This window comes from Rana temporaria, chromosome 1 (genome assembly GCF_905171775.1).
Source record: "Rana temporaria chromosome 1, aRanTem1.1, whole genome shotgun sequence".
NCBI classification, from domain to species: Eukaryota; Metazoa; Chordata; class Amphibia; order Anura; family Ranidae; genus Rana; species Rana temporaria.
The window spans coordinates 169,056,547-169,344,904 of record NC_053489.1 but is presented as its reverse complement, the minus strand read 5'-3'; the positions used below and the strand labels follow the sequence as shown (position 1 = coordinate 169,344,904).

Below are 288,358 nucleotides of genomic sequence, written 5' to 3'. Positions count from 1 at the left end.
GGGTGGGAGTGACACAGCCCCAAATCCACAATGGCTCAAAAGTGATATGGTCCAGAAATATTTAGACAGAATAAAGGTGGATAAAGCACCTGGACCTGATGGCATCCACCCACGGATCCTAGGTGAGTTGAGCTCTGTCATTTCAAAGCCACTGTATCTAATATTTAGGGACTCATTAAAGACAGGAATAGTACCACTGGATTGGCGCAGGGCCAATGTGGTGCCCATATTTAAAAAGGGAACAAAGTCTTTACCAAGTAACTATAGACCTGTTAGTTTAACTTCTATAGTTGGGAAGATACTGGAACGTTTAATAAAAGACCACATGGATGAGTTCTTGCTGGAAAAAAACTATTTAAGCAGCAGTCAACATGGATTCATGAAAGACAGAAGTTGTCAGACAAACCTGATTTCCTTTTATGAAGAGGTAAGTAAAACCCTGGACAGAGGCGTGGCTGTGGACGTGATATATTTGGATTTTGCAAAAGCGTTCGATACAGTTCCGCACACACAGCTCATGTGTAAGGTAAGGTCTACAGGATTGGATATATCAGTTTGTAAATGGATAGAAAACTGGCTGAAAGCCAGAATTCAGAGAGTCGTGGTTAATGATTCTTACTCTGAATGGTCCAATGTTATCAGTGGTGTACCCCAAGGTTCAGTGCTGGGACCCTTACTTTTCAATATATTTATAAATGATATTGGGTCTGAGATCAAAAGTAACATTTCTGTCTTTGCAGATGACACCAAGCTATGCAGTGGAATAACGTCCTTACAGGATGTCTCCAATTTACAAGCCGACCTCAATGCTCTGTCTGATTGGGCGACTAAGTGGCAGATGAGGTTTAATGTAGATAAATGTAAAGTTATGCACTTGGGGGCTAAGAATATGCATGCATCATACATACTAGGGGGAGTACAACTGGGGGGGTCTGTAGTGGAGAAAGATCTGGGGGTTTTAGTTGATCATAAGCTCAATAATGGCATGCAATGCCAAGCTGCGGTTTCCAAAGCGAGCAAAGTCCTTTCTTGTATTAAGAGAGGTATGGACTCCAGAGACAGAGATATAATTTTGCCCCTGTACAAATCATTAGTAAGACCTCATCTGGAATATGCAGTTCAGTTTTGGGCACCAGTTCTCAAAAAGGATATAGGAGAACTGGAGAAAGTGCAGAGAAGAGCAACCAAACTGATAAGAGGCATGGAGGAGCTCAGCTATGAGGAAAGATTAGAAGAACTAAATCTATTCACTCTTGAGAAGAGGAGAATTAGGGGGGATATGATCAACATGTACAAATATATAAGAGGTCCATACAGTGAACTTGGTGTTGAGTTATTCACTTTACGGTCATCACTGAGGACAAGGGGGCACTCTTTACGTCTAGAGGAAAAGAGATTTCACCTCCAAATACGGAAAGGTTTTTTCACAGTAAGAGCTGTGAAAATGTGGAACAGACTCCCTCCAGAGGTGGTTCTGGCCAGATCAGTAGATTGCTTTAAGAAAGGTCTGGATTCTTTCCTAAATGTACAGAATATAACTGAGTACTAAGATTTGTAGGTAAAGTTGATCCAGGGTAAATCCGATTGCCTCTCGGGGGATCAGGAAGGAATTTTTTCCCCTGCTGTAGCAAATTGGATCATGCTCCGCTGGGGTTTTTTGCCTTCCTCTGGATCAACTGTGGGTATGAAGTTGGGTGTATAGGATTTTACTGTGTTTTTTTATTTTGTTTTTTGTGGTTGAACTGGATGGACTTGTGTCTTTTTTCAACCTGACTAACACTATGTAACTAAGTACCAGAAAGATTTGCGGGAGACCGATCTAAATTCCGGGCCTTCCGTAGTGCCTGCCAGCTTTATTTTGCCTTGCAACCACGGACTTTTTCTTTAGAGGCCACCAAAGTGGGATTTGTGGTCTCTCTACTACAAGGTGAACCTCAGACCTGGGCCCATCGGCTGCTCGAAGAAAACGGTGACCAGACGCAGACCCTGTTCGCCTTCTTTGAGGCCATGGCTCAGTTATACGATGACCCACAACGGGCCGCCACTGCTGAGTCTGCCCTGCTAGCGCTCCAGCAAGGTCGCAGAGCGGCCGAGGACTACGTCACAGACTTTAGACGCTGGAGCGCAGATACTTTTTGGAACGATGCGGCTCTCCGGCACCAGTTCCGCCTGGGCCTTTCCGAAAGCTTAAAAGATGAGCTCGCTCGAGTTGGGGTACCTGAGACCCTTGAAGATTTAATCACCAAGGCCATTCAACTTGACCGCAGACTCCGTGAACGCCGGGCCGAGCGTTCCTCTCAGCCAAGTCGCCCTGCCTGGATGACCGCAAGAGTGCCAATGCCTGCTTCTCGCTACCAGCCTCCCACCTGCCTTAATCCTCCCAGCACCACTATGGACACTTCCGAGCCCATGCAACTCGGTCTTATGCGACCAACACTACCACCCGAGGAACAAGCACGCCGCCGCCAACTGAACCTTTGCCTGTACTGCGGCGAGCCTGGCCACTACGTGCGCAACTGCCCTGTTAAGATGCGTAAGTGCTTTCCTTCAGTTCCTGTTAACTTTTCCGCTCTGTCTGCCAACGCAACCCACCTTGCTCTCCCTTTCTCATTACAGTGCCTGGGAAGGACGGTTCCAGTCAACGCTATCATTGATTCCGGCGCATGTAGCTGCTTCATTGACTCTGCCTTCGTCAGCTTGCATAATATTCCCCTACAAGAAAAGGCTCATGGACTTTCTGTTTTTCTGGCCGATGGCTCCCGCATTAGTTCAGGACAGGTGACCCAGGAGACTCTTCCCCTGCCTGTTTTAATCGCTCCTCGACACAAGGAACTGCTGATCCTGGACGTCATCTCCTCTCCGCTGTTTCCGGTTATCCTAGGCCTACCCTGGCTCCAGGCCCATAACCCTCTGATTAACTGGGTATCCGGAGAAGTGTCATTTCCATCCCCCTACTGTCAGCAACACTGCTTGCCTGGACCCTCTTGCTCACCCACCACCCTGCTATGCATGGACTCTGATCCCAACCTGCTCCAGTCTGTTCCTGAACCCTATCACGAGTTCCTGGACGTTTTCAGTAAACGGGGGGCTAACTCCCTTCCACCTCATCGCCCCTATGACTGTCCTATCGAGCTCCTTCCAGGGGCCGAAATTCCCTTTGGGCGCATTTTCCCGTTATCAGAAAAGGAGCAAGAGGCCCTAAAAGTATACGTCGATGAAAATTTGGACAAAGGATTTATTCGGCCCTCTACCTCTCCAGCGGGCGCTGGAATATTCTTCGTTACCAAGAAGGACCATTCCCTTCGTCCTTGTGTGGACTATCGCGAGTTAAATAACATCACGGTGAAGAACCGGTACCCGCTTCCTTTGATACCCGAGCTCTTCCAGAAGCTAAGATCTGCCATCATCTTCACCAAGTTGGACCTGAGAGGGGCCTACAACCTAGTCCGCATTCGGGAGGGGGACGAGTGGAAAACAGCTTTTCGTACCCGATTCGGTCACTACGAATACCTGGTCATGCCCTTCGGTCTGTGCAACGCACCCGCCACCTTCCAACATTTTATCAACGATGTGTTCAGAGACTTCCTTGATATATTTGTAATTGTCTATCTCGATGACATCTTAGTCTTTTCCAGATCACTAGACAGACATCGGGAACACGTCCGTAAGGTACTCTGCCGTCTCCGCTTACACGGACTGTATGCCAAGGCGGAAAAATGTGAATTTGAGCAGCAAACCATCCAGTTCCTGGGCCTGGTGATCTCCCCTACAGGAATTAAAATGGATCCCCAAAAGGTGTCTGCTATTCTCGATTGGCCTGTACCCCTGGATAAGAAAGGAGTGCAACGCTTCGTGGGGTTTGCGAACTTCTATAGGAGATTTATCCGGGGGTTTTCTGCAATAATCTCCCCTATCACACAGTTGACCAAACAGAACCTGCGTTTCCGCTGGAACCCCGAAGCCCAAAGGGCTTTTGACAAGCTTAAAGGACTTTTTACCTCAGCCCCTATCCTCAGCCACCCTGATCCAGCACTACCTTATCTCCTTGAAGCAGACGCATCTGAAATTGCAGTGGGAGCTGTTCTCTCCCAACGCCAGGGGAATAAAGACTTAATGCATCCTGTCGGGTTCTTTTCCCGGAAGCTCTCCCCCGCGGAGAGAAATTATGATGTAGGTGACCGTGAATTACTTGCCATCAAGACCGCCTTGGAGGAATGGAGGTACTTATTAGAAGGTGCAGCGCCCAGAAGCGATTCAGTTCGCATGCGCCGCGCTTTATAAGTTTTTCATTCATTCATTCATTCAGTGTTAATCTATACAGATCACAAAAACCTCGAATACTTGAGATCTGCTAAGAGACTGAAACCTCGGCAGGCCCGCTGGGCACTGTTTTTCTCACGCTTCTGTTTCCACATAACTTACCGGCCGGGGTCAAAGAATGTCAAACCGGATGCACTATCACGGATGCATGATAACCCCAAAGATGTATCTGTTCCCGACACCATCCTACCTGCAGGTAACTTTTTACTTCTTCGAACTGATCTGCTCTCTCAAATTAGGGAAGCATCCACGGACACTTCCAAACCTCCTGGTATCACTCTAACATCCAGAGACGGGCTGTTCTGGAAAGGAAGTCAAATTTTCGTTCCGGGAAGTAATCGAGTGGAGGTCTTGAAGCTCCTTCACGACCACCCGTTGGCAGGGCACTTCGGGATTCGCAAGACCCTTGAATTGGTACGCCGTACCTTCTGGTGGCCCGGCTTGGAGGAGTTCTGTAAATCGTACGTCAATACGTGTCCCATCTGCAATCAGAACAAGACTACAAGGGACCGAGCTTGGGGATTACTAAAACCCTTACCTGTACCTGATAGACCCTGGAAGATGATTGCCATGGATTTTATAGTGGAGCTTCCATGTTCTGAAGGGTGTACGGCAATTTTTGTGGTCATAGACCGTCTGTCTAAAATGGCTCATTTTCTCCCACTAAAGGGCACCCCAACGGCTGCAGAAACGGCTCGTGTCTTCATCAAGGAGATTATCCGACTACATGGAGTCCCTACAAACATCGTGTCTGATAGGGGGGTTCAGTTCACGTCACGTTTTTGGAGAGCCCTATGTGAGACTTTGAAGATCGAACTTGCCTTTTCCTCAGCCTACCATCCCCAAACCAACGGGCAAACAGAGAGAACCAATCAGACGCTGGAACAGTATATTAGGTGCTTCACGTCCTTCTCTCAGGACGACTGGGTCTCTTTGTTGCCCTTAGCGGAGTTTGCCTATAATAACGCCAACCATTCAGCCACTGGGCAGTCCCCCTTCTTTGCCAATTATGGCTTTAACCTAACATTCTTACCTGACTTTTTTCCAGAATCTCCAGTTCCGGCAGTGCAGAGCACAGTGGAGTTCCTCAACCACAACAATCGGGTGTTGCAGGAAGCAGTGACCAAAGCCCAAGCCGACAGCAAGAAATTCTTTGACAGGAAGAGGAGGGGTGAGCTGAATCTCCAACCAGGTGACCAAGTATGGCTATCTACAGCTAACCTCAGGTTGGCCTGTCCTTCCAAGAAGTTGGGACCGAAATTCATGGGACCTTTTTCAATACAAAGAAGAATCAATGAGGTATCGTATGAACTATCTTTACCCGATTCACTTAAAGTTCATCCGGTGTTTCACGTTTCACTGTTGAAACCTGCAGTTCCTGATCCCTTTCCTGACAGAGGGGCCAGTCCTCCGGAACCTATTGTGGTTGATGGGTGCGAGGAATACGTGGTGGAGGCCATCCTTGACTGCAGGAAACGGCAAGGGTAGACGCAGTTTCTAGTTAAATGGCAGGGGTATGGTCCAGAAGACAACTCTTGGGAACCTGAAAGCAACATTCATGCACAAAGACTGGTTCGTGCTTTTTTTTCTGCTCACCCTGAGAAGAGGGCCCGACTTGGCATCCGGAGGCTGCCCCTTGGGGGGGGGCAATGTCAGGGACCTGCCAATAGGCTCCGGCGTGCACGCATGCGCATACTTACTGATGGTCAGAACCAGCACCAATCGCCTATTCATGTGCGCAGGCGCGTCCCACATGCACACGGATATGAGCCAAATGCGCGCATCTGTGCGCCAAATGTGCGCGCTCGTATGCGCGCGCATGCGCCTAATACACGCGCACGTGCACGATGGCGGTAACGCACGCGTACGCGTTAATGCGCGATTGGCGCCACTCAGCCTTTAAAAAGCAAGCAGCTGCAGTGACACTTTGCTGTCTGATCTGCAGCATTGTATCTGTGAAACTTGTGACCTGTTGTAACCTGTTACCTCAAACCGACCCGGCTCCGTCTGACCATCCGACCCTCTCCACTCCGACCCCTGGCTTGCTCTGACTCCGCTCTGCTCTCCTGCCCATCGTTACCAGACCCTGTGCCTGAATCTGACTACGCTTGCCTAACCCACCTGATTATCTGCTAACCCGGTTTTGCTTTACCAGCTCCTGCTATCCGGTGCCTGTGCCAGCTCCAGAGACGCTGTCTCCTACAACCACCGTCCCGAAGGACCACCACTGGTGCCGAGCTGCTATCATCACCAGGCACTCCTACCTCGCCGTGCTCCCGAGCTTGCTGTCCCAACTCCAGCAGCTCCAGAGCCGGGGCTGTAAGAGAGGCCTCCTCCTGCACACTAGGCTCTGGCTACAAGGTACGTTCCAGTACATAACAGGAGCATAAGGGAGCGCTGCTTTTCTGGGGAGAGGGAGATTGGGTAAGTAAAAGTGCTTTTACTCTCCCATTAATATAAACAAGTACAATTTTCTGAGTTTCCAGAATTGGATTTTAAGAATAATCCCCCCTAAAGCAAAATACAAGAAAATGTTATAAAGTATGTCAATACTCAGTCAAACAACTTGAAAGTGATCTCAGACATATTTCAGTCTGAATCAAGGTTATACTTTATTTACTCATAACACACACAAAGTTTATAGCTGAATTACAACTTTCTTTTCACTAGAACTGAATGCAATGATCAATTCCAGCATAGATCATACTGCTGGACCATGTTGCTCTGCTGTCTGCAGATCCCTTGATATTCTGGGATTAGTTGTGGCTTTGTATCATGTGACACTGTATGCTCGGTTCCTTCCACAGCCACTTCCTTCAGCAGTTAAAGTCTGTAACACTCCCCCCTTTGTAGTCTTTCAGACTCTGCAAAGGATGTAACTTCCTTCACAGCTCTGATGGGGTGCGGGGTTGAATACATCCCAATTAGCATCCAATCCCACCCAGTCACACCTACAGGAAGAGTCCAAAACTCCCAATTCCCACCTTACAGATCACAGCATTATGCAAGAAGGAAAGAATTCAGTCCTCCCCAGTTCAGCAGTGTGAACAGGGAGAGTCCCACACCCCTCAGATCCCAACTCCCAGAGCCCTGCTTTTTGTGAAGTGATGTGTTTGCATATGAAGGAAACACCTTCATAATTACCTCCCACAGACCTTCCCCTGTAGTCTTGCAGTAAGCCATTATTCTTTGGCATGCTGCAACTATTGACACAAGAGAAGGTATGACACATTTACACTTTTTTCACCCACATGAAATGCCCACAGTAAAGCTGGCCATACATGGGTCGAATTCCAAACGAATTTTCTTACCATTAGTGGGCTGAAGCAACAACCAATTTTTGTGCGGCCATCGAATATGTGTGATTAGGCATGTTGTAAATTTCTTGAAAAACTAATGATTTTCTAATTAATGATGGGTGAATCGTGTGAGAAATATAATTGAAAAAATAAATATGCATGAGCGCAGGAAAAATAAATTCAAAGAAAAGAAAATTATTTTCTGTAGCAACATGAGGTGAAATTCAAGGAGTATGTAGAATAGGGCACTCTGGATAACAAGGAGACTTTTACAAACAGTACATGACTGGCTCTTGAAATGTGATTAATGCACCACAGCAGCACTTCAGAAGTGAAAAACAGTCCATTGGAATGCCTCCTGGGAGTAAGGACAGCTGCAGTTCTAGCCAACTAGCAGTGGTAAACACTGTGTATCTGATTAAAAATGGAGAGCCGTGACGTCAGCATGGGTGGGGCATGTTTTAGAGCCAGTCGCTCCTGGTATGAAGAAGGCATGCTCTGAAACATGTCCCGCCCAGTCTGACGTCACTTTCGGTTGCCTGGATTCCATGCTGGTCCAGACAGCACGGCTCTCCATCTTGGATCAGAGACCATGTTTACCACTGCTGGTCGGCTGGAACTTCCACCTGCAGCTGTCTTTACTCCCAGGAGGCAACCCGCTGGACGTTATGGATTCATTGATATGCCTGTTTTTTACTTACATTTTGTAAGGTTTTTAACCCTTCCTTGTCATTAAAGTGTTGTATTCCTGCACTTAGAAGTGCCTTCTTCGCTGCTTTATGAGGTGAAATTGAATACTTGGTTGTTCGAATTTGAAAATCAATGGTGGCAACATCGGTTCATAAAACACACAAAATTTCTGTTTTTAAAAAGAAAATTCATTCAGATTTCAACGCATATATTGCCTGCATAACCCTAGGACCCACCCACATCAACACCCAGAACGGGTGCAAGTGACTGCCATAGCCCGCTCTGAAAATAGAGGCTCAAAGGATCATGGGACATGTAGTATTAGGACTGGAAAAGGAAGGAAACAGGAAGTCAGAGAACTTTCAAATTCAGCCAGGAGGAAGAGTGACATTACACACAGAAACCTGCTACATACTGCTAAAGGAGTTTAACACAGACTGACACTGGGTATGTGATTCATTTACATGCACAATGCATCTGTTGTTGTGGAGAGGAAAAGCTGGAGAACTTTAAACAAGATATCTTATATGAGTTGGTCTGGTAACCAACAAAATGACATACCAAAAGTGACAGGTTATAGTGATGCTCTCTAAACTGATATGTATATATTGCGTTGGACTGGATGTTCTGTTGTCTTTACTCGACCTTACCAATTATGTATTAATATACTAATATTTTTATTACAGACCCCACCATTCAATGAGATCATAGGCCAATGTAATTTGCCATGTGAAAACATTTCATGCCATCGCTTATACATAATGCTCCTTTGAAGGTATGATCACAAATCCCAGATGAAATAGAAGACTGATTGTTAGTGTTGTACACAGGGTAATATGTTTTGAAGGTGTCTGGCACGCTATGTATGACATGAGCACACAAGTAAAGGCACTTAAGGAATAAGTCATCTGGGATTTGTTTGTACTAGGGGATGGTTTTGTTTATTTTCTTCCAATCCATTGGGACCTAGGCAAGAAGAGGGATATTTTTGCAAGAATAGATTACCCATGTTAGGTATGTTTATATTTGGGAACAGCCTTAAAGTTATGCTAGAATTCTAATTCCAACAGTGAAGCTAGACAACATCAAGTAAATTCACAGGGCCAGATCCACAGACGAAGTACGCCGGCGTATCTACTAATACGCCGGTGTACTTAAATTTCCTGCGTCGTATCTTTGTTTTGAATCCTCAAAACAAGATACGACGGCTTCTGGGTTAGATCTGACAGGTGTACGTCTTCGTACGCCTTCGGATCTAAGATGCAATACTTCGGCGTCTGCTGGGTGGCGTTTTCCATGTCGGGTATGCAAATTAGTGATTTACGACGATCCACGAACATACGCGCGTCCGTCGCATTTTCGAACGTCATCTGTAGTCGGCTTTTTCCGGCGTATAGTTAAAGCTGGTATTTTTCGTCGTTTCCGCGTCGAAATTTGAATTTATTTATTTTTTTTGCGTAAGTCTAAGTTAAAAAAATGACATTGTTGCGACGTCATTTAGCGCAATGCACGGCGGGAAATTTAGGAACGACGCATGCGCATTTCATTCGGCGCGGGGAAGTGCTTCATTTAAATGAAACCCGCCCCCAACCCGCCCAATTTGAAATACACCGCCAGAAATACACTACGCCGCCGTAACTTACGGCGCGAACTCGCTGAGGATTTGAAAATGCGCCAGGTAAGGTGCGGCGTAGTGTATCTCTGATACGCTGCGCCGTTCTACATGTATGCAGATCTGGCCCACAGTGTCCTTTAGCACATTAACACAATGTAATAGAGACTAATAGAGAATAGGATGAAGAGGTGTTCACTGCAATCAGGGCCGGGACAAGGGGTGGGCAGGAGGGTTGGCTGCCCCCGGCGCAATGGTTTATTGCAGGGATGGGGTGGGAACCCTAAGGGAAAGGGGGGCGCAGTTTGGCATCTTTGCCCTGGGCACTGGATGACCTTGTCCCGGACCTGACTACAATTGACAAAGCATACTAGCAAAACTCATGCTTCCATTGCACCTGATTGGGTATTGACAACGAATACGGGTTCACCTTATGTACTGCTGAACAGCATCTATATTTTTTGTAAACTAACCCCATGTGAGTATTCAGCAAAGGAGAACTAGAGGTTTTGATGCCTTTAAATCAAATTTCCAACATTATGCTAGAAACTGCATAGAATTTGGAGCTCTCATTTCTCTGTGTCTGAAAACTGCAGATATTATTCAACATGGCCACACCCTTAGTGCATCTAGCAGGACACTAAGCTTAAAATGAACCCTGATAGACTAGAAGATAATGTTATATATTTGTAAATTCCCTTTTACGTTGTCCAGCTATTACCAACAATATTTGCAGCAAATACATTTCAGTAATGGGTATAGTGGGTGCTGGATATTATTTTTGTTGTGTTTCCTTTCTGGAAATTATATAGATGTGTGTACAGGAGCAAATCCAGACATTTCTTTCATTATGAACAATTACTTCTTCCATTTCTTAAGTATTGCTAGCCTACGATCTTCATTATTGAAAGGCTCTGCAATCATTCTGCATTTTGTGAACAAACCTTGTGAATTGATGCTGCTGTGCCTGTGTATTTGTTTTTTATTCCACACATTAATCTAATTACAGTTTCTCAGCTTACAGCAACTGCTGTTCTGTGTATATCAGATGTGGATCACCTGTGGAATGCCTCACACTTTGGTGAAGATATTTGTACAAATTATACCCATAACTCTGCATACACTGCTTGATTATCATGGGGACCTGTCCACATTATTGTTACTGGACAAGGGGCATCTGAAAGGGGTTGTATAGGTTTGTTTTTTTAAATAACAAACATGTTATACTTACCTCCACTGTGCAGTTCGTTTTGCACAGAGTGGCCCTGATCCTCCTATTCTGGGGTCCCACGGCAGCTATCTCGGCTCCTCCCCGCAATAGCTAACCCCCCTCTGGGATCTCCCAAGGGGGTTAACTTGCGGGCGCGCTCCCGTGTGATGCCGCCGACTGTATCACTCGTCCCCACCCCGGCACGCTGCGTCATTTAATTGATTGTCAGCAGCGGGAGCCAATGGCTGTGCTGCTATCAATCATCCAATGAAGAGCCGCCTCAAGCTGGGGGAGAGCATTGCGGGATCATGCCCACGGAGATTTGGATCTCAGGTAAGTAAAACGGGGGGCTGGGGGGCCGGAGAGTGCAAGGATCATAGAATGCATGAAGGTGAAAAAACAGGAATCCACACAACCCCTTTTAAGTACATGCCTGGCATGTTCACACCCCCACTTGAGGAATACATATTTATTTTCTTCATTTATATAGCGCTAACATATTCAAGGAAAACCACACATAAAATTAAAAGAGAACAGACTTCACGCAGACTGTCTATGTCGTGGAAACTGAAACCCAGGAGCCCAGTTATGAAAGACCGCACAACTGAACACTAGGCCACCATACTGCCTACATAGCATCTAGTACAGAGGACACCAAACTTTCTAAACAAAAGGCCAGTTTACTGTCCTTCAGACTTTATAGCGGCCGGATTGTGGCCAGTGAGAGTAAAAAGTGTCCTGGTATCAGTAACCGTAAACAGTGTCCCATCTTTGGAATTAGAGGGAGGAAAATTGCCCCATGTTTGTGTCAGTGGGAGGAATAGTGTTCCAAGAGCCTGAATAAACCACTGTAGATATAGTTCAATGGATGTGACAATTCAGGACAATACATTTGATATCAGTTTCTATCAGACTGAATTCTAGATTGCTTTTTTTTTTTTCAAAATGTTTTATTTATAAACAGAGGAGCCGGTCCGAGCCGGACCACAACATATACAGACATTCCAATAGAGTCAGCAAAATCAATATATGAACAAAGGAAGACAGTAAAAACATGACGTTAAGGTGTCGCACTTGGCTCTTATCACTAAAGGGTCTCTGTAGGGTGCATGCCCTCCAAGGATGGCAATAGAAACCCCAACCTGAGAGCCACTACGACTCCCCTTCACTCTACTCGGGGTAGTCTCGACAGGTCATTTCTGTCTATTTCAGGTAGTGGGCGTAGCCACATGAATGTGGATGTGGAACAAGAATCAAGGTCCGGGAGGCCCAGCCCACTCTCCTATTTTCCGTGTTTTCCTCGAGGGAGTAGAGTAGAAAATTAGTAGGGGTAAACATTCTAGATTGCTTTAAAGCATAGATATTAAAGGCAATTTAAGAAAAAGTTATACTTGCTATCTCTGTGCAGTGGTTTTGCAGAGCAGCTCCAATCCTCCTCTTCTGGGGTCCCTGCTGGTGCTCCTGGCCCCTCCCTCCAGCTGAGTGCTATAGGGGCACTCAAGCAGCCTCACTCCTTAGCCGCTGCTCTGCATGTCCATTTACACACAGAGCAGTGGCCTGACTCCGCCCTCTCTTCCTCAATGAGCTCACTGGCTGTAATTGACAATGAGTAGGGAGTATATAAAGGAAAGCCAGCAGCTGAATATATTTATTAATCTAGGTGTGGTGCAAAATAATACAGTGCTTACGCATTTTGGCATGTAGCAATAGCCATAAAATCCCCAGGGATTTCATTGCTATGACTAAGGCTACATGCTGAAATGTGTAAGACCTATATTATTCTGTACCACATCTGGATCAATAAATCTATTTTCTTTATCTACATGTTTGCTTGAGTGCTAGGAGGACACTACAAGCCAGTGCACCAACCGCTCACAGCTCGGGGAATTACTACAGCTGTTTTCTATTATATCAGTGGTTCTCAACTCCTGTCCTCAGATGTCCTTTGATGATGCCATGGAGGAGGGGTGAAACACATTGATGTACTTCAGGTTCACACTGAACCATTGGCGCAATTTCCGCCTCTGTGGAACGCACGCCAACCAGTGGTGTACTCAGATGATTTCTAACTGATGCCTGTTTTTGCCAGCTACCCTGTAAGTGGCATCCAGGTCGCGCTTTGCTCTCTATTTTAGCAGTATTTCACTATGAGTTTCCTCTGTTTCTCCATGTATGGAGTGTGGCGAATCCTCTCTAATATAAAGAAATCCCTCTGGAACAGTCTTTGAGCAACCATCCCTACACACCAGATCACAGCCTATTTTGACCCCAGGCTGCAAAGCTGAGGGTCCAATATTTTTGGTGAGTGGGGAGTGTAGCACCTCACACCTTGGAAGTTTGGAGCACTATTGCACCTTATTTAATGTATTATATGAGAACCCAGCACTTTGTGTGTATTTTATGTTTGTAAATTTATATGGTATTAGCCAATATGTCATTGAACTGTTTAGATTAATATATTTTCTGCCAGCGTTGTTTATATATATATTTTTTTCACTGTTTAAATTTGTAGCACCTTTGCACAGCTGCTGCAGTTTTTTTTATCTATCACCATTTGATCGCGCAAGTTATTGTATAGTTCAGGACCTGTTAAGGTTTGCAAGATAACTGAAATACATCACATGTGATTTTCTGCTCAGTGATTGCAGTATGCTAGTCTGCATCTCCCCAAGGTAATATTGTATATATTTGAGTATAAGCCGACCCGAGTATAAGCCGAGGTACCTAATTTTACCCCCAAAAAATGGGAAAACGTATTGACTCGAGTATAAGCTTAGGGTGACAATGCAGCAGCCACTGTAAGTGGAAAAGAGGGTCAACAATGCCCATTTGCATGCCTCACTGTGCCCAACCTCACTTTGCCCATTGCCACCTCACTGTGCCCAAGCTCACTGTGCCCATTGCTACCTCACTGTGCCCATTGCCACCTCACTGTGCCCAACCTCACTGTGCCCATTGCCACCTCACTGTGCCCATTGCTACCTCACTGTGCCCATTGCCACATCACTGTGCCCATTGCCACTGTGCCCATTGCAGCCTCCCTGTGCCCAAATCAGTGTACCTAAAATTTTTACATGCGGCGGGCGTCCATTCATTGTTTAAAAGTCGCGGCCTCCTCCTGGTCCCGTTCCGTGATAGGCGTTCCCCAGCAGCCTATCACAGACGTCTTCTCATCCTCGGACTCGGTTTCCCAGCAGACACTGTGTTCAGTGTTCTGCCTATCACGGATATTCTCTTGTCCGAGGATGAAAAGACATCTGTGATTGGCGGAACACTAAACACATTGTCTGCTGGGAAACGCCTATCATGGAAGGGACCAGGGGGAACCCTCGACTTTTAAACAATGGACGCTCGCTGCCCTTCAGATACACTGACTCGAGTATAAGCCAAGGGGGGTATTTTCAGCTTAAAAGAAAGGGCTGAAAAACTCGGCTTATACTCGAGTATTTACGGTACATAAAGTCTGGCATGTTAGTGGGTTCTGAGGACAGGAGTTGAGAACCACTGTACTATATTCAGAGTCCCTACAGAGCTGCTGCTCTTGTGCACATCTCTGGATTGGTGCTTCTGTAAGTATTAGGGGGGGGGGGCTTCTACACACATAAAATGCATGAAGGTAAAAAAAAAACTTAATCCTTTACAACCACTTTAAAGCTAACTCAATGTTACAGAAATCGTTTGCACTATAGTGCTATAAAAAATGTTCTAATACTAGAAGTAACCCAAAAGGTTAAAGAAGCCAAATATTAAAAATAAATTGCGCATGATATCTACTGTATATCACATTCAGATGGTATGAAATTTCCTTTAGAATTAGACATTTCCTGGTAAGGACAGATGTTCTGTTTTTGTTGCTAGAGAACTAGATAATCTTTTTGCCAGTGTAGACATTTATCTTTGTGGTGATCAAGTGATTCAGGGTGGTTGGAGGAGAGATTTCACAACTGAAGTATCATGAATGTATCTAGCTAGAAAAAGGATTACATCACAGGCAACTGCAAAGACAGACAACTACTCAGTGGTATCTCAAGAGGCATTGCAGTTTGTTCTATATTCAGAAAATATGTAGCATGGGGAGAAACTTGTGAATGTTCGGAGCTTGGCACCAGGATTAGCAATCCATGTACCAGCTGTGTGAATAGTTTACCATTACACAGTGTGTGCTTATCTTTGTGTTAGTGATGATCGAATCATAGAAATTAATGATTACCAGAATATTTGAATGTAGATCTGTCTTATCCGAAAAGAATCATGTAATTCAGGCAACCACGATTCATGAATTGTATGATTCCTTACTTTTTGCACAAATCTATAGTACATGTTCAGTTCACCGATTTATTTGATTTGCAGAGTTATTTGTTCATTACCAGCAGAAAGTCTATAGAACATCACAAGATATGAGGAGCCACTGCTATAGAGCAGGTGCTATGCTGAGATAATATATTACGAGGCAAGGATCCCACTTTGCCGGAGTGTATGCTGCATGTGATCTGCCTCGTGATTTCCTTTAGCTTCTTTTTGTCTGTAATCAAGGACGTCGCTTTATTTATATTAATATAACAAAATGCTAATTTCGTGTTCGGACTATTTATTTAAACACCGAGGTGGCTGTCAACAAAGCAGCATGCCATCTCATTATCATTTTGAATTCTTAGGTCATCGCAAATTTTGTAGTCATATCTAGTTGCTGCCAGACATTACATCATGGGGTTCTGACCAGCATTACTTGGCTTGAAAAGACCACATAGTAACAGAGTCACATCAATGAGCTTATTTCGAGACACAGCACCATAGTGTGCAGTAATCCTTAGCAACCAATCAGAAATTAACTCTTATCACCCTATTTTTCCAAAATTGCATTTTGCTTGGTTTGCATATAGTTCTTCTGTTTGAGTTATGGTATTAAATAGATCGACATGTGGTTTTTGCTAACTGTTGAGCCGTTTTAGTTAATGCAATGAAGTCCTTTGTGTGTAAACTATTAAGACATATTGGGGATTAGTTAACAGACAGTTAAAGGACAGTTATTTAAAGTAACATGTTTAACTAGCTTCTATGCCTTTTAAAGCAGTCAGGACAATAGATTATTTCTTATTGATTGTTGTTGATTATTGCTACAATTTAGTTACTCTCCCCCACCCTAAAGTGGTTGTAAACCCTTACACATTACTTTTACTTACAGGTAAGCCTATAATAAGACTTACCTGTAGGTACCGTGAATATCTCCTAAACTTGCACCGTTTAGGAGATATCCCCTGTATCAGCATGTTCCGACGTCATCGGCACATGTGCACTGAAGAAACGGCTCGCTCGTGCCGTTTCTTCAGCTGCTGTGCTGTTACTGGCTGCTCCAGTGCGCATGCGCGGGAGTGACATCATCGCGGCTCCGGCCAATAACAGCGCAGGAGCCCACGATACCCGGAAATAACTCCGGGAGACATGTCGTCAGTCACATCGATGTGACGGGGCCACTGGGGTGGGCTTCAATCTAAGGTAAGTATTTCATAATGAGCTAATATGCTATGCATACAAGCTCATTATGCCTTTGTCTTGCAGGTTTTTCGTTTTTTTCCGGGGGTTTACAACCACTTTAAAAAAAACTGTTGTCAGATAAATGCAGAAACTGCAATTGATGACCTCTTTCTAACATCCTAGTCTTGATTTAGATTTTTTGTTTATGAAAGCTTTCAAAAACTTTAACCTCCTTAGCGGTGAACCCGAGCGTGACTCAGGGTGTTTTTTCTATGCTACTATCGGTAACCCCGAGTCAGAGCCTGCAGCGGCGCGGCTTACCTTCTCGCAGTGTCCACAGGCAGGGAGTTACTTACCTTGTCCCTGGATCCAGCGATGCATCTCCGCTGTGTGAGTGAGCGGGTCCTCGCTCGATTCACAGTGCCTGTGTGCCGCCGATCTCCGTTCCCTGCGACGTTACGATGCACGGGGGCGGAGAACGGCGCCAAATTAAAAAAAGTAAACAAACACATTACATACAGTATACTGTAATCTTACAGATTACAGTACTGTATGTAAAAAATACACACACCCTTTGTCCCTAGTGTTCTTCATGTACTTTTATAAAAATAAAAACTGTTCTTTCTGCCTGCAAACTGTAGATTGTCCATAGCAACCAAAAGTGTCCCTTTATGTCATAAATTATAATCACTTGCAGAATTGAGCGATATCGATTTGTGGGGAAATTCGTCATAAAAAAATAAAAGTAATGACAGCGACAATTCTGCAACTGAGCAAATTTCAGTGATTTTGAGTTGATTACATTATTGAATAATTTTTATTATAATTATATTATTATTTGTTATAATTATTTATAATTATTTATTATATTATAATTTATAATTTTTTTAAAAAAAAAAATCATACCCGGGATGCCTACTAGACTCTTGTTTGGACATATTTAAGTGAATTATTCCTAAGAATTGCAGGCCTACAATATAAAACGCCAAATTTCCATGCAAAATAATTGTACCGCTTTTGGTACAAAATTCCAGACATAATCATACCGCCAGGGAGGTTAATAAAATCTTCTGGTTTCAATCAATGATCTGAAACAAGTATGCAGATCAAACAAGAAATAAACCCGTATCTGCATTCTTTTACAGAGCCTGAAATAATGAAGTAAGAGTCGGCATGACAGTCAGGCAACTAGGATTGTCATTAGGTCGTGTTTTTCTTTTGAAAGGTCTTACCTATAATGAAGGAATATATAAACTACAATTGCTGATCTCTACTTCAGAAACAATTCTTTGCCTGGCTTACATACTGATGCAATAACTTTGATAAATAGTAATGTCCCAGAATAAGAAAGCATATCAAAAGCAGCCAACAGCTACTAGGAGTTGGTCAGTAACGACCCAATTTCTCATATTCCATGTTTTCCTTGAAAATAATGTTTTATTAAAATATTCAATATCGTATACCACACTTTTTCTTCTGATGATTATTCTGTGCAATAAGGATTTGTAATTCACTCTACAGTATTACTGTTACAGATCCGGTTGTATATTTAGAAATGTAACTCTTCAATAAGCATATTGTTAATCTATTTCATGACATACCCAGGTCTGATCAGGTGGAGCAGGTTCAGTGTGATATCATGCATATAAATGCATATCAACTTTTCTGCTAAGTTGTTGCTGATTGCACTGCCAGTCTGATCTGTCAGCAGTGGATATGTATTTCTAGCTCCTAGTCTGACAGCTCACTGTACACACAGCTGATGTGTTATGAACAAAACTAGCACCTGTCTCTCTGACCTAGCGCTACCCTGGTGATCTAGCATAAGAAAAATCAGGATACCTTAAGTGACACTACTGAGCCTAAAAAAATGAATTTATGATCAACTATCCACTTTATTTTTCAGTACTCTGGTCTATTTGGTATTTAGAGATGCAGTGGGGATTATTTACGAAAGGCAAATCTCCACTTTGCACTACAAGTGCAAAGTGCACTTGAAATTGCACTGTAAGTCCACTTGGAAGTGCAGTCGCTGTAGATTCGAGGGGGACATGCAAGGAAAATAAAAAACAGCATTTTAGCTTGCACATGATTGGATGATAAAATCAGCAGAGCTTTCCCTCATTTCAGATCTACCCCTCAGATTTACAGCGACTTCACTTCCAAGTGCACTTTCAGCGCAATTTCAAGTGCACTTTACACTTGTAGTTTTCACTTATTTACGAAAGGCAAATCCACTTTGCACTATAACACCCAATGTGTATCATCATTACTAATGAACTTCATTTTAGTTTTACTAAGTTGCTTGGGTCATCCTGTTTTTACTAAATAAAAGAGTCCAAAGTTATGCCTATACTGTTCGTGGGATAGTCTGACAAGAGTTATATCATCAAGTCTTGAGTTTTTGTCTTTTCTTTTAAAAATGTTTGGCTTATTCACTAAAGCACTCCACAAAGCAAAGAAGATGTTCAAGTGCAATATTACAAGACTTCATTTGACACTTAATTGGTTTAAAGCAGTCAATACAAGGAAATATGTTTGGGTGAGCATTTGTTAATATACTTTAAACAATCCCATTTCCCAGATAAGCCTGTATGTGTTCACATCTAGACCATATATAAGGGGACTGCATCCCTGGATAAAAGTGTCACATGTGTTGATTTATTAAAACTGGAAAGTGCAAAATCTGGTGCAGTTGTGTATAGAAACCAATCATCTTCCATTTTTTTTTTTTTTTTGTAAAAACTTAATTGAACAAGCTGAACTTAGAAGCTGATTATTTTCCGTGTAGAGGTGCACCAGATTTTGAACTGTCCCATTTTAGTAAATCAACTCCACCGTGTTTAACTGCTTTATTGGGGTGTTTTTTTCTCTATTTAAAGGGGTTGTTTTCTTTCTTTTTTTTCTCTCTCTGTTGGTTAAACTGGATGGACTTTTTCAGCCAGATTCGCTATGTAACGACCTCTGAGGGCCAAAGTTCCCCAGTGGTGTACAGTATAAGCCAATACCCTACTTTGTTTCTGCTGCTCTTAATAAATCTACTTTCTACTATATGGTATATTTTTATGTATTTTACCAGATACCACTTGCCTCATCGCTATGTACATAACCTCTAAGGAAATGCGTTTGAATTATGATATTACAAATTATAAGAACATAGAAAAATACATAATTGCAGAGTTTTATTGTAAGATTTGTTTCTGCAAAAATTTAATTTATGGAATATATAATATTGTAGGAACATGAGGTGTTCTTGTGCTGTGTGTGTAGAGTAATATATAGTGTTAATATACATTATTATTAATAATAAATACATATTCATGCTAAGCAGGGATAAAAATTAGTATATGAAAAACAGTAAATGTTGAAATTTACTCGTTCATTATCACTAAAATTGTATGACATAATATTACCCTATGAAGGATTATACGGCATGTTATTGATACTGTTGTATCTGTAGCTTAAAAGTTTCTAAAAGCTACCAAAACACTTCTGTGAGCTGAATACAGGTATACCCCACTTTTAAGTACACATTGGAGTTTATTTACTAAGGCTGGAAAGTGCAAAATCAGGCTCACTTCTGCATAGAAGCCAATGAGCTTCTAACCCCAGCTTGTTCAATTAAGCTTTGGTAATAAAACCTGGAAGCTCATTGGTTTCTATGCAGAAGTGAGCCTGATTTTGCCCTTTCCAGCTAGTAAATAAACCCCATTGTGTACTTAAAAGTGGGGTATGCCTGTACCTAACTGCTGCTTGTACAACTTTTTTACAAATGGGCTGATTTACTAAAGGAGTGAGAATCTTCCACAGTAAATAAACTTCAGTTATGTAAAGATAAAATAAGCAAACAGGACTTTGCTTTTCACATCATAAGATAAATTACGTGAATATTCATACAATTGAGTGAAGATTCTCAACACCTTTAGAAAAAGAAACCTCCAATTTTTTAAGTAAATGTACAATGCCCCAGCACAGATATAAACCCAATCCCTGTTTTTCTTAAATAGTGTATATGGACAACTGTTAGAACCCATAACTATACAGATACTTGGAGTTAACACCGCTCTTTAAACAAAGGGATTAAAGCAATTACAACTTGATAAAAATAATATAGCCTTAGAGACAAACACATCTATAAACTGCCCTGTTAATTCAGCCCACAAGGACTTTACGCTCCGCCATGTGATAACAGTGAAACTGCAGATAAACCATGGCTGTCCCTTTGAGGATTCAATCTATGGTTATTCCTAGAAGGGACTAACCTCCTAGGATCCTGTGTGCCCAGAATATGTTGTGTGTGGTCTATGGAGAAATATTTGTTTATAGGTTGTAACCAAGCAAGGAAAGAGGGGACACTGTGTAAAGCAATGTTATCCAGTCATAGCTATGTAACAAAGTAAATAATCACAGACTGATGACACCGGTATATGAACAATATATTAATACAATGGCCTGTAGCAACCAGTCAGCAATAACCTTCCATTGTTCTGACTGCTGCAATCAATGGAATTGAAAATCTCATCATCTGCTGTAGGTTACTTTATCTTGCATCATTGCTCTTTTTGCTGACCCTTTAAATGTATTATAAATATATATTACTGTCACAGGGTACTATATTATGTTCTAATATAATGTTAAACTTTGGGCTCGTCCCTTTAATTGACTCTTATAGCAAATGTCACCTAATATATTGGCCTGTGAGTTTATCACAGTACAGCTGCCTAGATACCAAGTTATTACTGTCAAACAGTCTTTGAATCTTTTACACTTGGGTTAAATAATAGGTGTCACAACCTTACTAAAGAGGGTTATACACTGGGAGGAGATATGTGAATGTGGGAGCTGAGCTTTAATAACAGTGCGCGGCTGTGTGAGATCATAGGCTGCTGTTTAAGTCACTGTTGTTATGTGGAAGTGTAAAATGCTTTGCACGTGTTTGTTTGTGTTAGAAGAAACACACGGGGTGGATTTGTTATATTGAAGCTAGGGACAGATAAGCTGCAAAAAAAAAAAGGCAAAATGAGTGTAAATTTCATATTTTCAGTGCTGGTTAGATAATGAAATACTCAATTGGACTTTAAGGGCAAATATCAGTTTTTAGAAGTGAGACCCCCAGGTTGCAAGACAGCCTATTATAATAGTTGTGCCACCCTGAAGCTGAAGGAAAAAAAAATAGTAAAGCTCCATAATATACCTAAAAATAAGGTTATGTTATATTTAATGCAATTGTAAAAAAAAAAAAAAAGTTTTGCAAATAAAAGGGAAAAAAAAAAAATCGAACAAAATTTTACAATCCCATATACACAATCCTATACCCACAGTTGTGAGAGAGAAGAATAGAGGAAACACTGCAATGAAACCCTCAGGCTTAGTTCACACGGCAAAGGGTAATATGCAAGTGCTGTATCCATTAGCAATCAATAAGAATCATTTTTTTATTTATTTTTTTATGTCTTTTTAATTCTCTAAATTGATGAAAAGTGAAATGTGATTTATTCCTGTGGCTTACTACACTGTTATTTTCATCACCACTGTTTGTACTGCTTTTGTGTTTATAAGCCCTATTATGTAATATCTTAGTTTGCATAATCTACCATTACGATCACACTGCAAGACGGTACAAAAACAAAACCAGTAAACATACAACTGGGTTGAGTGCAATCACGTGCTTCATGAGACGATACAATTAAAAATCTTATCTACCATAGCAACAGGTCTCACAGGTTCTAGATTACGTTCAGTTAATGTGAACCCAAGGGGAAACCTACCTTATGGGCTTTATATTACAAGCAATACACCAAGTTTTAAACAGGTTACCTAATATGAGCCAGACAGAATGATGCCTGTTGTTATGAAAACAATGACATGGGTCAGGACAATGATATGTTGCAATCTATGGCATCCAATCATAACTCATATATCTGCATACTATTTCTATTTGCACTTTGTTACATTGTGCAGAATGTTGTGAAGAACACGCTTTTACTACTTATACAATGAAAACAAATTGGGGCAGATCCACAAAGCGAGTACGGCGTACTTTCAAATTTCCCACGTCGTATCTTTGTTTTGAATCCTCAAAACAAGATACGACGGCATCTGGGTTAGATCCGACAGGCGTACGTCTTCGTACGCCTTCGTTCCCGCGTATAATTTTTTTTTTTTTTTACGTTTGCGTAAGTCGTCCGTGAATCGGGCTGGACGTAATTTACGTCCACGTCAAAACAATGACGTCCTTGCGACGTCATTTAGCGCAATCCACGGCGGGATGGCGCTTGCGCAGTTCATTCGGCACGGGGAAGCGCTTCGTTTAAATGAAACACGCCCCCCTACTCGCCAATTTGAATTTTGAATTTGAATTAGGCGCCGTTACGCTGCGAGAGATACACTACGCCGCCGTAACTTACGGCGCAAATTCTTTCAGGATTCAAACCAAAAAAAGTAAGTTACGGCGGCGTAGGTGTATCTCAGATACGCTGCGCCGGGGCAGATCTTTGTGGATCTGCCCTATTATGTTTAACTGACAATATCCTTGGTTCACAAAGTTATCACACCAGGATAAGTACTGATTTTCAAAAAGTGACAGTTTCAACAGAAACCAATGAGATTACAGAATTAGTCAATAAAGCTACTCATCTAGGTGGTAAAGCTTTGTAAATTGAGCCTCGTGGGTAAAGGGTGATAATAACCCATAGCAACCTAGAGTACAACTTTACAGTAACTGCGCTGATTACTATTGACTGGCTGGTTGCTACGGCTTATTACGCGTCATCACAGCTCTTTGCACTGCTTTGTTGAAGAAACCTGAAAGTGTTTATTTCTGTATCCTCCAAATGCCAACACTGTGAGCAATGGTTTGCCCCAATGGAAGAATAAACTTTTCAGCATGTTTTACAGCTAATGTATTTTTTTATATTAAGTAAAAGCAATGCCGTACAGCTACATATCTAACAGAATTATAATAATGATATACAATAGTCAAAGAGGTCATATTCCAATGTAGCTGAATATAATTGACTGGTTGCTAAAGGTTTTTGCACTTTTCACATTATTTGTTGCTCTTTGCACTGCGTTGTTGACCTTAGATTGTAAGCTCTTGAGGGCAAGGCCTGCTGTGAACATACAATATGTGTAAAATTGTCTGCACTATATAAATACCTATAATAATAATAATAATAATAAATAAAAAAGGAACATGAAAGTGTTTATCCTGTCAATGTCAATAATGTAAACATTGTTTTGCCCCAACCTTCTGGCGCAATGAAAACTTTTTGTTTAATGCTATGACTTATTCTTTCATAGGGATTGGCATTGATGGGTTATGATCTTTATAGATTTGATATTAACCAATTCATTTTAGTTTATATATTTTTTTCAAACTATTCATTTTACAGGGCTTATGTCATCTATAGGTATGGCAGTTATACCAGCCCACACTGGTTCCTCCCAGGAGATTTTGTGGATTATATTTTATTATTGGGGTTTTATCTAAGGGGTTAAGGTATAAGGGTGCAGTAATTTGAATAACGCTTTTTTTTTATGTTACTTTAGTCTTATTTTCTTTGGGATACATGGACAATTTTTTATTTTTTTTTCCTTTGTTTCTTTTGTGGAGTGGCTTTGACATTTCTTGGAAGATACTTGAAGCTTCGTATATTATTACCATATTGAACTAATTTAGTACTTAGCCTTAAAGTGACACTAAACAATATATTTAGTCTCCAAAATAATTCATACACATCCACACCCTTGTGGCCCTGTAGTCTGTTTTTTCATAAAATCCTTACTGTGTTGTTCTGATTCCTACTAAACTCATAAACCTCTCCTTTCCTGTCACTTCTCTTTTGTTAGGAATAAGCAGTTACCTGTGGCCATGTGGCCTGCTCTATACAGGTATACCCCATTTTAAAGTACATATGGGGGTTATTTACTAAAGCTGGAGAGTGCAAAATCAGGCTCACTTCTGCATGGAACACAATGAGCTTCCAGGTTTTATTACCAAAGCTTAATTGAACAAGCTGGGGTTAGAAGTTCATTGGTTTCTATGTAGAAGTGAGCCTGATTTTGCACTTTCCAGCTTTAGTAAATAAACCCCATTGTGTACTTAAAAGTGGGGTATGCCTGTAAAAACTACAAATTCCATATTACACAGTCCCTAGTTTATCTCGGGAGTGAAAAAGAGAGGGGCAGCAGGACCATGAAGGATGAATGCAGGCACCATCCAACAGGAAGTCAGATAATAACAACAACAACAACAACAACAAAAGAAATTAGGAGGCTGAGAGCTATGGACTTTTTGAGCTAAAAATACATATTTGATTTTTTTTTGTTTACTGTCACTTTAAATCAAGATAAGCCATAAAGCTACGTATTTAACATTGTAATATACAATAGTAAAGTGGTCATATTTCCTTATTTAATATATATATATATATATATATATATATATATATATATATATATATATATATATATATATATATATATACACACAATTTTAAGCAAAATAAAATGGCAAAAACAACAACAAAACACCATGCTATTGTACAAAGAAATTCAATGTACATACAAAAAAAAAATCTTTCAAACAAGATATTTTTTATTTTTTTTTTTAAACATACTGTCTCACATTTCTTGTGTTATTATTAATCAAGAAAAAGTCACGGAAGGGACACAGTATAGGTAGGAATAACATTGCGGAAGTGGTCAGATTTGTAAATAGCCAAGAAACAGTATATAGAATGCTGGTGACAACAGTAGTGATGTCACAATAACAATAGGGTAGGAGATGAATAATGACCTGCAATGACCCAGTGGACTATGTACATGTGTTGCTTCCATTATTAATGATCAAGTAGCAGCAAATAAAGTAGATGATAATAAAAAACAAAACAATAATATACACACGCACTAAAAATAATAAACACATAATAATAATAATAATAATAATAATAAACACATACTAATAATAATAATAATAAACACATACTAATAATAAAACACTAATAACAATAAACACGCACTAATAACAATAAACAGATAATAATAATAAACACATACTAATAACAATTAACAGGTTATAATAAACACATACTAACAATAATAATAAACAGATAATAATAAACACATACTAACAATAATAGTAAACACATACCAACAATAATAATAAAGCCATCATAATAAGTATGAGAGCAGCAGAAGGGGCAGTACCTTTTTGCTGGTGCTGAAATGGACAGCTCCATGATCACCCAGGTCCTACAGGTTCCTCTTGCCCTGTATGAGTAGTGCCAGTGCCGCCAGGTGGGTGGCAGTGTAGAGCAGGTAGAAGCAGGTACACAGCCTGCTCCTGCTCCCCTTCGTCCTCCTCTTCCGCACGGTCAGCTCATGGAGCTCATCACCCACCATCCTGAGCCTGGTGGCCGTGAGCTGGACCCGGGAACACAGCTCTCCTGGGCGCTCAGAGCTGCACACACACACCTCCGGCAGGCTGGCGTGGAAAGGCAGCGGGCACATGGTCTTCTCCAGCTGAGATCAAAGCTCCAGACATCAGGGGGAAGCAACGTGTGCTGAGCTGTTATTGTGCTAACAGCTCCATTATTAATTCACGTGTCACATGGTGGGAGTTTAGGGGAGGTGAGATAAAGGAGAAGGGAGGGGAATCGGTAGAGTTTACATCATCTTCCCCCAATGGAACGTTCATATGAGAGGGAGCTGGGAGGTGAGTGTGGATGGCTGAGGCTGCTCTGTGTATACCAGCCTGAGGATCACATGTGTGCCATGACAGGAGAAAACTGCCTGGCAACACACTGCCACACAGCCATGACTAGTACACAGCAGCACCTGATCAAAGGGGCTCTCTGGGTATTTCTATCCTCACATCTGCACTAATCTGCCCAGCGATTGCTGCAAGACAACCAGCTACTGATCACCAACTGCTCCTCTCCATAGATCTGCCAATCTATCTACACAATATCACATTCATTAAAGTCATTGTTTACTATGTGACAATGGTCAGAGAAGTGCAGGTTGTTAAAAATAACAAACATTCATACTCACCTAGGTGGACGTGGCATTGATCCCATGCTGCATCTGTCCCCCACATTTCCTCCACCAGGAACTCAGCGTTCAAAGACCACTGATCACTCAGTTCTCAGTGACTGTCAGCCACCAGCTCTCTGCTCTGTCCCCCGCTGTCTTTGCATCGGGAACTCAGCGTTCGCAGACCACTGATCACTCAGTTCTCAATGACTGTGAGCCACCGTCTCTCTGCTCTATCCCCCGTCATCCCTACATCGGGAACTCTGCATTTGAAGACCACTGATCACTCAGTTCTTTGTAATTGTCAGCCGCCGGCTCTCTGCCCTGTCCCCCGCCGTGCCTACATCAGGAACTCAGCCATTCAAAGACCACTAATCACTCAGTTCGTGGCGACTGTTAGCCACCGGCTCTCTGCTCTGTCCCCGCATTCCCTACTCCGGGAACTCTGCGTTCAAACACCACTGATCACTCGGTTCTCAGTAACTGTCAGCCACCGGCTCTCTGCTCTGTCCCCCACATTCCCTACATCAGGAACTCAGCCATTCAAAGACCACTGATCACTCAGTTCTTGGCTCTGCTCTGCTCTGTCCCCGCATTCCCTACTCCGGGAACTCTGCGTTCAAAGACCACTGATCACTCGGTTCTCAGTGACTGTCAGCCACCGGCTCTCTGCTCTGTCCCTTTGCCATCCCTACAATGGTCAGAGAAGTGTGGGGTATTAAAAATAACAAACATTCATACTCACCTAGGTGGACGTGGCATTGATCCCATGCTGCATCTGTCCCCCACATTCCCTACACCGGGAACTCTGCGTTCAAAGACCACTGATCACTCAGTTCTCAGTGACTGTCAGCCACCAGCTCTCTGCTCTGTCCCCCGCTGTCCTTGCATCGGGAACTCAGCGTTCGTGGACCACTGATCACTCCGTTCTCAGTGACTGTGAGACACCGTCTCTCTGCTCTATCCCCCGTCATCCCTACATCGGGAACTCTGCATTTGAAGACCACTGATCACTCAGTTCTTTGTAATTGTCAGCCGCCGGCTCTCTGCCCTGTCCCCCGCCGTGCCTACATCAGGAACTCAGCCATTCAAAGACCACTAATCACTCAGTTCGTGGCGACTGTTAGCCACCGGCTCTCTGCTCTGTCCCCGCATTCCCTACTCCGGGAACTCTGCGTTCAAACACCACTGATCACTCGGTTCTCAGTAACTGTCAGCCACCGGCTCTCTGCTCTGTCCCCCACATTCCCTACATCAGGAACTCAGCCATTCAAAGACCACTGATCACTCAGTTCTTGGCTCTGCTCTGCTCTGTCCCCGCATTCCCTACTCCGGGAACTCTGCGTTCAAAGACCACTGATCACTCGGTTCTCAGTGACTGTCAGCCACCGGCTCTCTGCTCTGTCCCTTTGCCATCCCTACAATGGTCAGAGAAGTGTGGGGTATTAAAAATAACAAACATTCATACTCACCTAGGTGGACGTGGCATTGATCCCATGCTGCATCTGTCCCCCACATTCCCTACACCGGGAACTCTGCGTTCAAAGACCACTGATCACTCAGTTCTCAGTGACTGTCAGCCACCAGCTCTCTGCTCTGTCCCCCGCTGTCCTTGCATCGGGAACTCAGCGTTCGTGGACCACTGATCACTCCGTTCTCAGTGACTGTGAGACACCGTCTCTCTGCTCTATCCCCCGTCATCCCTACATCGGGAACTCTGCATTTGAAGACCACTGATCACTCAGTTCTTTGTAATTGTCAGCCGCCGGCTCTCTGCCCTGTCCCCCGCCGTGCCTACATCAGGAACTCAGCCATTCAAAGACCACTAATCACTCAGTTCGTGGCGACTGTTAGCCACCGGCTCTCTGCTCTGTCCCCGCATTCCCTACTCCGGGAACTCTGCGTTCAAACACCACTGATCACTCGGTTCTCAGTAACTGTCAGCCACCGGCTCTCTGCTCTGTCCCCCACATTCCCTACATCAGGAACTCAGCCATTCAAAGACCACTGATCACTCAGTTCTTGGCTCTGCTCTGCTCTGTCCCCGCATTCCCTACTCCGGGAACTCTGCGTTCAAAGACCACTGATCACTCGGTTCTCAGTGACTGTCAGCCACCGGCTCTCTGCTCTGTCCCTTTGCCATCCCTACAATGGTCAGAGAAGTGTGGGGTATTAAAAATAACAAACATTCATACTCACCTAGGTGGACGTGGCATTGATCCCATGCTGCATCTGTCCCCCACATTCCCTACACCGGGAACTCTGCGTTCAAAGACCACTGATCACTCAGTTCTCAGTGACTGTCAGCCACCAGCTCTCTGCTCTGTCCCCCGCTGTCCTTGCATCGGGAACTCAGCGTTCGTGGACCACTGATCACTCCGTTCTCAGTGACTGTGAGACACCGTCTCTCTGCTCTATCCCCTGTCATCCCTACATCGGGAAATCTGCATTTGACGACCACTGATCACTCAGTTTTTTGTAATTGTCAGCTGCCGGCTCTCTGACCTGTCCCCCGCCGTGCCTACATCAGGAACTCAGCCATTCAAAGACCACTGATCACTCGGTTCTCAGTGACTGTCAGCCACCGGCTCTCTTCTCTGTCCCCCACATTCCCTACACCAGGAACTCAGCATTCATAGACCACTGATCACTCAGTTCTCAGTGACTGTCAGCCACCGGCTCTCTGCTCTGTCCCCGCCATCCCTACATCGGGAACTCAGCATTCAAAGACCACTGATCACTCAGTTATCCGCGACTGTCAGCCACCGGCTCTCTGCTCTGTCCCTTTGCCATCCCTACAATGGTCAGAGAAGTGTGGGGTATTAAAAATAACAAACATTCATACTCACCTAGGTGGACGTTGCATTGATCCCATGCTGCATCTGTCCCCCGCATTCCCTACCCCGGGAACTCAGTATTCATAGACCACTGATCACTCTATGCCTTGCATTCCCTACACTGGGAACTCTGCGTTCAAAGACCACTAATTACTTAGTTCTCGCCAACTGTAAGCCACTGTCTCTCTGTTCTGTCCTCCGCTGTCCCTACACCAGGAACTCAGCATTCATAGACCACTGATCACTCAGTTCTCAGTGACTGCCAGCCACCGGCTCTCTGCTCTGTCCCTCGCCATCCCTACATCAGGAACTCAGCATTCATAGACCACTGATCACTCAGTTCTCAGTGACTGCCAGCCACCGGCTCTTTGGTCTGTCCCCCGCCATCCCTACAATGGTCAGAGAAGTGTGGGGTATTAAAAATAACAAACATTCATATTCACCTAGGTGGACGTTGCATTGATCCCATGCTGCATCTGTCCCCCCACATTCCCTACACCGGGAACTCAGAATTCATAGACCACTGATCACTCAGTTCTCGGCGACTGTTGGTCACCTACTTTCTGCTGTGCTCTGAGTGCAAGGCTGTGCAGGGGCCAGAGCAGATGGCTCAGACTCTTGGTGGCACGCTGAGAGGCTGAGCCAGCTGCCAGTCCAGGCATCTGGGTGGATCCCAACATTAAAGTCAGGATCTCCCCTGAACAAATTTCCACTGCCCCCTTTGCAGCAAGGAGCACCTATAAGGGCGATGCATGTCAAACAAAACCAAATAAAATTTCCCAGCCTGTCTAAACTAGGTACCCGCTCTTCCCCCCCCCCCCCCTGAAAGGTGCCAAATTTGGCAGCGGGGTGGCTAATAAGCAAAGCTTACACTTTTGGGTGGAGCTCCGCTTTAAATGCACAGGGGCGCACTGGACACCCAGCATATAGCGCTATGGCAGCAGAGGTGTCCAGTGTTTTCCCTCACAAGTAGTCCAACAGTACAAACAAAAAGCCACTGCCCCCACCAAAAGTGGCCTTAGCGGCAAGGAGCACATGGAAGGGCAATGCATGTAAAACAAAACCAAAGAAAATTCCCAGCTCAACTTATCAGCTAGCCTTCAACCAATCAAATTAACCTGTTTAACAGTTTGCGGTAAAAACACGAGTTTAGACAGGTTGGTAAGTTGAGCTTGGAATTTTCTTTGGTTTTGTTTGGGGAGGATCTCTCCAGAGTCTGGACCAATTGAGCAATGTCAGCTGAATCTGGGTCACAGGAGTGCATAACAAAGTGCACACCTGTGATTCCCAGGAGAAGTAGGGTCAAAAGACCTTTGGCTCTACTTCTCTGTTAACCACTTGACCTCCGGAAGGTTTTACCCCCTCCATGACCAGGGCATTTTTTTTTTTTTTTTAGCACTGCGCTACTTAACTGGCAATTGCTCAGTCATGCAACACTGTTTGCAAATGAAATTTATATATATTTTTTCTAACAAATAGAGCTTTCTTTTGTTGGTATTTAATCACCACTGGGCTTTTAATTTTTTGCTATTTAAACGGAAAAAGACCAAGGGCCAGATCCTCAAAAGGGATACGCCGGCGTAAGCCGTCGTATCCCTGGTTCTAACTTTGGAACTGATCCACAGAATCAGTTTTCCAAAGTTAGGCAGAAGATCCGACATCTGTAAGACACTTACACTGCCGGATCTTCGGATGCAGTACCGCATCCGCCGCTGGGGGCATTTCGAGTCGAAATGCCGCTTCTGGTATGCAAATTAGCACTTAGGGTGATCCACAAAGCTTTTCAGCTTCGTTTTTTCGCCGTAAGTTTTAGTTTGCAAGTGTAAAATTAGGGCTGGTTTTACAAAGTGTAAAGTTAGTAACACCATGTAAAAGCACATTCAAGCGACGGCATTTGGTATGCATTCCTGAGGGAGAACTCCACGGCAATTTGTAAAATCTAAACCGGCATGGGTTCCCCCCCCAGGAGCATACCAGGCCCTTAGGTCTGGTATGGGTTGTAAGGAGACCCCCCCTACGTCGATTTTTCGGCGTCCCCCCTACAATCCATACCAGACCCGTATCCAAAGCACGCTACCCGGCCGGCCAGGAATGGGAGTGGGGGCGAGCGAGCGCCCCCCCCCTCCTGAGCCGTACCAGGCCGCATGCCCTCAACATGGGGGGGTTGGGTGCTCTGGGGCAGGGGGGCGCACTGCGGGCCCCCCCACCCCAGAGCACCCTGTCCCCATGTTGATGAGGACAGGACCTCTTCCCGACAACCCTGGCCGTTGGTTGTCGGGGTCTGCGGGCGGGGGGCTTATCGGAATATGGGAGTCCCCTCAAATAAGGGGGCCCCCAGATACCGGCCCCCCACCCTAAGTGAATGGATATGGGGTACATCGTACCCCTACCCATTCACCTGGAGGCAAAGTGATAGTTATTAAACACACAACACAAGGGTTTTTAAAATCATTTATTAGTCTGCTCCGGAGGCCCCCCCTGTCTTCTTTAGCTCTAATACCAGGGGGGGCTTCTTCTTCCACTCTCCGGGGGTCTTCTCCGCTCTCCGGGGGGGGGGCTTCTCCTTACGCTCTCCGGGGGGGTCTTCTCCGCTCTCCGGGGGGGTCTTCTCCGCTCTCCGGTGGTCTTCTTCTATCTTCGCCGCTCTCCGCTGTTGACTCGGCGCACCCCGGTTCTTCTCCAGCTGTGCGGTGCCTTCTCCTTCAGCGCTGGCTGCCTGCTATCTTCGTGTGTTAGCTCAATTACTAGCAGGCAGCCACCCACGTGCACCTACCGGAGCATGATGGGACGGTGAGGCCTATATAAATGGGATGCAAGGCGCGCTTCCATCATTGCAGTGAGAAGAGGCGTCGGGTCAACATCGGAAGAAGGGAGAAGAAGAGAAGAGAAGAAGATGACGTCACAGAAGACCGCGCTGGCTGCCTGCTAGTAATTGAGCTAACACACGAAGATAGCAGGCAGCCAGCGCTGAAGGAGAAGGCACCGGACAGCTGGAGAAGAACCGGGGTGCGCCGAGTCAACAGCGGAGAGCGGCGAAGATAGAAGAAGACCCCCGGAGAGCGGAGAAGACCCCCCCGGAGAGCGGAGAAGACCCCCCCAGAGAGCGGAAGGAGAAACCCCCCCCCCGGAGAGCGGAGAAGACCCCCGGAGAGCGGAAGAAGAAGCCCCCCCTGGTATTAGAGCTAAAGAAGACAGGGGGGGCCTCCGGAGCAGACTAATAAATGATTTTAAAAACCCTTGTGTTGTGTGTTTAATAACTATCACTTTGCCTCCAGGTGAATGGGTAGGGGTACGATGTACCCCATATCCATTCACTTAGGGTGGGGGGCCGGTATCTGGGGGCCCCCTTATTTGAGGGGACTCCCAGATTCCGATAAGCCCCCCGCCCGCAGACCCCGACAACCAACGGCCAGGGTTGTCGGGAAGAGGTCCTGTCCTCATCAACATGGGGACAGGGTGCTCTGGGGTGGGGGGGGCCCGCAGTGCGCCCCCCTGCCCCAGAGCACCCAACCCCCCCATGTTGAGGGCATGCGGCCTGGTACGGCTCAGGAGGGGGGGGCGCTCGCTCGTCCCCACTCCCATTCCTGGCCGGCCGGGTAGCGTGCTTTGGATACGGGTCTGGTATGGATTGTAGGGGGACCCCCTACGTCGATTTTTCGGCGTAGGGGGGTCTCCTTACAACCCATACCAGACCTAAGGGCCTGGTATGCTCCTGGGGGTGGAACCCATGCAGGTTTTTAATTTGAAAATTGGCATGGAGTTCTCCCTCTCAGGAATGCATGCCGAGCGACGCTGTCAAATTTTTTAAAAACAAATTTTTTCCCGACGCGATCCACAAAACTCGGCGTAACGTAACTTCGCGCATGCGCAGTACGGCCGGCGCGGGAGCGCGCCTCATTTAAATGGGACTCGCCCCATTTGAATAGGAACGCCTTGCGCCGGCCGGATTTAAGTTACACAGCCTGAAATTTCTAGGTAAGTGCTTTGTGGATCGGGCACTTAGGTAGAAATTTTAAGGCAGTGTAACTTAAATGGGATTTTTTAAGTTGCGCCAGGTTTTTGTGGATCTGGCCCCAACAGTTTAAAAAAAAAAAAAGTTTTTCTTAGATTCTGTTATAAAATGTTGCAAACAAATAATCTTTCTAGTCTGCTACATTTCTTTGGTAAAAAATAAATAAATAACCCAAGCCAGTGTGTGGCTTATTTAGTCTGAGTGAAAGTTATAGAGTCTACAAACTATGGTATATATATTTGAAAATTTATGAATCCTGGTGTACTGATGGTCAATCTCATTTTGTAAAGTCCTAAAATGCCATGACGGTACAAATACCCCCCAAATTACCCATTTTTGTAAAGTAGACAGTCCAAGACATTTAGTAGGAAAGAGCCGCACACCCCCCGGTCCGCACCAGAACCTGTGAATGGACCTAATGTTAGCGCAAACTTTAAAACCCCATTAAAGTCTATGGGACTCGAACGTTCGAAATCAAAAGTGCTCATTTTAAAGGCTAATATGCAAGTTATTGTCCTAAAAAGGGTCTGGGGACCCGGGTCCTGCCCCAGGGGACATGTATCAATGCAAAAAAAAAGTTTTAAAAATGGACGTTTTTTTGGGAGCAGAGGGCCAGATCCACAGCCAGGCGGCGCAGCGGAACGTAACCTATTTAGGTTACACCGCCGCAAATTTTCGGGCAAAGTGCCCGATCCACAAAGCACTTACCTTGAAATTTGCAGCGGTGTATCCTAAATCCCTCCGGCGCAAGGCGGGGCCAATTCAAATGGGGCGAGTCCCATTTAAATTAGGCGCGCTCCCGCGCCGGACGTACTGCGCATGCTCCCGACGCTTTTTTCCCGATGTGCTTTGCGTTACGTTGCGCTGAGTTTTGTGAATCGCGACGTGTAAAAAAGAGATGCGGCGGGAAAAAAAAAAGAATAATTTGACAGCGACGCGGGAAAGAAGGGCATACTTTTACATGGTGTACTAAGTTTACACTTTGTAAAAGCAGCCCTAATTTTGCGACGGCAAACTTACACTTACGGCGACTTAACGAAGGGGAAAAGCTTTGTGGATTTCCGTAAGTGCTAATTTGCATACCCGACGCTGGATTACGACGAGAAATGCCCCCAGCGGCGGCCGCGGTACTGCATCCTAAGATCCGACAGTGTAAAACTATTACACCTGTCGGATCTTCTGCCTATCTATGCGTAACTGATTCTGTGGATCAGTCGCATAGATAGAAACAGGTATGCGACGGCGTATCAGCAGATACGCCGTCGTATCCCTTTTGTGGATCTGGCCCAGTGATTTTAATGATGCTTAAAGTGAAAAAAAAAGTGAAATATACCTTTAAATATCATACCTGCTGGGTGTCTATAGTATGCCTGTGAAGTGGCACGTGTTTCCCGTGTTTAGAACTGTCCCTGCACAAAATGACAATTCTATAGGAAAAAAAGTCATTTAAAACTGCTTGCAGCTTTAATGTAATGTCTGGTCCTGTGCAAAGGACACTAAAACAAAATACTGCAGCTCCCTGCCTGTATTTGTATGAGAACACCAGCAATTGTATTCAGGTAAGCTTTAGGTGCACACTGTGCAAAGGACACTAAAACTGAATACTGGAGATCCCTGCCTGTATTTGTATGAGAACACCAGCAATTGTATTCAGGTAAGCTTTAGGTGCACACTGTGCAAAGGACACTAAAACTGAATACTGGAGATCCCTGCCTGTATTTGTATGAGAACACCAGCAATTGTATTCAGGTAAACTTTGGGTGCACACTGTGCAAAGGACACAGTACACTAAGTGAAAATACTGCAGCTAGCACAATCACCTGCCTACCTGTCAGTATATTAGGAAGAGAATACAGGAACAGATCTAGCTAAACGGAATACAGTATATATATATATATATATATATATATATATATATATATACATGCACACACCACCTGGGATGCATATATATCCTCTACACACTGTAACTGAAGCTAACTGACTCGCCTGCCTGCTCCATCTAACTCAAAATAAATGACACTGTCTCTGTCTGTCTTTAGCCACCGCCGCAACACACTACACAAGGCCGCCACGCAGGCAGCCTTATATAGTGTGGGGCGTGCAATAAACCCCCTGTCACGTACCAGGTGTGACCAGAACTGTGTGGCTAGCAACAGAGAAACACCAAACACGTATAAGTGAAAATATAATGATTTATTTGGGTAAGTGAATAATATAAATACAACTACCTCCAATATGACACAGTGCAACAAACCAACCAACAGACAGAGACCCACAAATAACAACAGACCAGTGGTGGCCCGTCCATAGGGACACAGTGGCATGAATTAAAGGGCTCAGCACAGTGACAACAATGGGCACAGTGGCAACAATTAAAGGGCACAGCACAGTGACAACAATGGGCACAGTGGCAACAATTAAAGGGCACAGCACAGCGACAACAATGGGCACAGTGGCAACAATTAAAGGGCACAGCACAGTGACATGCACAGTGGCAACAATGGGCACAGTGGTGACAATTGGCACAGTGGCTGCGTTTGATGGCATGGCACAGTGGTGACAATTGATGGCACGGCACAGTGGTGACAATTGATGGCACAGTGGCTGCGTTTGATGGCATGGCACAGTGGTGACAATTGATGGCACAGCGGCTGCGTTTGATAGCATGGCACAGTGGTGACAATTGATGGCACAGAAAAACAAACAAGGCGCCTCTAAGTGCAGAAATATAAAACTTTTAATATCCCCTAAAGGGGTTAAAAACACTTACAAGATGGTGTTTGTTTTTCTATTCCCATTAGAGATTGCTTGTCTCCCTGAGTGCTGCCTAAAGTGTGTGAAGATCTGATAGCCTCTCCAACACAGACTTTATCTGTCAGGATTCAAATTTTGGAGCGCCCTGGATATACACATTTTTCTGAACAATTGATAGCACAGCGGCTGCGTTTGATGGCATGGCACAGTGGTGACAATTGATGGCACAGCGGCTGCGTTTGATGGCATGGCACAGTAGTGACAATTGATGGCACAGCGGCTGCGTTTGATGGCATGGCACAGTGGTGACAATTGATGGCACAGCGGCTGCGTTTGATGGCATGGCACAGTAGTGACAATTGATGGCACAGCGGCTGCGTTTGATGGCATGGCACAGTGGTGACAATTGATGGCACAGCAGCTGTGTTTGATGGCATGGCACAGTGGTGACAATTGATGGCACAGCAGCTGTGTTTGATGGCATGGCACAGTGGTGACAATTGATGGCACAGCAGCTGCGTTTGATGGCATGGCACAGTGGTGACAATTGATGGCACAGCGGCTGCGTTTGATGGCATGGCACAGTGGTGACAATTGATTGCACAGTGGCTGCATTTGATAGGCACAGTGAGGCTGCAATTTTTTTTTTCTTTTCATTTGCGCCCCCCCCCCCCAAAAAAAAAAAATTAAACACCAGCTGCCACTGCAACAGACAGATATGTATAATAAATGGGAAATGCCAGGATCATAAACAATAGCCAGGCCAGGGTCATACACAGCAGATCAGCAGATGGACAAAGGGATATTCCAGAAACATAAACATTAGCCAGGCCAAGGTCATACACAGGGAGAACAGCAGATGGGGTAAGGAACACAGGACAGGGAGAGGATGGATGGGTCAGGACAGAGAGACAGGATCAGGAACTCAGGTAGCAGATTTCAGGAACAGGTTCAGATAATCAGGCAGCAGGTACAGATCAGGGCACAAGGATGATACCAGGACAAGGTATGTTTACACTTGCCGGGTAGTTATAGGAATGCCTGTAATTGGCCTCAAGTCACACCTGAGCACAAAAGGTGCTGTCTGCTCCACACTGCCAGGATCCATCCGCTGGTGGACGCCAGTACTGCGGCCCAAGGATGACATAACACCAGCAGGGAAAAGTTCCCCTGACAGTTCAAAACTGCCAGGAGACACCTGCTGGTGGACCTCAGTACTGAATGCCAAATGATAGATATTTCCAGTGGATGGAACCTTTCCTGACACCCCCTGAGATAATTGGCCACCCTGGCTTTGGCCAATTATGGCTCTCCGTTTTTTCCACGCTGTGATTGGCCAAAGCATGCGGGTCATAGTGCATGCTTGGCCAATCATCAGCCAGCAATGCACTGCGATGCCGCAGTGAATTATGGACCGTGACACGCCACTCGAATTTGGCACGAACGGCCCATAATGTTCGAAGTTCAGCGAACGGTCGAACAGCCGATGTTGGTTCAACTCTAACTCGAAGCTCATCCCTAGCATTTAGTAAGAGGCATGGAGAGTTTTCTGATGTTGTAATTTTTTTGCCACCATTTTTTGGGGAAAAAGAAGAAATTAAACAAAATTCATTTTTTTTTTTTTGCACATTTTTATACATATCGTTCCCGGTGCAGTACAGCATCTTTATATGACTGGTGTGGCAGTGATCAGGGATACTGACTGGTGACAGTATGTATAAAACATTTTTTATAACTTTTTAATTTTTTTACTATTTATTTTACATACTCTCTTAAGAATAGTTCAATGTCACCCCAGTGACACTGTACTACTCTTGATGGGTGATCAGGGATTTATTTAATTTTTTTACACTGTGATTGCATGTTACATTTATTATTACTGAAGCAGCAATCATCTGAACTGACATGAACAACTTTTATTCATGACTTATTGTTTACTATTGCGATGCTGTGATTGGCCCACAGCTACCACATAGTATGGGGTGCTGTGATTGGCCTAAGTACCATGTGATCACTGGTAACCCATCACAGATCACACGCAGTATCAAACGATGATGTCATGAATGGATTCCATTCATGACTTTTGTTTACTAGATAACATGTGGTCCCACAGTGCTCACATGGTTTTTGGACTGCTTATAGCGGCCCAGATACCTAGCACCACAATCTGCTGGACAAAGTGGTTGCAGATTGCCCTGTTGCCGCTTGAGCACCGTGACGTACATTGTGGTGCCCAGGGAAGCCACCAGCCAGCAGTAAAACTGGCAGGTCAGCAAGTGGTTAAAATGGAAGCTTATTAATCAAGAATTCTGCTGGTACTCTTCATGCTATTATTATTATACTGTAGATATTTATACAACAATGAGAATTTTTGCAGCACTTTACATACAGTATGTCACAAAAGTGAGTACACCCCTCACATTTTTGTAAATATTTTATTATATCTTTTCACATGACAACACTGGAGAAATGACACTTTGCTACAATGTAAAGTAGTGAGTGTACAGCTTGTATGAGGCCCCGTACACACGGGAGGATTTATCCGCGGATACGGTCCAGCGGACCGTTTCCACGGATAAATCCTCTCGAGGATTTGTGCGGATTTTGATGCGATGGAGTGTACTCACCATCGAATCGAAATCCGCGCCGAAATCCTCTGGCGATGACGTGTCGCGCCGTCGCCGCGATGATGACGCGGCGACGTGCGCGACGCAGTCATATAAGGAATTCCACGCATGCGTCGAATCATTATGACGCATGCGGGGGATCCCTTTGGACGGATTGATCCGGTGAGTCTGTACAGACCAGCGGATCAATCCGTTGGGATGGATTCCAGCAGATAGATTTGAAGACATGTCTTCAAATATTTATCTGCTGGAAATCCATCGCATGGGAGAAAAATCCGCGGAAACAGATCCGCTGGATTGTACACACCATAGAATCTATCCGCTGAAACCCATTCGCTGGGATTTTTCAGCGGATGGATTCTATCGTGTGTATGGGGCCTAACAGTGTAAATTTGCTGTCCCCTCAAAATAATGCAACACACAGCCATTAATGTCTAAACCTCTGGCAACTTTACAGCGTCTGGTTACAATGTCTCAGGTGTAAATGGGAAGCAGGTATGTTAAATTTGGTGTTATCGCTCTCTCTCAACATGTACTGTGACATACTGAACCAGAGCATGATCCCATCCCTTCGGAGACTGGGACACAGGGCAGTATTACAACATGATAACGACCCCAAACACACCTCCAAGACGACCACTGCCTTGCTAAAGAAGCTGAGGTTAAAGATGACGGACTAGCCAAGCATGTCTCCAGACCTAAACCCTATTGAGCATCTGTGGGGCATCCTCAAATGGAATGTAGCTCCATGATGTCATCATGAAGGAGTGGAAGAGGACTCTAGTGGCAACCTGTGAAGCTCTGGAGAACTCCATGCCCAAGAGGGTTAAGGCTGTGCTGGAAAATAATGGTGGCCCAATTTAGACATTTTCACTTAGGGGTGTACTCACTTTTGAGTTGAGTTACTTTGAGGGGACAGCAAATGTTACACTGTTTTACAAGCTGTACACTTTACATTGTAGCAAAGTGTAATTTCTTCAGTGTTGTCACATGAAAAGATGTAATACAATATTTACAAAAATGTGAGGGTGTACTCACTTTTGTGAGATACTGTATATCCGCCCCATGCAGGTCCTGGGGCGGCTTCCCTACAGCTTCTGCTTGGCGGTTCCCAGGTGGTTTCCCAGCTGCTTCTCCTCGACGGCTTCCCGGATGGCTTCAGCAGCTTCCCCACTGCTTCTTCTACCGGCCAATCCAGTTTCATACAGATATTGTTGATGGGATTCCATCTGATGACCCTAGTGCTGTAAGCACAGAAGGAACAAGCTAACTCCACGCAGGTAATGTTATGGTTGGGATTTGAACCGATGACCCTAGTCATACAAGCATAGGGAAAATATGCAAGCTCCACACAAGTAATGTCATGGTTGGAATAACCCTAGTGTTAAGGCCCCATACACACGATAGAATCCATCCGCGGATAAATCCGCGCAAATGGGTTTCAGCGGATATATTCTATGGTGTGTACACTCCAGCGGATCTGTTTCCGCGGATATTTATCCGTCGAATGGCTTTTCAGCAGATCGAATATTTGTTGAGATGTTAAACAAATCTATCCGCTGCGAATCTATCCGACGGATAGATCCGTTGGTTAGTACACATTATCCGCGGATAAGAACCACGCGCATGCTCAGACAAAATAAGGGGATGGGAGCACTCGTTCAGGTAAAACTCTCGTTTGTTTGTGATATGGCACATTCGTCATTTTAACTATATAGTGTGTCGTTTATTTCCTCTTGTTTTTTCAGCGTTCTCTTGCTAGAATAAACCCGTTCTCTTGCTGATGCCATCTATCCAGATGTTTGAACTTTATTTTTTGCATCCACATGTGAATGTCTTTGTTTTTCTTTTCCAATTTATGTCCCCATTCTTTTTCCTTGCCCATTTTTTACCCTTTTTTTTTGTTTAGTAAATTATTTTCCCCATTCTTTTTCCTTGGCCATTTTTTTACACTTTTTTTTTGTTTTCCAATTTATGTCCCCATTCTTTTTCCTTGGCCATTTTTTTACCCTTTTTTTTAGGTTTAGCTAATTATGTCCCCATTCTTTTTCCTTGGCCATTTTTTTACCCTTTTTTTTTGGTTTAGTAAATTATTTTCCCCATTCTTTTTCCTTGGCCATTTTTTTACCCTTTTTTTTAGGTTTAGCTAATTATGTCCCCATTCTTTTTCCTTGGCCATTTTTTTACCCTTTTTTTTTGGTTTAGCTAATTATGTCCCCATTCTTTTTCCTTGGCCATTTTTTTACCCTTTTTTTTTTGGTTTAGCTAATTATGTCCCCATTCTTTTTCCCTTTTTTTTTGGTTTAGCTAATTATGTCCCCATTCTTTTTCCTTGGCCATTTTTTTACCCTTTTTTTTTTGGTTTAGTAAATTATTTTCCCCATTCTTTTTCCTTGGCCATTTTTTTACCCTTTTTTTTTGGTTTAGCTAATTATGTCCCCATTCTTTTTCCTTGGCCATTTTTTTACCCTTTTTTTTTGGTTTAGCTAATTATGTCCCCATTCTTTTTCCTTGGCCATTTTTTTACCCTTTTTTTTTGGTTTAGCTAATTATGTCCCCATTCTTTTTCCTTGGCCATTTTTTTACCCTTTTTTTTTGGTTTAGTAAATTATTTTCCCCATTCTTTTTCCTTGGCCATTTTTTTACCCTTTTTTTTGGTTTAGCTAATTATGTCCCCATTCTTTTTCCTTGGCCATTTTTTTACCCTTTTTTTTTGGTTTAGTAAATTATTTTCCCCATTCTTTTTCCTTGGCCATTTTTTTACCCTTTTTTTTTGGTTTAGCTAATTATGTCCCCATTCTTTTTCCTTGGCCATTTTTTTACCCTTTTTTTTTTGTTTTCCAATTTATGTCCCCATTCTTTTTCCTTGGCCATTTTTTTACCCTTTTTTTTTGGTTTCGTTTTGGTAAAGTTATGTCACCATTTTATGTAGGCGTGTGTTTTTCCTCTTTTGTTTTCCCAAGTTGGTACGCCAAATTCCCCCCCCCCCCCCCCCCAAGGAGTTGGTGTCCTTTCTAAATGACACATATTATTTGCTAAAATGTTTCATGCCTAATCACCACAGTATTAAAACACAATAGACAAGGTCTTTCAGTAAATCAAATAACCATTTATTTGGTACATAAACAAAATTAAATTACCAAGAAGGGCAGCACTTGCTGAGATAGCAACATACATGCAGACTTGTGTTCCAGACTGCACAGGCAACATAGTCAAGGACAAAATGAAGAACCTTGAGGACCGCATACCGAGAACTAAAAAAGAACAACAAAAACAAAAACCAGGAGCAGCAGCAAGTGAGCCAATGGAGCCCAGGCTGTGGTACTCCAAAAAACATGAAGTTTTTGGGGGATCAAATGGAAGGCCGGCAATCATCTTCTCCTGTTCCTTGGAACACTCCTTGCAGCAGATCTTCCACGGACCCGTCCACGGCCCCTTGCAGGTCGGGATGATGTGGCAGCAGGAGGAGTTAGCAGGTGTTGTGCAGGATAGGCCGGGTCACTCAGCTCAGTGTCATCGGTCAGCCAGCCCTGGTGCAGCCATAAAAGCACCTGGTTCATGAGGTTCCTGGCACGCCTCTGACCGTCCTCCCCCGCTTGGGACAATTCATGGGCCACATAGGCACTGTAGGCCTCAGTGGGGTTGAGGGGGGCCCTCATTAAGGCGCTAGCTTCCCTAATCATTCGGAGGCTCTCATCCTCCACCTGCCTCCTGCGCCTCATTAGGCCAGTTTGCCTGACCCTGGGGGGAGGGAGTTGCCTGGTGGGGCTGACCGTGGGCCTGGGGCCCTCCTGGCTGGTGCTGGGCCCGGCCTCCTCCTCCTGGCTGACAATGACCCCTTCCTCCTGGCTGGCAGGCAGCTCAGCATCATGAGCCAATCTTTCCTGGTTGCTCCCTTCTTCCTGTGTAAAATAAAGTCACATGTTTAAAAATTTGGCACAAGCAAATCACACACATTTTCATGCTCTAGACTGGTTTGTTTTATCTTACTTTAAACTTGAATAGACTCTCCTTCTGATCCCTGTACTTGGCATCCATCACCCCTATTTTTATGACCCTGACTTTTCAAGTCCATTTTTTTGTTTGGGATTACAATATCAACTCAATAAACAAACAAGAATTAGCAGGCCAAAAACATTATTTAAAATACTCTACCTCATCAGAAGTGGAGAGTCGCAGATTTTCCTGCCTGCCAGGCAGCCCCTCACCGTCCTCCTCCTGGCTGGGGTGATCTGTGGAAGGTCTGCTGCCCTGCTGTCTGGGTGGAAGGCTTGACATTGATTGCCGGCCCTCTATTTGATCCCCCAAAAACTCCATCTCCTGGTAGTACCACAGACTTGGCAACGTGGACTGTCTTGCTGCTGCTCCTGATCTTTGCTCCCGAAGTTCTCTTCTTTTTGCTCTGTATGCGGCCCTCAGGTTATTCATTTTGTTCTTCACCATGTTGCCTGTGCAGCCGGGAACCCATGTCTGCATATATCTAGCTATTTCAGCAAGTGCTGCCTTTCGTTGGTCCCGGTTTGAATAATGAGGATGTTTTGAATCCCAAAGTAGGGGCATTTCCCTAAACTTCTCTATGAGACGAGAAATTATCTCCTTTCCCACGATATTTTCCATTTGTGAGTTTTAGAATGTAAATTTCTGATGAACACTGTTAAACCAAAAAATAAAAAAATTAGAAAATGCCCATCATTCACATTGTATTCATATGTGGCCCCAGATTGATCTTGTACTATGCAAACACAGTGTCTCCTGCAGCCAAAATGCTGGCCAGCTCTGCCCCATTGTTGTGACCCAAAATTAGTTCACATGCAGACCCTTTTTAAAATCATTTTGCTAAATACGTGTAATCTAGACCCATCCACAAATTTACAGATTGAGACCTTTCATGAAGGCAGTATTTAATGTGTACTTAGCCTGCCACTCATCATTCCGGAGATCTAAATACACTTCCTAATAACCTCTGGCCAACCAACACAGAACAATACTTGCATGATCACAATACACCTGGCAAAAAGTAAAACTAGGTAGAGCATTCTTCACATCTAGATTTAAGTGATGTGTAAAAGCATTGTGAGAATTTAATTCAGTTTGGGGGGACACAATAAACATACTAATTTGCGTTAAAAGGCTGCAAACAACAGACAAAACCACAATCCCATGGCTCTCAAGTTTCTAGGCCTCTGCTGATCCCATGTTTCAAGTTTGTACCTTATCTCTAGCTCCTCGTGCAGCTCAATGAAATAATCTCCGCGTAAGCAACGTAATCACGTCGGTTCCCTTTTATAGACTCCGCGTGTGCGTGACACATCGTCACCATTGCCATGCCCCCTAATCAATGTTAATTCTCAAAATCTGGCGTTAACTGTGTTACTGCTGTCAAATGTTCTACAAATCTCCGCGTAAGCAACGTAATCACGTAGGTTCCCTTTAAAAGACTCCGCGTGTGCGTGACACATCGTCACCATTGCCATGCCCCCTAATCAATGTTAATTCTCAAAATCTGGCGTTAACTGTGTTACTGCTGTCAAATGTTCTACAAATCTCCGCGTAAGCAACGTAATCACGTAGGTTCCCTTTAAAAGACTCCGCGTGTGCGTGACACATCGTCACCATTGCCATGCCCCCTAATCAATGTTAATTCTCAAAATCTGGCGTTAACTGTGTTACTGCTGTCAAATGTTCTACAAATCTCCGCGTAAGCAACGTAATCACGTAGGTTCCCTTTAAAAGACTCCGCGTGTGCGTGACACATCGTCACCATTGCCATGCCCCCTAATCAATGTTCATTCTCAAAATCTGGCGTTAACTGTGTTACTGCTGTCAAATGTTCTACAAATCTCCGCGTAACCTACGTAATCACGTCGGTTCCCTTTTATAGACTCCGCGTGTGCGTGACACCTCGTCATGCCCCCTACTCAATGTTAATTCTGTAAATCTGGCGTTAACTGTGTTACTGCAGTCAAATGTTTTACAAATCTCCGCGTAAGCGACTGAGCAGAAACGGGCGCATAATCTCCGCGTAACCTACGTAATCACGTCTTATTCATTCTCTAGACTCCGCGTATGTAGTACCCGCCGCCCTGGTCCCCGCCCATGACGGGACATTTCCAGATTTCCACGCCCCTAATCTCTGTGGGGATGAAAGATGGCGATGACAGGCGAGCATGCACGGAGCTCTCAGGCCAGAAGTGAGGGGACAGAGGCAGGAACGTCCCGATCCCGGCCTAAACGTTATAAGGCAACTAATATGTCCTTTGACGAAATGGTGGAGCTGGTAGACATTATGCGGAGGAAGGACTATGATGGGCAATATGGCCCATACAAGACCCCCAACCGCAGGAAGGGGAAAATTATGGAGAAGGTGGCACGTAAAATGCAGAGGATGTTTGGCATCGCAAGGTCCAAGGAGCAGCTACGGAAGCGGTGGTCCGACTTAAAGCTTCGTGAGCCACATCAACTAAAGAAAATAAAAAAAATACTCAAAAAACGTAAGTTATTTTTTGGTTTGAGGGGTGGGGACAATTTTATTCTTTGAATGTTTGGTCAGGTACATTTCTACATCTGTATCCTTGGCCTGGTTGTACTTCTGAAAATCTGTTTAAATAAATTGTATTTCTCAAAATCTCATTTGCTTGGCCAACGACTGTTAATAGGAAACCTTGTTCACATCAGGTTGCTTCGCAAAAATACGATGTTGGCCCAGGAACAACACACCTGGACATGCCTCTCTTGCCAAAAACATTGTTTGTAAACATTGTGGTCAAATTTATTAATTGAACAATTAAATCCAAGAATGGGAAATGCAAACAGTGCTACTAAGCAGGTGTTTCCATATCTGTAATCCATAGCACCTGTGTCTCCCTCAAAATCTTACCCGAAAATTTGGATGGTCTCTGCTCTAAATTATAAGGGGGGGACATCCATGTGTGTCACTTTGCTAAAAATGGAATTAATCAGAGCTTGGCCTAGAAGTCATCCTAAAATATAGGTTTGTGTTCATAAGACAACTAAATATTTAAAAAAAAAGCCTCTAAACTTCTATGCAATGTGTGCGATTTATGCTCTACAATATCTTTTGTTTTGTTATTTTTTCTAGGGGAAAGAAGACGCCAGCAATTTGAGGAGGCAGAGAGGGCCAGACATGCCCGGGATCTGCCATCTGGCCATGTGGAGGAGGAGGAAGGAATAGAGGAGGATGTTGAGGAGGAGGTGGAAGGAAGAGATGAGGATGTTGAGGAGGAGGTGGAAGGAAGAGATGAGGATGTTGAGGAGGAGGTGGAAGGAAGAGAGGAGGATGTGGAGGAGGAGGAGGAAGGAAGAGAGGATGATGGCGTAATTTTAGATCTGGTAGTTGTTGAGGAGGAAGATGAAATTGAAGAAGAAGATTTTGCTGATTTTGAAGATGGTGGATTGGTGGAAGAAGAAGAAGGAGGAGTTATTGAAGATGGAGAAGTGGTGGAGGAGGAGGAAATCAACACGACATCAGGTCAGTGTCATCCCAGCTTGATAGGGCAAAACAGATGTAGATAGGGTTGCCACCTCATCCCTTTAATCCAGAACACATATGGATTACACATGTTCTGTGGCTAATGTAATGCAGATATGGCACCAGGTGAGTAAAATTACCACCTTTAAATCAGCCACAGAACCTGTGTAATTAATATGTGTTCTGGTTTAAAGTGATGAGGTGGCAACCCTAGATGTATCTCGGCCGGTCAAATGTCTAATTTTATATTTTTTACTAATTTTGTAGGGGATGAAGATGCTGTTCCCCATTTTTCTCGGGCAAGTGCGGGAATTATAATCCAGCAAGTAATGGAGTGCAGCAGCGAAATTGAAAATATGCGTCAAAAGATGGTTCAGATGGAACAGAATGTGCGCAATATAATAGTCGACTGCTGTGCCGAGCTGGACACTATGCGGCAAAGAATGGTGGTTATAGAGCAAAACTATAAGAACATCATTGACATGATGGGCCGTGTGAAAGACTAAACCAACCCCCCCCGCCCATCCCCCAACCTGTTTTTATGTCTGACTCAGCAACACGCCAAAATTTGAAGATGCACACACAGTGTGTCAACATGTGCTATCTGCCATCACAGAATATAGAATATCTGTGCTTTGTGGGTACAACCCCCTCCTCGATTATTAAATAATTTTCGAGGAAAGGTTTGCTCCCACAAAACCCAGACATTGTTCACCCATGATGGCAGATAGCACATGTCGCCATTTTAAAGTCTTTTGTTGTGGTATAACTGACATTTGGCGAAAAGCACTGAATGTGTGCATCTTCAAATTTTGGCGTGTTCCGGTGTGACCTCACACCATGACTGTTTTTGGGAATGCAAAAGTGACACATTTGGGTTTGTATTTTTTGGGACATGTTTTCTATTGTATAGTTTAAAAATGGCTTCCATTCAACAAGCCATACAAAACAGAAAAAGTAAACAAAAATAAAAAAAAATAATGTAAAAAAATAAAAAAAATTAAACCAAAAAAAAAAAAAAAAGATTGGTTAACACATCGATCCCAAAAATATGATCAATATTTTTAATTGATTTCCAAAAAACACAACACCCAAAAAAAAAAAAAAAAAAAAAAAAAAAATTGTTTGAAAATATTTCCCCAAAAAAAATAATAACGATTATTTGGTGAACAAATATGTTTAAAAAATTTAGAAAATATTTTTAGACACAATTACGCCAAAAAATATTGAAGAAATTGTTTGGAACCAAAAAAAAAAAAAAATGGATACTTACTAAAAAAATAAAAAATAAATAATCAACGTGAAACTTAAAAATGTTGGCATGTTTAAGAGCAAAAAAAAAACCTTTTGGCAAAAAAACAGCAAAAAGCTGACAATAAAAAAAGTTGGTTTAAAAACATTACAAGGAGTGGCTTGATTATTTAAGATGCTGAATACCCAGTTTGGAGATGAGTGAATAATGTGCAATTGTGTTTATTTACTAAAACCTGAACCCTACATTTGGCACTAGAAGTGCACTATTTTTTGGGCTAACCAGGAAGACAGAAAAAAATACAAAAAGCAGGAATGACAAACAACTGTATAAAGTGCAATGGTCTAATTATTTATTATTTCTGTGAATATTCCTTTCTTTGGGGGGCCAAATTAGAAAGAAATATGATCTGGCATAGCAATGGCCCCCCGACCCATGAAGTACTCAACATATTTGTCGCGTACCTCACGAGCAGATTGGGTGCCAGTGCCAGCGCGACCAGTGACCAGCCCAGGGAGAGGATCTGAGAGTAGTCTTGCCTCAGAAACGCTGTCGGATAGGTACGTCTGGGAATGCCTGCGTAAAAAGTTGTGCAAAATGCAGCAGGCAAATACAACGGTGTTCAATTTATATTCCGCCAAATGTATCGATGTCAGGAACAGGCGGAACCGGTTGCTGAGGATCCCAAAGGCATTCTCGACTACCCTCCGAGCCCTGGACAACCGATAATTAAACACACTCCTCTCTGAGGTGAGGGTCCTCTGGGGAAAAGGCCGCATTAGGTGAGGTCCAAGCCCGAAAGCCTCGTCCGCTAGGAACACAAACGGAAGTCCTTCCACATTGTCTTCATCTGGTGGCAGTGCCAGATCACCAGTTTGGAGACGATCGTAGAATTCAGTCCGTGAGAACACTCCCCCATCTGACATCCGGCCGTTCTTCCCCACGTCCACATATAGAAACTCATACTGTGCCGACACCACCGCCATCAACACAATACTATGATAACCCTTGTAGTTAAAATAGTAGGACCCCGAGTGGCGTGGGGGCACAATGCGGACGTGTTTCCCATCTATTGCTCCACCGCAGTTAGGAAAATCCCACCGCTGGGCAAATTGGGAAGCCACAGACTGCCATTCCTGTGGGGTGGAGGGTAGCTGTGGGGACAAACAAAAAATGAGATTTACTACTTTGGCACATAAACATTGCAAACATAATCTAAAATCCATCATTGTGCAACATGAACAACAGGATTCACATTTCACACAAGCATTGTGAAGTGATTTATTTTTGGAAAAAATATAGACCCACTTAATTATCAGACTCCACATCCCTCTGATGATAGAGCAAGAAACTATTTTTGGGGGGGGGGGAGGGGCAGAGCTACAATTGATTATCCTAAAAATAACCGACAATTTAGGCTAGGTGGGTTTGGGCCTAGGAAAGCATGCTGGACAGGTTTATGGTGGGTAAGGACAAAATATGCAGCTAGGCCCAAAACAAACATGTAAAGGTTAACAACATGCCTGGGGAGAAAAGGGAACATCCCACACACAGCAGATTCCAATCTCATGGTTATTAGGGAAGAAAAAAAAATGACTTTCTCACACATTTAAAAAAACAAAATTGTGTTGTTCAAATTAGGGAACTTACCTTAAGATACTCCTCCTGCAGAACATGTATGATGGCAGTACACGTCTCCGGTATGATGACCCCAAGTGACTGGGGAGAGATGCCTGTCGAGAACTTGAGGTCCTGCAGGCTCCTCCCAGTCGCCAGGTACCGCAACGTGGCAATAAGCCTCTGCTCGGCCGTGATGGCATCGCGCATCACAGTGTCCTGCCTCGTGATATAGGGGGACAGAAGTTCCAGCAGACGGTTGAATACGGGGTCCGTCATGCGGAGAAAATTCCGAAAATCATCCGGATTATTCTCCTGGAGTTCCCTAAGCAGAGGCATATGAGAAAACTGGTCACGCTGGCGCAACCAATTCTTGGCCCAGAAACGCCTCCTCCCACTGTTCCTGGCCAAACAACTGATTCGCTGAGCCTGTCCATAAGCAATCCCATAACCAGCACCAATTCGCGAGAATCGACGCTGCTGCTCCATCATGGATTCAAACCGGCCGGCTGGTCAGTCAAGAACACACTCCAACAGAAAGCACTCGCAAATCCAGCACAACCTGCTAAGCCCGCACGACACACAGATACGAGCGCACAGTACGCGGAAACGTGCTGAAAGCCTGTGCCCGAATGCCAACTGCAAACCCGCAAGCAAACGCACTGAACCCGAGAATACCTACTGTCAAAACGCGGAGAATGAAAAGCACGAATCGGCTCTAACCAAACCTTCACTAGCACGCGGTCACACGGAACTAGCAAAAGCGGAACAGAGGGCGGCGCCGTTGACTTTGGTCTTCCCCTTTATAGTGACGTCTTACGTGGTTTACGTTGCATACGTTCTGGTTCGCGGAGATTTTTGGGCGCTAGTGTGTACGTTCCAGCGGATCAACAGATAAATCCGTCGATCCGCTGAAACCGATCCGCGGATAAATTTCAGCGGATGGATTCTATCGTGTGTATGGGGCCTCACAAGCACAGAGAGAAAATGAAAAGACCATGGGCCAGATTCAGCAAGAATTTACGCCAGTGTATCTATGGATACGCCGCGTAAATTCAAAGCTGCACCGGCGTATCTTCTTTCTGTATTCAGAAAGCAAGATACGCCGAAATTAGGCTAAGATCCGACTGGCGTAAGTCTCTTATGCCGTCGTATCATAGGGTGCATATTTACTCTGGCCGCTAGGTGGCGCTTCCGTAGTTTTTGGCGTAGAACATGCAAATGACCTAGATACGCCGATTCACAAATGTACGTGCGCCCGGCGGGATTTTTTAACGTCGTTTGCGTAAGGCTTTTCCGGCGTAACGTTGCTCCTGCTTCTATGAGGTGTACGCAATGTTAAGTATGGACATCGTTCCCGCGTAAAATTTTTAATTTTTTACGTTGTTTGCCTTAGGCCCCGTACACACGACCAAACATGTATGCTGAAACTGGTCCGCGGGCCAGTTTCAGCATACATGTTCGGTCGTGTGTAGGCGCGAGCGGGCCGAATTCCAGCAAACATTTGCCCGCCGGGCCTTTTCCCAGCAGACAAATATTCCGGGACGTGTTTTAAAACCGTCCGCTGGAATCCTGCCCGCTCGGACATGTACGGTCGTCAGTACAGACCTACCGTACATGTCCGAGCGCCCGCCGTCCCTCGCATGCGTCGAATGACTTTGACGCATGCGTGGAAGCCTTTAAATGGCAGGCCCGCCCACGTCGCCGCGTCATCGCCGCGTCATCATCGCGGCGACGACGCGGACACGCCCCGCGTAATGTTTACGCGCGGACTTCTGTACGATGGTTAGTACAACCATCGTACAGAAGCCCTCTGGCAGGCATGTACGGTGAAAACGGTCCGACGGACCGCTTTCATCGTACATGTTTGCTCGTGTGTACCGGGCCTAAGTCGTTCGCGAATAGGGCTGGACGTAATTTACGTTCACGTTGAAACCAATACGTCCTTGCGGCGTACTTTGGAGCAATGCACACTGGAATATGTACACGGACGGCGCGTGTAAAGTTGCGCCGGCGTAGCGTAAATCCCCCGGCGCAAGCCCGCCTAATTCAAATGAGCCGGGTAGGGGGCGTGGAGCATTTAAATTAGGCGCGTTTCCGCGCCATACGTACTGCGCATGTGCCGTCCGGAAAATATCCCAGGGTGCACTGCTCCAAATGACTTGGCAAGGACGTCATTGGTTTCGCCGTTAACGTAAATGGCGTCCAGCCCCATTCACGGACGACTTACGCAAACAACGTAAATTTTAAAATTTTGACGCCGGAACGACGGCCATACTTAACATTGGTTGCCCCTCATACAGCAGGGGCAACTTTATGCGTCGCAAATCTAACATAAACGTCGTAACTTCACTGCGTCGACCGCGCGTACGTTCGGGAATTCGAGTATTTTGCTAATTTGCATACTCGACGGGGAAAACGACGGAGGCGACACCTAGCGCCAAAAAAAAATTGCATTTAAGATCCGACAGCGTAAGAGCCTTACGCCTGTCGGATCTAATGGATATCTATGCGTAACTGATTCTAAGAATCAGTCGCATAGATTCTGGGAATCTGGGCCTTTGCCTATACCAGCTACTGTTTAAGATAGTCTGTTCATTTTTATGTACTTTGATGCTCCCAGAATTATAGGCCAAGTTATATAGCCTGAGTAGACCACCGTTCTCAAAGGACCTACAGCATCGGTACACAGTCTAGAAGTTGTATAATGGTGGGATCCTGTCATTGGTGCATCAGACAGAAGCAGAACGTAGAGAAAAAGTGGGGTGAGGCAGAAGTCTGAAAGCAGGTTAGGCAGCAACCAGGGAATCAATCTAAACAAGTGTGTGGAGGTCAAATTTGGGGTACAGATTAAGGTCAGCGAAGCGGAAGGTCAGGATTAAGTTTGAAGATCAGAAATTAGTTTAACCCGTTCTCTACCGAGTCATTGTAAAATTACGTTGGTGGGATCCCTCCGTCCCTCAGACTAGACGTCATATGACGTCCAAGCCTTCTCGGGCGGCTAGGGGGCACGCGCACCGCTGGTGGCGCGCGCGCCCCCGCCACATTGCTCGGGACCCGGTGCGCGTGCCCGACGTCCACGATGTCCGCCGGGCACCCGTGATTGCCCGCAATCACGGCAGGACCATGGATCTGTGTGTGTAAACACACAGATCCATGTCCTGTCAGCGGTGAGGAGACAGATGTGTGTTCCCAGTACAGAGGAACACACATTGATCTCCTCCCCTTGTGAGTCGCCCTCCCCCTACAGTTAGAACACACTTTAGGGAACATATTTAACCCCTTCAGCGCCCCCTAGTGTTAACCCCTTCCCTGCCAGTCACATTTACACAGTAATCAGTGCAGTTTTATAGCACTAATCGCTGTGTAAATGTGAATGGTCCCAAAAACGTGTCAAAAGTGTCCGATGTGCCCGCCGCAATGTCACGGTCACAATAAAAAAAATCGCAGATCGCCGCCATTACTAGTAAAAAAAAAATGGCATAATTCTATTCCCTATTTTGTAGATGCTAGAACTTTTGCGCAAACCGATCAAATACGCTTATTGCAATATTTTTTATTTATTTTTTGCCAAAAATATGTAGAAGAATACGTATCGGCCTAAACTGAGGAAAAAAAATATATATATTTTTTTAAATTATGATATTTATTAAATCAAAAAGTAAAAGATATTGTGTTTTTTTCAAAAATGTCACTTTCTTTTGTTTATAGCGCAAAAAAAAACCGCAGAGGTGATCAAATACCACCAAAAGAAAGCTCTATTTGTGGGAAAAAAAGGGCGTCAATTTTGTTTGGGAGCCACGTCGCACGACTGCGCAATTGTCATTCAAAGTGCGACAGTGCTGAAAACTAAAAATTAGTCTGGGCATGAAGGGGGTGAAAATGCCCTGTATGGAAGTGGTTAATTAACATCAGGAAACTGAAGTTACACAAGAGATTATGGGTGCTGGTCAGGAGTAAATTGGGTCCTTTTACATGTATGGGACCAGATAAAGGAAGAGCAGGAGCTGTGACCAGCTTGGCTTAGGTCAAGCCCTCTGAGACTAGTTATGCACTAGTCAATCTAAAGCCACGTACACACGATCGAAAATTCCGACAACAAAACTGTGAATGTTGGCTCAAACTTATCTTGCATACACATGGTCACACAAATGTTTTCGGAAATTCCGAACGTCAAGAACGCGGTGACGTACAACACTATGTCGAGCCGAGAAAAACTAAGTTCAATGATTCCAAACATGCGTCGAATTGATTCCGAGCATGCGTAGGATTTTTGTGCGTCGGAATTGCATACAGACTATCGGAATTTGCGAATAGAACTTTTGCTCTCGGAAAAAAATGAGAACAGCTGTCAAATTTTTCTTGTTGGAAATTCGAAAGCAAATGTCCGATGGAGCGTACACACAGTCGAACATTTGGCGTCGGAAATTCCAACCGAGTGTACACGGCATAATTGCACAATCTACTTCAAACATACCAAAAACCATGTAATTCAGGCGTCTCCCTGATTGCGAACAGATTGAATGGGATTTTAAAGAGATTGTACCATCAGACTGTAATGTGTATGGCCATCTTTATACAGGTACATAGGAGGGAGTAGGGGCAGACAGTTGTCAGGTTTAAAGGACACAGGAACTAATCGGAGAAAACGGTTGGTGTGGACAGGTGATCAGGTGAAACAGAGGTTCTAAGGTACACTTTCTTACAATCAAAAAGCTTGGACTGCATAAACACAATCCCATGGGAGAGCCTGAGGAGGCATTAGATAAATAATACGCTGCTCAAAAAAATTAAAGGAACAGCCATGTTGCAAATTAGATTTTAGCTTTCAGCAGATGACAGTAGTTTGAATAATGAAACATGATTTCTGCTAGTTTATTTTTAAATACGTCACTAAATGTAAGTTAATGCTAGGTTTTACTCGCCTTTCCTAGGCAGCCAGCTTCCTGGGTTCCTTGAGCTGGCCTTATCTCTACTGGTGTATTATTACATCACCTGGGTATGAACTCTTTAGTCACTTTCCCACATCAGCTTATCGTGAGGCCCCGTACACACCATAGAATCCATCCGCAGATAAATCCCAGCAAATGGGTTTCAGCGGATAGATCCTATGGTGTGTACACGCCAGCGGATCTGTTTCCGCGGATATATCTCCCCTGGGATGGATTCCAGCAGATCGGATATTTGCTGACATTCAGAACAAATCCATCTGCTGGAATCCATCCCAACGGATGGATCCGCTGGTCTGTACAGACTCACCGGATCCATCCGTCCGAAGGGATCCCCCGCATGCGTCGTAATGATTTGACGCATGCGTGGAATTCCTTATATGACAGCGTCGCGCACGTCGCCGCGTCATAATCGCGGCGACGGCGCGACACGTCATTGCAAGAGGATTTCGGCGCGGATTTCAATGCGATGGTGTGTACACACCATCGCATGAAAATCCGCCGAAATCCACGAGAGGATTTATCCGCGGAAACGGTCCGCTGGACCGTATTCGCGGATAAATTCTATCGTGTGTATGGGGCCTTACAGCCATGCCTTCAAGTTTACCAAGAAACACATATAATTCCTTCTCAGGGTATTGTGAGTCAAAAGGTTTCTTTTAGTTCCTTGTGTATCTAAAGCTTCATTTACTGGACTATGTAAGCTGTGGTTGGCGGAGAAAAGAAGCCATATGCATAATAATTAACATTAGCCTTTCTGTTTCACTCAATTAAGATCCAAAATTCTTTTTTAGCGATCTGGAGGAAGGTTTCTATTAGGTAGATTCAGTAAGAGTTAGGCGGGCTTATCAGTAGATAAGCCGACCTAACTCAGAATCTACGCCGACTTATGTTTAAGTGTATGCTCAAACAGAGATACGCTTAAACATATCTAAGATACGACGGCTTGCGCCGTCCTATCTTAGATTGCAATATTTCGGATGGCCGCTAGGTGGCGCTTCTATTGCGGTCGGCGTAGAATATGTAAATGAGTAGATACGCCGATTCACAAACGTACGCCCGGCCAACGCAGTACTTTTACGCCGTAGAGATAGGCCGCCTAAAGTTAAAGCTTAGCCCTACATGGAATAGTAATGTTAAGTATGGCCGCCGTTCCCGCGGCGAAATTCGAAATGTTTACGTCTTTTTCGTAAGTCGTCCGTGAATCGGGATTTACGTTGTTTACGTCCACGTCAAAATCAATAGACCCGTGCGGCGTACTTAGCCGCAATGCTCACTGGGAAATGTAGGCGCCCGGCGCATGCGCAGTAAAATAAATAGGTCAAAAACGTAAGGTCAAGCCTTGTTAACATAAAACACGCCCCACTTACACACATTTGAATTCGGCGCCCTTACGCCCGCCCGCTTTAGGCTACGCCGCCGTAACATAGCAGGCAAGTACATTGTGAATCATGGGCCAGATTCACATAGAACTGCGGCGGCGTAACGTATCGTAAATATGTTACACCGCCGCAAGTTTTCATCGCAAGTGCCTGATTCACAAAGCACTTGCGATGAAAACTACGCTGGCAGCCTCCGGCGCAAGGCGGGCCAATTCAAATGGGCGTGTGCCATTTAAATTGGGCGCGCTCTCGCGCCGGACCTACTGCGCATGCTCAGTTTCGCAATTCCCGTTGTGCTTTGCGCGCCGTGACGTCATTTTTTCGAACGGCGACGCGCGTAGCGTACTTCCGTATTCCCGGACGTGTTACGCAAACGACGTTAAATTTTAAATTTCGACGCGGGAACGACGGCCATACTTTAAACAGCAATACGATTGCTGAGTAAAGTTAGGGCAGTTCAAACGACGACTAACTTTGCGACGGGAAACTAGACTAGCAGCGACGTAGCGAATGTGAAAATCCGTCGGGAATCGCCGTAGCTCCTAATTTGCATACCCAACGCTGGTTTACGACGCGAACTCCCCCCAGCGGCGGCCGCGTTACTGCATCCTAAGATCCGACAGTGTAAAACAATTACACCTGTCGGATCTTAGGGATATCTATGCGTAACTGATTCTATGAATCAGTCGCATAGATAGAAACAGAGATACGACGGCGTATCAGGAGATACGCCGTCGTATCCCTTTTGTGAATCTGGCTCCATGTACTTGCCTCGCTAACTTACGGCGGCGTAGCTTAAATGCCTTAAGCTACGCCGCCGCAAAGTTGCGGCAACGTACGTGAATCTAGGCATATGTCTCTATTTGCCCCTCTAAATGGTTTGAAGTCCTTATCAGGTGGCCTTTGGCAGTGCTTGATCACTTTGGTAATGTTCAGCCTGATTCTTGAGTATCTTCTACTAGATATTTGTAGTTTTGGTTGTTGAATCGTCAAGTCTTAAACTCTAGAGTAGCAATATTTTCTGTGAAGCCATCTATTCTTTTGTCTTCTTCAAATCAGAGATATGGTATATATGCGCCCTTACAGGTCAACATAATCAGTATACAGTTTGTAAAGCCCTGTACACACGATTAGTCCATCCGATGAGAACGGACTGAAGGACCGTTTCATCGGTTAACCGATGAAGCTGACTGATGGTCTGATGTGCCTACACACCATCAGTTAAAAAACCGATCGAGTCCAACGCGGTGACTTAAAATACAACGACGTGCTGAGAAAAATGAAGTTCAATGCTTCCAAGCATGTGTCGACTTGATTCTGAGCATGCGCGGGTTTTAAACTGATGCTTTTGCATACTAACTGTCGGTTTTGACCCATCGGTTAGGCGTCCATCGGTTCAATTTCAAGTTCTATTTTTTTGGACCGAAGGATAACTGACCGATGGGGCCTACACACGGTCGGTTTGGACCAATGAAACTGTCCTTCAGTCCGTTTTCATCAGTTTAGACTGGTCGTGTGTACAAGGCCTAAGTCTATGAAGTTTGCAAACTTTCTGTTACAGTATTGCTGCTGTGGAATGTATACAGTCCTCCTTCTTCTGCATGGGGCAGATCATCTGTAGCGATCTTTTAAAATGACATTCTGCCACCAGGTTAGTATTGAGATTCTTTAACGGTATCACAACATCAGAATACACCACAATTTTATGAAGTTCCTCTATAGCAGAGGTCTCAAACTGACAGCCCTCCAGCTGTTGCAAAACTCCCATGGGGCATTGCAAGGCTGACCATTACAAGCATGACTCCCACAGCTAGAGACATGATGCAACAGCTGGAGGGCCGCAGGTTTGAGACCTCTGCTCTATAGCATATATACATTATACATTTTCAGTTCTCATAACAGACAGAGGGGAGACATTTGACAGGTAAGGATACATGCAGGAGGCATCTATATCCTTATAGATCAGCACTATGGCTGTAGTTTAGAAAGGATGAGAGTGGATTTACATCCACTTTAAGTAAAAAAAAATGTACAGGCCTAAAGCTTTACCCCTATTACTCGCCTTTAAAGAAGGATGTCACACGTTGTGCATGCAGCTTGATTTTGAAGAAATCTTTGTGGCAAAGATGCCCGGTTGCTGCTGAATTGTCAGCACACAAGGGGTTAATTGCCTCAATAAGTTGTGTTTGGGGGCAGCACTGCCTGGTTTTACCCATCCCCTCCAACTACAAGTCTAAACAAGCTCTAACAACAGATATGTTTGCCAAAAACAGAAGACAGTGTTTCCGGAAAAAAACTCATAGCAACTGTGAAGTGTGGTGGAAATGTTCTGGCTTGGGGTTGATTTGCAGCTTTAGGACCTGGGCAATTCTCAACTAAACATTCTGCATCAAATTTGTGCTGGATGAAAATGTAAGGCTATATGTCCAAAAATTGAACATGAACCAGAAATTAGTCTTTCAAGATTATAATGATCTAAGAAAATCCACTGAAAAATAATGCCGCGTACACACGACTGTTTTTCGGGTTCTAAAAAATTACGTTTTTTTTTTTAATGTCATTAAAAACGATCGTGTGTGGGCTTCAGAGCATTTTTCGGGTTCTAAAAAATGGGCAAAAAAAAAATCGAACATGCTCTATTTTTTCCACAACGTTTTTAACGTTGTCGTTTTTAAGGTTGTAAAAAATGGTCGTGTGTGGGCTTTAACGACGTGAAAAATCCACGCATGCTCAGAAGCAAGTTATGAGACGGGAGCGCTTGTTCTGGTAAAACTACTGTTCGTAATGGAGTAAGCACATTCATCACGCTGTAACAGACAGAAAAGCGCAAATCATCTTTTACTAACACGAAATCAGCTAAAGCAGCCCCAAGGGTGGCGTCATCCGAATGGAACTTCCCCTTCATAGTGCCGTCGTACGTGTTGTACGTCACCGCGCTTTGCATTTTTTTTCACGATCGTGTGTAGGCAAGGTCGTTTTAATGATCGGGTTGAAAAAAAACATTGGGCCAGATTCACAGAGGAGATATGACGGCGTATCTCCTGATACACCGTCGTATCTCCTGTCGTATCTATGCGGCTGATTCATAGAATCAGGTTCCGCATAGATAGCCCTAAGATCCGACAGGTGTAATTGACTTACACCGTCGGATCTTCGGATGCAATACCTCGGCCGCCGCTGGGCGGATTTCACGTCGTATTCCAGCATTGGGTATGCAAATGAGCAGTTACGGCGATCCACAAAGTTTTTTCCCGTCGTTACGTCGTCGCTAGTAATTTTTTCCCGTCGCAAATTTACACCTGCTTTAACATGGCTTAACTTTAGTTAAAGTTTGTTAAAGTTTAGTTAAATGTTAAAGTTTGGCCGTCGTTCCCGGGTCGAATTTCAATTTTTTTTTTCGTTTTGGCGCAAGACGTCCGGGAATACGAATGGACGCTGAGCACGTCGCCGGTCTAAAAAATGACGTCACATCGCGCAAAGCACGGCGGGAATTTTAAAACTGAGCATGCGCAGTACGTCCGGCGCCTAATTTAAATGGTACCCGCCCCATTTGAATTGGGCGGGCTTGCGCCGGACGTGTTTACGATACACCGCCGCAAGTTTACAGGTAAGTGCTTTGTGGATCAGGCACTTACACTGAAAACTTGCGGCAGTGTAACGTAACAGGGTTACGTTGCGCCGCCGCAAATGTACGAGAATCTGGCCCATTGTTTTTTCTAGAGCCTGAAAAACGAATTTTTTTAGGACCCGAAAAACGGTCGTGTGTACGCGGCATAAGAAATGAAAGGTTATGGACTGTCCTAGTCAAAGCCTTGGTCTTGCAACTGAGTGATTTTTTCATGGAGAATTGGTCAAAGAATTCAAGCTCAGGGACTGGGGCAGTTATACAAAATGCCCACAAGAAATAATTTATGGGGCAATTTCAGCTTTTGATGTCAATGGTGTGCTTTCTTTTTGCACAGTACAGCATTACATCCACCAATATTTTTTTAGACACTGTGGATAAAGATCTAATCACGTTTTCCTTTTCAAAAATATTGTCAAATATAACTAGATACTAACATATATATCCAGAGAATATCCGATTGCCTTTAGGGAATTAGGCAAGATTTTTTTCCCCCCAGTTGAGGAAATTTGGGGCATGCTTTATAAGGTTTTTTTTGCTTTCCTCTGGGTCAACTGTGGTTATAGGATTCTGAATCTGGAGGTTTTCTATTTGTTTTTTTCTATTGGTTCAACTAGATAGACTTCTGTCTTTTTTCAATCTGACTATGTTATTTTGGTTAAAAAACCGCAATAAGCGTTTATTCTTTGGTTTGCGCAAAAGTTATAGCGTCTACAAAATAGGGGATAGTTTTATGGCATTTTTATTAATATTTTTTTTTTACTAGTAATGGCAGCGATCAGCGATTTTTATCGTGGCTGCGACATTATGGCGGACACATCGGACACTTTTGACACTATTTTAGGACCATTGTCATTTATACAGCGATCAGTGCTATAAAAATGCACTGATTAATGTATAAATGACACTGGCAGGGAAGGGGTTAATCACTAGGGGGCGGGGAAGGGGTTAAGTGTGTCCTAGGGAGTAAATCTAACTATGTGGGGGCTGGACTTACTGTGACACGACACTGATCTCTGCTCTTGAACAGGGAGCAGACGATCAGTGTCTTGTCACTAGGCAGAACAGGGAGCTGCCTTGTTTACACAGGCATCCCCCCGTACTGCTTCTCCGTGACACGATCGCGGGACACCGGCAGACATCAAGCAAAAGTGCGTACGGCGGGCGGCAAGTGGTTAAGGCTCATACACACTATAAGAAAATTGGGCGAATATTTTCATCCAAAGAATTTTCGTATTGTGTGTGTACCCCACTTTAAAGCAGAACTTCCCCTTTTGGGTGTAGCGCCGCTTTAAGGTCCTTGTAATATTAACATGTGTACATATGTGGGAAGATCATTAAACAAAGTTTTAGTGCAATTAGTAAGAAAATAATAACTATTATAAGTGTGTGGGTGCTAATATACTCTCCCTGATACCTTAAGGCAATAGATTCTTCTTACTTATCTACAGAGGTATATACATGTAGCAAGTGTCTGTTCTTTCCCATGAGGTCAGTTTATTGGTTTAGGTTTATTGGATTTTACAGACTAAATTACCTTAATATTGAATTGCACAGGATGACTGGAGCTGGACAATTACAGCAGCCTAAAATAGAAATGTAACTATGTTTGTATTTAGTATGTATACTGTATACATGGGCATCCGCTCCATAGGGCAAGGGGGACAATTGACCCCCCCCCTGGAAAATCAAGAAGGTGTTGAAGAGTCTCGCGGCTGTCTGAGCAGTCCCGGGCCGGATGTCACACAGGAGCAGCGAGCAGAGTGAAGCCGCCTCCCCCTCCAGTGTTTATGTGTACATAGGGGGAGGGAACCTGCTGCCTGTGCTGCGCTGATGGCTGATCTGAGGTACTGAATGGGATGGGGGGGGAGGGTGGGTCCGTCTGTGCTGAAGGGGGGGTTTGTGCGGAATGGGGGGTCCATCTGTGCTGAAGGGGGGTCTGTACTGAAGGGGGGATATGTGCTGAAGGGGGGTCTGTGCTTAAAGGGGGTCCATCTGTACTGGAGGAGGGGTCTGTGATGAATGGGGAGGTCTGTGCAGAATGGGGAGGTCTGTGCTGAATGGATGGGTCTGTGCAGAATGGGGGGGTCTATCTGAGCTGAAGGGGGGTCTGTACTTTCTCTTATTCTCTCGCTATATTTATATGGGCATGGTGTGAAGCTGAATTATCTCAAGAGCTATTTCACACTGCCAGCTGGCCGCATTATCGGTAAAGCGCTTTTAACCCCCGCTAGCGTTTGAAGAAAGGGTTAAATGTGACTGTGTATCGCCGCTGCCAAAGTGCCCCACCCTGAAAAAATTTCAGCGGACGCCCATGACTGTATATACACTTTATTACCAAAAGTATTGGGACACCTGCTTTTACACGCACATGGACATTAATGGCATCCCAGTCTTAGTCCGAAGGAGTTCAATATTGAGTTGGCCCATCCTTTGCAGCTATAACAGCTTCAACTCTGTTGGGAAGGCTGTCCACAAGGTTTAGGAGTGTGTTTATGGGAATGTTTGACCATTCTTCCAGAAGTGAATTTGTGATGTTGGATGAGAAGGCTTGGCTTGCGGTCTCGGCTCTAATTCATCTCAAAGGTTTCTATCGGGTTAAGGTCAGGACTCTGTGCAGGCCATTCAAGTTCCTCCACCCCAAACTCGACCATCCATGTATTTATGGACCTTGCTTTGTGCACTGGTGCGCAGTCATGTTGGAACAGGAAGGGTCATCCCCAAACTGTTCCCACAAAGTTGGGAGCATGAAATTGTCCAAAATGTCTTGGTATGCTGACGCATTAAGAGTTTCTTTCCAAAGGGAAGTGCTTGCATGCACAGTTTAGGTCCTTATTACTGTCTGTTATCAGAAAGAAAATCCCAACATTTGAGTTATCACCAAAACAAAAATAGAGGAGATATCTTCTAGTTGGGGACATTACTTCTGGTGATCCTGGTGACAACCAGAGATTTCCTCTTACTTCTTGTTTTGACTATGGGACAGGAAGTGAAAGGAAATCTCAGTGAGACACAGTTGGCCAAAAAAAAAAAAACCGACCGAGGTTATAACCTTCCCTTATGCCTTGTACACACAATCGAAATTTCCGATGAGATAAAATCAGATGGAATTTTCGGTCGGAATTCCGTTCAAGCTGTCTTGCATACACAAAGTCAGACCAAATTCCGACCGTCCAAAACGCGGCGACGTAAAACACTACAAGGAGCCGAGAAAAATTAAGTTCAAGGCTTATGATCATGCGTTGACTTGATTCTGAGCATGCGTATTTCTATCTCCGTCGGAGTTCCACACAGACGATTGCAATTTCCGATATCATTTTTTTCCATCGGAAAATATAACATGTTCTATTTCTAAACTCCGACGGAAGAAAGTCAGATGGGGCACACACACGGCCGGTATATCCGATGAAAAAATTCCGTCTGACTTTTTTCATTGGAAATTCCGATCGTGTGTACAAGGCATTACTCTTTTCAAAATAAGGGGAACAAAATAACTCCCTGCTTTAAAGCAAAATTCAGAAAGGCACCTAGAAGACGGCCTAACTTATTATACAGGGTGAGCCATTTATATGGATCCACCTGGGTGTGCCATTTATATGGATACATCTTAATACAATGGGAATGGTTGGTAATATTAACTTCCTGTTTGTGGCACATTAGTATATGTAAGGGGGGAAACTTTTAAAGATGGGTGGTGACCATGGCGGCCATTTTGAAGTCGGCCATTTTGAATCCATCTTTTGTTTTTGGTGTATCCATATAAATGGCCCACCCTGTAGAATACTTACACTGCGTGGTACCTGATGTTTTAGTTTGAAATTGTTGGCAGGTTCACTTTCAAAAATTCTTCCATAAATCAGATAGAAACTTTCCTCTTTTCAAACCCACTTCAGTACAATAACATACTTAGGGCCAGATCCACAGCCGCCGAGCGCAACTTAACTTTTCAGAGTTAAGTTACACTGCCGCAAATCTCCCAAGTTAGGTGCCGATCCACAAAGCACTTACCTGGAAATTTGTGGCGGGGGAACTTAACTACGTCCGGCGCAAGGCGTTCCTAATACAAATGGGCGATTCCCATTTAAATTAGGCGCGCTCCCACGCCGGACGTACTGCGCATGCTCCTTTGGGTAACTTACCCGACGTGCATTGCGCTAACTGACGTCGCTCCGACGTCATTTGCTTAGACGTTAACGTAAATGTTGTCCAGCGCCATTCACGAACGTCTTACGCAAACGACGTAGAGTTGAAAATTTCGACGCGGGAAAGACGGCCATACTTAATAGGGCTTAGTCAAATAGGACTCAGCCCTATTTTTACGCGGCGTAACTCGGCGTAAACGACGTAGATTTAGCGCGACGGGCCCGTCGGAACGTTCGTGGATCGCCGTAAGTGTTCATTTGCATATTCTAGGCCGGCCGCAATGGCCTCGCCACCTAGCGGCCGGCCTAGAATTGCATCCTTAACCACTAGCTGACGACCGTACGACTTTGTACGGCCTCAGCGCGGCTCCCAATCTCTAACAGGCCGTCTTTTTACGGCCGCCCCTTTGCACATTCCCCGCGCGCGCTCCCGAGCGTGCAGCGGGGAACTGCTGTGCTGGCCGTGTCCCTTGGACACAGCCAGTCACAGATCGCCGTGAACGGCCAATCGGAGCGGCCGTTTCCTAGGCGATCTGTGCGGCCAATGAGAGATGATCTCATATGTTTACATATGAGATCATCTCTCATTCCCGGCTCTCGCAGACAGCGGTGCTGTCAGGGGAGAGAGGAGACGGATCTGTGTCTCTTGTACATAGAGACACAGATCGGTCACCCCCCCCCCCAGTCACCCCCCTTCCCCCACAGTTAGAACACTAATTAGGGTACACATTTAACCCCTTCCTCACCCCCTAGTGTTAACCCCTTCCCTGCCAGTCACATTTATACAGTAATTAGTGCATATTTATAGCACTGATTGCAGTATAAATGTGAATGGCGCCAAAAATTTGTCAAAAGTGTCCGATGTGTCCGCCATAACGTCGCAGTCCCAATAAAAATCGCAGATCGCCGCCATTACTAGTAAAAAAAATAATAATAATAATAATAATTCTGTCCCTTATTTTGTAGGCGCTATAACTTTTGCGCAAACCAGTCGCTTATTGCGATTTTTTTTTTTTTTTTACTAAAAATATGTAGAATACGTATCGGCCTAGACTGAGGATAAAAAAAAACGTAAAAAAAAAATTGAGCTATTTATTATAGCAACAAGTAAAAAAATGTTTTTTTTTTTCAAAATTGTCGCTCTATTTTTGTTTATAGCGCAAAAAATAAAAACCGCAGAGGTGATCAAATACCACCAAAAGAAAGCTCTATTTGTGGGGAAAAAAGGACGTTAATTTTGTTTGGGAGCCACGTCGCACGACCGCGCAATTGTCAGTTAAAACGACGCAGTGCCGAATCGCAAAAAGTCCTCTGGTCAGGAAGGGGTTTAAGTGCCCAGTAAGGAAGTGGTTAAGATCCGACAGTGTAATTCAATTACACATGTCGGATCTTCTGCCTATCTATGGTAAACTGATTCTGTGGATCAGTTCCATAGATAGAAACAGGGATACGACGGCGTATCAGTAGATACGCCGGCGTATCCCTTTTGTGGATTACCCCCTTACTTCTTGGTATTTTGGATGTGAAGGTCAACAAAGATACTAAAGCATAGCCAAAAAAATAACACAAAATATTCTGAGTCTAATTAAATGTTATCAATAAGAAGGTGCGCTCTTCTAAATCATAAAAAAAAAAAAGTAAACAGACACAGGAGAACAGACGTAACAGAATTTGTAGACAGAAGGTTATATTTTCTGTCTCACACATTTCTTAAACCATTTTTCTAAGAACTAAGACAAACACAGATGTTCAACAAAACAAACAAAAACAATATTCAGTTACCTTAGAAATAACCCCAGACTGTCTATTAAACACGGGTGTTTAATAAATGTCAAATACCTAAAGTAAACCTTTACAAAAGAAAAAGCTCCCGGACAGATGAATACAATACACCTAGAAGTATCTGCGTGTACTTGAAATATCTTCATAAGCCCCCTGAAAGCCCAAAAGCAATAGGAGATCTAATATGCAAAACTTTCAAACATCTCAAACTCACAGCTACCGATAATAATCACAATCTGAGGTTAGAAATTGTAAAGACGTTCCCCCGTCAGTTCCTCTGATTAACCGCTTCAGTACCGGGCACTCTAATACCTTGTACACACGATCGGAATTTCCAACAAAAAAAGTCAGACGGAATTTTTTCACCGGATATTCCGATCGTGTGTGGGCCGCATCAGGCTTTTTTTCCATCAGGGTTTAGAAGTAGAACGTGTTTTCTTTTTTTCAGATGGAAATCCGTCGGAACTCCGACGGAGAAAAAAGCATGCATGCTCAGAATCAAGTCGATGCATGCTCGGAAGCATTGAGCTTAATTTTTCTCGGCTCGTAGTAGTGTTTTGCATCACCGCGTTTTGGACGGTAATAATTAGAGTGTTCCGACGGAAAATTCCATCGGATTTTATCCCAACGGAAATTCAAATCGTGTGTACAGGGCATTACCCTCTTCCTATCCAGGCCACTTTTCAGCTTTCAGCACTGTCACGCTTTGAATGACAATTGAGCGGTCATGCAACGCTGTACCCAAACAACATTGAATTGTTTTGTGACAGATAGAGCTTTCTTTTGGTAGTATTTAATCACCACTGTTTTTGTTTTGCTAAATAAAGGAAACAAGACCAAAAAGCAAATAGTTTCTGTTGTAACATTTTGTAAACAAGTAATTAGTCTCCTTTACTGGTGTACGCTAATGAGGCTGCACTGATTGGAACTGATAGGCTGCACTGATGAGGCAGTACTGATTAGGAGGCACTAATATGCAGCACTGATGGACACTGATAGGCGGAATTGATGGGCACTGATAGGCAGCACAGGTACGCACTGATAGGCGGCAATGATTAGCAGCACTGATGGGCACCAATAGGCAGCACTGATTGGCATCACTGGTGGGCAGGGCCGCTGATAGGGGGGCAGTGATCCCTCGCTAATCCCCCTTCCCTGTGCACCCCCTCCTCTCAGCCCTGGCTCTAATGTTAGCTCTGCTCCTGAGTTTGCTATCTCTGTAACTTTGTGTCTCTCAAATCTCAGAGCTCCAACTGCCCAGCCTGTATATTTTTTTCATCTCATCTTCATTTTTATTTATTAAAGGGGTTGTAAAGGTAAAAGAACATTTCCCTAAATAGCTTCCTTCACCTTAGTGCAGTCCTCCTTCACTTACCTCATCCTTCCATTTTGCTTTTAAATGTCCTTATTTCTTCTGAAAAATCCTCACTTCCTGTTCTTCTGTCTGTAACTACACACAGTAATGTGACACTTTCTCCCTGGTGTGGAGAAAGCCTCTTGAGGGGGCGAACAGGAGAGTCAGGACGCTATATTCTTTGCAGATAGAGTAAGGAGTTGTGTGTTAGTGGGCGTCCTGACACTCCTGCTCGCCCCCTCCCCCCTCAAGAGGCTTTTTCCACACCAGGGATAAAGTGTCGCATTACTGTGTGGAGTTACAGACAGAAGAACAGGAAGTGAGGATTTCTCAGAAGAAATAAGGACATTTAAAAGCAAAATGGAAGGATGAGGTAAGTGAAGGAGGACTGCACTAAGGTAAAGGAAGCTATTTAAGGGAAAAAATGTTCCTTTACAATCCCTTTAACTCAGTCTTATCTTTTATATTTAGCAGGAATTCTGTGAGTTATGTTGTATTTGTGGCTGCTACTGTAATAGCTTTAATATTTTCTTGGGGGGGGGGCTGTCAGGTAGTCTGTACAGGGCCCCCCAATTTCTATCAGCAGCCCTGCTGGTAGGCATCACTGTAGGGCACAGACAGGCATTACCAATGGGGAAGATCTCTCTTGTGAGGAAAGCTGCTTATCATGTCTCCTCTCGTCACGCGCTGGCATTTCCTATCTACACTGTGATTAGCTGTGATTGGACATAGTTGATCACATGGCAAATAGTCTATGTTATAGGCTCTTTACTGAGATCAGTGATGCGGTATGTACGAGGAACACACCGCACCATATATTGCTGTGCTGCGCACCCTCCCAGGGGCACGCATTAACGGCCCTTTCTGAAGGACGTCATATGAAACGGAACTGTAAAGCCCCTGCCCGGTGGTCATTCTGCAATAGGCCGGGCTTGAAGGTGTTAAAAAAAACAGCTCCACGCAATTAGTAAAGTTAGTCACTCACAAAACATGAAGCCACTCATGCTCTGCAAACAGTGACTCCAGCTCACAGTTGCTCAGTCCTGGAACCACGCACCACTACAAAGGGTAACATTTATTTATTTTTTTCAGCACATGCATAAACACAGGCATTCCACTTTAGTTCTCCCTTTAACATGTTTTGCCCCTACAGGGGTTTAACAATCTCTATCATTAAAGAGTAACTCCACTTTTGTTGAAAAAAAAAACATTCCCCTCTAGGTGATCTATGTACATTGCAGGGTTTTTAACTACTTGCGGACCCCTGCGCTAGAGCCCATAGCTATACGTCGCCTCTCACGCAGGCCACTAAGGGCCCCCTGCTCGTGCGCGTGCCTGGTGGGGGGAGAAATGCTGATCTTCTGTTCATACAATGAACAGAAGATCGGTCATTTCCCCTAGTGAGGCCACCCCCCTACAGTTAGAACACACCCAGGAAACATACTTAACCCCTTCACCGCCCCTAGTGTTAACCCCTCCACTGCCAGTGGCATTTTTATAGTAATCCAATGCATTATTATAGCACTGATTGCTATAAAAATGCCAATGGTCCCAAAAATGTGTCAAAAGTGTCCGAAGTGTCTGCCATAATGTCGCAGTCACGAAAAAAAATCGCTGATCGCCGCCATTACTAGTAAAAAAAAATATGAATAAAAATGCCTTAAAACTACCCCCTATTTTGTAAATGCTATAACTTTTGCGCAAACCAATCAATAAACGCTTACTGCGATTTTTTTTACGAAAAATATGCAGAAGAATACGTATCGGCCTAAACTGAGGAAAACATTTTTTTTTTTATATATATTTTTGGGGGATATTTATTATAGCAAAAAGTTAAAAATATTAATTTTTTTCAAAATTGTCGCTCTATTTTTGTTTATAGCGCAAAAACTAAAAACCGCAGAGGTGATCAAATACCACCAAAAGAAAGCTCTATTTGTGGGGAAAAAAGGACACTAATTTTGTTTGGGAGCCACGTCGCACGACCGCGCAATTGTCAGTTAAAGCGACGCACTGCCGAATCGCAAAAAGTGCACTGGTCTTTGACCAGCAATATGGTACACCCCGTACCATATTGCTGGTCAAGTGGTTAACAAACTTTGTTGCAGATTCCTACCTTTTGTTATTCTGAAGGAATAGCTGTCTGTCTGTGTCCATGTGCAAAGTGAATGTGAATAGGAGTGTTTTTTTTAATTACCAATCAGAGGCTGCACCTGCATGGCACTAATGAGACAAGCTGCAGGGTCTGCATCCCTTTAGACGTAATTTCCCTTTGGGTGTATCTCACCAAAAATGAAATTTGTGTTGTAGGGGATGCTCAAAATTTGGAACAGGTGCATCCAAGCTACTACCTCATGTGCAATGCCTGGTGAGCCTCAAGAACACAGCACTCGGCCTGTGAAGTCTCTGTAAACCTCCATATAGTCCATGCAAAAAAGGAGACTGGTGCCACGGAAATCAGCTAAAACATTGTTTTATTATTGCATGCGAATAACAGTCAAAAAGAAAGCCAATGTGTTTCGGCCCTCAGGCCTTAATCATGGCCTGAGGGCCAAAATGCGTTGGATTTATTTTTGACTTGAATACAAGCAAAATCTATTCATAAATTTTGACTTGATATACAAGCGATGTCTTGATATACAAGTAGCATCATGTCACAACTGAGTATAAAAGAGACTCTGATGTTACGTACTACAAATGTTCGCTATTAGCTTTTGGTCGGAAATTCCAACCATGTGTACACTCCATCGGACATTTGCTGTCGAAATTTCCAACAACAAATGTTTGAGAGCTTGTTCCTTTTTTTTTTTCGATGGCAAAAGTTCCTGTCGGAAATTCCGATCATCTATATGCAATTCCTACGCACAAAAATCCTAATCGGTTCGACGCATGCTCGGAATCATTGAACTTTTTTTTTCTTGGCTCGTCGTAGTGTTGTACGTCACCGCGTTCTTGACGTTCGTAATTTCAGACAACATTTGTGTGAACGTGTGTATGCAACACATGTTTGAGCCGACATTCCGTCGAAAAAAAATCCACGTTTCTTTTGACGGAAATTCTGATCATGTGTATGCGGCATAAGTGTAGAAATATGTTTATATTTAATGAAGGTACAACATTTAGCAACATATTGCTACACTTAGGCCCCATACTCACGACCAAACATGTCTGCTGAAACTGGCCCGCAGGCCAGTTTCAGCAGACATGTTTGGTCGTGTGTGGGCGCGAGCGGGCCGAATTCCAGCAAACATTTGCCCGCCGGGCCTTTTCCCAGCAGACAAATATTCCTGGACTTGTTTTAAAACAGCCCGCTGGAATTCAGCCCGCTCGGACATGTACGGTCGTCAGTACAGACCTACCGTACATGTCCAGGCGCCCGCCGTCCCTCGCATGCGTCGAATGACTTCGACGCATGCGTGGAAGCATTTTAAAGGCGGGCCGCCCACGTCGCCGCGTCATTGTCGCGGCGACACCGCGTCATCGACGCGGCGACACCGCGGACACGCCCCGCGTATTGTTTACGCGCGGACTTCTGTACGATGGTGTGTACAACCATCGTACAGAAGCCCTCTGGCAGACATGTATGGTGAAAACGGTCCGACGGATCGCTTTCACCATACATGTTTGTCCGTGTGTACCCGGCCTTAGAGGCGCCTCTCTTCTATTTTATACTCTGTAGCTCCTGCTGGATTTTGCTTCTAATCCCCTTGTGGAGGCTGCCATTTGTGGATGGACATTTTATGGTTACACAACCTATCACATTGCTATAATCTTTTTCTATGGACTATAAACTGAAGACTTATGAATAAATGGTTGTGGAACGAATCATTTGAGTCTCCATTATTTCTTATGGGGAAATTTGCTTTGATATACAAGTGCTTTGGATTACAAGCATGTTTCCGGAACGAATTATGCTCGCAATCCAAGATTTTACTGTATATGTAACTGAATTCAAGTACAGTAAATGAGTAAGAAAATTCACAGAGTAAGTTTACCAACTTCTAAGTTGTTCAGAGTTATAGAAGTAGTTTGACAATAATTAAAATACAATTTGGAAACGAGTACGTGATTTTGTATTTTTACTATAGATAAAAATTAACCTGGCAAAATACGGAGAACCCTGTAAAGGTGTGGGGCTCCAGAACAACACCACAAATTAAATATTTCAATAAGTTATTATATTTATATATCATTTTTTTTACTTCCAATTTAATCTAAAACACAGGGTGAGATCCTTCAGCAACTGATTTTATGTGACAGTGATCTGTTACTTATTCACAGCAATAACTTTTTAGTGTATTTTCTTTTTATTTCTGCTAAACCCCAACTGTGAGATTTATTGACTTTGAGTCTGGAAGCGCAAAATATAAAATACTGTTTATCATTTATTTAACATTGCATTTCATTTACTACCAGTTTTAGACAAAATCACATTGCTGCTTTGTGTTATTTAAACATATACTCGGTAAATAAGATTTCATCTCTGGTTTATCTAATTCTACAGATTTGTAAGTATATTACTAATCTTAAACGTATTATTTCTCCAATCCTCTATCCTTCTTGGTGGTATCCTGCTGATTCTGGGGAGGTGTGAGAAAAAAGAAGCTTAACCTCTATGTCAATCCAGCCAGTAGACATGAGGAAACATTTTAATATATATATTGTAAGACTTTTCAAGCATGTGATTACTTGAAACACAATTTTGATTTTTATAGCTGGATGTGAAACAAATAAAAAAAAAGAAGAAAAAAAATACAGGGTTAATTAGCCTAAAAAATTGCAAATCACAGTAAGCCATAACAACCAACGTTCACCGATTTACTGATATGACTACTACCCATCAAATTAGTTGATAAAAGTTACTGCACTTTGTACATTGTTATTGCATTGCATTATTGACTAAGATTGTTTGTCAGATAAAATGCAAAGAGTGCATAAGGGCAGTTGCAGACTTCTTTATGTAGAAGAACATTAGCTATAGATGAGAGTTGGAAAGGTATACAAGTAATAAGAGAAAGTAAGAAGATAGCTGGTACTTTTGCATAGCTGAAAAACAGAGCTCTCTTGTGTAAAACATAATTTTAATTTTATTTATGTAATATGTAATTGAAAACCCACTAGCAAAGAAGATATGTTGAAAATAAATGATATCCAGGAGTATTAATTAAGGCAGTACAAAAAGCAACAGCTCAACTCAAGAACAATAATCAGGGACATATTTACCATTAAACAAATGAACAAATTCGCAAGCACACCATGGTTCGTAGATACGTCCAAAAATGTAATGCAAAAAAAGCATCACAGAAAGTGCAAAGTTTCGAGGCCACGCTGGACCTCTTCATCAGGCAAGTGATAAAGTGACTCAATACATCAGAAATACATATATAGAGAGCAACCACCAATCAAATCATAAGAAAAAAACATGTGGAAAAGACCACATGTTTTTTTCCACATGGTTTTTTCCTATAATTTGATTGGTGGTTGCTCTCTATATATGTATTTCTGATGCACTGAGTTACTTTATCACTTGCCTGACAAAGAGGTCCTGCATGGCCTCGAAACGTTGCACTTTCTGTGATGCTTTTTTTGCATAACATTTTTGGACGTATCTACGATCCATGGTGTGCTGGCGAATTTGTCCATTTGTGTGATGGTTCCAGTGCCCAGCTGGTGATCGTTTCAGCACCCACCTATTTTCTATGAGCCGTTTCAAAAGTCCAGGAACATCTGCGATTGGAATATTGACTAGATATTTACCATGAGTACTTCATCAGACAAGGCCTAGGGTAGCAGCAGCAAACCATAAAAGTACAATAGCACCCGCTCTCAACCAAGGCCGGTACCCTGGAGGCAAGCTTGGCTGACATTTCACCTCAGGGTCTAACCTTCTGCAATAGTGGAGCAATGTGAACAGATGGGCACCAGTTGCTTTTTCGATCCTGAAGAGGAAGTTTATCGACACTCATTCAATAATCCTTGTAGTGGGGGTTAGGACAACTATGGGCTTGACATACTCCAGATGAGAGCCAAAAAGTACTTATTTTATTGATAATGGACTTTCAAGCCAACCCAGCATTTTATGAAATTAGCTCCACATTGTAAGACACTAGTTGGTTCAGCTATTGACTCCTTGGTAGGAGTCCACCACACTAGTAATTGTAAAGTCATTTTCTTTTAAATAACAAACATGCTATGCTTAACTGCGTCGTGCAATGGAATTACACAGAGTGGCCCCAAACCTCCTCTTCTCTGGTCCCTCACCGCTGCTCCTGGCTCCTCCTCTTTTCGATGTGCCACCACAGAAATTCGCTTCCTATGTTAGCACAACTACAGGCTAGATCCTGAGCTGTGCTGCCTGCATCTGTAGACATTAACAGCGCAGCTCGACCCTGCCACTGCTCCTTCATCACAAGATGTGACTGACAGCAGCAGGGGCCAATGACTCCTGCTGCCTCAGCAAAGCCTGTGAGAGCAGGCAGGGGCCATACAGATGGGCACAGCACTGTAAGACTCAGGAAAGTATAACGGTAAGGGGGGGGGGGGGGGGGGGGGCGATAAGGGGGTGAAATTGTCTTCTAAACATTTTTTATCTTAATGCAGGGAATGCATTAAAGGGGAGGTTCACCCTAAAAACGACTTTCTAGTATTACATTGGCCCCCCACATTACAATACAATTATGCCTATTATGTTTTTTTTTATGCTGTACATACCTTGGTACAGCTAATTCGGGTTGCGAGTCCCGCGGGAGTGGGCGTTCCTAACATGCTGGTGATTGATGTGCGCAGGCGCAGTATAGCGCCGACTCGCCGTTCGGCTCCTTTCGGCAATCGTGACGCAGCTTACGCCACGGGGGGGAGCTCGTTTTTTGTCATCACGTCAATCACCAGCATGTTAGGAACGCCCACTCCCGCGGGACTCGCAACCCGGAAGTCACAGGTGAATTAGCTGTACCAAGGTATGTACAGCATTAAAAAAAACATAATAGGCATAATTGTATTGTAATGTGGGGGGCCAATGTAATACTAGAAAGTCGTTTTTAGGGTGAACCTCCCCTTTACAGCCCTTCCCCAGGCAGAAGGTCTTGGGGAAGACACACTTCCCAAGGTCAATCCTGAATTTTTATAATCTCTCCCAACCTGCATCACTGCAAAAAAAAATCCTAGTGGTTGGCCAAGGGAAGATACAATAAATATTGATAACTCTAATTAATACAGCCTCTCACACTATTGTCAGGGACATTCCCCAGCAGCAGGCAGAAACAAACATTAACCAGTGTTATAGTATTGCAGACTACTATTGTCAGCTTCCACAGAGGTGCCTCAAGTATGAGATATGCATGCTTACTTGGGTCCAAGCTGGACCACTGTAAGCATGCAATTAAGGTCATACCTGGAGTTCAGTTGTAAAACCTTAGATTTGGTTCAGGTAACATTGAGAAAGGGCTAAAATTATCATTCAGTAGGCTTTTGCCCATAGGGCAAGAGGCAGATTTTCCCAGTATAACTATCAAACCTCAAATTATTATCATAATCAGGAGAAATGTAGCCATTTAATATATGTAGCACTACCCCCGAAGGAGCTGCTGGATATTTTCCGGCGGCATGTTACCTCTATCTTCTCGCCGTCTAGGGTAATGGATGAGAGTTGAGAAAGTTCAATGTCCACACTTTACACTTTTTTTTCTAAGATTTATTTGTAGAACTTGGTAAGGAAAGTAGAAGTGATTGAAGAGGTGGAAGAGTAACAAGTAGATAGGTTCAGGTGCATTATTTCAATCAGGAAACACTCCTGCTTGCAGCAACACAGCTCTCGTCGCTACTCCAGCCAGAGTGGGTATTGTGCACCTGGATAGGTTTCTCTCACTAGCCTAGCAGCCAGAATGGCGCACAGAACATGGGACAGTCTCTGCCACAGACCTTCCCACAGATGGAGACACTTTCGGTCCAAAATCCTCGTAGCACAGGATTCAGCACCCGGATCTCTCCAGATTAACGTCTTGCAGAATTTAGAACTGACAGGCAATGACCATAAAGCCTCTCAGTAACGGTGCATCCTTCGATGAAGTTCAAGGTCTCTCCTGAGATACCAGCCTCGTGCTAGGTCCTCTCCAAGATAGGTCCTTCATCAAGCGGCTTCCTCCCTCCAGGACGGACAACACAGGATCACCTTTGAAGTGTAAACCCAGTCTGCTTACTGGGCCTACTTAGACAGATCACAACTCCGGACCAACGTGGTCCCGGAGCCAGGATTGCAGGAACACGCACCCCCGGCCAGGAGGGCCACACACAGGGTGGTGGGACGACAGACCAGCGATCGACGACCCCGGTCCAATGACATCTGTCCCTTAAGTACACCTCCCGAGCATGCACAGTGGAACGATCAACCCCCACTGATTGGCTGCCGAGGAGAGACACCCAAATCACCTTGATCTAGCTGCTGCCACCCTTGGCCTGGGGTGGTAATGACACCCCAGGTGAACAATAGTGGTCACTCACAACACAGCCATGGCTGAAACAGAGGCCCAATTTGCTCAAAAATCATACATGTCTGAGTCAACTAACTCTCAGGCTTCCCCCTAAATTTAAAGCAGCGCCAGCCCAACAGGAGCAGGCTGCTACATATATATAGATTGTCATAATATTATAAGCCAGGTTAAAACATGTAAAACAAGAAAATGTGTGCTATGGGGTGATCCCAGCAGAGAGTGTTGCTTGGTGCACCAAAGGCTCTGTACCTACGGGCTACAGTAATGACATGTCCCTGCATGAAGCATCATACTAAAAGGTCAGACTCTTCATAGGATTATACAAGATATGCCAGTTTTGGTAGGATTCTACCTGGTAAAATAAATGATCAACTGTCTTCCTTTGTCTCGTAGCACCTCTATGTTTGAGTTCCTAGAAATTTCTGTAGTGACCATTTCAATGTGGACCCCCTTTTTTTTGTATCTTGTATCAATCTGACGTGAATTGGACCTTGCGGAAGAATGCGGTGAACATCTTCAAAAGATAGGAGTACCTGTGTTAAGCAGTAGCCTTGGAATCTCTGGGACATAAAATAAGTCTAATTGCGCATTTCTACTGCAAACACAAACGCATAATTTTATAAAGAACTGTCTGTCTGTCTGTTTTAATGTTTATTGAAACAGCCATGGTTTTACTTTTCTGTGACCATTTCAACCTATTTTTCCTGCTCAGCTAGGTAGAAGACTTTTAGAACAGCTAAAGTTCTCAGTATTTAATTAACAGGAAATATTTGGCTCAGTTTGCTACCTACATTTAAAGTTAAATAGGGACACTAATGTCTTTACTGTCAGAATAAGTTGTTGGTCGGTCATGATGTAATTAAGTATCATTTTGTTCAATGTTATTATCATATTATATCACATATTTCTAATCTTTACTTTGTGGAATTACAGATCATGATCGAACAACTTTCCTTCTAGTAGACACTTTCCCTGGCACGACTCTTGAAATTTAATGCCAACTTGTGTGATCTCATATCCGAGAATATGCAGTGTGCATTTTTTATATCCTCCAGACTAACTGTAAGAATAATTTATTTTCTTAGATTTCAGCAGAGATATCGTATATATTTGCCCGTCTGATGGTAAATTATGTCTGTTCATGGTATTAATTTCTCCCATTTGAAATAAAACAAAATTGTCATTTACAAAATCAGTAATATATTTAACACTGAAACACTTTAGACTTATCAACTGTTTGAAATATATTCTTAAAATTTATTAGAACCAAAGAAGTCTTGCTGACTGGTCTATGCTGGGAGCTACATGAGTTATTTATGTAGCATGGGGCCACATAAACATTTTTGCAATATCTAACACAATTTATTTTTCACCTTAATGCAGTATATGTGAATCAATCTCCTGAGATGTAGTTCCCCAAATGCTATATTCAATTAATGATCATTTAAAAGAGGTCATTGTTGGATCCCCTATTAAGCACTTTAAAGTGCTATCTGTGTAGAGATCATTTATTATGGAAGTTTTGTTCTATTTTTTCTGTATATTTCTCCACTTCAACATTCATGTGCAGAGGACATACTTTCACTTTATTTTTCAATATGTATTAATTAAGCCACTGTCCGTGTAATTTTGAAAATATATATAACTACCTTTACCATACTGTGAGAGCACTGGGAAAGCCTTGTTTGCTATGGAAAGGTGCTGTGTGATCCAGCTGGTCAAATCAAACATCATTATGCCATTGTTTGGTTACATTGTAGGAGAAGCAACCCACAAAGGGTTTTCCTGACAGACTTCATGGCAGCCTACGTGTGGGGTTAATCCCGCCCCTCATACCTCATAGGACCCTTCTCCCATAAAGCTTTGCTCTGGGCGAGAGGCCGTGTTCCTTTTTTTGTCCTCCTCCTAGGACCAAGATATAGTCTTACCTTTTTTTTTTCTTTTGTCCAGAACTCTGCCCACGCGGGTGTGTATGGCTAGTTATTTACCACACGTAGGCTGCCATGGAGTCTGTCAGGAAAACGGAAAATTTATATCAAATACTTACCGTCATTTTCTTTTGCTGATGGACTCCATGGCAGCAGGAGTTCCCTCCCAGTGGCTGGAGTAGGCTAAATTATGGAACACGGCCTCTGGCCCAGAGCAAAGCTTTATGGGAGAAGGGTCCTATGAGGTATGAGGGGCGGGATTAACCCCACATGTAGGCTGCCATTGAGTCCATCAGGAAAGGAAAATGACGGTAAGTATTTGATATACATTTTCTGTTTTCTTAATAAAGAGAGATTGAAAAAAGTGGGAATTAATTAGTGTCCACAGCATAGGATTGTGGCGGTCAAAATAAAAAAAAAAATAAAACATTTTTGGTTATTATCACTTTAAATTACTTACTTGACAGACATGTGGATTCCAGGCAGAAAAAACGTGAATCTAGGCGGGAAAAACACGTGGATTCCAGGTGGAGAAAACGTGATTCTAGGTGGGAAAAACACGTGGATTCCAGGCTGGAAAAACGTGATTCTAGGTGGGAAAAACATGTGGATTCCAAGGGGGGATTTTTACTGGATGATTTTTATTTATGGTACTCGCTCGAGTTCTATGACTGAGTGAGATTTTGAGAGGTATTTGAAAGTTTTAAAAGTTTTATTTATTGATGAATTTAATAAATATAAGAGTAAAATAAAAATATGAAAACATATTTATGTTTATATATACCAATAAAGGTGCCATGGCCATTATATCACCATTTAAGAAATTTGTTTGATATTTCTTTATTTATAGTTATTTTGTACAGCCTACATTCCCATGTGTGCTGGCAGCCTTGTAAGAAAACTTTAGCTGGAAACAAGTTTCAAATTCTAGACAGAAAAGAACCTAAAAAGGAGCTAAAGTCCACAAACACCCACATTCCACCAGTGCCAATATCTTTTTCCTTGGCTTCTTCTGGTTGCTAAGTCATTGGCCGTCTTAATTGGCTAGTGGGGAATGATGTAACTCCTGCACATGCGCAAGCGGTGCTGTGCAGAGAATGTACACTGACCTCCGCCCAGTGTACATTCTAATGAAGACTGTAAAGAGTCTTCAAGTTTATTTTATTGCAAAAGAGACCTATCGTGTCTCTTCTGCATTAAAGAACCAGCCTTTGTATTTTTTTTTATTTTTTTTATTCTTTTAGTTCCATTTTAAAGTAAAGAAGAGTCATTATTTATCTATAAACACTTGTCTGGATTAAAATCTAGTCCTGCCATGATTTATTTTTTTTCGATACGGTACTGCAACGCTTTAGCTGACAATTGCGCGGTCGTGCGACATTGTACCCAAACAAAATTGTCCTTTTCTTCCTACAAATAGAGCTTTCTTTTGGTGGTATTTGATCACCTCTTCGGTTTTCATTTTTTGCGCTATATACAAAAAATAGAGCGACAATTTTGAAAAAAAATAGATATTTTTTACATTTTGCTAAAATAAATATACCCCAAAAATATATAAAAACATGAATTTCTTTCACAGTTTAGGCCAATATGTATTCTTCTACATATTTTTGGTAAAAAAAAATTGCAATAAGTGTACTGTATATTGATTGGTTTGCGCAAAAGTTATAGCATCTACAAAATAGGGGATAGATTTATGGTATTTTTATTATTATTTTTTGTTTAATAGTAATGGCGGCGATCTGCGTTTTTTTTATCGGGACTGCGACATTATGACAGACACATCGGACACTTTTGAAACTATTTTGGGACCATTAACTTCCCAAAGAGGGTTTACAACCTTTTTAATGTAGCAAACATTCAATAGACATTAGAAACAACACGTGGAAGTGGAGGTGACATGTTTCCTGTCACATCTGCATTTCCCGGGTATCTGGCTGCAGACTGGAGCTCCACTCTACACTTTTAATCAACTTTAACCCTTTCGCTGCCAGAGTTGTTTTTGTGTTTTCTGGACACAGGCCTGAAGAATACATAAAACCCCCAAAATAATATATATTACAGGCATACCCCGCTTTAAGTACACTCACTTTACATACACTCGCGAGTAAGGACATACCCGCGAGTGTATGTTAAGTGCCTTACAAGTACTGAACAGACATTTTGCAGCTACAGTAGAAGGAGTTGAAGCTCCAAGATCATACCCCACCCTGTTCCAGTGTGCCCACGACACCCCCACTACAGCCCCAGGGACCACAACTACAGCTTTTGACACCCCCACTACAGCCCCTGACCCCCTAGAAGTGAAAAAAGGTATTGTTTCACTTTAAGTACATTTTCGTTTTACATACATGCTCTGGTCCCATTGTGTACTTAAAAGTGGGGTATGCCTGTATTACATTATATTATTATTAGTAGCTGTGTTCTGTAACATTTTGGTACCAACAGAATCAAGTATCCAAACTAATGAACACTGAAATGAAAACAGTTACTTGGATACAGTAAGTTCAAATGTGACACATTTAAAACGTTCTTGTTTTTTTTCATGTTGATTACTAGCCCACTGTACAACATTAGAACATGCTGGCATTTTATAAGTCATAAATAATTTCCAGCTCTGCTTTCCTCAGTCATCTATAATGCCTTTGATCGTAAAAAGATCCATTGATTTCACATGAAAAAGGCATTTAATGCAAACTTGTCTATAAAACCATAAAATCTGGGATGTGCTGACAGTTGCTAGAAACTGCAACAACCATTCTAAATATCTAAATTACAAGTCTAAAAATTACATAGGAAAAGGGATGTGATGCTTGAAATCATCTCTTTTTTAAAAGTATCTAGTATTTTCTAAAATCAGATACATTTTTTTGTCTCCTTTTCAAAGATTGCAGTCATTACATGACAATATTAATACATGGCATTTGCTAACATTTTACTTTTAGATCTATAGGTAAATAAACAGAAGGCAACATTCATACAATTTAAATGAACCCGTGACTATAAACTTGCGCTTGGACACACCTTCCAGTATTGGATCCATCTGCATATAAGGGAGTGACCATTGACTGTGCGGCCAATCCCATGAATAAGTTGTAATGACGAAACATGTCGGGGTGTGGTCACGCAGTCAATCTCTGAACTAACGTGACATGTTTACAGAGCTCCAAACCTAGTGAGGAATTAGGAAAACTTGGCCCAAATTTTGAGTCTTCCTGCGGTGATCTGCGGTGAAGTGAGTGGTGAGATTTCATCTGGCTTATCAGGGGTCCGCCGTGACCACTTTTACACCGGTTGTGCCTTTAAGGAGAAGTTTTGTGATGTGATGCATTGCTGGAATTTTTACTTTTGTTTGTGAGTCCAACCTTTGGAGTTTTAAGTGTGGTGTGTTATTAAACTGTTTTATGGTATCACACTATTGTGCACTTTTTTCTCTTATTGTATATGTGGAGCCACTTGGATCATTACACCGGGAGTTTCTTCCCTTATCAACTGAAGAGATCTATACTTAAATTTTGTTTGCCAAAACACGAGAGTGTGAGGCATATTGGTCTGGTGAGTGTCCATTCTGGGGGGTGAAAGAAGCACTGAACACTTGTTGGTGTGGTGGAAGTCTTTGAAGATCACAAGAACCTTCATTTATGAACTTTTATTATATATAATTTATATATATAATTTCTTTTGCTTACAGATTTTTTGCACATTCTGTGCCTTCCCTCACGAGTTTATAGTCACTGGTTCATTTGTGTTAATTTATATATTTATTTATGTACTTTGCCACCATTATTACTAATATTCATTCACTTTAATATGTGGCATATGTTTGTGACACTGTGTGTTTTTAGAAGAATATACACATATTCATTCAGCGCTGTTAATTTTGTGGACACTTTTTAGAGAGTTCATCCACTTTATTCACTTGTCACTATTTTCTTTAAACAGCAGCTAGGGTCATACACTTACCATTTTATCCATCAGCGCAGCGGTGGGTGGTCAGGAGGGCGCCTACATTCAGATTACCTACTCTTTCAACATTCATACAATATGGTCACATGGTTTATTTTTTTTAAATGGACCTTGTAGCATAGCTAAGTACAATGCCGCGTACACACGATCATTTTTCGGGTTGTTAAACGTTTTTTTAAAAATGTCATTTAAAAAAATGATCGTGTGTGGGCTTCAGAGCATTTTTCGGGTTCTGAAAAACGACAAAAAAAATTCGAACATGCTCTATTTTTTAACGACGTTTTAAACAATGTAGTTTTTCGGGTTGTAAAAAATGATGACAAGTTATGATGACAAGCGGTCGTTCTGGTAAAACTACCGTTCGTAATGGAGTAAGCACATTCATCACGCTGTAACAGACAGAAAGGCGCGAATCGTCTTTTACAAACACGAAATCAGCAAAAGCAGCCCCAAGGGTGGCGTCATCCGCATGGAACATCCCCTTTATAGTGCTGTTGTACGTGTTGTACGTCACCGCGCTTTGCTAGAGCATTTTTTTTTCACTATCGTGTGTGGGCAATGTCGTTTTAATGATGAAGTTGAAAAAAGCTTTGTTTTTTCTAGAGGCTGAAAAACTTTGTTTTTTACAACCCGAAAAATGATCGTGTGTACACGGCATTAGATCACAGAAGTCTTGTCTGACTCTTCCCTGGTGCAGATCTTTCTGATTCTTCTGAAGAACCTTAAAGCTGAAGTGTGCAAAAAAAAATACACCCCAACCGCCCTTTCCCTGTCCAACACAGTGAGGACCCTCTGGTGACCATATTCAGCATCTATGCTCCTGTCTATCGACTACTACTGTCAGTGCCCCCCAAAAAATTCTGTGCAAAAGCTGACTTTGACTCAAAACTATGCATGCCCATTGTATAATGTACTCAAATATGCCTTGATTTTAATAAAAGACAGCCAGATATTTTATGAGCACATACAGTTGTGCTCATAAGTTTACATACCCTGGCAGAAATTATGATTTCTTGGCCATTTTTCAGAGAATATGAATGATGATATGAATGATAACACAAAAACTTTTCATTCACTTTCATTCATGGTTAGTGGTTGGCTGAAACCATTTATTATCAATCAACTTTGTTTACTCTTTTTACATCATAACGACAACAGAAACTACCCAAATGACCCTGATCAAAAGTTTACATACCCCAGTTCTTAATGCTGCCCCCTTTAACACCAATGACAGCTTGAAGTCTTGGTATTTGTGGATGAGGCTCTTTATCTTCTCAGATGGTAAAGCTGCCCATTCCTCTTGGCAAAAAGCCTCCAGTTCCTATAAATTCTTGGGCTGTCTTGCATGAACTGCACGTTTGAGATCTCCCCAGAGTGGCTCAATGATATTAAGATCAGGAGAGATAAGATGGCCACTCCAGAACCTTCACTTTATTCTGCTGTATCCAATGACAGGTCAACTTGGCCTTGTGTTTTGGATCATTGTTATGTTGGAATCTCCAAGTACGTCCCATGCGTAACTTCCTGGCTATTGAATGCAAATTTTCCTCCAGTATTTTTTGATCACATTCTGCATTCATCTTGCATCAATTTTGACCAAATTTCCTGTGCCTTTGTAGCTCACACATCCCCAAAACATCAGCGATCCACCTCCATGTTTCACAGTAAGAATGGCGTACTTTTCATCATAGGCCTTGTTGACTCCTCTCCAAATGTAACGTTTATGGTTGTGGCCAAAAAGCTCAATTTTGGTCTCAAATTACTTTGTGCCAGAAGTTTTGAGGCTTGTCTCTGTGCTGTTTGGTGTATTGTAAGCGGGATACTTTGTGGCATTAACATAGTAATGGCTTTCTTTTGGCACCTCAACCATGCAGCCCATCTTTCTTCCAGTGTCTCCTTATTGTGCATCTTCAAACCACAGAGAGTCCTGTATTTCACCTGAAGTTATTTGTGGGTTTTTCTTTGCATCCCAAACTATTTTCCTGGCAGTTGTGGCTAAAATATTAGTTGGTCTACCTGACCGTGGTTTGGTTTTAACAGAACCCCTCATTTTACACTTGATTAGAGTTTGAACACTGCTGATTGGCATTCTCAATTCCTTGGATATCTTTTTATTTCCCGTTCCTGTTTTATACAGTTCAACTACCTTTTCCCACAGATCCTTTGACAATTCTTTTGCTTTCCCAATGACTCAGAATCCGGAAATGTCAGTGCAGCACTGGATGAAAGATGCAAGGGTCTGTCAGGAGTCCAGAAACTCATTGACCTTTTATACACACACACTAATTACAAGCAAACAGATCACAGGTGAGAATAGTCATTTTTTTTATCAGGGTCATTTGGGTAGTTTCTGTTGTCATTATGATTTAAAAAGAGTAAACACAGTTGATTGATAATAAAGGGTTTCAGCCAAACACTATCCATGTGTGAAAGAAAAGTTTTTGTGTTATCATTCATATTCTCTGAAAAATGGCCAATCAAGCTTAAATTCTGCCAGGGTATGTAAACTTATGAGCACAACTTTATAATATATCTGATAATTAAAATAAAGGGATAGAAAAAAGTGGGTGTCAGGTCACCTGAGGCCAGGTGACAGATGCACACCTTTGGGATCAGGAGTGCACCACTAACGTAGTGGACCCTACGGCTGACTGCTGCTGATGGAACTAGAGCATAAGATTCCCAGGGAGTGGAGACTAAGAGCCAGCAGGTGTTCACCAGAGCTTCTAGTGGTGAGGATGGACTGCACTGCAACTGGTTCCAGGTAGCAGCCCCCAGGGTCCACCAGCTCATGTTCACGATAGGCTACAGGAGTAGTGATGGACGAACATCCGACGGGACGGTTCGCGAACGCTAACTGCGAACTTTTGCAAATGTCCACCAACCGTAAGTTTGCGGTGGGCCCCATTGGCTTTAATGGCATGCGAATATTAAAAACCTGCAGGTCATATTTGCAGCCATAAAATACTTACTAGCTGTGCACAAATAGTCCCACAACATGGACACTGACCTACCAGAAGTATTAAGTGAAAAACCGGATACATAAGTAAGTGGCGTTCACCTGACAGCAAACAACTTTGTATTCTGTGGCTGTAGGTTCATTAGGCATTCACCGGATACAGAAGTAAGTGTCGGCCATTACATGCCCCAAAAATTTGCCTACGGCCCCAAGCGTTCACCTGACAGCAAACAACTTTGTATTCTGTGGCTGGTGGTACATTAGGCATTGTAACAGCACTGGTGAACGGAGTGAACCACAACTGCCGTTAGCAAGGAATTCAATGCGATTCTCTATGCAACAACTTAGTATTAGGCCCCAGGCATCACTCCTCGCAACATGAGTTTGGGGGATCTATACATCATCTCTGTGTCACATAAAGAAAGGCGTTGAGCTACTAAGCATGGACGCATTACTACATGCGACCAAGGCTTAGCATTTAAAATTAGTTCAAGGTCAATATCCCAATACACCACTACATGCAGGTGATTATCAGTAAGGGACCCCAGGCGTCACTCCTAGCAACAGGAGTTTGGGGGTTCTCTACATCATATCAACCTTAGCATATAGAGATGTATTTAGGCCACTAGGGGAGATGCTATGAAATGGCATCAACCCCTAGCATAGAAAAGTTAGAGCGAACATGTTCAACAATTAGGACAAGGCCTATAAGTATTTTATACTTCTGTCAAGCACGTAGTAAATTGTATTTGTAGTAACAAGTATTATTTGCATACGAGAGATAGTGTAGCTCAGATACTTTGAGGATACACATATAATACACAACTTGTACTGGCAACTAATAGAAATGTATGAGAGGCAATATAGCTCAGGTACTTTGAGAGTACATATAGTATTTGTAGTAACAAGTATTAATTGCATATGAGAGGCAATATAGCTCAGGTACTTTTAGAGTACATATAGTATTTGTAGTAACAAGTATTAATTGCATATGAGAGGCAATATAGCTCAGGTACTTTGAGAGTACATATAGTATTAGTAGTAACAAGTATTAATTGCATATGAGAGGCAATATAGCTCAGGTACTTTGAGAGTACATATAGTATTAGTAGTAACAAGTATTAATTGCGTATGAGAGGCAATATAGCTCAGGTACTTTGAGAGTACATATAGTATTTGTAGTAACAAGTATTATCCCACAGCCACAGGCGTTCACCTGACAGCAAACAACTTTGTATTCCGTGGCTGGTGGTACAATAGACATTCACCGGATACAGAAGTAAGTGTCGGCCATTTCAGGCCCCAAAAATTATCCCACGGCCACAGGCGTTCACCGGACAGCAAACAACGTTGTATTCTGTGGCTGGTGGTACATTAGGCATTCAACGGATACAGAAGTAAGTGTCGGCCATTTCAGGCCCCAAAAATTAGCCCACGGCCACAGGCGTTCACCGGACAGTAAACAACTTTGTATTCTGTGGCTGGTGGTACATTATGCATTCAACTGATACAGAAGTAAGTGTCGGCCATTACAGGCCTCAAAAATTAGCCCACGGCCACAGGTGTTCACCTGACAGAAAACAACCTTGTATTCTGTGGCTGGTTGTACATTAGGCATTCACCGGATACAGAAAAAAGTGTCGGCCAGTACAGGCCCAAAAAACTAGCCCACAGGCGTTCACCAGAATTTGAATGAAACATGGTCTACTGGTCACATGTGTTAAATTCCTCTGAGATCCATGCTTCATTCATTTTTATAAATGTGAGGTAGTCAACACTGTTGTGAGCTAGGCGAGTGCGCTTATCGGTCACAACCCCCCCTGCTGCACTGAACATCCTTTCGGACAGGAGACTGGATGAGGGGCAAGCCAACAGTTCCATTGCAAATTTTGCAAGCTCTGGCCAGAGGTCAAGCCTGCCCACCCAGTAGTCCAGGGGTTTATCACTTCTCAGTGCGTCCGCATCGGCCGTTAACCCGATGAAGTCGGACACCTGCCGGTCTAGGCGATCCCTGATGCTGGATCCGGAGGACAGCTGTCGATGGGTCAGCTGAAAGAATGATCTCATATCATTAGTGACCAAGACATCTTCAAACCGCTCTTCCTTAGGCGCTGTTGGATTGGTACCCAAAACTGTTTCTCTGTGAGTGGAAATTCCTCTGCCAGCAGATGCAAAAGCAGAATGCAGCATTTCTCGAAGCAAGGCCTGGAAGTGCTGCATTCTGATAGCCCTCTGTAATGGTGGTAACATTTCCGCCATGTTTTGTTTGTACCGGGGGTCTAAGTACGCTGCCACCCAGTACTGGTCCTTGCCCTTTATGCTTTTCATACGGGGGTCCCTCCTAAAACACTGGAGCATGAAGGCCCCCATTTTCACTAAACTGGAAGCGCTGTACTGGCCTGGCTCCTGCTCATCATCGAGGATAATGTCGTCCTCGTTCTACTCCCCCCATCCACGGACAACACCAGGGATCCCAGAAAGGTTTAAAGCAGGCTCTTCTTGCTCCTCCTCCTCCGCCCCGGAACCATCCTTCTCTGACTCCTCTTCAGACTCCCGTTGTTGACTTGTCTCAGGTGGAGTAGCCCCCCCTGGGAATTCATCCAGCATTGCGACTTCCTCATCTTCCTGCTCCTGCTCCTCGACGGCTTGATCAATGACACGACGCAATGCACGCTCCAGAAAGAAGGCGTACGGTACGATGTCACTGATGGCGCCCTGGCTGCGACTGACCAGTTTGGTGATCTCATCAAATGGCCGCAGAAGTCTGCATGAGTCGCTCATGAGCAGCCACTGGTGCGGTGCAAAAAAACAAAGCTTCCCAGAACCTATCCTGCCGCAGAGTTCGTACAGGTAGTCGTTAACTGCACGTTTCTGCTGGAGCAGCCTATCAAGCACATACAATGTTGAGTTCCATCGCGTTGGGCAGTCACAAATAAGACGTCTGACGGGCAAGTTGTGTCGCCGCTGAATGTCAGCAAGGCGAGCCATGGCCGTGTAAGATCTTCTGAAATGGGCCGAGATTTTCCTGGCCTGCCGCAAGACGTCCTGGAGCCCAGGGTATTTGGCAATGAATCACTGCACGACCAAGTTCAAGACGTGTGCCATTCATGGCACGTGTGTAATTTTGCCCTGTTTTAGCGCGCTCAGCAGATTGGCACTATTGTCGCACACCACTTTACCAACTGTCAAATTGAGCGGTGTTAGCTACTGATCTGCCTGTGAACGCAAAGCTGAAAGGAGTGCAGGACCAGTGTGGCTCTTGTCTTCCAGGCACAGCATGGCAACGTCTCACCTGGCACGTCGAATAAGTTCTGGGGATCTTGGGCAGCGCAGCGGAAGAGACAGTAGCATCGGAAAATGAGGAGTCAGCCGAGGAGGAGAGGGAGGATGGAGTAGGAGGAGGAGGAGAAGAAGAGGCAGGCCTGCATGTAATCCGTGGCGGTAAAACCAAATCTACATGGGTGCCACGGGTTACATGCTTGACGGCCATCAGAAGGTTCACCCAGTGGGCAGTGAAAGTTATATACCTTCCCTGCTCGTGTTTGCTAGACCACGTGTCTGTGGTTAGATGTATCTTGGCACCGACACTGTGTGCCAGAGATACATTCACTTGCTGCTGAACATGGCCATATAGCTCTGGGATGCCCTTCTGTGAAAAAAAATTCCTTCCTGGAACCTTCCATTGTGGTGTTCCAATGGCCACAAATTTTTGAAAGGCCTCCGACTCCACCAGTTTATATGGCAGTAGTTGGCGGGCTATCAGTTCCAACAAGCCAGCGGTCAACCGTTGGGCAAGAGGGTTATCCGGCGTTATCGTTTTTTTACAATCGAACATTGGGGCCACTGAAGCCTGCCCTTTTGCAGAAAAACGTGAGGAAGGCATGATGGAAGGTGTAGTGGAGGACAATTGTGAGCATAGAGGGGAAGGAGAAGGAGAAAGAGAAGAGGCTGGATGGTGAGAGCCTGGAGTGTGGCTTTGTGGGTTCTGATGGCATTGCTCCCACTGGGCTCGGTGATGGGAGGCCAGGTGCCTTCTTAAAGGCGTTGTAAAGGAAAAAAAAATGTTGCCTAAAATTAATGTCTGCAAGGTAGACAGACAGACTAGTGTAATGATTCTGTTAAAAAACAAGTAAATACCTATTAAATTCCTTCATCTATATCACCTCCGGCATTCTAGTTTCTGTTCTCTCATTCACTTCCTGGTTTGCATCGCTCATTCATGTAAGAACTAAATTTCCCAGTATGAATTGCGGCACGCCCAGAAATTCACACCTCCTTGAAGTCTCTAACACGTAGAGAGCGTCCTGCCACACAGATGTAGTTCCCAGGAGGGGGTGAGCATGTTACTGACCACCGCAGTAAAGCCTCCCTTCACGGTGGTCAGTAAAATCAGACAAGCAAGAATGGAACAGAACAGAGAAGAATTAGAGCAACTTCTGAGCAAAAATGAACAATGAGGAAGTGAAAAGAGGAATGTCTGCAGGTAAAGGATGCTTATAATGAAAAAAAAAACATTTCCTTTACAACCGATTTAAGGCGGTCGTCCCTAGGTGAGTGTTGGGCCTACCGCGACTTATGCATTGACTGCAAAGGCTGCAGATGGCAACACTATTGTCTGCAGCAGACACGATAAAAAAAACGCACACACTGCGGAGCCATGAGCCGGCGTCCTGGGAGCTCCAGATGTGACTGTACATGGTTGATGGCTCGCTTCTGATACATTAGGAGTCTGGTTTGTCCCTCCTGTGCAATGTAAGTTTGGCCTGCTTCTCCTCCCTATCTGCTGGTCCATCTATCCCTCTGAACTCCCCTTCTCTTCCTCTTTTGTGGGCACCCACGTGACGTCTGTAGACACGTCATCATCTACGTCACCTTCCCCATCACTAACAATAGAGATCGAGTAGGCAGCAACAGCGGGCACCAACCTCCTTGGGCTGATCTGAGTACTGTCGTCAGACTGCTGAGTGCCGGCTGTTGCTACCTCCTCTTCCTGATCCAATGCCAAGAATGGCTGAGCATCCAAAATGTCTTCTGATGGATCAGAAAATAATTCCTGTATATGGTGGTGGTGAATGGAAAAACTAAAAGGTGGGACTTTGATTGAAGCACATTACTGAATTATATGAACCAAAATATAGTAAAGATTGTTTTATCAAAACAAAGAGGGCATGACATATACATAATAAGATAGTGTGGTAATACTCATGGGTTTCAATGATAACAATCTAGATATTACATAGTAGTACATGATTAGTCCAACATAACACACATGGTAATGTATAGTGATTGTGGGTCTCAGTACATAAAATCTAGAGAGTACATGATAGTACATATTTATCCCAGGGTAGCAACCATAGTAATAAATCTTAGATATGTGAACCGACTTTGTAGTGGTAACATATAGACAAGAAGGTAATAATATATTGGTTCATTAAAGTAGAATATTGAAATGCAGATATTGAACATATACACTGTGACAAATGGCTCTACGTGTTTCATGTTCACTTTAACACTCATCAGGAGCAGATACACAGTATGAAGGTATCTATAATAGAAAAAAATGCCATAGTAATAAAGTAGTAAAGGTTATAAAAAAACATAGAAAAGAGGGGGAACAACTAAGGTCCCAATCACTCTCACCTATTTGTAATATATGGGTAAGATAGTAGGATGGTATTGAAAGTAGGGGGCAGCTATAGAAGGCATCATACCCAGGAACTGAGACGGTGACACCTTGGCATGGCGGTAGCAGCAGCAACCAATGGTAAGTATAAAAATCGGATAATCAGTATCAGCCGTAATGAATATAATTTATTATACGATAAAAGCCAGAGATATCTGTGGAAGTAAGTAAATTAATAGTGAGTTGGTGCACAGCTGATAAACTGGGTTAAGTTAAAAGTAATTTAAATAAAAATGACATGTGAATGAAACCGTGTGTTGGCATGTCAGGAGGGACATAAATAAAAGCCAAAGTGGGAGTGTAAACATGATAATATAAAGATTACGCCATAGGTACCTGCAAGGGTATATAAGAGGAATCATTCCAGGAAGTGCAAAGTGTCGTGGAAGTAAAACAACCTAAAGTGTTGGCACAGTGCGGGTGAGGTATATATAACAGCCGTAAGCCATTGGTGACCATCAAAGCCATGCAGCGTCATGGTGGTGGTGGTGTTGGTGGCGAGCCACTCAACCAAGTCTGGTGCGTCCTTTGACGTAATCGAACGAACATTGTGCCACTTCCCACTTTGGCTCCGGCCTGGTGCTCCTGCCCTACCCCCCCCTGCGGAAGGGCCTGCCTCTTCCTCTGCCTGTAATTTTTTAAATGACCCTGTGACAAAAAAAAGTCTCTAGAGAAGTGCAGTATATGTGGAAGAAGGTTTTTAACAAAATCTGTCGTTTTGGGGGGCCACTGGTTTATCGCACCAGTTATGAAACATTTTTAATGTGTGTAGCAGAGGTAACGCAGCGAAAGAGGCAAAAATACAGCAGTAACCAAATACACCGCCAGTCACAATGCTGCACAATACAAATCCACTATAATATGCTTTCTATATTCGAAAGTATATTATAAGTGTATATTACACCTATATACTGCAGAGCAAGTAGCACACGTATACCAGTGCTTGAAAGGACTTTTGTGAACCTGTTAGGTAGCGATTTGTGTTGCTAAAGTCTGTCCCTGTTGGAAACGCCAACCTCTCCCTACACTGACAAAAAGTATATGAATGTATTACCCACTATCATGTACTGCAGAGCAAGTAGCACACCTATACCAGTGCTTGAAAGGACTTTTGTGGACCTGTTAGCTAGCGATTTGTATCGCTAAAGTCTGTCCCTGCTGGAAACGTCAACCTCTCCCTACACTGACAAAAAGTATATGAATGTATTAGACACCTATATACTGCAGAGCAAGTAGCACACCTATACCAGTGCTTGAAAGGACTTTTGTGGACCTGTTAGCTAGCGATTTGTGTCGCTAAAGTCTGTCCCTGTTGGAAACGCCAACCTCTCCCTACACTGACAAAAAGTATATGAATGAATGTATTAGACACCTATATACTGCACAGCAAGTAGTACACCTATACCAGTGCTTGAAAGTACTTTTGTGGACCTGTTAGGTAGCAATTTGTGTCACTAAAGTCTGTCCCTGCTGGAAACGCCAACCTCTCCCTACACTGACAAAAAATATATGAAAGTATTACACACTATCATGTACTGCAGAGCAAGTAGCACACCTATACCAGTGCTTGAAAGGACTTTTGTGGACCTGTTAGGTAGCGATTTGTGTCGCTAAAGTCTGTCCCTGCTGGAAACGCCAACCTCTCCCTACACTGACAAAAAATATATGAATGTATTACACACTATCATGTACTGCAGAGCAAGTAGCACACCTATACCAGTGCTTGAAAGGACTTTTGTGGACCTGTTAGGTAGCGATTTGTGTCGCTAAAGTCTGTCCCTGTTGGAAACGCCAACCTCTCCCTACAAAGACAAAAAGTATATGAATGTATTAGACACCTATATACTGCAGAGCAAGTAGCACACCTATACCAGTCCTTAAAAGGACTTTTGTGGACCTTTTAGATAGCTATTTGATTTAATACAGCCTGTCCCTGCTCCAAACAGCACCCTCTCCCTAAACTGACAAAAAGCAGAATGTAAGATGGCCACCAGATCAGGTCTATTTATAAGGTAGGAGGTATGTCCATGTGCTGACCGCCGCAAACATCGTCAGATGTCCGCCGGTTTGGTGGACCGCGAACACGCAAAGTTTGCAGCGAAATGACCGCCGGGCGAAGCGGAAGGCCATCTCTATACAGGAGGATAGAGAGGGAGCAATAGCCCAGGACGACAAGGTATAGTAAGCCAAAGATCGGGGCAACCAGCAGACAAGGATAAACAGAGAGCACACCAAAGGTCAGGGTCACAAGCAGGCAAGGATAGTCGAGAACACACCAAAGGTCAGGGTCACAAGCAGGCAGGGATAGTCAAGAACATGCCAAGATCGGTAACAGAGATGTAGCGCTACCCCAGAAGGAGCCGCTGATTGATTTGGGATTGGCGTATTAAGTTACCTCTATTCCATGTCTAGGGGTGATGGTAGTGCTGAGAGCATTAACAAAATGTCCAGGACCGTTGGCTGCGTTTTCAAATGCTTTATTTTCCCGGTCAAACACGACCAACATACGAACTTGAGATAGACAGGATAGGTTGGTGAAGGAACAGCAACTTCACAGTATCAAGCTATGGATAGTAAAGGCAATCCTGCCCTCAGTAATTAGTATTAGTCCACGTCGCCACTCCAGCCGGAGTGGGTAGAAGTGCCACCGTACAGACCTCTCTCACAGGCCTGACAGCCAGAGCGCCACTTAAAGCTTCTGGGAGGAACAAGTCTCTGCCACCGACTTAGCTCTGATTAAATTAGGATGTTAGATGAGACCTCTGCCACAGGCCTAGTGCTGAAATTGTGAACAGCAGAGCGAATCCTCCCAGTATTTTTCTTTGGGGTCACTGACTGACAGTTTGACTGTAACCTGTCAGTGTTCGGTCACCCAGATCCCCGATGGTTCGTTACAGTCTTGTTGGATCACCTGCCTCCGGGTTCTCCTCAGACCGATCCCCCACCGAACAGCATCCAGCTTGGGATCTTCTCAACAGAAGAGGGGACCCAGTAAGTCACTGGGGCCCCTTTGCAGCATGCGTTGCTCCGGGCTATGAGAGCCCAGAGTCAGGAACTCCTCGTAGCACGCAACCCCGGCCTGGAAGGCCATAGTGGTGGGGCCTGTGATGTGCGCACACCCTAAAGGTGGGTGCCGCACCTGGAACCAGGAACCCGTGCAGAACCCAGAACAGCGGCTTCCGCCACAGAAATACCCCTCCCCAGCATGCCCCGCGAGGGAAAAACTCCTCTAATTGGCTGCTGGGAAGAAGCGGCTCCGCATGGACCTCTCTGGCGCCACCTGCCGCCCAGAGATGAAACTGTATCCCTGAAACGCAGACTGACCCACAGAACAATCCAGATTTGGCGACAGCCAAATTTAACAAAAATCAAGAATGAGAGCAAGATAACTCTCTCATTCCCCACTAAATTTAACATAGCGTCCTTTCTGAAACGTAGAGCACACGGCAAGCTGGAAATCAAACACACAATATTGCACGGCAAGGCAGGCTAGGAGAACACAGTATTAAATAGTGGTTCCTGTTGAGGCTAGGGTGGAGCCACACTGAGGGAAGATGACTTAACCATGCAGGTGTGAGAGTATAAGCCCTAAGGCTGATACACAGACCACCTAGGAGACAGACAAGTCATGAAGGTATTACTGCAAGGTCATGACAGTGGGTGATATGTAGGGTTGCCACCTCATCCCTTTAAAACCGAACACATATTAATTACACAGGTTCTCTGGCTGATTAAGGTGCTAATTAAACTCACTTGGTGCCTTTTCGACATTAAATTAGCCTCAGAACCTGTGTAATTACTATGTGTTCGGGTTTAAAGGGATGAGGTGGCAACCCTGGTGATATGTAAGGAAGAAAGAAAGATCTCAGTTAACAACCCTGACATGCTCACTCTTATACCAACTGCATACACACAAGGCCTTGCCCACCCTCTTCCACAGGCAAGTCCCAATGACTAATCATGTCCTTGGGTTGGGTTGCAAGGGTTCAATATGGTCCTTGGTTTCAATCATCTGAATTAGGTCTCCTAGAATTGGATAAACATTTGCTCCCAGCAGAATTTCAGCAATTATCAGGTACTGTGAGAGTACTAAAACAATATTCATATTGCTTGAATAGTAAACTTCGGCTAGTCATCTAGAAAATTAATCAGTGTCCCTGCTTCTCTATGGCTATTTTGTGTCCTGCATATGACTTAAAGGGTTTGTAAAGGAATTTTTTTTTCTATCTTAATAACTTCCTTTACCTTAATGCAGTGCTGTTTTCATGTCCTCATTGTTCGTTTTTGCTCTCAAGTTGCTGTAATTCTTCTCTGATCTCCACACTTCCTGGTTGTCTGTTTCCTGATAACCACAGTACTGGGAGCTTTCTCTCTGTGGTCACTAATCAAGGAGGTGTGATTACTGTGTGTCTAAAACCCCTCAGCACCAATCAGTTTTGTTTTCCAAACCATCACTGCCCTGTATTGGCTCTGTGGCTCTGTACAGCAGAGAAGCAGGAAACATGCAAAAACGAAACTAGAAACTACAGGTACATTATATGATTGATTTTTATCTATTTTTAATCATTTTTAAAAGGAATCAGTTAACTATTATGTCTCTATACCCTGTAAACAGTCATTTCAGCAAAAAAATTTATAAATAATTATTTACAACTCCTTTAATCCCACAAGGCTATTTGTTGAATGTTGACTGCTTATCCAAAAAGGTAGCAGTTTAATATGACAGCTGCATTGAAATTAATTTGATTAGTTCCCAAAAATGACTCACTCACTCATTCCTCTTTTGATGGCACCTAAACCTGATCATTGCATGTTTAGACACTGAGCACTGCAGTAGGGAAAAATGTAAGTGTAGTACCCTATAGTACAGTGGTTCTCAACCTGGGGGTTGGGACCCCCTTGGGTGTCAAATGATGATTTGCCAGGGATCACCAAATCCTGGGGTGTTCCCGCACCACTCTCACAACTGTTTTGCGGCTGCCCAGCAGGGCTGTTCCTGGAGCCCACGGACACCCACTCAGCTTCTTTACAGCCGTACATTCAGTTCCCGGCATGGCTGGGGGGCAGAGACTAGAGGTAAGTTGACCGGTGAGGAATGTGAGGTGAGAGGGGCTGGAGGAGACCTGATTTCAGCATAGGTGTCACTGCTAAGAGATACGGTAAGTAACACTACCTGTGATTATATTTGCTATTAAAAATCCCCACTACAGTTCTCAGATCAGCAGATGACTTTGATAAAGAGCATCTAAGTTGGCTGAACAAAACTCCCCCCAGTATTGCCACTCATACAATACCCCCCCCCCCCACTAAGGAGTAAAACGATGAATAAAAATAGAGAATACATGGAAAGGAGGGGGAAAAAAGGGTGAGGAAGAAAGAAAAAGGGACAAAAAGAGATGTATGGGTGAAAAAAAAAATTACGATAGAGAGAGATAAAAGGGAAAGAAAAGAGAACAAAGAAAAAGAGTGGTGCATCCTAAAATGTACCATATGAGGTTTTAATGCTGTACGAGTGGAGAGGACTCAAGGAGCGCCACGCTACGAAAATAATTTTACTGTTAGGGGTCCCCACAACTTGGGAAATTTTATCAAGGGGTCACGCCACTAGTAAGGTTGAGAACCACTGCTCTAGTAGGTGAGATGCTAAAGTGAAGTTTTTCTCTGGCAGTGTAGGTAAATTTAGGCAGGCCTAGCTGGCTTCTAGTCCTGTTTGTTTTCATTCTGGGCTGGGAGGGGCTCAGGACAGCAGCTGATGACTCACAGGCAGTGTCACTTCTCGGTGGAGCGCTTGCCATGGGGATGATGAAGGGGATGGAACGGCTGTGCCTGCTGTGCCCAAAGTGCCAGATACCAACAGCGGTGGTGAGTGCCTGGATCCGATGCATTCATAACAGTGAACCATTTACCAGGCTTGCATCCAGGCAGCAGGATCCTCGATACTACCAATTTGGATTCAGGACTTTGCACATTACAGCCACGGACATCCAGGAAGGCCGGAGTGGGTCTGGAATCATCCCGGAAAAGTGGGGTCGAGTCTGAGCCTGGTGACTACCTTGAGCCTGGTGACTACCTTGCAAAGAAAAGTGACATAGGAGGAGAAGAGTCTGCTATGGCTTGCGGCCTGGTTAAGGGCTTGGTGGCTGTAAGCACTGCCCCGCAGGAGCCAGTGGTCCCTTAAATGCCGGCTTCCTCTATGTCCCTCACTATCCCCGACCGGAAGTAGCCAGCATTAGAAGGGAGTCTGCCTTCAGGTGAGCTGGAAGCGGAGTGCGGGGACAAAGCCATAGATTGGGGATCCCCCAGACTGATAGCAGAATTCAGGTCCCTTAAAAGCTAGTTGAGTGGTCCTCTCCAGAGAGTTGCTCAGAGGAGGAAATGGAGACAGGAGGGTCCCAGGTCTCTGAGGTGCCATCTGAGGGGTGAGAGCAGCCAGATCTTGCTGGGGAGCCCAGAGGAGCTACAGGAACCCCTTTTTGCAGCAGACAACTTTTTTGTCTGGAGACCCTCCACCACTCAGACCAGAGAGCCCACCTACAGGCAGTGGATGAAGAGGTCCCCTGACAGGGAAAATTGACACATGTTACTATGCCTGGCACACGTCCTCAGTTTGGTGGTGCAGCGTTTCTGGAACAGGTATACAGGTTTGCGATCTTCTAAGGCAGACCAAAATAGTTTGTAGCCATTTCAGTAGGGGTGCAATGGATCACAGTTGATCCGTGATCCGAACGGGTCACCCCCTTCGGATCGGAACACACTGTGATCCGCGGATTACCACGGCTGTTCCGGAGCTAGGCCGAAGCCGCGGCCTTTCCTAATGTTACGGCGGCGGCTCTGGAGCTAGGCCGAAGCCGCAGCCTCTCCTAATGTTATGGCCGCGGCTTCGGCCTACCTCCGGAGCCGCGACCATAACGTTAGGAAAGGCCGCGGCTTCGGCCTAGCTCCGGAGCAGCCGCCGTAACATTAGGAAAGGCCGCGGCTTCGGCCTAGCTCCGGATCCGCGGCCATCTTGGTACACCCGGCGGCGGCCCTCCTCTGTTTACACCCACAGAGGAGGAGCCCGCACTCGTGGGACACACCGCTCGGGGAGTGTCTGTCGAGAGAAGGGGGGTCACTTCACTGTCCTGAGAGAAGGGGGTCACTTCACTGTCCTGAGAGAAGGGGGGTCACTTCACTGTCCTGAGAGAAGGGGGGTCACTTCACTGTCCTGAGAGAAGGGGGGTCACTTCACTGTCCTGAGAGAAGGGGGGTCACTTCACTGTCCTGAGAGAAGGGGGGTCACTTTACTGTCCTGAGAGAAGGGGGGTCACTTCACTGTCCTGAGAGAAGGGGGTCACTTCACTGTCCTAAAAGAAGGGGGGTCACTTCACTGTCCTGAGAGAAGGGGGGGGGGTCACTGTACTGAGAGAAGGGGGGGGGGGTCACTGTACTGAGAGAAGGGGGGGGTCACTGTACTGAGAGAAGGAGGGGGTCACTGTACTGAGAGAAGGGGGGGTCACTGTACTGAGAGAAGGGGGGGTCACTGTACTGAGAGAAGGGGGGTCACTGTACTGAGAGAAGGGGGGGGTCACTGTACTGAGAGGAGGGGGGGTCACTGTACTGAGAGGAGGGGGGGTTACTGTACTGAGAGGAGGGGGGGGTCACTGTACTGAGAGAAGGGGGGGGGTCGCTGTCCTGAGAGAAGGGGGGGGTCACTGTACTGAGAGAAGGGGGGGTCACTGTACTGAGAGAAGGGGGGGTCACTGTACTGAGAGGAGGGGGGGTGTCTGCACCGAGGGGGTACTATAGTTGGTGGGGGGGGGGGAGACATGTGGATATTACAGTGGGGGAGATTTTTTTTGCCGATCCGAAAAATGATCCGATCCGTGACTCCTGATCTGAGGAACGATCCGAACCGTGAGTTTTTTGATCCGTTGCACCCCTACATTTCAGACGGTCATACACAGCCAGTGTTTGGTTGACTGAAATTCAGTGGAAATTTCACCTGCCCATAAACCGCCTGATTTGTGACATGCCCACCAGGTAGAACTCAACGTTGGCAATGCTGCAGAAGCTGCGCATGCAGCATAGAGCCGTCAACAAGTACCTGTGAGTATGGCACAAGCACAGACTTAGGGTAGCTCAGCTTTTTTTTTTATAAGGATGCATGCACTTTACTGTCACCATTTGAGGAGGCTACAAGGATGGTGAGCCGTAACAATGCATGCTCTTGTGTTCCTGCTGGTGCATACTCTGTGTGGCATTATGAACAGGGCACTTGAGGCAGACTAGCGGGAGGAAGAGGATTCCATTATTTCCTATGGAGAAACTTGCTTTGATATACGAGTGCTTTGGACAACAGCTATGGCCGGGGAGTTTCTCATTTCTGCCTAATCTTGTCCCATAAGGGGGGCACCAAACGGATTCTTTGCCCCGGGTGAAATAATGTCTAGCTTCCCCACTGGTACTGCCTATAAGAGTACCAGTACCAAGCCATTCTATTCTAATAAAGTAGAACGTCTAATGGCTAGTGAAGGGGGGGAGGGGGCTTGGGTGGTTGGGGGGGGGGGGGGGGGGGGGGTTGTCCGGCCGCCATTGGGAGAGACCTGTCAAAGTGGGCCAGTCTGGATGAAGTCCAGGGCCAAATTTCTGTCCCAGTCCAGCCCTAATTACAAGCATTCTTCTGGAAAGAATTATGCTTGTAATCCAAGGTAATACTGTATGCCAGTTTTCCTGCAGCAGGTTCTATACACTGTACAGATGTGTCACTTTACAGGCAGACCAAGGGGACCCCCCAGGCACTATATTTAAAGTATTTTTTCATTTTTATTGTTTCACTTCAAGCATGATTAAAATCACTGCTCCTTTAAAAAAAAAAATATGTAATTGGTACATGTCCCCCAGGGCAGTACCCGGGCCCCCATACCCCTTTTTATATCCAACAACTTTCATATAAGCATTCAAAATGGGGACTTTTGGTTTTTCAAATTCGGGTCCCATAGATTTTGATGGGGTTAATGTCTGAACCTTTGCGATTTTTGAGAGTTCTGGCATGAACCGAACCGGGGGTGTTTGGCCCAGCTCGGCACTGCATTGTTTGAAAATTGTATAATAATAAAAAATAAAGCTCCATGCAAAAAAATACCTCACACCATCATTACACATTTCATGCATGCCGCCCCCTCCCCCCCCCCCTCCATTGTTAAGCAGCATGGCTAGACAATTTAAAACTCGCTATGAATGCTGCTAGAAAGGGGATGGATTTGTGAGTTACAGATCTGATCAGGGCCGATCCTAGGGTCACAAGCACCTGGGTGCAGAAATATTTCTGGCGCCCCCACAAGGGCGTTGTCATTTTACTAACTCCTCCCCATTACAAATGTTTCTATGGCAATGACTCAACCACAGAGATGCTCCCCCGCAAAGTCTTCATTACCCTAGGATCCTTACATTATCTCTTAACAATAAACAAAATACAGGAAGAGAAGCAGAGAACTTTATTGGGAGCTGGAGGGGGGGGGCCCTGTGATGGACACAGAGAGGGCTTCTGTTGGATGTTCGGCGCCCCCACCTCTGCAGGCGCCTAGGTGCAATGCACCCTGTCTAGGATCGGCCCTGGATCTGATCTCTGGCAGGAGGGACCACTCTGGAGGCCAATGCTGCCATTCACAATAGAAAGAGCCCATGCTTCTAAATATACACAGTCCTGAAGAACGGTCAGCTCTGCAGTGCTGTGTCATACAGGACACAGTCCAACAGGTCTGATCCTTCATTCATAAAAGTAAAAGATCACTCGGCAGTGGGCTGCGTTGTCCATCGGAGGGGGGCTGTGTTTGTGTACAAGCAGTGTAGATAGATCACATGTGCCCGCAGTGCACACATTTGAGTGCAGTCATAGAAGAGAAGAGTGCACATCACAGAACAGAAGAGTTTACGCATATCAGAAGACACGGCAGCAAACAATGAAGAGGAGTTGTGTGTGGAGCCAGGCTGGGTACACAGGATAGTTAAAATGCAGACAGAGAGGGGAGAGGGAAATGCGCGAACACACACAAACACTACAGCACTGTGAACTCTATCAGCCTTAGCTGTGTATGTTTAACCACTTCCCGACGGCCGTACAACTATATACGGCCGCAGGGTGGTTCTACTTCTCTGGGGCGCTGTCATTTGACGTCCGCCCCTTTCCGCGCTCCCCGCGCGCGCTCACGAGCACGCAAGGGGGAACTTCTGTGCTGGCCGTGTCCCTTGGACACAGCCAATCACAGATCGCCGTGAACGGCCAATCGGAGTGGCCGTTTGCTAGGCGATCTGTGTGGCCAATGAGAGATAATCTCATATGTTTACATATGAGATCATTTCTCATTGCCGGCTCTCACAGACAGCGGTGCTGTCAGGGAGAGAGGAGACCGATCTCTGTCTCTTGTACATAGAGACACAGATCGGTCACCTCCCCCAGTCACCCCCCTTCCCCCACAGTTAGAACACTATATAGGGAATACATTTAACCCCTTCCTCACCCCCTAGTGTTAACCCCTTCCCTGCCAGTCACATTTATGCAGTAATTAGTGCATATTTATAGCACTGATCGCAGTATAAATGTTAATGGCGCCAAAAATGTGTCAAAAGTGTCCGATGTGTCCGCCATAATGTCGCAGTCGCAATAAAAATCGCAGATCGCCGCCATTACTAGTAAAAAAAAATAATAAAAAAAAAAAATTCTGTCCCTTATTTTGTAGGCGCTATAACTTTTGCGCAAACCAGTCGCTTATTGCGATTTTTTTTTTTTTTTTTACTAAAAATCTGTAGGAGAATACGTATCGGTCTAGACTGAGGATAAAAAATAAAATAAAAATTGAGCTATTTATTATAGCAACAAGTTTTTTTTTTTCAAAATTGTCGCTCTATTTTTGTTTATAGCGCAAAAAATAAAAACCGCAGAGGTGATCAAATACCACCAAAAGAAAGTTCTATTTGTGGGAAATAAAGGACGTCAATTTTGTTTGGGAGCCACGTCGCACGACCGCGCAATTGTCAGTTAAAGCGACGCAGTGCTGAATTGTAAAAAGTCCTCTGGGCAGGAAGGGGGTTTAAGGGCCCAGTAAGGAAGTGGTTAAAGATCACAAATAGATTACACAGACCCACAGCACTGAATAACCGTTCACGATAGTGAAGGTACAGGCAGTGCTGCTTGTTCAATCACAATAATAAAAGATCACACAGCTATGCAGGTCTGTGTAATCTATCTGTCACAGCTGATCACGATATAAATACAAAACGGTTATCGGCATTCCTTTCCTCACGCTGACAGCATGAGGAGAGGAGAGACGATAACTGGCTTGTGTGAAACAGACATGTACACTGATTATCAGTGCAGTCCCAACAGTGCCCACCAGTGCTGCCTATCAGTGCCCACCAGTGCTTCCAATCAGTGCCCACCAGTGCTGCCTATCAGTGCCCACCAGTGCTGCCAATCAGTGCCCACCAATGCTGCCTATCAGTGCCCACCAGTGCTGCCAATCAATGCCCACCAGTGCTGCCTATCAGTGCCCACCAGTGCTGCCTATCAGTGCCCACCAGTGCTTCCAATCAGTGCCCACCAGTGCTGCCTATCAGTGCCCACCAGTGCTGCCAATCAGTGCCCACCAGTGCTGCCTATCAGTGCCCACCAGTGCTGCCAATCAGTGCCCACCAGTGCTGCCAATCAATGCCCACCAGTGCTGCCTATCAGTGCCCACCAGTGCTTCCAATCAGTGCCCACCAGTGCTGCCAATCATTGACCATCAGTGCTGCCAATCAATGCCCATCAGTGCCTCCTTCTCAGTGTCACCTATCAGTGCCTACTTCTCAGTGCCTCCTCTTCGGTGTCACCTATCAGTGCCCCCTCATCAGTGAAGGATAAAAATGATCTGTTTGCTAAATGTTATAACAAACTATGAAAAATTATAATTTGTTTGTAGATTTTCTAGCTTTTTCCATTTATTTAGCAAAAAATAATAAACCTGTGGTGATTAAATACCACCAAAAGAAAGCTCTATGTGTGTGAAAAAGATGATAGAAACGTTCATATGGGTATGGCGTGGCATGACCGCACAATTGTCATTCAAAGTGTGACAGCGCTGAAAGCTGGCCTAGGTAGGAAGGGGATGAAAGTGCCCAGAGTGAAGTGGTTAAACAAGCTCTCTTGCAGATCTATCCAGATGTGCTTACAATGATCAGCATTTATTTATGTATGTATGTAAAACCTTTATAACAGAAGAAAAAATAAATTCTGTTACTGTTTATAAAGTGTTATCTGGAGTTTAGCTTCAATTTGTTAGTGCATTTAAATCTGCTATATCTCCATCCATTCCTCTGGGGAGACTGTTCACTGCTGGGATGCAGAATAGAATTCCCTCTCTATGGGGAGTAATGGAGAGTCCGCTAGAGAGAGACCTGACTAGAAGTCAGAGGGATGGGAAGCCGGAAATAGCCCGTCTTGCCAATCTAGAGAGCTGTCAGAGCTGCTGTCAGAAGGCAGAAGAAAAGACATAGGAACCAATATTCAGGCTAGGATTTCCTAGTCGGAGGACTCTCAGGCTTACACCATTTCTCAGGGGAAGCGGTGTTACAATGCTTCCTTAGTAAACAAACTTCCCCGTGTTGTGAGTTCATTATGAGGTGACCGGGTGGGCGCACAATGACCCTGGAGGCCTCCCTGGTGGAGTTCCGCAGACGCTGGAGGTCAGAGATTAAAGGAGATGCCACAGCTCCGCCCGGACCGACTTCACCAAAGCGCAGGCGGTCAGAAGGGAGCCCAGAGCCCGAGCACCTGATCCAGGAGGAGGGTGTACCCTGGAAATGTCTCCCCGGATCTCCCTCCCGGGACAGAGGAGTAGCTGGAAGCCGATACCTGAAACTGGCGGAGAGTCTGCTAGATGACGGACCGGACAGTACACCCGAGGAGAAGAAACCGAGACCACAGGACACAAGCAGGACCCTGGTGGAGCAACTCATCAGTGACCTGGTAATGTACAGAGGAGAGGGGGATATACCATGTATACCGTATACACTATGTGCCTTAACACCCTCCAAACCAGGCTTCTCCTGTGCTGCACCCCCACCGTACCACCAGACTTCTCCTGTGCTGCACCCCCACCATACCACCAGACTTCTCCTGCGCTGCACCCCTCCACCGTACGACCAGACTTCTCCTGCACTGCACCCCTCCACCGTACGACCAGACTTCTCCTGTGCTGCACCCCCACCGTACCACCAGACTTCTCCTGCGCTGCACCCCTCCACCGTACGACCAGACTTCTCCTGCGCTGCACCCCTCCACCGTACGACCAGACTTCTCCTGCGCTGCACCCCTCCACCGTACGACCAGACTTCTCCTGCGCTGCACCCCTCCACCGTACGACCAGACTTCTCCTGCGCTGCACCCCTCCACCGTACGACCAGACTTCTCCTGCGCTGCACCCCTCCACCGTACGACCAGACTTCTCCTGCGCTGCACCCCTCCACCGTACGACCAGACTTCTCCTGCGCTGCACCCCTCCTCCGTATGACCAGACTTCTCCTGCGCTGCACCCCTGCACCGTATGACCAGACTTCTCCTGCGCTGCACCCCTGCACCGTACGACCAGACTTCTCCTGCGCTGCACCCCTCCACCGTACGACCAGACTTCTCCTGCGCTGCACCCCTCCACCGTACCACCAGACTTCTCCTGTGCTGCACCCCCACCGTACCACCAGACTTCTCCTGCGCTGCACCCCTCCACCGTACGACCAGACTTCTCCTGCACTGCACCCCTCCACCGTACGACCAGACTTCTCCTGTGCTGCACCCCCACCGTACCACCAGACTTCTCCTGCGCTGCACCCCTCCACCGTACGACCAGACTTCTCCTGCGCTGCACCCCTCCACCGTACGACCAGACTTCTCCTGCGCTGCACCCCTCCACCGTACGACCAGACTTCTCCTGCGCTGCACCCCTCCACCGTACGACCAGACTTCTCCTGCGCTGCACCCCTCCACCGTACGACCAGACTTCTCCTGCGCTGCACCCCTCCACCGTACGACCAGACTTCTCCTGCGCTGCACCCCTCCACCGTACGACCAGACTTCTCCTGCGCTGCACCCCTCCACCGTACGACCAGACTTCTCCTGCGCTGCACCCCTCCTCCGTATGACCAGACTTCTCCTGCGCTGCACCCCTGCACCGTATGACCAGACTTCTCCTGCGCTGCACCCCTGCACCGTACGACCAGACTTCTCCTGCGCTGCACCCCTCCACCGTACGACCAGACTTCTCCTGCGCTGCACCCCTCCACCGTAAGACCAGACTTCTCCTGCGCTGCACCCCTCCACCGTACGACCAGACTTCTCCTGCGCTGCACCCCTCCACCGTACGACCCAGGCTTCTCCTGTGCTGCACCCCTCCGCTCCTGTTCTGCACCCCCCACTGTACGACTAGGCTTCTCCTGTGCATCAACCCCCCGCCGTACGACCCAGGCTTCCCCTGTTCTGCAACCCCCCGCCGTACGACCCAGGCTTCCACTGTTCTGCAACCCCCCGCCGTACGACCCAGGCTTCTCCTGCTGCAGACTTCTCCTGTTCTGCACACAACCCGCCCCCCCCCCCCCCCCCCGTACGACCAGGCCTTTCCTGCTCTGTACCCCTTACTGTACGACCAGGCTTCTCCTGTGCACCCCCCCCCCCCCCCGTACGACCAGGCATCTCCTGTGCACCACCCCCCCCCCCTTAGTACGAAAAGAGTTCTCCTGTGCGCCCCCGCGTACGACCATGCTTCACCTGTGCGCCACCCCCCCGCCCTAGTACGACAAGACTTCTCCTGTGCTCCACCCCCCCCCCCAGTACGACAAGATTTCTCCTGTGCCCCCCCCCCCCCCCGAGTATGACCAGACTTCTCCTGTGCTGCACATCTCCCCCCCCCCCCTTATAATCCGTTTTCTGTGCTGCACCCCCATGTATGGTCGGAGGTCTCTTGGGAAAAGCAGTGGCTCATCTCGCTTGGATTTATGGTTCCTTCTGGTTTAGGCCAGCTACCTTCTTTAGGCAAGAAGGCTGCAGAAAATGCGCAATCAAAAATGTAACTTTTTTTCATGATTATTCTTTCTCCTCTCTGTTCTATGAACAATGGGAAGTAGCTCCCTGTGATGTTGTCAGGACTTCTGGTTGGACAGTGGGCAGGATAAGGGGACAATGTTGTATACTCTGGGCTTGTAATTATGTGATTCCAGCAGAAAAATGCTGTGTATTTTATGCAGTGTTTGTTTTTTCTTCAGGCAACTCACATGGTGCCTCTGGCTCCATCCACTTTGCTGGGCTTAGCAGACCGATCGAATGCAAAAATCTTTGTAATCAACTCTCTCTGCACCAGTACACTGTGAATGGTGGGCGGGCCCATTAGTAGAATCCTTAGTCTTTTGGGGTAAATGATGCTGAAAATCAGTCAACCCTGAAGGAAGAGGGCATCTTGTGGCAACAAAGAAGTACTGCATGGCACATCTCCAAATAGTTGCCTTTCTTCCTTTTTTAAAGCACTATTCAACTCAAAAGCAAAAACGGATTAGATTGCAGCTTACCAATTGCAGTGACTGCAATTGGTAAGTTCTCATACAAATGTAGCAGTTCGAGTGTCGAGACAAACGATTTGGAAAAAATCAAGAGATGGTGTTGCGTTCCAATAGCATAGAATGGTGTAATTGGTAAAATGTATAGATAAATGAATGTGCAAATAGACTGAAAGATAAATATTGCTATAAATGCTAAGATGAGGTGCATCCAAAGGTTAACTGAATGAATGTGCAAACAGTGCAAATAAGGTGACTCGGGTGCATAAATAAAATCACAACGTAAAGATAATAATATATGCAGTCGCAGAGGAAATCGCAGGATGGTGATATGCTCCCATCAACATGAATGACTGATTATAACTGATATACACCAATGATAGATGATGCAACTGCGACTCAGTCTAAGAGGTAATGCAATTTAATCAAAAGAAATTGCAAAGTGTGAGTGAAGTGCTGGGTGCTAAATGACATCAGCAGGTGGCAAGGTGACTTGTTGGTGAATCTTCGGTGTATGGTGACACCCGAAGGTGTGTTGGCAAATTACCTTACGGCTGCAAGGTAAGCAGCATTTAATAAAACCAATGGAATCACTCGGGGGTAGAGTGGAGACAAACGATTTACCACTGGTAGAGTTGCTTAGAAAGAAAAGCTTTTTAATTATGTATGTAAAACCTTTATCCTAAAAGGGAAAACAAAAATCTTTGGTGTAACTGCACTGTACTAAGCTGGAGCTTGGCTTCGATTTGTTAGTTTGTCTAAATCTGCTGCTGTCTGCTGTGCCTCTGTGCTCCATTTAGAGTACAACTGTGTACTGGCCAGATCACCAGGTGAAAACAGAGGGGGTAAAAAACCTAAAAAAGAAAACCAATACAGCCACCACATTTAATGACTAGTAATCTGCTATATACCATATATACTGGAGTATAAGCCGAGGCACCTAATTTTACCACAAAAAACTGGGAAAACGTATTGACTCGAGTATAGGCCTAGGGTGTCCATCTGCATGCCTCACTGTGCCCATGCCTCACTGTGCCCATGACTAGACTGACGTTTAACATTGGAGTCTATGGAAGGGGTGCCCAGTTTTGAAATATCGGTGCTCCCCAGCCGTAGGCCCCCCAGACAACAAACTTTGCACACTTGTAGAGGACAAATGGGGCTACATGTGTGCCAAGTTTGTGGTCCAGGGACCTACGACCGGCCGGTACCGGGTCCCTGAATTCACCAGAGAAATTACTGTTTACTGGGAGTCTATGGAAGGGGTGCCCGGCTTTGAAAAATCGGTGCTCCTGGACAACAAACTATTCACTTAAACCCCCTTCCTGCCCAGACCAATTTTCAGCTTTCAGCGCTGACGCATTTTGAATAACAATTGCGCGGTCATACAACACTGTACCCAAATTATATTTTTATCATTTTTTTCCCACAAATAGAGCTTTCTTTTGGTGGTATTTGATCAACTCTGTGGTTTTAATTTTTTGCGCTATAAACAAAAAAAAGACAAAAAACCTTGGGAAAAAAACCACAATATTTTTTTACTTTTTGTTATAATAATATCTAGGGTTGTCCCGATACCAGTATCGGGACCGATACCGAGTATTTGCGTAACTCCCGCAAATACCCCCGATACTAAAATAGAATACTTCGTCCCCCCCCCCCCCCGCCGCCGCAAACCCGTCGCCGCAAAGCCGCCGCCGTTAATCGGCGTGCGGGGAACAGCTTTCGTTTGAATAGCTGTATCCCCGTCGCGTATAGACACTCCCCCCTTGCGCGGGATTGGAAGGGGGAGTGTCTATACGCGGCGGGGATACAGCTATTCAAACGAAAGCTGTTCCCCGCACGCTGATTAACGGCGGCACATGCGGCATCAAGGTATGGAGGGCATGGCTGGAATGTGGGGGACATGGCTGCATTATGTGGGGGACATGGCTGCATTATGTGGGGGACATGGCTGGAATGTGGGGGACATGGCTGCAATATGTGGGGGACATGGCTGCATTTGGGGACACATTTAAAAAAAGTATCGGTATTCTGTATCGGCGAGTACATAAAAAAAAAAAAAAAAAAAGTATCTGTACTTGTACTCAGTCCTAAAAAAGTGGTATCGGGACAACCCTACTAATTACTGTATAAATGTGACTGGCAGGGAAGGGGTTAACACTAGGGGGCGAGGAAGGGGTTAAATGTATTTCCTTGTAGTGATTCTTACTGTGGGGGGAGGGGACTGACTGGGTGAGGTGACCAATCTGTGTCCCTATGTACAAGGGACACAGCATCGGTCTCCTCTCCCTGACAGGACGTGGAGCTCTGTGTTTACACACAGAGCTCCACGTCCTTGCTCTGTCACTGCCGATCGCGGGTGCCTGGCGGACATCGCGGCCGCCAGGCACGTCCATCATGTGACACGCCAGGCACAGTTTTTCTCGGCTCGGCGGCGCACACGGGGAATGTAAATAGGACGTCCACCCGGCACTTGATGGCTGCGCTGTGGACGTCTTTCGTCTACAGCGCGGGTCTCAAGTGGGTAATAGCCATAGCAACACATACCACCTCTTTACTTTGTAGCATATTATAGGAAACTTCAACATCTCTTAAAGCCTTTTGTCCAGGAAAGGGCAAAATAAACCCCCTGTGTTGTAAATTGGAGGAAAAAATTCCCTTTCGACCCCCATATCTTCTGGGCGGTCAGACTTTTGTTTTGTCCCTAAAGGGTGCAAAATTACTTTTGAGCAAGGTTAACAATGTCTTTGGCAGTTTGTGGAAAGAAAGTCCCAGATGAAAGTCTCATGCTCATAAGGAAATGTTCAGATGAAAGTCCACTCTAAGTCAGCCACCATCAGGAAATCATCTGCATCTTCCGCCCATCTAGCATGGTCATTTGCTCTGCCTGCTCCACCCCTCGATCCTCAGTACCTGAAAGAGTAATGCCCTGTACACACGATCGGATATCTGATGGAATTTAATCCGATGGATTTTTTCTTCGGATATCCGATGAAGCTGACAGCTGACTTTCATCAGTCTTGCCTACAAACCATTGGTCAAAAATCCGACCGTGTCCAAACGCGGTGACGTAAAACACTACGACGTGCTGAGAAAAATTAATTTCAATGCTTCCGAGCATGCGTTGACTTGATTCTGAGCATGAGTAGATTTCCAATCTATTTCCTCTAGGGTTGTCCCGATACCGATACTAGTATCGGTATCGGGACCGATTCCGAGTATTTGCGGGAGTACTTGTACTCCCGCAAATACCCTCGATACCGAAATAGAATACATGCACCTACCCCCTCCCCCCCCCCGCCGTTACGCCGCATACCGCCGCATCCCCTCTACCGCCGACTGGGTAATACGGGCGGGGAACATTACAGCTTTCATTTGAATAGCTGTAATGATTCGTGCCGCGTATAGACACTCCCCCTTGCTCGGGTGAACTGTCCAATCCCGAGCGAGGGGGAGTGTCTATACGCAGCGCTGCGCGAATCATTACAGCTATTCAGATGAAAGCTGTGTAATGTTCCCCGCGCGTATTAACCAGTCGGCGGCAGCGGGATGCAGGTAAGGGGGACATGGCTGGATATGGGGGGGGAGACGTGGCTGGATATGGGGGGGGAGACGTGGCTGGATATGGGGGGGGAGACGTGGCTGGATATGGGGGGGAGACGTGGCTGGATATGGGGGGGGAGACGTGGCTGGATATGGGGGGGGAGACGTGGCTGGATATGGGGGGGGAGACGTGGCTGGATATGGGGGGGAGACGTGGCTGGATATGGGGGGGGAGACGTGGCTGGATATGGGGGGGGAGACGTGGCTGCATTTGTGGGGGGACATGGCTGCATTTGTGGGGGGACATGGCTGCATTTGTGGGGGGACATGGCTGCATTTGTGGGGGGACATGGCTGCATATGGGGGGGACATGGCTGCATTTGTGGGGGGACATGGCTGCATTTGGGGACACATTTAAAAAAAAGTATCGGTATTCGGTATCGGCGAGTACTTGAAAAAAGTATCGGTACTTGTACTCAGTCCTAAAAAAGTGGTATCGGGACAACCCTAATTTCCTCTCTAGGGACCCCCACCTTAAAGCGGAGGTTCATCCTAAAAAACTACTTTCTACCATGCCATGCAGCATACTAGCGTCGGCTACAGTATGCCTTTTATTTTTATTTTTTTGCGCTACTCACTGTGTTATCCAATAGTTTCGTTTTAGACACCCGCGGGGAATAGGCGTTCCTATCAAGAGGGGAACACGATTGACGGCCGGCTATGGCGCGTCACGCTTCCCGAAAATAGCCGGAGTAGGTCTCGGCTCTTCACGGCTCCTGCGCACAGACTAGGAGCTGACTGCGCAGGCGCCGTGAAGAGCCAAGTCCTATTTCGGCTATTTTCGGGAAGCGTGACGCGCCATAGCTGGCCGTCAATCACGTTCCCCTCTTGATAGGAACGGGGAGTCTGAAACGGATTACACAGTGAGTACAGCGGAAAAAAAATAAAATAAATGCATACTGTAGCTGACGCTAGTATGCTGCATGGCATGATAGATGGAAAAAAAGTTTTTTTTTTAGGGTGAACCCCCGCTTTAAGTAAATCAATCCATGTGTCTCCTGGAGAACATAGGCCTTGCATTCCTTGTATTTGACTCAACTCTGCCATTTGAGCTGATCAAATCCTCAGCTTCCTGCTTATGGGAAGTAACCGTGGCACATGTCCTACTTCTGCTTACAGGCTTTGGGCCTTTGTCCTTTGTTAGGGCATCATTAGACTTGTTTATGAGGGCTGCACACCGCTTATTCAAATCTTCAGCTCGGCCTACAGGGGTTTGAACACACTTCAAAGCCCCACTGCAGGTTTAACTTTGATTACTCTACTTTCTAAATCTTTTTTGCCTTGCTTGCAGTTTCTTCAAAAAACACTTGGATGCTACTTCAAGCTGCTTCTTTTAGTAAATCTTTCTAATTCTGCCTTTTGCCTATTTTCAGATTAAATCCGTATAGCATGCAGGAAGTGTAAACCAAACACAGCAACTGCCCACATCTCTCCCTTACTGAACCCAATACTTTTAAGACTAAAATCTGAGGAAAGATCAGAGACTTCATCCCTCCCAAGCTTTGTTCAAAAGAGAAGCATATCCAGCCAGCTTCTTTACAACAGACATCCACTGACTATCTGTGGCCCAGGTAGGAAGGGTGCACACCTTCAAGTCCTCCTGGACACCACAAACATTTGCAGCCTTATGCCCCGTACACACCATCATTTTATGTGATGAAAAAAAACGACATTTTCTGTGAAGTAAAAAACAACGTTTTTGAAACTTCAATTTTCAAAGACGATTTTGCCTACACACCATCGTTTTTTTCTCAATGTTCTAGCAAAGTGAGGTTACGTTCACCACTTTTTTCCATTGAAGCTCGCTTCATAACTTGCTTCTGGGCATGCGCGGGTTTAAAAACGTTGTTTTAAACGTCGTTTTTTGCTACACACGGTTAATTTCTGTGAAACAAAAAACGACGTTTTGAAAAACGACACATAAAATTTAAGCATGCTTCAATTTTTTTTTGGTTGTTTTCCACAAGACATAAAACTTTGTTTTCCCCCACACACGGTCATTTAAATTCACGTTTTTAAAAATGTCGTTTTTTTCTATCACATAAAGTGATGGTGTGTACGCGGCATTACTCTTCCTAAACAGTGTATGCAGCATTTCCCCCCAGTACAAGCAACAAAACACACCACAGAAAACAGGTCTGCTTCAGTTGAGCTTTGAGTGCAAATCTAGGCCACGAGCCCCCAAATGGTTTGCTTTGCGTCTATCTATTTAAAGTTCTTGCAGTAAAACCAAGGAAGCTTAGACTTCTGTATTGTATCAAAGCTTTACTAAACAGGAAAAACTGCACATACAACTGTAGAATACACAATACAACACAACTCCTATGCATTAAGTAAACTAAACTGTTACTCAACTTAGGGTTTAAGATTTAAAGGGGTTGTAAAGGTAAATGTTTTTTCACCTTAATGCATCCTATGCATTAAGGTGAAAAAACATCAGACGGTACCGCCCCCCGTACCCCCATTTGACTTACCTGCCCCCTTCGAAAGTCCCGCGCGCGTCCACGTGATCCTCTTCGGTTCCCAGCCTGGCCGTTCATTGGCTAGGCTGGACTGATTGATAGAAGTTCAGCCATTGGCTTGCGCTGCTGTCAATCACAGCGGATGACGTGGCACAACGGGGGGCGGGGCCGTGTGATACAGTCAGCGGCTATGCCCGCCGCTGTATCACGGGAGCGCGCTCGCAAAAGTTTTCCAACCATGCAAGCTCGCTCGCATGAAGGTGGAAAGCTTTTGCGAGGAGGACCCGAGACAGCCGCTGAGGGACCCCAGAAGACAGTGTTAGGGGACACTCTGTGCAAAACGAGTTGCACAGTGGAGGTAAGTATAACATGTTTGTTATTTAAAAAATGTTTGCCTTTAGTGTTTATTTAATGTCCTTCTTGGTTCCTTGCGTCCAACCCAAGACTTCTCAAAAGTTCTCGAGCTCCTGGCATCCATGTCTTCCTCTTCGTCCTTCCAAACACATCTTTTGTCCGACCACATGTTTCTTTCAAAAGACCCCAACCCCCTCCCACCAACTTCCTGTAAACCAACTTCCTCTCTTGGCTCCAAAACCTACCCAACTGGTTTATTTACATACCAATGGAGGGGAAGAGCCTCTGTAAACCTATGCTCTTTAAAGTCTAACTCTATAATATTCTTAAAGTGACTATTTTTAGCCATAGCAACACATATATGGACTCCCATATTGATCCTTCTCAACTAAAGCCCTACAAAAAAAGAAAAAATGAAATATTTTTGAAAAGACATAAGACAACAGTGCATATAAAAAGTCTACATGCCCCTGTTTCTGTGATGTAAAAAAATGAGACCAGATAAATTATTTCAGAACGTATTTCCACCTTTTAATGTGACCTATAAACTATACAACTCGGGTTTAACAACAAACTGAAATCTTTTAGGTGGAGGGAAGTAAAAAAATTTAAAATATGGTTGCATAAGTGTGCACATGCTTAAACTAATACTTTGAAGCACCTTTTGATTTTATTACAGCACTCAGTCTTTTTGGGTATGAGTCTATCGGCATGACACATCTTGACTTTGCCCACTCTTCTTTGCAAAATTATTCCAAAACTGTCATATTGCGAGGGCATCATCCCACAGATTTTAGTTGGATTCAGGTCCGGGCTCTGGCTTGGCAATTCCAAAACTTTAATCTTCTTCTGGTGAAGCCATTCCTTTGTTTTGGATGTATGCTTTGGGTCGTTGTCATGATGAAAGATGAAGTTCCTCTTCATGTGCAGCTTTCGAGCAAAAACTTGACGGTTTGTGCCAATTTTGACTGGTATTTGGAACTGTTCATAATTCCCTCTACCTTGACTAAGGCCCCTGTCCCAGATGAAGAAAAACATTCCCAAGGCATGATGCTTCCACCACCATGCTTCACTGTGGGTATGGTGTTCTTTTGGGGATGTGCAGTGTTGTTTTTGCACCAAACCTATCTTTTGGAAATACGGCCAAAAAGTTCAACCTTGGTTTCATCAGACCATAACGCACTTTCCCACATGCTTCTGGGAGACTTCAGATGTATTTTTGCAAAACTTAGTCAGGCTTGGATGATTTTCTTCATAAGAAAATGCTTCTGTCTTGCCACTCTTCCCCATAGCCAAGACATATGAAGAATATGGGAGATTGTTGTCACATGTACCACACAGCCAGTACTTGCCAGATATTCCTGCAGCTCCTTTAAAGTGTTTAACCCCCAAAAATGATGTTCTGGTACCTTTAAAGCAGATTACACAGTGCTTGTGCTATGTAATCTGCCTGCTCTAAATAAAAATAAAAAATGATTCCCCTGTATCCCCTCTCTAAACAGACCACGGAAATCAGGGCAGCTTCACTCTGATCACCGTGGTCCTAATTGCGACCCTCCATCTTAAGCTGCTGTTCCCTCTAATCTCTTCTCTCCCCCCTCACCCCCTTCTTCCTGTATGTCAGCTTGTGTCTCCGTCTCCAACCCCCCCCCCCCCTGCCGCTTCTAGTAAACTTTCTTATCCTGGCAGAACACGCTGCATTATTCTTTTAGAAAAACTAGCACTGTAAATACCGTTTTAGCAATGTCTTCAGGCCGGTCACATGACACATATTCGGTTTTCTTAGCTACTGCAGGAGAGGCTGAGTGGCCATGTGATCTCCCCAGCTGATGTCAGAGGAAGGTCATGCCCCCTCCTGCAGTATCCATCCATCGGAGCTGTACAGCGGCTGCGAGTCATGTGGCCTGAAGATAGCTCTAAATAGGTACTTACAGTGCTTGTTCTATAAAACAGGTAGTGTGCTCTGCCAGGCTCTAATGGAGAGTCTGATAACAAATGCCCAGGAAAAAAACAAGCCTACTTACCGACCAGCTCGCAGACAACCAATTGACCTGTCTAACAGTATGCGTTAAAAACGAGTTTTGTCTGCACGCATTTGCAAACGCATGCGTTAGCCACTGAGCCACGTCACGGCACCCTGGAATCTGTGGTCCTAACGTTTAGTGATAGGACCGCAGATTCCAGGGTGCCGTGACGTGGCTCTGTGGCTCACGCTTGCAAATACGTGCGGACAAAACCCCTGTTTTTAACGCATACTGTAGATAGGTTAATTGGTTGTCTGCGAGCTGGTCGGTAAGTAGGCTTGTTTTTTTCCTGGGCATTCCCCAGGCATTTGTTATCTGTTTTAGCCTTCCAATGCAATCCAACTTGATGACAGTCTTCTCTGTGTTCCATGGGATATCTAATGCCTTGGAAATTCTTTTGTACTCTTCTCCTGACTGATACCTTTTAAACAACGAGATCCCTCTGATGCTTTGGAAGCTCTTTCTGCGGACCATGGCTTTTGCTGTAGGATATGACTAAGAAAATATCAGGAAAGACCTACTACAACAGCTGAACTTTGTTTTAGGTTAATCAGAAGCACTTTAAATGATGGCAGGTGTGTACTGACTCCTATTTAACATGAGTTTGAATGTGATTGCTTAATTCTGAACACAGCTACATCCCCAATTATAAGAGGGTGTGCACACTTATGCAACCACATTAGGCCTCTTTCACACGGAGCGGACCGTTTTTGTGTCCGCTCCGTGTGTGTCAGTCGGCTCAGCGGGGATCATCCGTAATGCCCGCTGAGCTGTCGGCGGACCCCGCACAATGTGCAGAGACCGCCCTGTCTCTCCTCTGCTCTCCCCTATGGGGAATCGGATGAAGACGGACCATCTGTCCGTCTTCATCCGATCCGTTCCGCCGGACGGAACAAAAATAGGGTTTTCTTCCGACGGACGGAAAAAAAAAAAGCTTTCAGTTTCAACTGAGTTGTAGTTTATAGGTCACATTAAAGGTGGAAAAAGTTCTAAAATTATTCATCTTTGTCTCCATTGTTTTACATCCCTTAAACCTGACATTTTAACAGGGGTGTGTACACTTTTTTTATATCCACTGTAGGTTTGCTAACTGCATTTTTCTTGATGTCTAGCCATCCAAATGGAATGTGAAGCGGTCACTGATTCCTCGTGTTCATATAGGGTCTGCCACATTGAACAAAGATTTTTAGATGTAGGCTCATGTTGAAGACCTATTTTCAAACATTAACTCATCTAATTTAAATCCAGTTTGTTTCACTTTAAGTAAGATAGATTATATATATATATATATATATATATATATATATATATATATATATATATATATATATATATATATATATATATATATATATATATATATATATATATATATATATATATATATATATATATATATATATAATTTTGCAGTAAAAGTACATTTTGTGGACAGTGCTCCTTCTTCCCCCTTCTTTTTTTTTTTTTTAATAATATCATTACCTCTCATGCTTTGTGCAAATTTCCTGACAAGAGTCTAAAATGTGACTTTCCAAAGAGCCACATCATTAACTAGAATCTAAAATTAATATTTTAATGTTTGTCTGTGTGTTCTTAATTGGCCTGGCAATACTAAAGAGTTGTTTAGCCAAAGTCTGAAGCTAGCAGTGGAGAAGCTTTGTAATCGCCAAGTCAACAGGCTTTGATTACATAAATTAAGCAGTTAATTTGAGCCTGCTCCCATTTGCTTTAAATGGATAACAAACGTCTGTGCTTAGCTCTGGCTGCATAGAGAGTGTGCTTGCTGTGCTTAAATAGCAGATCCTAAAAACAAAGCAGCCAAACTGGTTCCTCATTTCATACTAATTTATGGGTCTTGTGGTCAGTCATCCCTTTGTTTCAAGCCACATGTAATTCATAGAGACCACAGAGTGCAGTATGGCAGCACCAAACCAAATCGGTAGCACAGCTAACCCTCCCAGTGGCATTTGCCAGCTTGTATTTTGATTGTCGAAGATTTGGGAGCTACATCAAAGTTTTGGATGATGATCAGTGTTGCCTTGAAAAACCTATGGTGATTAAAAATAAAGTTGCTATTAACTCCTTGAGTGGATACATATTGGCAATTGGTGAATAGAAAACTGCATGTGGTATACGCATAACCAATATACCATTGGCCTTTTTTGTTTGAAATGCCCCAATTCTTTGCACACTAGATTTTAATTTATGAAGACAGTAAAAATAGGATTCTATAATAGTACTTTGTTTGCTTTTTATTGCCCTGATGCAACTTTTTGGAGAAGTTTAGCTGCCATCAATTTCAATCTATAGAAAAGATTTTTTTTCTCTAGATGAACTCTATAAAGTGTTTTGAATAAAAATAACCATAAAAAAGGTGGGAGTCCCAACACTTCACTTACTACATAGTGAAACCTTTAAATCGTGGATTAGGATTTTTTTTTTTTTTTTAATTCCCAGTTAGCAGTACAAGTTTACGTTGGGTCTGAAGAATTGAAAAAGGCGGGAAAAATATCAGTTGAGTTTAAAAGTAAAATGAAGACTGCTGCATCTACAAAGCACCAAGTAGTCGTTTGGAGATCAGCCAAATGTGTGGGTTTTCCGCTGTATCGTAATAAATCTAGCATTATTCAAAGCTTCACGTTAATCTGTATAACAAGAATATTTTGCTGCTGAAAACCAGTCTAGTACATAATCTTCCCAGTTTTACTTGTTTGTGTACTCCCAGCTAGAATCACAAATCTTTGTGGTTCAGTCATTTAGCGTATAAAAAGAAAAACTGTATGTTTCCCCGAAAAAGACTGGGGCCGGGATTCAGGTACATTGGCGCTTCTTTGTGCCGGCGTAGTGCATCTTATATGCGCTACGCCGGCGTAACATTGAGAGGCAAGCTGAGAATTCACAAAGCACTTGCTCCCATATTTACGCCAGCGTAGCGTAAATAGGCGGGCGTAAGCCTGCCTAATTCAAAGTAGGCAGGTAGTGGGCGTGTTGTATTAAAATTAACCGTGACCCCATGTAAATGAATGGCCGTATGAACGGCGCATGCTCAGAATCACGTTGCATATACTCCCTAATATACGACGCCTCAATGCGTACGACGTGAACGTAACCTACGCCCAGCCCCATTCACGTACGTCTTATGTAAACAACGTAAAATACGACGGCTGTTTCGACGTTTCCGACGTCCATACCTTAACATGACTTACCCCTGCTTTATGAGGGGTAAACTTACGCCGGACGTACACCTTACGTAAACGGCATAGAATACGGCGACGGGCGTAAGTACATTCGTGAATCGGCGTATCTTGCTCATTTACATATTCAACGCGTAAATCAATGGAAGCGCCCCTTGCGGCCAGCGCAAATATGCGCCCAAGATATAACGGCGTAGGAGACTTACGTCGGTCGGATGGAGCCAGAATTCAGGCGTATCTGGTTTCAAGAATACGGCGCATAGATACGACGGCGCATCCATGGACTTATGCGGCGTATAACAAGATACGTCGCCGTAAGTCGTTCATGAATCCCGGCCTGGGTCTTTTATATTAATTTTGGCTACAAAAAACACACTAGGGCAGGGCTTGACAAATTTGCTTGGAATCTGAGCCAGCTAAAGAAGTTAGGAGCCAGTCTTTCGGCTGCTGATTTTCCAGCATGCTCGTCTGACAGAAGCCAGCCGAACAGCCGGTTTCTTTCATACCTAGTGCCATACACACAGGCTGAATGGCAGACATTTTTTTTTACCTGGCCGATGTTGCCTGACATTCAGCCTGTGTGTACTTGGCTTGATGATGTGATGGGCAGCAGCTCACTAGGAAGGGACAGTGCAGCAAGGTTACAACTGTAGCATGAATATCAGTATCCCGTGAAAGACCTCCTGCCGCTACTGCGCATGCGCCGGTTTCAGACAAAAGAAACAGAGTGCCGAGCTGCTCACGACGAATACAGCTCGGATTAACCCCTCACACGCCGATCGATCGGCTACACACAGGAAGACATGAGCTCCATCTTGATCAGGGGTCTCCAAACTGCGGCCCAGGGCCTTGTCTGGCCCATGTGGCACTATTCCTCCCACTGATATAAGGAACTATCACTCCCACTCACACCAACACTGGGGGTATTATTTATTCTATGGATACCAATGATGGTATCCTATTCCTCCTGCTAATAGGGGCACTACTCTCCTATTGACCACCAACCCTGAGGCCATATTTATTCCCACTGATGATGGGTCTGACATTTTCTGATCCTGTTAGCCACAATCCGGCCCCCCTAAAGTCTGAAGGAAAATAAACTGGCCCTTTGTTTGAAAAAGTTTGGAGACCCCTGATCTAGATGACAGCAGCTGCGGGACATGGCGAGGGCTTACGGCAGACACATAGGCTGGTTGCGAGGATGGGACAGCAACAAGCTGTGTCACATACACACAGGCTGGATGCGGGCACACCATGCATAACACAGGGGGCACACCATGCATATCACAGGCTGGATGGTTGGCACAGGGGGCACACCATGCATATCACAGGCTGGATGGTTGGCACAGGGGGCACACCATGGATAGCACAGGCTGGATGGTTGGCACAGAGGGAACACCATAGATATCACAGGGGGCACACCTTGGATGTCACAGGATGGCTGCATGGCACAGGGGGCCTACCATAGATATTGTGCTATCCATGGTGTGCCCCCTGTGCCAACCATCCAGCCTGTGATATCCATGATGTGCCCCCTGTGATATGCATGGTGTGCCAACCATCAAGCCTTTGCTATCGGAAAAAAGGGGGGACAGCCGCACTCCAAAAAAACCTCCTCCTTTAATTAAAAATCACAAAATACATGCCACATCAAAAAACAGCACAACAAAAGAAAAGCTGACGTTTCGCACTATGCCTTAGTGCTTCTTCATAGCTAGTGTGTAAACAGTAAAATGAGTGAATATATACCTTACAACCCAATGAGTGGGAGGGGGCTCTGGAAACAATTAAGTTAAACAGGGTCCCCTGTGAAGTTTGGGTGTGTCTCGACAGACAATCAGAGAGTGTCTCATGTGGACTATGTCTCATGCAACTTCATAGTGAATAGTGAACGTTGGATAAAATGATGTGTTGACACAATAGAGAAGTGGGGTGCAGAAAAATGTGAAAGAGAGTGTAGGAGTATGTGTAAGTGTGAAGAAATATATTTGAGTGTAAGAGAAGTGAATTAAAGTGGACAGGAAATGGAATGATATGTGTAAAACATGTATAACTTGTATAAGTAACAAATAAAATAAAATTAAGAAAACAAAAAATATGATATGAATTGAAGTGCGATAAAGTAATGTGAAATTAATTAAAAAAGAAGAAAGAAAAACAAATAAAAAGTGAAATGGGGAAAAAAGGGAAAAAATAGGGGTGAATATGACGGTGAACCATATAAAGGACGATGCATAAACCATAAAATAATATGGTGTAATGTAGTGAACAAAAAATGCCTAAAGATTGAGCATAGTGTATAGGTGCACCTTAATTCTAATGGTCTTATTTGTTTTATAGTATATTAACTTGTGTTTTTTATTATTTTTATGATTATTATTATATTTTTGTTTTTTGTATTTTTGTTGCCTGTATGTGTTTGTGTACTTACTCATTATTGAAATAATAACTGAGACACCGGGGCATCTATCTGGACTGGTTAAACATTCATTGTGAGCTGAACCATTAATACAAAGACAAAAACAAAAGCAAAAAGATGTGAACATGTGTGGCCGTTTATAGAAGAGTTCTAAAATATCCTAAAAATCAGTAAGGCCCCTTTCAGACTGGGGCGGGAGCTGCGGTGGCGGTATAACGCCGCTAAAAATAGCAGCGCTATACCGCCGGAATTGCCGCGGGTATCAGCCGCTAGCGGTGCGGTATTAACCCCCGCTAGCGGCCGATAAAGAGTTAATATCGCCCGCAATGCGCCTCTATAGAGGCGCATTGCGGGCGGTATTGCCGCGGTTCCCATTGTTTTCAATGGGGAGGAGCGGTGAAGGAGCGGTATACACGCCGCTCCTCTCACCGCTCCAAAGATGCTGCTGACAGGAGATTTTTTTGTCTCCCGCCAGCGCATCGCCTCAGTGTGAAAGCCCTCGGGCTTTCACATTGAGTCTGCAGTGCAGGAGTTTTTCAGGCGGGATAGCAGCGCTATTTTTAGCGCTTTACCGCCTGAAAAACTCCTCAATGTGAAAGGGGCCTAAATGAGTAAACATGCAGAGTAGTATGGAATGATGGTAAAAAAGAGGCACTTGAAATGTCGGGAAGTGTCAATGTGGCTATATGAGGTATGTGGCTATATAATACCAATATATCGATTACGCTATGCAACCTGACACACACTCCATGCCCATACCCTGATCGCTATCATTCTCTAGAGAGTTTCTCTATTTAGAATGAGGTTCACATGTTGGTTATTTTTCATTAGCCTCATATAGCCACATTGACACTTCCCGACATTTCAAGTGCCTCTTTTTTACTATCATTCCATACTACTCTGCATGTTTACTCATTTACTGATTTTTAGGATATTTTAGAACTCTTCTATAAACGGCCACACATGTTCACATCTTTTTGCTTTTCTTTTTGTCTTTGTATTAATGGTTCAGCTCACAATGAATGTTTAACCAGTCCAGATAGATGCCCCGGTGTCTCAGTTATTATTTCAATAATGAGTAAGTACACAAACACATACAGGCAACAAAAATACAAAAAACAAAAATATAATAATAATCATAAAAAACACAAGTTAATATACTATAAAACAAATAAGACCATTAGAATTAAGGTGCACCTATACACTATGCTCAATCTTTAGGCATTTTTTGTTCACTACATTACACCATATTATTTTATGGTTTATGCATCGTCCTTTATATGGTTCACCGTCATATTCACCCCTATTTTTTCCCTTTTTTCCCCATTTCACTTTTTATTTGTTTTTCTTTCTTCTTTTTTAATTAATTTCACATTACTTTATCGCACTTCAATTCATATCATATTTTTTGTTTTCTTCATTTCATTTTATTTGTTACTTATACAAGTTATACATGTTTTACACATATCATTCCATTTCCTGTCCACTTTAATTCACTTCTCTTACACTCAAATATATTTCTTCACACTTACACATACTCCTACACTCTCTTTCACATTTTTCTGCACCCCACTTCTCTATTGTGTCAACACATCATTTTATCCAACGTTCACTATTCACTATGAAGTTGCATGAGACATAGTCCACATGAGACACTCTCTGATTGTCTGTCGAGACACACCCAAACTTCACAGGGGACCCTGTTTAACTTAATTGTTTCCAGAGCCCCCTCCCACTCATTGGGTTGTAAGGTATATATTCACTCATTTTACTGTTTACACACTAGCTATGAAGAAGCACTAAGGCATAGTGCGAAACGTCAGCTTTTCTTTTGTTGTGCTGTTTTTTGCTGTGGCATGTATTTTGTGATTTTTAATTAAAGGAGGAGTTTTTTTTGGAGTGCGGCTGTCCCAGCTTTTTTCCTTCATCCTAACCTGCATTTTGATTGCACTGCCTGCACCCTCGGCTCGGACCACAGGAATCAGATTACCTGGTTCTCTTTGAGCGGTTACCCACTCTCTCAAGCCTTTGCTATCCATTGTGTGCCCACTGTGCCAACCATCCAGCCTGTGCTATCCATGGTGTGCCCCCTGTGCCAACCATCCAGCCTGTGCTATCCATGGTGTGCCCGCTGTGATATGCATGGTGTGCCCCCTGTGCCAACCATCTAGCCTTTGTTATCCATGGTGTGCCCCCTGTGCCAACCATTCAGCCTGTGATATGCATGGCGTGCCCCCTGTGCTATCCATGGTGTGCCTCCTGTGCCAACCATCCAGCCTGTGATATCCATGGTGTGCCCCCATCCAGCCTGTGATATCCATGGTATGCCCCCTGTGGTATCCATGGTGTGCCTCCTGTGCCAACTATCCAGCCTGTGATATCAATGATGTGCCCCATCCAGCCTGTGATATCCATGGTATGCCCCCTGTGATATGCATGGTGTGCCAACCATCCAGCCAGTGCTATCCATGGTGTGCCCCCTGTGCTATCAATGGTGTGCCCCCTGTGCCAACCATCCAGCCTGTGATATCCATGGTGTGCCAACCATCCAGCCTGTGATATCCATGGTGTGCCAACCATCCAGCCTGTGATATCCATGGTGTGGCCCCATCCAGCCTGTGTGTATGTGATACAGCTTGTTGCTGTCCCCTCCTCGCAACCAGCCTGTGTGTCCACCGTGAGCCCTCACCATATCCCACAGCTGCTGTCATCTAGATGGAGCTCATGTCTTCCTGTGTGTAGCCGATCGATCGGCGTGTATGGGGTGATTCCGAGTCAGCTGTATTTGTTGTGAGTAGCTCTGCGCTCGGTTTCTTTTGTCTGAAACTGGCGCATGCGCAGTAGCGACAAGGGTACCGTCTTTCACGGGATACTAATCTTCATGCTACAATCTCGTTTCAAAAGGCTGCAAAGCCGCGGCCTCAATTTCCGGCCGATGCAGCATCTTAGTCTGCGCACCCACGCGGTGGTGGGAGGGGGCGGATCGTACAGTGACAAGACACCTCCCACAGTACAACCCAAGAGCCAGGTTGCTAATTCTAGACGCCAATGCGACCTTGCGCCTGGGGTTTGTCAAGCCCTGCACTAGGGTTTATTTTCAGGAGATGTCTTATTTATTTACAGTATGTACAAAAAAGTTTCTCCCCCTGTCAGCTCAGAAATCCGCATTGTGAAATTCTGTAATCCCAAAAATACAATTGTAAAATTATGTAATCCGTTCTGTAAAAAGATTATATAATGTGCAGTGTGTCTCCTTGTGTAATTTTATTGTGGAAAATACCGTTTGCAGCACTCGCGTGACCCGCTGGGCTCTTCTTCCGCTCCGAGTACTGCAGAGAGAGAAGCCGAGATCCCCTCTAACATCAGCCCGCTCTGAGCACTTGAGGGAGGGGCTGCTGACGTCAGCTGGGAGGAGAATAGAAGAGCTCCAGCGGGTCACGTGAGCGCCCAGCAGTGCTGTAAATTAGGTATTTTCACAAGGAGACACTGTACATGTATGTAATCTTTTTACAGAACGGATTACATGATTTTTACAAGGACTTTAACCACTTCAGCCCTGGACCATTAATCGTGATACATAATTGAGAGGTTTTTAAATGTAATTGTTTATTTCAGAATGACTCACCTGTAGATAATAGCAATTCTTCAACTTCCTTACATTTACTCTAAAAGGTAGCATATGCACTATACAAATCAAGTTCATAGGTAAAATGTATTGTTGGATGCCTGAAAGGGCATATGATGCAATATTATTTTAATACTTACTGACCTATTCATGGTTTTATTTTCCCCTTTTTCCACAGAATGAAATAAATGAAATCCCTTTCTTTGATATTCAACTTCCATATGAAATTGCCTTAAAAATCTTCCATTACCTGGGCAGAGAAGAGCTTGGAAGATGTGCACAGGTATCTGTCTTTTATAAAGTATAATTGGTGGTGTCAACTTATCTTCTGAATGTGCATTTAACCTTTATTTACCAAAACTGCTCCTCTATAAGGCCAGGCTCAGACAGAACAAATTTCTTTGCTCCGAAATGCCTTCCCCCGAGCTATTGTATTCTCCCAATGGGGGGGCGGGACATGGGAAGCCATCCCCGCTGAAAGAACACAGTTATAATGGCATGTAAAATCCAGCAGGCTGGTTGTACCCAATTGATCAATGGATAAACTTTGATACATTCAGCCTGCCCATACTTGGTTCAAATCTCGGCCAGAATTCAAACTGTCTATGGCTGCCTTAGACTAACCAATTGCTATATCCTGTAGGACTGTAGTCTGATAGGTGTTTTCTTTTTCTTTAACCACTTCAGTACCAGACTATAGTAATATGCAGGGCTTTTTTTCAGGGGGAACTTGGTGGAACTCGGTTCCACCACCTCTGACTTAGACCCTTGGGGGGGCTTCTCATCACAATCACTTGTAAACACAGAAGTCAGGGTTCTGTGTTTACAAGTGACAGCTCTGCACTCTGTGTGTGTAATGCAATCCTCGTATTTAATGCCCCTTTAAGACTCTCCTACTGTTCGTGAAATTTGACTGACCACACCCACTCTTTGATGTGATTTGGATGGTGTGTGTGTGTGTGGTGGAGGGGTTTGGGGGGTCGTGGTTGAGTTCCAGTACCTATTGTTTGAAAACAAAAGCCCTGGTAATATGACATCTGAAGATGGGATCTCCCATCCTGGGAGGGCGTCATATTTTGTTATCGGCTTCCGGCTGACATAGGGAGGCGCCCGCCGTGTCACTGAGGAGCCGATGCGCATGCACGGCGCCAGCGATGTCCACCGGACACCCGCAAACGCTTGTGATAAAGCAGGAACGTGGATCTGTGTGTGTAAACGCACAGATCCACTTCCTGTCGGGCGAGGAGACAGATCGTGTGTTCCTAATATATAGGAACACCGATCGATCTCCTCCCCAAAGCAATCCCATCCCCCCACAGTTAGAATCACTCCCTAGGTAACACATTTAACCCCTTGATCGCCCCTAGTGTTAACTCCTTCCCTGCCAGTGACATTTATACAGTAATCCAATAGTTATTTATAGCTCTGATTGCTGTATAAATGTCAATGTCCCAAAATTCTGTAAAGTGTCCGATCTGTCTGCCGCAATGTCGCAGTCCTGATAAAAAAATCACAGATCACCGCCATTACTAGTAAAAATAATAAAAAATCCAAAAATGAATAACCTATATTATAGACACTAGAACTGTTGCGCAAACCAATCTATATATTGCGATTTTTTTTTTTTTTAATGTTTTTAAAAGAATACAGAAGAATACATATTGGCCTAGAGTCTGAGGAGAAACTTTTTTTTAGGGTTGTCCCGATACCGATACCAGTATCGGTATCGGGACCGATACCGAGTATTAGCGGGAGTACTCGTACTCCCGCTAATACCCCCGATACTAAAATAGAATACTTCCCCCCCCCCACCGCCGCCGCCGAAACCGCCGCTGCCACGTTAATCACCGCGGCGGGGAACATTACAGACAGCGTTCGTTTGAACAGCTGTTTTCCCCGCCGCGCATAGACACTCCCCCTTGGACGGATCTGTCCAATCGCGAGCAAGGGGGAGTCACATAGACACTCCCCCTTGCTCGCGATTGGACAGATCCGTCCAAGGGGGAGTGTCTATGCGCAGCGGGGAAAACAGCTGTTCAAACGAACGCTGTCTGTAATGTTCCCCGCCTCGGTGATAACAGTAGGTACGGGGGACAATGGCTGCTGTAAGGGGGACAATGGCTGCTGTAAGGGGGACAATGGCTGCTGTAAGGGGGACAATGGCTGCTGTAAGGGGGACAATGGCTGCTGTAAGGGGGACAATGGCTGCTGTAAGGGGGACAATGGCTGCTGTAAGGGGGACAATGGCTGCTGTACGGGGGACAATGGCTGCTGTACGGGGGACAATGGCTGCTGTACGGGGGACAATGGCTGCTGTACGGGGGACAATGGCTGCTGTACGGGGGACAATGGCTGCTGTACGGGGGACAATGGCTGCTGTACGGGGGACAATGGCTGCTGTACGGGGGACAATGGCTGCTGTACGGGGGACAATGGCTGCTGTACGGGGGACAATGGCTGCTGTACGGGGGACAATGGCTGCTGTACGGGGGACAATGGCTGCTGTACGGGGGACAATGGCTGCTGTACGGGGGACAATGGCTGCTGTACGGGGGACAATGGCTGCTGTACGGGGGACAATGGCTGCTGTACGGGGGACAATGGCTGCTGTACGGGGGACAATGGCTGCTGTACGGGGGACAATGGCTGCTGTACGGGGGACAATGGCTGCTGTACGGGGGACAATGGCTGCTGTACGGGGGACAATGGCTGCTGTACGGGGGACAATGGCTGCTGTACGGGGGACAATGGCTGCTGTACGGGGGACAATGGCTGCTGTACGGGGGACAATGGCTGCTGTACGGGGGACAATGGCTGCTGTACGGGGGACAATGGCTGCTGTACGGGGGACAATGGCTGCTGTACGGGGGACAATGGCTGCTGTACGGGGGACAATGGCTGCTGTACGGGGGACAATGGCTGCTGTACGGGGGACAATGGCTGCTGTACGGGGGACAATGGCTGCTGTACGGGGGACAATGGCTGCTGTACGGGGGACAATGGCTGCTGTACGGGGGACAATGGCTGCTGTACGGGGGACAATGGCTGCTGTACGGGGGACAATGGCTGCTGTACGGGGGACAATGGCTGCTGTACGGGGGACAATGGCTGCTGTACGGGGGACAATGGCTGCTGTACGGGGGACAATGGCTGCTGTACGGGGGACAATGGCTGCTGTACGGGGGACAATGGCTGCTGTACGGGGGACAATGGCTGCTGTACGGGGGACAATGGCTGCTGTACGGGGGACAATGGCTGCTGTACGGGGGACAATGGCTGCTGTACGGGGGACAATGGCTGCTGTACGGGGGACAATGGCTGCTGTACGGGGGACAATGGCTGCTGTACGGGGGACAATGGCTGCTGTACGGGGGACAATGGCTGCTGTACGGGGGACAATGGCTGCTGTACGGGGGACAATGGCTGCTGTACGGGGGACAATGGCTGCTGTACGGGGGACAATGGCTGCTGTACGGGGGACAATGGCTGCTGTACGGGGGACAATGGCTGCTGTACGGGGGACAATGGCTGCTGTACGGGGGACAATGGCTGCTGTACGGGGGACAATGGCTGCTGTACGGGGGACATGGCTGCTGTACGGGGGACAATGGCTGCTGTACGGGGGACAATGGCTGCTGTACGGGGGACAATGGCTGCTGTACGGGGGACAATGGCTGCTGTACGGGGGACATGGCTGCATTTGGGGACACATTTAAAAAAAAGTATCGGTATTTGGTATCGGCGAGTACATAAAAAAAAGTATCGGTACTTGTACTCCGTCCTAAAAAAGTGGTATCGGGACAACCCTACTTTTTTTATTTTTTTTTAAAACAATTGGGATATTTTTATTATAGCAAAAAGTAAAAAATATATTTTTCACAAATGCCGCTCTTTTTTTCTATTTATAGCGCAACAAATAAGACGCCGATGTGATCAAATTCCACCAAAAGAAAGCTCTATTTGTGTGAAAAAAAAATTGTCAAAATTTCATTTGGGTATAGTTGTTGCATGACCGCGCAATTGTCCTTCAAAATGAAAGTGAAAATTGCCTTGGGCAGGAAGGGGGTGGAAGTGCCCGGTATTGAAGCAGTTAATGTTTTTTTTTTTTTAAGAATGTAGTGTCTCTGCTGCAACCCCCCCCCTTTTTTATAAATACATAAGGAAAAAAAAAAGCGCATTTGTGAGGTCAGACACTGATGTTGGACGAGAAGGCTTGGCTCTCACAGTCTTCGCTCTATTCATCCCAAAGGTGTTCTATCGTGTTGAGGTCAGGACTATGTGCAGGCCGTCAAGTTCCTCCACCCCAAACTCGCTCATCCACGTCTTTATGAACGTACACAGAGTTCTGACCTCACTACTTTTGGGATTATTAGAGTGGAGACTGTGAGCCAGGCCTTCTTGTCCACATCAGTGCCTGACCTCACAAATGCGCTTCTGGAAGAATGGTATCTTGGGAATATGTGGCAATTTCATTGGTGAATCTGCATCAATTGTGAACTTGGGCAATAGTGCACTGCCTTGGAAATAATTGAAATGAGCACTTCATGATGGTGAATTAATCTGGGCAGATATTTTAATTTGCAACCTTATAAATGCTACATAAACTAGCATATAGCTAAAAATAATAAAACAAAATGTTGACTAATCTCTTATCAAGGAAATCTGCCTTTATAAGTTCAGCAAATTATAAAATGGATTGTAACTGATCTTTGTTATTTCCCCCCCCCCCCCCCCAAAAATAGACATGTTGCACTTTTCTGGTCTATACAATGGTTTTGCAGAGAGAAGCCCCATTCTTCCTCTTTCTGGGGTCCCCAGCTGGCACCTTCTGCATTCTAGTACCCCCCCAGCAAGCCATTTGGTAGCAAAGGTACTCTTACAGGTTGATTCCGAGCCACACTGTGTGCATTTATTGACAAGCACAGCGCAACACAGCCCCAATCACCCCCCACTATATTTGATTGCCAGCAGCAGGAGCCAATGGCTTACACTGCTCTCAGGCCCCTTGCGGGACCAAGATCGGGCTTGGGTAAGTATTTAGGGGGACAAGAGGGAGCTGCACCTAAAAGTTTTTTTACCCTAATGGAAAGAATGCATTAAAATGGATGTAATCCCGATTCATGAAATTTGAGCTGGGCACATATATCTGTAGTGTTTTCTTATCTCTCTTCAAAGCACTATGTCCTATAGCTGTCTCTTGCTCTGTTCTCAGCATAACTCCTAACAACAAGTTCTCCGTCACACATTATAAAAGCATCCAGAGTTTTGTGTTGGGGAGGATGCTGTAAATAAATTGGCACTGAGCTGAATGATTCCGTCTCTGAAGCCTGGTACACACGGCCGGTTTTCCCGACGGGAGAACTGCGAGGAGAGCTTTTGGCCAGGAATCCCGACTGTGTGTATGCTGCTCGCAGTTTTTCCGACGGGAAAACTTGGCCAAAAACCGCCGGATAAAAAAAAGAGAACCAGCTCTTTTTTTCCCCATCAGGAAAACCGGAGGACTTTTGCCCCGGCGGGTTTTGGCAGTTTTCCTATGGGAAAAACTGCAATGAAGCATACACACGGCTGGGATTCCCGACCAAAAGCTCCATCACAGTTTTCCTGTGTAGGGGGAAAGACTGACTAAGCAGGTTCTCTACTTTCCCCTCGGGATTTCCGACGGGAACTTTTCCCGTCAGAAATCCCACACGTGTGTACGGGGCATCACAGTTGAAGAGTACCTATGATAAAAATTACAGACCTCCTACATGCTTTGTAAGTAGGAAAACCTGCAAAATCGTCAGCGTATCAAATACTTGTGTATACAGTGTGTATGTGTATGTGTATATATGTGTGTGTATATATATATATATATATATATATATATATATATATATATATATATATATATATATATATATATATATATATATATATATATATATATATATATATATATATATATATATATATATATATATATATATATATGTATATATATATATATATATATTACACGCACACACATAGCATATTTAATTGATACCACCAGTCATTGAAGTGGTTGGTCACTACACCTGTTTTCAGCCAGCAAGAGAAAGGGAAGATGAAAGGAAGACTATATAAAAATTGTTGAGCCTAAAGAGAAGTGTGTTTAGAAAAAAAAAATATATATATATGCTACATGTGATGTTAGGACCTTGTTGTTCCACAGGAAAAATATATTCCTTAGAAGAAAGTGTAGACTAATATTCAAGTAAAAAACTTTGTGGTAGTAACACAATGTAAGGTCAAGATTTATGGCAGGCTCAAAAAAAAATGCACATCACCCTGAAAACACCAATTCCACTGTGAAACTTGGTGGCAGCATCATGTTCTGGGGAAGCTTTCCTTCAGCAGGGACAGGGAAGCTGGTCATAGTTGATGGGATGATGAAGATGATTGGAGCCAAATACAGCACAATGTTAGAAAAAACCTGTTAGGCCCCCGTACACACCAGGAGACATGTCCGATGAAAACGGTCCGCGGACCGTTTTCATCGGACATGTCTCCTGGAAGCTTTTGGTGTGATGTGTGTACACACCATCAGACCAAAATCCCTGCGGACAGAGAACGCGGTGATGTAGAAGACACCGGCGTTCTCAAACTCGGAAGTACAATGCTTCCACGCATGCGTTGAATCAATTTGACGCATGCGCGGGATTTCGGGACGCTGGTTACACGTCATAACCAGCGGACATGTCTGATTAGGTGTACTAACCATCGGACATGTCCGACGGACATGTTTCCAGCGGACAAGTTTCTTAGCTTGCTAAGAAACTTTTGTCCGCTGGAAACCTGTCCGCTAGGCCGTACACACGGTCTGACATGTCCACGGAAACTGGTCCGCAGGCCAGTTTCAGCGGACATGTTCGACCGTGTGTACGCGGCCTAAGTCTGCAAAAGACTTGGGACTGGGGCGGAGGTGTCACCTTCCAGCAGGACATCGGCCCTAAACATACAGCCAGAGCTACAATGGAATAGTTTAGATCAAAGCATATTCATGTGTTAAAATGGCCCAGTCAAAGCCCAGACCTAAATCCAAATGAGAATCTGTGGCAAGACTTGAAAATTGCTGTTCACAGACACTCTCCATCCAATCTGACAGAGCTTGAGCTATTTTGCAAAGAAAAATGGGCAAAAATGTCACTTTCTAGATGTGCAAAGCTGGTAGAGACATCCCCCAAAAGACTTGCAGCTGTAATTGCAGTGAAAGGAGGTTCTACAAAGTATTGACTATGGGGGCTGAATACAAATGCACTCCACACTTTTAACTGCTTGCTGACCAGCCGCCGCAGTTCTACGGTGGCAGGTCGGCTCTGCTGGGCGAGAGCATGTAGCTATACGTCACCTCGCCCCCGACTCCCGTGTGCGTGCCCGGCGGGCACGATTGCCGCCGGGCACACGCGATTGCTCGTTACAGAGCGAGGACTGGGAGCTGTGTGTCGCGATCCTGTCAGGGAGAGAAATAATGATCTTCTGTTCATACAGTGTATGAACAGTGATCAGTCATTTCCCCATGTCAGTCCACCCCCCCCTACAGTTAGAACACACCCAGGGAACATACTTAACCCCTTCCCCGCCCCCTAGTGTTAACCCCTTCACTGCCAGTGGCATTTTTATAGCACTGATCGCTATAAAAATAACAATGGTCCCAAAAATGTGTCCGACGTGTTCGCCATAATGTCGCAGTACCGAAAAAAAAAAAGCTGATCGCGGCCATTACTAGTAAAAAAAATATATATATTAATAAAAATGCCATAAAAATACCCTCTATTTTGTAAACGCTAAAACTTTTGCGCAAACCAATCAATAAACGCTTATTGCGATTTTTGTTTTTACAAAAAATATGTAGAAGAATACGTATCGGCCTAAACTGAGGGAAATTTTTTTTTTTTTTATATATTTTTGGGGGATATTTATTTTAGCAAAATAAAATTATTATTTTTTTTTTTTCATAATTGTCGCTCTATTTTTGTTTATAGCGCAAAAACTAAAAAACGCAGAGGTGATCAAATACCACCAAAAGAAAGCTCTATTTGTGGGGAAAAAAGGACGCCAATTTTGTTTGGGAGCCACGTCGCACGACCGCCAGGGCCGGACTGGGAATGAAAACCAGCCCTGGAAATAATTTCATACCAGCCCCACAGCATTAATATACCAGCCCAAAAAAAAGAGAAATCCATGAGAGAGCCAGAGAGGGGCGGGCTGGAATAGTGAGAGAGAGAGGGTGCAACGGCGAGAGAGAGAGGGTGCAACAGCGAGTGCAGAGGCGTTTCTAGTGAAAATGGCGGCTATGGCAAGCACTGAAACTGCGCCCCTGTCAAAACATTTGAAACCCATTTTTCAGATAACCATAACAAAACAAAAAAACACCCAAAATTGCATTAATATCTAGGGTTGCCACCTGTCCAGGATTCACCCGGACAGTTCGGGTTTGGGATCTTGTGTCCGTGTTTCAGTCTGCCTGAAACCCGGACACATTATTTAGACTGAGCTGTGACTCCCCAAGTAACTGAGGTAGTCACACAAAAATATGTTGCCATTCGGGAGATGCGGGCCGCTGTCTGGGGGCAGGTTTGGCATCACTGAGGGGGAGCCACGATTTCAGCAAGAGCAGTTTGTCCACACCCACTGTTTTGCGCAGCGCTCTGCATTACCACTGTCCTTGAGGCACCCAAAGGTGCCCCAGGTCTTTTATTATCCTATTGTGTATACTTTGGGGAAAAAACGTGCCCTGTGCCGCTAAAGTGTTCGGGTTTGACTTGAAGAAAAGGTGGCAACCCTAGTAATATCAGCACCCAAGATTGCAGTAATATCAGCACCCAAGATTGCAGTAACATCAGCACCCAAGATTGCAGTAATATCCGCACCCAAGATTGCAGTAACATCAGCACCCAAGATTGCAGTAACATCAGCACCCAAGATTGCAGTAATATCCGCACCCAAGATTGCAGTAATATCAGCACCCAAGATTGCAGTAATATCAGCACCCAAGATTGCAGTAACATCAGCACCCAAGATTGCAGTAATATCCGCACCCAAGATTGCAGTAATATCCGCACCCAAGATTGCAGTAATATCCGCACCCAAGATTGCAGTAATATCAGCACCCAAGATTGCAGTAACATCAGCACCCAAGATTGCAGTAATATCCGCACCCAAGATTGCAGTAATATCCGCACCCAAGATTGCAGTAATATCAGCACCCAAGATTGCAGTAATATCCGCACCCAAGATTGCAGTAACATCAGCACCCAAGATTGCAGTAATATCCGCACCCAAGATTGCAGTAATATCCGCACCCAAGATTGCAGTAACATCAGCACCCAAGATTGCAGTAATATCCGCACCCAAGATTGCAGTAACATCAGCACCCAAGATTGCAGTAATATCCGCACCCAAGATTGCAGTAATATCAGCACCCAAGATTGCAGTAACATCAGCACCCAAGATTGCAGTAACATCAGCACCCAAGATTGCAGCAATATCCGCACCCAAGATTGCAGTAACATCAGCACCCAAGATTGCAGTAACATCAGCACCCAAGATTGCAGTAATATCAGCACCCTAGATTGCAGTAATATCAGCACCCTAGATTGCAGTAATATCAGCACCCTAGATTGCAGTAATATCAGCACCCTAGATTGCAGTAATATCCGCACCCAAGATTGCAGTAACATCAGCACCCAAGATTGCAGCAATATCAGCACCCAAGATTGCAGTAATATCCGCACCCAAGATTGCAGTAATATCAGCACCCAAGATTGCAGTAATATCAGCACCCTAGATTGCAGTAATATCCGCACCCAAGATTGCAGTAATATCAGCACCCAAGATTGCAGTAATATCAGCACCCAAGATTGCAGTAATATCAGCACCCAAGATTGCAGTAATATCAGCACCCAAGATTGCAGTAATATCAGCACCCAAGATTGCAGTAATATCAGCACCCAAGATTGCAGTAATATCAGCACCCAAGATTGCAGTAATATCAGCACCCAAGATTGCAGTAATATCAGCACCCAAGATTGCAGTAATATCAGCACCCAAGATTGCAGCAATATCAGCACCCAAGATTGCAGTAATATCCGCACCCAAGGGGCAGCAAAGGTGACAGAGAGGGGGGGGTGCAAATTGTAATCTGTATAATAATCTCTCTCACGAGGCATTGCACGTTGCACCTCCCCCCTTAGATTATTATACAGATTTCAATTTTATTGCAAGGGCAGCAAAGGTAGGTGACAGAGAGAGAAGGGGCGACACTGGGATGAGGGAGGGGAGTACAGGGGGGACACTGGGATGAGGGAGGGGAGCACGGGGGGGGGACAGGGGGGACACTGGGATGAGGGAGGGGAGCACAGGGGGGAACTGGGATGAGGGAGGGGAGCACAGGGGGGAACTGGGATGAGGGAGGGGAGCACAGGGGGGACACCGGGAGGAGATCACAGGGGGGACACTGGGATGAGGGAGGAGATCACAGGGGGGACACTGGGATGAGGGAGGAGATCACAGGGGGGACACTGGGATGAGATCACAGGGGGGACACTGGGATGAGGGAGGAGATCACAGGGGGGACACTGGGATGAGGGAGGAGATCACAGGGGGGACACTGGGATGAGGGAGGGGAGCACAGGGGGGACACTGGGATGAGAGAGGGGAGTACGGGGGGGGCACTGGGATGGGGGAGGGGAGACACTGGGATAGGGGAGGGCAGTACGGCGGGACACTGGGATGAAGGAGGAGATCACAGGGGGGACACTGGGATGAGGGAGGGGAGCACAGGGGGACACTGGGATGAGGGAGGGGAGTACAGGGGGGACACTGGGATGAAGGAGGGGAGTACAGGGGGGACACTGGGATGAAGGAGGGGAGTACAGGGGGGGCACTGGGATAGAGGAGGGGAGTACAGGGGGGACACTGGGATAGAGGAGGGGAGTACAGGGGGACACTGGGATAGAGGAGGGGAGTAGGGGACACTTGGATGGGAGCACAGGGGGGACACTGGGATGAGGGAGGGGAGCATGGGGGGGGACACTGGGATGGGAGCACAGGGTGGACACTGGGATAGGGGAGGGGAGTACAGGGGGGACACTGGGATAGAGGAGGGGAGTACAGGGGGGACACTGGGATAGAGGAGGGTAGTAGGGGGGGACACTTGGATGGGAGCACAGGGGGGACACTGGGATGAGGGAGGGGAGCATGGGGGGGACACTGAGATGAGGGAGGGGAGTATGGGGGGTGACACTGGGATGGGAGCACAGGGGGGACACTGGGATAGGGGAGGGGAGTACGGGGTGGGACACTGGGCTGAGGGAGGGGAGTACAGGGTGGGACACTGGGATGAGGGAGGGGAGTACAGGGTGGGACACTGGGATGAGGGAGGGGAGTACAGGGTGGGACACTGGGATGAGGGAGGGGAGTACAGGGTGGGACACTGGAATGAGGGAGGGGAGTACAGGGTGGGACACTGGAATGAGGGAGGGGAGCACAGGGTGGGACACTGGAATGAGGGAGGGGAGCACAGGGGGGACACTGGAATGAGGGAGGGGAGTACAGGGGGGACACTGGGATGGGGGAGTACGGGGGGGGGACACTGGGATGAAGGAGGGGAGTACAGGGGGGACACTGGGATAGAGGAGGGGAGTAGGGGGGGACACTTGGATGGGAGCACAGGGGAGACACTGGGATGAGGGAGGGGAGCATGGGGGGGGACACTGGGATGGGAGCACAGGGGGGACACTGGGATAGGGGAGGGGAGTACAGGGGGGACACTGGGATACAGGAGGGGGGTACAGGGGGGACACTGGGATAGAGGAGGGTAGTAGGGGGGGGACACTTGGATGGGAGCACAGGGGGGACACTGGGATGAGGGAGGGGAGCATGGGGGGTGACACTGGGATGGGAGCACAGGGGGGACACTGGGATAGGGGAGGGGAGTACGGGGTGGGACACTGGGATGAGGGAGGGGAGTACAGGGTGGGACACTGGGATGAGGGAGGGGAGTACAGGGTGGGACACTGGAATGAGGGAGGGGAGCACAGGGGGGACACTGGGATGGGGGAGTACGGGGGGGGGACACTGGGATGGGGGAGGGAAGACACTGGGATGGGGGAGGGCAGTACGGGGGGGGACACTGGGATGAAGGAGGGGAGTACGGGGGACACTGGGATAGAGGAGGGGAGTACAGGGGGGACACTGGGATAGAGGAGGGGAGTACAGGGGGGGGGACACTGGGATGAGGGAGGGGAGTACGGGGGGGGACACTGGGATGAGGGAGGGGAGTACGGTGAGACACTGGGATGGGGGAGGGGAGTACGGAAGGGGCACTGGGATGAGGGAGGGGAGTACGGGGGGGACACTGGGATAGGGGAGGATAGTACGGAAGGGGCACTGGGATGAGGGAGGGGAGTACGGCCTCTCACCATTGCATGGTCAAACCCCCATCCCTCTCTCTGCACCTACCTTTTCTGCCCTGCAAATTGTAAAGTGTATAATCTCTCTCTCACACCACCATTGCACGGTGCACTCCCCTCCCCTCCCCTCTCTCTGAATTATACATACAGACAGTTTAAGGTAGGTGACAGAGAGAGGAGGGGGGGCCCGGGGGGGTGCACCGTTATATGGTGAGAGAGAGTCGAGATACAGTACAGGTACTACAGGATTTCAAATCTATGTGTTCTTTACCTTGTGCTCCACAGGTGGCCGGCGACATTCACTGCTTCTCTTCTGCGGCTCTGCCTTCACACGTGACTCTGCAGTGGGCGGTGCTGGCGCCGCACAGGACGAAGGAAAAAGTTCTGACGCTCTGTTCTCCTGCTCGGCTCCTCCCCTCCCTCAGACACGTTCGCTCCAGTCCACTCCACAGTCCACACAGCGCGGCGGGAAGGAAAGGAAAGTGCAGCGGCTAGCATGGCGGCCGCAACCCGCCGGCGGCCGGCCCGCCGCTGCTTTTTATTGTGATGTGGCATTAACATGACTGACTGCAGCTAAGCATAGGGCAGCCGCAGGCCGCGTATAATTGTAAAGTGCGGCCGCGATGGCGGCCGCCGCCGTGGCCGACAGGCTGATCAGCTGATGAATTTGACTGACAGCAGGCGGCCTACCGGGAATTTTCCCGGTCTCCCGGTAGGCCAGTCCGGCCCTGACGACCGCGCAATTGTCAGTTAAAGCGACGCAGTGCCGAATCGCAAAAAGTGCTCTGGTCTTTGACCAGCAATATGGTCTGGGGGTTAAGTGGTTAACATATTTATTTGTTAAAAAAAAATTAAACTATCTTTTTCCTTCCACTTTACAATTATGTGCCACTTTGTGTTGGTCTATCATCTAAATTCCCAATAAAATACATCTGTTTTTGGTTGTAACATGGCAAAATGTGGAAAATTTCAAGGGGTATGAATACTTTTGCAAGACACTGTCAGGGGTCAAGTCCTGGGGAAAAAAGTGTGGGAACTCCCACCCAAGATCCACTCCCCCACCAAAAAAAACAAAATGATACGCTCATAGGCATAATTACGAAACCGCATGTTTTTTTGTTTTTCGATCCACTGTACCTTAGTAATCCTTTGTTATTGGCCGCTTCCTCTATTTGGATTCATCGGGTAGTGTGCGGGTATTACATCACTTCCTTAATGCCGCAATGTCTCCTGGGAGCTTTTGTCATTGTTCCCAGGAGACGTTGCGGTGGTCTGCCGCGAGTTATCGCGTGATTTAGGAAGAAATTGCTCCCAGGAGACATTGCGGCATCGAGGAAGTGACGGAATACCCGCACACTACCCGATGAATCCATATACAGGAAGCGGCCAGTAACATAAAGGATTACTAAGGTTCGCCTGCCCCTGACAGTGACTCGCGCTGGGCATCACCGCTTAGTGAAGGATTGGCTCGGGCGGCTTGGCTACTCTCGTCCTGCAAAGGGAACTGCGTTCCTGCTGTAAAAAAAGTGCAGGAACTCCGTTCCCACGCGTTCCCGCAGGACTTGAGCCCTGGACACTGTACATGTAAAACTTGCATAGGGAGATTTGTGTCATCCATGCGTATCATCTTGGGCTGTTCGCGTCACTGGGTGTGTATGAGGGTTTACATCCACTTTAAGATCTAAAAAAAATAAAAACTATACAAGCACTTTAATGAAAGCATTGGTGAAAAAGCCTTGGCTAATGTGACATTAAAGGCTGTAAGTAATCATAATAATGTATGCATAGTAGTATGTGGAATTACAACATGGTTTATAAATACTATTAAGGGGTAATTGTTAAAGCTATACATTATTTTTATTTGTATTACCCATAAAATGCACCAGCATTATTTATTGAGCCAAAGCAGCATAATGTAATAAAAGCAGCACAATAGGCCAACACAAAACATAATTTTCTCGTCTTCTGTTGTATTTGTTAATATATTTAGCAGAAGCTGAAAACGCTTCTGTTCAGCTGAACGCCCCGCTGCTTTTTGAGTGTTTACTGCAGGAGATTTCAGATGAAGGGGCCTTGGGAGCTGGGAAGAACTGGGCCAGTTTAAAGGAATTGGCATCCTAAACTGTACTAGTGGCCTTGGAGGGGACCTGCCTGCTTAGTTGGCTATCTCGCCAAATTTCTCTCTTGAAAAACAGTAGAGCAAAGAGATGGCAGGGATCCTTCTCAGGCTTAATCACACTTCTGTCCTCACACCCAACAAACTTCCATCCTTTCCCATTTTCAGCTTCCTTTCTTCTCTTCCTCCCTTGGGGTATCTGTGGCAGTGTTTTCCTTAGCGTTTCAGCATCTATCACTATGAAGTAATGTGCTTCAGCAGCCACCGTAAGGGTTAACATGCACAGACAGGTATGACAGTCTCCTCTAGGCAAAATAAGCCTACTGAGATGGGAGCATTGTGATTTGCTGTAATGTAATGACAATGTTCTTCCACCATCTGTCTATACATAATGACTGCAAATGTTTGAAAGAATTGTTTTTCTTCTAGGTTTTTATTTGGAACTTTTTACAAGTTGTGGAGCTGAATTTTTATTATAGTTTTTGTCCAGCAACTTGCTTGGGAGTTGTGCTGCATTATATTCTTCCCTTAAACAGGTATTAAACCCAAAATCAAATGTGACATAGTGCAGATTACCATTAGATGTAGTGGCTGCGTTTTGTTTATTTTTTTTTTTTTTCGAGGGGGGGGGGGGACTGAAGGTCCGTTTCATCGTTTACACGATGAAGCTGACTGATGGTCTGATGTGCCTACACACCATTGGTTAATTAACCGATCGTGTCAGAACGCGGTGACGTAAAACACACGACGTGCTAAAAAAACCCGAAGTTCAATGCTTCCAAGCATGCGTCGACTTGATTCTGAGCATGCGCGGCCTTTTGACTGATGCTTTTGCATACTAACGATCGGTTCTGACCCATCGGTCAGGAGTCCATCGGTCAAATTTTAAAGCAAGTTCTATTTTTTTGGACCGAAGGATAACTGACCGATGGCGCCCACACACGATCGGTTTGGATCGATGAAACGGTCCTTCAGTCCGTTTTCATCGGTTTTGACCGATCGTGTGTGGGCGGCCTAAGAATTGTTAGGATATAATGCTTGCTTTTGGGTTTAAAGTGATTGTAAGCCTTTGTTTTTAAATAACAAACATATCGTACTTAACTCCAAGGTGCAGTTAATTTTGCACTATGTGGCCCCGATCCTCGACTTCTGGGGTCCCCCGGTGGCTCTTTCCCGAATCAGATAACCCCCTATGAGAAGCGCTCTCCCGCGGGGCTTCCTTGCAGGCACACTCCAGAGTCCACAGACGCCGAATGTAGGACTCTGCCACTCCTGCCCGCGTCCTTGCAATTAATTGACAGCTGCAGGAGCCAATGGCTGCGCTGTTATCAATCTATCCAATCAGGAGCCAAGAACCCTGGGCAGAGGGGGTTGGGGGGGGGGGAGCGGTTACTAGATGTATTTTCACATAGGATGCAATAAGGTGAAAAAACCCTTTTAATACTGCTTCTTTTTGCACAAAGCATAAGGCTGCTTTCACATTGAGGCGTGCAGCCGCGTTGACGGTATAGCCGCGCTATTTGTAGCGCGGCTATACCGTCGTATTTTTACCACGATATTCGGGCACTAGCGGTGAGGTTTTAACCCCCGCTAGCGGCCGAAAAAGGGTTGCGGGTGGTATTACCGATGTATTACCGCGCTTTCCCATTGATTTCAATGGGAAGGCGCGGTATAGGAGCGGTGAACACACCGCTCCTATACTGCGGTAAAGATGTGGCTAGCAGGACTTTTGGAGCGCTCCTGCTAGCGCACCGCTTCAATGTGAAAGCCTTCGGGCTTCTGTGCACTCCTGTGCAGAGATTCCCCTTTAACAGGGCAGCCTATCCAAACTACAACCTGAAGTGTGGAGGTAGGGGAGAGGTAAAAACGGTAGAGGTCCTTCGAGGACCCAATAAGAAAATAAGGGTAAAGAAAAGAGCTGGGAAATGAAGAAAGAAATAGAAGAAAATAGGAGGGGAACAGAGGAGAGGGGCAGGGGGGGATGGAGAGAAACACAGTCCAGGAACACTCCACTTCTGTCTACATACGCCTGGGGCCATACTTTTTTGGTCTTGGTGCTCTTCCAGTCCCTGAATCCTGTGGGACATCAGATCACCATAATTCTCCGAGTGTTTTTTTTTTTTTCATCCGGCAGCTTGGAGTAATGTGGATGAAGATCTTTTTAACAATTAAGGCCGGAATCACACTAGTGCGTTGCTTTTTTGAGCTGCGTTGTCGTTGCAGATTTCTCTAGAGGGTGTTCTGCAGATCAACTGCGGTTTAGCTGCAGATCAGGTGCGAATTTGGAGACCTGGGAGAACTTCCGGGTGAGAGGAGAGTGGGGGAGAATTGTATTGAGCTGAATGAGAGAAACTCCTGCAGAGAACTGAACACATGTGCGAATTAGATGCGTACCCATAGAAGATAATGGGACTGAATTCGCACCTGAGCCGCACCGCAAGACATAAAAACCGCATGCGGTTTGGAGGCAATACGCAGTGCGAATGCATCGCACATATGTGAACCAGCCTCATTGAAAACAATGTATTTTGAAATGTCCTGCGAATTAGATGCGGTTTAAACCGCACTCAATTCGCATAGGTGTGAACCTAGCCTAACAGATTTGATTTTTTTTTTTTTCTTGATGACAAGTGTAGATTTTGTTGCTTTGTTGTGTAGATCAGATGCATTGCAGTTTTTTATATTGGTACTCCTGGCAAGCATAATTTTTCTGTGGGCCGGTTGTCCATTTTCATTTTGTATCCCCAAAAGAGAGAGGTAAATGTCATACTAATTTAGATTTGTTGAGGATAAAAAACATTGTTTTTAAATCTATTTTGTTTAGTTATGGATGGAGTGGGAAAGTGTGGTTTTTATTGCCGTTTGTGCCCCTACTCTTGGTGGCTATTGTCTCCAGTATAGAAGGTGATGGGAAATCCGTGTCCGTGATAAAATTGGTAGCTCGCGATCTACAGGTTGCTGACCACCAGTCTAGGAGAACTGATGGTGTGAAGGGCTGCAGAGTACCTGACTACATTTCAGTTATTGGGTTACCTTTTTTAAAGTGGTTCTAAACTCAAAATATTTTTTACTTTGATGCATTCCCTGCATTAAGGTAAACGCCCCACTTTTACCTTCCCTTGCCCCTAAGCACTTACCTGACACGTCTTGGCGCTCCAGCGCAATCTAGGCTGCAGTCCCATTCTCTTCCCAGTCTCACAGGAGACCATGAGGGCAGCGTGAACCATAGGCAAACCCCTGTGTGGATGGGGGGGCAGGGTGTGGCTTGCAGGTACCCCTTTAGCAGCTGGTTTGCTGGGGCACTTGTAGGAAGGAGGGGGCAAAGCTGGGGACTGCAAAAGAGAAAGCAAGTGACTGCTCTGTAGTCTGTACAATATAGTTTCACAGAGCAGGCAAGTATAACATTGTTTTATTTTAAGAAAAAAAATTGCCTTTTAAAATCACTTTTTAAAAGTCAGGATAGAATAGTGGAAGCTGTCACTGCCAACTTGTTTGTTGGGGCACTCAATGCCTCCATGCTTATTGACATTCTAAGTAATGAAGTAAGATGGAATTTGCTTTGCTAATTTTCTTTTATGCAAAGCCTCATACAAACCTAAAGTGTCTCAGAAAGCTGATAAAGCTGACAGTATGCCAGTGGCTTCTTTATACAGTGTACACACTAAATCTCTATGGTGCCATGAACTAAAATGCTGGAGAGGGTTTTATTAGAGGCTTCTTACAGCTGAGTCTCGCTCACTAAGGCTCTTACTGGGTAGCTCCCTGCCAAATATTGTGCATTAAGTTATAACCAACATACATCTGGGTTTTTGCTGGTTAACTGCTTTGCCCAAACTGATTTCTTTCAGCTTCTCGGAAAGATTATGTAATGGTTACTCTGTCCATTCCCTCTAGTGCTTTATTGCTTTGATTGAAAATCTATAAAATATACTGTATTAGTAGCAAAAACTTTGCCTTGTTGATGTTCATTTTCTGCTTTCTGTTAGATAAAGCCTAAGTTACACTGTTACATTCTTCAGAACATGACGATAGGATCGACAAACGAGAGGTCCGTGAAGTAGGGTTGCCACCTTATCCCTTTAAAACTGAACAGATATGAATTACACAGGTTCTGTGGCTGATTAACCACGTAAGGACCCCTTCACACCGATATATGTCAGCAGAAGGGCACGGCTGGGCACAGGCACGTACCTGTACGTTGCCTTTAAGAGCCCAGCCGTGGGGTCGTGAGCGTGCCGCCGTCGACACGCTTGCGACCTGGTCCGAAGCTCCGTGACCGCGGGACCCACGGACCTGATCGGTGCCGGCGTCCCGCGATCGGTCACAGGAGCTGAAGAAAGGGGAGAGGTATGTGTAAACACACCTTTCCTGTTCCTCTGTGTGGCAGTGACACTGATTGTCTGTTCCCTGATATAGGGGCCGACGATCAGTGACGTCACACCTACAGCTACGCCCCCCCTACAGTAAGAATCACTCCCTTAGGGCACACTTAACCCCTTAGCGCCCCCCTAGTGGTTAACCCCTTCACTGCCATTGTCATTTTCACAGTAATCGGTGCATTTTTAGAGCACTTTTCGCTGTGAAAATGACAATGGTCCCAAAAATGTGTCAAGTGTCTGATGTGTCTGCCATAATGTCGCAGTCATGAAAAAAAATCGCTGATCCCCCGCCATACTGGTAAAAAAAAAAAATAATTGATAAAAATGCCATGAAACTATCCCCTGTTTTGTAAACGCTATAAATTTTGCGCAAACCAATCGATTTATTTTATCACTTATTGCGTTTTTTTTTTACCAAAAATAGGTAGAAGAATACGTATCGGCCTAAACTGAGGAAAATACATTTTTTTTATATCTTTTTTTGGGGATATTTATTATAGCAAAAAGTAAAAAAAATTGAATTTTTTTCAAAATTGTCGCTCTGTTTGTTTATAGCGCAAAAAAACAAAAATGGCAGAGGTGATCAAATACCACCAAAAGAAAGTATTCGTGGGGAAAAAAAAAGGACACTAATTTTGTTTGTGAGCCACGTCGCACGACCGCGCAATTGTCAGTTAAAGGGACACAGTGCCAAATCGCAAAAAGGGGCAAGGTCCTTAACCTGCATAATGGTCCGGGTCTTGAGTGGTTAAAGTGGAAGTTAAACTCACTTGGTGCCTTATCTGCATTAAATTAGCCTTAGAATCGGTGTAATTCATATGTGTTTGGGTTTAAAGAGATAAGGTGGCAATCCTACTGTGAAGTGGATGTTGTTTTTTTTTTACTGCCGATATTGATTCTACAAACATGCCCCATAATCACAACGTGAAAGAAGTTTGTTAAAAATCTTTGCAAAAAAAAAAAATGTACATAAGTACACAGCCTTTGCCATGATGCTCAAAATTGAGCTCAGGTGCATCCTGTTTCCACTGATCATCATTGAGATTTTTCTGCAACTTTGTTGGACTCCACCTGTGGTAAGTTCAGTTGATTGGACATGATTTGGAAAGGCACACACTTGTCTATATAAGGTCCCATAGTTGACAGTGCATGCCAGAGCACAAATTAAGCCATGAAGTCCAAGGAATTGTCTGTAGACCTCTGAGACCGGATTGTTTCGAGGCACAGATCTGGGGAAAAATTCCTGCAGCATTGAAGGTCCCAACGAGCACAGTGGCCTCCATCATCCATAAATAAAAGAAGTTTGGAACCACCATGACTCTTTTCTAGAGCAAGAAGGAAAACTAAGTATTGGGACTTTAAATGAAGCACACTGCTAATTGAATGAACCAGCTAAGGTATACATATTTAATGATTGCAAAGAGGGTATGACAGACACATAATAAATATATAATAAATAAGGTAAATAAGAGCCTCAACAGAATAAAGTCTAGACAGTGCAAAATAATAACAATTATGCACACATGGTAATGTATAGCAATCATAGGTCACACTGAATACTTCCAGACAATACATAGTTGCAGAAATTCATCTTATGGTAGCAATATATTAAAAAGTACATATAGCGTCTGAAAACCAAGTTTGCAATAGTATCAAAATCGATAAAATAACCGAAATAGTGGATCCATTAAAGTAGATTTAAGGTATGAATGATGGGTATATACTGTGACATCTCACTGTAAAGAAGCTCTACGCGTTTCGTGGTTTATACCACTCATCAGGAGCAGATATACAGTATGAGGATATATCTATAATAGAAAAATTGCATAAATGATAAAATAGTAGTAAAAGGTATATTTTGTAAGATATGGTATATATCATACATTAAAGATACTCCTTGGTGGAGGGAACTGGCGCCAAACGCCGAGCACGCTATGTTGCTCGAGCGCTGGTGCCGCCCCCTCCCCATAATGACGTTGCGTGGTGTTGACGGATGTCATTGGTCCACGGCCATTACATAAACCTCTTTGCACCGCTCCAACACCATTTGACATGTCCCATGAGACCCTATGCCACGTGTGCTGGCTTGCACTTGTTTTATATACACCAGCAGGTACCTTTTTCTACCTTCAAGATCACTTATTTTTTTATTTATTTATTTATTCCCAACCTATATCATGGTGTCTTGGCTACAATTTCTTGGTCTTGGTCTTTATCATTCTATACCCTTTGCATCTTTTCTCATTTCTTATTCTATTGCCCTCTCTCCATCCACTAGCGGTCACCTATTTTACTTTATTTATATTTTCATTTCCACAGATACCCCTGGGAATTGATCTTATATTATATACTAACTATGAATTACACTTATTTCAACTTGATCACTGTCCACTTCCTACCACTATCTGCTGATTCTGTTGCCGTGTATCTGATGTCAGCCGCCTCAGTTCCCGGGGAAGATGTCGCCCCTAGTTGCCCGTTACCAGTTACATCAACTTATCTAACCTACTACCTTATTACCATGCTACTAATAGGTGAGAGTGTTTGGGACCTTTATTGCTCCCCCTCTGTCTTTAATGTATGATATATACCATATCTTACAAAATATACCTTTTACTACTATTTTATCATTTATGCAATTTTTCTATTATAGATATATCCTCATACTGTATATCTGCTCCTGATGAGTGGTATAAACCACGAAACGCGTAGAGCTTCTTTACAGTGAGATGTCACAGTATATACCCATCATTCATACCTTAAATCTACTTTAATGGATCAACTATTTCGGTTATTTTATCGATTTTGATACTATTGCAAACTTGGTTTTCAGACGCTATATGTACTTTTTATTATATTGCTACCATAAGATGAATTTCTGCAACTATGTATTGTCTGGAAGTATTCAGTGTGACCTATGATTGCTATACATTACCATGTGTGCATAATTGTTAATAGGTATTATTTTGCACTGTCTAGACTTTATTCTGTTGAGGCTCTTATTTACCTTATTTATTGTATATTTATTATGTGTCTGCCATACCCTCTTTGCAATCATTAAATATGTATACCTTAGCTGGTTCATTCAATTAGCAGTGTGCTTCATTTAAAGTCCCAATACTTAGTTGTCCTTCTTCAACCTATTGGGGATGGAGGCACATACCAGGTATGGCCTCATTTAAAGTCCCAACCTAGCTTTAGTATAGCCAATTGTTCTCTTTTCTAGAGCAGGCCATCCGGCCAAACTGAGTGATCGGGGAGAAGGGCCCTAGTCAAGGAGGCGACCAGGAACCCAATGGTCACCCTGGCAGAGCTCCAGCGTTTGTGGAGAGAGGAGAACCTTTCAGAAGAACCACCATTTCTGCAGTGCTCCGTCAATCAGACCTGTATGGTAGAGTGGCCAAACAGAAGCCACTCCTCAGTAAAAGGCACATGACACCTCGCCGGGAGTTTGACAAAAGGCACCTGAAGGACTCTCAGACCATGAGAAACAAAGATTTATCTCTTTGGCCTGAATAGCAAGCGTCATGTCTGAAGGAAACCAGGCACCAATCCTAACCTGGCCCATACCATCTCTACAGTGAAGTATGGTGGTGGCAACATCGTGCTGTGGGGATGTTTTTCAGCAACAGGAACTGGGAGACTAGTCAGGATCAGGGGAAAGATGAATGGCGCAATGTACAGAGACATCCTTAATGAAAACCTGCTCCAGAGCGCTCTGGACCCCAGACCGGGGCAAAGGTTCATCTTCCAACAGGACAATGACCCTAAGCACACGGCCAAGATAACAAAGTAGTGGCTACAGGACAACATTGTGAATGTCCTTGAGTGGCCCCTCCAGAGCCCAGACTTGAACCTGATTGAACATCTCTGGAGAGATCTGAAAATGGCTGTGTACCGACACTTCCCATCCAACCTGATGGAGCTTGAGAGGTCCTGCAAAGAAGAATGGGAGAAAATGCCCAAAAATAGGTATGGCAAGCTTGTAGCATCATACTCCAAATGACTTGAGGCTATAATTGGTGCCAAAGGTGCTTCAACAAAGTATTAAGAAAAGGCTGTGAATATTTATGTACATGGGATTTGTCTCATTTTTCATTTTTATAACATTTGCAAACAAACTTCTTTCACGTTGTCGTCATTGGGTATTGCTTGTAGAATTTTGAGGAAAATAATGCATTTAATCCGTTTTGGAATAAGGCTTTAACCCAGGGTTTGACAAATTTGCTTGGAATCTAGGAGCCAGCTAAAAAAGTTAGGAGCCAGAAAATCACCCCGTCCCGACGAGCTTGCGCTCAGAAGCTAACACATACGCGAGCAGCGCCCGCATATGTAAACGGTGTTCAAACCACACATGTGAGGTATCGCCGCGATTGGTAGAGCGAGAGCAATAATTCTAGCTCTAGACCTCCTCTGTAACTTAAAACATGCAACCTGTAGATATGAAGATTTTAAAGGGTAAAAGTTTGTCGGCATTCCACGAGCGGACGCAATTTTGAAGCGTGACATGTTGGGTATGAATTTACTCGGCGTAACATTATCTTTCATAATATTTAAAAAAATGGGGATAACTTTACTGTTGTCTTATTTTTTTATTAAAAAAAGTGTAATTTTTTTCCCAAAAAAGTGCGCTTGTAAGACCGCTGCGCAAATACGGCGTGACAGAAAGTATTGCAACGATCACCATTTTATTCTCTAGGGTGTTGGGATAAAAAATATATATAATGTTTGGGGGTTCTAATTAGAGGGAAGAAGATGGCAGTGAAAATAGTGAAAAATGACATTAGAATTGCTGTTTAACTTATAATGCTTAACTTGTAATACCAACGGCCACCACCAGATGGTGCCAGCTCACATTTGGTGGTAATAACTTGTAATACCAACGGCCTACCACCAGATAGCGCCAGATATTTTTTTTTTTGCCCACCTTCCAAGCCAAGTCGCCAGGACACTATTTCTAGTCGCCATGGCGACCTGACGACCGGGATTTGTCGAGCCCTGCTGTAACCTAACAAAATGTGGAAAAAGTGAAGCACTGTGAATACTTTCTGGATGCACTGTAGATGACCGAGCCAGAAAACCCTAGGAGCAGGCAGATGACAGGCAATACAGGGGCATTCACATGTTCTACTTTTTGCATATAGCTTGCATAGACAAATGGCCCAAGTCTTTGTGATGCATATAGGACCCTTTGTTTTAAGCATAACATTTAATGTTCAAGTGCCTTTAGGATGGCACATATTGTACAGAGATCTCCAGAGGGTGTTTGGAATCCATTTCTGACTTGTATTCAATACCAGCTTTGTGGGCTTTGAACTAAGTGACTTAATCTCTTTGTTTCATGGACTAGAAAGAAGGATGAACACTCGCTGGAACGAAAATCCGCTCTTAATATGTGCTTTATTTGGCTCTGCCATGTAGTCAGATTAAGCCAACAGGTTTTTTTTTTTTTTTTTTGTTTTCATTACCTCATCATGTTTTATCTTGCTGTATTAGGTAAGCAAAGCGTGGAAGGTACTAGCTGAAGATGAAATCTTGTGGTACCATGTTTGCCAAACGGAAGGGTTCCTGACGGACAGTGAAGTTACAGCGTGCACATCTTGGAAAGACGCTCTGAAAGAGAGGCGCACTCAGGAGAGCCTGCTGAGGACAAACTGGAAGGTATCATACCCCACACTGTGTGCACAATACTGTAACAGCTTTACATGCTCCAAACCAATATCTTGCTGAGCCATACTGCCTCCCCTGCTGAGATCAACAGATTAAATAAGCCACTTGTTTAAACAAACTGTTTACTTGATAGTTTTACTTTAGAAGTCTGAACTTTATAAAAAAAGAAAATAAATTAGCTAAATAGAATTTAACGCCAACAGAAATAATAATACAATTAATTTGTTCATATTGTTCTCTTCTAAAAGTTAAAAATAAAACACACACGCACACTACTTTGCAAAAGTATTAGGCATTTATGAAAAATGCTGTAATTGAGTTGTCACATATAGCCTTGCTTTCATGTCCTGTGCACACAAACATAGGAACGGAGGTGCAGAAAAATGGTAGCAGATGCTCTGGACTGATGAGTCAAAAAGTAAAATATATTTGGCTGTAGCAGAAGGCAGTTTGTTTGTGATAACGGCCTATGTGTGCATGGACACATAGGATAACATGATGGAGAGTTTATTGACTAGAAAAAAACATCTACTGCCAAAAACAGCTGCTGTAAAAACGTAAAAAAATGTCCAGTGTGCATGAGGCCTAATAAGTGGCCACGTGTCTCCTTCTAAAGATGATGCACAAAAACGCTTGCAAACAGTTTGCTGAAGACGTTTAACTTATCTGAGCCCCGAATTTCCGTGGGCGCGATCCCACGTCGCTCTCTCCTAGGCTTGTCGGCTCTTCATTGGATAGATAGCAGCCGTTGGCTCCCGCCGCTGTCAACCAAATTCAAAGACGCAGCCTCCAGGGCCGAGTCAGATTTTAAGGGGAACACTGCACAAAAATAAATAAATGGCGTGGGGTTCCCCCCAAAAATCCATACCAGACCCTTATCCGAGTATGCAATCGGGCAGGCCACAGGAAAAGAGGGGGGGGACGAGAGAGCACCCTCCTCCAGGAACCGTACCAGGCCACGTGGCCTCAACATGGGGAGGATGTCCCCATGTTCATGGGGACAAGGGCCTCATTCCAACAACCCTTGCCCAGTGGTTGTGGGGGTCTGCGGGCGGGGGGCTTATCGGAATCTGGAAGCCCCCTTTAACAAGGGGACCCCCAGATGTAAATTGGTAACGGGGTACATTGTACCCCTACCATTTCACCCAAAAAAGTGACAAAAAAGGTAAAAAGGCACACACACCGCTTGGGACAAGTCCTTTTAATAAAAATAATAATAATTCCAGCACTGTAATCCTTCTATGACCCGGACCCGCCGCCACAAAAGATGCCGCCTCCATAGGAGGCGCCCGGCTGAATGAAACGCGGCACGTCTGACAGCTATTAAATAACCGAGGGAGGGGCCATCTGTGACATAGACGGGTGACCCCGCCCCCTCTGACACAACGGGGGGTTCCCGTGACACGTAAAGTGCTTACAGATGGTTGCCGTTTAGGGGGCGTGGCTAAACGGCAACCATCTGTAAGCACTTTACGCTGAACATCAGATCAGAGAGTTACGAGCGGGTGAGAGTAATATCTAAGCCGTACACCTCGGGTCTGCCGTGACCACACTATACACTACTACAGACATTTTCTCCAAGAGTTGTTGCTGTGATTTTTACTTGCTGGCTTTGAAGTGGTGCGTACAAAATCGCGGCGTTTTGTCCCGCGAATTGCGGCGACAAATTTCGGCGTTTTGTACCGTGATTTGCGGCGACAAAATGCCGCGATTGTGAATGCAGCCTCAACCCCTCTATGGAGATGGTTCACATCTCCTATGCCGAACGCCGAAAGCCGCCTGAAAAAAAGGTCCGGGACTTTTTTTCAGGCGTACGGCGTTCGGCGTGGAGATGTGAACCATCTCCATAGAGGGCAATGTGTTTTCATCCCTCCAGCGTCTCGGGGCTGTTGCGGTGTCACACTATAGGCGACAAAACGCCTAGGTGTGAATGGGGGCTAATGGTTGAAGTTTTTCACATAGCGTTTTATTAAACTGGTTTTACAATATTACACTATTTGGAGCACTTTTTATTGACATGTGGAGAGATCCTATTTACATGCTTGCGGCTGGATAATGGAGATCAGCTAACCCTGTCTGTGTGGTTTAAAGCGATTTTTGCCAAGCATGAGTATAAGGCATAAATACGGTATCTAGTGAGTGTGTCATGCAAAGGGAGCGGAATTAATGGCACTGAGTGGTGTGGTGGAAGATCAGAAAAGTTTACACTGGATCAACCTTCTTTTCGGATACATTTTATTATGCTTATGAACTTTTTACTGAATGTAGTTTTTCACTTGTCACAGGGTGATATTGTTACGCTGATAATTTGTATCATCACATTGTCATCATCTTTATAGCGATACTTTAAAGTGTACCGTGTAAGAAGTTGTCTTTATTTTTTTTAGGTTTTACTTTGCACTCGTTTGGATCCATACACATAAGTGCAATTTAGCGCTAGAGCTGGGCGATTTTTTTTTTTTTTTTTTAACCCTAAATAAAAATCTGCGCTTCTTCTTCTTTTTTTTTTTTTTTATAAAAAACTCAATTTACAATTTGAATCTTTTTTTTTTTTTTTTTTTTGGATGGACACCGGTCCTGAGGAGCTGCGGGCAGGTGTTTTTTAGGTGATGCCGCGGCTTCGGCCTAGTCCGCGGCGTCCAGCCTCGCGGACTAGGCTGAAGCCTCTGCAGTGTCGGCGCCGGTCCTGGTGAAAATCGATTTGACCTACCAACTCTATTTTTTTATTTAAAGCGATTTTTTGCACAGCCCTATTTAGCGCCACTTATTTTTTCACTATTGATTTTAGATGGAGGTAAAAAATACAATCACATTTCTACATTCTTAACTACTTGCCGACCAGCCGCCGTCGTTTTACCGCGGCAGGTCGGCTCCCCTGCGCGAGAGCCCGTAGCTCTACGTCGGCTCTCTCGCAGGCTACTAGGGGCGCCCCCCGACTCCCGTGCGCATGCCCGGCGGGCGCGATCGCTCGTTACAGAGCGGGGACCGGGAGCTGTGTGTGTAAACACAGCTCCCGGTCCTGTCAGGGGGGGAAATGCTAATCTTCTGTTCATACAATGTATGAACAGAAGATCAGTGATTTCCCCTAGTGAGGCCACCCCCCCTACAGTTAGGACACACCCAGGGAACATACTTAATCCCTTCCCCGCCCCCTAGTGTTAACCCCTTCACTGCCAGTGGCATTTTTATAGTAATCCAATGCATTTTTATAGCACTGATCGCTATAAAAATGCCAATGGTCCCAAAAATTTCAAAAGTGTCCGAAGTGTCCGCCATAATGTGGCAGTACCGAAAAAAAATCGTTGATCCCCGCCATTACTAGTAAAAAAAAAATCATGAAAATGCCATAAAAATACCCCCTATTTTGTAAACGCTATAACTTTTGCGCAAACCAATCAATAAACGCTTATTGCGATTTTTTTTTTTTTTTTTTACGAAAAATATGTAGAAGAATACGTATCGGCCTAAACTGAGGAAAAAAAAACGTTTTTTATATCTTTTTTTTTTAAGGATATTTATTACAGCAAAAAGTAAAACATATTATTTTTTTTTCAAAATTGTCGCTCTATTTTTGTTTACAGCGCAAAAACTAAAAACCGCAGAGGTGATCAAATTCCACCAAAAGAAAGCTCTATTTGTGAAAAAAAAAGGACGCCAATTTTGTTTGGAAGCAACGTCGCACGACCGTGCAATTGTCAGTTAAAGCGACGCAGTGCCAAATCGCAAAAAGTGCTCTGGTCTTTGACCAGCAATATGGCCCGGGAGTTAAGTGGTCAACAATATTTGCCTGTTTGGTGTGGACTCACTACACAAAAATGCATCTACCACGAGAGCCAACAACCCCCAATGTCGCACAATCCAGAGAGAGAGAGAGAGAGAGAGAGGTTTTTCAGCACATTTTTTTTGTGCTGAAAAAGCCCCCCTCGGCTTATACTCGAGTCAACTTTTTGCGCCTGATCTCCCAGACTTTGGGGACCCGGCACCGGCTGACCCCAAACTTGGCACACATATAGCCCCACTCTACAAGTGTGCAAAGTTTGTTGTCCGGGGGACCTACGGCCGGGGGGGGAACTGATTTTTCAAAGACGGGCACCCCTTCCATAGACTCCCATGTTAAACGGTCATTTCTCTGGTAACTTTTGGGACCCGGTAGCGGCCAGCCGTAGGTCCCCTGGACCTTGGCACACATGTAGCCCCAGTTCTCCTCTATAAGTGTGCAAAGTTTGCTGTCTGGGGGACCTACGGCCGGGGAGCTCCGATTTTTCAAAGCCTGCCACCCCTTCTATATACTTCCATGTTAAAGGTAAGTCTAGTCATGGGCGCAGTGAGGCATGGGCACAGTGAGGCATGCAGATGGACACAGTGAGGAGTCATGCAGATAGACGCCCTAGGCTTATACTCAAATCAATACGTTTTCCCATTTTTTTGTGGTAAAATTAGGTGCCTCGGGTCAGCTTATACTCGAGTATATATGCTATATTTTTGATGTAGTTTATCATCTTGGACCTGTCTTCCCAACCACTTCCGGACCACCCGCCGTCGTTTTACATTGCCACTTTGAAGAAGAATACCGTTGTTATGGCAGCAGCTAGCTGCCATAACCCCAGTATTCTCTTCAAGCGGTTTCTGAGGCAGATTCACCGCGAGATCACTTTTATCGCCAGCGGGAGGGGTTGAGGTGATGTCAAAACGTCACTTCCGCCCAATGCTCTTAAAGCGACAATTTTTTTTTTTTTATTGCATTTTAGTGTAAATATGAGATCTGAAGTCTTTTTGACCCCAGATCTCATATTTAAGAGGCCCTGTCATGCTTTTTTTTTTCTATTACAATAGATTGTAACATTCCTTGTAATAGGAATAAAAGTGACACTTTTTTTTTCTTTTAAAAGAACAGTGTAAAAATAAATTAAGAAAGGTTATTTTTTTTTTTAAACGCGCCCCATCCCGCCGAGCTTGCGTGCAGAAGCAAACACATACATGAGCAGCGCCCGCATATGAAAATGGCGTTCAAACCACACGTGAGGTATCACTGCAATCGTTGGAGCGAGAGCAATAATTCTAGCCCTAGACCTCCTATGTAAATCGTTTTGATGCAACCTGTAAACGTCTCCTATAGAGATTTTTAAGGGTAAAAGTTTGCTACCATTCCACAAGCGGGCGCAACTTTGAAGCGTGATATGTTGGGTATCAATTTACTCGGTGTAACGTTATCTTTATAAATAAATTCTCTTATTTTTTTTATTCAAAAAAAGTGTATCCCCCCCCCCCCCCAAAAAAAAAGTGCACTTGTAAGACCGCTGCGCAAATACGGTGTGACAAAGTATTGCAATGACCACCATTTTATTCTCTAGAGCAGGGGTCTCCAAACTGCGGCCCGAGGGCCAGATGTGGCCCTTTGCTGGCCTTCATCCGGCCCTTGGGGCAGTATTGCTCCCAACGATATGAGGCACTATTACTCCCAATGACACCAACAATGGGGCACTATTTATTCCACTAATAGCAATGATGGAGCACTATTCCTCCTTCTACTGCCCACCAGCACTGGGGTCATGTTTATTCTCACTGATGCTCGGCCCTGGGGAATTTTCTACCCCCACTGGTCAGAATCCAGCCCCCCTTAAGTTTGAAAGACAGTAAACTGGCCCTTTGCTTGAAAAGTATGGAGACCCCTGCTCTAGGGTGTTAGAAAAAACTATTTCTGGCAAAAAAAACTGTGTTTAACCCCTTCCTTGCCGGGCCAAAGTAATATGACGCCGGCAGGAACCCTTTCTCCCTCCGGGTGGACGTCATATTACATATTTTCTTCCCGGCAATCTAGAGATCTAGGGATCTAGTGTGGATCTGTGTGTGTAAACACACAGATCCACCTCCTGTCAGAGGTGAGGAGACCGATGTGTGTTCCCAGTACAGAGGAACACAGATCGGTCTCCTCCCCGTGAGTCCCCTTACAGTAAGAATCACTCACTAGGGAACATATTAACCCCTTTAGCGCCCCCTAGTGTCAACCCCTTCCCTGCCAGTCACATTTACACAGTTATCAGTGCAGTTTTATAGCAATAATCGCTGTATAAATGTGAATGGTCCCAAAAACGTGTCAAAAGTGTCCGATATATGTCCGCTGCTATGTCACGGTCAGAATAACGCTGATCGCCGCCATTACTAGTAAAAAAAAAAATAATAAATAAAAATGCCATAATTCTATCCCCTATTTTGTAGACGCTATAACTTTTGCGCAAACCAATATACGCTTATTGCGATTTTTTTTTTTTTTTTTTTACCAAAAATATGTACAAGAATACATATTGGTCTAAACCAAGGGGAATTTTTTTTTTTTTAATTGTAAAATGTATTAAATCAAAAAGTAAAAAATATTGTGTGTTTTTTTAATTGTGCCTCTTCTTTTAATAGCGCAAAAAATAAAATCCGCAGAGATGATCAAATACCACCAAACGAAAGCTCTATTTGTATGGGGGGAAAAAACATAGATTTCATTTGGGTACAGTGTTGCATGACCATGCAATTGTCATTCAAAGTGCAACAGCGCTGAAAACTAAAAAATGGTCTGGGCAGGAAGGGGGTGAAAATGCCCTGTATGGAAGGGGTTAACTTGTAAACACCAAATCTCAGAGGCTTGGTCCTTAAGGGAGTTGTAAATAATAAAAAAAAAATTATGCTGAAATGACTTTACAGGGTATAGAGACATAGGCCCAGATTCTCAAAGGCGTTACGACGGCGCAACACCATTTGCGCCGTCGTCCTAATCTGGCCCCGGGTATCTATGCGACTGATTCTTAGAATCAGTTACACATAGATACCCATTAGATCTGACAGGCGCTGTCAGATCTTAAATGCAATTTTTTTCCCGCCGCTAGGTGTCGCCGACGTCGTTTTCCCCGTCGCTTATGTAAATTAGCAAATTACGACGATTCCCGGACGTACGCGCGCTCGACGCAGAGAATTTACGACGTTTCCGTAGCCTTTGCGACGCGTAAAGTTGCCCCTGGGGTCTATGAGGCGCAGCCAATGTTAAGTATGGCCGTCTTTCCCGCGTCGAAATTTAAAAAATCTACGTCGTTTGCGTAAGGCGTCCGTGAATGGCGCTGGACGACATTTACGTTAACGTCTAAGCAAATGACGTCGGTGCGACGTCATTTAGCGCAACGCACGTCGGGTAATTTACCCAACGGAGCATGCGCAGTACGCTCGGCGCGGGAACGCGCCTAATTTAAATGGTGCCCGCCCCATTTGAATTGGGCGGGCTTGTGCCGAGCGCTTTTACGATACACCGCCGCAAGTTTACAGGTAAGTGTTCTGAGAATCGGGCACTAACGCTGTAAACCTGCGGCGGTGTAACGTAAATCACATACGCTACGCTGCCCAGGAGCAACGTAATTCTATGTGAATCTGGGCCATAATAGTTAACTGATTCCTTTTAAAAATAGATAAAAATCAATCATATAATGTACCTGTAGTTTCTAGTTTTGTTTTTGCATGTTGTTTCCTGCCTCTCTGCTGTACAGAGCCATACAGGGCAGTGATGGTTTGGAAAACGAAACTGATCCGAAGGGGGAGGTGCTGTGGGGTTTTAGACACCCAGTAATCACACCTCCTTGATTAGTGACCACAGAGAGAAAGCTCCCAGTACTGTGGTTATCAGGAAACGGACAACCAGGAAGTGTGGAGATCAGAGAAGAATTACAGCAACTTGAGAGGAAAAACAAACAATGAGGACATGAAAACAGCACTGCATTAAGTTAAAGGAAGCTATTCAGATTAAAAAAAAAAAATCCTTTACAAACCCTTTAAGTGGTTAATCTGATTTGCAAGTTTTGTTTTGTTTTTCCTTTTTATGGATGCAACTATCTAGGCAACTTGGTAGCCTGTCCATGCCTACAGTTTGAGCCCATCAGGGGTAGACTGGTACAGGCTATCAAGTGTTATATTCTTCCGCAAAAACCTTTCCAAATCACTGTAACTCATTTGGTTACGTATGACTAAATGTAAATGACAATCTTTATTGTTAATTAATTAACTTTCAATAAAAATGTATTGTAAATATATATATATATTTAATTCCCTGCATACAGATTACAGAAAGCATGTGTTGTGGGGGTGTCCGTTTCTTAAGCATATGCTAAACAGCTTTTTTTTTCTTTTTTTTTGGTATGCCTCCCAGCATAAAGTGTCAATACAGAGATAAAAGTTTACTAATCTAATCTTTCTAATCAGATAACATATTATTTGCGATGGTGTTCATGTCTACACGCCTTCCATTTTTTTAACTCCTTTTTGTTGGTTTTGAGGTACATACACCGATCAGCCATAATATAATATGACCACTCATAGGTAAAGTAAATAACACTGATTATGTCATTGCAATGGCACCTTAAATTTGAGTGGAATAGATTAGGCAGCAAGTGAACATGTTCCTCAAGTTGAAAGCAGAAGAAAAAAAAATTATCAAGCATAAGGATTTGACAAGGGCCAAATTGTAATGGCAAGACAACTGGGTTGGAGCAACGCCAAAACTACAGCTGTTGTGGGATTTCTCCCAGTCTACAGTGGTCAGGACCTCCCAAAAGTGGTTAAAGGAAGGAAAAACCACAAACTAGTGACAGGGCTTTTAGAAGAGCCAATGTAGCTCGAATTGCTAAAAATGTTAATGCTGGTTCTGATGGGTGTTAGAACACAGTGCATCACAGTTTGTTGTGTATGAGGCTGTGTAGATGCACAAGGGCCAGGGTGCCCATGCTGACCCATGTCCACAGCCAAAAGCACCTACAATTGGCACATGAGAATCAGAACTGGACCATGGAGCAATGGAAAAAGGTGGCCTGATGAATCGCATATTTTGTGTGTGTGTGTTGCTTACCTGGGGAAGGGATGGCACCAGGATTATGGAAAGAAGACAAGCTGGGGGAGGCAATGTGATGCATTGTCTAGTGAAGTCCATGCTTTGATGGGTCAGGGCTGTTTTAGCAGCAGAAAGGAGACATACTCAATGTTGGGTTGGTGGTTATAATGTTATACTAATAAAAAAGAATTATTCAGCGCTGGAACAATAAATCAAAAAAGCTAAATTATGCGGGCCAGCACTTAAAGCGGTGGTTCCCCTAAAAATAAACTTTTGACATTGCATTTGCTACATTATTTACAATTAGAATCGGCTGGTTTTATTGAAAAAATACCTCCGTACGTAGCGTTTGCTATATTCGTTCCCACCGCCACTTCCGGGTACGATGCTGGCGGTGGGCGTTCCTAATTGATGGACAGGCATCCGACCGACGCATCCATCGCGTCACGAGATGCCGAAAGAAGCCGAACGTCGGTGCGGCTCTATACGGCGCATGCGCACCGACGTTCCGCATCTCGTGACGCGATGGATGCGTCGGTCGGATGCCTGTTCTCACAGAGACAGCAACCAGATGTAGCAGCTCAACCTCACTTATAGCAGACTCAGGAACAAGGTAAGGCAATCAGGGCAGATGAAACAAAAGAAAGGAGATCTAGTGCTCTTGGGTCGGCGATCGCGGGTGACGTCACACGTGGCCCCTCCCCCTCGTACGTCATTACGTCCCTATGGGCGGGACTTCATCTGCCCTGATTGCCTTACCTTGTTCCTGAGTCTGCTATAAGTGAGGTTGAGCTGCTACATCTGGTTGCTGTCTCTGTGAGAACAGGAGGTTCTCTGTTTATTCCATGCTTTGTGAGGTGGAAGTATTAAGGTGAGAGGCCATTCCTGCTATTTGGTGGAGGTTCTTCTGGACATCACACTTTGGATTTTGCACCTTTTTCCGTTTTTTGGGTCATATCTGCACTTGAGCACTTTTATGGACTCTATTTTTATAATTTCTTACGTTGATATAATTTGAGTGTTCTAGTATTTCACTTTATTTAATGTTTTATATATTTACTGTTTGCGCTACACTACTATTAATTTTATAGGTTATAATGTTATAGTTGATTAACGTATGTGATCTGCATTTACTTTTGTTTTAGGTTAACTACTAAGCATTATTGAGTTGAACCATAGGCCACACATAGTTTGGGAATGAGCCTCGAAAAGGGACATATGTTGACTACCTGGCAGGCTAAGCATGTCGGCATACATATTTAACCACTTTCAGCTACAGGCATCATTCAGATATCCATCTCTTCAGCCGGCGATCCTGTACACCATAAGAACCATCATAGCGGCAGTTCCGCCGCTTGAGCGTTCTTATAGGCGACCCTCTTGCCGCCATTAGGTGCTTCTCCGGGCTCTCCCGTGCCATCGGAGACCCGGAGAAATTATCTGCCGGCGCCGGATGGGAGGCATAGAGATGAATGGTGACCAGATGGTCACCAGTCATCTCTATGATCGTCGGAGGCCCGGGCGCGATGTTATGATGTCACGCCCAGGTACCGGAATGTAAACAAAGCCACAATCGCGGCTAAAAGCATGAGATCCATGAATTTCTTTTCACGATCTCATGCTTTCCAGCCTGGAGGAGAGATGCGGGGTCTTATTGACCCTGCATCTCTCCATGAAGAGTACCTGTCACGAACCATTCTTATTACAAGGGATGTTTACATTCCTTGTAATAGGAATAAAAGTGATAAAAAAAATGTAAAAAAAGTGTAAAAATAAATTAAGTAAAGTAAAAAATAAAATAATATATTTTTTTTAAATGCCCCTATTCCCGGTAGCTCGCGCTCAGAAGCGAACACACACGTAAGTCCCGCCCACATATGTAAACGCCGTTCAAACCACACATGTGAGGTATCGCTGCATGCATTAGAGCGCCAGCAACAATTCTAGCACTAGACCTCCTCTGTAACTCAAAACTGGTAACCTGTAAAAAAAAAAATAAGCAATGCCTATGGAGATTTTTAAGTACTGAAGTTTGGCGCCATTCCATGAGTGAGCTCAGTTTTAAAGTGTGACATGTTGGGTATCTATTTACTCGGCGTAACTTCATCTTTCACATAAGATACAAAAAAAATCGGGCTAACTTTACTGTTTTGTTATTTTTTAATTCATGAAACCGTTTTTTCCCCCAAAAAAAGGCGTTTGAAAAATGATTGCGCAAATACCTTGGGAGATAAAAAGTTGCAATGACCGCCATTTTATTCCCTAAGGTGTCTGCTTAAAAAACATATATAGTGTTTTGCGGTTCTGAGTAATTTTCTAGCAAAAAAAAATATGATTTTTGCATGTAGGAGAGAAGTGCTAAAATAGGCCCGGTATGAAAGTGGTTAACCACTTGCCGTCGCCGCACCGTCATAATACGTCCACAAGGTGGCTCTCCTGGGCGAGATCACGTATTATGACGTCCGGCGCGTGAACGGCGATGGGGCGCGCGCGCGCGCGCCCCGCCGCCGTTCCCGATGATCAGATTCGATGCAGAACTGATCAATCACCAGGTCCAGGCCAATAAAATCTGGCCTGGACCTGGCGATCGCTCCAACCAATGGTTGTCTTCCCCTGGCAATGTTTTGTAAACATTGGCAGGGGAAGTACTGCTCTCTCCCTCGTGTCGGTCTTTCCGTTCCAGACCGAGAGGGAGAGAGCATCTGAAACGTGAGTTGCACAACACTACTCTAACACCAGGTCACATAGGCACACATTTAACCCCCTGATCACCCCCCGATCACCCCCCAAATTAACCCATTCACTGCCTGTCACTGTGTCACCCAGTACAGCAATCAGATTTTTTTTTGATCGCTGTACTAGTGTCATTAGTGACAAAAATAAGTGTTGGGGTCATCAGTCTTAGGCTCTAAATAGTCTAGGGACCCCCCCTAACCCCCCCCAATAAAGGTTTAACCCCATCATTACCCCCTGTCACCAGTGATCACAGTATAAGTGTCACCGGTGACGCAGTTTAGCTAGTTAATTTTTTATTGCATCAAGGCACCCGCCATATTTTTTGCAATAAAATTTTAACCCCCTGATCGCCCGGCGGGTGATCAAAGTTTGGTTTTAGCGCCAGATAGGGTCTGCGTCGCCCCAGGCAGCGGCCAATAGCGCTAACACCCACGCACGCACCATACGCATCCCTTTAGTGGTATAGTATCTGATCAGATCGATACTTGATCTGATCAGATCTATACTAGCGTCCCCTGCAGTTTAGGGTTCCCAAAAACGCATTGTTAGCGGGATCAGCCCAGATACCTGCTAGCACCTGCGTTTAGCCCCTTCGCCCAGTCCAGCCCACCGAAGTGCAGTATCGATCGATCGATCGATCACTGACACAAAACACAAAAACACATAACTGCAGCGTTCGCAGAGTCAGGCCTGATCTCTGCGATCGCTAACAGTTTTTTTGGTAGCGCTTGACTCGGTCACTAACAGGTCAGGTGCTTTTTTGCCTGTGAATCTCACCACTGTACCCCTAAATTTAGAGCCCAAAATGGCAAATCGATGGTACAGTGATGAAGAGGCCTACTTGTTTATGAGCCTGACAGATAGTGATGAGGAGGTCACGCATCTGTCAAATTCTTGCTCAGAATACGATCCTGTAGACCAGGGGTCTCCAAACTACGGCCCGCGGGCCACATCCGGCCCGCCAGGCCATTTCTTCCGGCCCGCAGCTTCAATCCTATCCACCTGTTAGCTGTGGAACCTGCGCTGCATATTCGCCCCAGGCAATAGGCAGCGCAGGTCCCGCAATCCCTTCCGGCGTCTCACTGTGTTGTTGGCTGCTGGGACCACGGCATCCCAGCAGCCAATGAGGTGTAGTGCAGACCCGTAGCCGCCTCCCTGCTCCCGCCTCCCGCCTCGCTGTTAACCAGTAACGAGTGTGTAATACAAGCGGGGCGGGAGTCGGGAGGTGCAGCAGGTCTGCAAAGCCAGTGATGGAGACGCGCTGGACACATGCAAGGAGGGGGGCTGATACACTTGTGTGACGGTGGGTTAAATGGCTCTGATGGGGACACAAATGTGGGGGGGCTGACACTTATGGGGACACAAATGTGGGGGGGCTGACACTTATGGGGACACAAATGTGGGGGGGGGGGTTGATAACTCTTATGGGGACACAAATATGTGGGGGCTGATGACTGTGATGGGGACATAAATGTGGGGGGGGAGGGTGATGACTCTGATGGGGACACAAATATCTGTGGGGTCTGATGGGGACACAAATGTGGGGGTGCTGGTGGCTCTTATGGGGACACAAACACGTGAGGAGGGGGTCTGATGGCTCTAATGGTGACACAAATATGCGGAAGGGGAGGTGATGGCTCTGAAGGGGACACAAATATGCAGGTGGGGGTGGGCTGTGATGGGGACACAAATGTGCAAGGAGACTCGGATGAATGATGGGGGGGCTCTAATGGGGACACCAATTTGTGGGGATAGCCTGATGAGTGATGGGGACACAGATGTATGGGGAAACAGATGGATGGGGACACAGATGATGGGGACAAAGATAACTGGGGAGACTGATGGGGAAACAAACTGATGGGGACACAGATGGATGGGGACAAAGATGAATGGGGAGACTGATGGGGAAACAAACTGATGGGGACACAGATGGATGGGGAGATGGATGGGGACACAGATGGGGAGACTGATGGGGACACAGACGAATGGGGACACAGACGAATGGGGACACAGACGAATGGGGACACAGACGAATGGGGACACAGACGAATGGGGACACAGACGAATGGGGAGACTGATGGGGACACAGATGATGGATGGGGACACAGATGAATGGGGACACAGACGAATGGGGAGACTGATGGGGACACAGATGGATGGGGACACAGATGGGGAGACTGATGGGGACACAGATGGATGGGGACACAGATGGGGAGACTGATGGGGACACAGATGGATGGGGACACAGATGAATGGGGACACAGATGAATGGGGACACAGATGAATGGGGACACAGATGAATGGGGAGACTGATGGGGACACAGATGGATGGGGACACAGATGGGGAGACTGATGGGGACACAGATGGATGGGGACACAGATGAATGGGGACACGGATGGGGAGACTGATGGGGACACAGATGGATGGGGACACAGATGGGGAGACTGATGGGGACACAGATGGATGGGGACACAGATGGGGAGACTGATGGGGACACAGATGGATGGGGACACAGATGGATGGGGACACAGATGAATGGGGAGATGGATGGGGAGACTGATGGGGACACAGATGGATGGGGACACAGATGGGGAGACTGATGGGGACACAGATGGATGGGTACACAAATGAATGGGGAGACTGATGGGGACACAGATGGATGGGGACACAGATGGATGGGGACACAGATGGATGGGGACACAGATGGATGGGGAGATGGATGGGGACACAGATGGGGACACAGATGGATGGGGACACAGATGGGGAGACTGATGGGGACACAGATGGATGGGGACACAGATGAATGGGGAGATGGATGGGGAGACTGATGGGGACACAGATGGATGGGGACACAGATGGGGAGACTGATGGGGACACAGACGAATGGGGACACAGACGAATGGGGACACAGACGAATGGGGACACAGACGAATGGGGACACAGACGAATGGGGACACAGACGAATGGGGACACAGACGAATGGGGACACAGACGAATGGGGACACAGACGAATGGGGACACAGACGGATGGGGACACAGACGGATGGGGACACAGACGGGGAGACTGATGGGGACACAGATGGATGGGGACACAGATGAATGGGGACACAGATGAATGGGGAGACTGATGGGGACACAGATGGATGGGGACACAGATGGGGAGACTGATGGGGACACAGATGGATGGGGACACAGATGAATGGGGAGACTGATGGGGACACAGATGGATGGGGACACAGATGGGGAGACTGATGGGGACACAGATGGATGGGGACACAGATGAATGGGGAGATGGATGGGGAGACTGATGGGGACACAGATGGATGGGGACACAGATGGGGAGACTGATGGGGACACAGATGGATGGGGACACAAATGAATGGGGACACAGATGGATGGGGACACAGATGGATGGGGACACAGATGGATGGGGACACAGATGGATGGGGACACAGATGGATGGGGACACAGATGGATGGGGAGACTGATGGGGACACAGATGGATGGGGACACAGATGGGGAGACTGATGGGGACACAGATGAATGGGGACACAGATGAATGGGGAGATGGATGGGGAGACTGATGGGGACACAGATGGATGGGGACACAGATGGGGAGACTGATGGGGACACAGATGGATGGGGACACAGATGAATGGGGAGATGGATGGGGAGACTGATGGGGACACAGATGGGGAGACTGATGGGGACACAGATGGATGGGGACACAAATGAATGGGGAGACTGATGGGGACACAGATGGATGGGGACACAGATGGATGGGGACACAGATGGATGGGGAGATGGATGGGGAGATGGATGGGGAGACTGATGGGGACACAGATGGATGGGGACACAGATGGGGAGACTGATGGGGACACAGATGGATGGGGACACAGATGGATGGGGAGATGGATGGGGAGACTGATGGGGACACAGATGGATGGGGACACAGATGGGGAGACTGATGGGGACACAGATGGATGGGGACACAGATGGATGGGGACACAAATGAATGGGGAGACTGATGGGGACACAGATGGATGGGGACACAGATGGATGGGGACACAGATGGATGGGGACACAGATGGATGGGGACACAGATGGGGAGACTGATGGGGACACAGATGGATGGGGACACAGATGGATGGGGACACAAATGAATGGGGAGACTGATGGGGACACAGATGGATGGGGACACAGATGGATGGGGACACAGATGGATGGGGACACAGATGGATGGGGACACAGATGGATGGGGACACAGATGGATGGGGAGACGGATGGGGACACAGATGGGGAGACTGATGGGGACACAGATGGGGAGACTGATGGGGACACAGATGAATGGGGAGACTGATGGGGACACAGATGGATGGGGACACAGATGGATGGGGACACAGATGGATGGGGACACAGATGGATGGGGACACAGATGGATGGGGACACAGATGGATGGGGACACAGATGGATGGGGACACAGATGGATGGGGACACAGATGGATGGGGACAAAGATGTATGGGGACACAGATGAATGGGGAGACTGATGGGGACACAGATGTATGGGGACACAGATGTATGGGGACATGGGTGTAAAGCCTCATGCACGCTGGAAGTTTAGCCCTGCTGCATGATGCTCCAGCGTTTAGGTGCCAGCAAAGAATATAGGAGCACCATCCAGTCCTGCTGTCAGCAGTAAGTCAAATTCTATTCTATTCTTGTTCTACTGTGGATTTATTTATAAATTATTTTTCCGGCCCGCGAATATGGGTAAAATATAGAATGTGGCCCTCGAAGTAAAAAGTTTGGAGACCCCTGCTGTAGACGACAGTGGCTCCCTGACAGATAGCTCTGACGACGGAGTGGTCCCTGCTAGGGTCAGGCGTACCAGACCCCGATCTTCTGCTGTCGCTGAGGTGCAAGAACCGCAGGGCTCTCGTATGGAGGAGAGAAGTACTAGCGCCGCTATTCCTTCTGGTGAACTGGCAAGCACCAGCGGCCTAGTACATCCTGGTCATATATCCAGCACTGCAGTAACACTTGGTGACGTGGCGAGTCCCATAAGTGCAGTTCAAGCTGGAGAGGTGGCAAGCACGAGTAGTGTCCCGCTGCCACCAAGAAGAAGAAGACGACAAAGACAGGCCCGTCCCCATAGTGCCCTTCCTGCTGCATTCGCCAATCCTGATTGGGTACCCACCACTTCTGCAGCACCCGTACTTCCCCCATTCACTGGCCAACCCGGAATTCAGGTGAATACAGTTGATTTTACGCCACTGGATTTTTATTCGCTGTATTTCACGGAAGATCTCTATAGATCTATTGTGGACCAAAGCAATTTGTACGCTGGTCAATTCATCGCCGCTAATCCCCAGCTGTCCCTTGCCAGAGATTGGAAGCCAATTACGGTTTCCGAATTTAAGATCTTTCTGGGCCTTTCCCTCATCATGGGCATTACTAAAAAGAGTGAGCTGCGGATGTATTGGTCCGCGCACCCAGTTCACCATATGCCCATTTTCTCTGCCTCCATGACCAGGACACGATACGAGCAGATCTTGCGGTTCATGCATTTTAGTGACAATGAACTCTGTCGTCCTCGGGGAGACCCTGAATTCGATCGGCTCTACAAAATTCGGCCCCTCGTAAACCACTTCAACGAACGGTTTGCAGCCTTGTATAATCCCAATCAAGTTGTCTGCGTTGATGAGTCCCTGGTTAAGTTTTCTGGCAGCTTGTCATTCAAACAATTCCTTCCCAGCAAGCGTGCCAGATACGGGGTCAAGTTGTATAAGCTCTGTGACAGGGCAACAGGCTATACATCTAGCTTTATGGTTTACGAGGGAAAAGACAGTCACGTAGAGCCGGAGAATTGCCCTGATTACATAGGGAGCGCTGGTAAGATAGTGTGGGAATTGGTGTCACCCTTATTCGGAAAGGGGTACCACTTGTACGTGGACAATTATTACACAAGCGTGCCACTTTTTAGTCACCTTTTTGATTATGGAATTGGCGCATGTGGCACCGTGCGACCTAATCGCCGGGGCATCCCCCAACGGCTTGTAGAATCCCGTCTTAGTCGGGGGGAGAGAGCCTGCTTACAGTGTAATAATTTGTTAGCAGTGAAGTGGAGGGATTCACGGAATGTTTTCGTTCTGTCCACGCTTCACGCAGACACGGCAGTCCAAATTCCTACGGCGACTGGTGTTGTGGAGAAACCCCTCTGTATCCACGAGTACAACCTTAACATGGGAGGGGTGGACCTCAATGACCAGTTGTTGGCGCCGTACCTAATTGCCCGGAGGTCCAAACGCTGGTACAAAAAAGTGTCAGTGTATTTGTTTCAATTGGCTTTGCTGAACGCTCATGTGCTATACAGAGCTTCAGGACGGACTGGATCCTTCCTAAAATTCCAGGAAGAGATCGTCGAAGCCCTTCTGTTTCCAGATGGTGCTGTGCCCCACCTTCCCAACGCAAATGCAGTGAGCCGGCTGTATGAGAGGCATTTTCCTTTTGTCCTCCCTGGTACCCCTACCCAAAGATCCCGCCAAAAAAGATGTCGTGTCTGCAGCAAACTCGGATTTAGGCGTGACACCCGCTTTTATTGTCCCGACTGTCCTGACCAACCTGGTCTCTGCATTGGTGTATGTTTCAAACGCTACCACACACTAATTGAGTTTTAGCGTAGGGTACAGCACCACACAGTCCTAGGCACACCAACACAGGGTCTCGGAATATGTGATGGCCATCACATTTTGAGAGACCATAATCTGCAAGGTTCAGTTTACAGTTTTCTTACAGTTTTTATAAAAGTGAAAAAAAGTGGAAAAAAAATTAAAAAAACTCACACAAAAACACAAAAAAAATATAAAATAAAAAATCCAAAAATAGTTGTTGTTTTTTTCTCCTCTCTTTATTGTTCTCTTATGTTCACTCTCTACTGTCCACTCACTATTGTTCTATATCTATTCTCTCTATTTTTACAATGTTTTATTGTATTTGCTTTGCAGGTATGGTATGTTATACTGTAATGTTTGTTTTATTGTTAACCATCATTTGTTTAGCAGGTACGCCATTCAGTTGCATCGCGGATTTATTTAGCGTGACAGCAACAGCGTTTGCTCCCACGATTTATAAAGCTGTGACTCCAACGCTGTAGGAGGTGATTTCACCACCACGGTTAAAAAAAAAGCATATATGCCGAAGCATGGGGGCAGCAGGGGCGGAGGAGCGATTTTGCTCCTAATGCCGCGTACATACGGTCGAAATTCCGACGGAGGCATGCCCGTGGAAAAGTTCGACCGTGTGTATGCGGCATAACTTTTTATGCGGGAGGATGCCCCCATGCTTCGGCATGTATATTTTTTAGGCACAGGTTGCGTTAAAAAATGTTTTATTTTTTACTGTATTTATTTTTTTGGTATTTGCTTTGCAGGTATGGTATGGTAAGATCTTAATGTTAAAATGTAATGTTACTTTGTTATAATGTTAACCATCATTTGCTTAGCAGGTACGCCATTCAGTTGCAGCACGGATTTATTTAGCGTGACAGCAACAGCGTTTGCTCCCACGATACATAAAGCCGCGACTCCAACACTGGGAGGTGATTTCACCACCACAGTTAAAAAAAGAGCATATATGCCGAAGCATGGGGGCATTAGGGGCGGAGGAGCGATTTTGCTCCTAATGCCGCGTACATACGGTCGAAATTCCGTCGGAAGCTTGCCCGTGGAAAAGTCCGACCGTGTGTATGCGCCATAACTTTTTATGCGGCGTACATACGTGTGTGAGCGGCATAACTTTTTTGCGGGAGGATGCCCGCATGCTTCGGCATATATAAATGGTGCATGCATGCCCATCATTAGAAGTGGGTGGATGAAGGGAGGTATTCTAATGGTGGGCATACCCACCGATCAATCTTTTTTTCGTTCAGCCAACAGGCTGCATGAAAAAAAAAAAAGATTACAATACATGTCCAACAAGAACCATCAACGTATGGTATGTTGCTGGACTTTGAATGGTTATACCAGAATGATGCCTGCGGGTTTAGGCATCATCTTGGTATCATTCTTTTCAGCCAGCGGTCGGCTTTCATGTAAAAGCAGTCCTAGCGGCTAATTAGCCTCTAAACTGCTTTTACAAGCAGTGGGAGGGTATGTCCCCTCCCCGGATATAAACTGCGCCATTGGGAAAGTGGGAAAACATTTTATCACACCGATCTTGGTGTGGTCAGATGCTTTAAGGGCAGAGGAGAGATCTAGGGTCTAATAGACCCCAATTTTTTTCAAAAAAGAGTACCTGTCACTAACTATTGCTATCATAGGGGATATTTACATGCCCTAAGATGGCAATAAAAATTATAAAAATAATAAAAAAAAGTAAGGAACAGTTTAAAATAAAATTAAAAAAGCAAATTAAATAATAATAAAAAAAAAAAAAAAAAAAAAAAGCACCCCTGTCCCCCCCTGCTCTTGCGCAAAGGCGAACGCAAGCGTCGGTTTGGCGTCATATGTAAACAGCAATTTTACCATGCATGTGAGGTATCACCGTGAAGGTCAGATCGAGGGCAGTCATTTTAGCAGTAGACCTACTCTGTAAATCTAATGTGGTAACCCGTAGAGGCTTTTAAAAATGTATGTAGTTTGTCGCCACTGCGCATTTGTGCGCAATTTTAAAGCATGTCGTGTTTGGTATCTATGTACTCGGCCTAAGATCATCTTTTTTATTTCATCAAACATTTGGGCAATATAGTGTGTTTTAGTGCATTAAAATAAAAAAATATGTATTTTTGCCCAAAAAAATGCATTTGAAAAATCGCTGCGCAAATACTGCGTGGTAAAAAAAAATGCAACACCCACCATTTTAATCTGTAGGGCCTTTGCTTTAAAATAATATATAATGTTTGGGGGTTCAACTTAACTTTCTTGCAAAAAAATAATATGTTTTTATGTAAACAAACAGTGTCAGAAAGGGCTTTTTCTTCAAGTGGTTAGAAGAGTGGGTAATGTGTGACATAAGCTTCTAAATGTTGTTCATAAAATGCCAGGACAGTTCAAAACCCCCCCAAATGACCCCATTTTGGAAAGTAGACACCCCAAGCTATTTGCTGAGAGGCATCTCGAGTCCATGGAATATTTTATATTTTGACACAAGTTGTAGGAAAGAGAATTATTATTATTTTATTTTATTTTTTTTGCACAAAGTTGTCACTAAATGATATATTGCTCACACATGCCATGGGCATATGTGGAATTACACCCCAAAATACATTCTGCTGCTTCTCCTGAGTACGGGGATACCACATGTGTGAGACTTTTTGGGAGCCTAGCCGCGTACGGGACCCCAAAAACCAATCACCGCCTTCAGGCTTTCTAAGGGTGTAACTTTTTGATTTCACTCCTCACTACCTATCACAGTTTCGGAGGCCATGGAATGCCCAGATGGCACAAAACCCCCCTAAATGACCCCATTTTGGAAAGTAGACACCCCAAGCTATTTGCTGAGAGGTCTGTTGAGTATTTTTCAGATCTTGCTTTTTGTCACAAAGATTTGAAAATTGAAAAAAGAAAAAAAAAAATATATATATATATCTTTCTTCATTTTCAAAAATAAATGAGCGCTGTAAAATACTCACCATGCCTCTCAGCAAATAGCTTGGGGTGTCTACTTTCCAAAATGGGGTCATTTGGGGGGGTTGTCTGCCATCTGGGAATTCCATGGCCTCCGAAACTGTGATAGGCAGCGAGGAGTGAAATCAAAAATTTGCGCCCTTAGAAATCCTGAAGGCGGTGCTTGGTTTTCGGGGCCCCGTACGCGGCTAGGCTCCCGAAAAGTCCCACACATGTGGTATCCCCGTACTCAGGAGAAGCTGCAGAATGTATTTTGGGGTGTAATTCCACATATGCCCATGGAATGTGTGAGCAATATATCATTTAGTGACAACTTTGTGCAAAAAAAAAAAAAAAAAGTTTGTCATATTCCAGCAACTGGTGGCAAGATATAAAATATTCCATGAACTCAAAATGCCTCTCAGAAAATAGCTTGGGGTGTCTACTTTCCAAAATGGGGTCATTTGGGGGGGTTGTGTGCCATCTTGGCCTTTTATGGCCTTCAATACTGTGATAGGTAGTGATCGGTAGTGAGGAGTGAAATCAAAAATGTATGCCCTTAGAAATCCTGAAGGCCGTGCTTGGTTTTCGGGGTCCCGTACGCGGCTAGGCTCCCAAAAAGTCCCACACATGTGGTATCCCCGTACTCAGGAGAAGCTGCAGAATGTATTTTGGGGTGTAATTCCACATATGCCCATGGCATGTGTGAGCAATATATCATTTAGTGACAACTTTGTGCAAAAAAAAAAAAAATTGTCATATTCCCGCAACTTGTGGCAAAATATTAAATATTCCATGGACTCAACATGCCTCTCAGCAAATAGCCTGGGGTGTCTACTTTCCAAAATGGGGTCATTTGGGGGGGGTTTGTGCTATTTGGGCATTTTATGGCCTTCAAAACTGTGATAGGTAGTGAGGAGTGAAATAAAAAATTTGCGCCCTTAGAAATCCTGAAGGCGATGCTTGGTTTTCGGGGTCCCGTACGCGGCTAGACTCGCAAAAAGTCCCACACATGTGGTATCCCCGTACTCAGGAGAAGCAGCAGAATGTATTTTGGGGTGCAATTCCACATATAACCATGGCATGTATGAGCAATATATCATTTAGTTACAACTTTTTGTAATTTCTTTTTTCTTTTTTTTTTTTTTGTCATTATTCAATCACTTGGTACAAAAAAAAAAAATATTCAGTGGGCTCAATATGCCCCTCAGCAGATTCCTTGGGGTGTCTACTTTCCAAAATGGGGTCATTTGGGGGGATTTTGTGCTATTTGGGCATTTTATGGCCTTCAAAACTGTCTTAGGTAGTGAGAAGTGAAATCAAAAATTTGCGCCCTTAGAAATCCTGAAGGCGGTGCTTGATTTTCGGGGCCCCGTACGTGGTTGGGCTCCCAAAAAGTCTCACACATGTGGTATCCCCGTACTCAGGAGAAGCAGGAGAATGTATTTTGGGGGTGCAATTCCACATATAACTATGGCATGTGTGAGCAATATATCATTTAGTGACAACTTTTTGTAATTTCTTTTTTTTTTTTTTTTTTTTTTTTGTCATTATTCAATCACTTGTTACAAAAAAAAAAATATTCAATGGACTCAACATGCCTTTCAGCAGGTTCCTTGGGGTGTCTACTTTCCAAAATGGGGTCATTTGGGGGGGTTTTGTACTTCCCTGCTATTTTAGCACCTCAAGAATTGAGATAGGCAGTCATAAAATAAAAGCTGTGTAAATTCCAGAAAATGTACCCTAGTTTGTAGATGCTATAACTTTTGCGCAAACCAATAAATATACGCTTATTGGCATTTTTTTTACTAAAGACATGTGGCTGAATACATTTTGGCCAAAATGTATGACTAAAATTGAGTTTGTTCGATTTTTCTTATAACAAAAAGTAGAAAATATCATTTTTTCTCAAAATTTTCGCTCTTTTTCCGTTTATATCGCAAACATTAAAAATCGCAGAGGCAATCAAATACCATCAAAAGAAAGCTCTATTTGTGGGAAAAAAAGGACGCAAATTTTGTTTGGGTACAACATTGTATGGCCGCGCAATTACCAGTTAAAGCAGCGCAGTGGAAAATTGTAAAAACACCTCTGGTCTTAAGGCTGACAAATGGTCCGGTGGGAAAGTGGTTAAATAAACAAATGAGCTTCATTTTTAAATGATATGAAATATTCTGGGGAATGGTCAAGATATGTCCCCATCCATGGGACTGCGTCTTCAAACTTTTTAAATGAGCTTACAAATGCGTTCTATTCAACATATTTCACACCCGCAGGGACCTGCAGAAATTGGCAGAAACTTACCCATGTTCTGCATAATGTGATTTTTTTCCCAATGAAGCATTAAGCAGATCCCACATAAAGTGTTGCCAATTTCTAGCCCCTCCCCAGAGACATGTGATATATAAGCGAGAATTTATTAATGTTTCATAAATTTTTTATAAAAGTGTTATTTTTTTCATTCTGACTTTAAACAGGATCACTTCAAGGACTATTTTTAAGTCGGAGACTGGCTTGTTTGGCATAACCCTGTTCAAAAATGAGATCCTTTAATGGTGTTATGTTCACATATGTTTAAACAGCAGGTTGGATAGCTTGCTTCTAATGTGTGAAGCCTGCATCAAGTCTCAACGGATATAAAAACGATTATGGAAAGTTGGATTTTAAAATCAATTATTTCAATTAAACTGAGTATATGAGCAATGCTAACCAGGATCAGACTATTTCTAGCATCTGGTTATTTCTAGGTATGGCAGAATCCTTCCTTGCCTGTCTTCCTGAATCTTCTCCATATATCTGTTCATTTTGTTCAGCTTCACATTTTATTTCATATTTTGTTGGGTATCTTCCAAAGTTAGAAATGCAAGAAACAAAACTTTTATTATTTTTTTATTTTAACCACTTAACCCCCGGACCATATTGCTGCCGAAAGACTAGAGCACTTTTTGCGATTCGGCACTGCGTCGCTTTAACTGACAATTGCACGGTCGTGCGACGTGGCTCCCAAACAAAATTGGCGTCCTTTTTTTCCCACAAATAGAGCTTTCTTTTGGTGGTATTTGATCACCTCTGCGGTTTTTATTTTTTGCGCTATAAACAAAAATAGAGCGACAATTTTGAAAAAAAATTATATTTCTTTACTTTTTGCTGTAATAAATTTTCCCCAAAAATATATAAAAAAAAACATTTTTTTTCCTCAGTTTAGGACAATACGTATTCTTCTACATATTTTTCGTAAAAAAAATCGCAAAAAGCATTTGATTGGATTGCGCAAAAGTTATAGCGTTTACAAAATAGGGGGTATTTTTATGTCATTTTTATTAATATATTTTTTTTACTAGTAATGGTGGCGATCAGCGATTTTTTTTTCGGTACTGTGACATTATAGCGGACACTTCGGACACTTTTGACACATTTTTGGGACCATTGGCATTTTTATAGCGATCAGTGCTATAAAAATGCATTGGATTACTATAAAAATGCCGCTGGCAGTGAAGGGGTTAACACTAGGGGGCGGGGAAGGGGTTAAGTATGTTCCCTGGGTGTGTTCTTACTGTGGGGGCGGGGGTGGCCTCACTAGGGGAAACACTGATCTTCTGTTCATACATTGTATGAACAGAGGATCAGCATTTCCCCCCCCTGACAGGACCGGGAGCTGTTTGTTTACACACACAGCTCCCGGTCCCCGCTCTGTAACGAGCAATCGCGGGTGCCCGGCGGCGATCTAAAAGAGCCGACGTATAGCTACGGGCTCTCGCCCAGGAGAGCTGACCTGCCGCCGTAGAATGACGGCGGCTGGTCGGCAACTAGTTAATAGATATTACTGTGTTTTTTTTTTCTTTTTAGTGCTGTAGTTGATAGAATAGATAGTTTAATAATAATTGTTGGGTTTGAAATTTTCAGTTGGTTACCTATCATGAACGCTAGAACACGTACAGTATTGAACAAAGAATTCAAGCTCTCACAAATCGGACAATATCCTGTATGTGACCACAGTGGAGTGAATGTTTAGTACAGTTGAACTTCAGATTACGAGCATATTCCATACCAGGAGTATGCTTGTAATCACACCAGAGAGTGCCGAAAATGTCCGAAAAGACCCGAGGACACTTCAGCTACTGCACCCCCCGTACCTCAGGCCAAATGAGGTACTGCAGGCCAATGTTCGGCTCCTGCGCCCCCGTACCTCAGGCCAAATGGGGTACTGCAGGCCTATTTGGCTTGAATTCTGCTTGTCTTACGAGTCAACACTCGCAAACCGAGTCGGAATTAAAAAAAAATTTGTTTTGCAAATCAAAACGCTCTCAAACCAAGTTACTCTTAAACCGAGGTTTCACTGTATATCTAATTCAATATCTTCATCTGGGCCCATACATTATTATTCCTATGCTGTGTAGAAAGCATGTCTCCAAACAATAACTGAGAATAAGGAAGGCATCAGCAAAAATATTTTGATGTGTATTCTTCCTTCTACAGTTTTCTTTCTAAAATAACATGCAATACAGGCTAAACTCAGTCAAAGGGCATACTAATTTTGTCAGTTTGATCTCCAGAGATTGCGTAAGTACATACAAGCATCCAAATCATAATTTGACTGCTGGCAGTATAGACATTGACGGTTACATGCCGCATCTACCTTGTTCTCTGTCTGCAGCTACAGTGTAGACTGCAGACAAGCTGAATGTAAACAGCATTGTTAAAACTGGCCTTGGCCTGTGATAAATACTCAAAGGACCAAGCAAGATAAAGTAGTATGTTGTACTTGCAAAGTTGTTTGGTATTCCTGGATATATTTAAAGAACTTATGTGTTTAACTGTATATTTATCCTTTAAGCCTGGGTTCACACCAGTGTGCTGCGGTTTGAGCAATTGTGTGTTTTGCATGCAGTTTTAGCTGTGCTTCCATTGACTTCATGAAAATGCAGGGTCTAATAGATGTTAATGGAAGCGCACATACAATGGCACTGCACCGTACCAATGTGAATAAGGCCTAACTGAAGTGCTACATTCTAGTTATTTGCTACAGATCGGGCTTAAAAACCTTAACTTCTAGCTTCTTTTTACATCTAGTCTGTCACGTATCTTATAACAGTCCTCTTATTTTTCCTCACTTTACAGTTTCATGTTCCCTCTATAGCACTGATTTTATGGATTGAGTGAATTATATGGCACCATGTGGCTTGACACGTATGTGTTAAAGATGCCATGAAAAATAATCATTCATCTAGACTAGACAGTTTTTAAAGTTCTAGCTTGTTCACTGGAATATAAGAATACACTAGCTGTGAGCAAGGGGTACCTTCTCGTACAGAAAAATCTTTGTATAAATATTTCCTTTTATCTGTTTCAGAATCGTACCGGCGCTGTGAGCCAGCTGCATTATGAACTGGGGAAGGTGTTGTGTGATGTTCATACATCTGATGGAGTTGTCTTAGCAGGGTAAGATCAAAAAGTGTCTGACAAGTAGAAAGACTGGTAAAAAATCCATCATGATAAAAGTGTGATGTGTTGTTTTTTATATCTGCCAGAATTTTTAGACTTGTTTTAAAAAATATACATTCACAAACCTTTTTAGGTAAAATATATTATTGATTAGGCATCATAGGCGTCATTAATATTCATGGCATTCAACGCTTCATGTTCTGAAGGAATTTGGATATGTCTGTATGTATTTCTAATACACCAACCAAAAAAAATGAAATGAACAAAAACCCTCTCAACCAAGCATTAAATGTTGCTGCTGTGTAAAAAAAAAAAAAAAAAAACTGACTCTTTAAACCAAACCCCACAGACCATCAAATTATAAATATTTATTGTGTAAAACCATGAACAATCAATATCAAAATTAAAGTGCCCAAATGAAATGTGATCAACCGACTCCTCACACAGTGCTTCAACACCGACCACAAAAACAGGTTAGTGCTCCACAATGTGTTCTTTCCAGGAGACCGATGCCCATAGAACACACCACACTCACCAGAAGGTTTTGACTCCTTGTGTAAACAAGACAGTCAAAAACAGCCTGTGTTATATCCTGGCTTCGATGTATTCCAAAAGTTTTGTTCCACTGTTCTTCCAGGTTTTCAATGGTTAACCCTGCCAGAATAGAAAGTTTTCTCCGTATCTCACAATAAAGGAGAAGGCAAGAGATCCCATATAATGAAAGTACAGTTTGTTTATTAAAAACACACAAAGAAATGCACTTGCATATTTGCTAGTATTAGCCTTAGAAAAATAGTTTCCCCCTCATCAAAGATGGCCGCCACGTAATTCCGGTACCGGACGCAAAAAGAGTTTCCATATCTCCATTGTCTTAAAGTGTATGTCCAGACTTTACCACCCCCAAACCCTCTTCATCTCTACAATATATCCCAGAATTTTCTTTTACCTTTTTCCTGTAACGAGAAATGGCCTTTGGCACTCTGGGGCCCCTGCTAGGAACTCTGTTATACTGATGTAGACATGCCTCACAGCTCTTTCTCCTATATACATTCAGGGGAATTCATACATTTTGTCTGACGCTCATGCCTCTGGCAAATGTCAATGCGGGCGACAGGTACCTGTCGTAAACTGGTATATGCTTCTCGGCCTTTTGGCTAAGATCAAGTGTTGTATCTGTTCTTATCAGTTGCCAGTAGGGGGTGCTATGCCAACCGTCCCTAGTACATGGCAAGGTGGAAAGAGATGGCGGTGGCAGATGCAGAACCTGCTGGCGTGGAGGTGAAAGCCTTCTGATTTGCACGGAGAAACATGAGGTCGAAGCTGAGGGGCCGGGGTCCCTGGCCTTCTGGCCTGGATTTTATGGTGCCTGCCCCAGTCGGTTGTTCGGGAGAGAACACTAGCTCCTCCTTCCTCCCGGGGGAGCGGTTAGTATTTCCCGAACGTGATTAAGAGGGAGGGATGGTGAGTAGTGGGAGTAGCCTGCTGGCGTGGGCTTTCCCCAATCTCTCAGAGCTCCTACCTTCCTGGCTGGGATGGGTGCTGCTGGTCTGGGCTGTGGGTCAGGTTTCGGTTGAAAAGCCTATGGTGATGTGCCCCTGGAGTGGCAGTCCAGGGGTGCCATACTTGCACAAGTGTTTTGAGAGGGCACTTCGAGTTTGGCACCTAGGTCACGTCACCATATACACTTTTTTCCCACCTGCCTCTAGGGCTGGGACTTTTGGCTGGGACCAGAGGAATTTTTGATTCCTGGCCGGAGGGCCGGCTATCATATTGCTCGATGGTCACTTTCACTCTCCCTCATCTTTCTTCTCCCCCACTTTATTTAATTTACCCCCGTGTTTGTCACTTTGTCTTTTTTTGTTTTGTTTGGTGCACGTTATGGTCACTGTGATAAGTAGGGTGCCGGTCCTCGGGCCAGCCCTGACTGTTTTGGGAGTGGGTGGACATGGCCTTCTGGTTTAGTTCGCCTTCTCTCACGGGGTCTCCACTTAGTACTGGGAGTGTTCTGTTTCGGCAGACCCTCCAAGGAATGGGGTCCGTGTTGGCTTCGGCTGCTCGGACCACTTGAGTACCTCAGTCCCCGTCTGGAGCCTAACGCCCCGGGGGATCAGGGTCGGGTCCTTCTTGCGGAGGACCGTTTGACGCAGCGCCCGTTGCACTTTTTAGTGTTTCACTCTTTATGTGTGTGCACATTTTTTCTGCACCCAGTGGAGTTTTTTGGGTGCGTTTTGCACGCCATAGGCTTTTCAATAGAAAAAGTAGTAGTAGTATCAAGTTCAAGTTTAATTGATTATTTGAAGTATAAAATAGGTCAAATATATTTTATGCCATGAAATCACAGTACATTTTTCAGTCTTTAATTCATAGTTTATAAATATTTTATAGGTACACTGATTCAAATTTTCCTGTTCTATATTTTAAAAGTTGAATGAACTGAAATATTAACCTAAAAGTATATGTGGTTGAAACATGTCAGTGTATAATTTGTTTCTTTATATTCTGCAAAAAGCCTGGTTGATCTTGCTGTTCTATGTCTCTCCCCCCTGTTCATGTCCCCACTGCAGTTGGGGACTTTGCAGAATAGTGCTGGCATCTCTGCACATACTCAGTTTTCAGTGTATTTTCTGCCCTGGACATTTCCTCCCTTTCCTCACATGAGAAGCCCATGTGACTATAGAGTCACACATGTGGGCGTATACATAGTGGTAAATGACAGCCCACTCCCTCTCTCCTCCTCCATGCCCACTTACCAGCTAAACACAATGGGGGTGGGATATTACATGTTGATTGGTGGTGGCTTCACCTCTGTGATAAGACACAGCCTGTAGGGGCGTGACACAGCCTATGACTGGCAGAAATCTGCCCAAACAATGTTAATGGCAAAACAAAAACAATATTTAATTTCAATTATAAATTTGTATGACAATTTAAAACTGTTTATTGGTATTAATAATTTTTACTTTGTATTTCAAAGGCTGTTTTTTTTATTTTTAACAAGCTTCTTGTGCCTATGTTTTTCTGCAGACAGACTGGAAAATATCTGGGTCATGTAACAACTGTATATCGATTAGGAAAAAAGTACTTGGAGGTTTTGTTTTTTTATTGAAATAATCACCCACATACAGAAAGAGAAGGGATAATGTAAATTAAACAGTATGAGCTAGATTCACATACCTCGGCGCATCGTTAGGCGGGCATAGCGTATCAAATATACGCTGCGTCGACGTTGCGCAGAGAGGCAACCATGAAATTCTGTAAGCCAGTGCTCCCCACGCTGCGTCGGCGTGGCTTAGATTTCAATGGCGTAACCGGGCGTAGGAGGAAGTGGGTGTAACACCATGCAAATGATGGTCCGGACGTGGAGCAGTGACATATGCCCGGCGTATCATGAACGGAGCATGCGCACTGAAGTGGAAGTCTGACTGCACCCGTGTGCGCATGCTCACAACTACGCCGGCGCAACTTTCTGGCTTACGCCGAGCGCATAAATACGCCCAGCCATACGCTCGTCCGGTACAAACAGTACATCTGTTTTCTTGTTTCCCCCCCTGAAGCAAGGTACTTTTGTAAAGCGATGGCACCTCCTAAAGTGGGCAAGGATAAGAGGAAGAGAAACTTCAATCCTGAGGAGAGGGCTATCTTGTTGGCGGCAATAACCAAATATGATGCATACCTGCATGGTGCCCACAGTGGTAAGACCAGCAAGGCACAGAAGAGGGAGATTCTGGCGAAGATCACCCTCGGAAGCCTGATGACATACAGAAGATCAATGACATGAGACGTCGGGTCCGGGATAAGCTGGCCCTTATGAGGAAGCATGCCAGGGGCACGGGAGGAGGACCAGCCTCATCTCTGCGGTTGACACCTGAGGAGGAGATTGTCGCCAGGTGTCTTGAGCAGGTGGAGGGCGTTGAGGGCTATGACTCCACTGATCTGGACTTCAGGACAGGTAAGTGTGTTTTATCCTCCATTCGGTGTGTAGCATGTGAGGGGGTGGAAGGGAACATGTGACAAGTGTGTGGGTCCACCAACATGTGAATGTTTTGTGTCATCCACAGATGTGCTGCAGCGAGCTGGGCCGTCGTCGGCCGGTGTTCGACCCATGCCATCCCCGGGAACATCCTGTGGCTCAGTCTGACCCCCTGGGAAGCCAAGTCATGTTGGTGGAGGGGAGTGCCCATACCTCTCCGCTAGAGGTTGTGTCTATTATGAGGAGGCTTCCACCATCCCTGGACCCTCAGCCACCTCCCTGCCCATCAGGTCTACCCCCTCCAGGTCTACCCCATTCAGGGGAACCCCCTCCCGGTCTTCCCCCTCCAGGTCTACCCCATCTGGACGGGCCCAAGCCTCTCCTTCCCCCAGGAAGGCTCTACAGAAGACCAGGGGTGTACCCAGAGCCCTCCAAGAAGGGCTGCACAGGGAGCAGGCCCGGCAGAGCCGCCATATCGGTGCCATAGTGGGTGACCTGCGCCGTGTAGCAGATAGCCTGGCCTCCTCGGCCCAGTCCCAGGCTGCCTGCACATTGGCTGTGCAGCAGTCCCTCACCTAGCAGGCTGATCAGAGCAGCTCCATTTCTGACATCCTGCAGGATGTGAGCGGAAACTGCGTTGCGATGGTGACCTGCATGGTGGAGCAGCAGGCCACGACAGCAGTCCTCACGGCGGAGGTTGGCAGTGGCTGTAGAGGCCAACACTGCTGCTGTGGAGGTGGAGGGGAGGCAGACCAGGCGGCACCAGCACCACAACACCACCCGGCAGCTGAGGATGCTGGCTCAAACCAACGCGGTGCTCACCCACCTCGCCGTTGCTATAGAGGGCAGGCAGCCACCACCTGCCAGTAGTGACAGAGCAGGGGATGATGCTCCTCCTGATGCCCCCCCCCCCCAGCCGAGGCTTCCTCCAGACAACTGAGGAGCCAGAGCCGTGGCATCAGGCTTGGCCCACGACAGAGCAGATGAGTGCTCTTTTTTTGTTGATTATGCTCAGAGTAAGAGCTTTTTCTTTTATTTGCTCAGAATATGAGTTTTTTTTTTGTTTTGGTTTGTGACGTGCACAGAAGGATGTGCCGTCCTCATATAAGGGCATGCCATGGCTGCCAATGGCATGAACCCTTTTATTTATTTTTGTAGTTCCTGCACACGGTGAGGAGTGCAGGCTACAGTGTGACTGGTGTGTGAATGTGGGGGTAACATTCCTGCCAGCAAGGGGTGTCACCCTGGGTCGTCGGGGAGAGGTTATGAATGGTCAGCAACATTCTTGGTGCCTTGGACTTGGACTAAACCAATGTGAGGTGGATGTGGTGTGTGTGAGTTAGGGACCACAGTCGTGTGCATGCGTGCATTCTCCTTGTGCCATGATGAATGTGTCTGTTTAACGTGCAAAGATGCGTTCCACAAGGCAACTCCTGACTGCTGTTCCCTCAGCAGACGGGGTAGCTTTGGTTAGGGGGGGACTGTGTGGTTGGGGGGTCAGGTCATCATGTATGTCAATCTCCAGGCCCTTTCTCATGCCGTAGTTGTGCAGCACGCAACATGCACCGATGATCTGGCACACAAAGTTTGGGGAATACAACAAGGCCCCCCCAGACGTATCCAGGCATCGGAAACGGGACTTCAGGAGGGCACCACTGCATGGGCACGTATGTGTGCAGCATTGTAATTTCTCTCTCCTCTGGTTTGGGGATCCCGGTATGGAGTCATGAGATGGGGCCCAAGTGCATATGCTGAGTCACCTGGAAGGGAAAAGACAGGAGGATGTTAGTCGTGCATGTGCCCCTCGTGATGTCTGCATCATGGGGTCGGACAGTCATGCCTGACACCCATGTCACTCACCAACCAGCCAGCTGTTCCTGTACATGTTCTGTTCGAATTCTGTGGAGATGTTGCATTGACGGTATATGTAGCTGTCGTGGCTGGCCCCGGGGTGTTTGGCACGGACGTGCCATATGAGGCATTGTGCATCGGCTATCACCTGTACGTTGATGGAATGCCACTGCTTACGATTACGGTATATGTGCTCTGTGGCACGGTTGGGCCGTAGTGCCACATGTGTGCAATCAATGGCCCCCACGGTGCGTGGGAATCCTGCAATTGCCTTCTGCCGCAGATGCTCATGGGTGGGTTTAATGAAGTGGTGGGACATGCGTCTGAGGATTGTGGGGACAACCTGCTGCACACATCTGCTCATGGTGGATTGTGACATCCCAGCCACTACTCCACTTGTACGCTGAAAAGATCCACTGGCGAGGAAATGCAGTGTTGCCAGTACCTTGACCAGTGGTTCCACTGCATGTGAGCGTTGTGTCTTGCTGGTGATGTCATCATGCAGGGTTGTAGCTAATTCCAGGATGGCAGCAGGGCTGAATCTGAAGATGCAAAACACCTCCGAATCACCCATGCCAAAGACGTTCATGCGCATTTGGTATATCCTCTCCCGTGCCCTCCTACGTGCCAGTGGACACAGTAGTAGTGCTATGACCATGGTTGCCCCTGGCATGTTGGCATACAGATGTGTTGTCCTGCAAGTGGGGTTGCTCAGCTCGTTCGTAACGGTGCTGCTGCAGCTGCTCTCCAGCTGACCTGTGCACGTCTGTTGCTGAGTTACCCCTGCTTTATGAGGGATAACTTTAGGCCGTGAATCTAGCTCTATGTGTTTAGTATCACTTTAACCCCTTCCCTGTGATCGCACCACACTTGGGGTATTCTTGCGAAAGTCAGCAAGAGCAATAATTCTAACAGACCTGTACAACTCTAAACTGGTAACCTAGAAAGGTGTTTAAAGCGTCGCCTATAGAGAATTTTAACCGCTTGCCGCACGCCGATGTACGTGGGCAGAATGGCACGGCTACACATATTACAAGACGTCCCCTTTTAATATGCACAGCCGAGGGTCACGCGTGCTGCCGTGCTCGTGACCCTGTTGGGTACTCTGTGACCGCGGGACCCGCGGACGCGATCACCACCGGTGTCCCGCGATCGGGTCACAGAGCTGAAGAACGGGGAGAGGCAAGTGTAAACAAACCTCTCCCCGTGCTTCCAATCATACTGTCACTGGGTAAAAAAGTTCCTTGTCATAAGGAACGACGATCAGTGACATCACACACCAAGCCACGCCCCCACACAGTAAGAATCACTCCCTTAGGTCACACTTAACCCCTTCAGTGCCCCCTACAAGTTAACCCATTCACTGCCAGTGCCCTTTTCGCAGTAATCGGTGCATTTTTGTAGACGCTATAACTTTTGCACAAACCAATCAATAAATGCTTATTACGTATTCTTCTACATATTTTTGGTAAAAAAAAAAAAATTACATAGGCCTAAACTGAGGAAAACATTTTTTTTTTATATAAATATTTATAGGTATTTATTATAGCAAAAAGTATTGCATTTTTTTTTCAAAATTGTCGCTCTATTTTTGTTTGTAGCTTTATTTGTGGGAAAAGAAGGAAGTACATTTTGTTTTGAAGCCACGTTGCACGACCGCGCAGTTGTCGGTTAAAGCGACACAGTGCTGAATCGCAAAAAGGGGTCTGGTCCTTTAGCAACAAAATGGTTTTCATTTTTTTAATAAAAAAGTTTATTTTTTTTCAAAAAAAATTGTGTTTGAAAAAATGCTGTGCAAATACCATGTGACATAAATTGCAATGAGCTCTATTTTATTCTATAGGGCCTCTGATTGATATATATATATAGAATCGAAGTGTCTAAATATCTCTAAGCAGTGATTGTGTGCATGACATTGAGGATAAAATTGTGGAGAAGGTGTGCAAATTGCCACCTATGCTTTGTATGCCAGGTAATGTGTGTTCATTGTTATGCCCTGTACACACGACCGGGTTTTCCGATGGGAAAACCTGCGAGGAGAGCTTTTGGCCGGGAATCCCGGCCGTGTGTATGACTGACTTTTTTTCCCGCCGGAAATCCCGAGCGTGTGTACGGGGCATAAGAGCGGATCTACCGTATTTAACGGCGTATGACACGCACCCTAACTATACGAGGGAAGTTTCAGAAAAAAACTTTCCACAGCCCCCTGCGTATAACACGCAGGCACAGTTTACCCTCTATTTTCAGGGTGGAAAAGTGAGTTATACCCCGATAAATACAGTAATTTATAGGCCTCATGCACACTGGACATTTTTACAGATGCTGTTTTTGGCTTCAGGCATTTTTTTCTGCAGCCAGTAAACTCCCCAGCATGTTATCCTGTGTGTCCATGCGCACAGGCTGTTATCAGCGTTTTTTGGCAAGGGGCGTTTTCTGGCTTGAAAAAACCCCAGAACTACTGAGTTTTAATAAAAGCTTAAAAACAATGAAAAAAGGCTATTCTGCGTTTAGCAGCGTTTTTGAGCCATAAGCTTTTGTGGCAGTATAGTTTTTCTAAACAAAAATCTAAACACAACAGCTGAATAGTGCCGCTGCAAACTCATTCTAAAACTACAGCTGCTACTGGCATTTTTAGAACGTATGCATGAGGCCATAAACGTAAAACTATTACAAGAAAATACTTGATAGTTTTGGTTACTTTAGCTGAATCTCTTGGGCAAAACTTAAACGGAATGATAAATGGCGTTTTTTTTTTTTTTTTTCAGATCAGCATTTATTTATTAGAAAGACAATAAAAAATCATCGGGCGTGTATATTTATCTATTGATTTAGTCACTTTTCAGAAGCTTCTCCTCTAGAGATTATCTTCAGGCTGTGCCTTGCATTTATCTAATACCGATGTGTTTGTACGAAGCCTGAGAGATGGAGAACCTTGTGTTGATCATTAAAGTTTCATCAGGCGGTTACGATGCTTGTTTTCTGGGTCAGACCTCCAATCCCTTTTCATTTGAGACACAGTTGGCTGCGGTTACCTCACTCCCAATCAATGTTGTATACACTGGCCTTTCTACTGTTACATCTCCCACAGGAATGCCTTAAAGTCATAGGGCTTTCAGTCTTTCGTACAGGGAACATGATCTTTTTCTAGTGCAAGTTCACTTTGGGACAGGAGTCGTATGCCTCACTACTGATATTATTGTGCAATTCTTATGATGATTTTCTTAAAATGCAAATCTTAATCGTACAGTACAGGACCCAGGCTTGATATTCAAAAACTCTGAGCCATCGGCTGATGCTAGAAAAGCTTTGAGGACATGAGCCCCTGGGTGCCCCCCCCATAACCCTACCCCATGCTTTGAGTTCTGACTTTGTGAGCCCTAGGGTGATGGACCGCTTCTTCCTTACAGAGAAATCACTCTTAACTACTTTTTCATTTTTTTGCTTCAAAATATTCAATTAGTGCTAACTATCTTCTAATGCAACAATAGAAGCAGTGCATCTGTATCGGTGATGCCTCAGTAAATCCTTGGGAGCTGTATCCAGACACTGCACCATAGGAAAGGCCTGTAATGTTGCTTCAGGCACTGGATCATGAGTTAGCACTCACCTTGGATCCCAAGTTAACCAAGTTAATGTTTTCTGAAAAGAGGGTTTCTGTCAAACCTAAAACGCCCTGTTTGTTCAGAACCCCTTTTGTATTAACATGGAAGTCCCCCTCCTCTGGTGTTTTCTTAGGGATAGGAGCTGGACATTTTTATGGTAAAGTCAAATTCGTAATATAAAAATAATATACAATGCTTTTTAATCGGGACCACTACATTTCACGGATTCTGTAACTTAACCAACAAGTAACATAATTCACAGCTAACCTAAGATCCTGGCACCTCTAAGTTTTTTAAAATGGAAGTGCTCCAATATTTTGGAAATCCCCGTTAGTGGCGTTTGTTTCTGAATCTAAGGACTTGGTCTTCATGCATCTGTATTGTGTACCATGGTACACAAAAAGAGAAATGGAAATGTGTAGCTTTCATCAGAAATGGTGAATATAAGCTCTTCTCTCCTGGTGTATGAAATACCTTGAATGTTGCTCAGCTACATGTGATCATCCAGGACTTGGTGGGACTTTTGTTTGTTTCAAGACGAAGGTCTTGAAATTTGATGTGGATCAGCCATTCACAGACCCTTGAGTACTCATGATATTTTTGGAATTTAAAGGACTTTGTGATGAGGGGAAGGGGGTCAAACTTTCTAAAAGTGCATGGTCCTATATACGGCATCCTCCAGAACCTTCCCTTCATGGTCGATTGCTTGGCCATTCTGACAGGAAATCTCAAACTGAAGTGTCAAGGCTTGCTGCTAACTCTGCTTCCACACTTTCTTATTGGACCATCACTATGACTGCTAGTTTCACTGGCCAATAGGTATGTGCATGAGGCAAAAGGTGGCTTTGGCGATCAGGAAGCACCATATCGTTGTCTCAGTCAGCTTCATCTGTGATGGAAGGTTTCGGATACCAGAGGTTTACCCACTTTTTCCCTCCATGGTAGAGTTTCTTCAACCAGTTGAGGTCACTGAATGTGCTACACATGCCCAAAAACCTTAATCAAAGTACACAGGGCGAGTGTAGCATATCCAGTCCTTCTGCCCCACTGTCACGCTCATCCCTCCTACTTGTCAGCAAACCCCAAAGCCAACAGTTGTACAAAGATGGCAGCTCTAGCAGCGGCTGCTGTCAAAAAGGACAGTCTTAACACAATATTTATTAACTCTGTTCAGACGCTAAATATATACAAAGTAATGTTGAATATACAAAGTAATGTTACTTTGTATTTACTCTGTTCATTCATTTTCACATCAATGGGATGAGCTCCACCTGCAATATGATGTCAGTTAAAGCAGCCTAAATTTTTTTTTAAAAATACTTTTTAAAAAAATTGTCTATTTAACACCTTTTTAACCCTAAGTTTCTCCTAAACTGCTCTAATTAAAGCCTGTCTATAGTCAAAATTTAAAATTATGTTCAGTTTTACATTGTATTTCATTGATCTAGCCAATCTGAAAGTTTGTAAACTTTTTGAAGATCTCCCCACATTCACTTGATTCTGTGGCATGTAATCACTATGCCCTGTGAGTAGGCACTGCTGTGTCACATATTTCACAGAACCTGCCTTTTGATCTACAGAGGTGTTGAGAGGAGGAGTTTCAGGAGGTGGAGTCAGTACAGGAACCACTGCTTACAGGCAGCAAGGCACCATGGGATATAGGTAGGCCTTAAAAAATTTCAATTAACCACTTCCATCACTGGCCTATTCTGGCACTCCTCTCCTACATGTAAAAATCATATTTGTTTTGCTATAAAATTACTCAGAACCACCAAACATTTATATATGTTTTTTAGCAGACACCCTAGGAAATAAACTGGCGGTCATTTCAACTTTTTATCTCGCAAGTTATTTGCGCAATCTATTTTTAAAACACCTTTTTTTTATGAATTAAAAAATAACAAAACAGTAAAGTTAGCCCAGTTTTTTTGTATAATGTGAAAGATGATGTTACGCTGAGTAAATGGATACTGAATATGTCACGCTTTAAAATTGTGAACGCTCATGGAATGGCGCCAACCTTCGGTACTTAATCTCCATAGGTGACGCTTTAATTTTTTCCCACTGGTTACCAGTTGAGTCACAGAGGAGGTCTAGCGCACACGGCGATACCTCACATGTGTGGTTTGAACGGCATTTACATATGTGTGTGGGACTTACATGTTTGTTTGCTTCTGAGCGCGAGCTACCGGGGACAGGGGCTTAAAAATTATATATATATATATATATATATATATATATATATATATATATATATATATATATATATATATATATATTATTTTGTTTTTTATTTTACTTACTTGTTTTTTCCCCCTTTTTATTTTTACATTCTATTTTTTTTTATCAGTTTTATTCCTATTACAAGGAATGTAAACTTCTCCTGTAATAGGAAGGTATTGTACAGGTCCTCTTTATGGAGAGATGTGGGGTCAATAAGACCCCACATCTCTCCTCCAGGCTGAAAAGCATGAGATTGAGAAAAAAAAAATCACCAGTCTCATGCCGACAGCCCCGATCGTGGCTTTGTTTACATCCGGGGCTTGGGCCTCTGACAGTCATAGAGTTGACTGGCGAGGTCCTTCTGCTGGAAGTGGTTAAACGGCAGAGGAGAAACTGCAAAGCATACAGGGAATCCAGGAAAATGTGAAAAGGGATGTTCGGCAACAGGCAGAACTCATAACATAGCATGATGTTTTTCAAAGAAGCTTATATGGGATTGTCAAAAATAACTATAGTGTGTGTGTGTGTGTAGTTATTACAATTTTGATCTTCTAAAATTAAAGTGTCTCATGTGGCCATAGAATGTCTTTAACTCCTTACTTCAACGATTATTTTAATTTGATTTTATTCCTCTTTTTATTAATATATTTATCATGTTTAGTTTTTCTGTTTGTTATTTTGTTAGTGTTACGTAAAATGAGCTCAATTGAAGAAAAACGTTGTTTAATTTGTAAATAACTTTGCTATGCTTAGTACCAGAACCATCATTTTAGTGTCATTAAAGGCTTGTTCACACCAGATGTAGTTGGTGCATTTTATTCTGCATCCAACGCACCTGCACAGTGCTTTTCGTGTATTCCATTGGCCATAGTTGACACCAGTGCAGTTCCAGTGTAGTCAACAAAAGCAGGACACGCTGCTGCTGCTTTTTTTTTTCTGTATGGAACATGGCAAAACACACTAAACACACTGAATGCACATCCTGCATTGAGATGAAAAGAAGAAAGAGCGAAAAAAACTCATGAAAAAATCTCATCGGAAAAAAAACAAAAAATGAGCATGCAGAAAAGCATCCTGAATACAGAAATGATGGTGTGAACGGATCCTTTAACCAGTTCCAGACCGCCCACCGCATACATACTTGCGACAGGGCAGCCCAACTGCGCAAAGTCACGGATAGGTACGTGACTTTGTGCATGGGGTTTTGGATGTGTGCGCCACTCCCGCTGTGATTGGACACAGCGAGAGCCAATCAGCATGTCCAGCGGCCGCAATGGATTCCGTGACCCGCCAATCGTTCACAGGAGTGGCGGATCAGCTGTCTGCCTGTGTAAACAATGCAAATGGCTGATCAGTCAGAATGTGAAAGAGAGATCTTGTGATTCAGCTAAGCTTCAGTGTGACGCTGCCCCACACTTTTGGTAAGCACCTCCCTAGGGAATATTTAACCCCTTTATCACCCCTGGTGTTAACCCCTTCCTTGCCAGTGTCATTTATACAGTAATCAGTGCATTTTAATAGAACCGATCACTGTATTGGTGTCACTGGTCCCCAAAAAGTTTCACGTAGTTTCAAATTTGTACGCCGCAATGTCGCAGTCCTGCTAAAAATCACAGATCGTCGTCATTACTAGTAAAAACAATAATAAAAAAAAGTTATCCCCTATTTTGTAGACGCTATAACTTTTGCACAAACCAATCAGTATACACTTTATTGGTATTTTCATTTTAAAAAAAAATGTATCAGAATACATATTGGCCTAAATTTATGACGAAATTTAGATTTTTTTTAAAAAAAAAAACATTATTGGTAATGTTTTAAAGCAGAAAGTAAAAAAAAATAGTTTTTATTTCAAATTGTCAGTGTTTTTATTTTTTTTGCGCTATAAAAAAAAAAATAAAAAAAAGGGCAGAGACGACTGAATACCACCAAATGAAAGCTCTATTTGTGGGGGGGAGGGGGGACATCAATTTTACTTGGTACAGTGCCACGGGACCGCGCAATTGAAGGTTAAAGCGTTGCAGTGCCGCATCGTATTCTAGAATAAAGTACTTATGTTAACAGTAAATGAGGAACTGTCATCAAAGTCAAAGCACCGCTGTAAAAGGTTGACAGTTCACAAATGATTTAGTAGGAGTGGACAAAGAACTGTTTGAATTCCTATTGTAGTTTTTTTTTTTTTTTTTTTTTTTTAAGCACTGCCAGTATGACAGTTGGAGTATAGTGTGTGCTTTATGAACAAGCATGTTGTTCTCCAGGCACATTCTCTGTCAAGCTATTTGAAAATAATACTTTTTTGTAAATTGTTATTTAATGTGTATATTTGCCCTGTACATTAACATTGCATGGTCAAGGCAATCTAAGGAAAGAATAACATTAAATTGTAGCTAAAGAAAGTTGTCAGGTGGTAGACCATCCACCTGCCTCACAAAATGTTTCTGCACTAGATGGCTCATCTGTCCTTACATATGCTTGTCTTCTTATTTTCTCCTCCAAAGACATGACATCACCATTAAAAGATCTTATTACTAAACAAAAGAGTGGCTTCCAGTTACATTAAGTGTTCAGTGTATACGGACAACCTCACCCTGAAGCATAGGAGGGGCTGGGAGAGATAGATGGTAAGATATCTATACAGAAACCCAAAGTGTCATCTCCACCTGAACCCACGGCTAACTCTTTCAAAGGCCTCTGGGAATAGAAATCTAATATGTCACTTACCTCAGCTCCCAAGGGGGTTGGAAATATTTGTAGTTGAAATGCTTATGAAGGTTACCTTGGAGTGTTGCATTTGTATGGTATAATATATACCATAAGCTGATGAAATGGATATATATATATATATATATATATATATATATATATATATATATATATATATATATATATATATATATATATATATATATATATATATATATATATATATATATATATATATATATATATATATATATATATATAATGTGTTTACTATAGTTAAAATGACTGAAGCAAGAGTAAAAGTTTACTACAGTCATGAGCAGATAAGTCTTACGTGAATCCTTGAAAATAAATATGCATAGCCCTGTTTTTTTAGCGCAAATCAATAATGCCTTGTGAAAGATGCTAGAAGATATTTATAGTTACTGGCAGTGAACGACATTACTGTTGACCTGTAGGAGGAGATCAGAAGGGAAGCAAAAGTTTAAACTTTTTCAATTAAAATTTTGTCTACACCGCCCCTACATTTAGATTTGATCAGACCATACAGTACTTGCCTTTAAAGTGGACCTTTTGCATATTATGAATGATAGCATATTATGAATGATATCGCTCTTTACAGTGCACAATCTGGAGCTGCTCTTTTGCGTAAGCCTAATTTTTTATTTCACAGCACTGTGTAGCTAGGAGGTAGCAACCCTGTCCGTGGAGATACTTTTACCTGAAAGCAATTCCTATTTCCAGACCCTATTTTCTTGATGGAACCATCACTGTAGCCAGTGATCGGGGGCAGGATATGATTCCGAAGTCAAAGTTCTGACAGGCACCCATGTTGCTAAAAGGAGAGTGCCAAGGCACTCATAGGTGTGAACCCGCTCTGCTACTTCTAATCGGAAATGTTATCTTATTTTTTTTTTTTTTTTTAGGGCTGTTGAAATTAACTATTCATCAATTAATCTTTATTTTTTTTTGATCGATCAAAATTATTTTGATTGGTAATCACCTCTCTGCCGGCTTCCGGGCCTTCAGGGAGTTCTGTCGGAGATCCGGTGACGTCACGGCCACCGGCGGGGTTTGCCGTGTCCATCTGAAGGGCTCCTTTGCTGTGCCTTCATATCAGCATTCCGGCGGGTCCTTACTATCTGCCACAAGCAAGGGCTGTTACACTTCCCTCTATCAATCTGGGATTGTACAGCCATCCACTGGGGGTTTGTGATAGTTCCCTTCACGGGACATCTACATGCCAACGGACTGATGTGAACCCCTCCCCATCTGGATTCAGCAGTGGCATTGTTGTACACATTTTTATACCAGTATCCTACTTGGCTGCATGTTTTTATGACTGCTTTTGTTACCGTTCGGTATTACTCGCACCATTTTTACAGTTTATGTAGCTACATCGATTTTATCTCCAGTGCAATATTTATTTTGTTACCTACTTGAAGACTATAAAAGTTTTAATGCTATTCCCATCGAGCGCTGCCTTTTGTGTTTTTTGTATCCTGCTATCAATTTTTCCAGTGGTTGGTAGCTGCACTGGGAATCTGCCTGCAAGGCAAAGCTAAAAGTAGTTGAATCTGTATGTGCGTTATAATTAATCGAAATTAGTCGATTAAAAAAAAAAAAATCGATTAATCGAACACAACATTTTTGATCAGTAACAGCCCTATTTTTTTTTTTCTGACTGCTTTGTCTAGCTTACATGGGATTCAGCTTGTATAAGATCAGTGTGAACAACAAAGAATTTTGTGAAGGTTTCAGCAAGCTTCAAGCAGCTTCCTTAAAGCCCTTTTCAGATCCAGTATGGGAATGTTGAACACAGATGCTAATGAGTGCTTCCTGTCACTTTCAAGCTGATGTCCAGGTTTACATTCACTTGAAGTAGTTTGAGCCAAGCTGGCCCGAAATAACTCTATTCTATACTAACATGTGAGCCCACTAGGGGCGCTGTATAAACTGTATGTAGCCTCATCTACATACAGTATACATCACTGTGTTCTCGGTGTGAGGCGAGACCTGTGTGAATATCAGCAGCAAAACAACTTCATTATTCTAGCATTATAAAGAAGAAGAGAATGTGCTGCATTAACCACTTGCTTACTGGGCACATAAACCCCCTTCGTTCCCAGGCAAAATTTCAGCTTACGGCACTGCGTCGCTTTAACTGACATTTGCGCGGTCGTGCGACGTGGCTCCCAAACAAAATTGACGTCCTTTTTTCCCTACAAATAGAGCTTTATTTTGGTGGTATTTGATCACCTCTGCGGTTTTTATTTTTTGCGCTATAAACAAAAAAAAGAGCGACAATTTTAAAAAAAATATATATATTTTTTACTTGTTGCTATAATAAATATCCCAATTTTTTAAAAAAAAAAACAATTTTTTTTCTCAGTTAGACCGATACGCATTTTTCGACGTATTTTTGTAAAAAAAAAAACAAATCGCAATAAGCGTCTGGTTTGCGCAAAAGTTATAGCGCCTACAAAAAAATAGGGGACAGAATTATGATTTTTTTTTTATGATTTTTTTTTTTACTAGTAATGGCGGCGATCTGCGATTTTTATTGGGAGTGCGATATTGCGACGGACGTATCGGACACTTTTTTTTTTTTTTTAACAATAGATTTTTATTGAAAGTATTAACTTAACAGTACAGATTAAAATTGTCACATTAATCCTAAGTAACCAACCGAGTTACCTTGGTTCATAAGATTGTTCTTATAACAATACATTATTTGGTAGCCTGTACCAGCCTACCCCTATTGGGTTCAATCTGTAGGCATGGCTAGGCTCCCAATTGTGTTAACTATTTGTATATAGAAAATCATAAAGAAACAGCTAATGTATGCACATACATACACACACACACATATACATACATACACACATACATACACACATATATATATATATATATATATATATATATATATATATATATACATACATACATACATATATATATACATACATACATACATACATACACATACATACATACACACATACAGAAATTAAATGAACTTAACAAAACTTGCTACACAGATCAATAAAGTAGGTCCAGGATAATACATTACAGCTGGGGCAAGCATATATCTGACTTTGACGTAATTCAAACTTGACAATAGATTAAATATTACACTCTTAAGTATTTGGATGCTCTAGGATGGGTGATCCAAGCTAACCATTTCTTTCTGAACGTAGTAATGGAATAGTTTTTATAAGCCAGCATTAATTCGTATTGGGCCTGTATATTGATTCTAGCTATAACTGTCGATAGGTTGGGCGCGTCTTTGGATTTCCACAGGCTGGTTATAGTGAGTCTTGCTGCTACTAGTGTGTGGAGTACAATTGTTCTATATTCTTTAGGATAGATATCCAGATTGATACCTAGTAAAGCTGTGGCAGGGTCTAGTTTATTTAGGATGCCTGTGAGATCTGCTATAAAGGAAGTAATTGAATTCCAGAAGCTATGTAGATTTTTACAGCTCCATAATATGTGTAAAAGGTTTCCTATCTGATCGTTGCATCTCCAGCACTCATTAGACGTTGAGGGATATATTTTCGCTAACTTATATGGGGTCAGGTACCATCTATTTATTATCTTTTGTGCATTGTCCCAGTGTTCAATACATGCTGATGACTTGCTAGCTATATAGAATGCTTTTTTCCATTGGTCCCAGGTAAATTCTTGCTTTAAATCTTTCTCCCATTTAATCATGTGTGCGTTTTTGTTGTCAAATGGGTGGGTAGATAGTAGATCGTAAAAGAGAGAGATTCCTTTTATCATTTGTTGATTTTGTCGGGTAAAAAATTGCCATATAATTAAGGGGATTTCTACAGGGTCAGTCGGATTGAACTCTTTTAGTCTGATGTGTTTCCTCAGTTTGGTTAGAGTGATCTCTTTGTATTGCAAGGGTAGATTTCCGTAAAGATGAAAACCTTCCTTAACCCATTCATCTACAATTAGACGTATTCTACAATAGTTGAGTGCACCTGTCGGTATCATCAATTTTATTTTATTTTGGATATTTTTAGTTTTTGAAAGTATATGTTTCCAAGCTATTAATGTGGATCTGATACTAAGTAAGTTGGGAATGTTAATCTTTGGAAGTATAGCGTAAGCTATTGCTAGGGCATACAGGTCATGTCTTTTTGTGACTTGTTTTTCTATGTTTAACCATAGTTTATCTTCCCTATTGATGAACCAATATCTCATCTGGTCTAATAGGGTTGCATAGTAGTAGTTTTTGATGTCAGGTAGGTTCATTCCTCCTAAAGATTTTCTGGTGGTTAAAATGGAGAATGCCACTCTGGGTTTTTTCCCATTCCATATGCATTTTTTAAGTTTTGTATTTAGTTGCATGAAAAATTTGGCAGGGATTGGGATGGGTAAGCATCTAAAATAGTATAATATTTTAGGGAGAGTTTGCATTTTAAATGCGGCTATTTTCCCTACCCATGAAAGTTGTGTTTTTTGAATATTTTGTAGGTCTTTGTTGACTACTTCTAAAAGGTTGGGAAAATTAACTTCGTAAATTTTGGTTGGTGGGTAGGAGAGTTGTATTCCCAGATAGCTTATTGTGGAGTTGTCCCAGTTGAAATTATTTTCTTTGCGTAAAGTATTAATTAGCGTCATAGGGATGTTCATAGGAAGAGCGTAACATTTGTTTTGATTTATTTTGTAATATGACACCTCACCAAATCTTTCTAATAATTTGTGAGCTTCTGGCAGGGAAGAAGTAGGATTAGATAATGTAAGTATAATATCATCTGCGAATAGTCCTACTTTATGTTCATATCGTCCTATAGTTATACCTTTGATGTCGGGAGTTGATCTTATATATTCCGCAAGTGGTTCTATGGCTAGTGAGAAAATTAATGGGGATAATGGGCAGCCTTGTCTGGTTCCGTTAGTAAGGGAGAAGGTTTTAGAGATTATACCCGATGTGAATACCTTGGCCGTAGGTTGAGAGTATAGTGCCATAATTGCCGAATGGATAAATCCACGAAATCCGAATTTGGCTAGAGTTTTGGAGATGTAGGTCCAATGCATTCTGTCGAATGCTTTTTCAGCATCTAATGCTAAAAGTACGGAGGGAGTTCGGTCAGTGTGAATTTGGTCAATTAAGTTAAGGATTCTTCTAGTGCTGTCTGGTGCTTGCCTCCCCTTAGTAAATCCTACTTGGTCTGGTCCTATTAGGTAGGGGGTAATGTTTATTAATCTATTGGCCAGGATTTTTGCATACATTTTTAGGTCAGAATTTAATAATGAAATTGGTCTATAATTGAGAGGGGATGAGGGGTCTTTGCCCTGTTTCGGAATTGTTATTATTATTGCTTCCAATAGTTCTTTGGGAAAAGATTTAGAGATAGCTAGATGGTTAAACATGTTAGTTAGATATGGAACTAGAGTTTCTTTAAAGGCTATGTAATATTCCGCTGATAGGCCGTCAGCTCCTGGTGTTTTGTTTTTAGGCAATTCTTTGATTACTTTAAGGGTTTCTTCAGGTGATATTGGTTTATTCAATTGTTCTAAGTCTATAGGGTCAATATTGGGTAGTTTTATATTATCTAGGAATTTTGCTATATTTACTAGGTTAGGTTGAGGAGTATTGCTTTCCTCTTTTAGATTGTATAGTGACTCATAATATTGTGCAAATGTATCTGCTATTTCTTGAGGGTTGATTACTACTTTACCGGAGGTGTGGTGTGCTAGTTTATGGATTTTATTCTTTATTTGGCGTTGGCGGAGTTGGGAGGCTAGTAGTTTCCCTGCTTTATTGTTCTGGGAGTAGTAATTAATTTTCATTCTTTTTAAAATTTTGTCTTGATCTGATATCAGAATGGCTCTCAAATCAGATCTTAGTTGAGTAAGTCGGCGATCTAGATTAATATCTTGGGGTTGTTTTTTATGCAATTCTTCTAATTTGGTTATTTCTTTTAAGATATTATTTATCGTATTGGTTTTCTTTTTTTTTTCCCTTGTTGCTGCTTGTATAAGGAGGCCTCTAACATAGGCTTTATGTGTACACCATAGGGTAGTGCTGTTTATCGGTTCTTTATCATTAATTGCAAAAAATTCTTCCAAGTTTTTTTTCAGAGCCAACAAGTGATTCTCCTGCGAAAGAATATAGGTGTTATTCCTCCATATGTAGCTATTAGAGCAAGATAGCCCTTGGTTGATTTCAAGTGTGATTGGTGCGTGATCGGACCAGGTTATATTGTGGATGTCAGCTTTGACAATCTTTGGCAGGAGAAGCTTGTCGACAATGAAGTGGTCTAATCTAGAATAGGATTTGTGAACCTGTGAAAAAAAAGTGAAGTCCCTTTCTGTCGTGTGCAGGCATCTCCAGGTGTCATACATGTCTTCTGAGGAAAAGATGGGAGATAAACCTTTCCTGGAGATAGTTCCTTCCTTGGAGGTGTCCATAACGGGATCCATGGGTGCATTGAAATCACCGCAGAGTATAAGAGTTCCTTCTTGTATTTTCCTTGTTTTCTTGAGAATTTTCCGGATGAATTGGTGAGGATTTCTATTGGGAGCATAGATGTTAACAATTGTGTAGATTACATTGTCTATTGAGGCCACCAAAATTATGTATCTGCCTTGATTGTCGGTTATTAGGTTGATCTGCTTGAAAGAGATAGTGTCCTTGATTGCTGTTATCACTCCTTTTTTCTTCTTTTTGCAGCTGGATATGAAGATATGAGGAAATTTATGATGGTTGAACTTGGGAGTTTTGTTTAATGCGAAATGGGTCTCCTGGATGCACATGATGTCACAGTCATATTTTAGGGCATCCGTCCACAGAGCTCTTCTTTTGTAAGGACTGTTAAGTCCTTTCACATTCAGCGAAAAGAGTTTAAGATTCATTATAGTTACTTGTGTACTTGCTATAGGTAGTCAAATATTTTTTATACAGATAGTTTGTAAAGGTAATGGTTTTGATGTAGATATATTTTCCTGCCATTAGATGGCGGTGTTGGACCGAGTATTCAATATAAGTGATTTTAAAGAAACGAAAAAATAAAACATAGTCTTGTAACGCAAACATAACAATAGAAAAATAAAAGAGTTGCAGGGCAACTCTAGTGTACATTGAACGTGTACCAATTTCCAGGGGGTACAGGGAAATAATACTGGGTAAATCAGGTATATGGATCCCTGATCTTCAAGGAGAAAAGCCTTGGATATTTAACTTTTGAGTAGTTTTCAGCTCCAGAAACTGCAGCATGTGACTATATACAGGGCATATTATTATCTTACCATGTATAGAGGAGTCATTTGTGACTTTTTTGCCAGTCTTGAGACACTTTTCCAGGTGTGGATTTATCCGGTATGTTGTGTTCCTTTGGTAAAATGCCCCATGAGCGTAAGATTTTCAGACCTTGCTCCAAGTTGTTGATCGAGTATGAGGTACCTTTATGGTCAACGAGTATTTTCGTAGGGAATCCCCATTTGTAAATCATGTTGTGATTCCGTAGGATCTTGGTAATCGAGTTGAGATTTTTTCGTGCTAGTATTGTTGCTTGTGAGAGATCTGCATACAAGATGATACCTGTGTATGGGTCCGGTAGCGGGGAATTTCGTCTTGCGAATTGCATTAGTTGATCTTTCACTTCATAGAAGTGTATTCTGGCTATGACGTCTCTTGGTAATTTTTCTGAGATGTGAGACGGTTTGGGCAATCTGTGAGCTCTGTCTATTTCAAGTTGCTGTTGTGGGATTGTTGGAAGTAATTTTTTAATCATATCCTTTATGAAGCGTTTCAGTTCCGGTGGTTTAACATTTTCGGGGACGCCTCTGAATTTTACGTTGTTGCGTCTGGCGCGGTCTTCTAAATCTGCCATTTTCATTCTGAGATGTTTAACTTCATCTTCTAATTCAAAGTGAGAGTCGACCATTTCATTGTGTGCAGATGTGAATTCACACATTTTATTTTCTACATAGTCTACTCTTTCTCCTAGCGCGTCCATTTCCAATTTGGATTTCTGCATGAAGTTCATCATATCATATTGTAATGCGCCTCTCAGGGAAATGATCATGTCTTTTATGGTAGAATCCAATATGGGTTGTCCTGCTGTGGGAATAGCATTTAGCTTCTCATCATACGGATTTATATGTGGTATGTGATTATTTTCCAATGAGGGGTTATTGCCTTCCTCAGAAGAAATCCTTCTTTTTTGTCTGAGAGGGCTTGCCAGTTCATTTTGTGTATCAGGGGTGCTATACCATTTTTGTCCACTAGATGTCTCCTCTTCCCCATCTGAGTCAGCAATGTTATGCTCTGAGTTCTGCTCTGCTCTATGCTCTGAGCTGTGATGAGGGAGGGAGGAGTCAGCGCCATCTTTATTCCCCTGTGTCCTAAACGGACCAACAAACTCAGCCAATTTTCGGGGTCCCTCCTTGTTCTTACGTTTGGCCGACATGTTCCTCTTGTTCCCACTGCTGTCCGGATTCAGAGGTATGTTTCCAAGGCTTTCTAGTTGCGCTGTGAGTCGCTCAGGGATGTCAGTAATGACGGAGCTCCCTTATAATGCAGCCAGCTTGTTCCTCGGCTAGCCACGCCCCCTCGTATCGGACACTTTTGACACAAATTTGGCGCCATTCACATTTATACAGCGATCAGTGCTATAAAAATGCACTAATTACTGTATAAATGTGACTGGCAGGGAAGGGGTTAACACTAGGGGGTGAGGAAGGGGTTAAATGTGTATCCTAGGTGTGTTCTAACTGTGTGGGGGGAGGGGGGTGACTGGGGGAGGTGACCGATGCTGTGTCTCTATGTACAAGAGACACAGATCGGTCTCCTCTCCTCTGACAGCACGTGGAGCTCTGTGTTTACACACAGAGCTCCACGTCCCTGCTGTCTTACCGACGATCGCGTGTACCCGGCGGACATCGCGGCCGCCAGGTACACGCATCGGGTCCCCAGCTATGCGCCGGGACAGTGTTTACTCGCTGTGCGCCCCCCAGTGGCGCGCGCGGGTAATGCTTTCAAATGACGTCCAAAGACGTCCAGTTGGCACCTGAGAGCCGCGCTGTTGACGTCTTTTGTCAATAGCGCGGGTCTCAAGTGGTTAAAAGATTAAAAATTTTGCAGCGTGACGAATGTGCTATCTCCATTACGAACGCTAGTTTTACCAGACCGAGCGCCCCCGTCTCGTACTTGATTCAGAGCATGGGTGGAATTTGCATCGGAATTGTCTACACACACTCGGAATTTACGAGAATGGATTTTGTTGTCTGAAAATTTGACATCCAGCTCTCAAATTTTTGTTGTCGGAAATTCCGACAGCAAATGTCAGATGGATCCTACACACGGTCGGAATTTCCGACAACAAGCTTCCATCGAACCTTTGTTGTCGGAAATTCCAGGCATGTGTATGCAGCATAAGGCTGCATTCACTTTGCTTTTACTAAATATGTGACAAAAAGCACAGGATATGCGTGTTTTTGCATTGCAGATACAACCAAAAAACAAATGCATTGAAAAAACGTGCAACCCACACAAAAGTGTGGGAGTTTTTTCTTGTTGCATTTGTTGTGTGTAACGCAAACCCATAGAAGTGAAGCACGAAAAACGCTGTAGCACAGTGCAGCTCTCGGGTTTTCGGGCAGGATACTTGTGCTTTTATGTAGCCTAATTGGGCATTTTTGGTGCTTTTTCTGAAGCACAACAAAGATGCAGCATGCTGGACTGTGGCCAAACTGCAGTGTATCAGTGTGAAAGCGCCCTAAACTTTCGGCTTCCCTTAGCTAGATTAAATGACATCTAAATACAAATTACATTCAGCAGTTTTCATAAACTGGTTTAAATATAAGACACATTTAGCCACCACTTCCAAGTACTTGTAAGCTGCAATAAAAAAATTTTTTTTTGTATTAGGGTATAATATCACTGTAATTATGGATACACACAATGTGACATATAATATTTCAGTATCCAAAGTCCAGGTCATGTTTGGCACAAAATGTTTTATCGCAGCCTTTAAAACCCTTGATGTTTTGTTCATGAGTGATGTTTAAAATGAATGTGTTGTTGATTATTGTTGGAATATAAATTTAGGTCCAGCTAATAAACTGTTGATCTGCTGCACCTTTAAGGTGTTTCTAGTGGAAAACAGTTAAATGGATAAAAATGTATCCGCCAAGACTGAGTGCCCAACGGCTGACAATTAGCCGGCCTGTCAGCACCACTTCTCCATCGTTTGATTGTGGTTGGCATGAGACCCTGATGAAGACATCTGGGGCCCTGGAGGGAGATTGCGGCTATTTTTCTCCCACCACTGGACCTCTTTGTACTGGATGATATTTGTCTGTGCATTAGCCAGGTTGGCTTGAAAGCTGGCATTTTGCTTCCTTTGCCCTGGACACTTTATCTTTGCTTTTTCAGTGCCACTTTGTTAGGGGCACAGTCCAGCTCACAACTGCAGTCCTTTTTTTCTCGAATGCCAGTTTTATACAATGGGAACTTTTGTACTATTTCTTTTTACCACTACTTTGTTGGTCAAGCATTATCTCACTTTGGAAAACTGGGACATGATGGGGACACTGCCAGGGTGATCCACTAGTTCCAGCAAATGCATTAGACAGATTCTGCCACCATACTGCTCAGCTGTCACACAGCTACTCAGCTGCTATGTGTGGAGAAACACACAACCAGAATGTCTCCTAATGAGGCATGTTAGAAAAATATTACCAACCGTGCCATGTCACATCTCCGGCTCTGGGATCTTTGTTTCCAAAGTTCACTAGAAGGAAAGCAGCACTCAATGTTATTTACAAACCAGAAGAAAAAAAAATCCTCTTGGTTTTGGGACATGTAATTGCATAGAACTTTGTTATAAAATATGCATATAAATATTTGATGCAAATAATAACTATGGTCTGCTAGGTCTTCTTGTGATGCATGGCTGGTCACAGAAAAGGACCAACCTAGACTGTCTGCTAGTTTTTTTTCCTCCACTAAGGACCGCTGGGCTGGATTGGTGTTTTTCGATGCTATCATATGGTGCCGAGTGATGGCGTGGAAAGACAACAATCCGACCCATCGGTCCCAAAACCAAAAGGGGTTTCTTCATTGCATGTGATTGGAGGGATGTTGGCCGTTGGGGCACTCCAGTGAATTTCTTAACCACTTTCAGACTGCCACACGACTATGTAAGTCGGCACTTTGAAGAGGAATATCTCTGTTAGTAACCCAGGTATCCATCTCTTCAGCCGGCGGTCTGGTTTTCGATAATGGTGGTCTCTGTGGCGGATTCGCTGCAAGATCACCGTAATAGGTGGCTGGAGAGAGCTCCTCCCGCCGCTCTACCGTGCCCTCCAGAGCCGTCAGTAGCGGCGGAGGCGATCGGGTCCTTTATGTTGCTGGGTATGGAGACGAGTGAAGGGAAGATGGCCCCCACCCGTCTCCATACCATAGCAGAGCGGAAGCAACGTCTAAACGTCACTTTCGCCCATTGCTCTTTTTTTTTTTTTTTTTTTTACAAATCTTTTATTAATTTCTTTACAAAACAGTACAATAAATACAACATAAAATCAATATACAAATTAACATACAAGGTCTCAAGATATACCCCTTCCTAAGCTAGTATAGAAGCTGGATAGTCCTCTGCCAGTCCAACTCCTAGATTTCTCTGTCCCTTTTTACCTCCTGAACCAGTCTTTCCCCATCTCTTAACCATGGGAAATACCTAGGGGTAGGAAATACCCTACCCATATTTGATGGGAGGGAAGGGCAAAGATAGAGACAGAGGGAAAAAGGAGGGAGAGAGAGAGGGAGAGAGAAGAAGAAAAAAAAAAAAAAAAAAAAAAAAAAAAAAAAAAAAAGAAGCTCAGGTGCTAAATATTAAGATGGGGAGAACAAAAAAAAAAAAAAAAAAAAAAAAAAAAAAAAAGGGCACATTCCCCTAAATTGTGAGGAAAAAAAAAAAAAAAAAATCAGGTGCTAAATAGTAGGAAGGGGAGAAAAGGGCACTTTCCCCTAAATTGTGAAAAAGATAAAAAGACAAAAAAAAAAAAAAAAAAAAAAAAAACTGTAAGAAGTCTATATAGAGTGTAGGGATCATTTCCCCTAATTGTGTATTTATTAAAATAAGCAAAAAAAAAAAAAAAAAAAAAAAAAAAAAAAAAAAAAAAAAAAAAAAGTTTTCCTTTTCCCTTTTTTCCCTTTTTTCAAGATTCCCCTGTGTAGTGAAGACAAAAAAAAAAAAAGACAAACATTGGGCCTATCTAGGATATAATATAGAACATAGGGTTAATTCCCCTTGTTATAAATGTGATTCTGTGTACAAAAGGAAAAAATAAAGAAAAAAAAAAAAAAAAAAATTTAGATAGCTAATACCAACTACAGAATCAGAAGGGGAGTACGCAATTTCCCCTATATTACAAAGAAAAAAGAGAAAATAAACAAAGACAAAACAATCTATTATAGGGACTATAATTTCCCCTTATTGTGAACCTTACCCACATTTAAAAATAGAAACCACCCCAAACACACAAAAAAAAAAAAAAAAAAAAAAAAAAAAAAAAAAGGGAGAAGACAGGCGGGGGGGGGGTACTCTTGAAGAAGTCCTAACTAGCGGTCTCCTCTAATCCCCCCTGCTCCCTCCTCCCCCATCTTCCCCATCTCGCCCCCCGGCCCTATAGTCCCTCCATCCCTTCCATATCGTTTCAAATCTTGGCCCGTCCTCTACATGAAAGGCCCACAGTTCCTCCATCACTTTAATTCTATCAATTTCTTGGAGCCATTCCCCTGTCGAAGGTGCTCTTTTTTCCCTCCAGTTCCTAGGTATCAGTGCCTTGGCTCCGTTCAACAGGAACGGGACCAAGGTATCTCTATATTTTTTCCTGGACAGACTCGTGGTATGAAACAGACATTCCCATGGGTCATATCTTATCTCATATCCACTAATTTTTTTAATCAGTCCTAATATCTCACGCCAGTATACCTGTATAAGGGGGCATTGCCACCATATGTGGGCATGAGTTCCCTCCATCCCACACTCTCTCCAGCATAGGGGGGAGGACTCACTATTCATTCTATGCAATTTAGTTGGAACGTAGTACCATTTAGTTAGTAGCTTATAGTTAGTTTCTTTTACTTTTGCATCCATCGATGTGGCCTGGACATATTCTAATACCTGTCTCTTCTTTTTATTGGGTATAGTTTGATTGAGTTCTATTTCCCAGCTTTCTATTATTTTCAATTTCCCTATCTCTATCTTGGTTGTCAACATTTTGTAGATACTTGATATTCCCCGTTTCCCAGATTCATCTTGGGTCATATATTTTTCCCAGAGATTTAGATCACTTATATCTCGCAGGGGCTTTGGCAAAGTACCCACAAAATGTTGAATTTGTCTGTATCTCCATCTGTCCCCTAAGGACAGACCATATTTCTCTTGGAGTTCTCCCAACGTACATAGTTCATTTCCTTTCATTATATCCTTCAGTCTTAAAGTGTCCGAGGTTGCCCACCTCAGGTAAATCCCCCCCTCTTTACCCGGCGGGAAGAAATCTGTACCCGTAAGAGGCAGCAGAGGGCTATTATAGAGCAGTTTATTTTTCTTACAGACCTTATCCCATATTCTAAGAGTTTCTTTTGTTATTACAGGCGTGTCCAGGGGTAATCCTCTATATTGCCTCGGTACCCATATTATATTTCCCAGCTCTTTCTTACTTAAACTTTCTTCAACTTCTACCCACTTTTTTTTACTCCCATCCTCCCCCTGCACCCAGTCTGTGATCCTCCTCAATACCGCCGCCTCATAATACCTTCTAAAGTCCGGCAACTGTATTCCCCCTTCCTCTTTAGATCTAATCAGAGTATCCACTGCTATTCGCGACTTTTTTCCCCTCCATATAAAGCCTCCTATTATCTTTTCGAGGACTTTAAAGTACATTTCTGGAATTTTTATCGGAAGTGTTTGAAAGATATAAAGGACTTTTGGCAGAATCATCATTTTTATAGTGTTAACCCTTCCCCACCATGATACTCTATCTATGCTGTAACCTTTTAAGTCTGATTTTACTTTATTCAGTAATAGTATGTAGTTATCTTCATAGAAGTATCTTTCTGTGCTAGACAAGTATATACCTAGATATTTCATCCTCCTCTGCTTCCATTTAAATGGATAAAGGACCTCAAGCTCCCTACGGTCCTGCGGACTTAATGCTATACTTAGAATCTCAGTTTTTTCTTTATTAATTTTGAGATTTGAGATCTCCCCGTACTTTTCATATTCCGCCATTATTTTAGGCAGTGTCTCCCTAGGATTAGATACAAATAGCATCATGTCGTCCGCAAATGCAGATATCTTATGCTCCCTTCTCTCCAGTTTTATCCCTTCTATTTCCTGCTTCATCCGTATTGTTTCCAATAAAGGCTCCAATGATAGGACGAATAGGAGAGGCGATAGCGGACATCCTTGCCGGGTCCCATTAAAAAGTGAGAAGCTATCCGAGAGGGTGCCATTCACCCTCACCTGGGCCGAGGGAGCCGAATACAGAGCTCCTATCCACCTGAGCATACTTGGGCCAAGTCCTATATGGGATAAGTTTGCTATCATAAATTCCCAATCCAGCCTGTCAAACGCCTTTTCGGCATCTAAGGACAGGAAAACTACTGGTTCTTTATTCTTCTTTGCTTTCTGCAACAAAAGTATCACTCTTAAGATATTTTCTCTTGTTTCTCTCCCGGGTATGAACCCTGCCTGGTCATTATCTATCAGGCCTATTAAGAGTGGTCTTATTCTCTCTGCAAGGATTTTTGAATAGATTTTTATGTCCACATTTATTAAAGATATCGGCCTGTAACTGGCACATAGGGAAGGGTCCTTATCTTCCTTCCCTATCAGAGTTATGTGAGCGTTCAAGGCCTCCTTACGCATTACCATACCCCCTCCTATGGAGTTCATATATTTCTGAAAAAATGGCACTAATATTTCCCCAAACCTTTTATAATATAATGACGTGTACCCGTCGGGGCCAGGACTCTTACCCATTTTAATGCTCTTAATTGTTTGGCTTATTTCCTCTTTTGTTATTTCTTTTTCTAGGTTGCTTATTACTTCCTCTGCCAAACCTGGGGTCTTAACCTTCTCTAGATATTGTTTAATTTTTTCCCTTTTATTCTGGACATCTGTGTCCCCTTGCCCCTTATTAACATTATATAAGTCTTGGTAGTATTCGTAGAATGTTTTAGCTATCTCCCTAGTGGAGTGTCTCATATCTCCATTCCTGTCTTTTATTTTCAGGATAGAGTTCTGCGTGTTTCTTGACTTTATGGTCCTTGCTAACAGTCTCCCCGGCTTATTACCCAACGCGTAGAATTTATTGTTCACATTGTTAAAGACCCATTTTGTTTCCTGCTCCAAGAGGTCACGGAGCTCTTCTCTTTTACTAGTTAGTGCCCTTAGAACCTGCTCTTCCTGTACTTCTTTATGTTTCCGTTCAAGGGCCTGAAGTTCCTCTAGTAATGTTTGTTTCCGTGCCTGCCTGATCTTCTTCCGCTTGGCTTTTTCTGCTATCAACCTCCCTCTCATAAATGCCTTATGCGTTTCCCAGAGCGTTGCTGGTGCGATATTTTCAATATCATTTTCTTTAAAGAATATACACATATCCTTTTCTAGGTCATCGGCTGTTTTGATGTTATTTATTAGGGACTCATCTAATCTCCATACATGCTGTCCAGCCGGGATCTCCCCTGAATCTAGGGACACTACCACTGGAGCATGATCGGATAGCGTTATAGATTTTATTTCTATCTTCATCAGTCCCTCAAGCAGCCGATGATCTAGCAGGACATGGTCGATTCTAGAATATGACCCATGAACCGATGAAAAATATGTAAAGTCCTTGTCTTTTGGATGGAGAATTCTCCAGACTTCCACCAGTTGCATCTGATGTAATTTATGTTTAATTATTCTGAGATATTTCCCCTCTGATCTCAATGAGATGGGATGGGTGTCTAATAGTGGATCAAATACAAGATTTAGGTCACCTGCTAGAATCACCATACCCTCTCTAAATCCTTCTAGTTTGTTCAAAATTTTCCTCAGGTATACAGCTGGCCTAACATTGGGGCAGTATACATTTACCAATGTATATCTCATATTTAAGACAGTGCCTTTAACAAATAGGAATCTTCCGTCAGGGTCTATTTCTGTAGCTTCTAAAGAGAACCTTATGTTCCTATCGAACCCTATTGCAATACCCTTTGCTCTATTATTAGGCGAATAACTATGAATCCATGTAGGGAACTCCTTTGAGTTTAGTCTAGTTTTTGATGTTATTTTTAGGTGGGTTTCCTGGAGGAACACTATGTTGGCCGAGAGTCTCTTCATCTCCTGTAGTATCTGATACCGCTTGCTTGGGCTATTTAACCCTCGTACATTGTACGTAACAATCTTTAGTGCAGCCATTTATTATAATTCATATATTTTTTTTTTTTTTTTCCCCCCCCTGATTGGGAGCACGCATCTTATCCCCACGGGACATGAGAGACTCCAGGCCCTTTCTTATTATATAGAAAATCTAAACCATACTCCTGATTTAACATCAAACTAATATTATTCCAGAAAAAAATCTCAGCCGAGGTACCTTGAGACCACACAAACAACATAAACAACATACATCCCCCCCTTTCCCACCCCCCCCCCCCAGCGCATTGATCCTCAATGCTAAGACTCACTCGGACTGTGCCCATCCAGGCCACTTGCCGAGTAAGCCTTTCCTTGGGACGTCTACTATGACCCCCCATTTCCCAGGCCCCGTCCATTAAAGTAGGACGGCACCTGGTCCAGGGACGGCATATCAGCTCCATGTTTCCCCCCTCCCCAGGCAGCATCCTTTATTCTTCCTCTGGTTCCTATCCTTACTGAGAACCCTCATTACAAAAAGAGCGGGCCGAGGGGAGGTCAGAGGCAGGGGACAATCCCCGCGAATACCTGGTGGCCAGGCACCCTTGTCCCCCGTCCTCCCATCCCACCCTCCTCCCGTCCCAGTCCCCAGAAAAAGGAACCCTACATCAAGAATAAACTGAATAAACTATGCCCTATTCCATTCCTGTTCCCTCCATCTTCTCCAGGCTGGAGGTCTCTTTTCCCAGTTGTCTAGTTGCATCGGCTGAATATTCAGCTTTATGCAAAATTCCTTTACATCTTCAGGGAAGCGAATAACCGCTGAGACCCCCTGATACTTAACCGACAGGCAGGCTGGGAAACCCCATCTATATGGTATGTCCTTTGTTTGTAGGTGACTAGTCAGTGGTTTCAGCGCCCTTTTTCGTGCTAGTGTCTCTGGTGCGAGGTCTGAGAACAAGAGTAGCTTGACCCCCTTATACTCCATAGTTGCTGAATTCCTCGTAGTTTGAGATATCAACTCTTTTTGACTATATTCTAGAAATCTGACTATAGTGTCTCTTGGTAGGTCTCTTTGTGTGTTAAATGGTTTTTGTATCCTATGGGCCCGTTCAAAATGCATAGGGGCTGTCACCTCCCTTTTTAGAGCTGTATTGAATATGCCTTGCAGCACCTCCCCCAATTCTATATCTTTGACTTCTTCTGGGAGGCCCCTTATACGCAAGTTTTTTCTTCTGCTGCGGTTCTCTTGATCCTCTAGTTTATAACGGGCATTTCTTATTTCAATCCAATCCATATCAGCTCTTTCTCTTAATTCCGTTATTGCATTTCTATGTTCCTCTAATTGTTCCTCTATCCCTTCCACTCTCTGTAGCACACTCTGAATATCTCTTCTTGTTGCCCCCATTTCCCCCTTAATAGTTCTCTCTAGACGTAATATCATTTCTGACATATCCATCATATCCTGTCTAGTTGGTGGGGCTTGAGTGTCTTCAGGGGGGATATCAGAGAACATGCTTGTTTGTTGTTGTTGGGGCTCAGGGGTCTTTAAGACTTTACTTTGGCCTTTCACTGCTGGGGATTGATCTTTATTTTTCTCCTTCTGTTTCCCTGGGGTCTCCCCCTCAGTCTGTCCCTTGTTTTTTAGAGGTGTCTCAGGTATACCATTATCCCCGTCTCCTTTAGGACTATCCGGTAATCGCTCCAGTCCTTCAGAAACAAGATAAGACCTCATTGTACTGCGGCCGGATCCACCTCCCTGCGTGTTTTTTGGGGCCTTGCGTACCATTTTGCCCTTTTTCTAATTTTGATGGAATCTCCACCCCGCACAATCCTATATCCGCTTTACTTGGAGCTTCACCCCCCCTCCCTGGGACTTCTATACACTTAAGGGCTCTGTCTGTGTGTGCATTTCTATGTGGCAATATCCAACGTATTTCTTTTATCAGGGTATAATTTCCACTCAATTTCCACTCAAAAAGAAAAAACCCAGAATTTGCACATAGTCAGACAGCCAACTCATTTCCTTTAACAGGATATCAGCAGGTTAACAGTCATTGGTACTTAATACCACTTCACCCAAAACAGACCTTCAGGGCTTTTTACAGCACTCCCTAGAACTTTTGTACCCTTGCGTACTGTTCTATGCACCGTTCCATACATTTATAACCAGCATATTTCTATTAGTCAAGTAGTTGCCGTTTTAAGAAGAATCCTTGTTGCCACAATGGTTATATCAATCCTTTAACCCCACAGATCAGACACAACTACAGGATTTTTCCGGTGCCTCCTTGTGGGCTCTGTGGGCTGGCTAGCTCTTATGTGTATACGGTTGTAGCCAGCGGGGCAAAATGACAGTCAAAAATACACAGCTGTGGAACACCAAATACAGTTCTTATTCCTCTTAATCCTCTTACCACCTCCTCCACGCAGCGGTCCACAGCACTCACAGGGATGGAGGGATTCGTCCGTTCAATGGACTCTATGAGGACGTGTCTTGGCACTGCTAGGTTCTCCCTGGTCCCTGAGATCTCCACAGCCGGACCCTCCACTTCCGTATCCAAAGCGGTACCCCGCGATCTCCTCCTTTCTCCTCCGTGCAGGACGTGCACGTGTGAGTGTCGGCGTCTGTAGCGGGACCAGGCGAAGTCTCGTGAGGTATCCGCTCTTCTCACTCCGTCCTTGCACCTGATGGTCTGGCCCTCCACTCCGCCTAGTGGTTGGCGTCGAGGGTGTCGCAACGCTGATGCACGCGCACACCCCCCGGGGCTATGGCTAGCGGCCACGGCCGGTCCACACTCCAGACCGTTCGCCCAGCCCGACTGCAACACTGGCTCGGCTACCCTCAGCTCCACCCGGAAGGCCGCGAGGATATAGGTCGGAAACACCAGGTAAGATGAGGGTGATTCAGCTTCAAAATCCCGGTTGTCTGATCACCTGGGGAGAGGCATGGAGCTGCTGCTGCTACCGCCCAAGGTCCTTACGGCGCCATGTTGTTAGGCCGCGCCCCCTCGCCCATTGCTCTTAAAGGGCAATTTTATTTTTAACATTTTTTCAAATGACAATTTTTTTTTTTTTTTTTTTTTTTTTTTGCATTTTCGTGTAGATATGAGATCTGAGGTCTTTTTGACCCCAGATCTCATATTTAATGGGTCCCGACATGCTTTTTTCTATTACATTATGGGTGTTCAGCTAAGCAAACCTCCAGTGGCAGTGTGAAGTGAAATGTTTAACAATATTACTATCCCTACTAAATGCAGCTTCCTGCTCAGGTCTCCTAGTTGTTAGGGAGATTTTGTTAAATAAATAAAAAGGTGTGTGTGGTTCCCCCAAAATCTAGACCAGACCCTCATTCAAGCATGCAGCCAGGCTGGCCTGGAAAGGAGAGGACGACCGTACGTCCTCTCTTTTCTGAATCGAGCCGCATGCCTTCTTCCCCACAATCCTGACTAGGTGGTTGTGGGGTTTGCAGGTAGGGAACTTATCAGAATCTGGAAGCTACCTAACCATAAGGGGGTCCCAAGATACTGTAAAAAACACGATTGTCTTTTGATATGTACCATATTTCTCAGCGTATAACACGCGCCGGCGTATAACACGCACCCCAATTTAAGAGGAAAATTTCAGGAAAAACACTTTTTTTTTTTTTTTTCAAATAAACCACTTTGAAGCAAAATAATGGTCAGTGCCAATCAATGCAGCCTGATTAGTGTCCATCTGCAGCCTCAATGTAGCCTCGGTGCCCATCTGCAGCCTGATCTGCGCCCATCCAATGCAGCCTCAATGCAGACTCTGTGCCCATCTGCAGCCTGATCTGCCCCTATCCAATGCAGCCTGATGCCCATCTGCAGCCTCTGTGCCCATCTGCAGCCTGATCTGCGCCCATCCAATGCAGCCTCAATGCAGACTCTGTGCCCATCTGCAGCCTGATCTGCCCCTATCCAATGCAGTCTGATGCCTATCTGCAGCCTTACCATCTCTCATGCAGTGCAGGAAATCAGGAGGGGGACGAGCGCCGCCAAAATCACCGAGCTGTCATCTTCTGTTTCTAGTACTCGGCTCTCAGTCGGCAGTCACATACACAGTCCCGCCTCTGCCGCCATCGCCATTGGACCAGCTATTGTGATTGACAGAACACTGGTCCAATGTCGGTGGCGGAGGCGGGATGTGTGTGTGTGATGTCAGAGCCGAGTAAACCGAACATGACGGCTCGGTGATTCCAGCGGCGCTCGCTCGCCCCCCTCCTTCTCCTCCGAGGTACGCTATCGGCGTATAACGCGCACTCGTGATTTCCCCCCTATTTTCAGGGAGAAAAAGTGCATGTTATATGCCGATAAATACGGTATTTTTTGATATTGACGTCATCCATCAATGCATATCCACGTCAATCATTATGTCCCACGCTCGCAGTAGGGAAAAAAAACCTGACAGACAGCTGAATGTGCTGTCACTGGTTGTTAGGATGCCGGCACGTGCCAGCTCCCCAACAACCAGCAGCCCTGAACAGGAAGCTTTCACATTTAGCAGCGGTAGTAATATTGCTGCTAAATATTTCTGTTCCTGCTGCAGCTGGGGGTTTGGCTCGATTAAACACTCATTTGTTCGACCGTTGGCTGAACCTGCCAAACGGTGAATAAATCTGCATCTTATAAACACACAGTGCAGCGACCCTTATTTAATTTCCCCATATATTCTTTAGCCTATAGTGTTAGTCAATTGTTCTTTAGCTCTGATGGTCCAAAGTACAGCCAAAGCTTATTTGGCTATACGTCTCCTGTGGATCACATGAGTGTAGTCCATTCTGCACTCCTGTGACCCTTTTCAGGAAGCCCACTGACGGCTGATGTCACAGAGCTGATCCAGGCTGTGCAAAGATTGTGACAATATGGTTGGAATCCGCACACAACCCTGGACAGACACCTGGCCCAGCCTCTCGGAGAGCCGCTGCGAGCCTGAGCCCACCACTCCCACCCCCTCCACAGTCCAGCACTTCCATAAAGGGGGAGGGGTGTTGAGCAGACAGTTTTTTTGTTTACAAAGCACTGCAAACCAAGCAGTCAGCGGTATTTGTTCGCTCAGTTCTTAAGTCTAAGAGCCGGCTGGCAGCCTAGATAAATCTGATTTTGCAAACAAAACAAAACCTGAACTTCTCTTTTAAGGTCAAATATTAGAGAATGTTAACTTCGCCCTGCAAAAGACAATAGAAATGGACATTTTACACATATTAAAAAAACATTACGGGTGGTATTGTGACACTTTATACATATACTCCAATATATAAAACCCAAGGAAAGCACTTGTATAAAACTGCAGTCAAAGAATAGAGCATAATTAAGCGAACTGGTAAGCAAGAGAATTCATGGAACATTTTGGTGCTTTCAAAGTTCTTTTAATAACCACATCTACACTTGGTGAGATATTAAATTCTGTTTTTTCAATACGAGGACTTGAGCCATAAAAGAACTAAACAGAACCTAAAGTTTCTGGTCATAAAACAAGCTACTGTATTTTTTGCCTTTGCACATTAAACAGTAAAAAAAATAATAAAAAAAAAAAGTCACAATATCTACACATTGTCAGGAAAAAAACATACCAACATTCCATAAAATATAACTTTACTACATGGCACAGCTTCTACTGACCAGTACTTAGCTAAACAAGAAGACTGTCACCTTGTCTGCATCCTACCAATAACAATAATATTAACCACTAAGAGCCGGTTCACACAGGGGCAACCTGACTTTCAGCGCGACTTTGCAAGGCAACTTCAGCGTGACTTGGAGCAACTTACAACACGACCTTAAGTTGCCTCCAGGACAGGCGATTTTGGCTGTGGCCAATGACAGAATAATCAGCTCTGTGGGAGGGGTTTGCCTGAGTAAACAATTTTTTCTTCCTGTAAAGTTGCTTCAGTTAAGACAGTGATCCGACTTTGGAGGCAACTTCCATTGAAATCTATGGGTACAAGTTGCCTACAAGTCACCTTGAAGTAGTACAGGAACCTTTTCTGAAGTCTAAGTGACTTCAGTAGTGTACATTAAGACGGCTCTCATTCAATTCAATTTCTCATGTCGCGTGACTTGGGGCGACACAAGTCGGATCCCAAGTCGCGGTAGTGTGAACCGCCACTTAAGGACCGAGCCTCTTTCTGAGATTTGTTGTTTACAAGTTAAAAACAATTTTTTTTTTGCTAGAAAATTACTTGGAACCCTAAACATTATAATTTTTTTTCTAACACTGACCGCGCAATTGCCAGTTAGGCAAGTGATTAAAGAACATTCACCATAAAGAAAACAGATTAACACTAATGACCAAGAACAACCGACCAGCAGGGGAAATAAAAGGGAGGCCTTAGCATTGTATACATTCTATGGAGATCCCTGTGCAAATAGCCAACTGGAATCCATCTGGTCCATTCTGGAAGCCCTGCTGGAGTGGAGAGAAAAATTTGGGGATTTTATATTTGTGTAAAGTTTTTACAGCTTGCCAGTTCCCAACTTGACCTTACCAGGCCAGATGAGTTGTCTGCAATAGTTTATTTTTCAGGTTTGTTACCTTTGTTTTCACCTGATGATCCTGCCTCCTTGTTCTAGGGTGACAACACTTACTTGCTGCGCTCTGTCTATGAAAGAGCAGAATTATCAAACTAGGAGAGGACTATAGAATATCTCCATTCTCATTGTCCCTATACCATGCTGATGGGTGTTCTGATTTCCACAGAGATAGCTGGGAACAAAGATGATTGATGATGTTCAGCAGAGGCAGTGAGCACAAGTCGGCCTACTAAATTTCTGGCAGGATCAAAAGACTTTTTGAAAAGGACCCATAAATCGTGATTGCTGAAATTGTTTATTCTAAAAGGGGTAGTGCACTAAATCTAGTACCTGCCTTGTTAGTACTCTCCTTGTGTAGTTACTTAATGTTGTTTGCCTTTAAAGATACACATCAGGAGATGTTCGCCTATGGGACACAAGAACTTCGGGACTTGCTGAATCTTTTCTGGAAACCACCCATCATCTGGATCCTTCTGGACAAAGTCATCAAGTTTCTTTTGTTCGGATAAACAAGTCCTTAGCAGTGGCTGCATATGAGAATGGTAATATGTTGTGTAAAATTTCAAATTAATACAATGGAAAAGGGGGGACCCCCACTCTGCCAACATCCTATTATTCAGAACATCCTATTATTCAGAAAAAGAAATGCTTGAGTTGAAACGCCTCAATCCAAAAACAAACTTTTCTGGGCATCACAAAAGCACATGAATTTATGGACCCTATTTAACAATACATCTAAATAAGTATTTGTGTCCATATGGACTTTACTGTTATCCATATCCTCCTTGCCCTTTGGGTACTGTTGATTTTGTCTATCAGTAAGGTGCTATGTATGTTTTTTTTTTTTTTTTTTTATTGTAGTATTTTTTGTAATAAAGACTATATATCTTTTAGCCAATTGTTGGTCTCATGTTGTGCCCACAAAATCCTCTGTTTTTTTGATTGAGGTGTTTCAACTCAATCAATCCCTTTTTCAAATTAATAAAATTGTTTTATTTTATTTTGAGCATTGCCCTGCCAGAGGTGCTCCCTTTTGTCCGTCTGCCTAACAGCCAAATAGATTCTTCCTTGCTTTCCTGCAAGTTCAGTATGGCTTGCTAAAATTATGATTTATGTTGATTTAGGTAATTCTTAACAGTTGTTTGATAAGTGAGTTCTACTGTGTTATAAAAAAGTAATGTCAGACACACAACATGGCTATTAGCAAACTTTTAACATTTTTAAACTGGCACAGTGGATGCTTTTACAATAAAAGCAAAACCATCTTTGCAAGCTTCTGTTAGTTGTTTTTACAGAAAAGCAGCCCGTTTTCTTTTTTTTTTTTTTTTCTCTTGTTTTTTTTTTTCCATTTTTTATACTGACATGTTTTGCAGGCTTAACAGAAGTGAAACAATTTGTCTTCTAAAAGCTGTCTTGGTTTCTCCTGATACTAAAAATTTTGGCACACATTGTAGCACAAATAGCTTTTACTAAATGTGTTAAACATTTATCACACCGGAAAAAAAAAAACGGTTACATCTGGAAAATTTAAGAATCCCATATTGTGTCCTGAAGGCAGCCCCCTAATCTTCGCAAACTGTAAACCCTAATCCCTAAATATATCATTTAACCTGGACCTAATCCTCAATAATACCATAAATGTGTGAAGTAGATGTTCTGACAGCGTTTAATACAATATCATTTTGGTGCTATAGCTTATCACTGTGATGAAACTCAAGTAAAAATAGGACAAAAGCTTCAGCATCTATTTACTATGTTCCACGTTTATGTAGATCTTAGCTCTGAAGGGATTTAAACAAAGAGCTGAAAAGAAGAAGTGCTAACCACTTAATTTTAAAGTTATGTAAATTAGGGTTGTCCCGATACCACTTTTTTAGGACTGAGTACAAGTACTGATACTTTTTTTTCCAAGTACTCGCCGATACCGAATACCGATACTTTTTATTAAATGTGTCCCCAAATGCAGCCATGTCCCCCCCCATATGCAGCCATGTCCCCCCCATATGCAGCCATGTCCCCCCCCATATGCAGCCATGTCCCCCCCATATGCAGCCATGTCCCCCCCCATATGCAGCCATGTCCCCCCCCATATGCAGCCATGTCCCCCCCCATATGCAGCCATGTCCCCCCCCATATGCAGCCATGTCCCCCCCCATATGCAGCCATGTCCCCCCCATATGCAGCCATGTCCCCCCCCATATGCAGCCATGTCCCCCTTACCTACATGCTGCCGCATCCCCGCTGCCGCCGCCGCTTGGTTAGTGCGGGCGGCGAACATTACAGCTTTCATTTGAATAGCTGTAGTCTTTCGCGCCGCGCTGCATATAGACACTCCCCCTTGCTTGGGATTGGACAGTTCACCCGAGCAAGGGGGAGTGTCTATACGCGGCGCAGCGGGAAACACTACAGCTATTCAAATGAAAGCTGTAATGTTCCCCGCCCGTATTAACCAAGTGGCAGCGGGGATGCGGCGTAGCGTTGGTGGCGTGGGGGGGAAGTATTCTATCCAGGTATCGGGGGCATTTGCGGGAGTACAAGTACTCCCGCAAATACTCGGAATCGGTCCCGATACCGATACTAGTATCGGTATTGGGACAACCCTAATGTAAATGTACTTTTTTATAGTAATTATAAATGGCAGGATGTTACATTTAATTTCTATAGATGGTATATTGAGTTTAACAAATGCAAAGCAACATAGAAATTGATTCAAAGGCAAAAATAGACCTAAAGTGTGCTCCAACAGTGAAAATTCCTTTCTGAAGCACGGATAATCAAATAAATACAAGGGTCAATATTGTACAATGCTACAAATGGCATCTGTTCTAGGTATTTATATTTTTTTGCATTTAGAATCGCATTGAACTTTTAGGCTTCACATTCACAGCTGCTGGTAAATGGACGTTTAGAAGCAGTTGGGTGTTTTTTTCAGCTTCCCCTGAACTTTCCTCTATCTTATCTATCAGTACATGTACACAGTGTCATTTATAGTCGTTTCTAGGCAGTTGAGTTTAGAAGCATTTTTTGGAAAGCAATAAAATGCATTCAGGACGGATGTTCAGAGGCATTTGAAAACGCATGTTACAGCTTGTAAACGTGGTAACTCGCGTTTAGTCGCGTTTTTTTGTTTATAGGCGTTTTAAATTTTTGACTATTTGAAGAAAAAAATGCTTCTAAATGCAAACGATGCACGTAAACGCGGCAAAACTGACAATCTGTCAGGGTAAATCATTCAGGGGCGGTTGTAAAAACGTTCTGTGTACATTAAGACTAAACGTAAAGGTGGAGGTTCAAAACAAAGTGCTAAACTAAAAAAACAAAAGTAATTTAAATCAATAAGTAATATAAGGTAAGTGACTACCAAAAATGTGCTGTATGAAGATCACACTAAAAGTGCAAAATGCAAATCGCATTATTCATTTTTTTTTTTTTTTTATAAATTTTTTTTAATAAATATTAGATGAAATATTGTGACTAGTGCTGAGTGATGATCCAAAAATTAAGTGAAAATCGCATATAACAATTCATAGATAAAAAGATCATCATCTTAAATATAGTGTTTACTTGTGATTTTTTTTTTATAAAAATTGCTCCAGTAATGAAAGAATCAAAGAAGTGTCCTGGTGATAAGATAAGCCCCAAATCTGTACTGCCAAGTGAACGCACACCACACTTAAAGCGGTAGTTCACCCCCCCCCCGACACATTTTACCATCGAGACAGGCATTGTAGCGCGAGCTACAGTATGCCTGTCCCGATTTTTTTAACCCCGTACTCACCTTGTAGTCGTCCATCGTAGATTTCGGCTCCCGCGGGGAATGGGCGTGCCTATGGAGAGGGAGGATGATTGACGGCCGGCCCTGGCACGTCACTCTCCCCGAAGACAGCCGGAGTAGGTCTCGGCTCTTCACGGCGCCTGCGCACAGGCTATGCGCACGCGTCGTGAAGACCAAGCCTATTTCGGCTATTTCCGGAGAAGCGTGACGCGCCAGAGCCGGCCGTCAATCATCCTCCGTCTCCATAGGCACGCCCATTCCCCGGTATCTTCGATGGACGACTACAAGGTGAGTACGGGGGTAAAAAATTCGGGACAGGCATACTGTAGCTCGCGCTACAATGCCTGATTTTAGGGTAAAAGAAAAAAAAAAAAAAATTTTTCCCGTCGATAGGGTGAACCCCCGCTTTAAATAAATGTGACCCTTTTTTTTTTTTTTTCAAAGGTCAGACATACTTGAGGTAAGTGTAGCCTCGAATAGGAGCTGTATTTATTCCTCCCTTGAGGTCCTGGAAATTTTAATGCATCAAAAAGACCATTCCTGTATCTTTTAATATCTCATAGGCAAGGGGGAGACATGAAGATTTTCCTCATAGTGTAATAGTTTTAAAACATACATTCCAGAATGTTTAAAATTACACTTGCATTATAGGAGTAAAAAATGAGCATCAATGAAATCCAGGAACAACGATTCGTATTCCACCTGCGTTCCAACAAACGGAGGTGAAGGTCCCACCCTACGCATTTCGTCAGCAAATATCTGATGACATCAGGGTGTGATTTGCATTTAGCACTTTTAGTGTGGTCTTTACTCGGCACCTATATTGGTAGTCACATACCTTATATTATTGATTTAAATTACTTTTAGTTTAACACTTTATTTGAGGAGCGCGATCTATATTTCAATTTTGGCAATAATATTCATTACCAGGTTATGACGTAGACAAATTAGAAAACCGTTCCTTATTGGTCTATTGTACATTAAAATTCACAAAGCAGTTTTTTGTTGTTGTTTTGTGCTAATATAATGCCACTACTAATGATAAATGACTCCTAAAAATGTTCAATGCACAGAATTGTCACTATGACATGCAATAGTTTGTTTCATGCAAAAAAAAAAATAATCTTAACCCAAAAGCAAACATTTTTTAATATTGCAGCTTGTCAGTCTCTAAATGTGATGTCTACATTACTTTAGTTTTCTTTTTTTAGGCCTTTTTTTCTTTTTCACCTAGTAATCCTGCCATCAAGTCTGTTTGATTTTTTTTTTTCAACTTACTTTGACAGACCAAGCTGTCCCGCAAAAATTGTCAGAAGGTTGAGACAAATAATTTTACACTCACAGGTGCTTACAGTGCTCAGCTTTTATTCTTTTATGTAAAATCATGTGTTCAGGAAAATGCACTGTATGCGTATGTATATTTTAACCCCAATGCACAGGAGCACCGGCAGAACAGCTGCATACAGTAATTTACTTGTATGGCTGGTTGCACATATTACCTGTAGCTCCTTGGGCTCGGAAGTGCCCGTAATTTTACATTGAGCGTTTTTGTCACTAAACATACATGTGCATAAGGCCTAAAAAAAGAAAATTAATGTAGCCACCACATTTAAGGATTGGTATGCTGCTGTATGTTACATTTAAGTTTTTGGGTGAAGGTAAACTTTAAATCATTATTTTATCTTCTTGGACTCAATTTATTTTTAGATGGGTGTGGTAATATAACTAAAACACTACTAAAGATACTTATCTCCTAAAAATGTTAAATTCATAAACATAAATGTCATTAAAGGCATAGCCCACCCTTTGCAAAAAATAAAATTGAAAATTAATACATGCACCCAGAATTTTTTTTTGCATTTTTATTATTTAGAGCATTGCATCCACAAGCAGCTGATTATGGGTTCAATGTACAGGCTCTTCCTCTAGCTCCAGTTATGGGGATGAGTATACCTTGAAAAAAAACTTCTATTCATTCTTATTTTCATAATTATATAGAATGTTGTGCTTATATTTAACACAACACATAGATGAGCAAGTTTATCGGTGACCAGCCTTACCAAAATGCTTTTCTATGTGTTTTACATGAAATGGTTAATGCTATGGTTGAATGAACGTCTTTTCAAAAGAATAATAAAACAGCTGTGGCTGGCTTACACAAAAATACCCATTTTACTTTAAGTGGATGCTTTGGCTGCCATTTCTTTTTTTTTTTTCCTTTTACATGTGCATTAGAAAGCACACAAGCACAGCACCCATTATACTCATTTTCAATTCTTCTGGGGCTTAGAGCTCTGAGGATGTGTGGTGCCAGGTATGCTCTGCAGCCAACATTGTCTTGTAACAAACAGTGGAACATTAACACTGTCATTCATTTTCTAGTCACTTTTTGTGTGACTGGTGCTGCATTGGTAACTGAAGTTAAACTGCAGGCTTGTCTGAAGGTTAGCTTTAAAAAAGGTACAGTGCGTGGAAGGGAATTTCTGAAAAAGCGGGCTGGGGGGCGGTGGAAATGAACTCATGAGAAATCCTAAATGCTAGAGAAGTGGACAGAGACAGTAATATACAGAGCAGAGGCTGCATTTGGGCTGGTATCTGGAAATGAAGAGAACTGTTTGTAGGGGTCAAATTATTGGTGGCATTTGCAGGTTAGTAGTTTGAACTCAATTCTTTGCGTAATTGGTTGCTTGTGGCTAAATTTTCATATAAAAGTTGTCACGTTAAATTATTGATGCAAGAGGTTCAACATACGTCCATCCAACTAGCATTTGCAGAATGATGCATAGCAATAGCAGCCTCTATGGTTCCTTAAAGTACTGGTGCCCAATAAGTAAGTAGGGTTTAGTTATCAGTTAAAGGTTATATATGAACACATTTATTTTATTTATTTTTCGACTTGTAAGGTTGCTTTACCTGATGTACGGAGATCAGAGGCTATCATTTTTTCATCTACATATGGCTGAAACTAAGTAAATTATTTTTTTTTTTTTTTTTTTTACTTTCAATAGATTTTTTTTTTTTCAAATACAGAATACAAATACAGTATGACCAAAGGCTGGGTCTACAACATCATAACATTCAACAAATAAGGCATAATGTCAGCAACAAGGCCTCAATTGATTTCATATTGCCCAACTGTGGGCTGATTAAAGAAAGTATACGAGCTTGCTAACCGGGGAACTAAGTAAATTCTATGTAACAATACATTGATGCACCATATTGCTCAATGGCAGTTGGAGACACTATCTGCAGCCAGAACAAAATATTACAGCGCACACATAAAAAATGCACATTTTTTTACCTGTTGAACCTTTAAGTTCCATTTTATCCTTATTTTGGGTGAACAGAATCCAGACACAGCAGACAGCCTGCCAAGAATGCAATATAAATACATAATCTGCAGGCTAATACCTTGCGTATAGACCAAGTGTGTACTGATGCTCACTATTATGCCACCAGACCATAGTTTTCAAACAAGTTACATGAAGCAATCAATTTGGAACTTTATAAAAATAGTTTAGGCTGTCAGAAGGATATATAGAAATCGGTGGACTCTTATTTCTCAAAAAGACATGGTCACTACTAGGTCTGATCAACAGTCACCTTTATGTAAACTATAGCTTATTAGGCCATGTATACAACTTCCAAGAGGTGAGAAAAGGTGTAATCTAGCTCTGCTTAGTGAGGGAGTGCTGAAGAAAACCTACTTGTGATGATTGGTAGACTTTACCAGATTTATGTCAGATGAGACAGGTAGGTGCTTATATAATATTCCATGCCTTTCCTTTATTTCCTAATAGGGTACATACCAGCAATTGCAACAGTCTGACTGTGTAGGGCTAGTGGATCAAGCAGTTTACACCACTTTACAAATAATCTCTGGATTACCCAATATGTTCCACTATCAGTACGTGCTAATTCATGTGGAGGAGATCATTGATTGAGCCCAAGAGTAATGTCAGACTTCATTATGTTAAATTAGCTTGTCGTGAGAAAATAAGCTGCAGTTGCTGATCTTGAGAAAATTATTATTTATAAACACAGAGAAAATTGTGCGCATAGTGCAAAAGGAGGTAACTCGGCAACCTATATTCTGGAAACAAAAGAATTACAAAAATATTTATTTTAAAAAGTGCGCAACATCAAACCAAAAAGTGATCAATACAGAAATGTGTGTGTGAAAAAGTAGTAAAATTTAAAGAGAAATATATAAAGGTCCAAATGTGAACTCTTGAAAATGATGAAAGTCCATGAGGAAGAATTCCAAACCACCATACAGACATATGTGGCCGCTCCCTTACCAATCAGTAATGATCTTCAAATGATAAGAGATCAACAGCACAGAAATTGTCCAGTTGGGGAGATAACACTGCCTTCACGGTACTTCACTGGTTATCCAAAGCCAGCACCTCAAAGTAATAAGAGTAGGACAAAGGACCATAAAGTAGTACGCTAAAACCACATGATTTTTTTATTTTTTTTCCAATAATGTTTATTGAAAGGTTTAATGATAACAGAGATCATACAACAAAAGAACAATTGCATATATCAAAAACAGTTATTGAAATTCCAGTGTGTTTATGGTGAAAAGGTTTCATTAGGAGGTGTCTGTGTCTCCTTGACTCCAAAGACCACATGATTTATTTAAAGTAGATATACTCCCAAAAGTTAGAGTAACACAGGCAAACGCACCATACCAGGGATCAACAGCAGGTGTACAACTTAATGCCACTGGTTTCACCTGTGGTGGTAACTAGTGAAGGACCACCGTGCAGGAGGTGGAGTCAGTGGTATCCTAAGTGGTGCCCCCAGTTGTATGATTTCTGCAATGTTGATCTCTTATTTGGACTACTGTTTGGTAAGGGAACTGGCACACTTCTTTGTGAGGTGGTTTGGGATTCTTACACATGGACTTTTACAATTTTTAAGATTTACTATTTGGACTTTTATATATTTCTCTTTGAAGTGAATTATATGCTATGGGACTGTTATTTAAGCATTTATTTGATGCACATTGTTTATTATGAGTTAAAGGGGTTGTAAAGGTAAAACATGTTTTATTCCTAAATAGCTTCCTTTACCTTAGTGCAGTCCTCCTTCACTTACCTCATCCTTCGATTGTGCTTGCCCCCTCCCTAGGACTGTAGGAGAGTAAGGACACCCACTAACACATGGCTCCTTTTCTCTATCTGCAACGTAGATAGCGTCCTGACTCTCCTGTTGTCCAAGGGAGGGGGCGAGCACGACACTCCACACCAGGGAGAAAGCCTTGCATTACTGTGTGTAGTTACAGACCTGAAGAACAGGAAGTGTGGATTTCTCAGAAGAAATAAGGACATTTAAAAGCAAAATCGAAGGATGAGGTAAGTGAAGGAGGACTACATTAAGGTGAAGGAAGCTATTTAGATTTTTTTTTTTTTTTACCTTTATAACCCCTTTAACGTAATTTTTTTCACATTCATTTTTATATTGATCACAACAGAGATACTGGTTTTGCGCACCTTTTTAGAGTAATTTGAAAATATTAATTGTCTGGCTATCATGTTAATTTTCTAGTTTCAGTATTATTGAGCCACTGACCTGCATCAAATCGGGAGGTAAAACTTCAGTTGCTGCAGACCTGTTGACTCAGGGTATTAACCTCCCTGGCGGTATTATTCTTTCTGGTTTTAGGTGCTGAAAGTGGTACAATTATTTTGCATGAAAATTTGGCGTTTTACGTTTGTAGGCCTGTAATTCTTAGGAATAACTCACTTAAATCTGTCCAAACAAGAGTCTAGTAGACATCCCGGGTATGATAAAGTTTGAAAAACAAAATCATAAATTATATTATAATAAATAACTATAAATAATTATAACAAATAATAATGTAATTATAATAAAAATTATTCAATAATGTAATCAAATCAAAAACACTGAAATTTGCTCAGTTGCAGAATTGTCGCTGTAATTTCTTTTATTTTTTTATGACGAATTTCCCCACAAATCGCTATCGCTCAATTCTGCAAGTGATTATAATTTATTATCGCTGTTTTCTAGCTGCTCTAAAATCACTTTTGACATAAAGGGACACTTTTGGTTGCTATGGACAATCTACAGTTTGCAGGCAGAAAGAACAGTTTTTATTATATAAAAGTACATGCAGGACACTGGGCAGACCACTAGGGACAAAGGGGGTGCGTATTTTTTACATACAGTACTGTAATCTATAAGATTACAGTATACTGTATGTAATATGTTTATTTACTTTTTTGAATTTGGCGCCGTTCTCCGCCCTGTGCGTCGTAACGTCGCAGGGAACGGAAATCGGCGGCACACGGGCATTGTGAATCGAGCGAGGAGGACGCCGCTCGCTCACACAGCGGGTATGCATCGCAGGATCCAGGGACAAGGTAAGTAACTTGTGCCTGTGGATGCTGCAAGGCGATCCAGGGTCTGGCTCAGGGATACCGCTTTTGGTATTGAAATCTTACCCCGAGCCAGACTCTGGAATTCCGCCAGGGGGGGGGGGGTTAAAGGGTCACTAAAGGAAAAAAAAAATTACCTAAAATTAATGTATGCAAGGTAGACAGACAGAATAGTGTAATGATTCTGTTAAAAAACGAGTAAATACCTATTAAATTCCTTCATCTATATCACCTCCGGCGTTCTAGTTTCTGTTCTCTCATTCACTTCCTGGTTTGCGGCGCTCGTTCATGTAAGAACTACATTTCCCAGTATGAATTGCGGCACGCCCAGTAATTCACACCTCCTTGAAGTCTCTAACACGTAGAGAGCGTCCTGTCGCACAGATGTAGTTCCCAGGAGGGGGTGAGCACGTTACTGACCACCGCAGTAAAGCCTCCCATCACGGTGGTCAGTAAAATCAGACAAGCAGGAAGTGAACAGAACAAAGAAGAAATAGAGCAACTTCTGAGCATAAACGAACAATGAGGAAGTGAAAAGAGGAATGTCTGCAGGTAAAGGATGCTTATTATGAAAAAAAAATTTTTCCTTTACAACCCCTTTAAAGCTGAGGGATGATTGAAACAACCAAGCGACTCGCATATTTAGGATAGGTCTCTATTAAAGAATAAACAATTACTGGGGGTTATTTACGAAAGGCTAATCCACTTTGCACTTGAAGTTTGCACTTGGATTGCAAAGTGCTCTTGGAAGTGCAGTCGCTGTAGATCTGAGGGGGACATGCAAGGAAAATAAAAAACATAATTTTAACTTGCACATGATTGGATGATTAAATCAGCAGAGCTTCCACTCCTTTCAGATCTACCCCTCAGATTTACAGCGACTGCACTTCCAAGTGCACTTTGCATTTGTAGTTTGCACTTGTAGTGCAAAGTAGATTTGCCTTTAGTAAATAACCCCCAATGTGTCATAAATGTCCTCCTGAACTTCTGATATGTCTTCAAACAGTGTACATGAATTTAGATTTGTTTAAGCCTTATTACAAATTATGGTAGTTGGGATCGGTGAGCTTACATTGAGTACAACTATACAGCATATATGTAGCTGGGATCGGTGAGCTTACATTGAGTACAACTATACAGCATATCTATAGTTTTTCACATAGTAATTTTGAATTTTGCTTTACTTTTGGACTGTTGTACAATTGATCATCTCCTTACACAATGCACTTTAAACTGATTTTGTAAGACGGCATGTCTTGGTTTAATGGTATTTATTTAATTTTTATAAAAATCATGTTTTTATATCACATCTACCATATTTGACATTACATTTGTGGTTGCAAAACCGAACCTACTGCCAATAGTAGGACATCTTTCTTTGCCTCTTGATAACATTTTTATTTTGCTGAAATTATTTATTTATTTTAATGAATATGCTTTTAATGCTTTTATTCACCCCAAATAATACAATTTAAATGTAGTTCACAGTGGCTCTGAATGTAGCACATGGGGTGGGCAGGAAATGGGAGGGGGGAGGTAGATAGAAGTGTCCGTTGTGCCAGGTAATGAGCAGATGCTGCTAATGCAGGGACTAGTAGGGTGATGCCAAGACCCCATCTGCTGCCAGACTTGGCTCTGTTTGGCTGCTGGCCACATCAGAGGAAACTAAAGCAGCCTGTAGCTCTCATACATCGCACCTCATTCCATGCTTCACAGATTGGATATGAAGGGAACATTGCCCTTATCAGGACTTTATAACAGACTTTCTATATACTGATATGTAACCAGTGCATCGCCGCAGGCTACCAACATAGCATACAAAAGCTCCTGAAATGTTTTCAGAATAATGTTGTTGAGGCATCTTTCTCTTGAGTTCATTTTTTAATTTATGCAATAAATCAAATTCATCCTTGCTGGGGGCATGGCCACAATAATGCAAAGTGGTAAAGGCCACTTGGTTTACTCAAAGCCAGGAAGGCTCATAAGTAGATTTCATAGATTTTTGGAAGAACTCAAACTCAACGTAAAGATACGGTAGCTTAGCTTACCTAGCAGGCTCATAGATGTGTGTGCATTGCATGTTTATGTACAGTACAAATTTGAAGTATTGCTCTTATTTTTAGTGGAAATAATGTTTTGGCCAATAATCCATCCAATAGCCTTTTTCTTGGGAGAAGTCTGCTGAGATTTGTGAGATGCAGCAGACATCCCTGTAGTTTCTTAGTTCTGACAATTTCAGTGCAGACTTAACTTTTTTTAAATAATGTAAAGAATAAAAATCTCCACTTACCCTAAAATTAATTATTACAATCCCCATGTTAAATATCAACACAGCAATTCATACAAACATACATAATTATAAATAATTTTTTAAAACTGCAATTGTCCATAAAGTGCAGTCCTCAATATTAAAGTGCAATGGTGCAAATAAAAGTGCAATACACTTGTCCTACAGTTACTTTAAAATAAAGTGACTTGTGCTTTGTGTGGGCTCCACTCCAACCGATTCCGCTTGTGTCACCACCGGTACCCCCTCCAGAGACTGAACTCACCGATGGTAGTTGACGCCGTGAACATATGCTTAGCTACAGGCTTTTTGTCACAGATCCACTGTGCCACGGTACCAATTATGCCACCAACCAGGGAACGCTATATATTCATCCCATGTACCGATGGGAAAGAAGCTGGGAAAACCACTTGTAGTAAAACCGTTTGATAAAAATTCCCCAAATAAACCATAAAAATACACTCAAATATAAAGTGCCTGTCATGGCACCCGGAATAATCTTCCAAATGCTTTTACAGGGACGCTGCCGCTCCGATCCACATTCCAAAGAGCGGAAATTAAGTAACTGGCGGGATCTTCCTGTTGTGGTGACACAAGTGCCATTGGTTGGCATGGAGCACAAGTTACTTTTTAAAGGAATTGCAGCAAAAGTGTATTGCACTTTTTGTTGCACTAGGGCTGACACAACATAATCGATTATATTTGATTATGAAAATAGTTGTCAACTATTTTCATAATTGATTAGTTAGTCAGCCAATTAGTTGGCCTGCATACAGAATGCATTATTTGTTTACATATCAAGAAACATAGTGCAGCACACATACAACTCAGTACACCATTCACACATGTCAGTATACACAGTGCAGCAAATGTACAACTCAGTACACCGTCCTCCATACATACATACATACATACATATCAGTAAGTACCTGAGAGCTTTATGAATGTGTTGAAGAGCAATGCTTCGTGGGATATGTAATCCTGGGCAGGGGAAAAAGTAAACAGTTCTAAACGCAGACGGTTTGTATTTTTTTTACCTTGCCATTGGGGTACTCTATACTGCACTTTGTGTCTTGCTATAGTGGCACTCTAAAGGCAAGAGGAGCCAGAAGCGCTGGTGGGGGGACCCCAGAAGAAGAGAATCAGGGCTGCTCTGTGTAAAACCATTTCAGAGCAGGTAAGTATGACAAGTTTGTTTCCTTAGCGCCAAACGTACGCACATATGCGGCCTCGGCTTTAAGGGGTTATACTGGTGTGTATATCGGCGATCGTCCGAGCAATAATTCTAGCACTAGACCACCTCTAACCTGGTAACCGTAATTAATGCTTTTAATGATTAAAAATTTATGATTTTTAGGTACCGTAGTTGGTTCCCATTCCATGAGCGGGCGCAATTTTAAAGCATGACATGTTGGGTATCTACAGGGAGTGCAGAATTATTAGGCAAATGAGTATTTTGACCACATCATCCTCTTTATGCATGTTGTCTTACTCCAAGCTGTATAGGCTCGAAAGCCTACTACCAATTAAGCATATTAGGTGATGTGCATCTCTGTAATGAGAAGGGGTGTGGTCTAATGACATCAACACCCTATATCAGGTGTGCATAATTATTAGGCAACTTCCTTTCCTTTGGCAAAATGGGTCAAAAGAAGGACTTGACAGGCTCAGAAAAGTCAAAAATTGTGAGATATCTTGCAGAGGGATGCAGCACTCTTAAAATTGCAAAGCTTCTGAAGCGTGATCATCGAACAATCAAGCGTTTCATTCAAAATAGTCAACAGGGTCGCAAGAAGCGTGTGGAAAAACCAAGGCGCAAAATAACTGCCCATGAACTGAGAAAAGTCAAGCGTGCAGCTGCCAAGATGCCACTTGCCACCAGTTTGGCCATATTTCAGAGCTGCAACATCACTGGAGTGCCCAAAAGCACAAGGTGTGCAATACTCAGAGACATGGCCAAGGTAAGAAAGGCTGAAAGACGACCACCACTGAACAAGACACACAAGCTGAAACGTCAAGACTGGGCCAAGAAATATCTCAAGAATTATTTTTCTAAGGTTTTATGGACTGATGAAATGAGAGTGAGTCTTGATGGGCCAGATGGATGGGCCCGTGGCTGGATTGGTAAAGGGCAGAGAGCTCCAGTCCGACTCAGATGCCAGCAAGGTGGAGGTGGAGTACTGGTTTGGGCTGGTATCATCAAAGATGAGCTCGTGGGTCCTTTTCGGGTTGAGGATGGAGTCAAGCTCAACTCCCAGTCCTACTGCCAGTTTCTGGAAGACACCTTCTTCAAGCAGTGGTACAGGAAGAAGTCTGCATCCTTCAAGAAAAACATGATTTTTATGCAGGACAATGCTCCATCACACGCGTCCAAGTACTCCACAGCGTGGCTGGCAAGAAAGGGTATAAAAGAAGAAAAACTAATGACATGGCCTCCTTGTTCACCTGATCTGAACCCCATTGAGAACCTGTGGTCCATCATCAAATGTGAGATTTACAAGGAAGGAAAACAGTACACCTCTCTGAACAGTGTCTGGGAGGCTGTGGTTGCTGCTGCACGCAATGTTGATGGTGAACAGATCAAAACACTGACAGAATCTATGGATGGCAGGCTTTTGAGTGTCCTTGCAAAGAAAGGTGGCTATATTGGTCACTGATTTGTTTTTGTTTTGTTTTTGAATGTCAGAAATGTATATTTGTGAATGTTGAGATGTTATATTGGTTTCACTGGTAAAAATAAATAATTGAAATGGGTATATATTTGTTTTTTGTTAAGTTGCCTAATAATTATGCACAGTAATAGTCACCTGCACACACAGATATCCCCCTAAAATAGCTAAAACTAAAAACAAACTAAAAACTACTTCCAAAAATATTCAGCTTTGATATTAATGAGTTTTTTGGGTTCATTGAGAACATGGTTGTTGTTCAATAATAAAATGAATCCTCAAAAATACAACTTGCCTAATAATTCTGCACTCCCTGTATTCTCTCAGCGTAACATTATCTTTCACATTATACAAAAAAATTGAGCTTACGTTACTGTTTATTTTATTTAAATTCATGAAAGTGTCTTTTTTTTTTTTTTTTTTTTAAAGATTGCGTTTCAAAGACCGCTGCGCAACAGTGTGACATAAAATATTGCAACGATCACCATTTTATTCTCTAGATTCACTGCTAATATATATATATATATATATATATATATATATATATATATATATATATATATATATATATATATATATATATATATATATATATATATATATATATACAGATTTTCATTTGTAAGCACCAAATGTCAGAAATAGGCTTAGGCATGAAAGAGTTAAACAAAATCAAACATTTACAATCACTTTAAGGGCTCTGTGCAGGGAAGATCAGTATCTGAACCCAGAGGAACTGGAGGCTGATAGAATGGAGGGTAATATAAGGCATTCCAATTCAATTTAAAGTAAAAGTTTACCAGTATTGTGCATTTTATTTAATATGACTATATCTGTGAAAAAAAGCCTTTAGTACTACTGTATAATAAGATTTATATTCCCCACCACCCTTCATGTAGCTTCATGTCTGACTCCCAGTTAAGGCCCCTTTCACACGTACGGATCCCGTGAGGATTCGTACCTTTCTCATCTGCTTGCTCAGCGGGGATAGCGCCGTTTATCCCCGTTGACCTGGTAGGTGACACTGTGCAGGGACCGCCCTGTCAGATCTCCGCTCTCCTCTATGGGGGGATCGGATAAACACGGACCGTCTGTCCGTGTTCATCCGATCCGCAGACGGATGGAATTTTTTTTTTTTTTTCCGTCCGCAGAATCGTAGCATAACAAGGACCGATGAGATCGGGTGTCAGCGGACACCCGCTATACCATAGGGATACATGTATGTCTGTATTTCATCCTAAAACAGATGGATGAAATACGCTGTATATCTGACTTCTAGGTATATTTATAGATTTCATTCAATGTTTCACAGTATAAATGAGCCGCTTATAGTAGTGATTATCTGCTTTTTGTACTATAAAGGGGCCAATTTATGTTTTTTTAACCCCATCATGACAGGTGATTAAAGCATGCTGCTACTAAAATGTTTGTTGGCCATTGGATGAGAATATTCGTACAATGTCGTTCAATAATTTCACTTGCTTTTAACATTCAGTTTTAACTTGAATGTCATTTCTGAATGAAAACCGCATACACTGTCTGAAAATTTGTTCGATTGAGAAGAGCTTTAACTGACAATTGAGTGCAAGGCTGATGTCCTTTTTCCTCCACAAATGGAGCTTTCTTTTGGTGGTGGTTGATAACTTCCTGCGGTTTTTATTTTTTGCGGTTTAAACAAAAAAGAGCATCAATTTATAAAAAAGCACAATATTTTGTACTTTTTGCTATAATATCCCCAATTATTATTTTTTTTTTTTTAACCACTTAAGCCCCAGACCAATATGCTGCCTAAAGACCCAAGGGGTTTTTACAGTTCGGGACTGCGTCGCTTTAACAGACAATTGCGCGGTCGTGCGACGTGGCTCCCAAACAAAATTGGCGTCCTTTTTTTCCCACAAATAGAGCTTTCTTTTGGTGGTATTTGATCACCTCTGCGGTTTTTATTTTTTGCGCTATAAACAAAAACTTTTTGCTATAATAAATATCCCCCAAAAACATATATACATTTTTTTCCCCTCCGTTTAGGCCGATACGTATTCTTCTACCTATTTTTGGTAAAAAAAATCGCAATAATCGTTTATCGGTTGGTTTGCGCAAAATTTATAGCGTTTACAAAATAGGGGATAGTTTTATTGCATTTTTATTTTTTTTACTACTAATGGCGGCGATCAGCGATTTTTTTCGTGACTGCGACATTATGGCGGACACTTCTGACAATTTTGACACATTTTTGGGACCATTGTCATTTTCACAGCAAAAAATGCATTTAAATTGCATTCTTTATTGTGAAAATGACAGTTGCAGTTTGGGAGTTAAACACAGGGGGCGCTGTAACATTTAGTGTTCACTTTGTGTGCGTTTACAACTGTAGGGGGGTGTGGCTGTAGGACTGACATCATCGATCGAGTCTCCCTAATAAAAGGGATCACTCGATCGATGCGCCGCCATAGTAAAGCGCGGGGAAGCCGTGTTTACATACGGCTCTCCCCGTTCGTCAGCTCCGGGGAAGCGATCGCGACGGGGCGGCTATAAACGAATAGCCGCGCCGTCGTCCCGGATCGCTCCCCGAGGCTTGCCGACTGCCGCATGTACCGGGGGGGGGTCCCGATCGGACCCCCGACCCACGTCAAGCAGAGGACGTACCGGTACGTACATGTGCCTGTCCGTGCCATTCTGCTGACGTATATGTACATGAGGAGGTCGGCAAGTGGTTAAATACACATTTTTTCCTCCGACAATATGTATTCACCTACATATTTTTGGTAATAAAAACCGCAATAAGCATATATTGATTGGTTTTTGCAAAAGTTCCAGCGTTTCCAAAATAGGGGAAATATTTATGGCATTTTTGTTATTATGGACATTTTTGTTTGCAAAGCCGGAATCAGAAGTCGAAAGTTGTGTAGACACTATACGAAAATCGAACAATCGTGCCTCGTACATATGTTTTTCCCCATTTTTTTTTTTTATGTGTGCGGGGCTTAAGTGACGGCAGGCGCAGGCTGTATCAAGCTACCTGCATATGAAAAAGGACTCGGTCATGCATAATATTATATTACAGACCTTTCTGAAAATCTGCAAAACAGCATTTTAGGTCTTTTTAGATTTTTTTCTTTTCCTTTTTAAATAAAAATTAGAATTGCCGAGTCTGCAAATATGTACCAGATTCATCCTCTAATAGTATATACATCTGTTCTGTTTGTTATTCTCAGATTAGGTATTTTGTTCCCTACTTTAAAATAAACCTGTTCTGAAAAAAAAACATGGGGGCTGCCATTATTGAATTCAGAAAATGCAGTTTGCCTGGATGTTATACTGATCTAATGACTTCAGTTCTTTCTGAGTCACGGACCTGAAGCAACATGTGGATCCAGAGTTCTGACTTTGCTTGCAGGAATGGCTTCCTCCACGTTTCTGTCAACACACAAGCTTTATACAGGCCATCAAATCTTTTGTCCAATAGCATAAAATACTCATTACTCACATGATTATACTGACTTGGTTTCTGAGATAAAGTAAACGGAAAGCAAGTGTTGCAGAAATTAATACAGGAAGTTGGAAATATGTCACCAAAACTGTTGCAATTGGCTCACCAGTATTGGCAGGTGTAAAGTTATAAATACTCACAGAACTAAAAGAAAAGAGTCCCAGTTCCTACTAGAGGTGCCGGATTCTCTTGGTAGCTTGTAGTTGTCTTTTTCCTACCATCTGCATCTAATGAATTGTTCTTGAAGAATCTTCTACACACATTAGTTATATTTTATAGGTAAATGTTCTAAGCAGGGCTTTTGCAAACAAAAGAATTTTTAACCGGTTTCTCAGAAAGCAATTATTGAACTTTGCCCCAGACATTTTTGGTTAAAAAAAATTGGCATTATCCATCACAAATATTTCAACCTTTTTAAAGTTCACTGTATGAAAAAAATCTTTATGGATAGAGCATAGATGCCAGCCGCTTCTCCCTAAGGAGAGCAATAATGAAACCGTAAGCAGTGCAAATGGTACCTAATGAGTTTAAGCTGATTTATGCTTGCTTTCAAAAAGTGCTGTTTGATGTCTAGAAAGTGCTGCTGCTGTGAAGTAATGTGGACCATCCATGTTTCCCCCGCCAACCTAATGGGTCTTGGGTGGAAGATTTATCGCAATCGGCCTGGGAGCGACAAACGTAATGGAGGCCATTTGCTTTTATTATAAGCAATGCATATTTAAATTAATCTGCTATTTACCTAAACAATTAGCCGCCTCATAGCGAGAGCACAAAGCCAAAGATGCAATTAGTCCTGCATCTAAAGATGAGACCCAAGTATAAAGTGTCCCTGAGGAGGTTTGACGCTTTCAGCAGAACTGGTCCTGGATAACTTCTTTGCAAAATGGTAATTGCATTAATTGCTTAAAAGGTAAATAATTGTCTAACTGGTTTCAGAAAAGATCAGGATCCTATTTAAACCTCTCCATTAATTAAGTTGACTCGTAATGGGATTTTCACACTTTTTATGCTTTTATCTTGAAGTCAGATTTTGCGATCTTTTAAGTGTTCGGTGCTAGAATAATTTATTCTACTTAATATGACAGCGGCTCATTAAGAAAAAGGGGTAGTGACTAACTGCTTGGTAGACTGTTAGAGGTTAGAATGCGGAAAAGGTTGGAGGTTTTTTTATTTTTTTTATTGGGTAAAGCTAATACAGTGGGACCATAATCCATTAGTTTAAACATATGACCACCGGAAGGTTTTACCCCCTTCATGACCAGATACTTGTTTGGTATTCAGCACTGTGCAACTTTAATTGGCAATTTCCAGGTTATACAACACTTTTTCTTTTTGTGGTATTTGATCAGCACTGGGTTTTCTATAAACAAAAAAAGTCTGAAAATTTTGAAAAAAAAAATAAAAAATTCTACTTTGTTATAAAACATATCAAATTAAATTACATTTCTTCATACATTTAGGCCAAAATATATTCTGCTATATGTATTTGGTTAAAAAAATCCCAGTACGTGTATATTACCATATATACTTGAGTATAAGCCAACCCGAATATGTGCCGAGGCAGCTAATTTTACCACAAAAAACTGGGAAAACGTATTGACTCGAGTATAAGCCTAGGGTGTCCATCTGCATGCCTCACTGTGTCTGTGCCCATGCCTCACTATGCCCATGACTAGACTGACGTCTATGGAAGGGGTGCCCGGCCATAGGTCCCCCGGGCAACAAACTTTGCACACTTGAAGAGGAAGAGTGGGGCTACATGTGTACCGGTCCAGGGGATCTACGGCCAGCCAGCACTGGGTCCCCAAAGTCCGGGAGATCAGGTGCAAAAAAATGACTCGAGTATAAGCCGAGGGGGGCATTTTCAGCACAAAAAAATGTGCTGAAAAACTTGGCTTATACTCGAGTATATACGGTAATTGGTTTGTATGAAAGTTGAAATATGATTTTTTTTTTTTAAATCAATAATTTTTATTGAGAATTTAAACAAGTTTACAAAGATAATATATAGACAATAAAGGGAAGAAAAAAAAGGGTCACTTAGACATTAATTCTTTGATATGTGGTACAATTAAAAGGTTTCCCAGTAATAAAATTGTAAGTGACTGACATACAGACATACCTGAGTGATATAAAGATAGAAAACTTATGAAATATAGGGGCGAGGAATGTCGAAAGTTTTAGTGTCCGTAAACTATGGTGTGTATATATACTGGCATTTATGTAGCTTTTAAGAAGCTCAGACTTTGACTGCCTATCACATTTCTTGAGGCGCTAGAATGCCAGGACAGTACAGATGCCATGCAAATTACCAATTTTTGGAAATCCGACAGCCCAAGGTATTTGCTGAGAGGCATGTTGCATCCATGGAAAATTTTATTTTTTGCCACACGTTTTGGGAAATTGACAAAAAATATATAATTTACTTTTTATTCGTTGCCACTTTAATGAGATATTTGTCATGCCATGGTTATATGTGGGATTACACCCCAAAACACATTCTGCTACTTCTCCCGAGTATGGAGATACACATTTTTGGCAGCCTAGCCACATACAGGGGCCCAAAAAAATGTAGGCGTTCATTACGAATTGGATTTCCTGACTACTTGTCACATTTTTGGAGGCCCTAACATGCCAGGACTGTATAAACCGTATAATTGCCCCTTTTTGGAAAGTAGACACCCCTAGGTATTTGAATGCATGGAAGTTTTTTTTTTGTTTTGTTTTTTGAAAAGTACAAAAATTGCTGTTACAAAAGTTGTCACATTAATGAAATATTTCTCAGATACGTCACATTCTGCTACTTCTCCTGAGTATGGGCATACCACATGAGACTTTTTCAGAGCCTAAAAATACTGAATGAGCCCTCTGCACACTGCTATGCTCTTTCAGGCAAACTTTGCAATAAAATGTTTACTTGAAAAGGGTATAGCAGTGTGCATCCAGTATTCTTTAGCACCCGGTAGATTATGTGTTTGTACAAGCTAATGGGATCTAAGCACAGGTATATCTTGTTTCTATCATATTGCAGGTCAATGGCCAGACCTAAACCTTGTAGCTCTCCCCCATTTTGTGTCTTTTTGTCCCAGGTTGGCATTGTGTCCAAAGTACCATTTGCAGTGGCAAAGCAGACTAGAACTGGCTAGAGAGGGATCGCTTTGATGCAGTTGGTCAGCTTAAAACATGTATTGCAATATGTGTTAACTAAATATCCCTGTTATTTATTGCAAAATTAGCTTGAAAGGGTATAGGAGTGTGCAGAGGGTTCATCCAGTATTTTTATGTTAATATGTTGTCACACAGCTTTAGCACCTGGTAGATTATATACATGTACAAGCTATTGGAATCGGAGCACATGTATATCTTGTTTGTTCTTTTTTTTTTTTTTTTTTTTTGTGGAGCCTAGCCACAAACAAGGATGCAAAATCCAATGAGCATCTTTAGGCTTTCATAGGGCATAACTTGCACATTTAATTTCCTGACTTCTTTAAAGGCTCTAAAATGCCAGGATAGTACAAACACCCAACAAATTACCCCTTTTTGGAAAATAGACTTTTTGTCACAATATTTTGAAATAAAAAATGTTTACCTGCCATGCCTCTTTGAAAATACTACTTTTTACTTTCCAAAAAGTGGTCTTTTGGGGGGTGTTTGTACTATCATGGCATTTTAGGGCCTCCGAAACTGATTGTTTTTTGCTTCCCTGTATGTGGCTGGGCTTCCCTGTATGTGGCTGGGCTTCCACACAGTCTCACACGTGGTTACCCCTATACCCAGGAGATGTAAAATGTATTTTGTGGTTTAATGCCACCTATAAGACAACTTTGTGTAAAAAATAATATATATATTTTTTTTACAACAACTTGTGGCAACAAATGGGATCTTCCAAAGACTCAACATGCCTCTCAGCAAATACCTTGGGCTGTCTACTTTCCATTGTTTATGTTGTCCTGGCATTTTAGGGCCTTCGAAAATGTGATACAGTAGGTAATCAGGAAATCCAATACGCACTTGATGCCCCTTGAAATCCTGAATGTCGTCACTGATTTTAGACCTGGTAACAGAGCACATTAATGTACAAAATACTTTTCCTGGGAGTTTGACCAGCTACCCCAGGTTTACAAGGGGGGTCTCAAAAAACCTGTGCAGCCAGCAAAAATGTTTGACTGAGAAGGGGTTTTGGCAGCCAACTTTAACACAGTGATCATTGTTATCTTTAAGTGGGGAAGGCTCCCCACCGGCAGAACACAATAGTGCTGCGGGAAGGGTTCCCCAATTAACACTGACTGTGTTGATGGAAAAAAAAAAAAACTCAGGGTTGAAAGAAAGAACATTGTGTAATATACTCTTTATAGTGAAATGCTATACTGGCATTTTACAGAACTGTGTTGTGTATTTTACCAGGTTCCATCGATGTTTGGTGTCTTCAGGTTGGTCGGGAACCTATCCATCACTATCAGCACAACCAGAAAATCCAGGCACTAGCTCTGTGCCCAGAAACCGCTACTATAGCAACAGCATCCAGTTTTGAAATAAAAATAGAAAGGCCTGACGATAGAGGGTACTGGCGAAGTTGCTGCAGTTTTCAGACCCAAAAACTGGTGAGTTGTATTAACCTCAAAAGAACTGAAGCCTCTTTCATATAACTTGTATGTTTTACACACAGTACATTTAAAGGATATTAATAGTCTTTTCAGCTAATAGAGAAAATATTTTTAGTAGCGGATAATGCTTTAAAAAATGTTTTATATGTTTCACTTGTTATTTTATCTAGTCATTATTTCTTCATTACACATTCAGGGTCTACCAATTTCAGTGTTGTACAGTGGTTCTGCTTTACTACTTCTCACAATGAAAGTCTATGAGTTGACTGATGCACTCCATATGTGTCTTATATCTTATCTCGACAGTTAAAGGAAAAGGCTACTTTCATCATCATATGTTGATGCTGTTTTGTTGCTTTTCTGTTATAGTAAAGCATTAACATCTCGAAATACGCAATCATAAAAATTAAACTGTACTTTTCCCAAATAACCTATGCACATATTTTTAATTATCTGCACATATTTAAAGGGGTTGTAAAGGTAAATTTTTTTTTACCTTAATGCATTCTATGATTGATTATTGATTATTTGCTTGATTATTTATTATTTATTGATTATTGATTAATTGATTATTTGCCACCTCTTTATGATTGTTAATTTTTTTGATGTATACAATCCTTCACAGTTATTGTGCTTCTGTAAGTGTACTATGTATTATGCTTTATTATTCACCCAATAAAGATTCTTTGTGAAGAAAAAAAAATAAAAAATAAAGTGGAGGTCCACCCTAAAATATATATATATATATATATATATATATATATATATATATATATATATATATATATATATGTGTGTTTTTATACTTACCAGAAGTGCCTGTTACTAGGCAGATCTCCTAATCTGTCTCTTCCTTGTCCGCGGTGGGTCTTCTTTCTTCTCCTTGTCGCGCTGCCTCCTGGGAAATGGGGAGCGGTGTCTTCTGGGACCTTGTGTGTGTGTCCCAGGAGACATCCGCCCATTCACATATCGCCGCGCAGCAGAGAATCGGGCAGTGAAGCCACAACGCTTCACTTCCTGATTCCCTCACCGAGGATTGCTCGGCTTTGGCTGCTGACATCTTGGGCACCCTGGACAGGTAAGTGTCCTTATTAAAAGTCAGAAGCTACAGTGTTTGTAGCTGCTGACTTCAAAAAAAAATTCAAGCCGGACCTCCTCTTTAAGGTGAAAAAAACATCAAGACGATTTGCGGCCCCCTAGCCCCCCCCCCGTTTACTTACTTGAGCCCTGGAAAATCCTGCGTTGTGAAATCGCTCAATCGTTGCCCGGACTTCTAGGCTATTCATTGGATAGATTGATACCAGCCCAGACATTGGCTTGCACTGCTGTCAATCAAATCCAATGATGCAGTGCGTCGGGCAGGGCCGAGTCATACACTCGGCGGCTATGCCCGCCGACTGCATCACATGGCAGCACCCCCTTAAGCTAACCCACTCCGTAAAGAGCTTCCCGGAGAAGGTTAGCTCTTGTGTGGAGGAGCCGCGAGAGCCGCCGTGGGACCCCAGAAAAGGACATTTGGAGCCACTCTGTGCAAAATGAACTCCACAGTGGAGGCAAGTATGATATGTATGTATAAAAAAAAAACCACACAAACCTTTATTCCCACTTTAAATGTTACATTTGTGTATAAATTAAGGCTTGCGTTATTGGGCAAAGGCTGCATGATTTTAGGTGCATTGCACTTGCATTTGTGCATTAGTTTGAGGCATTTCTGAGATTTAACGTTCATTGACATAGGTGCATTTGACTCTGTAGATGACCTCCTTTTTTACCCTGCTTTTACCTTCTAAACGGCATCAACCTGTTTTAAGCTGCTTTTGCTTTGCCATTGACCTGTATGAGCAAAAGCTCAGTTATCTACACCATAGCCACCAGCTCAATGGGTCTGCTGATTACAATATGGTTTTTATTTGCACTAATAGCTTTTTATTTTGATTTATGCACTCATCTAGATCTTCTTCTTTTTTCTTTTTTTTTTTTGAAGGTAAACTTTCTCCATTTGATTCAGAACTCTGAAGGATGTCCTGTTGCTATTGCTGCTGCTGAAGAAATAGTATATCTCTTAAAGCCAGACGTCCCTGAAAAGATACTGCATTCTACATATGGCCACACAGTTACCAGCTTAGATGTTTCTCTTGATAAAGCGGCATTTGGAGTCAAAAGTTATGGCTGGTTTTCTAATAATGGCAATAAGGTAAATGGGTTACTCAGACAACCCCTAATAGCAGAACAACCTCACTTTTCTTAAATATTACACATTTTATTTTTGTATAATCTAAGGCTATGCCTTTTAGGTGTAAGCACTGCCATCTTGTGTTCTCTCCTAGAGCATTCTGGGAACCTAAAACCTCTGGGTGATTTAATATGCAAATATCAGCTTGAAGTCAGTGCTTGGCCCTACTTTCACACCTATCATGGCTGCTTATTAAGGTAATTGTCTTCTTCACTGACAAATAAGGGAGCCAGGAGATGGGGTTGAGCCCCATCTTCATGTAGAAAGTCCATATTTGAAAACACCCCATGGGATCCGGTTCCCAGAATAATTAGGAAATAACAGGGTCATTTTGCTTGCACTGATATGTTCGTGACTGTTTTATTACATAGTCTATAGTCTGTATTGGTACCCTTTAGAACGGAAGAGCCTGTACGGACACAAATAGTTGCTGCATTCTTATTTTTATAAATATCTTTGACAATGAAAAGAGTATCAATTAAGATTATTGATGTATAATCATATATTTAGCACCCCTACCACTATTTTGTTTATCATGTACATTCTTCAACAGCTACTTTATCGTTTATATAGCCTTTGTTCCCATTTTATAGCTAGGACATAAAACCTGTTGCCAGGAAAAGTATTTTACAATAGCAGCAGTAATGAATAACACTGAATGGGTTAAGATAATTACTGTGTAAACGAATCATAGCCACAGAAATGAAGTAATCCAGATGGCTGCAGTGTGCTAGGTGCAGGGACTGGTGCTTGGCACTGCTTTCCCAGCTGACATCACCCTGCAAATCAATCAGGTTGCGCCTCTTAGGATAATTACTCGGTGCCCCCTGAAGGGAAAAGGGAGCTTTATGATTGGCTGTTTCCCATATCCACACACATCTCGTGTTTAGGAAAAATTGTTTGAAATAACTGGTGATGAATAATTTTACATCTCTCTTAAGTGGGTTAATCGATCATCATTTCATGTTGTCATCTTGATTTCCAATACTTTTATGGCGATTCTTAATAATTTTGTTTGAGGCGGTATTAGGGATATTAATTTGCACAGTGAGCTTTATAAATTAACTGCATTATATAATACAGTGCCTTTGAAAATCTAATATACTGTACACATTCAATGCATTAAAGTGGATTTTTATAGGACATGAAAATGTAATGCCATTAAGGAATTATTGCATCACTACTAACATCAGGAAGCAAGCTTGCCCTACCTTTTTTAATATGAATCTTATATAATTCAGAAAGACTGGGTAGACTTTTCACTGTGCCTTTTTTTTTTCAGGATTGCGTCTTTTGTCACTTTTGTTATTCTGTGCTGTGCAGTTTCCATCTCTGATAATTTATTAGGCCAGTGATGTTTGTATACTACATACCAACAGTTATGGGGATTGAAGGATCTGCCTGTATAGCCAAACAATCCTGTCTGGAAAGGTTATTTTTGCAATATCTGGTCATTTCTGCCAGATAGCTACTTATGTTCACCAGAAAATATTGCAGCTGTGCTGAAGTGGATATCTCTGATCAGTTTGTCTTAAACTGAATTCCATGTAATCTACTGCAGCCAGAACCCAGATTTTTGCACACATGTGGATCTTCTTACTTGTTTTGCATTGCGTAACGTCTTAGCTCCCTAATTGCTGTGCCACCAGTCACGTTCAAATTTCAAGTAAGGTTTCAATCTTTTTGGTTTTGGCATGTTTTGCTTTGAGTCTTTTAAGGTTCTTTGCGGCAGAAGCAAGGAAGCAAATAAACCTCTGTAGTGTATTAGGTGCTTGCTTTACTAAACAAAAATGCTGTACTTACACAAAGTACAATTTTAGGAAAATACATGAAAGTGTATTACAAAATATTCCTACAATGTACACATACTTCCTGTAGCATCATTTCCTGTTCTGATCTCCCGAAGCAATCCAACAAGTTAGTTAGCATATGAATATGGGGAGCCTCAGCTTCTAAACAATACATGGTCTTAAAAAAGTTGCTCCATATTTATGCTATAAAAATCACTAAAATAGCCATAACACACTGGGATGAAGCAAACACCTGAACTTTGTACTGACACTTTCGTATGTCATGTTTCTGTATGTGAGCAACAGCAAGGAACCTACCTACAGTGAGTTTGCTTTGGAAATATTTCTTGTACAATACTAAAAGGCCAATATAAAATGTAACCAGCTATCTGGATTGTAGATAAAGGGGAGTGGCATAGACTGGTGAAAAACAGATATGCATAGATAAAGTTTATAGTCCATATAAAAAGATTATAGCAATGTGATAGGTTGTGTAACCATAAAATGTCCATCCACAAATGGAAGCCTCCACAAGGTGATTAGAAGCAAACTTCAGCAGGAGCTGCAGAGTATAAAAGAGAAGGTGCAACATTTAGCAACTCACATGGTTGTTGATTAAAACAGACCTATCTAAATATACATTAATTCGGGGTAAAGCTGTCCACATAGACCATACCCGCACTGCCGGCTCTCGCCGCTCTCAGTCTGCAATCGTGACCGGGAAGATTACCCTGCAGTAGAGCGATCTGAAAGCGAGGCTTGAAACGCTCATGGTGCACAGCGTGGAAGGAATGATGACGATGGCAGTGTGGAGGATGGTCTATGTGGACAGCTTTACCCCGGATGCCTGCATACTTAGATGTGCCTGTTTTAATCATCAACCATGTGAGTTGCTAAATATTGTACCTTCATTAAATGTAACCATATTGCTACACTTAGAGGCGCCTCTGTTCTGTTTTATACTCAGTTGTGACTTGACCCTATTTGTATATCTAGTCAAAATATATTTAAAAATGTTGCTGGTCTTGCAAAACGCACTCAAACCAAGTTACTCTCAAACCTAGGTTTTACTGTATATACTTCCGCCTTCCTTTAAAAAAAAAGGACCAGATAACCTTGTAATCACTGATATAGTAAAAAAAAATGATAGAATACTTTTTTTTACAATTTTTTTTTTTTAATAAGAAACCTAATGTAACCTATACAGTGATTTAAATAGAAATGTACTTGTTTACTTATAAAGAAAATATGTTTTTTTTTAAAGACAGTAATCAACAGAATTTCTGTAGTGTTGTAGGAACATTTTTAATAAGAGATCTTGCATCTGCCTAATTAAAGTTGTGAAAGTAAGAGAAAACTGTTGCAATGAAGTGTTGTTTAAAAGTAATAGTTTGTTTTGTCTGCTTTTGTTGCTGGGTTTCATAAAAATGGACCACAGCCCTGGACCTGTATTTCACCCTATGTACTGTGAGGCCCCGTACACACGGTCGGACAAAACCGATGAGAATGGACCGAGGTTCAGTTTCATCGGTCCAAACCGATCGTGTGTATAGCACATCGGTCTGTTTTCCTTCGGTCCAAAATTTTCAAACATGCTTCAAAACCGAACCGATGGACCGCTGCCCGATCGGTCCAAACCGATGGTTAGTACAGAAAAGCATCGGTTCAAAACCCGCGCATGCTCAGAATCAAGTCGACGCATGCTTGGAAGCATTGAACTTCATTTTATTCAGCACGTCATGTGTTTGACGTCACCGCGTTCTGACCCGATCGTTTTTTGGAACGATGGTGTGTACGCACATAAGACCATCAGGCCACTTCAGCGGTGAACCGATGAAAACGGTCCGTCGGACCATTCTCATCGGTTTTGTCCGACCGTGTGTACAAGGCCTAACTCTCTCTACCTGCAAAAAAAAAAAAAAAGATTTTGCGTCTCTTCACTAGGACAATTTTTGCAGTAAGGCCCCCATGTCTCAATTCCACCCCCAGGCTTGTCTGAAATGCTTGGTCTTATCCCTATTCACAGCCCAAAAAAGACTGGTCTATTTTAGTAGACTCTGCTGCTTTTTCTTTAGACCCACACTTCTCTAAATGATTACACATAACTATCACAATCCTTGGGAATTTTTTTCAAGATTCCCAGATATGCCCAATTCTCAATACAATTTTCTCTCTCATTTCAAGTTGCCAACAAACATTTAATATCCTATTTACCCTGATCCTTTTCCTTATGGTAGATCATGCATCTGACCTTTTTGTGGGCATATAGGGGTTCTTCCCTGAGATTTCTAAAACCAACAAACTCACCCGGCCCTAGCTGGAACGCTAGGGCTCAATCTCCTCCAGCAATGGAGTGATTATACATTGGCTATGCCCTCTTTCAGTTGTGGTTCACCTCTCTCCTGGTGGCTGCTTGGTATCAGGCAATCTAATTTGCTAAATCATTTTGTCCTTGATCCAAGACACTGCCCAACGATCTCTCAATCTGCGGCACAAATACTAAATGTTTTGGATAGCATATTATCCATCATTGCCACAAGTAGAAGATATGGACCTCTTGTCCTCACATAGTTCATTGCTATGTTAAATCACGCTAATTAAAAAAACAAAAATTAATTATAGTCATATTGTCACTTAAACATATGGATCCATAGGATCTGATATTGACGGACAAAACTTGTTTTCTGACCATAACCCCCAGACCATATTCTTCATAATTTGTACAGCATAGAGCTTTGAGCTTCACTTCTATTCCATTCTCATTTCACCACATTGTGTTCTGCAGCTAAAGAGTCTACCCACGGAACATCTCAATCTGTACCCTTGGTGGATCTCTTCTTCCAACCGCCTTCTAGGCATTCTCCACGCCTTATGCCGCATACACACCATCACTTTATGTGATGAAAAAAAACGACACTTTCTGTGAAGTAAAAAATGACGTTTTTGAAACTTCAATTTTCAAAGACGAAGTTGCCTACACACCATCGTTTTTCACAATGTTCTTGCAAAGTGAGGTTACGTTCCACCACGTTTTACCATTGAAGTAGCTTCTGGGCATGCATGGATGAAAAAACGTCTTACAAAACGACGTTTTTTGCTACACACGGTCAATTTCTGTGAAGTAAAAAGTGCACTTTTGAAAAACGACACATAAAATTGAAGCATGCTTCAATTTTTTTGGTCGTTTTTTACAAGACATAAAACGACGTTTTCCCCCACACACAGTCAATTAAAGTGACGTTTTTAAAAACTTCATTTTTTTTCATCACATAAAGTGATGGTGTGTACGGGGCATTAGACATTCCTGACATCACTGTCACCCCTATAAGAGAAATTTGTTTCCTTTCCTCTTTAGAATGGTGTAGTGCTACTCTACATGTATCCTCCTTCTGAAGGAGTTACACCCTTCCCATCATATAGGCAGAAGCTTTTTTATCAGGGGTTACCATACCCCATAGACAGCCTGGAGGAATTCTTCCTCTTTGGTTTTTCTTGGTGCCATTTTTTTTCTCCATCAGAACCAGCTGACCAGCAACTCTCTGAGGACTACATTTCTTCTTATCATGTTTCTCCCCCACTAAAGCAAACCTTATTAAACGGCCTTGTATTTAATACTGGGGTGGTCTGTCGTGTATTTGGCACTCTATACATATATATTTATTTATTTCCACCACATGATTACCTGCTTATTCTCTCATATCCTATATGATTTATCCATTCCAGGACACTGTTGGCCCTGGTTACACTTTTACCATTTTTACAGCAGCATTCTGAGGCCAGGTTAGCTCTTAAGTGTGGAGAACTGTTGTACATTCCCTTTGCCTGTTTATGTCAACCACTCCAATACATTGCTTAGAAACGTCCAAGGTCTATGAATACTATGCATCACTATATGTCCTGTACTGCATGATTAAAATAAGAGGAATTTGTACTTGCCTGTAAATTCCATATGTTTTAGTACAGTACAGATTACAAGACACAGGCCACCTTCCTCTGTATTTTATGGTTATTCTGCAATGCTTGTTACAAATCTGAGGATTCACAGAACAAGACAGGTTTACGGTAGGAGCTCGCATGGGGGGGGGGGGATTGGCATCCTCAAGAGCTTTGCCGATATCCAGTCTCCTGAAGGTACAAGCCTAAAACCCAGGTTCTATGAATACTATGCCTGTGTCCGGTATGGTACTGTAAGATGTGGAATTTACATGCAAGTCAAAATTCTTCTTCTTCTTTTTTTTTTGGGGTGTTTACCGGTAGTACGTGTCTTCATTGAAGAAATTGACAATAGTTTCCTGTCTCAATGGCCTCATTCATATGGGCTTCAACATGTTTAAGAAAGATGTGTACCTCAAACTTTTGCTAATTATTGGCAAAGCTTTAAGCACCTTTGTTGAATCCCTTAAAGCAGAATTCAGCTCCATTTTGGGGTGGTTGAGCACAAATAATGGTTGTGCTGGTTGTCACTTTAAACATGCTGCTAGCATTCTCCAGAAGGCTTTAGGGCCATATAACACTAGATAAAAGCATGAAGTCTGCTAGGAGCTTGCTTAAAGTGAGTCAGCATTCCCATTAAGATTGGTTTTAACTTCTTACTAGAACTAAATATATTAACCTTTTCACGCCCAGCTCCCATTGATGCCTAGATGCCCAGGTTAAATTTAGCTGGTTTTAGATAACTTCATCATAATATGACTAGTTTGCATACCTGAATCATTTTTTATTTTTTTTTGGGGATGAGTGGGTGGGTACTTTTGAAGGGGACTTCCTCCTTCCTCCCACGGGCAGCCTAGGCGCCTCTTCCTCTCCTCCTAGGTGGCCCCTCCCTCTCGGCAATCTTCTGGGACACGTGACAGGTCCCAGAAGATTGCCTGTCCACTGCGAACACGTAGCGCGACTCACGCATGCGCAGTGTGTGCCCAGCCATGAAGCCGAAAGCTGTCAGTTGTCGCGCCTGGGTGCCCACATTGGCTGGCTGAGAGGAGGGGGGAGAGGAGAGAGGTTCCAGGCGCCCGCATGGCTGGACTGTAGGGCAGGTAAGTGTCTGTTTATTAAGTCAGCAGCTAAACTTTTTATAGCGGCTGACTTTTAATAAACAAAAAAAGCCTGGAACTCTGCTTTAAAGACCAAAAAAGCTTTTATTTATTACACAGGTTTAATAACTGTTGGCTGATTCTGGGTCACAGGAGTTCAAAAGTAAGTGCACTCCTGTGACCCAGGAGAAAATTATGGCTTTGGCCATACTTCTCTTTGAATGCAATGTTTGATTGGGCAACTATGTAGCAAATGAGGTCAAATGTTGATAAATGTTAATGCATTATACATTCTAGGAGGAGTACAACTTGGGGAGTCAGTGGCGGAAGTGATCTGGGTGTTCTGGCAAAACATATACAACACATAATAATAGCATGTAATGCCAAGCAGCAGTTTCTAAAACAACAAAAAAAACAAAAACTTTCCCTGTACAGTGTACAAAGCATTAATATCACTTCTGGAATATGCATTTCAGTTTTGGGCACCAGTTTACAAAAAAAGATATTGGGTAACTGGAGAAAGTACAGAAGACATCTGTTATGAGAAAAGAATAGCTGAACTGAATTGGGGGATATGATCACAATAATACATATGTGGTTCATATAGTGAATTTGGTGCAGTTATTCAATTTAGGGTCATTCAAATGAACGAGGTGGCACATTTTCCATCTGTAGTAAAAGAGAATAAACCTCCTTATACAGAAAGGCTTCTTCACTGTAAGAAATGTGAAATAGACTTCCTCAAAATATAGTACTGGCCAGTTCACAGGATTAAAAAAAAAAAAGCTGGATACATTTTTAAACACACAGGGGCAGATCCACGTACAGCGGCGCATTTATCCGCCGGGCGTAGCGTATCCAAGATACACTACGCCGCCGTAACTTACTTATTTTTTCAAATCCACAAAGAATCCGCGCCGTAAGTTACGACGGCGTAGTGTATCTTTGGCGGCGTAATGGCGCGGCATTCAAATCTCTGTGATGGGGGCGTGTTTTATGTAAATACGTCGCGACCTGACGTAAACAACGTTTTTTTTAACTGCACATGCGCCGTCCGTGGGGGTATCCCAGTGCGCATGCTCGAAATTAACCCGGACCAAGCCAATGCTCACGACGGTGACGTCATTCTACGCAAATCCCTATTAGCGAACGACTTACGCAAACAACGTAAAAAATTCAAAATGCGAGGCGGGAACGACGGCCATACTTAACATTGAGCACGCCTCATAACAGTAGCTTTAACTATACGCCGGAAAAAGACGAACGCAAACGACGTAAAAAAATGCGCCGGCCGGACGTACGTTCGTGGATTGCCGTAACTAGCTAATTTGCATACTCAACGTGGAATTCGACGGAAATGCCACCTAGCGGCCGCCGAAAAATTGCATCTTAGATCCGACGGCGTACTAAGACGTACGCCTGTCGGATCGTTCCCAGATGCCGTTGTATCTTGTTTTGTAGATACAAAACAAAGATACGACGCAGGAAATTTAAAATTCCGCGTAATTCTTTTGTGGATCTGCCTCACAAACTATAGCACACAAAAACTAGGAAGTTGACTTCTTGCAAAGGGTATCATCACACCTGGATGCTGCAAAGATGGAAACTTCCATCTGAGGAAGAAACTGACATCATGGGGACATGATCAGGATCCAATCTGGTTCTCAATCATCAATGGAGACCCCAACTGTTAGTAAGAGCCAGGATTAAGAGCGTTGGTATAACACTTAGGCTGCTCATAGACAAAGTTGCCCACTGCCTTCTCAGGGTCCTTGGGTGAAGACTTTATTCGTGGAAGTAAAAGGAGATACTGCTTTATTTCTATTCTTTAAGGACACCTCAGAGGTTCCAAGCTTTCCTATTATCCAAAAACAAAGTTTTGGTTGTTGAGAAACGTCATGTTGGAGCCTTGTGATGCACAGTCTACACAAGGACAAGTAGATCACTCATTGTTCTCCATTAAAGAAGCATGTACTGCAAACTTACAGTATTTTTTTTTTTCTTTGCCATGTCAGATTTCATTTTGTAATCATCCTGTTTTTCATAAAGTGTGTATTATACCATCCTGTATAAAGTACAGGTGAGCTTAGAAACTTTTTTTTTTTTTTAAAGATCATTATATATCCTGACATTACGCTTGTTCAATAATTATCACCCTCATGAGACCTATTGTTGTTCACATAGACGTGCTCTAAGTGCGGCAGATTAGAAAAGTTTATAGTTGCCCGCTTTTCATCACCTTTGGGATGGCACAAGAAGTCAATTCTGTGATTGTTAGCAGACCCAATATTTTATATCTGCTTCAAACTGGCCTCAAAAGCCACCTTGGCTCGATTTCAAAGATGACATCAGATTATAGCAATCTGCTTTTTAAATTAAACATCTATTATTCATGTATCATAAACCTTTTTTTGTTGCATCTCTAGGTAGTCTTAATTATACTGAGTAAAATCAGTCTGTCTCACAAAGCAGCTTTGATGGTAGACCCTTTGTATACTCAAGCTAATTCATGGGCATTTATTACCAATGTTCAAATCTTGTATACATACAGTTCTTGAGAGTTATAGCATTTTTTTTTTTATTTCTTTTTTTTTTCTTTTTGGCTCATACACAGATTCATGTATACAGCCTACAGACTGGTCAGTGCATCACAAGCTTGGGTAATTCTGCTGGAGACTTTTCCTGTATTAATTTAAAAGATAGCCCTCCTCATCTTCTTGTAACTGGAAACCGGGATCGGAGGTAAGTTACAGTAACCCTGTTTTTTTTTTTTTTCCCAAGAAATGTTTTTTTTTTTTCATTATAATACATACAACAGTCATACTAGCCTTCCACGTCTCTTTACAGCAGGTTATTTAAGGCGTAATAAAGCCTATAATGGGGGACACAGAAACTCAGTAACAACAACAAACCATTAGAATAAATGTGTTCCATGAAGTGATCAGGATCCTGGATTCAGAGAAAACAAATTTACGTGGATTTGAAACTCCAAATTTCATGAAAGTAACTCAATTTTTAGGACTCTCTCTGGGTTTTATGACTACCTGAGGATTTACCTCGTACCCTGAGCTTAGTTCTATCACTGCCATATGGCCACAACATGTATGCAATGGGTGATCCCTGTTCACACTTCTGTAACGGTTTCACAGACATTTATTTGTGCCCTCTGATAGCATGGATATCTGGAATCTAGCTATCCTGTGATTATAGGGTCTATGTCATACTAGTCCTAATTAACTTCGTCAAGTGTGGTAGAGTCCCAAGTGGTGGGACTTGTAACTCTTGCAGGCTCTTGGTGGTTTGCCTTTCAGGCATTTAAGTGCAAAGCATGCCCCTCTAAAATGAATCCGTGCCTCTGACACTCTCTCTTCAACTGCTAACCCACTGCGTCTTTGTCAATGCACAATTTGGCAGACTTACCTATACTCCTGTGAAACCAAAAATTGTCTCCAGCCCGAGCCAATTCAGTCTCCGGGGCTGTGTGTTAACTGGGCCACTGTCTGTCTCAGAGTAAATAATCATCTCCAATGGGACATGTGAGGCCATCAGTTGGGCCTCATTCACTAGACCTGTCTCTCCTCGGGGGACCCTTGTGACCTGTATCGTTGGCATGGCCCATGCTCACTGATCACCCTTCTACCAGGGTCCTGACTCCTCAGTCTCACCCTTGAAAACCAAGTGTTCCTCAGGATGTTGGATTCATTACCTGCCCTGGTGTCTTCTTATGGACGTGGCAGTGGGCCTTAGAGCAGATGGGTCTCATGTCTCCAAGTTTCAGCTTGATCTTGCTTCATCAGCAATTGGTTCTGGAAACTGATTTTCACCTGCAGTCAATTTTAATCAGCATTAATCTTCAATTAACGTGTACAGCAGGTTTGCCCTCATTATCCTCTCCCTTGGTCAGGAAGTTACCAGTTTCTCAATGGTTGCAAGAGAGTCTGATGTTGAGGAATCTCTCTGTTAAAGGCACCTCCTTTTCTTCTTTTTCGGACTACTTTCCTTTCTGTCTCTGAGGATAAGGTACTCCTTGGCCTGAAGATCCAGCTCCTCTGTTCTGAGGCTGGTTACAACTCTTCTTCCAACCTTAGGTAAGATCCTTTTATTGGAGAACTCTTGCTCTTGTTGCCTGGACTACACTGGATTTCCAGAAACGGTAGCTCTTTCTGCATTGCAGTATCAATCCCCAAGCATGTCTCCTATGATGGTTACTGTTTGAGAATGTTGAAATACTTACACTCCCCTACTGTTTAGAAGGGGGCTTTATTACTATGAGTTTGATTTAAAGGAAGCCCTGTGTTCTACGTCTGTCATCCCTACCTTCATCAAGTGTGTTCTTCTGGAGCACAATTCCTTCCAGGTGGTTACTTCTGCATATGGATGGACAGCTAATGCCTCAAGATCCTACTCTGGGACAACTGCATTAGCCGGCTAGTTTCCTGAGGCAGGTAATATGTAGTGCCTAAATGACTCTATGGGACCTGTTTACCTAGGGCTAAGACCTTCTTCCTGGAGTGTTTTGCAGGCTCATGAAGAAGGCTTTTTTTTTTGGCACACTTCCCTACGTTTGATTTTACCCAGGCAAATGGTACCCATCATCCTGCTGGACAGATTCTGATGCTTTGTTGGATCTGGTGAGGCAGGAGCGCCTCCGGTTTTGTGACTCTGCAAGGCTTCAGAATAGTCAGGTTATTTCAGGTATGTTCTCCAATATAATCCGTTCCACTAGATCTGTAATCCTCCTTGTTGGTGGGAGAGGAGACCTGCCTAATTTTTTCCCCTGCCTTCTCCTATACAACTTTCTATACAAAGCTCTAAATGTACTATTCCTGTTGGTCATACTAACTCCTGGGGATTGAACTTGGTTCTTTGTAAATGTACAGTGACCACCATACACACCTCTTACCTCTAAATCAGCCGTTCACTCACTTGTTTAAAAAAAAAAAAAATCTGTAATTTACAGCATATATTTGTCTTGGCAGTTCTTCAAATCACACATTTCCTTTCTTTCTCAGACCCTGTAGCCAGGTGAGCTTTTGGTCAGAAATTTCGACCGTGTGTAGGCTCCATCTGAATTTTTCTGTCGGAATTCCCACCAAGAAAAATTTGGGAGCTGGTTCTTAAATTTTCAGATGGGGAAAAGTTCTTGTCGGAAATTCCGATCGCCTGTATGCAATTCCGACGTGCAAAAAAACACGCATGCTCGGAATCAATTTGACGCATGCTCGGAATCAATTTGACGCATGCTCAGAATCGTTGAACTTCGTTTTTCTCAGCTCATCATAGTGTTGTATGTCACCGCCATCTTGACGGTCGGAAATTTTGTGTGACCGTGTGTATGCAATACAAGTTTGAGCCAAAATTCAGTCGGAAAGAAATCCACGGTTTTCTTGTCGGAACTTCCGATTCTGTGTATGCGGCATTAGGGCCATTTCTATTGTAGAGATACTCTGGTCTTCCTTTATCCAGAACAGTGTTCAATTCTCTGTCTGATCCCAGTGCTCTGAGAGGTGTTGGCACTTTTTTCACTTAGGCTGTAATTCTTTCCCTGTTGCAAAGTGTGTTGCTTCTGTTCCTTATCCTGGTTGAATCGGATTGATCAGTTCCTTGTTATGGTCTGTATTTAGGGATTCCCCCATGCTGTATCTTTCTCACTAGTGTGAGAATTCTTGTCTTCTGGCATCAGGCTTAAGCCTCGTACACACGATCAGTCCATCCGATGAGAACGGTCTGAAGGACCGTTGTCATAGGTTAACCAATGAAGCTGACTGATGGTCTGTCGCGCCCAGACACCATCGGGTTAAATAACCGATCGTGTCAAAACGCGGTGATGTAAAACACGACGACGTGCTGAAAAAAATTAAGTTCAATGCTTCCAAGCATGCGTCGACTTGATTCTGAGCATGCGTGGATTTTTAACCGATGGTCGCGCCAACTAACGATCGGTTTTGACCTATCGTTTAGGAATCCATCGGTTAAATTTAAAGCAAGTTAGGTTATTTAACCATCGGTTAAAAAAAAGCCATGGGGCCCACACACGATCGGTTTTGACAGATGAAAACAGTCCATCAGACCGTTGTCCTCTGGTAAACCCATCGTGTGCATGAGGCCTTAGTTTCCATGCTCTTATCACCTGGTCTTGTCTTCTTTTTACCAGGTAGTGGGAGTTCAGCCTAGGGTTGCCAACTCATCCCTTTAAAACAGAACACATATGAATTACACAGGTTCTGAGGCTAATTTAATGCAAATAAGGCACCAAGTGAGTTTAATTACCTCCTTAATCAGCCACAGAACCCGTGTAATTAATATGTGTTCTGTTTTAAAGGGATGAGTTGGCAACCCTAGTTCAGCCTCATCTAATGCCATCTTAGGGCATTAGTCCTTGAGTTGCATGCAGTCCCAAACGGTTGTTTGCTGTTTCCTACCCCTCACTTGGACTGCTTCTGGACGTCCTGACAGTACACAACATTCTGTTTCCCTCAATGGATGAGAAAGAAAATAGTATTTTTGTACCCACTGTAAAATCCTTTTCTTGAACTCAAGTCCTACCTCAGTCCTTTTTGTCATTCTCTGGTACTGCTGCTACAAAACTGATGCATACTTGTAAAGGACGTCATTCTGAGATGACCAACAGCAGTTTTAATTACATGCTCCTCCATGTTGCTAGACCAGTCCCTGCAGCCCCTTCCCCTCCATTCTGTCATTCAGATGCCACCAACGCCTTCAAGAGCATAGGATAAACAGAATACTACTACCCATACAACATATAGATAGCAAAGCTCCCGGGTGCTCGATCCACAGTCGCTGGCTGAGTAAAGTAATGTAGGAAAAAAGATCTGCATTCTTATATTCCGCCACAGTGAACAACCGCAAATGAAAACAGTTGACATGTTTTAGTCTATAAGGCCTTAGTCATAACCCATCAAGAGCATAGGGGTGCAAGTAATGCGTTTTTGGCATCCTCTTGGACATAAGCAAGCAGTTAACCTTGGCAGTTCAGGTGCAACCCCACTACAAAGGAGAACTTTTATTTTTCTCTGAGTTGGACTTTCTCCGACGTACATTCAATACAACGAAACGTACGTCGGAGGCGGTACCCAGTCACGTGACATGCCCCCCCGCTCGTGGAGCTGACAGCTGGGAACGCGAGGCTGTGCTACGGCGGTAGCAGAGAGACCGGACGACCCATTATCATTCGTACCGCAACATAGCGGTGACACGTCTGCAGCCCCAGTCTACAGTAAGAGGCCATCTTGGCTTTTGATTTTTTGTCCTCTGTTTTTAAATAAGTTTTTATTAAATCAGTATTACACTATTGGCTTCTCCATTGGTCTTTTTTGCATATCCCTATTTGGAATCCCTGGTGATGAGGCTAATATCTTTTCCTGTCGGCATGTGTGCAGGCACAATCCTGCATAAGCTCTTATGACTAACTTTTTAATTAAAGTAGTCCATATTATCTGGTAAGCGCATCCATTTCTCATCAGCACAGTTTTGGGTGTTAAAGAAGACTGGAGTGTGGTGGTGGCATTTTCCTTTTTCACTTAAGCAAGATACAGCAAATTAAGAAGATTTATTATCATCACTAATTTGTGACACTTCACTTGATACAATATTGGGACTTGATGTCATTGAATCCTTCATGACATAGAGACATTACATATATATATTTTTAATATTTGTATTATTATATATTGATAAGTTTTTCCTTTATGATCACTTTACTTCTGATTGATTGATTTATCACTGAGTGGTCTAGCACCCTCTATTGTTCCTTTTCATTTTAAAAAGTTTGCACTATACAGATAGCAACTTTGGCTCCTGACGTCAAGCTTTGGCCCTCCCACTCTACATGTTAATGTTTCTCAGTGAGTCTCCCAAGCACAGTGAAAGACCATAACATAGGTGCATAAAATTGGTAGAGAAGACCAAAGCTCAACTGCTAGGGTCCCTAGTTGCGGTTTGCATAATCGAACATTCAGGGATTTGTGCTCTAGGTGCTTGATTTTCATCACTGCTGGCAATAGTTAAAGGTAACTTTACAGTATGTAGGACTTTCATTGCGGGATTGCTTTTGAAAATGCCAGCAGCCTAATTGAATCTAACTTACCATAATCCAAATCCAAGAACATTTTTTTTCTGTTTGGTACCTGATAAATCTGCCAGTAACACAAGCATGCATTATTGTCACCCTCAGGCCGGCAGTCTTAGGACAGCAGAACACCTCCTCCTGCTCATAATTATAACATGGGAATGGGGTTCTATGGTTCTGCTCAAAATAAGACTGCTGAGTAAGCAGGATAGCGATACATTTCTGGCAGGATCAACAGGTTTTTGATTTGCACTTATCAAGCAGATATTTAAAAATATTCATTTCACACCACATGCAGTCCAGTACGTTTTTTCTCTGCATCAAAAACGCATGGAAAGTTGGTTATATGGTTTCCAATGGCATAGTTCACACCAGTGCAGTCAGTTCCAGGGCTTTCCAGTTCCAGACAATTCTAGAGTTTTTCCTGCACTGGAACACAGTAAAACGTACTGGAATGCACTGGAACACATCAAAAACGGGAAGAACAAATCATCTGAAGTGCATTCGGAAAAACACATAAAAAAAACGCACCGGAAAGCACCAAAAACATGGTAAAGACATGCATGCAAAAACTCATTTAGAACGGATCTGTGATGCTTTTAACAGCCCAAAATGGAGCAAATAAAAGAAGTTCATTGTTTGGTTTCATGAAGTGAATAGAGGCGTGATGGCTGTATGGACTCGGGCCAGTTCGACGAGTACGTAGGGATGGGTGCACGGCCCCAAACTCTGCACCAGGGGCCATGCACCCGTTCCGTGTACCTGACGACAGGACTGTGCTGGAGAATTCATACAGCTGTCACATCTATTCCCTTATAAAGTCTGCCTGCACGCAGCTCCATGCTACTCCAAAGAGATAAACAGCTCTTCACTCTGCACAGGGTTCTGCACCCATGTTACTGAGCCCTTAAAGAAGAAAATGTGCACTTTTTATGTATTGGAACGCTTGGTTTTTAAAGTGAACACTGATCAAGCTAGAATTTTTTTTTATTCGTTCACGATATATGTATTGTTAACTTAACCACTTCAGCCCCGAGCTGTTCAATGACCAGGCCATTTTTTGCGATTCGGCACTGCGTCACTTTAACTGATAATTGCGTGGTCGTGCAACGCTGTACCCAAACAAAATTTGACATAATTTTTTTCTCACAAATAGAGCTTTCTTTTGGTGGTATTTGCTCACCTCTACGGTTTTTATTTTTTGCGCTATAAACAAAAAATAGAGCGACAATTTGAAAAAGAATGCAATATTTTTTACTTTTTGCTGTAATAAATATCCCCAAAAATGGCGACGATCCACAATTTTTATCGTGACTGTGACTTTATGGTGGACACATCGGACACTTTTGACACATTTTTGGGACCATTGTCATTTTTGGTGGTATATGATCATCTTTGCGTTGTTTTTTTTTTTTTTTTTGCACTATAAACAAAAAAAAACAAAAAAAAACACTATTTTGTACTTTCTGCTATAATAAATATCCCCATTTTTTTTTTTTTTTTTTTCTAAGCAATTTTTTTTCTCAGTTTAGGCTGATATGTATTCTTATACATATTTTTGGTAATACAAATCACAATAAGCGTATATTGATTTGTTTTGTGCAAAAGTTATAGCGTCTACAAAATAGGGGATAGATTTATGGCGTTTTTATTATAATCGTTTTTACTAGTAATGGCGGTGATCAGCGTTTTTTTTTTTATCAGGACTGCGACATTAGGGCGGACACTTTTGACACATTTTTGGGACCATTAGCATTTATACAGCGATCAGTGCTATAAAAATGCACTGATTGCTGTGTAAATGACACTGGCAGGGAAGGGGTCAACACTAGGGGGCAATCAAGGGGTTAACTGGGACCTAGTGTGTGTTCTAACTGTGGGGGATGGGACTGACTGGAGGAATTGACAGATCGTGGTTCCTAGCTTGTAGGAACTCACGATCTGTCTCTCTTCACACAACAGGGATGTGTGTGTTTATACACACACAGACACACACGTCCCTGTTCTGCCTATTGTGCCCGCGATTGCACGTTGCCGGCGGTTATCACACCTACCGGCCACGCGCATCGGCACCTCCACAGTGTAGTGCGCGCCTGCTATCCCGCTTAAAGGGATCGACGTACAGCTACGACTGTTAGCGGGAATGTGACGAACTGCTGCAGTATCGTGATTGCGGCTGGTCGGCAAGTGGTTAAAGCGGGGGTTCACCCTATATAAAAAAAAATAAAAATTTTTTTCCCTCTAGCATTAAATCCGGCATAGTAGCGCGAGCTACACTATGCCGGTCTTAATTTTTTTTCCCCCGTACTCACTGTTATAGCGTACATAGAAGATTCCGGGGAATGGGCGTTCATATGGACAGGGAAGGTGATTGACGGCCGGCCGTGGCACGTCACGCTTCTCCGGAAATAGCCGAAATAGGCTTGGCTCTTCACGGCGCCTGCGCATAGCCTGTGCGCAGGCGCCGTGAAGAGCCGAGACCTACTCCGGCTGTCTTCGGGGAGCGTGACGTGCCAGAGCCGGCCGTCAATCACCCTCCCTCTTGCTAGGAACGCCCATTCCCCGCGGCAGACGGAATCGTCTGTACGATATAACCGTGAGTATGGGGATAAAAAAATTAAGACCGGCATAGTGTAGCTCGCGCTACTATGCCGGATTTTATGCTGCATTGTTGTTAAGGAGGGTGAACCACCGCTTTAAGTAATGACAAGTTTAACGCAGATTCAGTGGACCTATAATTTGCCAACTGTAAAATTGCTATGGTCCATAAGTGGTAAAAAGGTGCAAGAGCTGGAATGGTTAAATTGGTTCTAAAGGCAAAAGATTTTTGTTTTTACCTTTAATGTATTCTCTGCATTACGTAAAAAACCTTCCTATACCAGTCCCCACCTTTTGCTTTAATTACAGACTTTAGTCTGTTGGGATACATCTCTACTAACTTTACAATATTTGCCAACTCTTTTTTGCAGAACTGCTTGGGTTTAGTTAAATTTGATGGTAACCATTTGTGGACTGCAGTCTTCAAGTCATTCCGCAGATTTTCAATAGAGTTTGATTAGGCCATGAAAGGATATTCACCTTTTTCTCCTTCAACCACTGTGTGGTCATTTTCGCTGGGTCATTGTCAGTGTGTTTTAGGGACACTGACTGGTAAGAGTATATATAATATGTGTGTGTGTATATGTGTATATATATATATATATATATATATATATATATATATATATATATATATATATATAATAAAAATAATGGAAAAACATGTATATAATTTTTTTCTTAAATATTGTCACCAGTGCAGTGTTATCGTAGTGACACTGTACTACTCTAGGGGATTAGGATTTTTTATATTTTTTTACACTGTAATTGCCTATTGCAGTGATGATCACTGTAATATGTAGTTTGTAAAAGACTGTGTAAAGCATTAAACAGCAGCCCGGTACAACGATCAGTGATCGGCTATGTCCAGTGGACACTAGGTCACAGATTATTGCAAAGAAAACCGGGCTACTGATTTAGCAAAAGTACAAACATATTACAACAAACACTCAACTTTTCCTTACCTGAGTGAAGCACACATCATCTGTTATTTCCCGTCTGTTGTTGCACTGAATATGCTAATGTAATTGTTGCAGCAGAAATAAAAAGCATGTGTCCCTGGGAAGATCAAGGAGGGGTTTGGAGACCACATTTGAAAAAAACTCCAGAATTTGCTAATTAACTGCTAGTGTTTCTGCATGTCCAGTGCCCAACAACACATTTGCATCTTCAAACCATAGGGTTTGGAAACGGAAGGTGGTTCATCTCAAGTTTTTGGTTGGTACTATGGTCCTACAGAAAGTCTCAAGTAGATTACTGACACAACTAAAATGTAATGTCGCCCTCATACCTGTAGGCCTTTGATGTACTAAGTGGAAAATAAAATGGTATGGTCCAAGGATATGCTTTAAGTTGAATTGAAAGCTTTTCAAAGCTCAGTTACTCTGCATGAATAGTGAAACAACATAATGTGTTTCCAGATGACTTTTTTTGGCAAGGTGTTCCGGTGCTTTCTTTTTAGAGCTTGGTGCGTGGGGATTTGGCAAAGCTATGTTTCCTCTTTTCAAGCTGACACTTACCACACTCCCCTTCCAGGCACCTGCACCCTTCACCAGTCCTCAGAACCAAGGGAGGAAAGATGCCATAGAGTTCTGGAGTTAGGCCAGAGCTTGTTATTTCAAGGCACTGGATCGTGACGTTCTTGATAAATAATTCTTTCATTTCAGCCGTGTCCTGTGCCAAAATAAGGTTTTACCAGATTGATAAATATTCTTGTTGTGATCTATACATGGCCAAGTTACTTGTTACCCAAAACAGCAAATGTCTGTCCATGAATACTTAGACCTTGCTTTTATCTTGTTTTAAACATTCCATATATTTAAGCCAGACAGTTAATGATGCATTTAAAATGTAGTTCAAGGAACCAGGCATGATAAAGTATGTTCAGGATTCTGAACATTTCCTCTTATTATTATTATTATTAGGTGTGCAGTATTTATGAAAGGCTTAGCTTTACTCATTTTGTGGGTCAGATTTTTTTCAGCTAAAGGTTTTCTTTTCGAATATGCCTTCATAATTTGCCCCATAAACTGACTCAGCTGCAATTTTGAAAGATAATGGGAAAATAGTGCAGTCAAGGCAAGCCAAAAATTAGCAGATATTGGGGCAGGGAAGACGATTAATGTGTATCACAAATGGTTTCCACTTCATCAGGCTCTCCATGTTGAGGTGCAGAATCCTTTTTTTTGTTTAGCAGGTAGGACAGACTTTTCTTTGATATGTTATCTTTAATTGACCGCTTTGCTTCACCTTCTTTTTGCCGTTTAAGAGTAAAGATGGCTGCCCTCGAAGTCACAAATGACTTACTGGAAAAAGTTTTTTGTTCAATTATTAAATGTGAGTTTGTTTTTGCCCTATTATCTGCCTGACCCCACACTCTCCAGCTGCTATATTTGCAGAATATGCATAGGAGTATCGTGTAACGGAGCCCCATATATATTTCTCTTGAGTATGGAGCTCTGTTAATCTGTGTTATTTTCACCTTTTCAGAATCTGTGGTGTCAGTGGGGGGAGGGGGGGGTAGTGGCCCATCATTGGTGACAGTGGGAGAAATAGTGGTCCATGGTTGGTGTCAGTGGGAGGAATAGACAGACACCAGTTGTTGCTGACAGTGGGAGAGATATTGCCCCATGGGCTAGATAAAACAAAGCAAAGGGCTACATCTGGCCCCAGGACCACAGTTTGAAGGCCACTGCTCTCTAAGCAACCAGTCTTTCCTTGCATTCTAAAAGTTAACACGTAATATAGTGCTTGAACAATGGAATGCAATAATCCATGACAACCAATTACAAAACAGCTTTCATTAAATGTTAACATTTTAAAAAATCATATTTTTGTAAAAAAAATTAAAAAATTTGGAGCACAGAACCCTTGCTATATTTTTTGTAATGAAAGCAGCTGTTTTGCTTATTTCAACCCATGCAGTCTTGAGCAAAGTGTTTAAAGCAGAGGTGCCAATAGGATGATGTGCTGCATATCATTTAACCCCTTTATGAGGGTTAGTAAAGAAACCCTAAAGCCTAAACACAGTTTTGCAACTTTGATATGTTCGTAAAACTGTAGATATCATTGCAACTGCTTGGTGTATCCAGGTGAATTGCACCGTTTTTTTCAGGAGAAATTGGGCTTTCATTTGATCGCAAATGTTAATGGATATCTCCTGATCATAATTTTTTTTTTTATTAATCTAAAAGAAAAACCGGCACAAAATGGTAGAGGGGGAAAAAAATGAACTTTAGCTGCTTGCTATTACCATAACCTACCACCAAAGAGCAATCCTAAATAAAATCTTCCTCTGACGATCTCAGTGATACCAATATGTGTGTTATTTGTTGTTTGTTGTTTGTACCCGTGATAGGACCCACAAATAATAGTGCACAGTTGCTTTTTTTAATCCTACCTAAAAGACACTGAGCCCAACTTTTGACCCTAACCTTTGACCTTTCACCCTAATCGCTTTTTTTGTTTTCTTTGTTTACACTTTTCTCTAGCAAGGATACAATGTATCTTTCTCACCATTCAACAGGCGAAAAATACACTGGGGTGGGCTGTACAGTGGCTGATCATTGTGATAGCCAATCGGAGGCTATTACACTGATCAGGATATCCGGAACTGGGCCTCTTGGATCCCGAACATTGGTACAGGACACGGGGCTTGCAGTGTGCAATGCACTCCCAGCACAAACACAGGTGCACATGTATGCGGCCCCAGGGAAGAGGACCCACTTCTGTAAAGGCCGCATATATGTGTACAGTCGGCCATAAGGGGTTAAAGGAAATTGATATAGTATGCGGGCTGACCTGTCTTTAAAATGCTAGGTGCCTGGCTCTAATGCTGATCAATTGCTTCAATTACCTAGGACAAGTATGTACATCAGGTTTCCTAACCTTTAGTCTGCAAGCTTGAGTCAGGGTATTTATTCAAATGTTATGCTAACCTTAGAGCCAGACGACTAGTATTTTTGGAAAGAATTTAGCAATGACAGCCTTTTGTATTTCACTCAGATTTCATTTACTTAAGTACTTGAAATAGAAGTCATTATTTCATTTTCATAAAATGTCAGAGTATGTTTAAATAGATTGGATAGGTTATGTGTGTTCTTCTTTCACTGCCTAAGAGAAATGAGTGTCAAAGGTGTAGCCATATGTCTATAGAACGATTGTGGTGAGGATTGCAAGACTCCCCTTCCAGGAAAATTTGATTGTTATGAAGTTATGGCAGAACGTTTCAAAGTTCACCCCTGGGGTGTGTTTGCTGTTTGTGGGAAAGCATTTGCTAATCAGCTAAAAAGGACAATGGAAGCTGTTTGTTTTGGAAATGTTTAAATCCTACTCCTGAGGGACACTTTCTTATTTGATCTGCTATTTTATGTCCTTGGCACAATCTCTAAACCCGTAATGACAATTGTTGGTGACAGTGTAGCATGCGGACCTCAGGTTCAGCCTGTGACCGCATGCATTTTAAAGAAGGATTATCTGTTGTCTGTCATACCTTTTTCTTCTATGTATTTATCACAACGAAGTAGACTTGCATATGTTAAGAGGATTCTGTTCTGACAGATATTTGCTCTTTGCTAGTGAATAGGGAGCTTTCGTTTGATTTGCTGATGTATAATGAATTCTTGGCTGTCAGTACCTAAACCACAAGTGAGCAGGTGATGATTTAACTTTGTTCATCTCATTTCATGTGATTTCCATCTAAGTTAGGGCCTTTCCCGGCAGGCTTTTCTATCTCAAATCTCAGCTCACTGCTGCTCATTTGCAGCATCTCTTGTTTTTGGCTACACAAACTTTTATGAGTTTGCTATGCTTATAGGCTTGTGTATCAATAAACCGAACTTTCATCCTAATGAGATACCAGAAAGACTATTCTGCTCTCCCAACATTCAAAAAAATAGGAAACCCAAATGTGCATTTTGTTTGACGTACAAAAACCCAGGTTACAAGGTCTTTCATTAAAGTGATTGTAAGGTCATACTTACCTCCACTGTGCAGATCGCTTTGCACAGATTGGCCCCGATCCTCAACTTCTGGGGTCCCTCGGCGGCTCTCATGGCTCCCCCCCCCCTGCATCATATAACCCCCTAGGAGAAGCGCTCTCCGGGGGGTACCTTGCGGGTGCCCTCCCGAGTTCAGCATTCAGTGTACATAGACGCCAAATGTAGGACTCCGCCCCCCACCCCCTGGTGCTTGCGTCATTGGATTTTATTGACAGCAGCGGGAGCCAATGGCTGCCCTGCTATAAATGTATCTAATCAAGAGCCGAGAACCCCAGGCAGAGGAGGAGCGTGTCTCCGCCGTGGGAAATTCCAGGGCTCAGGTAAGTAAAATGGGGGGGGCCAGATCAGCTTTGATTGGCTCTCTGCTATAGCAAAGCGATGACATGGCATCACTTCTGGATCACTCGGATGTCAACGGCGCCTATTATAAAAAAAAAAAGCAAAGGCATTCAAAAACACCAATCTTGGCATTTTGAATTATTTTAAGGGCAGAGGAGGAGGTATGGAGAGACCCCAGATCTCTACATAAAGAGTACCCGTCACATGCCTATTGCTGTCACAAGAATGTTAACATTCCTTGTGACAGCAATAAAAGTGATAACAATAAATAAATGAAAACACTTTACCGGGAACAGAAACTCAATCTACATCCAACCCCAGAGGACTGGGAAAAATAACATTTGCTGTCTCACTGACCTGCAAAGCATGGGAATAGCTTAAAATCCTCACCCAATGGTATTGTTGCCATACAGCATTCTCTCATTACTCCAAACTCTTGTGTTGGAAATGCCTAGCCCACAGAGGCACTATGTCTCACATTTGGTGGTAATGCCCATCAGTCAATAGACTAGGAGCACTATCCTCTCCACATATGATTTTAAATTGTAATCTGTTTCCTAGAATACAGTACAGGACACAGGACCCTCCCCTCAGTTCTTATGATCTCCCTATTGCTTGCTACAAAACTGAGGCTAGCTGGGAGTGGGAGGGGTTTTATATAGGGGACTCCTCTGCTGCCTTTCACCTGAAGGTCCAGTCACCATAACGTAGCTACATATAATCCAGTAATGATTTAAAGAGGTTGTAAACCCTTACATATACCCAGTGAAGCGACTGGCTTTATGTGATACACATGAGATAAAACAAATCCTTCTGCATAAGTTGTACCTCTCTTTTTTACAGCTGTTTAAAGTTCAGAATTTGTACAACTTGTCTGGGCTTTCAGAAAGTCGGGAGCTGAAGTTGCATTTTAAAGAGCTCAGTGAGGAAAGCTGTTTGGAGGGAAGGGACACAGGAACAGAGCTGAGGCTGTCAATCACATCCGGTGTGCTGGAGTTCTGTCCCCTGTCAGATTTTTTTTCTCTTTGTCAGAAGTGACTCATGCTGAAAGCAAAGGAAAGAGGCAGCAGACAGAAATGACACTTCGTGCTCCTGGATTGAAACAAGTACACACTATAGAGAGATATGCTTTGTTCATATTTCATGTCCTGAAGGTTACAGCCACTTAAACCACTAGACCAGCCACTGCAGTTATACTTTGGCAGGTTGGCTCGTCTGGGCAAATCGCTGTAGGTGTACGTCGGACACTTTAAGATCACTAGAGGGCGTGATGATGGAGCCGATGCGCGTGCCAGACGGCCACAATGTTCGCCAGGCACCCGTGATCGCTTCTGAGAGACACAGAACAGAGATCTGTCAATGTAAAGAGACAGATCTCCGTTCTGTCACGGGTGAGGAGACATATCTGTTCATACTAAGTATGAATAGCGATGGGTCTCCTCCTTCAGGCAGTACCATCACCCCACAGTTAGAATCACTCCCTAGGACACACATTTAACCTCTTGATCACCACCTAGTGTTAACCCCTTCCCTGCCAGTGACATTTATACAGTAACTGGTGGCTATTTTTAGCTCTGATCTGTATAAATATCAGTGGTCCCAAAAATGTGTCAAAAGTGTCGGATCTGTCTGCTGCAATGTCGCAGTTCCAATAAAAAGTGCAGCTCACCGCCATTACTATTAAAAAAAATAAAAAAAATACCATAAATTAATCCCCTATTTTGTAGACTCTATAACTAATCAATATATGCTTATTGCGATTTAATTTTTATTTTTTTTACCAAAAATACGTAGAAGAATACATATCGGCCTAAACTGAGAGAATTTTTTTTTTATATATATAATTTGGTGGGGGGGTATTTATTATAGAAAAAAAAGTAAAAAAATATAGCTTTTTTTTTTTTCAAAATTGTCGCCCTTTTTGTGTTTATAGGGAAAAAAAATTAACCGCAGGGGTGATCAAATACCACCAAAAGAAAGCTCTAGTTGTGGGGAAAAAATGTTTGGTCATTAAGGGGGCAAATCTTTCCAGGGCTGGAGTGATTAAAAAAAGCACGAGCCCTGCTCTGTACGCCATAAAATGTATAATTGTATAATTTTTCCTGTTTATTTTGACACTAACATAATGTTTCTATGACACCGCATAGCAAAGGTATTTTCAAATTAAAGTTAAGGTTCTTTTATATATGTATTTTGTTATAATTTAAGAAAAATATGACTTTTGTAGTAGAAAGATTGTTGTCATTTCAAAGATGATACATATACTGTATACAGTAAATATTTTTTCTTTCATAGGGTGCGTGTGTATGACATGCGATGCAGCAAATCTCTGTGTTCTTTTTATGCTCACCACTTGGGAGTCTCAGCTGTTCGTATGGATGACTGGAAAGTAGTCTCTGGAGGAGAGGAGGGTCTGACCTGTACATGGGACCAGAGGATGGGCACAAAACTTTGGGAGATGCACGCAAGGTAACGTTTATTTTGTTATTTCTTTATTTTATATATATATATATATATATATATATATAATATATATTTTTATATATATATTATGTAAGTGTGTGTTTTATATACATGCACACACTACTGTGCAAAAGTTTAAGGTGTGAAAAAAATGCTGTAAATTAATGCTGTAAAGAATACTTTCAGAAATAGAAATGTTGATAGTTTATTTTTCATCAGTTAACAAAATGAAAACTAAACGGAAGGAGAAATCCAAAACAAATCAATGTGTTGACCACCATTTGCCAACAGCAAGAATTCTTCTAATTACACTTGCACACAGTTTTTAAAGGAACTCAGCAGGTAGGTTGTTTCACCTACACCATGGTGAACTAACCACAGACCTTCTGTGTATGTAGGCTGCCTCAAATCCTTTTGTCTCCATGTAATCCCAGACAGACTCGATGTTGAGATCAGGGCTCTGTGGGGGCCAAACCATCACTTCCAGGATGCCTTGTTCCTCTGTCCTCTGAAGATAACTCTTAATGACATTGGCTGTATGTTTGGTGTCGTCGTCCTGCTGCAGAATACATTTGGGGCCAATCACATGCCTTCCTGATGGTATAATATGATGGATAAGTATCCGCCCAAATTTTTCAGCGTTGAGGATACCATTTGTCCTGCTCAAATCTCCAACTTCTTTTTTTTAAATCTCTTTATTATTATTTTCTCATATACAAACATACAAATATACATTTCACATTTCCATTAAAATCACATAAATACCCACATTCCCTTACATACTTCACATTTGCGTCTTCTTAATTTGCAGAAATGCAGGCATAAACTTGCAAGTAAGCTCCACCATGCTTCACTGTTGCCTGCAGACACTCATTATTGTATCGCTCTCCAGCCCTTTGGCCAGCAACTCTCTTCTGCTACAGCCAAATATTTCACAATTTGACTCATCAGTCCAGAGAACCTGCTGCCACAGTTTCCTGTGTTTATATGCATAGTTGAATCGCTTAGCCTTGTTTCATATCAGAGGTATATGGCTTTTTGGCTGCAATGCTTCAATGAAGACCACTTCTTGCCAGACTTCACCAGACAGTAGATGGGTGTACCTGGGTCCCATTGGTTTCCACCAGTTCTGTGCTGCATTAAGTTTGCTTGGCCAACCACTGCATCTATGGTCCTCAACTTTGCCAGTTTTCTTGTGCTTCTTCAAATGAGTTTGGACAGAACATCTTGAAACCCCAGTCTGCTTTGAAATCTTTGCCTGAGAGAGACCTTGCTGATGCGGTGGAACTATTTTGTATCTCGTTGCTGTGCTGAGTCTTGCCATGGTGTATGACTTGTGACATGAAACTGTCTACCACAACCTCCCTTTAGTAGCAGAGTTTGGCTGTTCCTCACTCAGGTTTAAGCCTCCCAAACAGCTGTTTAATTTCAGGTAATGACTTTTTCAACCTACATATGAAATTGATGATCATTAGCGCCTGCTTGGTATAATTTATTAATCGTACACCTGACGCCAATCCTACAAAATTCTTGACTTTGTGCAAGTGGAAGAATTGATGCTGGTTTGAAAACAAAGGGTGGTCACACCAAATATTGTTATGATTTAGATTTTTTATCTGTTCGCATGCTTTGCATTTTGTAAATTCATATAAATAAACAATTAAAATATGTTTTTCAAATCATTCTTACTTTACAGCATTTCTTTACACCTGCCTGAACTTTCGCACAGTACCGTGTGTGTGTGTGTATATATATATATATATATATATATATATATATATCTGGTAAAATAAGTATTGAAGATGTCACCATTTTTCTAGATAAATATATTTCTAAATGTGCTATTAACATAACGTTTTCACAACGTCAGCAACAACCCATGCAATCCACATATACAAAGAAATCAAAACAAATAAGTTCAAAAATTAAGTTATGTGTAATAAAATGGAATGACACGGGGGAAAAAGTATTGAACACATGAAGAAAGGGAGGTGCAAAAAGGCACGGAAAGCCAAGACACCAGCTGAAATATATCAGTAAAAGGTGGAGTTGCGCTGAAGAAAACAAACTGTGTCTTATGCAGATCCCCAGTGAAAAAACAACAAAAAAGGAAGTCCAATAAACAATCTAGAGGATTTCTTCAGATGTGCAAAAAAAATGTAAGAAAAGGTGATGAAACAGTTCATTGTAAAAACAGCTGTTGAAAACGTGTTCAAGCAAAGAAATGTAGAGAAACCAAAATTAATCCAGGATGCCTGGTGTTGCAAACCCTTACCAGAGTTAATGATCCACAGGATCAAAACGAGCGGATAGCCATACACCTGGGCTAGACAGGGGAACGGATCCACAGCCAGACACAGACACCCGATGATCCAGCAATGGTGAGCAACCAAAAAAAGAACAAAGCTCCAATAGTGTGATATTGTAAAAAAAAATAAAAAGATAAACACCCCAAGTGACTGGCAAACGGACAGTGTGACAAGAACTTCCACCTCAAAACACACTGGTCCTTACCAGATTCATGTGAATAAGGGCAATGAAATCGTGGAAGATGACTATGCAGCTGTTTGTAGGGAAACCTCACGTCCAGCAATCCTCAGAAAGGCACTCAGGGCAATGGTCCAACCATCAGAGAAAAAAGGCCACAATGGTGTGATATCGTTTGATAAATTTAATAAATAAAATAGCTCACTTACAGGTTAGTAGACAAAAATCAGCAGACAAACAAAGTTCCGACCGGTACGGAACTGTTCCTCACAAGCGGTGACGTCAAGCACGCCTCCTCCCAACGTTTCATCCAATAGGACTTGATCACGGGGTGATTGCTTGACGTCACCGCTTGTGAGGAACAGTTCCGTACCGGTCGGAACTTTGTTTGTCTGCTGATTTTTGTCTACTAACCTGTAAGTGAGCTATTTTATTTATTAAATTTATCAAACGATATCACACCATTGTGGCCTTTTTTCTCTGATGGTTGGACCATTGCCCTGAGTGCCTTTCTGAGGATTGCTGGACGTGAGGTTTCCCTACAAACAGCTGCATAGTCATCTTCCACGATTTCATTGCCCTTATTCACATGAATCTGGTAAGGACCAGTGTGTTTTGAGGTGGAAGTTCTTGTCACACTGTCCGTTTGCCAGTCACTTGGGGTGTTTATCTTTTTATTTTTTTTTACAATATCACACTATTGGAGCTTTGTTCTTTTTTTGGTTGCTCACCATTGCTGGATCATCGGGTGTCTGTGTCTGGCTGTGGATCCGTTCCCCTGTCTAGCCCAGGTGTATGGCTATCCGCTCGTTTTGATCCTGTGGATCATTAACTCTGGTAAGGGTTTGCAACACCAGGCATCCTGGATTAATTTTGGTTTCTCTACATTTCTTTGCTTGAACACGTTTTCAACAGCTGTTTTTACAATGAACTGTTTCATCACCTTTTCTTACATTTTTTTGCACATCTGAAGAAATCCTCTAGATTGTTTATTGGACTTCCTTTTTTGTTGTTTTTTCACTGGGGATCTGCATAAGACACAGTTTGTTTTCTTCAGCGCAACTCCACCTTTTACCCATACCATTATTTGTTTGTATAAACATTTTGAGTTTGCAGCTATTACTTATTATATTAGACAAGCGCACTTTTTTCCTTTACCATTGAAATATATCAGTAATTAGAAAGCAATCCTGCCCTTATTCAGTGCAAATGAAGCTGGTTCAGTCTCAAATGATGGCCTATAAAAAAGGTGTCTCATTACCAAGGTGTCACACAAGAAACATCTTGTGATGGGTAAAAGAAAAGAGCTCTCTCAAGACCTTTGCAACCTTATTGTTGCAAAACATACTGATGGCATTGGTTACAGAAGGATTTCTATACTTTTGAAAGCTCCAGTGAGCACATAATCCAGAAGTGGAAAGAACATAATTTCACCATAAACCGACCACGACCAGGTGCTCCACAAGTTGTTCAAGAGCCAAGGACCGCCATGGCCTGTATGCACGCTCACCATGCAAGACTCCATTGCTGAAGAAAAAGCATGTTGAAGCAAGTTTAACCAGTTCTGAACCTCCCCACATACATATACTGCGGCAGGGCGGCCTCTCTGCACAAAATCACATACCTGATCCCTTGCCAGGCAATGATCGGATTAGATTCAGAACCGATTAATCTGCTGATCAGTTCTGACGAATGGCAGAATGCCCTAATCTTCTTTCTTGGAGTCCCTTTCGCATCCAGAGTCAGAACAGAACATCTCCTGTGAATACAAGCACTACACTGGCACCAGATCACATAGTTGGGCACATTTAACCCCTAGATTGCCCCAACCCCCCTAGTTACACGTGCACTCGCCGACAACGATCAGATGTCTAGAACAGCACTAACAAGGTTTGTTAGCCACTGAGATTGTCAGCATTGGTTTAATTCTATCAGTAATAAAGAGCGACTGGACTCCGGAATTCCCAGAAAAGACAGGCACTATGGCAAAGGCCTAATCACCAGTATACCCTTACCATGCCTTGTTCTGCATTGTGTGTGTGTGTGTGTGTGCGTGTGCGTGTGCGTGCATGTGTGTAGGCCGCCATCTTAGTAGAGACAGGGTATTGCTACCTCATGTCAGAGGTCAAGCAAGGAAAGGTGAGGAGCACAATAGTGGCATCACCAAATCGCCTGAGACTAGTGGTCGATGGCAGAAGCGCCTTTGATTTCACACTGCAGATATACAGCTATTAGGTTGAAGACACAAAAAGTAACTAAGGACACCCATACCAGTAAGTAATATTTTTCAGGAGGAATATTGGACAAAGGTACATTTTTCAGGGTATTGCTTAGACACACCTAAGCTTTGTAAATATTCCCTACTACATAGTCATTATAATTTTTTATTTACTTATTTATTCTGGTGTTTTTTTCTTTATTTATTTTTTGTTTTTTATTGATTTTATGTATAATGCTGAAACTGAGTTCAATGCATTAAAATAACGATGTCATTCAGTTGAGAAACTCGAAAAATTTGAATATCGTGCAAAAGTTCATTTATTTCACTAATGCAACTTAAAAGGTGAAACTAATATATGAGATAGACTCATTACATGCAAAGCAAGATAGTTCAAGGCGTGATTTGTCATTGTGATGATTGTGGCTTATAGCTCAGGAGTTTCACCTGTATAAAATAAACCTTATTTTTTTAAAGTACAATAAAATGTTTTCTAAAATCACATCCCATGATCTGAAAGTTGGTAAGCTGGCTTTTGTTTTTTATGGGTGGCTGAATAAACCTTGGGGGGTTCTTCCTCTAGTGCATTCTCATTGTCGTGGTGGCAAAGTAGCAGAAATGCTACCATCTTCTTTCCACCTCCTACAACCCATAAAAACTTGCCCAGACGGAGACCCTGATTTATCAGGAATTCTGACTGCAGAGCACTAATGTAGCATAAGGTACATTACTAAGCAAAAACAAATTCTACAGATGAAATCATTAAATGTTCTTTGTTTCTTCTTTTTTTTTTTTTTTTTGTCTGCATTTTATATATTTACCACTAGATGGTGCCATTTTACTGCATACGATGAATGCAGGCTATAGATTCACACTTGGTAAACATCTCCCTTCATTTTTGCAAAAAGGATTCAAAGCTCAGTTTCTATTTAGAGATATGTAGTAAAATATAAAGCTGTTGCATTTTGTTAATGGTAAATATTTTAACTATAGACATATCTTATCCCTCTCCAGGCATCCTGTCCGTTACATCTGGTTTAATTCTCAAACTCTGATCACTGCAAACATTCCTGATGAGAAGAACCCCCGAGGAGCCAGTATTATGGATGATGATCTTACTGCTCATAGAAGGTAAGGCTGCAACCTAACGAAAATGATGGTAGCAAGTATACCAGTTTGTAAACAAAAATTAAAGCTGTTGTAAACAGCGGATGTTAAAAAAAACCTGCAAGGCAATGGCATAATGTGCTAGTATGCATCACATACTAACATATTATGAAATTCTCACCTTGGAACAAAGCCCGAAGATGCACTGTCACCGCTGAGAAGGCTGATATGTTCCCCCTGTCTTTCTTCCGGGTTCGTGCGATCCGGCTATGAGATTGGCCTAAGCCACAATGACAACATTCCTGCGCATGCGTGCAGGAGCCCTCAGGAACCGGCACAAAGCTCTGACGTTCTGGCAAGGTATGGCGAACCTTCAGAGTGCATGGGCCAGTGATGTCGGTGCGCGTTTAGGAGATGTTCATTTTACCTACAGGTAAGCCTTATTATCGGCTTACTTGTAGGTAAAGATACCAAGCAGGGTTTACTACCGCTATAAGTGGCTATTGCAGCTGATTTATTTCTTTTTTTACAATTTTTTTTTTCTCCCAGCTGCCAGCTGTCACATAGAAGTGATTCATGCAGCTTTTATACACTTGTAACTTATGTTGGCTGATCTCCCCTGTGTTGTATAAAGGTAGAAACAGCTCTGAGCATTTCCAGATTCAGAACTGTAAATCCCTGGCTGCTGCAGCCAGGAAAACAGATCAAGCACAGATAGCAAAAACATTATCTACATTTTTTTGTTTTAAATGTAAAAAAAATAAAGTTTATTGAAGTTAAAAGAAACTTTTTTGTTTTAAACAGCCCCCCAAATCTATGCACACACAGATGCAAATGTTGTATGTGCATGTGTGCAAAAACAACTATTGGAAATATTCTAGGGCCATCATTTTGGATCAAACCGAAATTGATGATGCTTTTAAAGCATTGTCTATGGAGAATTTTGAGCATTTTTTTGTTCTTATTTTTATCAATCATAGTTATCAAGGTCAAGGTACAGATACATTCCTGCTCTCTCCATTGTTGCCTTAACATTTACATTTTGAGTGTTGTAAGTATTTATGTTCAGTCTCTGCTTGTTATAGAAATCGGTGCTTAGCAGTTGGGTCATGCCTCCATTCCAAACTATAATATAATGTCATAGGCTGGTTTAAAGTATCTTGGGTATATCAGGGAATAAATAGAATCTAACACAATCTCTGTGTCCAAGTAGACTCCAAGTAAGTCTCTGCAGGAAAAGGAACAGTAGTAGCAGAAATGCATCCTGGCTAGGATGAAATAGTTTAGAAATGTTCATATCTTACATATGCAGTGGGTTGGAGATGGACATAGATATACAGGGCCAGTTTTACAGAAGAGATACGATGGTGTTTCTCTGAAACGCCGTCGTATCTCTCAGAGTATCTATGCGACTGATTCATAGAATCAGTTACGCATAGATAGCCCTTAGATCCGACAGGTGTAATTGTCTTACACCGTCGGATCTTAGGATGCAATACCTCGGCCGCCGCTGGGTGGAGTTTGCGTCGTATTCCAGCGTCGGGTATGCAAATTAGCAGTTACGGCGATCCACAAAGGTTTTTCCTGTCGTTACGTCGGCGCAAGTCTTAGTTTCCCGTCGCAAAGTTAGGGGTGCTATTAACATGGTGTAAAATTACTCCACCATGTTAAAGTATGCCCGTCGTTCCCGCGTCGCTTTTGAATTTTTTTTTCCTGCGTAAGTACGTTACGCACGTCACGATTCACAAACACGTCGCGCCGCCGTAATTTTGCGCAAAGCACGTCGGGAAAATTGCGAATGGAGCATGCGCAGTACGTCCGGCGCGGGAGCGCGCCTAATTTAAATGGTACCCACCCCATTTGAATTGGGCGGGCTTGCGCCGGACGTGTTTACGATACACCGCCGCAAGTTTACAGGTAAGTGCTTTGTGGATCGGGCACTTACACTGAAAACTTGCGGCGGTGTAACGTAAACGGGTTACGTTACACGGCCGCAATTCTACGTGAATCTGGCCCACAGTCCCTTAAAAAAGTTTTACATAGTAGGTGATGTTGAAAAAAGACCATCAAGTCCAACCTATGTGTGTGATTTTATGTCAGTATTACATTGAGGGTTATTTACGAAAGGCAAATCCACTTTGCACTACAAGTGCACTTGGAAGTGAAGTCACTGTAGATCTGAGGGGAAGATCTGAAATGAGGGAAAGCTCTGCTGATTTTATCATCCAGTCATGTGCAAGCTAAAATGCTGTTTTTTTTTTTTTCCTTGCATGTCCCCCTCAGATCTGTGGCGACTGCACTTCCAAGTGTACTTGCCGTGCAAAGTGGATTTGCCTTTCGTAAATAACCCCCAATGTATATCCCTGTATGTTGTGGTCATTCAGGTGCTTGAATAGTTTCTTGCCTGTGGAAGGGAATTCCACTTTCTTGCCACTCTTACAGTAAAGTACCCTCTACGCAGTTTAAGCTTAAACCTCTTTTCTTCTATTTTTAGTGAGTGTCTTATTAAACTCCATTCTGCGGAAAAGTTTTATCCCTATTGTGGGGTCACCAGTACAGTATTTGTAAATTGAAATCATATCCCCTCTCAAGCGTCTCTTCTCCAGCGAGAATGAGTTCAGTGCGCGTAAAAGTTCTAAAGAACTAATATCCTCCTGTCCCTTTTATTAATTTTGTTGCCCTTCTCTGTACTCGCTCCATTTCCAACACATCCTTCCTGAAGACTGGTGCCCAGAACTGGACAGCATACTCTAGGTGAGGCTGGACCAGAGTGGGAGAATTACCACTTTATCTCTTGAGTTAATCCCCTTTTTAATGCATGCCAATATTCTGTGTGCTTTGTTAGCGGCAGCTTTGCATTTCATGCCATTGCTGAGCCTATCATCTACTAGGACCCCCAGGTCCTTTTCTACCCTTGATTCACCCAGAGGTTCTCCCCCCAGCGAATAGACTGCATTCATATTTTTGGCACCCAAATGCATTATTTTATATTTTTCTACATTAAACCTAATTTGCCATGTAGTTGTCCACCCCATTAGTTTGTTCAGATCTACTTGCAAGGTTTCCACATCCTGCAGAGAAGTTATTGCCCTGTTTAGCTTAGTATCGTCTCTAAATACAGAGATTGAGCTGTTAACCCCATCCTCAAGGTTGTTTATGAATACATTTAATAGGATTGGTCCCAGGACAGAATTCTGGGGGGCCTCACTTTCCACCCCTGACCATTCCGGGTACTCCCCATTTATCACTACCCTCTGAACTCGCCATTGTAGCCAGTTTTTAATCGATGTACTCACCGTATGGTCCATGCCAACTGACCTTACTTTGTACAGTAAACTTTTATGGGGAACTGTGTCAAATGCTTTTGCAAAATCCAGATACACCACATCTACAGGCCTTTCTGTTATCTAGGCAGCTCACCTCCTCATAAAAGGTTAATAGATTGGTTTGGCAAGAACGAGTCTTCATGAATCCATGCTGATTACTGCTAATGATACAGTTTTTATTACTAAAATCTTGTATATAGTCCCTTATCCCCTCCAAGAGCTTGCATACTATTGATGTTGGGCTAACCTGGTCTGTAAATCCTAGGGATGTATTTTGGCCCTTTTTTAAATATTGGTGCAACATTGGCTTTTCTATAATCAGCTGGTACTATTCCAGTCATTAGACTGTCAGTAAAAATTAGGAACAATGGTCTGGCAATTACTTGACTGAGTTCCCTAAGGACCCTCGAGTGCAAGCCATCTGGTCCTTGTGACTTATTAATGTTAAGTTTTCAAGTCTGTTTCTAATTCTGTCCTCTGTTAGCCATGAGGGTGTGTCCTGTGACGTGTAATTTTTTTTGTATTTTTTTACCTCCCTAAACTGCAGGGTTGGCTAGGCCTGCCTCACTTTGCTAAGTATTACCAAGCGGCCCAACTCGCCAATTGCCACCCTACACATTAGGTCCCCCTATGGGTGGCATTAGTAGTAGATTGCGACCCACTTTCGTAACCCAGCCTTCTATCCTGCGTGGTCCTCACCTTCCTCCTTCCACAATTGGTCTAACGCTGGCCTCATTCGTGCCCACTTATTTACCACTTCCGACGCTTTTAAGACGTTTCCTGTGTTATGCGAGTCATCTGGTCTCCCTAGTTCTGAAATATTCTGCTTCCTCCAATTTGAACACTTTTTTACCTCATGCTTGCGTTCGGATCCCTCTCTACCAGACATAACCACCTTTTGAACATACGTTTAAAAAGGACCCCAATGCATGGAGAGTGATCTCCCTTGTTTATGCCTGGTTATTAGACCCTCCCACTCATACTTCCCTCCGCTTTGTCGGTAAGTGGGAATCAGATTTATACCTCCACTTAGAGGCTAAAGATTGGTTGAATATCTGGTTAGCGCCAAAATTTTCCTCTCAGAATGTAGTGGCCTCTGAAACAAACTACAAAGTGCTAATGCGCTGGTACTTGGTCCCTGCTCAGATTTCAAAATGCTTGTCTTCCTACCCATCTACATGCTTTTAAGGCTGCACAGAAAAGGGTACCCACCTTCAGATATGGTGGAGCTGCCCAATAGCCCAAGTATTCTGGAAAGAAATCTTTAAAATCACCTCCAACCCTGGTAAACGTGCCTCTCCAATCTGATCCCTCTATCGCTGTGCTCAATATAAAGCCCCCTGCGGTATCCCGTCTTCAGTTCAAGTTGCTCTTGCAGGTTTTCACTGCTGCAAAGCAAACGATTGCAAATGCTTTGAAAACTTCCAGCCTGCATACTCTTGAAGTCAAACATAGAATCACCAGGGCAATGATTCATGCCAAAGTTGAAGCGGTTGTCCTTGATAGTCTCTAAATACGAGTGTCTCTGGCGACCTTGGGTGGACCATTTTCCTCCCACCACATTCTGACAGTATCCTCCTCCCCAAACTCGCCTCCTTTTAGGCCCTGATTCTCCATTGGCGCCAATCTCTCTCTCTCTTTCTTTCTCTCTCCCCCTCTCCCCCTCCCCCCTCCCCCCTCTCTCCTCCCTCTCTCTCTCTCTCTCTCTTTCCCACTATCTACCTCCTGATTTTAATGCCTCTCTTCTGCTTCCTTGAATTCTACACTCCCACCTGCTACCGATTTTGTGGTCTACCTCGCAGCAGCTTTGGCCCTCTCTCATTGTCCCGTTCCTTCCTACCCCTCCCCCATTTCCCCCGCCCCGATGCACCTAAAATCTTTTTCCTTTCTAGGCTGATTTTTTTGCTTTATGCCCTATGGCCTCTCCCCCTTTTTCATATCCCTTGGCCCTCTCTCATTGTCCCCTTCCTTCCTACCCCTCCCGATGCACCTAACATCTTTTTCCTTTCTAGGCTGATTTGTTTGCTTTATCCCCTATTGCCTCTCCCCCTTTTTCATATCAAATTATATATTTTTTTTACACTTACATTTCAGGATTATACACTCTCCACTGGGAATTCTGGCTTGGACCAATCCTGTTTACGTCCCCCAGTACCACCCAGAGGTATTATTGGAAGATTTTCCATGTGCCTACATCTGCCAAGTCTAGACTATTTGCCTACTTTAAGCCTGCTCCAACTGAGGCCTTTCCGCAGGTGTTATATATATTTACTTCATCTGTACAATTGTTACCAGTTATGTTTTCATGGTCCAAATTTGCTGATGACATGCATCTGGCATGCTTTGTCTTTTCTTGACTTGTATCTCTCTATCTCATTTTGATATAATTTTTGAACAGAAAGCATTCCTAATTTACAGCATTTTTCCAGACCTGCCTAAAACTTTTGCACAGTTATATATATATATATATATATATATATATATATACACACAACATTTTTGGTAATGGAGCTGACCTGTCATAATTCCACTATACATGGACAACTTTACCATCAGCAATGGAACCATTAATGGTTACCCTTTTGACTCATTGATGCTTGTATTTGACAACTATTACAGGAGAGCCTTGCAGTGGCTTGTTCTAGTTTTTCTAACATGTATTCAAAAACTCTGTAGTTCCTTTTGGTGACACTACTGTGTTTCACTTTGCTTTAGATTCCATTAGTGTCATCCAAAAGCTTGACATTTTTATCTGTAGTTCATACAAAACAAAAACATGTGACTATACCTCTGCCAAAGTTGTATAAATATATTTCCTTCTGCTTTTTCTTACAGACACCGGGGTACTATTAATGTCTATGACTTCTCTGTGCACCAGAGGTCTTCTGAGAGTATCCTTCCTATTTGTCGTTCTTCCTACAATGAGGTGATAGGATACAACTACAACATTGGCTTGGCTGTCCCCTATGACCATGTGTGAAAATAGCAGTTGCTTCAAGGAACATAGTTGCTGTTTGAAATTACAGCACTCTTACAGCTTGAAAGATTTAATGGAACCATATATCAAGCCTGTCAGTAATAAAGAGTATACTGTATAGGAATCCAGAATCCAGCCAGCTGTTATGATATTAATATATAAAGAATGTGCTTTATCTTCCATCACAAATACACTGACATGCCAGGCGTGTAAACACAATGCTGTTCTGCTCTTGTTGCTAGATACAAGAGTTCTGTGGAACAGCAGTGCTATACAGAAGGTAATGTTTGCAGGATAATGGATTGTCCTTGGGAATGATTTACCATGAACTATTTGACTTTTGTAAAAAGCCTGCCTACGTTTTTAATGATTCATTGTTAAATTATCTTGTATGGAACACAAGTTATTATAGGTGAAGTTACCCAAAAAGGTCAGACATGACATATGTCATAAGACCAACTAGTAATTGGAATCCCTGCCTGCACTATCAAAGGGAAACAACTAAACTCTCTTGATTTGGTATATATTTAACAAGTTTCCATTCCACACTATACAAAGCTACTAACCCTTCCATCATCTGCAAACTTGAATTTCTTCTACAAATCTGGATCAGTTACACCATATAATGGCTGAGCCGCATTACTGGGGTAAAGATGACGTACCTCCCCAAGTTACGTTACCTGTTCTAAGTATTACAGGTTCCTTTACCTCCCATGTCATGCACACCATTGAAAGCCATGTAATGAACTTTGGCTGAACCACAAACTGTGGCACACATTATGTTTCAGACTAAAACCATAAAGCTTCCCAAATCTTCTACAATACTACTAAGCACCCCAACTAGATCAATGTATGAAATTACGTTTCTTCAATAGGGTTACACACGGCAGCCTAACCTTGGTTGCGGTTGTTAATATACATTTTTAGCCATACAATTATGGAGGTAACTCTATTTAGGGATTTACTTTCAATTTTTTATATTTTTTATTTTGTTCATTTGTTCTTTTGATAAGATTTTTTATAGTCTTTCTGATTGAATCTTATCTTAGCCTTTAAGGGCTTGTTTATCTTTCCTTTCCCATACTCAAAATGGAGTTTTCTATACTTCCTGTTCCTTGTGATCAAAGCGAGGCTTGGGTATAAATAACGGTGAACCACTGCAGAGCCCATCCCCATTGAAAACATGAGACTTATGACGAAACGCGTCTGGGACGGGGTGCAGTGACGTCACCGCGTTCTTCCCTAGGAGAAAGGGCTCCTGTTATGCCAGCCGGCATCTGTTTTTACATGCCTAATTTACATGGATGTTTGTAAGTAGGATTTTACATTTTTTTTATTAAACCTGAGTTCAAACTATATCACGCTATGGTCCGGTTTCCTTTGTTCTGCATGACCCATGGATTGATTGTCTAACACGGATCTGATGTCTCCATAACCTGAGGGTTCAAACCCCCTCGTGGTTTTATTCACCCTGGTTCCATCCTGCCGTGGATTACTATACACTACTGTTGTTTATCTATTATCTGGTAAGCTGCTCTCCATGTGGTGGTGGTTCCCACGGATATCAAGTGCACCTGGGTGTTGTTCGTCCTGATTCCTGAATCTAAGGCGTTTTGTTCATTATTCAACCTATCTTTCTATTGGACTTTCTGTTTATTCTGTCATATTTATACTTGCCCTCTGCTATGTATATTTTTTAGTTGGCGCAGTTGTATTTTTTCCATATGACATTACATGCCACTACCAAGGAATGCAGAGTATGATGGCGTAAGCTGGACATACATTGCGAGAATTTCGACTGTTTTCTGTGGAATCGGTCACACTTGCTTGTGGCACCACCTGGCTTGACAAATGCCAATTGAAAAGTTGAAGGTGCTGAACAAGAGAAATCTATACATGTATGAATAGCTTTATTAACACACTGCTGTATCTATAGTATTGGTGTATGGAAGTCTCTATCTGACCCACGTAACAGAAACAAAAGCATGCAGTATTTTTTTGTCAATTAACCTGCACTTTCCCCATTCAAGTCAATATAGTTAATTTCCTACAAATGGTTTAAAACCTCCAATATAATCCACATATTTCATTGTGTCTCATACATGTGCATATTATGAGAATATAGCATAGGCCTTCCGAAATGTTCGGTTAGTAAACATGATGGTGAGAGTATAAATCAAAAAAATCACTAAATTGTTCACATCAAAGCGCATTGTTGATACATGTATCTTCTCATTTTTATCAAAGAATGAGTGAAATCCCCTATTCTTTAGAAAGATCCTCAGCTCATGAAAGCCTCTTGTAATTTGTATATACAGACACAGCAATAAGATGCATGGGTCTTTTCACCAGCAGATAGGGAACTTTTATGTAAACTTTGGGATAGTACCGGATTTCACCAGCAGGGAATATTGATTTAAACCAGCAAACCTCGTTGGTATCCATTTCTTTTCACCCCTCCACCTCTTCCCAATGCTCATTGATCTGTAAATACTGTATATTCTACAACTTGCTGCTTATGACCTTACCTGGATCACAGCCGATAGCTCAGTTGTCCAAATTTTATAGAAACTCTGTTCCAAAAATGTAAGTTTATATATCACTAGTACCAGTAAAGAGTAAATCTCTTCCTCTTTGGCTGCATTACCAAACACCACGGTAATGAAGAAGAATGACGTTTCTTCAAAAGACAACACTTGCAGGAGTGTTGACTTCCTGTATCCCGTGCTGCCCTCAGTGGCTGACCCGCTACATCTCTACAGAACGCAGATTGGCAGGAGGAACCACCAGGTTTAGCAGGAAATTGACTCTTCTGTAAGTATTGCATTTTGAAGAGAACAGGAATCAGTGATTCCTGTTCATCAAATTAGTACTTGGCACAGCCGGGGAGGTAAGTATGTTCCCTCTTCTTTACAGGCACATCTGTTCTTTGAAGTAAAAAAATTGTGACAGGGTGGCTTTAACAAGATTTTGAAAGCAATCGTATATAAGGAATAAAAAAATTCCCTTGAAATAGAAAGTAGTTGAACCAAAGTAAGCGTTAAGCCAGAAAAAAATGTACTCTGTAATATGACATAGTGCCTCACAAAGGATCACTGTGATTGACAAAATGAATTGCATTAAAAAGAGAGTATATTTTAAGGGGTGTATTCATTTAAAAAATGCAGAGGTATTCATTCTGAAAAACTGTGTGTACGCTTGTTCTGTGGAAATTTCTGGATGGTCTTCATTTATAAAACAGCAGCAATCTGGCATTATGGCCACTAGATGGAGCTGTTTATCATTGAAAGTAAATACTTATTTACTATGATCGTCCGCTCCACCTAGTGAACATATTTTTCTTATTCATGCGTTTTTTATGAGCGAAGGTAGACTAGTAACATTAAATTCTGTCAGCATTCGCATAGAACAAATGTACACAAAGCTTTACTGTACAGTAGATTTGTAAATGTTTTAATAAATACACCCCTAAATGTTTCTTATCAAAATTATATAATGCAAAACATTTTAGGATCTTAATTGAAGAACACTGCCACATTTAAAAAGATTTAAAGTTGCATTTTCATGTTAACCATTTTTTTTTTTTTTTTTATTTTTTTTTTGCTTTTATTGTTTCTGAAAGAATGCCAGTAGAAAATTGTCATACCTCTGTCTTCCTGCATCCGTGGTTAGAGTAAGGAAGGGTTAGAACCTCTTTTTATTATTTGCTGTTTGGGAGATTTTTCCCTCACTTGCTGTTGCTGCACCAGGGTAAGATATAATTCTAATATGGCTAAATGGATGATATTAATATCCTGACAGATTTTCCAACACTTAAACCGTAACTCCACTTTTGTTGAGAAAAAAACATCCCCCGATTCCCTGATTCCATTGATCTATGTACATTACAAGGATTATAGCAACCTTTGTTGCAGATTCCTATTTTCTTGTTATTCTGAAGAATTCCCTGTTTGTTCCCCTGTGCTAAGTGGGTCTAATGAGTGGTTTCATAATTATCTATCAGCTGTGTACCTGCAGGGCAATAATGAGGAAATCTGCTGGGCCTGCATCCCTTCAGACGTGTTCCTATATAAACAATTTTTTTTTTATTGTAGGGGATGCCTGAAATCTGTCTTGTATCTTAGGCAGACTTCTGGGAAAATTGGTGAGCCAATCACACAAGCAGGAAATTATGTTTCTGGGGTGTGTTTAGTACACATTCTGTGTACACAACAACTCCAGGTAGCCATATTGCAATGAATTTACAGAAAATAAACACATTTTTAGTAAAATTCAATTGTATTATGACTTGTATGATTGTATACGCTGTATTATTTTATCTTTATTTGCAAGTGTGCAAAAGTGGAGTTACCCTTTAAATTCTCTCTCATTGCCCATACAGAAATATGGGGGGGGCGGGGACTAACAGAGCTGTAACCCTTCCACACTCTAAAGGGTCTAAATGTTTTCTCACACTGAGTCCAAGTTAGAAAATCTGTGAATCTTGGGTGAAAGCATTTATAAATCGATCCTAAAGTCTTGACCAAAATTTCTGTATAAAAGCCTCTCTTGACTTGAAATAAGTTTCAATTACCTAAACTGTAAATGTTGTACATACTACTTTATAAAAACGTCCTAATACTTTAAAATGTGTGGTGGTGGTTTTATTTGTTTTTGACAAAATGTAATCTTTACTTGCCATATTGTTTTTTTATTATTTATTAAATTTTTTATTGGGAGGGGGGTAAAAGGGGACATGTTACTGGTGCCCTACTCAATACAAAATGTTATTTTTTCTTTGTGGGGTGGGCCCTTGCCATAATGTTTAGCATACGTGTACATTGACACGCTTCCCTTCTGGTGTGCCCTTCTGCAATGATGAAAGGTAAAATCACTTCTCTGCTACCAATGCTTCTTCAAGGTCCCATGCCACTCCTATTTGGCTATTGGACAGCCACTGATGATATCACTCCTGCACATACACCCAGAAGTTATATCGTCCAGCATTCAGCAGTTTTGGTGCATGTTACATCAGCTGCATTGATATACGTCTTCCAAGGGTGCCTAAAGCGGATCTCCAGCTTTTAGAGCCCTTTCACACTGGAAACGCCTATAGCGGAGCGTTAAAATAGCGGTAAAACACTGCTATTTTACCGCAATTTTATATCGTTTTCAATTCATTTCAATGGATAGGGCGTTTTTGGAGCGTTTTTGGAGCGTTTTAGGAGCGTTTTAATAGCGCTATTTTTACCACGAAAACGCGGCAAAAATGCACAAGTGTGAAAGGGCTCTTAGTGAAGGGTAAATGGTTTATTTGGTCCAGCTTGGTCAAAACAAATAATTACGGTACCTTCATCAACAGATGCAGCGGCTGTGAGCGCTCTATGAACTGTATGTAGACTCCGCTACATACAGTATACAGCACTGTGTTCCTGGAGTGGGATGGGAAGCTCCCAGAACATCGAGTTTGGGTGAGTGCTGATCAGCCATCCACAAGGAGCTTTGTATTCTTTGAATGAACAGAAAGCTCCCTGAGCTGAAGTTACATACAGTTTATACAGCGCTCACAGCCACTGCATCTGTTAGTGAAGGTATTAGTCAGTTTAGAGTGACTTGGTTCAAATAATCTATTTAAATGTCAAGCTTGATTAACCCAAAACCAAAAATTTTATATTTTGCTGATTACCAATTATTCGATGTGGTGGCTGCATTGATTTTTATTTTTTAGGCTTTTTTCACCTGTTTTCACCCGCTGATCTGGCCAGTAACACACCTCCTGTATTAGTGTCCTCACTCTGAATGAAGAAGCACAGGGGCACCTGTGAGACAGCAGCATTGTCAGTCTGGGGTGGAGGGGGTGTGTTGGATGTACTAGCAGATTTAAATACACTAACAAATCAATACCAAACTCCAGCAAGCACTTTATACGTTGTTGCAATAAGCAGTGCTTTTGGGCTAAAGGTTTTACATAAATCAAAGCTGATCATTGTAGGCTCCCCTGTCAGTGGTAAATGGTTTGTCTCCTGCCTGTAACTACAATCTACAAGATGGCTTTTTATTTTGAAAAACAACAGACATACTGGCTGAATCACCAGATAAAAATACAAGAGAGCCTACAAAAGAAAATTAATGCAGCCACTTCTCTAAGAAACGGTGAGCTGCAATATAAATTTTGATTTGGGTTCTATACTGCTTTCACTAAAAGCTTTGATACTTTGACTAAAGGCATTTTGAACACTTCAGATCTTTTTAACCCCCTGATATTTGGCATACAGGGATGAACAAAGCAATTGTCCTTGGTGTGCATAAACTGCACACCGCTAGAGCTGTATTTGGTACTAGGTTCTTTGGCATTGATTTTCTGTCATATAGGTCGGCAGGAAAACAATTGTCTGATATTGCTGAGTGCATTTTTACACAAGAGCGCCAAAATAATATCATTGTTTAAAAGTAAGGCTATTCTTAAAGGGGTTGTAAACCCTAATGTTTTTTTACCTTCATGCATCCTGTCAATCAATTCCAATGACGCGGGGAGCAGGGCAGAGTCCTGCACTTGGCCGCTATGGACGCCGAATGCAGGACTCTGGAGCGCACCAGCAAGGTAACCCCCTTGGGAGAGCGCTTTCCATAGGGGGTTATCTGAACCGGGAGGAGCCCCCGAGGCACCCCAGAAAACGGCGTTCTGGGCCACTCTGTGCAAAACGAGCTGCACAGTGGAGGCAAGTATGACATATTTGTTATTTTAAAAATGTAACCTATAATATCACTTTAAGGAATTAGGGCACATTCACACATTTGCATTGCAGTAATTTATTTTTAATTCTGGGGCACGAGTATATGTGCATTGCAGTGCACTGTCATTTATTCCTAGAGGCACCACAAAGCACATATATAGACACCTGTGTACCACAGATGTAAATACATTTTGTGTTGTGCTGCATTGTTAAAAACATTCTTTAAAGGGGTTGTAAAGGTAAAAAAAAAAAAAAAAAAATCCCTAAATAGCTTCCTTTACCTTAGTGCAGTCCTCCTTCACTTACCTCATCCTTCCATTTTGCTTTTAAATGTCCTTATTTCTTCTGAGAAATGCTCACTTCCTGTTCTTCTGTCTGTAACTCACCACCGTAATGCAAGGCTTTCTCCCTGGTGTGGAGAAAGACTCTTGAGGGGGGAGGGGGTGAGCAGGCAAGTCAGGACACTCTCTACTTTGCAGATAGAGAAAGGAGCTGTGTGTTAGTGGGCGTCCTGACACTCCTGCTCGCCCCCTCCCCCCTCAAGAGGCTTTCTCCACACCAGGGAGAAAGCCTTGCATTACTGTGTGGAGTTACAGACAGAAGAACAGGAAGTGAGGATTTCTCAGAAGAAATAAGGACATTTAAAAGCAAAATGGAAGGATGAGGTAAGTGAAGGAGGACTGCACTAAGGTAAAGGAGGCTATTTAGGGGGAAAAAAAATTGCCTTTACAACCCCTTTAACCGCTTAACACCCGCCGTCAAATGACAGCGGGCGGAATCCCCTATTGTTCTGACAGGACGTCATATGACGTTCTGTCATTTAAAGCCGCTAGGGATCTCTGTGTAAACAGAGATCCACGTCCTGTCAGGGAGAGGAGACCGATGCTGTGTCACTTGTACATAGGGACACAGATCGGTCACCTCACCCAGTCACCCCCCTCCCCCTACAGTTAGAACACTCACTAGGATACACATTTAACCCCTTCCCCGCCCCCTAGTGGTTAACTTCTTCCCTGCCAGTCACATTTATACAGTAATCAATGCATATTTATAGCACTGTTCACTGTATAAATGTGAATGGTCCCAAAAATGTGTCCGCTATAATGTCGCAGTCCCCAATAAAATCGCAGATCGCCGCCATTTCTAGTAATAAAATAAAAATCATAATTATGTCCCCTATTTTGTAGGCAATATAAGTTTTGCGCAAACCAGTCACTATACGGTTATTGCGATTTTTTTTTTTTTTTTTTTTTTTTTACCAAAAATATGTAGAAGAATACGTATCGGCCTAAACTGAGATAAAAAAATTCTGGGATGGGATGTTTATTATAGCAAATATTGTGTTTTTTTTTTATTTTTTTCAAAATGTACGCTCTTTTTTTTAATTTATAGCCCAAAAAATAAAAACCGCACAGGCGATCAAATACCACCAAAAGAAAGCTCTATTTGTGGGGAAAAAAAGGACGTCAATTTTGTTTGGGAGCCATGTCGCACGACCGCGCAATTGTCAGTTAAAGCGACGCAGTGCCGGAAGCTAAAATTTTGTCTGGGCAGGAAGGGGGTGTATGTGCACAGTAGGCAAGTGGTTAAATGAGTGGGCTGCCCTAACAATGCATATAAATGCTCAAACACTTGTGCTAATGCTCCTGCAAACAACACTGAACTTGTTTTCAGAAGCTGATGTATAACAATTTTTCCTGCACAGTAGCAGTGTGGTATACAGATGGGTCTTGCTGAAGTCAGCAGCCCAGCTTAGAGAAAATGCAGGTTATGGTATCAGAATCAGGAAAATTAGCAATGTTTAGTCAATAGATAATGTGTATATTAAATGTTCAGAAGCAGGAGGACGATTTTGGAGTTGTAGATGGTTGTTACTGTACTGATCATTGGCAGCCAAATATGGACCCAATTAAAAAAAAATCCAGAGCCAAAAAAAAAAAAAACGGCAGTGAAGCCCGTAAGGCTGCATACACACGGTCGTTCCAAACCGATGAGAATGGTCCGACGGGCCATTTCCATTGGTTCACCGCTGAAGTGGCCTGATGGTCTGATGTGCGTACACACCATCGTTCCAAAAACCAATCGGGTCAGAACGCGGTGACGTCAAACACACGACGTGCTGAATAAAACTAAGTTCAATGCTTCCAAGCATGCGTCAACTTGATTCTGAGCATGCGCGGGTTTTGAACCGATGCTTTCTGTACTAACCATCGGTTTAGACCGATCGGGCAGCGGTCCCTCGGTTCGATTTTGAAGCATTTTTTAAAAACAATTTGGACTGAAGGAAAACAGTCCGATGGGCTATACACACGGTCGGTTTGGACCGGTGAAACTGAACCTCGGTCCATTCTCATCGGTTTTGTCCGATCGTGTGTACGCGGCCTAAGAGTCATAAAGGTTTTTTTTTTTCACCTAAATGGTTGATGCAGGTTAAAGTGGACCAATCATCCTTCTCCCGAGTCCCAACCAGAAAAAATTGTGTCTCTAGCCAAAACAGTTTTTAGTTTTGGATAGAGAACCCTTGTTAAGTTTTTACTTTGATATACAGGTGTGGTTGTGGACAGGTGTCCTAATTGGACTTTTCTTCTGTTAAGAAAGCTTTTCGATCTGGAGGGTAAACACATACAGTGCCTTGAAAAAGTATTAATACCAAAACATAAATGTATTTTATTGGGGTTTTTATGTGATAGACCAACACAAAGTGGCACATTATTGTGAAGTGGAAGGAAAATGATAAATGGACTAAAATCTTAGTCAATAGAGTCCACCTGTATGTAATTTAATCTCGGTATAAATAAAGCTGTTCTGTGAAACCCTCAGAGGTCTGTTAGAGAACCTTGGTGAACAAACGGCACCATGAAGGCCAGGAACACACCAGTCAGGGATAAAGTTGTGGAGAAGTTTAAAGCAGGGTTCGGGTATAAAAAGATATATCAAGCTTTGAACATCGCATGGAGCACTGTTCAATCCACCATCTGAAAATGTAAACCGTATGGCACACCTGCAAACCTATGGCCATCCACCTAAACTGACAGGTGAGAGCATTAATCAGAGAAGCAACCAAGAGTCCAATGGTAACTCTGGAGGAGCTGCTGAGAGCCACAGCTCAGGTATGAGAATCTGTCCACAGGACAACTATTAGTCATGTACTCCACAAATCTGGCTTTTATGGAAGTGTGTCAAGAAGAAAGCTGTTGTTGAGTTAAAACCATAAGAAGTTCTGTTTGCAGTTTGCGAGAAGCCATGTGGGGGACACAGCAAATGTGGAAGAAGGGTGCTCTGGTCAGATGAGACCAAAATTGAACTTTTTAGCCTAAAAGAAAAACAGGTGAGTCAGAAAGCTAACACTGCACATCACCCTGAACACACCATCCCCACTGTGAAACATGGTGGTGGCAGCATCATGTTGTGGGGATTATTTTCGTCAGCAGGGACAGGGAAGCTGGTCAGAGTTGATGGGAAGATGGATGGGACATTTTAGAAGAAACCATGTTAAAGTCTGCAAAAGACTGTGACGGAGGTTTACTTTCCGGCAGGACAACGACCGTAAAAAATTCAGCCAGAGCTACAATGGAATGGTTTAGATCAGGGGTGTCAAACTGGCGGCCCTCCAGCTGTTGCAAAACTACAAGTCCCATGAGGCATTGCAAGGCTAACAGTTACAAGCATGCAGAGGCATTATGGGACTTGTAGTTTCGGAACGGCTGAAGGGCCGCCAGTTTGACACCCCTGGTTTAGATCAAAGCATATTCATGTGTTAGAATGGCCAAGTCAAAAAGTCCAGACCTAAATCCAATTGAGAATCTGTGGCAAGACTTGACTGACAAATTTGAGCTAACGGGCACATATTTCACTCTCTAGATGTGCAAAGCTGGTAAAGACCCAAAAAGACTTGCAGCTGTAATTGCAGAGAAAGGTGATTCTACAAAGTATTGACTCAGGGGGGCTGAATACAAATGCAAGCCACACTTGTCACATTTGTAAACAATTTTGAAAACCATTTATCATTTTCCTTCCACTTCATAATTGGGTGCCATTTTGTGTTAGCCTGTCACAAAAAATCCCAATGAAATATATTTAGGTTTTTGGTTGTAACATGACAAAATTTGGAAAATTTTGAGGGGTACGAACACTTTTTCACCGCACCGTGTGTATTCTGTGTGTTAGTTTTGAATGCAAGAGAAAGTCTGCACCAGTCACTGATTATCCCTCTTGTTTCTACAGCTCAAGATTTTCCCTCATTTTCTGCACTAGTGACATTTTTACAAACACTTTATTAGGAGGGAGGGGGAAGCCTACAATCGCTGTTTCCTTTTATTTCTGGTGGTGTTCCCTTTTGGAGGCTTTCTTTGGCTTCCTGCCATAGTGACATTGGTGTCACCAGAACAGGAGTGAAAGGGAAATTACTCCATGAAGATCTAAGGAAATGATTCCGGATGGCTGCACCTCCAATAATTTTTTATTATTATTATTATTGAAGCTTCTTATGACAAGTGGTTGACAATGGAGCAGGGGACAAAGAGGTAGACAAGTTTTGTGCAAATGTGAGCGCTTTGTCATCCCATGAAGATACATGTTGCATTTCTCTACTATTAAAAAACAATAAAAGGTTAAATCTGACTGTATGGGAAACACCTCAGCTGCACGATAAAATGCTTTATTTGAGGAACATTATAGGCAAAGGTCATGTGGCCTTCTTTTAGTCTGAGGAAGTATAAATGGACGACCAAGAAGTGTGGTTTATTTTTCGAACTTTAAATAGCCATACAATGTTGTCTTTATAGAGTTGGTGAAATGTTTTACCAGTTTAGCACACTAGAGAAGAATGACAAATGTTTGTATTAGCCGGCGTCCTTGTCATCCACTGTCGGAGTGAAGAGACAGACCATGCCTTCTGTTTAGTGTTGACACGTCATAAATTTAAGCAGTGTTACATCAGGGCATAGTTTTCCTGTGTATGTACACTTTCTGTTATAAAATTACTATGAAAGAACATGTACATTTTTTATTCTTTCCATATACTTATGATGTTGGCATTTACTCAGCCTATTGGTATTGTATTCTTGAAACTTTTTATTTTGAAACCTATTTTTAACCGGCTTCAGAAGAGATTGTGTGGAACATATCACAATAACACGCAAGTATTCATCTACAAAGGATGTTCACCGTATTTTAACTGCTCTAGTAGAAATACATTCCATTTGCCAGATCCCATTCTCTCCGGTGTCTCATCCAACTTCTCAAAATATCAGTGAGAGATGACAAATCTGCCAGGTGCTGACAAATACAAGAATCGGCAAACAAGGACAGATGATATTCAAACTAAGATACTGAAAAGTGGGCATTGATTCAAATACTGCATGCTGGACCACAATTATATTTGGGATCTAATTCAGGTTTTAATAGTATCCGTACAAGTACACAATGCAAGCAAAAAAAACTGTATGTGAAATGCTGTAATAAAAAGCAGGATTTGCATTTATATGCAAGGAATAAAAATGTCCTAAAGCGGACGTTTAATCTGCTTATATGCTGAATTCCCTGGTTCCTCCTCTCTTATCTCCTCATCAACAAGCTAATGAAATTTTAAATAAGACCAATCTGTTTTTATTACACACCTTATTTAAAACCTGGGTCTCCATGATGCAATATACAACGCTGGCAGATCATGGCCGTTGTGAAGGGTTGGCAAAGTGCTGTACAATACAGTTTCTTTTAACCAGTTAAGCCCCGGACCAATATGCAGCCTAAAGACCCAAGGTGTTTTTACAGTTCGGGACTGCGTCGCTTTAACAGACAATTGCGCGGTCGTGCGACGTGGCTCCCAAACAAAATTGGCGTCCTTTTTCCCCCCACAAATAGAGCTTTCTTTTGGTGGTATTTGATCACATCTGCGGTTTTTAGTTTTTGCGCTATAAACAAAAATAGAGCGACAATTTTGAAAAAAATGCAATATTTTTTACTTTTTGCTGTAATAAATATCCCCCAAAAACATATATAAAAACATTTTTTTTCCTCAGTTTAGGCCGATACGTATTCTTCTACCTATTTTTAGTAAAAAAAATCGCAATAAGCGTTTATCGATTGGTTTGCGCAAAATTTATAGTGTTTACAAAATAGGGGATAGTTTTATTGCATTTTTATAAATTTTTTTTTTTTTACTACTAATGGCGGCGATCAGCAATTTTTTTCGTGACTGCGACATTATGGCGGACACTTCGGACAATTTTGACACATTTTTGGGACCATTGTCATTTTCACAGCAAAAAATGCATTTAAATTGCATTCTTTATTGTGAAAATGACAGTTGCAGTTTGGGAGTTAACCACAGGTGGCGCTGTAGGAGTTAGGGTGCACCTAGTATGTGTTTACAACTGTTTGGGGGTGTGGCTGTAGGAATGACGTCATCGATCGTGTCTTCCCTATAAAGGGAATGACGCGATCGATGCGCCGCCATAGTGAAGGACGGGGAAGCCGTGTTTACACACGGCTCTCCCCGTTCTTCAGCTCCGGGGAGCGATCGCGACGGAGCGGCTATAAACAAATAGCCGCGCCGTGGTCCCGGATCGCTCCCCGAGCGGACCCGACCTCCGCATGTAGCGGGGGGGTCCCGATCGGACCCCCCACCCGCTAATAGGCGAGGACGTACGTGTACGCCCATGTGCCTGTACATGCCATATTGTGGACGTATATGTACATGCGGGGGTCGGGAACTGGTTAAATACATCACAGCACCCTACTTCAGTAGTCCTCTCTCAGGAGCCCTCAACCCTGATGCAAGCTGGCTCTTGGGAGGAATCGCATGCAGTTTGCCCTCTTTAACCCCTACATGTAATGCTAAGCCTCCATGATTAAATAATTAAACTGGAATGAAATGATTGAAAGGGGCAGGCTGGGTAGGAAAGTGCAAGCTGGATGATGGACGGTCTCCATCCAGGAAATGAGGCAAGCTCTATCTGACTTGCTGCAGTTTCTAATGCACACTGTGCTTAGCAATAGACGACCATCCAAAGCACTGTGCAGCATTACAGGCCTCCTCAGGTGACCATCCAGAGAGAACTGTGTGCATTACAGGTCTTCTCAGACTGCCCAGAGCACTGTGCAGCATTTATTTACAAGCCTTCTCAGACCACCGTCCAAAGCACTGTGTGCATTACAGGCTGCCTCAGACCACCGTCCAGAGCACTGTGCAGCATTTACAGGCATCCAGCACACTGTGTATTACAGGTCTCCTCAGAACACTGCAGCATTTACAGACCCCTTGAGCATCCAGAGCACTGTGTGCATTATAGGCCTCCTCACACCACTGTCCAGAGTACTGTGCAGCATTAACAGGCTTCCTGACCATCCAGAGCACTGTGTGCATTACAGGTCTCCTCAGAGCACTGTGTGCATTACAAGCCTCCTCACACCAGCCAGAGCACTGTGAAGCATTACAGGTCTCCTCAGACTACCGTCCAAAGCACTGTGCAATGCATTACAGGCCTCTTTAGACCAGCGTCCAGAGCACTCTGCTTTACCGGC

General features: G+C 43.2%; 1 protein-coding gene and 1 pseudogene across 1 annotated transcript; both read left to right on the top strand.

Annotated features, from left to right (window-relative positions):
* Positions 1-101,957: 101,957 nt before the first annotated feature.
* Positions 101,958-275,482, top strand: FBXW8 (F-box and WD repeat domain containing 8). Its single transcript, XM_040345962.1, has 11 exons — positions 101,958-102,470; positions 122,906-123,010; positions 147,153-147,317; positions 173,871-173,959; positions 211,620-211,777; positions 234,265-234,461; positions 236,449-236,658; positions 246,132-246,259; positions 261,839-262,012; positions 267,726-267,842; positions 273,980-275,482. Exons 1-11 carry the CDS (start codon positions 102,144-102,146, stop codon positions 274,122-274,124), a joined length of 1,815 nt encoding a protein of 604 aa, XP_040201896.1. The 5' UTR covers positions 101,958-102,143; the 3' UTR covers positions 274,125-275,482.
* LOC120925254 lies at positions 175,097-175,231 on the top strand (annotated as a pseudogene).
* Positions 275,483-288,358: the final 12,876 nt, after the last annotated feature.

Excerpts from the sequence above, each read along its gene's own strand:
- FBXW8 (XM_040345962.1), top strand. The coding sequence starts at position 102,144 with ATGACCCTGGAGGCCTCCCTGGTGGAGTTCCGCAGACGCTGGAGGTCA. Across the intron at positions 234,462-236,448 it reads GTTTTCAGACCCAAAAACTG|GTAAACTTTCTCCATTTGAT; the intron begins GTGAGTTGTATT and ends TTTTTTTTGAAG. Across the intron at positions 267,843-273,979 it reads GATCTTACTGCTCATAGAAG|ACACCGGGGTACTATTAATG; the intron begins GTAAGGCTGCAA and ends TTTTTCTTACAG.